The sequence below is a fragment of the Eucyclogobius newberryi genome, unplaced genomic scaffold (assembly GCF_026437365.1).
Source record: "Eucyclogobius newberryi isolate DKJ021-1_F unplaced genomic scaffold, fEucNew1.0.hap1 SCAF_14, whole genome shotgun sequence".
In the NCBI taxonomy this organism is placed as follows: domain Eukaryota; kingdom Metazoa; phylum Chordata; class Actinopteri; order Gobiiformes; family Gobiidae; genus Eucyclogobius; species Eucyclogobius newberryi.
Window position 1 is genome coordinate 19,720,807 of NW_027315768.1, and position 285,288 is coordinate 20,006,094.

General features: G+C 41.8%; 20 protein-coding genes across 42 annotated transcripts in view; 6 read left to right on the top strand and 14 right to left on the bottom strand.

Moving 5' to 3' along the window:
* bcor (BCL6 corepressor) overlaps positions 1-14,752 on the bottom strand; it is a 26,140-nt gene extending 11,388 nt beyond the window's left edge. The window contains exons 1-7 of one of the 4 annotated variants that reach the window (XM_072444809.1): positions 14,437-14,752; positions 7,393-7,468; positions 4,190-7,285; positions 2,952-3,008; positions 2,346-2,511; positions 1,004-1,318; positions 1-130 (exon numbers count right to left, since the gene is read on the bottom strand). The exon at positions 1-130 is cut by the window's left edge and continues 140 nt beyond it. In XM_072444809.1, coding sequence (XP_072300910.1) covers positions 1-130; positions 1,004-1,318; positions 2,346-2,511; positions 2,952-3,008; positions 4,190-7,285; positions 7,393-7,395 — 3,767 coding nt within the window. In that variant the 5' untranslated portion in view covers positions 7,396-7,468; positions 14,437-14,752. Of the gene's footprint in view, positions 131-1,003; positions 1,319-2,345; positions 2,512-2,951; positions 3,009-4,189; positions 7,286-7,392; positions 7,469-14,002 lie in introns of all 4 variants that reach the window. The other 3 variants (XM_072444807.1, XM_072444808.1, XM_072444810.1) reach the window with 3 other exon arrangements.
* Positions 14,753-20,012: 5,260 nt separating this feature from the next.
* On the bottom strand, positions 20,013-80,439 carry LOC140359708 (cyclic AMP receptor 1). 2 transcript variants are annotated; one of them, XM_072444811.1, is made up of 13 exons: positions 80,248-80,434; positions 78,749-78,801; positions 78,453-78,507; positions 77,664-77,720; positions 77,533-77,593; positions 76,095-76,182; positions 70,038-70,127; positions 69,418-69,456; positions 66,348-66,426; positions 64,665-64,712; positions 61,969-62,051; positions 27,408-27,555; positions 20,013-20,525 (listed from the first exon to the last, which is right to left on the bottom strand). In XM_072444811.1, exons 1-13 carry the CDS (start codon positions 80,326-80,328, stop codon positions 20,361-20,363), a joined length of 1,047 nt encoding a protein of 348 aa, XP_072300912.1. In that variant the 5' UTR covers positions 80,329-80,434; the 3' UTR covers positions 20,013-20,360. The 2 variants fall into 2 exon arrangements, with proteins under 2 accessions (XP_072300912.1, XP_072300913.1); XM_072444812.1 differs by lacking the exon at positions 27,408-27,555 and having other exon boundaries at positions 80,248-80,439.
* A 656-nt stretch (positions 80,440-81,095) lies between these two features.
* Positions 81,096-82,410, bottom strand: LOC140359709 (mid1-interacting protein 1-B-like). The gene has a single exon (XM_072444813.1). It carries the CDS (start codon positions 82,217-82,219, stop codon positions 81,716-81,718), a length of 504 nt encoding a protein of 167 aa, XP_072300914.1. The 5' UTR covers positions 82,220-82,410; the 3' UTR covers positions 81,096-81,715.
* A 3,398-nt stretch (positions 82,411-85,808) lies between these two features.
* Positions 85,809-92,545, bottom strand: tspan7 (tetraspanin 7). Its single transcript, XM_072444814.1, has 8 exons — positions 92,310-92,545; positions 89,150-89,338; positions 88,789-88,863; positions 88,602-88,697; positions 88,039-88,194; positions 87,746-87,829; positions 87,278-87,357; positions 85,809-87,196 (listed from the first exon to the last, which is right to left on the bottom strand). Exons 1-7 carry the CDS (start codon positions 92,373-92,375, stop codon positions 87,289-87,291), a joined length of 735 nt encoding a protein of 244 aa, XP_072300915.1. The 5' UTR covers positions 92,376-92,545; the 3' UTR covers positions 85,809-87,196; positions 87,278-87,288.
* A 2,000-nt stretch (positions 92,546-94,545) lies between these two features.
* Positions 94,546-102,923, bottom strand: katnal1 (katanin p60 subunit A-like 1). Its single transcript, XM_072444815.1, has 11 exons — positions 102,782-102,923; positions 98,630-98,792; positions 98,388-98,545; positions 98,002-98,164; positions 97,462-97,574; positions 97,278-97,383; positions 96,349-96,507; positions 96,142-96,268; positions 95,863-95,997; positions 95,658-95,784; positions 94,546-94,811 (listed from the first exon to the last, which is right to left on the bottom strand). The coding sequence occupies exons 2-11, from the start codon at positions 98,789-98,791 to the stop codon at positions 94,613-94,615; spliced, it is 1,449 nt and encodes a 482-aa protein (XP_072300916.1). The 5' UTR covers position 98,792; positions 102,782-102,923; the 3' UTR covers positions 94,546-94,612.
* Positions 102,924-103,582: 659 nt separating this feature from the next.
* On the bottom strand, positions 103,583-106,395 carry kbtbd7 (kelch repeat and BTB (POZ) domain containing 7). Its single transcript, XM_072444816.1, has one exon. It carries the CDS (start codon positions 106,078-106,080, stop codon positions 104,221-104,223), a length of 1,860 nt encoding a protein of 619 aa, XP_072300917.1. The 5' UTR covers positions 106,081-106,395; the 3' UTR covers positions 103,583-104,220.
* A 374-nt stretch (positions 106,396-106,769) lies between these two features.
* Positions 106,770-107,408, bottom strand: LOC140359187 (uncharacterized). The gene is given in 4 exon segments (XM_072444052.1): positions 106,770-107,032; positions 107,148-107,293; positions 107,295-107,312; positions 107,388-107,408. Coding segments are annotated over 4 exon segments (429 nt in total). The 3' UTR covers positions 106,770-106,788.
* Positions 107,409-107,656: 248 nt separating this feature from the next.
* slain1a (SLAIN motif family, member 1a) lies at positions 107,657-112,833 on the bottom strand. 2 transcript variants are annotated; one of them, XM_072444819.1, is made up of 9 exons: positions 112,266-112,833; positions 111,483-111,619; positions 110,636-110,752; positions 109,982-110,089; positions 109,761-109,910; positions 109,197-109,514; positions 108,877-109,062; positions 108,463-108,784; positions 107,657-108,395 (listed from the first exon to the last, which is right to left on the bottom strand). In XM_072444819.1, exons 1-9 carry the CDS (start codon positions 112,706-112,708, stop codon positions 108,320-108,322), a joined length of 1,857 nt encoding a protein of 618 aa, XP_072300920.1. In that variant the 5' UTR covers positions 112,709-112,833; the 3' UTR covers positions 107,657-108,319. The 2 variants fall into 2 exon arrangements, with proteins under 2 accessions (XP_072300920.1, XP_072300918.1); XM_072444817.1 differs by lacking the exon at positions 108,877-109,062 and having other exon boundaries at positions 112,266-112,792.
* A 94-nt stretch (positions 112,834-112,927) lies between these two features.
* scel (sciellin) lies at positions 112,928-117,763 on the bottom strand. Its single transcript, XM_072444820.1, has 27 exons — positions 117,689-117,763; positions 116,953-116,979; positions 116,789-116,876; positions 116,656-116,718; positions 116,515-116,580; positions 116,410-116,436; positions 116,311-116,340; positions 116,206-116,235; positions 116,102-116,131; positions 115,963-116,019; positions 115,826-115,882; positions 115,665-115,739; positions 115,517-115,576; positions 115,372-115,425; positions 115,237-115,290; positions 115,105-115,152; positions 114,996-115,037; positions 114,854-114,910; positions 114,743-114,784; positions 114,612-114,653; positions 114,317-114,388; positions 114,169-114,222; positions 114,024-114,086; positions 113,874-113,957; positions 113,700-113,808; positions 113,513-113,615; positions 112,928-113,439 (listed from the first exon to the last, which is right to left on the bottom strand). The coding sequence occupies exons 2-27, from the start codon at positions 116,963-116,965 to the stop codon at positions 113,423-113,425; spliced, it is 1,437 nt and encodes a 478-aa protein (XP_072300921.1). The 5' UTR covers positions 116,966-116,979; positions 117,689-117,763; the 3' UTR covers positions 112,928-113,422.
* A 5,080-nt stretch (positions 117,764-122,843) lies between these two features.
* mycbp2 (MYC binding protein 2) lies at positions 122,844-170,917 on the top strand. Of its 12 annotated transcripts, none has more exons than XM_072444822.1 (83): positions 122,844-123,268; positions 124,376-124,451; positions 125,300-125,515; positions 126,410-126,563; positions 126,712-126,908; positions 127,614-127,856; positions 127,945-128,016; positions 128,097-128,193; positions 128,274-128,347; positions 129,009-129,147; positions 129,536-129,612; positions 130,012-130,216; positions 130,336-130,500; positions 130,573-130,731; positions 131,145-131,349; positions 131,892-132,037; positions 132,469-132,579; positions 132,845-132,949; positions 133,782-133,901; positions 133,984-134,065; positions 134,142-134,259; positions 134,348-134,706; positions 134,797-134,969; positions 135,929-136,054; positions 136,167-136,294; positions 136,366-136,453; positions 136,535-136,673; positions 136,761-136,844; positions 136,923-137,019; positions 137,098-137,290; positions 137,407-137,681; positions 137,753-137,974; positions 138,046-138,237; positions 138,770-138,976; positions 139,069-139,206; positions 139,293-139,471; positions 139,540-139,682; positions 139,766-139,866; positions 139,933-140,151; positions 140,215-140,437; positions 140,662-140,780; positions 140,871-140,958; positions 141,033-141,082; positions 141,166-141,338; positions 141,475-141,619; positions 141,706-141,912; positions 141,980-142,035; positions 142,104-142,219; positions 142,350-142,447; positions 142,864-142,980; positions 143,171-143,311; positions 146,229-146,453; positions 147,151-147,283; positions 147,359-147,475; positions 148,134-148,316; positions 149,299-150,918; positions 151,000-151,169; positions 151,251-151,498; positions 152,021-152,188; positions 152,269-152,426; positions 152,514-152,713; positions 153,056-153,205; positions 153,287-153,450; positions 153,550-153,706; positions 153,825-154,049; positions 154,118-154,183; positions 154,318-154,557; positions 154,677-154,766; positions 154,861-154,941; positions 155,005-155,271; positions 155,352-155,635; positions 155,707-155,803; positions 155,882-156,001; positions 165,810-165,911; positions 165,985-166,113; positions 167,352-167,484; positions 168,056-168,159; positions 168,250-168,438; positions 168,777-168,884; positions 168,995-169,204; positions 169,287-169,394; positions 169,476-169,641; positions 169,722-170,917. In XM_072444822.1, exons 1-83 carry the CDS (start codon positions 122,988-122,990, stop codon positions 169,835-169,837), a joined length of 14,166 nt encoding a protein of 4,721 aa, XP_072300923.1. In that variant the 5' UTR covers positions 122,844-122,987; the 3' UTR covers positions 169,838-170,917. The 12 variants fall into 12 exon arrangements, with proteins under 12 accessions (XP_072300923.1, XP_072300925.1, XP_072300928.1 ...); XM_072444824.1 differs by having other exon boundaries at positions 153,290-153,450; XM_072444827.1 differs by having other exon boundaries at positions 146,229-146,345.
* Positions 170,918-171,730: 813 nt separating this feature from the next.
* fbxl3a (F-box and leucine-rich repeat protein 3a) lies at positions 171,731-174,554 on the top strand. The gene is made up of 5 exons (XM_072444821.1): positions 171,731-171,985; positions 172,272-172,653; positions 173,040-173,162; positions 173,530-173,701; positions 173,857-174,554. The coding sequence occupies exons 2-5, from the start codon at positions 172,273-172,275 to the stop codon at positions 174,495-174,497; spliced, it is 1,317 nt and encodes a 438-aa protein (XP_072300922.1). The 5' UTR covers positions 171,731-171,985; position 172,272; the 3' UTR covers positions 174,498-174,554.
* A 986-nt stretch (positions 174,555-175,540) lies between these two features.
* On the bottom strand, positions 175,541-177,471 carry cln5 (CLN5 intracellular trafficking protein). Its single transcript, XM_072444838.1, has 4 exons — positions 177,272-177,471; positions 176,531-176,705; positions 176,230-176,455; positions 175,541-176,144 (listed from the first exon to the last, which is right to left on the bottom strand). Exons 1-4 carry the CDS (start codon positions 177,373-177,375, stop codon positions 175,657-175,659), a joined length of 993 nt encoding a protein of 330 aa, XP_072300939.1. The 5' UTR covers positions 177,376-177,471; the 3' UTR covers positions 175,541-175,656.
* Positions 177,472-177,522: 51 nt separating this feature from the next.
* Positions 177,523-180,266, top strand: LOC140359722 (glutamine amidotransferase-like class 1 domain-containing protein 3, mitochondrial). Its single transcript, XM_072444839.1, has 4 exons — positions 177,523-177,761; positions 179,081-179,252; positions 179,331-179,529; positions 179,841-180,266. The coding sequence occupies exons 1-4, from the start codon at positions 177,540-177,542 to the stop codon at positions 180,034-180,036; spliced, it is 789 nt and encodes a 262-aa protein (XP_072300940.1). The 5' UTR covers positions 177,523-177,539; the 3' UTR covers positions 180,037-180,266.
* Positions 180,267-180,352: 86 nt separating this feature from the next.
* Positions 180,353-182,841, bottom strand: acod1 (aconitate decarboxylase 1). Its single transcript, XM_072444836.1, has 4 exons — positions 182,650-182,841; positions 182,417-182,506; positions 182,142-182,341; positions 180,353-181,296 (listed from the first exon to the last, which is right to left on the bottom strand). Exons 1-4 carry the CDS (start codon positions 182,725-182,727, stop codon positions 180,369-180,371), a joined length of 1,296 nt encoding a protein of 431 aa, XP_072300937.1. The 5' UTR covers positions 182,728-182,841; the 3' UTR covers positions 180,353-180,368.
* A 964-nt stretch (positions 182,842-183,805) lies between these two features.
* kctd12.1 (potassium channel tetramerisation domain containing 12.1) lies at positions 183,806-185,232 on the top strand. Its single transcript, XM_072444837.1, has one exon. It carries the CDS (start codon positions 183,841-183,843, stop codon positions 184,705-184,707), a length of 867 nt encoding a protein of 288 aa, XP_072300938.1. The 5' UTR covers positions 183,806-183,840; the 3' UTR covers positions 184,708-185,232.
* A 32,906-nt stretch (positions 185,233-218,138) lies between these two features.
* Positions 218,139-258,460, bottom strand: LOC140359723 (LIM domain only protein 7-like). Of its 3 annotated transcripts, XM_072444840.1 has the most exons (31): positions 258,309-258,460; positions 251,089-251,159; positions 249,231-249,300; positions 243,385-243,491; positions 237,815-237,845; positions 237,361-237,474; positions 236,463-236,673; positions 235,783-236,026; positions 231,747-231,776; positions 231,119-231,233; positions 230,329-230,468; positions 229,364-230,003; positions 228,793-229,038; positions 228,178-228,292; positions 226,987-227,148; positions 225,299-225,399; positions 225,110-225,173; positions 224,857-224,913; positions 224,605-224,646; positions 224,016-224,041; positions 223,670-223,777; positions 223,377-223,463; positions 222,541-222,986; positions 221,929-221,973; positions 221,553-221,611; positions 221,092-221,247; positions 220,591-220,783; positions 220,061-220,378; positions 219,186-219,294; positions 218,816-218,918; positions 218,139-218,736 (listed from the first exon to the last, which is right to left on the bottom strand). In XM_072444840.1, exons 1-31 carry the CDS (start codon positions 258,375-258,377, stop codon positions 218,714-218,716), a joined length of 4,302 nt encoding a protein of 1,433 aa, XP_072300941.1. In that variant the 5' UTR covers positions 258,378-258,460; the 3' UTR covers positions 218,139-218,713. The 3 variants fall into 3 exon arrangements, with proteins under 3 accessions (XP_072300941.1, XP_072300942.1, XP_072300944.1); XM_072444841.1 differs by lacking the exon at positions 221,092-221,247 and having other exon boundaries at positions 225,299-225,480; positions 258,309-258,459; XM_072444843.1 differs by lacking the exons at positions 221,092-221,247; positions 221,929-221,973 and having other exon boundaries at positions 225,299-225,480; positions 258,309-258,459.
* On the bottom strand, positions 232,576-235,307 carry LOC140359724 (LIM domain only protein 7-like). The gene is made up of 3 exons (XM_072444844.1): positions 234,631-235,307; positions 234,255-234,398; positions 232,576-233,897 (listed from the first exon to the last, which is right to left on the bottom strand). The coding sequence occupies exons 1-3, from the start codon at positions 234,966-234,968 to the stop codon at positions 233,114-233,116; spliced, it is 1,266 nt and encodes a 421-aa protein (XP_072300945.1). The 5' UTR covers positions 234,969-235,307; the 3' UTR covers positions 232,576-233,113.
* Positions 258,461-259,311: 851 nt separating the features above from the next.
* uchl3 (ubiquitin carboxyl-terminal esterase L3 (ubiquitin thiolesterase)) lies at positions 259,312-262,393 on the bottom strand. Its single transcript, XM_072444845.1, has 8 exons — positions 262,312-262,393; positions 261,135-261,263; positions 260,900-261,056; positions 260,376-260,461; positions 260,220-260,267; positions 260,067-260,142; positions 259,928-259,986; positions 259,312-259,860 (listed from the first exon to the last, which is right to left on the bottom strand). The coding sequence occupies exons 1-8, from the start codon at positions 262,318-262,320 to the stop codon at positions 259,777-259,779; spliced, it is 648 nt and encodes a 215-aa protein (XP_072300946.1). The 5' UTR covers positions 262,321-262,393; the 3' UTR covers positions 259,312-259,776.
* A 504-nt stretch (positions 262,394-262,897) lies between these two features.
* On the top strand, positions 262,898-265,250 carry commd6 (COMM domain containing 6). Its single transcript, XM_072444846.1, has 7 exons — positions 262,898-263,068; positions 263,276-263,334; positions 263,442-263,507; positions 263,584-263,660; positions 264,663-264,831; positions 264,899-265,051; positions 265,143-265,250. The coding sequence occupies exons 1-7, from the start codon at positions 263,044-263,046 to the stop codon at positions 265,191-265,193; spliced, it is 600 nt and encodes a 199-aa protein (XP_072300947.1). The 5' UTR covers positions 262,898-263,043; the 3' UTR covers positions 265,194-265,250.
* A 660-nt stretch (positions 265,251-265,910) lies between these two features.
* tbc1d4 (TBC1 domain family, member 4) overlaps positions 265,911-285,288 on the top strand; it is a 20,208-nt gene continuing 830 nt past the window's right edge. Inside the window, exons 1-23 of one of the 5 annotated variants that reach the window (XM_072444847.1) lie at positions 265,911-266,820; positions 270,254-270,382; positions 270,464-270,704; positions 271,097-271,341; positions 272,137-272,226; positions 273,159-273,263; positions 273,346-273,478; positions 273,587-273,678; positions 273,781-273,891; positions 273,970-274,092; positions 274,309-274,359; positions 275,333-275,550; positions 275,850-276,002; positions 277,608-277,762; positions 278,280-278,492; positions 279,905-280,066; positions 280,191-280,349; positions 280,716-280,816; positions 280,896-281,039; positions 282,734-282,893; positions 282,965-283,134; positions 283,216-283,392; positions 283,914-285,288. The exon at positions 283,914-285,288 is cut by the window's right edge and continues 830 nt beyond it. In XM_072444847.1, coding sequence (XP_072300948.1) covers positions 266,410-266,820; positions 270,254-270,382; positions 270,464-270,704; positions 271,097-271,341; positions 272,137-272,226; positions 273,159-273,263; positions 273,346-273,478; positions 273,587-273,678; positions 273,781-273,891; positions 273,970-274,092; positions 274,309-274,359; positions 275,333-275,550; positions 275,850-276,002; positions 277,608-277,762; positions 278,280-278,492; positions 279,905-280,066; positions 280,191-280,349; positions 280,716-280,816; positions 280,896-281,039; positions 282,734-282,893; positions 282,965-283,134; positions 283,216-283,392; positions 283,914-284,144 — 3,774 coding nt within the window. In that variant the 5' untranslated portion in view covers positions 265,911-266,409 and the 3' untranslated portion in view covers positions 284,145-285,288. Of the gene's footprint in view, positions 266,821-270,253; positions 270,383-270,463; positions 270,705-271,096; positions 271,342-272,136; positions 272,227-273,158; positions 273,264-273,345; positions 273,479-273,586; positions 273,679-273,780; positions 273,892-273,969; positions 274,093-274,308; positions 274,360-275,020; positions 275,124-275,332; positions 275,551-275,849; positions 276,003-277,607; positions 277,763-278,279; positions 278,493-279,904; positions 280,067-280,190; positions 280,350-280,715; positions 280,817-280,895; positions 281,040-282,733; positions 282,894-282,964; positions 283,135-283,215; positions 283,393-283,913 lie in introns of those variants that run through there. The other 4 variants (XM_072444848.1, XM_072444849.1, XM_072444850.1 and 1 more) reach the window with 4 other exon arrangements.

Here is a 285,288-nt window from a genome sequence, read left to right on the forward strand (position 1 = left end):
TTGATTTGAATCCTGTCTGGTGAAGGCGCACCAGTGGTGGGTTTACTGAGTCTGAGACCTTTAAGCTCAATGCACACTTTGAGCTTGCGAACTTCATCATCGTCATCTTCATCTGGTGTGGCATTGCCATCTGATAAAGAAGCAGAAAAAAAACTTGTAACGACTTAAAAAAATGAACTACACCCCACCAGGTAGACCACTGACTGGTGGGAGTAACAATCTATCCTCACTGTTGATGGTTTGTAGGCTATTTAGGAAACACGTTTAATTTCAAATTTGTTGTGTTTCATGTTAATACTAATTCTGAGATAACGCTGCTTATTGAACAAGTTATAATGTTATCTTAGATTGATACATGAAGGTTTACAGACTGAAATAAATAAATAATACAACACCATAAAGTACAAACTGCCATGTGAAGTGAACAGAGGTAAAAAGACAGTGAAAAGCCAACAGTCCAGCAAAGGATCAATACAATAAAACCAGCGGATACAGAAAAATAAATCTTCGGGAATGAATATTTGACTCATCAGCCAGGAGTATGGAAAGCAAGCGGGATACCACATGCCAGCAAAAAAGAAATCAAAACAGATGAGGGAGAAAAGCAGATGAAAGTGGGAGAAAAGAGCAGCTTTGAAGAGGGTGGGTACAGGAATGACTGGAAATATTCAGGGAGGGGGGAGAGAAAGGCTGTCCCTCTTATTTGCTTCTCTTGCGTTCTCTGCTCAAAGGCAGGATTAAACACTTCTCTGAGCTTAGCTGCCACACGGAGCGTAAGATGGGACAGTGAGTGGAAAAAGGGGGTGGAGGAGGCAAAGTGGGTTTAAGGTGGATTTGATTAGGAGGGGGAAGTGACAAAAGGAAAAGAAAGATTAAAAAATAACAAGGTTTGAAGACTCTGTGGCATACGAGATGAAGGCGTGTGGGTAGTATTGATGGAATGCATAGAAAGCAGGACGAGAAGAGAAAAAATAGACAGATATATAAGTCAGTTAATACAAACCAGGAGAAATCTTTAGTTTCTTCTCAGGATGGCACCTTCTCTCTACTTCATCCCTATCTCGGTCCTCTGGATCGGTCTTAGGGCGTTTTCTGGCTGGTCCAAACCTCTCCTCAGTGTGAGCTTTGGCCAATGTCAAAATGGGTGGCATACACTGCCCTTCTGAATCCTTAGTCAGCTTCTTGTTAACATCTTTTAAACCACAGAGGTTGGCACTTCGCGCAATATCATGATTTGCTTGTCCTGGAGATAAAGGTTCCTTCTGTCCACAATGTTGTTGGAAAACTGGGAGTCTGGTAACAAATGCAGGCCGGCAACCTGAAGAAATGTAGAAACAATCATGATATGCCATAAAAAGACCTCAGACAAGCAACAAATTCAACACATTTGGACAACTTTTATTAATCTTTTAAGGCGAGCACTTTAAAATTGTGAAATTACTGAATTCAGTCTTTGCAATTTGCTAATTGAGACCATACAAATTGTGATTTTGATTCGATTGTGAACTCTAAAATAGGAAAAAAAAAAAAAAAAGCAGCTTACAAAATAGGTTGTATGAAATATTGTTTTAGGAATAAGGATCTTAAGATCTTAAAAAGACATTTAGTCAACTTGGACCAGTACAAGTTTGTGTGACACTGAAGATCAATATTCAGAGCGAGATTTCAGGATTCAAGAATAGTACAGGATTCTTGGCTAATTAACTGCGTGGTGACTGTGGCTGCATACACAATGCCATCCTGTGGCACCCCCCTTTTTTCCAAGTCTTTATGTGTCTGTCTTTGCCAAAATTAGGCTCACACGTCAGCCACAGTCTTGCTTCAACACACAGCTGGGCTTGGAGCCAGAGTCACTAACCATCACCTCTCTTCTGTCTCCGCTGTCTTCCCATTTGTTTACAGAACACCATGGTTTTTACCAACCCATTTTTCCCTGCTGTGACGGTCTCTGCCTGCCCTCCCTCCACTGCCAGGCATCTTTGAACACAAAGATGCACAAAGGGCTTCCACAAAATACTAGCCTTCTCACTTGGCTTGTGAAAAGTCTGTCTAGGCAATCTGTCTTTTAGAGTTCTTGCCTTAGGATTGTCTGAAGCTATGTCTGTGCTTCTTTGTCTACACAGTGTGTGTGTGTGTGTGTGTGTGTGTGTGTGTGTGTGTGTGTGTGTGTGTGTGTGGGTGTGGGTGTGTGTGTGTGTGGGTGTGTGTGTGTGTGTGTGTGTGTGTGTGTGGGTGTGTGTGTGTGTGTGTGTGTGTGTGTGTGTGTGTGTGGGTGTGTGTGTGTTTGTGTGTGTGTTTGTGTGTGCGTGTGCGCATAGTGTGAGTGCATTTTGCTAGCTGCTCACCGTCTCGCTCTCCCTGCCTGGTGCTGCCTTGGCTGGGCTCCAGCACTCGCTCTCTGTGCTGGCCGTCTGCCAGCTCGCGTCCTGCTGCCACAACCGAGGCAGACACACACACGCTGCCGCTCTCCTTCTCCTTCAGCTCCAGCTCTGAAAAGCGCATCATGGCCCGCTGCACGCACACACATGACAAATGTATAGAAGAAAAATAAGAACAAACACTCATTGTGTGCACATGCCACAAACTAACACCTCTTTAAACCTAAATCTAGCCAGAACAGCGACAGAAGCAAAATAATACATGACATTATGCACAAATTATAACAAATAAAGAACAGAACCCAAAATTCACAACACACACAAGACAAAGGTAAGACAAACATTTGAAAGCAGACCAATAAGAGGTTAACTACAGCAACCACAGTGAGTCCATGCGTTCTGGGGCTCAAATTCTGCCTTCTCTCTTGTTAAAACATTTAAAACATCTAAGCTTGGAGACACAAAGACAAAATGAAAGAGAAAAGTAGGTGCAAGAGAAGCAGTGAACAGTGATACAGAGGGACAGAGAGAGACCATCAGAGGCAGATATGATAAGAAATGTAAAGAACTGACCTCCCAGTTAGCTGCAGGTTGACTTACATTACTCCCCTCTTGTGATATGACTTCCATCTAAGCAATTAGAATGGGGGCTCAATTTATCTGTCCATCATTTCCTTTTCTTTGTTTTTATTAACCCACATATTTGTGTTACAACAATACAAGACAATGTAGCAAATCACATTATAATTTACCAAGGGCTTGATTTCAAACTGTGTTTAAGTAAGCTTTGAATTAAACCTAGTTGTAATCAAGCCATCAATTTAAGTTCAAAGTCAAATTACATGTCCAGATATACAGCTGAAAGTATTTTGAGCTATACAGCTGTGCTTTGACACATCACAAAATCATATCCACAGTTATTGAGGTGTGCTTACAACAAAGACAAACATGTGCGACCTATTAACATATCTGCCTCTGAGCAGGTGCCACACACAACATATGTTGTTTTTCCTTTAGATTGACGTATTGCTGTAATATCCATTCAGTGGAATGTGGGTTAAAAACTAAGGTTGGTGGGGGGAAATGAGTGTTAGCAAATAGCGTCCAGCAAATGGGGCCATGCAAAAAAACTCAAAACCCCTAAAGCGGACAGGCAGTAGTTTTAAGTACGGTAAGGCCCCTTTGCTGAAACTCGCCTTGGGGTTAAGCATAGCTAAAGGCAGTATGAACCGTGAGGCCAACCCCGGTCATGCGCACAGACTGTGGCGGCAGACTTCACACCAGCACGTCTTAGCCCCAAGGCAGTTACACAAGGACAGGCACGTACAGACACACAAGCATGCAGGCTCAGAAATAACCTTTACAGTAACTGTACACTAATCAACATACAGAGATGGCAGCGCGGTTAACCTTTGATCTGCCATCCCTGAGAGAGGCCCTCAACTGGCCTCATACCAGCTCTAAGACAATTATGGATCAAGGGGAAAGGTCAAGCTGCTAGCTAGGACAGTAGCATGACAGAACTATTCTATGTGTTGTGAATGCAGAATATGTTCATGCAAGAGTTTGATAAAGAATGCAGCCAGGGAGGAAAGGGACTTTGTTGGGGTTTATTTGAATTTTTCATACATATTTTAATATATATATATATATATATATATATATATATATATATATATATATATATATATATTTATTTATATATCTTATTAATAAATATAAAACTACTGGACTTAATCATCTACACACTCAGCATCCCAGCACCAACCTCAGTCCTGTTACAAATAAACAAAATTATGAAAATTGCTTACCTGTAATGCTCTTTGTTCACGGCTCAATTTGCTGGAGTCTGCATACAGTTCAGTGGTCACACATTTAAAGCGATCGCCAACATAGCCAGAAGAATTGGCAATTCTCTTTGCCAAGCTGGATCCTCGACAGTTTTTAGAAGAGTTGAGATTACAGTCATCGTCCTCGTCCTCTGCTTCTCCTGGAGACTCACCAAGATCAACAATACTGTCCTCCTTCTCAAACATTTTCTCAGCAGCAAAGTTTTCTGGGTCTGCATCCTTTCTTATGTTTGTGTTTGAAAAAGAGACAGGACTTCTGCTCTGCAGCCCCTTGTCTTTCCTGGAGCTCCAGTTGCCTGATGTGCGTGCACAGTGCAGTGTACTAGGGTCTTGGTCATCAGGCTCTGGGCTTGGACAGTTTTCCTCCAAACTGTCTTGTTCCTGGGTATCCACCTTCGGAGCGCTTTGTGACCTGGAACATGTCTCCCGAGGAACATTTGTTTCTTCAAATGACTTTTGAGACTGTTTTTCAGTGTGGCTGGATTTAGGAGAGGCAACTTGTGAGCCTGGAAAGGACTGTGAAATGCGTCTGGGATCATAAGCAGTCTTTGTAAAGTCATCATTACTCTCACAACAGTCATTTTGGTCAATTTTAGTTGCAGGCTCAGTGGAGACCTTCTGGTGCACAGTTGGGGTAGGCTCATTATCAATATCGGTGTCTGAGTGTACAAGGTCAATGCAGACTATGTTTTCTCTGGAAGTTATAGACACAGTTTTATTTTGATTGCGCTCATGTTCCTCTGCTCCCATTTCACACATAGACCTTTTCTCACTTATTTCATTTGGATCCCTCTCATTTCTGCGCTGTTGACCACACTCATCAGCAGCCGCCCTCTGCTGCCCTCTGCTCTTTGGGTCACCCCGTTCTGAGTGTTTGCTATCTGAATGAGGGTGCATTAGGGGATGAGTCATCTCTTGTGAGTTATACGTGAGGTATTCTCCTGGTCCACTAGGCATATTATGATAGGGTAAAGCATGTTTGGGTGCCAAATGTGTTGGATAGAGACTATTGCCACTAAGCAATACAGGGTGAGGGTACACTGGGCCTTTCCCTGTGAGAGAGAGGGGATGCAATGCCATACTATCCGGCATAGGGTAATGGAGGTATCTATTGGCATAAGTCAAGCTGTGGTTCAGATAAGCCTCAGTTTGAGGAAGGTACAAGTGTCCAGAGGGATGGCCATTTTCCAAACAGGGCCTCTTGTATGGCAAGACATCAGGAGATGGCTCACTTCTCTTTGTAGATTGTGACATTTTGTCTGCCCCCTCTCTGTGGTGTCCAATAACTTCATATTGGTTGGGACTCTGTTTGATCCAGTCAGTACCTGCCTTTGGAGAAAGCGCTCTGGAACTAACAGAAGAGTTTGTATTATGTGAGGAAGAAACCGTGCGATTGGGCTCCCCCATCTTTGGACAGGAAGAGCTACGCTCTTGTGGTGCAGGTCTGTCTATGCCTCGGTTTCTGATTGCAGGTGAGGAGCTTTTACCGTGTGAAGGACCCAGGTCCGTGTATGGCCTTGGGGAAGTGGCCACGGCTGAAGTGTGCTGGGTGGAAGTAGGTACTACCCAAGATGAATGTAAAGTGCTAATCATTTCAGGCTTCTCTGAAGCCTTAGAAGTGCACAAAGTGTTGCTGACTACAGAATGAGCATGTGACGATGGGGAGTGGGGCATATTGTCTTTTAGAAGCTCTCTGCCATGAGGCAGACCATAACGTGCACCTGATGCTAAAGCCTCCATCTTAACTGAGAAGCCATTTGGAGGAAGTCCAAACTCCAGCATTCGTCCAGACAAGTCCAGGGGCTTTTCTGCTGCGTCTTTGGTTAACAGAGCTGAATGACCAGGGTGAGCTGGCCTTTCCCCAGTGGGTTTGGAGGGTGACCTACTAGATCTTCTTTCAGTTGCCCCACTTTTGAGTTCAGGCACAGCATCTCTTGGCCTTGATTTGTGAGTGTTAGGCCGAGCAGGGGAACACTGGTCTGATGCGATGCTGGTTACAGAAAAAGAATGGGAAATGGACTGTGCGGAGGAGAGTGAGTCATTGGTTGAGACTGGCAGTTGTCCGATTCTTGCAACAGGCCTTTGTAAATCCAGTGAACTGTCAGTTAAACCAGGGGGAGGTTGGGAAAGGCGAGACGGTGTAAGAGGAGAGCAATCTGATGTGACTAGACTATTTTCATTTACACACGCTGTGTTGCCATGGTTGGAACTGTTGTTGCTACAGGTCTTCCTAGAGGGGGGTCTATTTGGTCTACTGCTCCTGTTTGGGGACCTGTCTCTGTCTGGAGCCGCCTGATGGTGCGGTGGATGAGGAGAAAGTTGGTGAAGCTGTGGTGGATAGGACGGTGCAACACCCAGCCCCTTGTCCTGGCTGTGTGCCATTGATGTGGGAGCCACGCTGACTGCAGGAATCCTCATTGGTGGGGCCCCCAGGGGGGAAGAGATGGGAGAAGGAGGATATGGTGGCATGTAGTAGAGCCTGTCATTCGGTGATGGGGCTCCACCTGGAGTAACGTTGCTCCCCTGAGCAGCACAGAGAGAGGGATAGGCCAGGTGTTGGGGAAGATAGGGGTTGGGCTGGCTCAGTAGCGAAGCTTTGTACATGTTTAGAGCTGCAAACTTGGAGGAATCCATGAACGGATACATGCTGGCTTCAGCATAGGGACTGAGCCAAGGCAGGCGTAGGTAACTGCCTCCGGCACTAGCCAAACCCAGTTCAGTTGACTTTTCCCCAGGCCCTACTCGGCATTCCAACCCCAGACCGTCAGCTCCAGGAACCATCATAGGCTTGTGGAGGCTTGAGGGGGTCCCCTTGTAGAGGCCAAGATATCCATTAGTAGGTTTACGACTGTCCAGTGTAGCATCCGGTTTATAAATGAGCTCCGGGAGACCATCCCTGCTGTAACCAAGGGGGATACCAGCAGTCTCTCGACTCTTGTCAACAGGCAGCGCTCTGATCCCCGGATACACCACTCCGCTGTGGAGGCGGAGACCATCATGCATCAGGGCACCTCGGTCCAGCCCCATGGCAGCCAGGGGTGTTAACCTTGCATCCACCTAAGGCAAAGATCAAATAATACACATTATAGAAAGCAATATATGTTATAGAAAACAATAAACATGCATGGCATTACATGGGCAAAAATGTTTTAATCATGACTTGCCATGGTATATGCGGTGTGGTTTCCTCGTCTTAGTTCCAGGTTTCTTTTGGTCTCGACATCACGGACAGATGTTGCCCTGAAGGGAGGAGAATGTAAGTTATAATCTTAGCTATTTACAATAGATCAAAGTCAGATGTGCAGTCATCTTAATCTATATTGAGGGACAAATAATGTTACAGTTGTCTACATTCCGCTCTTACGTATACAAGTTCATTGAAGTACGCTGTGGATATGAAAGTACTCCCCTCCCTCGTATCTACAACCCTCTCCCTATTCACCAAGACCCCGGTCCTACCCGCCCTGTGGAGTGGACGTGCATTGTGGGGACGCTTCTATTCAGTCACAGTTTCTACACAGTTTTTTACGCCCTCTTTGACCTGCTCAGTGCACGTCTCAGTCAGTGGAGCGAACGAAGATTAAACATCGAAGACCATTTCAGTGGGGGCCCATTTACCGCCCACCAAAAAGCAGCCACACATCAACAAACCCATATCAAAAAGAAAAAGCCATATAGAAGATTTACTTTAAAATTAAATTACACACACATATAAAAAAAAAAATCTCTCTCTCTCTCTCTCATGAAAATCTTTTGAAACATTATTATTATTAATTACTTGTTGCCATATTGTGATAAAAACTTAAACCCTTACTTATTTTTGCCTTCTTGATGAACATTTTCTAACCCAGTTGTGAGAGGGCTTTAGACAGGAATGAAGTGGGAGTTTAGAGGAGGAGGGAAGGACCCTTAAATAGGCTGGTAAAAAGTGTACTGCCTCGTTGTAGCTCTGAGCGCAGCAGCGAAACAGCGCTCCTCGATCATAGCAGAGAAACGCCTCTGAGCCTCGCTGCCGCGCCACTGGCACGCCACTTTTATTGCCATGACCCAAGGCCCATTAATCAGCCTGCTGCGGGCCCCTCAGCAGCTCCCCTCAAGCCCTGCGCTCCCTTCCCCCAGCTCCCCAGGGGCAGTCCCGCTTTCAACAACATCCGCATGAGACGGAACTGAACAGTGAACGAGGACGGCGCGGCAAACTTACATCCATGTGTCCATCATCTTCAACTCAAACGGAAAGCAAAAAAGAAATGGCTCCCTGCTCTTCCTCCGTGCGTTTTGCATTGCATTCCGTAAATTACAGAGGGTAACGTCATCTAAGATGAGAGGTCATTCAAATCAGCAGCCTGAAGCAATAAGAATTGCAGTGAGGCTATAAGTTGCTTTAAATATGAATACAGGCCTACAAGCAATAATTGTTCCCTATATGATTTATATTATGTTTTGTTCAGATCGCATAATGCCTCTTATTATACATGTTCACAGAAGAAAAATACAGCATTAGCAGTGCACAGGATGTCATTTCAAGGAAGCGGCAGCCCTAACTGAATCCCCAGGATACTCAAGGTCAGACCCATGCGTGTGTAAAATACTTAAAATGGCCTGAAAACATAATTGACGCTCATTGACGCGCTACAACTCAACAAACAAACCCGATGGCTGTCCAATCTATCAAAGAAGTACACAGCAGCAGCAGGGAGCGGGCAGATGCGAGGACTAGGCCTATGGTTGGCCCATGTTTGCACTGTGCTGGCTGAAGCCTGAAGACTAGTTAGCTTTTAACAGTTTTGTGTTGATGAACCATTGACTAAGAAGAAACATGACGTAAGCTAATAAAAAGTGAAAAAGCATGTGCTTTTGTAAGTCTTTGCTAAAAGTACGCATCAGAATAATTACCCCTCTGGTACCCCATGTCACCGCAGGGTAAGTAGAATATAGGCCATGCCATGGGTTCTAGGCTAATCGTACAGAGTTTTGTGTTCACTTAGAGAGCTCCATTCCTGCATATGTTGGCAACAGAGCAGCGCAGCTCTCACTGCATAAGCGAAGGCCCTTTGCTCTTTGTCCCTGGAGCTTTACCAAGCTCTCTGATGCACATAGCTCCGATCAGCTCAAAAATGTACTGTGACGCAGGATAATCTTCGCAGTGGCAGGGGTGGGGTGGGGATAAACATGGATTAAATGCATGCGCGCACAAACTGCACTAACATGGAATGGGAGAAGTGTGTGCGCGTGATGAAGAGGAGCGCTCTAATCATGAGCAGAAACTGCCGATATGCAAAAGAACACCTGCAAAGTGAAACGTGGTCGCGCCAGAGAGACCCAAGGAAGTTGTTCAAAAAATAACGTATGTAAAAAAAACATTATCTACTTGTTTCTCCAAATACAAACTAGATGTTCAAATCAAATATAGCTTCTGTTGATTTATAAATACTAAGACGTAGGAATCCAAATGAGCCCTGGCCTGTACGTATATGAGGCCCTGGCAACACAGGGTCTGTTGTAATGGTTCTGTGTTTAAACCAGTGAGAGCGCAGGCTATGGCTCCGTTAAATGCAATTGTAGGCCTTACAACACTGGACAACACTCCCAAAAAGCTTGTGTGTCTCTTTCTGACATTCACCAATTACACAGATGAGTGTGCTGATGGCAGAGCTGCAGAGCGTTGTTGTGTATTTCAGCTGACACGTTGGTGAACAAGCTGCAAACACTGGGCCTCTGCGTCCTCCCGGGCTGCTGCACAGGCGCATGCAAGTAGGTGCGCGCGTCAATCCTATCCCCCAGCAACAACGACAACATTGTGCGGACCCCGTATCCCTCCCTCTTTCCCTAATGCTGTCACAGGGACAGGGTGGCTGCTGAACTGGCTCCATTCATCCCTTGCCAAATGAGATCTAAATGGCGCTTTATGGCACCGAAGTAACCGATTGTAATGGAGAGGCGACGCACATGCACGGGTTTGCTCCACTCACCAGCTTTACAGACTTTACTTTGAAATGGGACCGAGTGGAAACGCGAGACCTACACACCTTGTCTTATACAGCAGTCCTCCCTAGGGCTCACTGATTGCATTTTTATATCTAGAAAATTGGAGATTAACGGCACAGGTGACCCCTCTAAAGCACAGCTCATGAGTGGAACACATTAACGTAGATTTTTCTAATAAGTGTTGTGTTGACAACCCACTGTAATGTCTTTTGAAATATATTTGGATGTAGACCTTATCTAAAGCCCATATGATGATGATCACGGTGAAAAAATGACAGCAGTGTTTAGAATTACAAATCACAATCAACCATAAAATTGAGATTTTTTTTACTCAAGTATTTTGAGACACCGTTTAACAAGAAATGGAGCGGAAGAGTTGTGTTATCATTCTGTCCCCTTTCTTCCACACAGATAAGGGCAGAGGTCAGATTGATTCAATAAGCCTGCAACAGTTTTCAGGGAAAGGTTTGTTCCAGCCTATGGTTCACCTTTGCTCAACAAAAGAAGCCTATACTCTTCCTCTCTGATTTTTTTAAGGAATGCATTTCTGTATCATCAAAAGTGATCTTAAGGTGTGATTTACTTATCTATTGTATTGCACATATGCCTATTGACATTTGCTTCCTTTGGGACAATAAGTTGAAAGTTGAATGATTTCTGCAATTAGCTTCTATTAAACACCATCCCTTCTCACATTTGCGGGCAGTCTCATCCATATTCCAAGCTCGGCTCCTCTGCCATCGGGTTCTTCTGCGCAGCATCTTTGCCGAGTATTAGATAGATATTTATCATTGTTCTGCCTGGATTTCGCTGTATGGCATTGAAATTGTCCATCTTGGGCTTATTCAAAGTGTTTTTAAACTGATTGGAGCGTAAATGAGCAAACACATACATTCATACTGTGAGCGGGCTCATCTCTCCATAGATCTGACTTGTAATTTATTAATAACCTGGTGGAGTCATCTTGTGTCCATGGAGGAAAAATATGTTTAATGCCAACTGCTGTTTTGCACTTCTGGTTGATGCTAACTGCATTTCGTTGTCTTAGTACCTGTACTCTGAGCAATGACAATAAAGTTGAATCTAATCTAATCTAATCTAATACTGTGGAATATTCCAGACAGCGCAATGACACCTCTATGGAGACAAGCGGCCGAAACGTTCCCCCAGAAAAGTTACACAGTGCACCTTTAACGGAAAGAAGTGCGTGGCAATTAAGCACACACACACACACCCCGCCTTTATTGAAAAATGTGGGGCGGCAGGGAAGCGCGCAGCGGCCGGCACGTCTCCACAGGAAAGTGATCTGCGCGCTCCAGTCGAAACAAAAAGCTTTGTTTATCGCAGAGCGGGAGAGAGACGCTGGGTGGTGTGAAGGAGAGAAGGAGAGAAGGGAGAAGGAGAGAAGGGAGAAGGAGAGATGGGAGAGAAGGGGAGGGGGCGCTCTCTCATTTCATCGCGAGGTCCCAAGAGGCCAGCGCAGAGCATAGCTTCAATCAAACCGTGACGTCTCCTCGGGGAGCTGCGCAGCGCCTGGAAAACCGATCTCTCCTCGGCCTCTCTCTGTGGTTCCGGGGCTTTTGTTCACACGCACAGCGCCTCAAAGCCGGCAGCTACAATCCCGTTTTATTTCCAGGTGCAAGCGAGAGCAACACACAAAAAAAAAAAAACACACACTCCATAGATTATGAATTAAAAGTAGACTAGAGTTTTTAATTGGACGAGCACCCGCTTTAAACGCGTATATGTAAAAGTGTGAGAGTTGACCTCCAGTCCGCACCTTCTGGGTTACATTGACAAAGCAGACAAACAGAAGGTTAATAGATTATGAAAGCGGTCGCTGTGGTTGTTTTTTATAAACGTTGCTTCAAACCACCCCAAATGGAGCCACACTGACACATCACTCAGCATGACAATATCACTCAGCAGGTCCACAGCTGGTGGTGCCATCAGGAGCATCCTGGCACAACTGTCAAATTAGGGTTATCCAAACAATATTGGAGCTGTGTCGTATAGCCCGGTTCCAAACAGCCCTGAAGTCTCATAAAACGTGTGTTGGAGCCATGAAGCGCAGCGATGTTCAACACCAACAACGTTAGAAACTCGAACCTTTTTCTAAACATTCAAATTATGTGACTGCTATAGGCTCAACGCTGGAAAAAAATAATGTTGTAGCCTTTCAAAAGTTCAGATTTATTTGAAGTGGTTACTTTTCTCCAGGACCGCGTTCACCAAGCCTACAGTGTGCGGTTTGGGTCAGACAGAGCGTGTCTAAAGTATAACCCTGCGCAAATAACGGATGCGTGGTTGTTGATGAATAATGATAGTTTATCTAACCTTATCCACGTTTTAAAACACTGTAAATGTGTTATATCTGGAAGCCAAGCCCGCAACCTGCCATCGTGCATAAAGTTCATTCAACTGACAACTTAAATAATAACCTATAATTTATAAGAAATAGAATATGTATCATGGACCTGCATATTGCTCTATAATTGTAAAGTTAAAGGCTTTGATGTGTGTGTGTGTGCGTGTGTGAGTCTTGTGATTCATTTAATCCAAAGGAAAGGAGAAAAACAACATCGCGTGTCAGACCTAAAGGGGGAGGGGAAGCCTTAACAAGCTCTACGTGGATTCTCCAAGCGCAGCAGCAGACGTTCCGCTCGCGCTTAGCAGAAAGGGGAGCCCACAGCTGGGAAGGACTGTGCGTCGAGATTTGTCTGCCAACACATGCGTAAGATGAAGCCGGACATGTGCCAGTAAAAGCCGATTCAACTGCCTCAGTTCAGAGCTACAGTTTAAATTGTTAATAGCGTATAGTCCGGGCGTGGGATAAACAAAGATCTGTTGTTGACAGTGTCAATGGATTATCAACGTTTTACACACAGGCCATATAGTTCCACAATTAGCCTACATCAGTAGGACACCGTAAAACGTAAGGAGACGCTCCCGTCGCCTCGCAAAGGCATCGGGGTTACGGCAAACGGAAAGAATTGGCATCGTGCCACGGCGCGTTCCTTCAAGAACAGGAAGGTGAAACACACCTACAGCTTTGAGACGAGGATCAGGGTCTGCTATCTTCAAACAAAGCTCAAGTGTCACGCGCTTGCGGAGTTGGAATGCCCTCTAACTGAACGGAACAGCGTTAAAGCAGCAGCCCGCTTTCCTCTGGCAGGGCGAGGCTTGGATTCCGTAACCTTGTTTAGCGCAGAAGCTCCGTGTGCGCGCACGAACACGGCCCCCCCCACACACACACACACACACACACACACACACACACACACACACACACACACACACACACACACACACACACACACACACACACACACAACCACTCCCCCAGCCCCGCTCGCGCGGTCTGTCGCCACACACGGATAGACACGGAGACAGCGCGCGGATCGGCACACGTTAGAAGAATATTTTCGCCACTTTACAGTCCTTTGATGTGTGGGACGTTCTAAACCGCCCCAGATTCCTGGCTCGAGGCTCAATAGCCCAGTAAACAGGACTAAACGTCACGATCGTTACATGCGCGGATTTTTTTTTTTAAATCAAGCACATGCCACTGCCCCGCCGAAACGCACAAAGACCACCCTATGCGCTATTCTTAGAAGTGCCGTTCCTCTCCGCGGCTCCGAACGGCTCCGAACGGCTCCGAGCGGCTCCGAGCGGCTCCGAGCGCACGAGCTGCTCTGGGGACGAAGGGTTCATATCCACGCGTCAGAACCACAGAAAGCGACTCTTTGTTAAACACAGAAAGACATCACACTACAATACAAAACTCACCTCTGTTATAGACTTAAACTCGCCGTCCTCGTACGTCCCTTTCAATACCATTTAAGTCTTTTTTCCAGCCGGTTATACCAACTTGACACCGGGGCAGCGGACCGTACGTGCCGCCGTTTACCGTTCGGTCTGTTCCACACTTAAATGTTGTGAAAAGTGTCTAACAGGTTATACACTTGTCACAAAAAACTACGCGTTTAACGCGTGTCTTTTGACAACTCTGCTTTAGATTATTATTACTTTTCTTTATGTTGCTAATGTCACTTCCAAAAACAATAAAAGTGGTCCGGCACGAGAGGGGAACAAAAATGCAATCGCACAACTATCCGAAAAGAGTTGTCTTGGGTCCGTATGGATGTGGCTCATCCACACAAAGAATACACATCACGAGCTTGGAAGATTCGCCGGAAAAAATTAATTCAGCTTTGCCGTACCTCGCAGCAGCGCCATGTTGGGTTCAAGCACGCCGTCCTCAGAAAAAGCCCCTTTCTCCTTCACGTAGTCATTCCAAATCTTCACAAACAGCTTAGTCCGTGCCTATTCAAAAGGTTATTCCGAGCTCGGTTCCGTGCGGACGTCCCGTGCCTTGTAAAAAGTGATGACCCCGCGCGCAGACCCCGCTTCACAGTCAGGACGCGCGGAGCTGTTTGGGGAGTGCCGCACGCAGGATGGATGAACGCTGTCTGAGACCGAGCGCCTCGCTTCCACTCCCACTCGCGCAGACTCTACCCAGAAGGCCAGTCGGGAGACCGCAATTACCATAAGCCTCCAGCTCGTGCGCGGGGCGGCACGCGCACGCCACGCACACACAGAGACACACAAACAGCGCGAGCGGCCGACAGCGCACACACATCGGCTGCGCTAAGGCGAGAACGAGCGCTCTTTAGATTTAACAGCAGCAGAAAAGAAAGGAACTCTTGAATATTGTGATGAGACAGAAACGATTACTGTTTGTACGGATCGTGCTTCAATGCAGATTTAGTGTAAAAAAAAAAGTTAGATACTCAATATTTGACCGCTGCTCTATTCAAATAATCAAAGCTGTTTATGTAGCCGAGCCGCACCAAACCTTTCTTATTGTTGGTATGCTTTTGCCTGCAGTTAAGGTAAATCGTTGAAACGCGAGGCTGCAGAGGCAAAGTGAGGGGAAGAGGCGCAGCTCAAGGCCGGGGCACATCTGTTAAGGCTCCCATGTCAGTGAAGGAGGCGGCTATAATATCAGCCCGAGGTGTACGTCGTGCGCTCGCCTGCCCGGCTACGTGTTTGCGTGTGTGTGACCAGATGATATGGATTGAGAAGTCATTGAAGGCCCTATCAGCCCATCCAACTCATTTTGAAGTGTCAAACGAGCTTTAAATTAGTGTTTGTGTCTAAAATATAACAGCTTCAATCTCTCATCAAAGTAAAAGGTTTAGCAAGACAATTGAGCATCCCATACACGTGTTTAAGACCGGGGCGGGTAATTTTGTTCTGGTAATGATAAAATACACTGATGACATTCATCATGTAGAGGTGAAGGGAATAATTCTCCCAATAGGACACTTATAACGCTTGAAAACGAGGTCTCAATCCAAATGGGTTCTTACTTGGTTAATAAATCAATCAATATGTGACTTTAACACAATATTTTAACATAAAAGTCTGTTGATGTCTTTTGTTATTCTCTAAGATGTTCACTTTATGCCATATCATATTTTTCTTATCGCAATTGCCGGACACCCAAAATGATCAAATCAGATAGTTGACTAAAAGGTAATCCCACTGAAGTTCATGATTCAGTGCCGCATGAACAGTTAGGGGCCAATCATAGCTGTCCAATCACTTTACCTTTCTATTTGTTCAAATGTAAATGGGCTGCAGCAGGGGTAACATTAAGTTCAGCCACTGTAACTTAGGCCAGAATTCTGCACACACACGTTTTGGCTTCTGGGTAATATTTTAAAATCCAAGATGTATTAAACTGATATTAGTTGAGTTGATCAGCTCATCCCACTATCACACATGAAACTTTTTCCAAGGACTCAGTTCACACATAGAGAAGCAGGTTTTAATGGGACCTCATCTTCGTCTTCGCGCCTTTAAAATGGCAACCCACTCTTGTTGAAAAGATTAGAACATTCACAGGCCCATACCTCAATCAATTAAACACCTCTGCCAAAGGTGACTGGGAGACACAACGCATGTGGAGCACAAGGCTTTTTTTATGGCTGCACTTTTACAACTATGTGAACTTTGTTGCTTAAAAATGCAGTCAAGAGGTGCCTTTGAGATAACAATGAGGGCTCCAACCATAAAGCACATTTTGACGTGGACAAGTGTAAAGGAAAGTAGGCTAAGGTGAAAGTACGGTTCATGGGCTACTACACGTCTGCTTCTTTCCCTTGAATTCAACTAGATCACTATAAGCCACGCGTCAAACTTTGGCTCTACTGATTTCTTCAGGTGTGAAATGAATCATTTCCAGTTTCTTTATTGAAAATAAGGGGTCAAAAAACCCTTGCTATCAATAAGTCATTAATGTGGCAGTAAGTTGAAAGTAGTCAGGCTACCGATTTGGGGCCAAATAATGCCAAAGATGATGCTGAGAGTTGGTAGCAAAATATAGCCATTTCACCACAAAACAGCAAGTCTAAAGCCTCCAGAAACCTCACACGCGGCTCTCTGACATATTGTAAAGGGCCGCCTGCCAACACGCTGACACACACTCACGCGCACACGCATACTGGCTCGGATTGCAGGAAGCTCTTTGCACGCAGCTCAGTCCACAGCAGCCGGTACTAATCAGCACAATCCACCTGCAGATCGTTATGGATCGTTTACTGCAACGCGCGCGCACAAACTAGACTTAACATGCACGTGCAGATAAACTTCTATTTGAAGAGAGATGCATCGACGTAGCCTAACTTAGCCCATGCACAACGTGGAATAAGCCTACATTGTCAAGTTTTTACTTTTTAACATCTTCTGTGAAAAGACAATGAAAAATAGGCCTTGTTTTGAAGGACAACAACCATGTTTGCGGTTATAGATGATTAGAATAAGAGTAATAACGTTCGTGAAGCCAACGCTAAAATATTCTGAAGCGCGATCTCGTTTATACCCTTTTGTCATTCTCCTTTCATCCCGTCGTAGTGCGGTTCCCCAGCAGGCGCGCCACGCAGTGTTAAGGCGGCCTCGCCGGGATAATTACAGCCCTGGCTCGGCGGGGTGAGCGTGGCCATGCCAAACGAGCACATGGGGAGGGGGGGCAATTATTGGAGAGCTGAGAGACATGGATCTATAGATTAAACCCTAATCAATAGACAGCTAAATTCATCGATGCCATCAATCAGGGAGTGCTTGTGACAGGAAAGGACCAATGCAATCAATCACACTTATCTTATTCGGACCTGTGGCGACTAAACGCGACAGAAACCCCCGTCTAAAAACAGACCCCCAAAAAAGCCCGTTCTTTTAAAGATTAAACCCTTCAAACGCAGCCTGTGCTTTTGTAAAAGGAAGCGGTATGTAGGAAGGGAGGTGTACGAGGCTCTCAGCGCAGCACAAAAAGCCCCGCTCCCCCTCCTCTCGCTCGTCTGTCGGCCTCGGTCGAGTTCCGCTCATAACCTCGCCACCCACCCTCCCCGTTCCCCGCCTTTCCCTGCTTTCCGCTGCCGGCGAGGCGAGCGAGCGCGCGCGCGCACACACACACACACACACACACACACACACACACATACACACACACAGACACACACACACACACACACGCACACAGACACACACACACACACGCACACAGACACACACACACACACACACACACACGCACACAGACACACACACACACACACGCACACACACACACGCACACACACGCACACAGACACACACACACACACACACAGACACACACACACACACACACACACGCACACAGACACACACACACACGCACACACGCACACACACACACACACACACACACACACGCCGCTCTTTATAGCCGCTCGCGCTGAGCTCTGACGCACACTCGGAGCGCGCGCACGGGCCCCGCGAGTGCGCACACATCGGGTCCGCCACACAAACACACAGGCGGCGTCAATAAAAAGCCCAGCGCTGTGAGAGGCCGCCGGCACTCCACTCCCCCTCCTGCCACTGCGATTAGCGGAGGCTGGCTGGCTGGGGAGAGGCGCCCCTCTCTTATCTGGGGCGGTGGCAGCCTGTGTGTGCGCGCGGAGAGATTACTTTAACCCTTTCCGAGCCGCGTCCCCGCGATCGCGCCGCTCGCTCTGTTCTCCGCGCTGCGCGAGCGTCGGAGGCAGCGGCAGAGGTGGAGCTGGAGGGAGCGCGGCGGCGCAGAGACCGTTTGTAGGAATATGGGAAGCTTAGAGAAGGCTGTTTGGTATGATTTGGGGAATAGTTTGTGGTTTCTGTGTTATGCAGCCTATGGCCCAGGCTGTCCGCCATAGTAAAACGAGGCTGTTGAGAGTGGTATTTGTCACGTTATTTCTCCATAGGCCTGAATACCAAAGTCTCTCCGCTGTGATATTTCTGGGGGTAGCCTCGCACGACAGACTGTATTTGGACTTTGGTTGGACCGGGGACCCGTATACCTCAAACCCAAACAATTCACGCACCGTTACCTCAGCAGCATTATGTTCCAGACACGTTCCCTTTGGATCAGGCCCACTGCCAGTACTCACGTATGCGGGCTCCACAACAGGGGCGAATATATGCATAGCGTAGTGACTGCAAACAGTGTACGACATCGGACGAGTATTGAGGTAAAGTTGTTTTTTAGTGTCTGGGCTGCTGTCGCCTCTCCCTTCTCTTCCTCTCCTCTCTTTCCGTGCGTCACGGCTAGGTCATGGCCGGGCTCCAACAATGGCTTCGGTTTCTCGAGCCGAGCGCGCACATCACACAAACACGCGGCACGAGCACACAGATCTGACAAATGATAGGGTAGCGCGGCGAGCTAATAGTAGGCAGAGCGCCTGCCGACATGCCCGTGGGCCACGGGTGTTAAATTGTATCCAATTACGGCACATGCGACGATATGAGGGGGGAATAATAATTCTTCTTGCGTGACAGCAGATTCGCTTATTTCCCCGACTCTTTATATGGAGAGGCTAAGAAGGACGTGTCTGTGGAGGCTCTGCATTTCTGGAGGATGTGGTGTTCATATTTCATTAATCAAAATCCAGTTAACCAGATTTGGAAAGACGGCGAGCTAGCAGGGTCCAAGCAATAATTAATATCTATAATTCGGGCAGCGCAGGTCTAACACGTGTACACAAGCCTATGGGCAGACACTTGACCGCTTTTGTTACAATAATGTATACCATAAACACAACCAGATTCAGAGTTATAAAACAACCGTGTTTATTACAGTAAACCAGAAGATATTAAAAAATAGTGTAAAGGTTAGTTAGTGTAAGGCAATACGTGAAATACATAAGTCACAGTGTAATTGAAAACAGGCAAAAAGTTCAACATCACAAGAGTGAAATAGGTTTTGTGTCAGCAAGAAGTCTGACTGGAGCGAGTGGCATGTTTCAATCCCTCTGTGCCACCAAAACATGGGGAAACACCATGGTGACATGAGAAGTGTTGATGCCAATGCCATATTCAAATGATTTTGACCTCATGTCAGTAACATAGTATCTATTCATTAAACTTTCAGTTCAGATTGATATTTGAGTTAAAGTTGTGTACAAAAATAATACATATATAGTGCCTTTTCAATATAGGCTTACTGGGAAAATAGTAAATACTCCAAGCAACATTCAATCTAACCATAGCCATTGATAGATGTGGAAAATATTTGCTCATCTTTAACACTTTTAGGCATTTTCCATCAGGTTTCCATGTGCCTCAACCTAAACAGGTCCAAACATTGAAAAATATGCAGGTTTTCACATCGCAAATGCAAGTTTCCTTTTAAGGGTTTCTTTTCACTCATCATAGAGAAATGAAAAAGTAATTGCTATGAATGCTTAACTATCACCTTGTTATGATTGCCTTTCAGCAGGTTATGCCAAAATGTGACACCATGCAGTAGACAAATCAGTGCTACGTAGAAGAAAAGCATTTCAACAACTTTGGGACGTGACAGATGCCTTTAACATGAGCAGGTCTGGGTTGCAGCCGTTCTGTATGTTGTGTGTCATTAAATATAGGATAGGGATTAGGCTACTTGACTTGAAACCTGACAAATCATCTTCAGCTCTATCTGGTGGACTGTCCCCATCTTCCCTTACCTTTACCTATCTACCGCTTCCCTCCTTGTTTTGGTTTCTAATCCTTCGCAATTTCAGTCTGTCCCTTGAGCTTCACCCCCTCTTTTTTCTTTGTCACGCTCTTTCTGGCGTCTCTCTCAGGGCCCTCGGTCTTTCAGGGCCATGTCAGGGGAGTAGAAGAGCACATTGGTGTCCTCCTCGTCATCGCTGAGGTCGGCCAGGTCAGCCTGTGTGTAGCGCACTGCCCCAGGATGGTACTCTCCGATTTGAGTTTGGTCACAGAGTCTCGACTGCAGAGCCAGCTAAGACAAGGAAAAAATAGGAAAAGTATTTGTTAATGTGTGTATTAAACTTCAAACATTATTCTGTGTGGTAATGTGACCAAAATCCTCTCTATGTAGTTGAGTGCAGGCAAATACATAATACTTATAGTCGCCATATAGTTTAAATAAACATAGCTAGCGTGTATTAGGTGAGGCTAATTGCTATAATAATGGACTCAGGCTTTAACTTTAACAGCCACGTCAAATCAATAACATCAACAGCTTTTTTCCATCTAAAAACATTGCAAAAATCAAACCAGACTTGGAGAGACTTATCCATGTGTTTGTCCCCAGTAGATTAGACTGTAACGGCCTGCTCACTGGCCTCTCCAAACGAGTTGTAAAACAGCTGCAGTACATCCAGAACGCTGCTGCTCGGGTCCTGACTAGAACCAGGAAGTACCATCACATTAGTCCTGTTCTCAGGTCTCTGCACTGGCTCCTGTGGCTCAGAGAAGAGACTTTAAAGCAGCTCTGCTTGTGTACAAGTCTCTCCATGGCCTAGCACCAAAGTACATCGTGGGCATGTTAGTGCCCATCTCGTACTCTGAGGACATCAGGGGCCGGCCTCCTGCTGGTGCCAGAGTCAGGACTAAACATCGACCGGTCTCCTGCTGGTGCCAGAGTCAGGACTAAACATCGACTGGACTCCTGCTGGTGCCAGAGTCCAGACTAAACATGGGTCGGACTAAACATGGGTCGGCCTCCTGCTGGTGCCAGAGTCAGGACTAAACATGGACCGGCCTCCTGCTGGTGCCCAGAGTCAGGACTAAACATGGGCCGGCCTCCTGCTGGTGCCAGAGTCAGGACTAAACATGGACCGGCCTCCTGCTGGTGCCCAGAGTCAGGACTAAACATGGGCCGGCCTCCTGCTGGTGCCAGAGTCAGGACTAAACATGGACCGGCCTCCTGCTGGTGCCAGAGTCAGGACTAAACATGGACCGGCCTCCTGCTGGTGCCAGAGTCAGGACTAAACATGGACCGGCCTCCTGCTGGTGCCCAGAGTCAGGACTAAACATGGACCGGCCTCCTGCTGGTGCCAGAGTCAGGACTAAACATGGGCCGGCCTCCTGCTGGTGCCAGAGTCAGGACTAAACATGGACCGGCCTCCTGCTGGTGCCAGAGTCAGGACTAAACATGGACCGGCCTCCTGCTGGTGCCAGAGTCAGGACTAAACATGGGCCGGCCTCCTGCTGGTGCCAGAGTCAGGACTAAAAAATGTACCGGCCTCCTGCTGGTGCCAGAGTCAGGACTAAACATGGACCGGCCTCCTGCTGGTGCCAGAGTCAGGACTAAACATGGACCGGCCTCCTGCTGGTGCCAGAGTCAGGACTAAACATGGACCGGCCTCCTGCTGGTGCCAGAGTCAGGACTAAACATGGACCGGCCTCCTGCTGGTGCCAGAGTCAGGACTAAACATGGACCGGCCTCCTGCTGGTGCCAGAGTCAGGACTAAACATGGACCGGCCTCCTGCTGGTGCCAGAAGCAGGACTAGACATGGGAAATCTGCGTTTCAGTTTTATGCAGCTAAAATCTGGAACAGTCTTCCTGAAGATGTGAGACAGGCTTCTACTCTGACAATGTTCAAACCTACGACAACAACTGTTTTGTTTAGCTGTGCATATGATATATGAAATTATAATATTTGTACTCTTCTATTTTATGTCTTAAACTATTTTTGGATTTCTGTCGTGACTTTCAATTGCCTGTGTATGAATTGTGCTTTACAAATACACTTGTCTTGCCTATTATGCTGACTTGCCACGTTGGCCTATTAAAGCAGGGGACTAGTTTGCACCCGCATCCGCTAATTCTTCTCATTGAGCTATTTGACTTGGTCAAACCCGCTGATCACAGGTCTACTCACTCTAGACAAGACTATACATGGAATGGTTTGGTTAGCTTGTGATTTACACATGCTATCTAGAATCAGAATCATAAAAGGTTTATTGCTATTGTCAATGGACAGAATTCACAAAGATAGGAACTTGCTTTGGTGATTCAACATAAAACAATTAACAATGATAAAACAACCTATATAAAATAATAGAGGGCATGCATTAACGAACATGGAGTACCTACCTACCCAGCCCCATAGATAGAGAGGGAGCATTGCAGCAGCAATATTCTTAGGAAGTGGGCATTAAGACCTGCTGTTTTTGTGGAGCATCCATGTTTTGGTCAGGAATAGCCTTCTGTACATGTTTTGGGTGCACGGGGTAACCATACAGAAAGGTCCCACACGTCCCTTGGTGTCGAACCTGGGTGACAACTATAAGACACACAGTTCTGTTGGGATGGACTACAATTAACTTACTCTTAATATTTTAAGATGTCGTTTTTAAATCACTATGAGCCGGTGAACCAACAGTTACTGGTACTCAAATTATGGTTCCATCCAAAACCAACTCAGTCCTACTACACCTGTACACCTCTGAATATTTTGCCCAATTGTAGATGTTTTAGATCGTGTACCCAGGGAGAGATGTGGGATAAAATATCCAGTTAGGTCATTAGAAGTCAATATGTAAATACATGTATACATTAACCTACACAAAGCTTCATTTTGATTATGATTACTCATGTGTGCACAATAAATTGTTTTTGCTGTTTTTGTTAAGTTGCATTTTCATAGCAATTCATAGTAACTTGACCAGAGTGATATGGAGATTTGAAGAAGCTTAGGCCTGCACAGAGACAAAGGATCGAGAGTTGAGCTTTACTGCAGAGCCACAGGCGCTTCAACTGTATGGCCAGAATGCAGATCAATATCAGGCAAAGACTGAACCAAAAAAAAGGGGGAGATAGAGTGTGAAGAGTGTACATGTGTGACAAAGCCTCAAAAATAGGAGTAAATGCCATAGATGATCTCAGAAGGTACAGGGGAAAAGGCAGATGGCAGAAAGTGCACACTGAGATGTACAGTAAAAATAAACATGGAGACATAGAGATCTGCTATAATGATGAGGGCTTGCCATTGTTCAAATACTTCTCTTGGTTAAAACAGGTCAATTCATTAGGTATGGTTGTTAGCAGGTAAAGTGTCATAGTTCAGAATTGACTATCCCTAAAGAATTATAACAGCAAACATGATAGCATGAAAGACGAGAGCCTAATCTGTAAATAACATAAATTCTGTACAAGAAAAAACACAGGATGAGGAAGTGTAACGCAAGTGAATGTGTGACAAGTGCGAGTGGAGGCACGATCGCTGGCTGGTGGGGGGTGATGAGGTGGGGACTGGAGCGAATGCACAGATTCGTTCTGCTGAAGGAGGAATGTTTTGACGCTGTCACAACGCCCTCCACCTCCTCTGCCTCCTCTCCCCACCAATCTCACACCTGATGTGTGGGGGCTGCTGGGAGTAGGATGCCAAGATGAATAACAACCGGCTGTTAGTCACGATAGAGCACGAACACACATGCCGGCTGCCTGTTTCTCCCTCTCCTGCCGTTGAATTCAATGCTCCATTCCGCTCTTTCTTTGACACACAAACAGCATTTTCTCTGATTTACGAACACACAAGATTTCATTTCACTCCTCTGTCTCTCTTTTCCTTTCCCGACTAACTGTGCTGCAACATTGACATTTGGGTTGAAGGTCATACCACACATTCCACCCGTCCAAGCTGTGCGTGTGACCCGTTATCAGCACAACCACTGATACTAAATAAGCAACAGCACAAACTTAGAATGCACATGGATTTTCATATTGGTTCAGTCAGCTCTAACTAAAATGTGTCAGTAGTTGATTGAAACAAAGTATACATATGGTGCATATTAAAAACATAACATAAGAAAAAATGCTTGAACAAAAAAGATACTGGTTTGTTAGTTGATTATTTTGTTGCCTGGGACTTCAAGCTTTCCCACAGTGAAATTAAATATTCAAAATACAATTTGGGACCAAATCTGATGTATGTAGACGTGTGACAACTAAGCCCACTCTCACTTTGTGATGCAGTCTCATATGACAATCAACCTGAACTGTACTTTTTATCTTACACCTACTGGTTTACTAGTTGTAGCTCTAATCTCCCCCCTGTATTAAGGCATGGGTTGTTGAGCATTGAACATACTTTTTGAAAAATTAGATAATTTTTTCCTTAACATCTGAAAATTTACTTTACAATGATGACCTGTTGGTAAACTTTAGACTTATTTCAAATATTCCCTTTGTCTCAAACATCCTTGAAAGCGTTTTAGTTAAACAGCTTTTAACTAAAACTAGTTAAAAGCTAAATGACACAGGACTGTATTTATCAATGAAACCCGATCAAACCGATCAAGTAGACATACTTGTGTTAAAAATCTAAAAGTGATGCTGAAATATCCATGCATTTGTAACATCTACCGTAGATTCGACTACTGTAACTTTCGATTGATTCAAAATGCTAACAGGAACTAAAAGAAGAGAGCACATCACGCCGAGTCTCTTCCCTGGCTCCCTGTCGAATTTAGAAACACATTTTAAAATCCTCTTCCTGACTTACAAAGCCATAAATGACATGACCCCATCCTACCTCAAAGATGCTACAGTACCATATCATCCAAACAGAGCTCTTCGCTCTCAAAATGCTGGCCTTCTGGTGGTCCCAAGAGTCTCTAAAAGCACAGTAGGAGGTAGAGCGTTTAGCTCCCAAGCTCCTGTGTTATGGAATCAGCTCCTGTCCATGTTAAAGAGGCCGACACAGTCTCTTCATTTAAGACCAGGCTTGAAATGTCCTCTTTAAAATAGCTTATTGTTATGGCCAGTTAGGAACATAAATAAAAACCTACAGTTTCCTAGTTATGCTGCCCTAGGAGCAACTATGCTGGGGGAAATATGGTCTCTCCTTCACTGTCGTTCTCCCAAAGGTTTCTGCTTTCTCCCAAAGGGTTTGGTAGTTTAAAAAAAAAAAAAAAAAAAGTTCTTGCAGAGAAGGATGATCTTAGGGCAGGGGATGTTGGGACATTGGCTAATTTCCTATGAACATTGATCATTCATTTATCAGTTTTTTGCCCTTTGAGGCAACTGCTGTTGTGATTTTGGGCGTTACAAAAATAAATGTAATTGAAACAATTCACGAGCTGAAATATGGTGAGTGTGACAACCAACCCTTGTGACAACCAACCCTTGGGACAAACTACCCCGATCTACCCTACCACTAATACTAGACTAATAGGCTTATGTTTTATTGTTTTAATTGTATTGTAATTGTTGTGCCACCAGCACAATACATGCACAGCAGCCTGCAACCAATGTGGAAAATATTGTGATTATTAGGATGTTGCTCGGACACAAAGCTTGTGTATTTGGAGCTCCAAGTTGGGATTCCTTTCTGTTTACAAGTGTCCTCAACTTAAAGATTGAAAAATTGGGGGAAAAGATATAGTGGTCAAGTTTTTCTTCAATTATAAAGAATTGTTTGTTTGAGTCTTTATATGTCAGGTAACAACTATAAGTACAACTATTATTTCTAGAGCTTTTATGGCTCGTGCTTGTATACTTTGTGTAATATCTTGATCTGTTCATGGTTAACAATTATTTAACATTAAACAATATAAATAAATTAATCATTAATCATTCAAACATTTTTGGCCCATCTTTCCTAGACCAATTTACATAATGCCTTGCAGCAGCTTCCCCTCCCCCACTCCTCAGTGGTGCCAGTGCTACTGTCTGCTGCAGCGCCTCTGTCTTCTCTTCTCCAACGAGTGACTCGCGCACCAAACTTTGCAGACTTCAAGTGAGAGAAAAGAGCTGGGAAATTGTGGCTTTGGGACACACGTGGAAGAGGGTAGACTGCACATAAGAGCTGCGCTAAAAGTGGAGTTAACAATAAACAACCAAAACTTCTGTAATGACAGCTCTGTGAGGCAAACATCACAACAAGTACAAAACCTGGACAGATCAGGAGCTACAGGTAAAGATGTTTTACACAGATCCCACTGAAAAGAGTAACAAAGCATTTATGGGACAAAGTGAAGCTGCTGTGAGCTTGTTTCAAAGAGGACTCAGTACCCTAACACACACACACGCACACAGACGCACACACACACGCACACGCACACACACACACACACGCACACACACACACACCCTGACACACACTCAGTACCCTAACACACACTCAGTACCCTGACACACACTCAGTACCCTGACACACACTCAGTACCCTAACACACACGCGCACGCACACACATGCGTTAATGTTAACCATTATAAAAAAATGTAAACGAATTCTGACCAAAAAGATGTATTTTGTTCATATAAATCTGCTATAAAATGATAGAAAATATTACAATATGTGTTGAGCATCTTAGTTGTGTCCCCGTTCAACACAGAGAGCACCAAAACAAAACCGAGGTGTTCCTGAGTTTTACGCCGTTCAAGCCAAGGTAAGAAACAGCTCTAACATAAACAGAGTGTGACGTACACAAGAAGAGCTGACAGATATATCTATAAATGTGTACTTATTTGATCTTGATGAAATAAATACTTTCACGTAATTTGACACTGAAACAATGCTGCGAGAAAATATTGTAATTTGATATTTTAGACTGGGACAGAACAAAATTAGAAAAAAAATGTGTTTAATTTAAAATTTAAATCTGTTTTTTTTCATGCTTGTCATGTTAGTTAGAATGTGGGTCCTGAAGCTACACTAGCACTTAAGCAAAGACATGCTCTCTACAATATTTCAAGTACATTGCAAAAGACTGCTAAGACAAGTCAACTGGACGAAGTAAAAATAAAACACTGAATTTAACCTCCTTTCGAATGGAACCAACAAGGACTTGAAAACACTGACACAGACCTCTTTGAAATAAAACATTCACATTTTTTACATAAAATGATAGTGTACACACAAACTCTACCTGCATGCCACTGGGGCTCAACAGGCTCCACCAGTCTCTGTCCAGCCCAAACACAAAAGAGTTGGCCAAGCCATGAAGTGGAGCTGATAATACATGCAAAAACGTCAGAGAGAAGGATGGATCCTGTGGGTAGAAGGCATTGTGGAGTCTGGGGAGAGAAATGGTAGTACTGAATTAAATAATAAAAATACATATGTAAGTCCATAAAACTTCTACTTGAATAAAGCATTTAGTTACACAGACAAAACAGAGAAGGTCTGAAATGCTTAGGGCTGCAATCGAGAGAAAAAGCTCTCAAAATGAGTACTAGTAAACAGCATCTTCACAAGTGAAAAGGCTGATTAGACAAAACAAGACACCATCAACTAAACTACTAAGAACTAGAAATTTGAGGTGGGCAAAAAGAGAAAAGGATGGCAGTGAAAGACATGAACAGAACAAGTGATTGGCAGAGTGAGGGAAGGGGTGAGAATGAGAGGTAATGAGAGCGAGCGAGCGACCGAGTGAGCAGCGAGCGAGTGAGCAGCGGAGAGAGGACGGAGAGAGAAGGAGAAGAGGAGGAGGGTGAAAAAGCCAGTGAGCTTTATATCAGCGTTTAAGAGCCCATTAGGCAGCGTGAGACGGCTGGCCTGACACATTCTTGGCTGCCGCTTCGACAGCACGCAGCACTTTACAAGGACAGGGAGAAGTGTAGCGCTCAACTCTCTTCCTCTCTTCCGTTCCCCAGTCTCTCATCTCAGTTTTCTGCTTCTCCTGACAACAATTTTCACCGGGCCATCATTCCCCTTGCTTTTCATTCTGTGCACGTGTTAGATGCTTCCAGTTCGCTTCCCAATGTATTTTCCAATATCTTGCATTTGGTTTCATCTGTTTCGATATCTCATTTTAATCATGACTTATGAGGAAGATCTTCGATTCTATCCCCCCCACCTCCACCCCGGGGCATGACTAGGAGGAGAACCTGATATTGTGTGGTAGCAGAGACCTAATGGCAGCCTCCGCGGAGGATGCCGCTCAGCCATTAACCCTGGATTAACCCTGTATTAGTGCTGCTTGCCCGGTTAGCCAGCCACTAATGTCTTTTATTGATCTATTAGCAAGTGAATCAAACTGTGCACACCCCACAACACCTTCCATGTGGTTTCCAGATTGGTGTGAGCAAGGTAATCCAAGTGACCGTGGTGGCTGACCTCAGGGTCATGCAAGTCATCCTTAGCTCGATTCTTCACAAGAGAGTAAGACAAAGAAACCATTCATTTGCGGATAAAAACACAGGTTACGGTTTACAGTTGCGCCAGATTGCATAAGATTTTGTTGTCATGCAGAGCAACAGTGTATTCCAGTGTATTTGCTTAGATTAAATGTTTATAAAATGTTCTTGACAAAGGAGAGCGGACCATGTCTGGGTAGCTGTCCCCAGGCTTCCTCTAACTTGTGCCGTAAATACATATCATTGAGATTGATGATTAATAAGCAAGATTTGCATATAAACATGAGGAGAAGGCTCTGTGTATCACTGGTTTGATACATTTTTCTGTGTATGGTTCTTTTATTTCCCCCCGATTTGAACCCTAAACCCAAATATAAAAAAAAATTACAAAAAAAAATCTGTTTAAACAAAATTACACACACAAATCTCTTTTATTCATTTAATATTTCATATTAAATGAATAAAATATAAATATTTCATATTTTTATTCATTTTATTATCAGCCAATTGAGGTTTCCGGGCTTATGCGCTGTGTGGCTGCACATCCACACATGTTCCCTGGTTATCTTTTACAGCTCGCCCCGCATTTTCAACTAGCAACTTTCGGAAACAATAAGGAACCAATCACAAGTAAAATTGTCTCTGTGTGGCAATGAATGTATAGAAATTAATTTGTGAATGCTTATTTGGAGATGCTTTGGCACACTCGCACAGCACCTCCACAGGGCGCTCCTCACAGAAGAGCCCTGTTAGAATAGGTCCCAGCTCTGGACCCACAGTGATCTGTGTGTAAACGCTGGGAGAGGAAGAGAGTCAACTGAGCTGATAGAGCAGCTCATTCACTGTAGCAGATATTGGGTCTTCATCAGAAACACTGCACCTTTCGTCACCTGTTAAAATTCTATAAGAACATTTATTGAATCGCCCTCAGATGTGTAAAGCCACAAAGTGCCCAAGTGCTTGGACATGATCGAATCTAAAGCGATTAAAAGGCTTCCTGGATGTGTAGCCTTGTAGTTCACATCGTGGTGGACAGGGGAAGCAAAGAGCACTAAAAACCTACTTCTGCCACCTTTCCTTGCAGGAGAGAGTGTGGGTGTACGAGTGCATGGCACAATATGCTTCCCCTGGACCCTGTTGGGACATCAATGCATCAATAGCCAAGTTTCGATCGGCCCAGGCCCTTGGAGCTCTTTGGCACAGTTCTTTTAAAGGCGGAGGGTGTCCATGCCCAGGGCATGGCACTGAGTCCAGGGGCAGGGTTCTGCTAAGTGAGCAGCTGATGTCACAGGGCTGTTCTGTGATGAGCGCCTTGTAGTGCTTAAAAGCCATATCCTAGCGAGTGCACACAAATTAATTCCAATGTGCTCTTTGCCACAGTGAAATTTCAGACACACTCACCCCAAAACAAAGCTAAGTTTCTACTTATTGTGTCCGAAAGACACTAGAAAACAAAGGAAGGGACTTAGCTGGCTGATTTGTGCAGGTAACTAGAAAGCGTGTGGATCAACGGCCTCACAGTGCTGAGTGCTGCTAGGCCTATGATCTACCTCAGAAACATTGCGCTAATTGTCACCATCTGCATTGAGAGCGCTGGTGACCATGCCTCACCTTTCCTCGAACGCAGGAGAGCGAGTGAGTTTGTGGGCGTACGTCTGCTTCCACCGGATCCTGTCAATTATGTTAATCAATGCCTCGCTTTGGTAAAGTCTGAAAACGTGACCATTACCTGGATTCATGTACTTGGCCCATAATGATCTATGATCAATAAATGGTGAGTAAATGATAATAGTACTATGAGCAGCCCTTGGAGAGGGGTTAAAAGTTGCACTTGTTCCTTGTATAACTACCCCATGCTCTGCTAAATAGCATGGCGAACCTGCATTATGTATATATGTATTATTATGTCTCACACACAAAAGGTGTCTTATTGTGAAAGGGTGAAGGAAGTAGTAGAGGGGTGAGGGTATTTAAATGGATTCTTGTTGCACAGGTGTGGTTGATTTTGATGGAAGCAAATAAAGAAGAGACACAAACGTACCTTTGGTCTGATTATTTGAACTTCTACATTGGTGACCCTGATGTTGGAATGATGTCAGTTGGGAGTTCTTCCGCGGCCGCTGTCCCGTCTGCGACAGCTATTTTTGCGGCTACTATTAAGCTCCCGGAGTTTTGGCAACACGACCCAGAGCCCTGGTTCCATCATGTTGAGGCGCAGTTTCAACTACGAGGCATCACGGCTGATGACACGAAGTATTTTCACGTTGTTTCAGTGTTGGATTCTGCCACTACTCGCAGGCTGATGGGACTGCTCCGTGCCCCGCCGCATGGCAACAAGTATGAGGCGCTGAAGACGCAGTTACTACGTTTGTACCAGCTGTCTGACATGGAGCGAGCCGATCGCCTGCTGTCGATGTCAGGTTTAGGTGACAGTAAACCTTCAGAACTTATGGAGAACATGTTGGCCTTGCTGGGACCCGGTGATGCATCTTTTCTATTCACCCACCTGTTCCTGCGCCAGCTCCCGCCTCCCGTGCGCACCGCCCTGGCCTCTTTGGAGCTCGTGAACAGTGAGGATTACCGGGGTTTGGCGGAAGAAGCAGATAAACTCTGGCTGGCGTCCCGTCACTACTCCGCCGTGCACGCGCTGCTGCCAGGTGAGCCGATGGACTCGGGTGCTGTGGACGTCGCGGCGGTCACGGAGCGTCAGCGGAGGGAGCGCCCGCTGTGCTTCTATCATCGGCGTTTTGGAGTGAAAGCCCAGCGCTGCATTCCGCCGTGCTCCTTTCAGCAGCAGGGAAACGAGAGAGCCGGTGCACACTAGCAGCTTCGTGCATCGGCGCATCAGACAAGCTGCTTTTCGTGGAGGACGGCATGTCAGGAAGACGTTTCCTGGTGGATTCAGGGGCGCAGCGCAGCATCGTTCCCGCCTCCTCTGCTGACACTTTGGGACCTAGACAGGGGCCTTCGTTGGATGCGGCCAACGGGACCTCCATCCGCACCTTCGGCACCAGGTTAATTTCTGTTTGTTTTAATGGACATGTGTTCAGCTGGGACTTCGTAGTTGCTTCTGTTACAGTTCCCATTCTTGGTGCAGATTTTTTGTGTGCTTATAGACTTTTAGTGGATGTTGCTAATAGGTGTCTGATTGACGCTGTATTATTTAGTTCTTATCCATGTACGCTTGGGGGGGCTGGACCACTCCTCGCTAACATGCTAGCAGCAGGGGATACATACCAGCGACTTTTAGCAGAGTTTCCTGCTCTAACTATCCCTACATTTTCTGCTGCTGTAGCTAAACATAGGGTGGAGCATTATATTACCACAGAGGGCCCGCCGGTTTTTGCTCGGGCACGCCGTTTGGATGTGGCTAAGCTCGTAATAGCCAAAAAGGAGTTTGCGAATATGGAGCGGCTCTGCATTGTGCGCCGCTCTAACAGCCCCTGGGCCTCCCCTTTGCACATGGTTCCTAAGTCCGACGGTGGGTGGCGACCATGTGGGGATTTTCGACGCCTCAACAACGCCACCACTAACGACAGATACCCAGTCCCGCACATTCAGGATTTTTCTGTGCATTTGGCGGGTGCTGTTGTTTTTTCAAAAGTAGATCTGGTGAGAGGTTATCACCAGGTCCCAGTTCATCCTCAAGATGTGCCCAAGACAGCGGTGATTACTCTGTTTGGATTATTTGAGTTTCTGAGGATGCCGTTCGGACTGAAAGGTGCTGCACAGACGTTTCAGCGGCTTATGGACTCTGTGTTACGTGAAATGCCTTTTCTGTTTGTCTATCTTGACGACATTCTAGTAGCCAGTCCCACAGCGGAGGTGCACAGGTCACACCTCCGCCTGCTGTTTGAGCGCCTTACTGAACATGGATTGATTGTGAACCCGGCGAAATGTCAGTTTGGATTATCGGAGATTGAATTTCTGGGCCATCGTGTGACGCCTCATGGTGCTGTTCCACTGCCTACTAAAACTGAAACTATTTCAGCGTTTCCGTGTCCCCGTTCAGTGAAACCCCTGCAGGAGTTTTTGGGTATGGTAAACTTTTATAACCGCTTTATTCCGCGGGCTGCCCACATAATGCACCCTTTGTACGAAGCACTCAGGGGCAAGAAGGGTAATCAGGAGATAGAGTGGACCCCAGAGAGGTTGCAGGCTTTTGACAGAGCTAAGACTGCACTGGCTGACGCCGCCTTGTTGGCCCATCCCGACCCAGCAGCACCCCTCGCCCTGACCACAGATGCATCGGATTATGCTGTAGGAGCAGTTTGTGAACAGTGGGTTAATGGAGCCTGGCAGCCCCTGGCCTTCTTCAGTAAGAAGCTGCGTGACTCTGAGAGGAAGTACAGTACGTTTGACAGAGAGCTCCTGGCACTTTTTCTAGCCACCCGACATTTTAGGTTCCTTTTGGAAGGTCGGGGCTTTACTGTGTTTGTGGATCACAAGCCCCTAACATTTGCCATGGCCAAGGTTTCTGAACCGTGGTCAGCGCGTCAACAGCGGCAGCTTTCCGCTATTTCGGAATTTACCACGGATATCCAACACTTGCCCGGGAAAGATAATTTTGTGGCCGGCTGTCTCTCTCGAGCTCGGATTGGGGCTGTACATTTGGGGGTGGACTATGCCGCTATGGCAGCAGATCAGCTTACGGACGCAGAAATTAAAACGTTGCGTACAGCTACGGAGTGTAGTTTGACTTTGGATGATGTTACCTTTCACGACAGTGGTGCAACCCTTCTCTGCGATGTGTCTACAGGCAAACCACGGCCTTTGGTTCCTGTCAGCTGGCGTCAACGGATTTTTGATGCTGTTCATTCCCTGTCTCACCCCGGGGTTAAGGCCTCCGTGAAACTGGTGGGGGCAAAGTTTGTGTGGCCTGGCCTCCGTAAGGATGTTAAGACTTGGGCCACTACATGTGTTGCCTGCCAGCGCGCTAAGGTGCAACGCCACACCAAAGCTCCACTGGGCCCTTTCCTGATTCCTGACAGGCGCTTTGAACATGTCCATGTGGATTTGGTTGGTCCTTTTCCTCCTTCCAGGGGATTTACACACATATTGACTATGGTAGACCGGACTACGCGTTGGCCTGAAGCAGTTCCTCTGTCGTCTACTACTTCAGCTGAGGTGGCACGGGCCTTCATTTTTTCCTGGGTCGCGCGTTTTGGGGTTCCCTTGGACATGACTTCAGATAGGGGCCCGCAGTTTACTTCCGAGCTGTGGAATGCTGTGGCTGGTAGTTTGGGGGTTAAACTCCACCGGACACAACTGCATATCATCCACAGGCTAATGGGCTGTGTGAACGTTTACACCGCACTTTGAAAGCTGCTCTTCGTGCCTCGCTTGTGGACAGTAGTTGGGTGGACAGGCTGCCCTGGGTCCTGTTGGGCCTGCGTTCGGCCCCCAAAGACGACCTCAATTCCTCTTCTGCGGAGTTGGTTCTCGGACAGACTTTAAGGGTCCCGGGGGAATTTCTTCCGGGCTCTTTGGGGGTAGGCCCTAGCGTGGCTAGCCGGGCAGGTTATCACAGGGAAGCTGAGGTTTTTGCTCCTGTTCCTGCTCATCATTGTCTCCCTCTGTCGTATGTGCCGCAGGACCTGATGTCGGCAAGGTATGTTTTCATCCGCCATGATGCACATCGTTTGCCACTACAGCCACCATACGACTGCCCCTTTTGCGTTCTGGAAGCTGGGCCTAAGGCCTTCCTGGTGGAGCGGGGAACTTGTCACGAGCGGGTTTCGGTGGATCGTTTAAAACCGGCCCATGTACTTAAGGACGATGATGTGCAGTTGGCACTCCCTGCTCGCCTTGGCCGCCCCCCTGCTCGCCCTGGCCGCCCCCCTGCCACAGTCATTACCAAGGATAGTGGGCATAGGCCAGTCTCACCCTCAGTTGTGGTCAGGTGCAGTGGTAGGGGTAGGATTATTACTGTTCCTAAGCGTTACTGTTGACTTTTGTTTATGTTTTGTTATTTTGTGTGTTCGGGGGGGACCTGTATGGCGAACCTGCATTATGTATATATGTATTATTATGTCTCACACACAAAAGGTGTCTTATTGTGAAAGGGTGAAGGAAGTAGTAGAGGGGTGAGGGTATTTAAATGGATTCTTGTTGCACAGGTGTGGTTGATTATGATGGAAGCAAATAAAGAAGAGACACAAACGTACCTTTGGTCTGATTATTTGAACTTCTACAACATATGGCCTCTTATCCTTTTACGCACCCGGCCACTTGAGACGGTTTTGTGGGTCTAAAGCCGTAGTGGAGCCAGGGCTCTGCAGTCTAGTCTAGGCCAGGGGTTCCCAAACCTTTTTGGCTTGAGAGCTCCTTTTAGATTCAGCAAAGCGCAAAGATCAACCTTAAGATTTATATTATAATTGAGTAATATTTATATTGTCATTATTTAACAGGGTTTTATTCTATGACAGGGTTATATATTATATGATAAAACATAGAAACAGGCTATAGAAACACATAATAGGCCAAATCATTGAATTAATCTAAACATGCAATACAAAACAAGGGAGAGAAAATCTGTTTATTAACTTGCCTAGACCATTTAATCCAGCTGATTATTTTGAGAATAACATATACTTGCCAAACTAGGCTAAATAGTTGATAGTTAAGCACCGCACTTGTAGTTCTTTAAACAATAATATCAGTTATTATGATGAGTAAGCTCCATGGTAACGCTGAGGAGGGACTTGAGACTTTGAAAAAGTCCACTTTCCTTTGGCTCACGTCATGCTTTGTGAGGGACAAAAACAGTGTAGACAGGATTATGCTATGGCATTACCTGTCTCCTCCTTCTTCTCCTTGCCTCCCTCTCTTTCCTCTCCGCCCTCTTTCGAGCATACGCATGCTACGGCTCCACTGTGCTCGCACTGTGCGCTACAGCGTGCGGACAGCGGTGCCCTCAAGATGAAACTCACAGATAAGCAGCCAAAATGACAATTGTACTCATGCTGGTGTGGACCGCCGTGTGTTCAACACGTTTAGTCACAGTCACTTGTAATGCAAGAAAATAAACTTCATAAAAACAGACAGGGCTTTGGGATCAACCCCACTGCCTCTGAGATCGACAGGTTGATCGCGGTTAAAGTAATGGGCACCCCTTGTCTAGGCACTGTCCGCGGGCCGTTTCATGCAGAGCGCACTATCAGCACCGAGTGGATTCAGAGTCTGCCTCAGATTAACGTGAAGTGTCGGAACATTGCTATTGTTTACTACTACATTACTATAATCAAATCAATTATATCATGTCTGATATAGAAGAAACAACAAAACTGTTCTAATTGAGAATATAAGAGGATTCTATGTGCTATTTTCTCATTGACCTTTATTCAGCCAGGAACGTCCCACTGAGGTGTGAAATCATATTTTCAGTGGAGTCCTTGCCCCAGAGAGGAGGAGCTTATTGTAAATGTGTTTAGTGGTAGGGGAAAATGGAGCACCCAGAGGAAACCTACGCAGATGCAGGGAGAACATGCAAACTCCTCCCAAAGCCTTATACCGCCCGGGAATCCAACCCAGGATCTTCTTGTTATGAGCCGAGAGCTAGACACTTTACCCCAAACCCGAGCGAAATTTCTACTTCAACACAGCAAATCAGCCCTCGGAAACCTCAATTAGATTTATTTCAACATATGACATAAACAAAGTTGAATTTACAACTTTAAAATTTCATTTTTGTTTAAAATACAAATCTGAAAAACTATTTGTCTCTTTTTTGGATTTGGGTTAAAAATGGAGAAACTAAAAGACAAACCATACACGGATACAGGATGCCTGTGAGACACAGTAGACATGTTTATGATTTAGTAACAATATCCAAATGCCTTGGTTCAATATTGTCGCGATATTCACCTAAAAGTACAATATTCATTGTAATATTGGTGGGTTTCTTGCGGTTGCCTAGGATCTAAACTGATTCCGCCTGTATATATATATATTTTAATATACAGAACTCTGATGATGCTTCTCAGGTCAAACTCAGACAGAACTGAATTTGTTTATTTCCGTGACGCATGTGAAATGGAGAAAATCATTGGTGGTCAACCTTCTCTCACCTCAGTGTGCTTTGCTCATTGATTCAACATACATTTGTTATGTTTTTCAGCCCCCTAAGATAAGTTTAAACAGTCACTGGCTGCACTGAAACAGAGCAAAGGTTCATGGTCTATGTAGTTCTTAGTAAACAAACAAAGCAAACAAATGTATCTCTTCTTATGCACTGTACTGGAGCCATCATTTACCAAACTACAAAACTAAGGCCCAAACAAATTTATTGAACACAAGAGGCTTTTTGCAACATCCTTCATTCACATACACATTATTAGCTTTTCTCTATGTTCTTGTCTTGTCTACTTACAACAAATAGGATGGAATTTGTCCATTTCTGACCCTCAAACCCAATCTTTATAGTGTACAAATTGTTTCTGCCTGATCAACAAGTCTACAATATTTCTATGCTTACATTGTCTCATAAAAGGAACAAAATTACGTTCTTATTTCTCTAATGCTCTAGAAAACAGCTGCAGGTGAACAGCCCTGATGGTTATTATGGAAATTCCCTTACAAATCTGGTCCTAATCCTCCCTCATCCTCTTTTGCAGCATGAGGTTGTACGGTTTATTTGCCATTAATCTGTTTCCATTTACCTTGCAACTAGCCTCTGAAATATTGAAGACGCCAAAGGTCATGTGAGCCAAGCACTAGAGAGACAAACCTTTAATAGGAAGAGACTGCTGTGAGGGCATCAACTAAATGTCTAGTTTGAAATAAAACTAGAGCAGAGTGGGGTGTCCTGGCTGCTCGTCAGCACTACAGCCCATTTCTGGGTTAGTCTATGGCTGTATCTCCTAGGACCAGACCAGCTGCTGCTCCCATTCATTTCACTTCCCATTAAAGGAGAAATAAATCAGCAGTCCCCACACAACCTCCGTAGAGATGAAGGAAAAACACACACATATGCACATAAAGGAAGAAGGACTCATGCAAACCCTTAACATGGTTCAGAGCAGAGGTGTGTGCCGACAGCAGACCTATGCTTGTCTGTGCTCGGGGTGTCAGGTGGAGAGGAAGCACAGTGGATGTGCGTGTCTGCCGCTGTGTGTGTGCCTCTCTGCCAGCGCAGCTCAGAGAGCGAGGAGGGTTGTGTAAAAGAGGGGCTATTTCTGGCGTTTCATTTTTTCCCCTGCTGCTGCAAAGAAACGCGATCGGCGTCCGGGAAACGGGAGCTGGCAGCAAGCAATCATCTGCCTGCCACACACACATACGCACACACACGCAGCACCTCGCAGCGCCAGGCAACACGCGCCATGGCAACGGAACAGCCGCAATTAGAGGCGAAGAGCCTTTCCTCTCCATCGAGGGAGCGACGGAAAGCGGAATGAAAGACAAGGCAGCCGCGAAAGGGAGAGAAAAGAAGCGCAGAGAAAAAAAAACAGCCAAAAGAAAATTGTTGGCTTTTACTTGGCAGCATTAACAATATGAAAGTATAGCAAAAATGCTTTTCAAGGTGCTTCAATTCGGGTTTATGGTATTATAAAGACAAAAACATTTCTTCAATTAAACTAGAAACAACAATCTTGCATATTTTGGGAAAGAAATTGGCATAGAGCAACTGTCACTAACCGTTTATGAGCCAAGGGCTAATATTTAGGAAATGTTACATAAAATTAATTTCATAATTTTCTTACAGTCAAGATCACTTTCAATTTGATCATAATTCTTGTATAGCTTTAATATCCTTTTAAGAGATTAACTAAAGGTATCTACTTCTGATTCTGATTTTTATTTTTAATTGCAACAATCAAACAATGATATGAACATTCTAGATCACATAGACAAGTATACATCTTATCTATATCTTTTATATTTACTTTATACATTCAATTGGAGAGACTGAAGCTGTAACATTTCACGCAATTTAAAGATGGATTAAAACACAGCTTTTATCTTTGGTATTTGGATTTGTGAATATATTTTACTAATAGAACAACAATCTATAATCCATATCTTAAGCGAGAAAGAACCATAAAATAGATGAATTTTTTCACTTTCATCCATCCATCTTCTTCCGCTTATCCGGGGCCAGGTCGCGGGGGAAACGCAGGGACTCCCAGACTTCCTCCTCCCCAGACACTTCACCCAACTCCTTCGGAGGGATCCCTAGGCGTTCTCAGGCCAGCCGAGAGACATAGTCCCTCCAGTATGTCCTGGGTCTTCCACAGGGGCCTCTTCCCGGAGGAACATGCCCGAAACACCTCCCTGGGAGGCGCACAGGAGGCACACAGATGCACGAGCCTCCTCAGCTGGCTCCTCTCGACTCTAACATACTTATACATTTTATCGCCAGACAGACAATAAATATACACCGGTATATAAATATTAAAAATCAATATTGTGCAATTGTCTTTTTGAAAGTGCAAATTGATGCTTAAAGTGCTGTGTGCAATTAAAGTGATAAATGTCATTTAAAGTGCAAATAGTGAAAAGTGTCAAGTGCTAGTGGTAACAAACTGGCTTTGTTACAAGTGGATTATGCCCTGCTTTATCCCGCAATGCTGAGGCTCAACGGGGATGGAAAAATAAAAAGTGATCAGTGGCCTTGTCTTGCGCAGATACGCTGCTGGATCCCTGTGCAATTTCTTTATTTCTTTCTTTCTTTCGACTTTATTGTAGACATGTGCGTATTTGCCCTATGTGGGCCGTTGTCTTTCTCCTTTAGGTTGTAAATACCCAGATGAAAATGTTCTATTACTGTACCGGAGGGCCATTTTGTTCCCCTCTCTGCATGTTCTCATGTTCTGTTGTTGTAGTTCCTTTGTTGTGTTCGACCAGAGAGTAGACATTATACCCACAGTTGACAATATATACCCACAAGAAACCAATTCAAATGACTCTTATCTTTTAACACAAAGCTAAAGATGGCAGATTTGTATTGGTTAACTATGAATTTAAGTTTTTTTATTTTGATAAATGTGTACACTCCCCCAGGAAGTAACATTCTAAACTAAAGTTATAGATCTGATTGCAAACCACTCTGAGGGAACCCTTGTCTGTGGCAGCAACTGGAAACTGCATGTTCAGACAACGTTAGTAGTTTCAAACTCTGGTACTGGTAAATTAATACATAACATAGGCAGGCTGCGAAATAGACGGGGGCCCGGGGCCCGCAAGCAGTTGAATCTCCGGCGGGCCCAAGGTTTGAAATAGAAGGGGGCCAGCCATGCCCCTCCTCGAAAAAAAATCAAGATTTAACTAGTAATTTGGCCATATTCGGGGCATTTTCATCGCTTAAGTTTTGTTTTGACAGACATGCCCATTTCGCACGTCTTCTCGCTTCTCATTGGCCGAGCGGTCTCCGTGATGTAATATCGATGAAAGCGGGCATCTGATCGGCCGCTGCGTTCGTGTTGCGTTCACGTGTCCTCGGAAATGCCCGGTCTAATTTTTGGGGCAATGTATATATGAGTAGTTTATTTTGTAGGACGTGATTTCATATATTCATAAGATCTCCTTGTGTCAAATGCTGTAAACAGTATTTATTTTATATATAAGAAACATTTTTATATTGAATTAAACAGTTTTAAAAGATCATGATCTCTGGTTTATATGACTCAGTATTTGTGCTCTTCATATCAAATAACAAATAGAAGTACTTTAAATTGTTTTACATGCTAATAACCAGGTTTAAAACAACACATTTATCTTGTTCTTATGACGCTGCGTGCTTGTGGGCCCCTGAAATTGCTTGGGGGCCCCTAACTTTGAAAAGTTTCAAAGATAGGGGCCCCCAGGCCCCTATCTTTGAAAATCTATTTCTCAGCCTGATAGGGTTAATCAATATATGGAGAGAGATGAATCCTAATGTACGACAATGGTGACATTTCTTTTCTTTTCTTTTGAGGGGCTGAAAACAACCACAACAAAAGATTTACAGAACAAATAAAAGTTGCTGGAAACTAAACATGCAGAAAACAAGAACCCTAACGTGCTACAGGAAATAAAAAAAAAAAATGAGAGGTGAAATCAATGACATGAATATCATGAAAGTTGATCAAATTTGTCAAAATTGTTAGCTTGGAACCTTAGAAAACAACAGGCAAATATGTGACAGACAGGACCATAATTCTAACCAAATAAGTCCAAATACAATCATTGTTTGAATCCTTCTACAAAAACCTTTTCACCAAAATATCAGGAAACAAAGACGAATGCTCTCAATTTACCCATAGGGCTGTCACAACAACGTAGGGCTGTCACAATTTCCAAAAATGCGGCTTGCGGTATACGTAATTCAATTTCAATTCAATTTATTTTTGTAACGCCCAAAATCACAACAGTGGTTGTCTCGGAGGGTGCCATAGGACCCTGTATGTAAATAAAGGTTGTACTTGAATTATTGCAAACAAAAAATGGCAGCAGGCGTGTGTGATAGTATGCGTGTATTCATTAATGGTCAATATTATACAAAAAAGGCATATTGAAAAGCGCTAAAATTATTATTTTAACTAAAAATACACAAATAAATCTGCAGAGTGTCAACTTCTCATTTTTGTTTTGGCTGCAGCTTTTTGGCTGCATCTTCTAACTGGATTTTAACCATGCCACATTTAGTTTACAGGTTTACCTGCCGAGGAGGATGATTACAGCTAAGTGTTGATCATGTCTATTTGGCTTTAACGCAGACAACAGACTTGTATCCACTTGCGCGGATTTACACACAGCAAACTTTGTGTATTCGGTTGGATATAAGGGCAACTCTGGACCTTCAGTTCTTGCTCGGTAAGCTCATACCCTGGGCTTTGTTTGGGTTGATATAAGCTTATGTTAAAACTTCATGCTGTTCGTGCAGAATGCTCAGTGGTACACATCTGCGCTACATTATATATGTGCTGTGTATTTATTGCCTAATTTACGAGATTAATTTAAAGCCAAGGCATCGAAAGTTGGCAACCAAAACTCCCTTCTGCTAAAGCCGAGTCTGACGGCAGAACACGGTGAAAGTTTTCTTAAAGGCGCAATGGACGATTTTTTCGGCGATTTGAGAACGCAGGCGGAAGTGCGCAGGCGCACTTTCCCGTGCGGACTGATACAATACACACGTTTATCTCCGTCTTAATTTTGTCCCGTGCACTGAGGGAACTATATTATGATAGATCAATGCGCTTAGACACGCGGAACCGTGCTGCTCTCGGGGGACGAGCCTCACGCGGCTGCAGGTGAGCGGTAGGTGCGTTTTATGATTGATACGTGGCAGGACTAATCGGCAGTCCATTTGGGCCAAAAAAATCGTCCATTCAACCTTTAACCTGTCCACGCCCACCCGATTACTATACTTTAAAAGTTCTATTACATCATCACTTTTATTTTTGTTGTCAATACCACGCATTTCTCCGTCCATAACAAATGACCTGTTTGACTTATAAGATCTTTGGTGGCATCGATCTTTTCCTCACACTGTTAGCTACAGAATGAGACCATTCACATGTCCACGGGTTTGTTTTTTACATCCTCCGGGGGAAAAAATGCGCTGCTTCCTACGCACACGTTCAAGTTGTTTACATACATATAGCGTCGGCTTAAGATGACGTAGAACATTTTGATTGACATATTATTCTAGCCAATGAGCCAAGCTTTCGAACGGTGGGTGGGTTTTAGGGCTTCCTCACACAGAATCTTCTCTATTCACATGCATCAAGAGCCAGATTTTTCAGCATGCGGCGACTAGATTATACGCATCACGTTTTCTGATTTTGTTAGCCTTTTGGATGTGCATTTTGTTAGATATATGTATTATTATACCAATAAAAAAATAAAATAAAAATATTATTCACCTCTATATGTGACTCGCCTCGGTGAAACTGAGAAAAACAGCATTTTACTTTTTTTTCCCCAAATTTGTGATTTTCATTTTTTTGCAGAATGTGCTAGTTGAAGTTATGAATAAGCCCCTGTGTGCTTCAGATAACACTATTGGTTGTCTTAAACGTATACATTAAGCTGTTAAAAATGTGGAGTTTTCGGGTCTTTTTCCTGCTCTCCTGGGGGGCGTCACCTTTTTCTAGCCAACGTGTTGTTTACATTTTCCACCAATCAGCTGTGATCCGCATGGCTACAGCTGTGTGCTCCGTGTTTTTCTCTCATTACTCCAGACCGTCTGCAGAGCACAGTCTTCAGAGCTTACATTTCCTGGACTACATTGCAACGGAACTGTTTACTCAGGTACACTTTTACTTTACTACTAAATTATTGCTTTAACGCTGTGTTTTAAGGCGGTCTCGTGATCACTTTAGAATCTTACTTGTCTGCTCCGGTGGAGCTAATGCTAAGCTAACATGTTGCTTCAGTGCACTCTGCAATACGGGCTTAATGTGACTACTTGCTGTTATCACCATGTTATCGGGTTATTTTTCGGCGTGGGTTGGCCCGTGGGTTGTGTGGGTCGTGCTTTGTGTCTGTTTTATGGTGCTAAACCGGCCCCACAGCCCGGAGCTAAACGCAGCTATTCGGAGCTAAGTTGTAAGCTAAACTTTGCTATGTTATCGGGTTATTTTTCGGCGTTTTGTCTGTACAAATTATATACTTATGTAGTATTTCTTGACCCGTGGGTCGTGCTTTGTGTCTGTTTTATGGTGCTAAACCGGCTGTTAGGCCCGGAGCTAAACGCAGCTATTCGGAGCTAAGTTGTAAGCTAAACTTTGCTATGTTATCGGGTTATTTTTCGGCGAGGGAAGAGAAAAAAACTACAACTCCCGATACCACTTCTGGTCACGTGGCTTACGCACTGCGTCACTCGAACCAATCACGCGCTTGCCTGGCCATTATCAGCTTCCTGTGTGTCTCTCTGTGCACGGTGTTGGAAGAGACAACAGGACGGCTGAACCAGGTAAGCTTTGCGACTAAAACACCCGCTTTTAATCACTGTGCGCCGGTTTTAAACTCGAGTGTATGTTTATGTTTTGGTGTGCTGTTCTGCAAGTGTTTTGCTTTTACGAGCCGTGTTATCTCAAGTGAGCTAGCTAGCATCGCTAGCCGATGGCAGATGTCCCAATATCTCCGCGTTTTGCATCTTAAATACACCGTTAACGTCACAATGTGAACTGTTATCTGTGAAGCGTGTTATTCCCATATTACTGTTAACCCTAATCCTTTTATCCCCCTTTTCAGAATTGGCAAAGACACCCTGACTGACATGACCTGTCTCTACGTGAAGTCTGCTAAGGAGCGTGGTAAGTGTAAAACATTATTTTGGTGATTTTCGTGTTTTAATGATTAGAGTATAATTAACCATAAGCAACATCTGTTTTTCAGGTGAGCCTGCAGTTTGTACATCAAGCTTCAGATCACTGTGGAAACAGCTTCTCCCACACATCAGAAGCTGCAGGCCACGCACAGATCATCAGATTATCAAGCGAGCATACATGAAGACCAGGGTTGACACTTTGGAAGACATCGCTGAGGTTAGTTTATATTATTTGACTACTGTAATGTGTAAACATTAGCCTGGCAAAACTTCAGTGCTGCTCTCTGGTTAAGATATGTTTCTTCTGTTCTCATTTTTTTACAGTGTCGCCCTTGTCATCAGGTAGTGGAAAACAGCTCTCCTGAGTCTCACCTCAATATCCCACAGCTTGTTGGAACGGCCGATGGCAAAGTGTTTGTCAAGAACTTGGACTGGCAGAAGCATCTGAGTCCCTTCTTCAGACGGCTTCCAAAGATCAAGAGTTATCAGCACTTCAGGTATTTATATTGAAACTCTCACATTGTGTTAAAAAAAATAAATATTTAATGAGTGTTTTATGTGAAATAGTTAGCCATTTCTTAAATGTCCTGTTATTTGTTTACAGCTTTGATGCCAAGAGCCGAGAGTCACAGCACTGAAGAGTGCACAGAGGAAGAAGAGGATGAGGATGTGATCTCTGATGTAATTGGACTCTGGTGGTGTACATATCATATCTCATATATTCAAAGCCATGGACCCGTTGCAGTTCGTATACCTGGCCCTGGCATCTGTTTATAAGAGTTCTTCTATTAAGAGTGTTTTTTAAACTTCCTATAAGTTACTGTCCTTTCCCCCTGTATCTACTGCATTGTAACATTAAAGGCTATCTTATCTTATCTTTTGTTGTTTGTGTTGAATCATTCAGTGCACCATTGTTGGTGCACTGAATCACCTGTGAATTATGTTTATCGACAAATACAATGAACCCTATTCTCATTCTGATTCTTTGATTCTATTCAGGGCCTTTTGTAATCCAAGTATTTCCATTTTAATATAGTAACTTCTAATTCTGATTCAAGTCCAGTTACCATCAATAACAACACTCCTCTTGAGTCTTGAGTGACAGCTGTAGGGGGAAGGTGGTGTCAGTGTGACAGGGGGGAGGGCTTATCTCAATAAGATGCAAATGAGCCCCCCTGTGACTCTTGGCTCACTCCGGTGAGAAACTTTGGAAGCCGTTTTCTCAGTGAATGGGTTTGAGAGTTGTATACATTCAAATGACCACAACTTACTTAAATATTATCAGATCTACATGAGTGAGACATCATTGGAAAGCTTTGAGTTCACACTTTCAGAATCTGTGAATGACTCAAAATGTCTCCGGGTAGACATGTAACAGGATTGGCCACGGTCAGTCACATATGGGAAATTCATAGGTAAACTCATATTTACACATTTTCACATACATTGTTTTAGCCGTTATAATGGGTAATAGTGGTCTAAAAAACAACAAAATGTATGTTTTATGATCATAGAGGAGCTAAAATTGTAATAAAACAGTTGGCACATATTTGGATAACTTGTTCCGAATATACTTTTTGGTACAAAAAGGCCAACAGCAGCAAAATGCTTGTTCCTAGAGATCTGAAACTTTACACAGGTGTTGTCAACAAGATAAACAGCATGTACAGTGAACAGCATATGCACACAATGAAGTATGTCTTGCTTAGGACCTTTACAAATTGACAATATTCAGACGAGACTAAAAAAAGCAATGTATTTTGTATGTTTGGGCTTCTGTAGTGTAAGTTCTGAAGCCCTGACAGTGTTCATATGAACATCTGCAGAAACTAGAAGGCTAAGCTTTCTAATGATGCATCATTCTCACATGTGGGCTGTAAGATCCTCTTTTAATAAGAAATGCCATTTGGATATGTCCAACCATTGTGCACAGGGCGAAATAGGCGGATGGTAACAGGTTTTTAAAAGGCAGATGGTGTGAAAACATAGTTCATCATTAAACATTTAACTAGACCATTTAATTTATTTTGAAAATAAAATATACTGGCCACAACTATGCTGAATGATAAAAGGTTGAGCTTAACCAGCATCTCCTGCCTCCTCCTCCCGCTTCATGCCTTGACTCTCTCTCCTCCTTCCTTTGACAGCGTGCGTTACACGGTTCGCGCTTCGGCGCCGAAAGTGCTTCGGCGGCCTGCGCTTCGGCGGCCCGTGCTTCTGTGCTCGCGCGAAACGGAAAGCGCCGTAGCGGCACCGAAGTGGCGTTCACGCTGTGTGTCGAGTCCACAGCGACGTTCTAGCTGAAACTCATGGAAAAGCTGCCAAAAAAATCACATGCTGATTGTAGCTCTCGGCCCACTCGTGCTGCTGTAGAGCTCTCACTTGTAATGTCAGGCTATAAACTACAAACAGACAGGTCTTTGTGATTGACCCTCACTGCCTCTAAGATTGACCGGTAGATAGCGATCGACGCAATGGGCACCCCTGTTATAGAATAATGAATACAGACAAATTTGACGTGGTTATTTTGTTTCCCACTCACGTAAACAGCGCAGCGCCCTCACACACTCTTAAAGATCTTTGTTGGACACCTCCACCTCTGGCGTTGGACACCTTAAAAGTGCTCAGCTTAGAGAGGAACACGTAGAACTGCGTACAACTGGTACAGACAGCACAACACAAGATCTGCATGTACATCAGAATTCCGGCACTCTGAGCTGACCCCAATGTTTGATCCGTTCTAACACCCTGGTTGAAGAGATGGACTCTTCCCAAAATCATAAATGTTTTTCCTGGGATCTGCTCAAGTTTGGGGGCCACTGTCCCAAGAGCTCCGATCACTACGGGCACCACCGATACCTTCACGCTCCAGGCCTTCTCCAGCTCCTCTATGAGGCCTTGGTATTTCTCTAGTTTATCATGTTCCTTTTTCCGTGGTACTGCAATGTCCACCACCACGGCTTTCCTCTGTACCTTGTCAGCCACCACTATGTCTGATTGGTTTGCCATTACCATTCGGTCTGTCTGTATCTGGAAGTCCCAGACCATGGCTAGGTCTTTGTCCACACTTCACTTTGTCCATGGGGTCTCCAGCCCGTACTCTGCACAGATGTTTCTGTACACTATGCCAGCCACCTGGTTATGGCGCTCCATGTATGCTGTCCCTGCCAGCATCTTGAACCCTGCAGTTAGGTGCGGGATTGTCTCGGGGCCCCTTTTGCACAGCCTAAGCCTTGGGTCTTGTCTGGTGTGGTAGATCTGGGCCTCTATTGATCTGGTGTTCAGGACCTGCTCCTGTGCTGCCATGAGCAGGGCCTCTGTGCTGTCTTTCAGAGATATATATACAATAATATATATATTGTATTATATATAAATACAAAATATATATTAATTTGTATTTTTTTATTTTTTGGGAAGAGCTTTTTATTTGGGCAGAAGCACTAATATGCTTCACACTGACTGAATGTATCCAATCTCAAGGTGAGATTGAGTGCTTAGTCCGTCTCTTCAACCAAGGGAACAACTAAGGCTTAACTTGGGCATTTGTTTGATTAATGTAGCACAAGTTGGACATATTCCTCCAGTGCTGAATGTCAAAAGTATACTTCAGAAAGATGTAAAGTATTTCATGCTTGGACTCAGCTACATGACTGGAAAGTCTAAAATTCAGAAGAGCAGTACACAAAAGTTAGAAAACACTGAAACTGAAAGACACGACTAAAAACTGATTATATGCAAGTGCAACCGCAACGAGAGGTTAGGAAAAAAGGCCAGGAAGGAGAGAAGTCGGAGAGTGACAGATACACGGTGAGGTGCAAAGGGGGGGAGGAGGGCTGTTTCTCTTATGCGAGGCCAGGCTAATGAAAGATGAATGAGGGAGGCAGCGGCGAGAGGGGGGGTGTAGCTGCAGGCGATGCCTGCATGAGCTGCTGTGTGTGTCGCACTAGAATTGTGTGTGTGTGCTCCCCTACTCACAATCGGCTCACTGCTGTTGGACAGCGGAGATGATGTTGTGTGTACCATATGACTCGTGAGCACATGGTCAACAAAAGGTATGAAGCACTACGTCTTGGTGTGCTGCCACCTGTAAGGTAACAGTCAATAGCATGCCTTTGCATGCAAAAGAGCCCTACTTATTTAATCACACAGCCGATCTATCAAACTGTCAGTCACTCTTAGCGGCATAGCTTCCCTACATTTCAAATCTCCTACAAAATCCCACCCTGCCAGTAGCACTTTTCTGCCATACGCTGTGCAATCTCTGCTACCTGCCCCCTGTGGTGTGCCAACTAGGGCCCAATCAATATAGATTTTTTTTCTGAGCCAATACCAATGTTGATGTTTAAGAGACTCGAGAGTGATGATTATAAAATAATCCGACGTTGTCATCCATATTCTTATTGTTTTTTTTGCTGCAGCCAAAAGTACATTCCACAGGTATCCATCAATAATTTCCATTGTTTGTCTTTTATGTCCTAGATACCGCTTTAAAGTCAAATGGAATGTCAATGTTGAAGGCTGTTTGCAATGCTTTATTAAGGCTGGAGTACCCAATCAATTTTATTATTATTATTATTTTTCATTGTTTTATCTGTAAACAAAACAAACAAACAGAGAAACTAAACAGAACAAAACAGAGAAAGCAACATGACAAAACAAAAAAAGTAGACCGTAGAAAGCAGTGGCGTGCGGTCAGGGCAATCAAGGCAATCAGTGATTGACCAATAAAATCAAAAATTACCGTGTCACAATTATATTCAAATTGTTCGGAAATATATCCAAATAAACCCGTTTTCCCCTCACTTCTGCTGCCGAAGCTTGGATGGAAGTCATGGTGTTTTCAGTGGCCTCTGCAGGCTGCTGAGCAGTACTGTGGGAGCTTGATTCCCCTCCTTCCAGAGCGGCTATGACCTTATTCAGAGGCCCGTTCATTTTCTGCTCTCGAACATGAGCTTTTAGAACCAGAGCAGAGAGCAGCTTATTTTAGAGGTCTGCGCATGCGCTCTGAGGATAACACGAGCTTAAACTGCGCTGTTGTAACGCATAGATGTTTTTAAGGTTTGTGGTAAATGAGGCATGATTATAGGTGCTGAACAGTGCACTGTTATTGTGAGTATCTTGTCATAAATGTTGTTTTGTGTAGTTACCCATAGAACTAAAGCTGTAATATGTCACCTTGTTTCTTTGTGGCTGAGACGACGGCAATAATTTTGCCATCTTTGATGTTGAGGGGCCGATTTAGATTTTTCCAGATTTTATTGTGAGCTCTAGGTTGGAGGGGAGCTAAATTTCCATATAGGGAATGGTGGCTATCCCTATACCCCCTGGGCACCCAACCACCTGTAGGTTAAATCTGCGGTCATGATTCTTTAAATCACTGTGGGCCGTCATATTGCTAACCTGCTTTTCTAGCTTCGGCACACTAGTCCGCAGTGTAGTCACTGTGTCTACAAAATCGGAGATCCAACTCTTGGTTGCGGTGGCCCGATTATCCAGTTTGTGAATCCAGTTTAGCGTCAAATTCCTTTGTAATATTGTCTGTTATCTTGCATAAGGCTGCCACGATTGCTGGGTCCGTCAAGCTTCTGGTTCCTTCGGCCTTGGGTGAGGAAGTATCTGAATTGGGGCCGGGAAACGAGCACACTAGCTCGGATAGCATTGCTATTTCACTAGCCTGTTTCCCAGTAGTGGTCTTCTTCTTATCCACGCTCTTAGATTTTGGCATTTTCAAAAAAAAGTTGTCCAAACACATTACATATCAGTCCCTGCACAGAAATACCAAGTTTCCCCATGTGAAAATCTAATATAGGCGAATAAGCAAAAGATTTTCAGCCCAGCCGGTGAGTGCATACATACATACAGTAGTTGAAAAAGTATTCATACCCCTGGAAACTTCCGACATTTTGTCACACCACGACCACAAATGAAGCCTGCGTAAATTCAGCCTGGAAGACCTGACTCCACCCATCTACGTCAAGGCCACCATGGAAGGACCCCTCTCCCCAGCCCCATCATCGCATTCAAGCGGCGCCCGCCTGTCCGTCTGTGAGAGTCAGATCCCTCACTTCACCATGGACTCTCCCAGGTTTCTGCGCTTATCCCAAAGAGGTTATGCAGTTTTTCCCGGCCAAGAAGGAGGGTGAAAGGACAGGGGGCGTCTGCACCATGGCCCTCGCACCTGCTCCTCATCCTCAATCAACGCTCCCAAGTCACTCCTCCCCGCTCCCAATCAGCACCCAGGCGGTCACATTAAAGCCCTCAGGCAGATGGCTCGGCCGCTTCAAACTGTACTGCGACCCACCACATCCCCAGCTCCTCCTCTGCATTCCCCTCATCCTCTACCTTCTCTCCACATCTACCACCACCAGTCTCCAGGCTCTGGGGGGAGACATCTAATTCAAATAGATCATGGAGTGCCCATGATCGCAACGTCTTCCGCCGGGGTCTGAGCGCCAAATAACTCTCGTAATAAAGCTTGCTAAACAGTCCTTTCTCGTGGTCTCTGCGTCTCTCCAGGGTGAAATGTAAATACATTATAATGGTATTTTTTGTTAAAGAACAACACAAAGTGGCACACAATTATGAGGTCAAAGGAAAATTAAAACATGATTTCCAGATTTGTTTGAAAGTTTTACACACCTAATTGTTCTTTGAATAACAGTCAGATTTGATTAATACCAGTTTTCGGATCTTGCCACAGATTCTTGACTGGATTTAGGACTGAGCTTTGACTGGGTCATTCTAATACATGACCAGGTTTTGTTTTAAACCATTCCATTGCAGCTCTGGCTTTATTTTTAGGGTCATTGTCCTGCTAGAAGGTGAACATCCGCCCCAGTTTCAAGTATTTTGCAGACACCAACAGGTTTTCTTCCAAGATTGCCCTATATTTGACTACATTCAATCTTCCCATCAGCTCTGAGCAGCTTCCCTGTCCACGCTGAAGAAAAGTTACTCCCCACCATGATGTTTCCACCACCATGTTTGATAGTGGGGATGGTGTGTGTCATGTGCCATGTTATTCTTCCACCACACATGTTTTCCTTTTAGTAGAAAAAGATTAAATTTAAGTAATCTAGACCCTGTTTTGAAAAAACAAGACGTTTCAATTTTCATCCAAATCCAGATGACTACAATTGAATGTTTTTCTATAATAGAACACTCTTGGACAAAGAAGGGATTACACAGACTTGTTTTCCCTTAAGGCCCAAAAGGTCAATTGTGGTCTCATTGGAACAGGTCAACGTCTTCAACATTGCTTCAGGCAAACTGCAAACAGGACTTCTTATGGCTATTTTTTAACAATGGCTTAATCTTGCCACTCTTACATTAAGGCCAGATTTGTGTAGTGCACGACTAATAGTTGTGCTGTGGACAGATTCCCTGTCCACCTGAGCTGTGGATCTCTGCTGCTCCTCCAGAGTCACCATGGGCCTCTTTGCTGCATCTCTGATCAGTGCTCTCCTCGTTTGGCCTGTAAGTTTTGGTGGACGGCCATGTCTCGGTAGGTTTATAGTAGTGGTGGACCCATAAGGAATTTTTAGGCCGATACTCTTTTGTCACCGAGGCATAACGTCGCAAAATGATATTGGGGGTTTTAGACATGAATGTCGTCCGATACCGTATGCACATACGCACATATGTATATACAATATATATACAAATATATATATATGATATCATATCATATATATATACAATATATATACAAAGAAAATCGTGCAATTCTGTATAATTTTTTTCTACTTCACAATTTGTGTTGCTCTTTCACAAAAGATGACAATACAAAATAAAGTCTACATTAAAATCTTTTAGAGTGGTGGTATTGAACTTGTGGTAAATATTTCCCAACTGTTAAACTTGGACACTGAAGATGAAGAATTTGAGGGATTTGTGGACGAGGAATGATCCGAAAAAGTGTATTGTGTTGTATTTTACGTGTTATAAGTGAGCAAGTCTGAAAGGTGTTTGAACAATGTTGATCTGAATGAGTTGAATGCATTTAATAAAGCTCAACTGACTGACTTATCCGTCTGTTTTGTTTCGCTTAATGCGCTTTATAGTCCAGTGCGCTTTAAATATGAACAATTATCCAAAATAGACCATTTATTGACAGTGCGCTTTATAATCAGGCTCAGCAAAATAATATGTTTGTTTGCCATCCCCCGACCGACCCGGTATGAAACAAGCCGACTGAAAAAAAAAAAAATCAGCATTTTGTTGAAGAAACTTCAAAATCTTTTATTTTTTAATTATTTCGCCGACTCACTGACCGGTCTTTCCTAAACCGCTGTGTCGAATATTTTTTATCACGTTGGTAAACCTATCTTACATCCCAAAGGACTGATAACGCATTGCACAACACATGTGCGACTTCATATTCAGTCCTCCACACGCGTCTGTGACAATACAGAGCTCGCAAAATTGTCGTTATATTGCTTTGTACAAGTTGTTGTTGTTTTATGGCGGTTGGCATCCAAGTGTTGCATTACCGCCAGACTTTATTCCTCAGACTTTGTACAAGTTGTTGTTGTTGTTGTTGTTGTTGATGGCGGTTGGCATCCAATTGTTGCATTACCGCCAGACTTTATTCCTCAGACATTTCGTACAAGTTAGTTTGCCGCCATTGACTTCTCCATAGTACATGTCACGCTCTATCACGGGGTGAAATTTGACTTACGCAATGCATTCTGGGATTGAAATACGCCCAGCAGCGTCATCACAACAAACATGGCGGCGCCCGTGTCCCCCACATGTTCCCCCCGCATGTTCCCCCTGCATGTTCCCCCCGCTCGCCTTCGCAAACCAAAATAAAGGATAGCGACGTACAAAAGGTTGATTGAAATATCTTAAAATCGTGAGATTTAGTCTCCAGATCGGGTTGATGGAGTCAATGACGTTTTCAATGACGTTTTCCGTCAATGACGTTTTCCGTCATTGACTGTAGAAGCCAGACCCCTGGCGGTTACTCCGAGTCAAAAAATGGCAAAATTTGGATCTTTTTTTTTGCCTTCAAAGTAAAAAAAAAAAAGAATTGGCCTACCGTCCGACCCACTTGAAAAATGTTGACTCGGGTTATAGCAAACAGACAATTTATTTGGGGTAGCCTCAGGTGCACCTTTTTGTGCGGAAAATACGGTATGTGTAAACCCTGTTTCTCCAAATAAAATTAGTCAATAGAACTTTTCTTTTACAATCTAAAAAAAATTGGTTCCCCCCTTTCTTTTGATAGTTGTTGAAAGTTTTGAATCCGACAAGTTTTTTGCCTTTTATTATTCTAAAAAAAATGTTTGTACCACTCTGTAAATAACTGGTTGGGGATGCAAATTGGAAGTGTCTGGAATACTGTAGATAAAGAAACCTGAGCAGAAGCTTGATTTTTATAGTTTCAATCATGTTGACTTCAGTATGGCATAAGATTCCATGTTGCTATTTTTACATTTTCAAAAAACAGTAGACAAGTAGACATCAACTAAACATCAAAAGAAACAAAATCATGGCACATTTAATAAAATAAAATAAAAGTTCCACTTAGTCTACAGTCAGTCAAATTTGTCAATTTCCACATTAAGTCTGAATTTTGTTTTAACATGAGATATTTACACATAAACTACAAGGTAGTGATGGGTCTTTTGAACCGGGGTTCTCGCTGTGCACCTGCAGTCCACTGCGTTGCAGGACTAATTAGACTCATTTCTCAGTGACTATGAGTTAGATTGTAATAAAACACACGGCATTTTGAAGTTTAACAAACAGAAAGCACATCACAGCTGTCCCTACTGTCCCGTCTGTCCTTGATTACTCTGTGTGATCGTTTGAATGCTTCCACTGTCCATTGGTGTCTTCAGTGGGGAAAGGGGAAAGAGAAGGTGAACAGATGTATTCTCAATGGAGCACCAAAACAACTCCCTTATCTGGAAATAATCTTGTTGGGAAAATGTAGCATGATACTTTATAACATCATGTCAAAGTGCCCACTATTTCAAAGCATAAAACGTCACCAAACTCTAGCTCTCTGGAGGATATCTCAAACTTCTAATCACTGCTGCTGCTGCATTGAAATATTCTCTAAATTGGGGCATATTTGGCTACTCTGCATGGTGGCTAGTAAGCTCTCCTTGCTGGTCCATCTTACCGGTTGACTGGGCCTTTCTATGTGGAGTTTGCATGTTTCTCCCTGTGTCTGGGTGGGTTTCCTCCTGGCGCTCTGGTTTCGCCCATCAACTCAAAACACACGTGTTAGCAGGTCAAATCCTCCAGCTATGGTAGTGGTGGTACAAGATCTGGAAATGGGTACCCAGGTTCTGTGCTGTACCACCCACTGGTCCTGACAGGTTGCCCCAGCGCCATTGAAAGATGGGTCAAACGCAGAAGAAAAATTTCCCCATGGGGACAATAAAGTGTACCTTAACTTACTCTTTAAGTAAATGTAAGCAATTCGAGATAAAATTTCATGTGGCGTATGTATCCATATCATCAAGCATGCCAGTGCAGAACCAGAAGTTGGTTCTTGTTTACTCTAGCTTTAGCCTCGTCTCAAAGTGCCACAAATGTGGAATTACTAAATGTATTTTTTGCTGGGATTGGTCTTATGAAGAAACAGGTTAGTTATGTTCTGATGATGTCAGCTGCTCATGTAGCAGACCCAGGCGGGCCCTTGCCAGGGAAACCCAATCTGCCATTAATAGAAGTGGCCTGTGATGACCCAAAGTGAACCAGTCTGGAGGACCAGGGCTAGTAGAAAAGTAGCTCAAGTCTGCTCCCAGTGAGTCTGCTTTGAAACCCAAATGACAACAGTAGTAAGTGACACTTGGCTGTTTGAGTCATGCAAGTTTGTCATAACAGAATCAGGGAACAAATTTAAGAGATTGCTGTATTTGATATAGAAAAAACACAGTCAACATCAACCCTAAGTTTGTCTACATGTTTGTATTATCCAAGTGACAGGCATTTAAGTGCCACTGACAGGTTGGACAACTCATTGAACATATTATAATTTCACTTCCTATTTGTAATTGTAATCACACTAGGAAATCATCTAATGTGACATTTTTTTTTTTAGATTTGACAAATAAAAATATATGAGAGCGCCTTTATTTTGTTGAATTAATGTTAAGAGTGTAAAAAAAAGGTGTTTCTTTTGAGTATATTATGCATAAACTTTGACTGAAATTAGTATTCCTAGTGTGATGTCACTTCCTGTAATTTTCTACAGATTTTTCAACATTTTCTCCACAAATACCTTCGTGATTGGTGTAAACCATGATTCACATGTACAACAGGAATAAATACACCAAATAAAGTCAAAATTGGAAAATGGTAAAAAAAACAATTTCCCTCGTCTTGTCTCAAGGACACCCTTGACACAAGGGTGTCCTTGTTGCTGTGACATGTGGTCACTGAACCAAATATGGGGAAAAGTTGAACTTTTGTGGGATTTCTGTCAGTATAGGATTATTCTATACACACTGAAATTGGAAAAATATCCACAGCAGGGTGACATTGATCAGGAACGTATACTTATTTTTTTCATTCTTATTTTTTATAGCTTATTGTTATTTTTTATCCCATCTCAGATTTAAATTGTTTCTCCATCCATCTTCTTCCGCTTATCCGGGGCAGCGGGGGCAGCAGTCTAAGCAGGGACTCCCAGACTTCCTCCTCTCCAGACACTTCCTTCAACTACTCCGGGGAGATCCTGAGTCGTTCCCAGGCCAGCCGAGAGACATAGTCCCTCCAGCGTGTCCTGGATCTTGGACAGGGCCTCTTTCCGGTGGGACATGCCCGAAACACCTTCCCAGGGTGGCACCCAGGAGGAATCCAGAGCAGATACCCGAGTCACCTCAGCTGGCTCCTCTCAATGTGGAAGAGCAGCGGCTCTACTCCGAGCTCCTCCCATGTGATTGAGCCTCTCACCCTATCTCTAAGGGAGCTCCCAGCCACCGGCAGAGGAAACTCATTTTGACCGCTTGTATCTGCAATCTTGTCCTTTCGGTCATTACCAAAAGCTCATGACCATAGGTCATATGGTCATAAATTGTTTCTCGTTTTGACTTATTGTTTCTCTTTTTTACTTATTGTTCATTGTATTATGTTTGTGAATTCTGTTCCAATGACAATGGCAATAAACCCTTTCTGATTCTGAAACTGGTATTTTAGTTAAAGCTGATACTACATTTATATTTATAGAACAATAATTATCAAAATATGATTGCACCACAACTGCAATAGTTCACAAAAAAGTCATGGCGGGATCCTGGGTACCAAAGCGGCTAACACGCACTAACAAAAAACCCAAACAAAGAGACATCCTGTTTCTTGGAACACAACACCACACAACTCTCTGCGCTTGGAGCCACCAGTGAATGCACCACGCACAAAATCTGCTCATTGAACAATTCAGTGTGTTCACGTAGCACCGTGTGTCTGAGGTTTTGGCCATGCTACCGGCTGTACCTTTGAGTGTCAATGCACGTGAGCGTATCCTCCGAGTTTGTGTTCGTCTTTATGTTTGTGCGAGTAACAGTGAGAGAGTGTGTGCATGTGTAAGAGAAAAGAGAGAGTTAGAGGGAGGGAGAGAGACGGAGAGGGAGGGTGAAGCAGATGATAGAGTAGGCTTTAGCGATTCCCTGGAGTGTGAGGCAGCGTTTACGGCACTCTCAGAGCAGCCAGAGTGATGAATATTTAAAGACGTGCCTGAAAGAGCAGGGGGAGTGTTGCGTGTGTGATTGCGTGTGTCTGCCTATGTGTGCACATGCGTGTGTCTGCCTATGTGTGCACATGCCCAAGTGTGTTTGAGAGCGGTTATCACAGGTTTTAAGGTTTGTGTGGAAATTGATGATGACGTTATATAGACTGGCCGGTTGGCAAAGTTAATGAGAACTATAGATGCCTTAGATACTCAATAGGTTTGAGGTTGGACATTATTGCCAGAGTCTGACAAACGTGAGTCCTTGGTTTTTCAAGGCCTTGCTTACTCTCAGTTTGTAAATATTCAAAAAGCTTTAAGAAAAATATCCTTAAGAAAAGCAATCAGGACGTCATAATAAAAAGATCATAGCCCTAGATGGGACCAGTGGAAGCGACGATTTAAGAGCTAAATATCAAATTAGCCTTTATAGTATGGAGGAAAAAGACAAGACAGGATGGAGAGTTTTTTGCTGCTGTGCTCCACGTCAGAGGTGTAATGGGAAGTAAGTGAGTTGTAACTGGAGTACTGTTAAATATAACACCTTCATAATCAGCACCAGTAAGGATTAACAATAATGTTATGTTCTGTGTTTTTTTTATCATTTTGTCCATAAAACGGCTTACAATACCAAATAGTGAAATACAATAAAGTAAGACTACTAGATAACTCCTACTGTTCTAAAAAGAGAAGGCTTAATAAGTGTCTTGTTCTAAATGTTGTGTTCTCCTTGCTCTATACTCAGTGGTGATGTTACCTTTCTAATTTAATTTGGTATAACATTGAAGCATAACTTTTAGAGACATTAGTTCAAAGCATTAGCATGATGGAGGCCATGGATGCACTTTCAGGTGTGGTGCTCTATTCATGAGATGTTGGGATCGCTTTGTGACAACTGCAATGGTACACAAACCAGAAGGAAATTCAACTTGTGTGGTACATTTTAAATTAGCCTTTTAGACAAGACTGGGGATTTTCTTTTTTCTGACTCAAGACACAATGCAGATGTTTGGGTCTTCTCCATTTGTGGATCATGACTCTGACCATGATTTCTTTCTTCTTATCTAAACGACTTATCTAAACGACTCTAACTCTAACCCACTTCCTTGACTTCAGCTAATCACAGTAAATCCAAGTTTTTAAAAAGGTGTCTGTAGTTTTGCCCAGAGATCTATCGATCATCATTCATATGTTTTTTGTATTTTTGATAATTCTGATTCTGATCAATCTAATTCTAATTTATTTTATGTTGCTGTTGCGAATACAATTGAAGATAAGAATGAACATAACCAGGATGGATTCTACACAATTGACAAATAGGAAATATTTGAGTGAGAAAGGACAAACTTAAATTCCAGAGTGCGCCAACACATTAAAGACAGCCAATGCCACATAGTGGATTTCAGCATCTTAAAAGCCAACTTGTTAAAGAAAACAAAACACAAAAAAGGTATTAAAGTGTAGCGCAATCCTACAGTACACACAGTGCACACACATTCATCATGGCTGTAATGTATTCAGAGAACCAAAGAACACCAACATGTAGAATTGAAGAAAAAGCGGGATGAGAAAGAGAGGCAGTGAATTCTGGGATGCAGAACGCCAAATACTGTGAGATAAGAGTTAATGTATCCCCCGACTTGGTTCCAGTCTTTCTTCTTCCTTCCATTCCTCCTTCCATCATCCTCCTCCCTTTTCTCTTTGAGGGATGAATAATAACTGCCGCTTTGAGATTTCCTCCCTCGTTTTTCAAAGCACAGAGCGGAGATGGTCTGCCTCGCCTGGGCTGCATACACACATATGTAGAGGCGCCGTGAAGTGCACACATACACAGCATCTTGTTCGCACAGCTCGCCTGCAGCAGGGAAATCAGATCAGCTCCAGAGAAAGGGGGCTTGCTGCTGTAGGGAGCGCATGGAAAAATCCCCTACAAGTATATATACATTTCTGTGCACCGCTAAACTTGGACTATTGAGGAAACCAAGGTATGGTTAAAATATACTTTGTTAATCCCTCATGAGGGAAATTCATTCTCTGCATTTGACCCATCCTTCCTCGGGGCAACATGTTAGGAGCAGTGAGGAGCTGCTCAGCTTGAACCCTGTAGGAGAACTAAGTTCTAGAGCGACAGTGAATCCTACGCTATACGGCACCTCACTGCACATCTACAACCAATGTATACTTTAGGCTGCATAACATCAATTCATGTTTAGCTGCAAGTCAAAACCATAGGGCTATATTAAAAAACACCATCATTTTAGCAGATGTCAGTACAACCACTGGGACCACAGTGTTAAGGGTGAATGGCAAAGGCTCACGTAGCCGTAAAGTTCTGAAAACAGATGAGCGTACTGTCCAGGAGGAGCACTCATGTCAAGCTGCGACACGCCACTGAAATCAGCAGCTAGATTCCGAGGAGAGGGCTTATTTATGCAAAGAGGCGTACAAGCACGCACAGTAGGAATTTAAACAAGCCTTGTAAACAAACACACACCCACACCATAAAGCACACGAGGGATGCAAAGTGAGAAGCAGGCTGTGAAAACTCTAGTCTAGTGGTACCCGCGCACTGCGCTCAAACACACATTTACACGGAAACCTGCGAATGAGGGCCCAAGCAGGGGATTCAGGCCCTGTCTGCCTCTCAACAGTCCTGTGTGCCAGTGAGTAAAAGTAATAGCACTTTCCCCATTTCAATTCGCAAACATTTACCAGTGCACATTTGGAACAGATTACAATTGCGCGTGGCGTGCAAATGTATGTGTGCATGTTTATGAGTGTGAAGAATAAGGCATGAGCCAAAACGTTTGTGTTTTTTGTTTGGGGGAGTGTCAGTGTGTTAATGCGATAGATCGGGGTAAAATAGAGGAGTGCGGAGGAGCAGGGCGCAGGGAATGAGCGAGGTCTACCCGCCGGCTTTAGCTGCTGCCCTGGGCCGTCTCTCTAAGCCCTGTTTAGGAGGCTTTGGAGCTCAGATAGAAATAATCCCCCACTCAGACACACGCGCAACCAGGCACGCGCACACACAACACGGACTACACACACTGAATTCGGAGCGGACAAACAAGGGCGCACACGCCAGCTCTCGCAGCTCCTGCGCACGCGGCAACAAGCAACGATCGACGGCACATTCACCTCGGCACAAAACCGCCTGGTGCCCGCCTACTCACACTCACACAAACACACACAGACGCACACAGACACAGACACACACAGACGCAGACATACACCGACACACACCGACACGGGCACACACAGACGCACACAGACACACACACAGACGCACACACACACACACACACACACGCACACACACGCACATCGTGTCTGTCTGCCGCTTCCACACGGCAGAGCACAGCGACATCAGCACGGCACCGTGACAAACACTTTACACACTCCAGCACTCAGCGAGCGGAGAGGGAAAGGAGGAGAAAAAAGGCAGAAGAGGATATGAGCCAAGCCGAGTGAGGGAAGTGGGGAGGGCACGAGGGAAAGGGGGAGGGGAGGCTAACAAATTAATAGGAGCCGGAGATATATACAGCCTGCGCTGCCGAGTGGGGGAGAAGGCAGAGGGGGGCTGAGAGCAATTCATTCCTGTTTTCTCAGGAGGAAGACAGAAGGTAGCGCAGCAAGCAGGAATGCGCTCATATGAAGAGAGAGGTGCATGCAAACTGAGCCCGCAAAGTGTTTTGCCATGACTTTGAATTGTATTTGTTTACATATTTTCTTTGAATATGCTAAATGTAGGGTATTCGTGGTTTGCATATAGAACAAAATCCTCACTTGTGGAGCTTTGTAGTGTAGATTTTAGTGCAGTTATATAAGTTTGATATCAGCATTAGTAAGCTCTAAAAATGCGTTAATGCCACTGCCATTTATCAACAATTCTGATAAATGACGGTCTGAAAATGGCTTAGTAGTAGGTATGGATGTAAATTATTGTCACGAATATTGTAAGAAGAACCATCAGGTTATTCAGGATTACTGACCATAACCAAGCAACAGTGAAATCTTCATTTCTATTCAATTTCCATTGTTTAACACGTTACTATTCCTCAAGTATGTGCTTAGTAAAATAAAATATTCTGATGGTAAAATAAAATGAATGTGATATAAATAAATAAATAAATACTTCATTTAACTTGAAGATAAGTTAAATGAAGTTAAAATGAAGTTAAGTTAAATTTGCTTTGTTAAAATTGCTTAAAAAGGTCCGGCCGCAGAGTCATGAGTTCGAATCCCGACTACCACAGTTTACTGCATGTCCTCCCTCCTCTCTCATCCCCATTTCACACTGTCCTTTCCTGTGAAATGATCTTTTGGAGATGTGACTCTAAATTGCCCTTAAAGAATGAACTGATGAATGAAGATGAGAGTGAAGGTCTCTGTATCTGTATAGTACCGCTCCACAATTGGCGATCCACTGGGCGTATACCAAGGCCAAAAGAAAAATTTGATTCCCTGAACCCAGTGCTAATACTATAAGCAGGAGGCAGGGAAAGAATGACTGCAGTGATATAGTATAAGAGATTTGCAAGAGATGATTCTATGCTGACAAGTTTTTCCACATCGAGGCAGCAGGAAAAGAGAATGAAATCTAATGTGCTGGTGTGTTACACCATAGCATAGCGAAAACAAAACTACTAAAGGAAGGTAAAATATACATCACAGAAAAACAAAAGTAAAACAACGTGTTAAAGCCTAGCGGCAGTATCAGGGGAAATGGATAGAGGGTTGTGAACGTAGAGGGCAGCTGAGGGGTGAGCGCGGCACGCAGTTTGTCATCTTCATCAGCCGACAGCAGGGGCACGGGGAGGGAGAGCTAGAGAAGTGGCGGGCCAAAAGGGTCGCTTGGGGGGGATGGGCACTGTTTGAGCGTTGCCTTTGAGAGACGTTGACCCTGTAATTGACCTGTGTCTCCGCCTACATTGCCGTGGCGACAAGCAGAGCCGCCACAGCTAATCACTTAGTAACCCTGACCTGTCAATCACACCGGTTCGAAGCCGGGTTGGGAGGAAGCTGGGGGAAGGGAAATGAAAGAAAGTGGGAATTGGAAAGTGAGAGATTGGGCGCAGGAGGACAGGAAAAGAAGGTAGGGGTAATAACAGCATAGGGGTTATCATTTACTGGACCACCCGCCTCCACCCACAAACCCTCAGCCAGTAAAGCCCTTGTTTTTAAAACGCCAATAAAATGCACAGGGCGGGCACATACACACACTCAAGCGTCTTCCAGCGCCGCTTCAGAGAAAGAGAAAGAGCCAAAGCTTTTCGGAGAGTTGAGATAAGAAAGAGAATGAACGAGACGGCGGGATAAAGCAGAAGGAGGCGGCAGAGACCAGATAAGATAACCAGTGAAGCAAATATGCAAATAGTCTATGAAGCTGATGTGTCTGTGCATGCCGTGTTACCTGTTGATGAGAGGAAAGATAGACACCAGCAGGTAAACGGAGGGATACCACTTCAAGGGTCTGATCTCCTCCGCTAAAGAAATCTGCAAGACAGAAACAGATCTCCAGTGACCAATATTTTTAAAAGATTGAGCGGGACCACTAAACACTCATAATTATTTAAAAGCCTGGGCGCCTTAACTGGGACACCACCGCACCATTGCGAAAAACACAGGCCAACAAAAGGCTAAACAAATATTAACCTGCTGATAATACACAATACCCCTTGTGATGTATGAGCGAAAAACAAGGATCCGATTAAACAGGAAGCCAATACGCCGCTGATTTGGCCACATGGTGCATTCAGTTTACTGTGGAAGAGACGGACACACAGAGCAGCTGAGCAAAGTGTAAATGAGGGGAAAGAAGCTTGCGGAGGAGAGCTTTTACAAGCCGTTATAACTAAGTCCCACGAGAGGAGGACTCTTTCGTCGGGAAGAGGCAGAGCAGCGCAGCCCGGGATCGATTTTCTGCGCTGTGCTGTTTTTACCCCTCCTCCTCCTCCTCCTCCCCCTCCTCCTCCTCCCCTCAGGCACGGACACAGGCACGTTGTAGCCGGGCCAGCAGCACGCATCCTTCCTCCCTCTCGCAGTCAGAGCCGGCAGGCAGACCCACAAGCGCACACGAGTCTCGCTCTACCCCCACATGCTGGAAATTAATTACTCACCAGAAAAGACCCAGCGGCGTGCAAGCTCTAACGCATGCATTTTAAGGAATTCTAATGAAAATCGCCAGAGCCCCGCGGAGGGGTTTTATGACTATGTGTGCGTATATTAGAGGAACTGGGCGAGGTATGCAAACAAGAGGCAAGTTTTCACCCCTTATGTTGACTATATAATGAACTGAACACGAGCCAGACACAACGTTGACACATTAAAGGATGTAGTAGTCGATTCTGTTGAATATGAGGTGTGAACGAGGGAAAAAAGTCACACCAGAAGTTTCAGATAAATGTTCAACTAGGTAACCTCCGTGTGATTTTAATTATAGTCTCGAAAAAGAAAAAAGAAAAAACATTCCAGACAAACCCCACTTCGGTGCAGCAGCAAACATCTGAGGAATTCGACTGCACGGAGACAGGATGTGAAAAAGTGGAGAGAGGGAGAGAGAGACAGAGAGAGAGAGAGGGAGAGAGAGGGAGAGAGAGGAGGAAGACCCTTGTGCATCTAATCACAGCCCTCCTGTGTCAGAGGCCTCGGTGCTGCTCCAGAGGCAAAGGGGAATGAAACCGTAATTATGTGCAGCGAGCCTGGCGGTCCCAGCGTTAATGACGCACGCTAGATTACAGGCAGTTATCAGCGGCAAGCCATTCCCTGCACCAGCCGCGCTCAGTCATCACAGAGAAGGCTGATCCCAGAAGTAATAGTGTCAGATTTCACGTTGATAAAATAGTATCTTACATAGCAATTATAAAAATAAGCACAAATTATCATCTATATGAATTATAATATTAATAATTCATAATGGCATGCCTCTCTAGCAGTTATGTAGATGCATGAAACCATTAAGATGGACGAAAGTGAAAAAAGTGGTAAGCTCAAAGATGTTGCCAGGCAGATGAATAGGCAAAGATGGCCACACATCTACTATAACTCATTGGAACGTACTCCTGGAGGCACATTTTACAACAATTAAGCTTGTAGACGATTAACATGTTGGTCATAATTTCAAAAGCAGCAGGTGCCTATAGGTAGTTTCTCCCATTTTCGGAATAGAGCTGTACACATACAAAAGGTCGAAAAGTTTGTCACCGTCCACGTCCCAAACAAGCACGCTCTGTCTGACATATAATTTAAGGTGCTCATGCGTGACCACAAGCCTCTTGAGGCACTCCGATGTGTCACGGCTGTGTGACTGACGGCCCTGATAGCTGTGAGCGCTAGTGCTGAACGTCATCGCTCCCGTCAGTTCCACTCTTCACGCAGACACGGGGCGACCGCGGCCAACCAAGGCAGGAGGGGGAAATTGGCCGACGCGAGACTGAGCATGTGAGAGCGCTAAATGTGGGACTGGCCCGTGTGAGAGCCGCAGGGGAGACAGAGGGGGGCGAGGAGGGGGGGAACTCGCAGGAGCAGCAGTCGTTGGGAGCACAGCGGGTATTGGCTTCCTCTACTTTTCACCTGCTGTTGTGCGCACCGAAACAAGGCACATGAAAGAGGTTGTGCTGGCCCGGCAGTGTGAGCCCGTTGTTAAAGCGTGCATAAAAGCGTCTAAATTGGAATGTGACTTTCTAGCTTTGAACGCAAGAGGGAGAGAGAGAAAGAGAGAGAGAGAGCGAGAGACAAGAAGGTGTAAAAGAGTTGACCTACGTAACCTCTCTTTGTGTAGTAGTTCTATTTACCACCTAGGGGCAGCATCCGTTTAACATTAGCCCTGACACTCTCCACCAAACCCTGAGGTGCCAAGGTGTGGCTTGAGAAAAGACAGGTAACTAAATCCAGGGCTAAATAGACAAGATATTCTGTTTGTATGAAACAAATGCACTATGCCGTACAACTATACTTACTTCCATTTGATTTTGGATCATTGCAAGATTAATCATGTTTCTTTATACAGGGACAAATGCTTTACTGTAGTCTTTATGCTAAACCTGATTCACAAGTGCATACACATGACTGAATTATCTCCCAATAAAGCATGTTTGGAGGGATAGTTACCTTTCGCCTCTCTCTTTCTGGGTTAAATGTTCCCAACCACGACTGCATCTGTAAAACACGACAAAAAGCCGTCGTAAAGCAGAAAACAGAAAACAGTAAAGCAGAAGCACAACAAATGTCAGGCAAGCGTTTATTAAATATTAAAAAATGTTTGTTTTTTTAACTTTCACATGATCTTTTATTTCTAGAGATAGTTGCTTAGAATTAAATAGCAAACAAGGAGTGGTGGTGGTGGTGGGTGGGTGAGCGTGAAGTAGGAAAATTGAAAAGTGGAGCAAGCTGTGAGGGCTCACAAGAAAGGGACGTGGGAATACTTTTTGCTTTTCAAGTCTCTGCTCTCTTGGGAGAATGAAGGAAACATTTCAACTCTCAAACACGCAGATAAAGCGTGAGGATTTGTGCAGGCGGGTAAAGCCCCTCTACGGCCGTAGAGTCGGTGTAAGTTGAGACACCACAATGAAAATCTTAAGAGGCTAAGTGTGTGCTCCATGTGCAAGAACAACACAGACAGCAGAGGACAATATGCTACCTGACTCGTCAAGTCAGCTTCTTTCTATGCCTCTAGCACGATGGTCGCTAAATACATGCATGACCGCAGTGTGTTTGCCTTGCAATAGGAGATTGGACAGACATTTAGTCATTATATCAAGCTCAGCCAGATGCAGTACTGTTAGATATTTATAATAACAATTCATTCGGACAACTTAAGTATCAACAAATACATCACAATTTTCCACAGAGGCCCACATGGTGATGCTCTTCCTGCAAATAATGGCCGCGCAGTATTACTCTATATGACAAACCCAGTCCAGTGACATTTTCAAACAAGAATGAAGCTTCAGAAACATTTTCCGTTAAAATGATTACATTCTATTCCATACTCCCCTGCATCACCATCAGCCAAACTTTCAAAGCCTTTTGAAATCATTTCATGTGAGACAGCCGCTGAGAATAGATAAAGCTTTTCATACTTATAAGATTGAAAGCAAAAACAGAAAATTTCTGGGGGAAAAAAGAGGGGCAAAATGAGAATAAAGGCAGTGACGGGATAATGCGGAGGAAAGAGGACGGCTGAAGGTAGAGCGTGCACAGAGCTGGGACAAGCAGGTAAAACACCTCAATAGTGTGAGCTGCATTCATTTTGAGATGCACATTACACATGCTACTCATTCACTCTTTACAACATGTAATATACTTTTGTAACAACGCTTGTATGCAAGTCTGATCAGAAGAATGGTGGCTATGTCAACTTTGTGGAATGCTGCCTCTGGGCTCGTTCTGTACTGCAAAACACTAGCAATGAACCAACAAAGACGTGTGCAAAGAGTCACGAAGCAACAGGGAATTGATTCAACAATTAGGACACATTTAGGCTGCGTACAATACCAATAATCCTTTCAGTCAAATACTGTTACTAATACTAATATAAATTATTAATATATTACAAAAAAAATGTCAGATATGCTCTCTGTCACTAGTGAAGCAAGCACTAGTATGTAGCAAATCATTTGCATATTCAAACTAAAATACAAAAAAGGTTTGTGTAGTTTCCGTCTTTGGAAAACTTGCATACATTGTTTAAAAAAAATTGTACTTTAAATCAGGATTAATAGACAATAATATAATTAAACACAAGAGATGCGAGTAAAAACAACTGAAAACAGAAAATACATTTTCACCCACCCTTTTATTGGCCACAAAGATAATCCTGGCGTAGCAGCAGATCATCAGCAGGATGAGGGTGAAGAGGGGCACATACCATCTAGGGGGGAAAAGCAAGAATATAAAACAGCACTTTCACAAGTAACCTTTCACAAATACTATAATCTACAAAACGCTTCATGCTGAGCATCTGGCCAGGTCAAGACTACAGGCTGAAACAAAATGGGCATTATAAACTTTTCTGCCAAGGAACCTTCATAATGAGTTAATTTGACTCAACTGAAATGATGTCCATTTTAAAATATGTGCATACACTTGTACATTTCTGATTTTGTTGAGACTTTTTTATGATTCTGACCCAAAAACCATGACTCAATTTACAGTTTATATCCACTGACTACAGCACAAACACACTGTACTCTTGATGACTTCACAACGTTCGTATTTTGTGCATCTAAAATTGGCAAAACATTATCTGGTGACAAATAGGTGACAAATAGTACTATGGCAAGCAACTAAGAGATGATTTGGCAACTAAGGGTTAATTTGGCATGAGAGGGTTGAAAGGCTTGTGTTATGTAACCCTTTGGGATGCAAGTTCAGAGGAGTTTCAACCTCTCCCTTGTAATCACAGAAGTGCCTTTGTGTTGCACCAATAGACAGGTTTGGTTTTTGGTCACTTTTGTTCCACTTCAGTAAATCAGTAAGAACTGTGTGGCCGAGCTGTCAGTGCCCTGCCTTCTCAAGTCAATACTCTTGACACAGGTTGGGAAGCACAGTTCAAAGTCAAAATAATGACACAAGTTTGGACAAAAATGCATAATTAAATCTGTATTGATTACAGACCAAATAAACCAAAGTACATACATTTTCATTTGTTATGGGGGGAAATTTGCATGCTTTTTTTTTTTTTTCCTTTTTTAACTAAGGTGTTGTTTTTACTACATTTTAAAATGCCTTTTGTTTTTATGTCCTATTAGAGAGATTACAGAAGACAAATGTGTGCTTAAATACATGCATGTACAACTCTCATCGATAATGGCAGTGGACAATGATGAAAGCATTTGCAGGGGAAATCAGCCCTCCCGTTACCTCGGTGTGATTTAATAACCTGCTCCTCGGAATAAACAGCGTCCAATTACGCCAGCGCACGTCCTGTTAATGATGGAGAGACAGGCCGAGGGTGGGCGGACGGCGGAGAGGGCCAAGGAGGGGGTGGCCTTTTTAACGATAGCGCGGGGTGAGTTAGGGGGGGTGCGGAGGAGAGAGAGAGTGACGGGCGGCAGCTACAAAGTGCTCTAATTAGCATGATAATGATCTGCCATTAGAGTCCGCCGCGCTTTACAGCTGAGCAGTGTTCCCGGGGAGGCAGCGAGAGCGAGACAGGAGGAAACGCAGAAGAATCCTCATAGAGACGCAACGGATGAGAGCTGGATAGATCTTTAAAATGTAATACAAGAACAGATTCAAGGCGAGAGCTCGACATCACTGAAGAGTAGTAAAAAAAAAAAAGAATAATGGGGACTGAGGATCTAAAAAAATAAAGTCAAAATGTGAAATTAGGTTAAACAAGGAATTGGCTTAATCAGACAGATGTGTTTTCCTCAAAAGGACATGAGGCGTCTGTAAAATAATAGTTGAATTGATACCTCAAGGGTTAAACGATACTCCGGCCTAGACAAACCTTCAGTTGAGCAGAAACCATGATAAACCATGATAAACCTGTTCAACCACTTCAACAGGAAAAAGAGGGTGTAGGCAGTGATGAATTTCTATGTAAACTGACGGAAGTCCTACACATGATGAAATGGTCATTATGTAAATGTAAAGGCAGGTCATTATTGACACTTTCATGTCTCTTATTCAAAATAAAAAAAAATTCAATGTCACACATTTTAGACCGATCTATGTGATCACAACAGAACTCAACTATTGCTAGTTACTCCACCTCAAGCCGTCAAATGCCATCTGTAGATCTCAAGAAACAATGTTAATGGCAAAGTGAAACCTTTGAGCTAATGTTTTATTAAAATCAAAGATGGCTGGCAAAGAAGAAATATGTATACTTCTACAATGTCTGCAGTACTCTGCGTAAAATATAGGGAGGTCTGAGAAGTGACTGAAGCTCATGTACCGCCTGAACCGCTGAACTTTGCACCTAAGTCGCCCAGCACAGTCCTCTGCGTTTCATTCTCCATCCTTTTATCCCGTTTAATACGTCTATCTCCTCCGAGGCTTCCCACCCACCTCTCGTGTCCTGTCCGCGCGCTCCGCTGAACTCTGATGAAGACACACTACGCGGCGTGGGCAGAGACAAGGGCAATCTATTTTTCTCACTCTCACTCCTTTCCGTCAGGCTACGTCGCCCCTTCCCTCTCTCTCACTTCTCCGTCACACTAAGCGTGGCTCGTATGGCTCGACTCCCACTTCTCCACCTGTAAAACTACAACCTCTGCCCTCCTGTGCTTTTGCCTGCCAGCTGTCAGCGGGGTTTGCACATTTGAGGAGATGTGTTTCCTCCGTGATGGCTGGTGCCTTGGCCTCTAATCTCTCGTCTAGTTTGATATAATTAGAGCTAATGAAGATTCCCTGATCCTCTGAGCAATGTGTCCCCCTGGGCGATGACAGTGCGCAGAACTAGACAGAGCCATGCGCATAGGAGCAAGATAAAAAAGGCACGCAGGCTCGTTTAGCACTGCTGATGGTTTTACTGTGCATCTGTGTCCAAGAGCCTTATTTGTTTAGAAAGATTTTGTCCCAACTGATGCCTCAAACGGCAACGCCACTACCTAGACTCATGGCAAACCTTGTGCGTGTCCAGGTCTGCCAGTTTTGTGTAGTGCAGCGGCAGAGCCATACAGACTTGAGGCTAGTTTCGAAATGTTATCGACTGACGAAATCGCCCATAGCTTCTCCTTAAGTGCTAAAAATAGTGCAGATAAATCAGAAGCAGTCAATTCACACATATTTCTGGCCATGAACCATAGGGAAAAACACAGACTCCCCTGACATACAACCCTTCACATTTCCCCCATAGAAACCCCCACCCCCACTGCCCCCTTTGATGGTAGCGCTGAAAGGGTCTACTTACATCCCAAATCTCCAGGCTACGTGATCGCCTGTGATCCAGCTGAGGGAAGAGAGAGAGAGAGAGAGAGATGAGGGGTTACAAAGGGAAGGGACAGCGTGAGCGGAAGGCAGACTTGTGTGACTGCGGAGGGGAAAAGCTGTGCAGCTGTAGCTATTAATAAGCCCAGAGTGGAAAAGGAGCCGAGGCCGGAGATTACAGTTCAGTCCCGGATCACCTCCTCGCCTCGATCTCTGCTCCCTTTTTCACAATTTATCGTACATCCAGATACTTTATTTCTTGATGTCACATCATTAAAATATGTATATTTAGCAAAATTTTTTATCTTAAAATAAACTATAGATTCTCAAAATTGGAATGAAACCCAAGTCAAATGCACCAGAAAAAATGCGGTCGTTGGCTGCGTCTGCAAAACTCCTACAATCAATGGATGAAGTGGTCGAGTGGGCACAGCGTACGTATGCAGGTTCCTGGTGCAGCCGGGCGCAGTGAGTTTGAATCCCAACTCCGACAATTTACTGCATGTTCCCCCTTTTCTCTCATCCCCCATCCCACACTTTCCTTTCCTGACTAATAAAGCCTACGGGCTGAAAAATCTTAAAAAAGAAAAGTGCTGGACTTACCACCAAGCTCCTGCGGGGCCGTAAAAGCCCTTCAGCAGGGGCAAAGAGGCCATGGCCAAAGGTATCCCCCATGCAGTCAAATGGTACAAGCTGCAAAAGTGGATATATTTGATTAGAAGGATTGGGAACAAACCATTTTACCTAAAAACAAGGCAGTTTATCGAGAGCTTTTCCCATTTTCGGCACCCATATTGGGTCATTTTTGTGGCGCAGAAAAATGTCTATCTAACCGGATTGCAAATGACTCCAGGTAACACAGGCAGCAATTACACACTCAATTACCATTCCAGCAGAACAACCATTGCACAAATGTCTATATCAAACCACAAAAATGAATTAGCTGAGTAGAGAGACTTAAGTATAGGAATTGAAATTTATAGACATTTTTTTATCACAGTTTAAGGCGTACATTTTCACACAACTAGAGAACCTGAGTGTAGAAGACAGATTCACGCCGTTGTGTCTTTTCAGTGAAAGCGTCAATACGTAATAGGGCACACAACAGCTCCCAGTCAATAAGGTAGACGTCCTTCCTCTGACTTGTTCCCAGTGTGGTCAACGGAACTGTAGCAACATGGCTGAACAATTCTTAATTCCTCTCAAGCCTACATTAATCTTAGCCTTCCAAATAACAGAAAGCGGCTCTAATGTAGCCCAGATCTTGACTTTAGATATGGTCAAGAATCACGGAAATCCCAGAGGACCCGACATAATGATGAAACTTGTGATGGCCGCATAAACGGGACTAAGAGGGAGTAAGCTTGTAGGAGGGGAGACACAAACGGTGAAATCACAGCTGCCGTTGCGGAGCGTGACAAGCGGTGGTAATGTGTGTTCGTGCGTGTGTGCGGAGGGGAGGGGGTACTTGTCGGAAAATCAATGCTGCGAGCTCCGAGCCCCCGATGCCTCACGCTGCTCCTCCAGCGCACACACGGCTCACCAACAGCGCAAAGCCGGAGAAGTGACGAGGTCCAAGGCAGCGCGCAACATGGGCTTAATGAGGCGCAGCAGGAGTGTTGTGAGCGGCGCATCTCTCGCACACCTACACACGCACACACCTAAGTCGGCGTAGAATCTCTCTCTGGAGGCTTAATCTCATTTCTCACCTCCATTCTCAGCCTCTCCACTACCCCCGTGCCCAGAGCGTACATAACAGATTCTGAACACTCGAAAACCTGCTTGCAGCGCACACTTTGCACGCCGACACTTCCCTCCATGCTCGCACCCACTCCAATCACGGTTAGATCATTCAGCCTACACACTCGGTCTCCTCTGGTGATTCGTTCATTCATAAACCATCAGACTGTGCCGTGATTACGTGGAAGGCTGTAGAGGAGAAAGGATGGGGGGTTAGGGAGGGTTGATTGTGCATGCATACAAAGTCGCCCAGCTGCCTGTCTAAACACATAGAGCTTATCTATCCACGGTCGATACATGACAGCCCCCCAGACGCTCAAGCCTTCGCTTTGCTCTCGCCTATTAAGCAGTGTGTTTTTCCCCCTTCTGCTTCATGTATGACCAGCCACACACAAAACAGACATATCCTCCATCCACTTAAGTCCCCCTGGACTCATGAGGTGTGCGCTGATAAAGCTCAGGAGCGGACCGAGTTTGGTCCCCCAGCAAGCCTCTTTCCTCAGCCCATAAAGCTGTCTAAGTCTGAATTATACCACCATTTTATCGTCTGCCTTATTGCTAATCAATGCAGGGAAATTCCCATGGGGGGGAACCATCTCCTTTTACCACCCAGACCTCTTTGCATTCAGCAGCGTTTGAGAGGTATGCACATATAAGCATATCTGCAGCTAACCACCAACAATCAACTTCACTTGCGTAAAGAGAGTTGTTACCAACTTGTTAAATGTTGACTTTTTTGCATACCAGCACATTTAATTTTTAAGATTGTGTGTTTATATCAGAAAGCGTTGCACCAAGCAAATAAAAAGTGAAACTATCTGACACAAGCGCAAGCACAAGCGCAAATTCACACTCTCTCTACAGCGAGTGCTCCTGGGAGTTTGAGCGACAGAATCACAAAGCCACAAAGCGTGAAGCCGGCTGCGAGCGCACACACACGGGGAAACACACTTAGCGGCAGACACTCACTCCCATTTCAATTAGAGCGCCGACTGCTTGGAACAGAGGGGGAATAGGAGGGAGAAGGAGGGGCTGCGAGTGCTTTAAGGGGAGACACATGCGCGGCAGTCCAGACACGGTGCGCGCATACACAGGTACCTCGCAGCTGCAGGTTCTTGGCCGATGCCGACAATCTAAAGCGGGCAGGGCATTCACACATACAAATAATACATTGATTGGGAACTAAAAGATGATAATTTACAGCCAAAATCACAACTGACTTCAATTTTGGATTCAACAAAAAGTGACACGGGTTCAAAATCAGGACAGGCACTTTGTTTATATGCAGGTTAGGAAAAACACATTATTGGTCTAGTCTGAGTGGAACAGGATTTCATAAACGCATGTGAATGTGCAACTTTGACTGAAAAGATCAAAATCTCCCAAATGAAATGAACACATCTGGAGTACTCCAATCATACTCTGATCAGTGCTTCATGTAAGCGTTGCCGTCCGAGAGGCAGGAAACAGCCAAGCACATATTACACTTGTGTTTCAATGTATACTCATATAGAACACAAATGATGTTCCCTCAAGTATATTGTCCATTAGTGAAACTATTAAAAATTAAAGCTGCAAGCGGCAATGAACGGCCTTCGCCGCGCCGCTACACCGCCACACCGCAAGAGGAGGGGGCGCTAACGCGCCCCAATGGTCCTTTTATTACGCCTACTGCTGAATCTGTGACGCTGTCACATCTTCTCCCCTTTGTTTTACCATCAAAAAGCAATTTTATTTGGAATTCTTGGCAAAATGTGCGGCTTTGCCGCACAGAGACCGTGACTTTATGAATAAAAATGTGGATACCTTTTGATGGTCCACCCCTGAAGATGAGTCTCACCAAATTTCAGGTTAATAGGGCTAACGCCCTGGGAGGAGTTTGTGAAAGTCTAAAGTGTAAACATGTTCTGGCGATTTCCCCATTGGAATAACATGAAAGGTTTCGGTCATCGTTACGGCAACGCCATAACAATTATGACATGGGTCTCATTGACTTTTTTGATGGGGATGCTAAAATTGAGTTGTGTGTCAAATTTCATATAATTTCGCAAAACTAAACATTTAACCTCCATATAAAATCTGTAGGGGGCGCTGTGGCGCCAAATGAATTTATTTCACTTCAAGTAGGTTTAGGGCAAAGAGTTTAACAACTGATTCTAATTTGACGCAATTCGGACTTTATCTGCGCAAACGGCAGAAATTTTAAATATGGGAGATTTCTGAAATTCTAGCTACAGTTTGCGGCTTCGCCGCTCAGAGACCGTGACAGGTATCAATGTAATTTGAATAACTTTTGATGTCCCACTCCTCAGTACCATTTTCACCAAATTTCAGCTTTTTAGAGCCAACGCCCTGGGAGGAGTTCGTAAAAGTACGACATTTGGAAAAACTCCCGAGTCATGCTTAGCCATTTTTTAACCAATATGGCCGACGGCGTTGCCGTGATAATATTTTTTACTTCTCTTGTCACCATCTACCTCTGCGCCAAATTTCATGATTCTACGATCAGATTTTTTTTGGGTCATTTCCCATCTCTCAATGCATTTTTGGTACATTTGGGGGCGCTGACGCGCCAATTTTTTTTATTTTAGAAAAGGGAAATAGCCAGAATGTAGAGAGGCACGATTTTTAGAGGTGTGCAAATTTTTGTGACTTTTCGTCAATGTTCACAGGGTGAAAAATAGGGGGGTTGGTCCCGAGAAGAAAGAAAGAAAGAAAGAAAGAAAGAAGAAAGAAGAAAGAAGAAAGAAGAAAGAAGAAAGAAGAAAGAAGAAAGAAGAAAGAAGAAAGAAGAAAGAAGAAAGAAGAAAGAAGAAAGAAGAATATTCCGATGCGAAAACAATGTTTCCCATTTTTCAAATATCATAAACTATACATTTACGGAAAGCGCTCGCGCTTTCCTACCTCATGGTGTGGGTCCCTGGTCACTGACGGGTACTTTCGTTAATTTTGAGTGGGCTCCGCCCACTTTGTGTTTCTGGCCCTCTAAACAGTAATAATGTTCAATTTTTGCATTACATGCTTATATGCACGGAACATGCAAGAAATGGGGAACGTATTCGTGAGGTACTTAGCGCAAATGAGTGCTTTATATGGGGATGACGACCGCTTCGCGGTCGTCATCTCAATGTAAAGTGCTCGTTTAGTGCGCACTACGTGCGCACTTTCGCAGCCGTGCTTTGCACGGCCTTACGAGATTAATAGGCCTCTCGCCAGCTTGTGGCGCTCGGGCCTAAAAATAATAATATTTTTAGCAAAAACAATATAGCCGTTTCCACTATAACAACAAATTATACATCGTTTGAAAGCTCTAAGCCTTCCCGATGCCGCCATGGGGTGGAATCATCATTACGAGCGCTTACGCGCTCGTCACTCCCTATTCCGTCGGGATGCTCCGCCCACTCCCCATAGATTTCCATTGATTTGAGCAGATACAAGCATGGCCCATGCCTGCGGCATGGATTCTCGCGTACGGGACGATGCCAGGAGGGTTTTTTGAGGAATGCAGCGCTTTGCGCTGCTGTTGTCAACAATGAGTGAATGGGCTACGCCCATTCACTCATTGTTTACTATTTCTGTCATAGCAGGAGTAAGTATGCATGATCCATGCCTTCGGCTAGTTCACTGTACTTGCCAGGGGCGACAGTTGCAACGCTGCAATAGGCCCTCCGCCCTGCTGGGGCTCGGGCCTAAATATTCCGATGCGAAAACAATGTTTCCCATTTTTCAAATATCATAAACTATACATTTTCGAGCGCTTTCCTACCTCATGGTGTGGGTCCCTGACGGGTACTTTCGTTAATTTTGAGTGGGCTCCGCCCACTTTGTGTTTTTGGCCCTCTATACAGTAATAATGTTAAATTTTTACATTACATGCTTATATGCACGGAACATGCAACATATGGGGAACGTATTCGTGAGCTACTTAGCGCAAATGAGTGCTTTATATGGGGATGACGACCGCGAAGCAATGTAAAGTGCTCGTTTAGTGCGCACTTTTGCACGGGCTTCGCCCGTTTACAACGGTAATGTTCCATTTTCCTACTACTAACTAGTATGCACGGGGCGTGCGTGAGTGAAGGAGTGCGTTAGTGAGTGTTTGGAAGTGGGCGAGCGCTTCGCGCTCGATTTCGTGCGCACAATGTGCTTCGCACGGCCTTACGAGACTAATAGGCCTCTCGCCAGCTTGTGGTGCTCGGGCCTAATTACTTGAAAGAGAGAGATGTTTTTGCCCTTTTGGGGGTAATTTTATGGTCACAGATATTTGAGCCTCTAGCACATTTTATCACATTCATGAAGCATTTTTAAAACATCACCTAAATATTGTTATCAAGATAAGGCAAAAATAATGTAAAGGGAATTCAATTATAGGTTGAATGGACGATTTTTTTGGCCCAAATCTGAGTCTTATTTCCCTTATTTTCCCGCGTGTCTAAACGCATTGATCTATCATAATATAGTTCCCTCAGTGTACGGGACAAAATGAAGACGGAGAAAGACAGTTCGGGCTGTCTCACAAGAGACGGAAATCTACGGGAGACAAGAGATGCGATGCGATCCGTCGCGCTAATAAACAAACGTACGAGTGTGTTGTAATAGTCCGCACGGGGGAGTGCGCATGCGCACTTCCGCCTGAGTTCTCAAATTGCCAAAAAATCGTCCATTACGCCTTTAATGTTGCATCGAAAGCAAGGTCATTCATCTAAGCGTTTGCTTTGATATTACCATGGACATCTCTCAAACCCTTTAAATCAAATATACAGTGATTTGCACTGCACAAAAAAGCAGAGCAAAATAGGCAAGATTTTGGATGTCACTGTTCAGCACACCAGAGAACACAGACCGAGGGTGTATGTGACTCATACGGCCATAAAAAGTACAGAAGAATATAAATAAATTCACAAAATGCATCCTACTCACATCTCAAATCTGTTGGTACTTATTTCACAAACCAAGTTGAGATAGAGGTTTAGAGTGATGAGGCAAACCCAGGCCAGGGCACTCCAGTCTGTAGGGACACACAGAAACACAACAAGGTCAAACCACAACACAGCTCCAGCACACAAAGTGCAGCAATAAGAACAAGCGCGCGTAGAAGGATCATCAGTTTCACTTTTTGATAAATGAGGGCCTATTGTGCAGTAATATGAGGGAAACCTGTGGCTTAAGGTGAGGCATGGGGGGTGATAACGTATGTGAGCCAACAACAATGAACAACAGAGTGTGAGGCAAACGGGAAAGATGAATCAGGCATTAGCTGAAAGGAATCATTCATAGAGCTAAAAAGCTCACTCCCCTTATTTAAATGTGTTTGAGCTTTGTTGACAAACCTGGTAGAGCCAGCAACTGCAGTGAAAGATACTCAAGTTGTCAGAAAGTATTGATACCCAAAGAAATCACATAAACAGGACTAAATTTGATCGTCGTTGATTGTTTTAGAATGATCTCGAGCTTTATCAGAACTAGTATAAAACCACATGGTAACATAAATAAACTAGTACTATTATGTTGTGCTGAAAACTACAATCTATTGTCTAAAAATAAAACACATTCATTCAATTATTGTGGTATCAAAATCAGTATGGAGTATAGAGCCAATTCCTTAACAGTGATGACAACGCTACTCCATACTCAGCTTTAGTATGCAGTGACAAAGAAAATGACGGAAAAGCAAAGCCTACATAAAAAATACATGTCTGTATCACTCCATCCGTGTTTTGTGTAACATCTGAACCACAACATTTACAGGCACGTTTCGGAAAAGTTCTGATGGACTTTCATCATCTGAATTGTTCACCACAATCATAAAACGTACATTGAGCTACTAATTTATATAATTATCTATCCCCCATACTTTCACACAATATTTGTAGTCTTAGTAACGTTAATTTTCCTACATTTGTGGAGTCTATAAAAGGCATGGCGTTGATTGGAGGAAAACCGACTTCTAATACATGAGACTGATTCACAATCCTAGGGGTGATGTAATGATGTGCATTGTTAATTTGTTTCTATGGAGATAAGTAAGCAGCCAATAAATCCAAAGACATTCAACACTTAGGCTTTGGGTGTGAGCGCAGCATGAAATGTACAAATCTGGTATAGGTGAGGCAAGTAATGCTGACTTATGTTTGTTGATGTGTGAATATCTTCATGATGGACTGGTAACGCATCCATCCATCCATTTTCTACCGCTTGTTCCCTTTCGGGGTCGCGGGTGACTGGAGCCTATCCCAGTGACTTCGGGCCTAAGGCGGGGTACACCCTGGACAGTGGCCAACCAATCTCTTGACTTTGTAATTCACTTATCAAACAACATTACATACATAAAGAACGTGTACAGTACAATTTGACTTACCAAAGTATGTGAGCCACCAAGCCTGGAAGTTACAAAGCGACCCCTCCAGATGGGCGTCTCCCTATATATGAACGGAAAATATATCAAAATTTTAAAAATCCAAAATAGATGTGGAAAAGGAAGTGACATACCATGACATATGCAACACTGTCAAAGAAAGCAGCGACAGTGAGGCTCAGTATCATCTTCTGTAATTAAATAAAAAAAAGATTTACTTCCATTGGTAGAGGCAAAAAAAAATCATAATGAATCATTGTTTTATTTACCATTACATCACACAATAATAATAATTGGGATAAGAAATATTGCAACTCTACTCTTACCATTTATCTATTCATTTTTTAATTTATTGATTAATTTATTCAGGTTACTATGCAGGTTAACTGTTAGTCTTCCTAGTGTGACATACACTGACATGTAAATAGAAACAATATTCACAGACACAAACTCTTCTATTTAATTGTGTCGAGAGGTGACCCTGCTAAAAACAAGCAACAGAAGAATGAGGAGGAGGTGAAGGGGGAAGGGAGCTCCTGGAGACAGAAAAAGAGTGTAGGAGGGCCAGAGTGCACTAAAGACTATTGACTGATGGATAACCTTTGTAAGGGGATGGAGGAAAGGAGAGGCTTTATGCAGCCTGGGAGGAAAGAGAGGAGGCAGAGGTGAGCTGGGCAGAGGAGCAGGATGAGGTTCTGCTCCGTGACCTGGTTCGGAGGTAATAGGATCCATCAGTCCAATCTAAGATGTCTTTTTCTTGAGCTTATGAGGATTCTGTTAAAGCATTGTTTAACCTGACAGACTTGTTCCACCGGGCGCAGACAGAATCAGCGTCACACTAAGCTGCAGGAACTCACTGACATCAATGAAATACAAATACTGGTAGTTAGCCAAGATAGTAAAAATGCATATCATATATTTACCTGTGCAACAGAGTTGTACCGTTGAAGGAGCCAAATAACAAACAACATCCAAAGACTGCGGAAAAACAGCAGGAACGGCTTCAGTATTATGACTTCAGCCTCAATAAAACACACTGGAATTGACTATGTACCTTACTGAATGTAAAAACATGATTATTTCACACTTATCCCTCCCTGCAGGTTACAACAACGTCTGAGTCTAAAACTGGCAGTAGGACTTGCTAATAGCAATTTGCTATGTATAATCATCAAGCATTAGTGTGGTTATTGTAGTGATAAATTCATGCAGCATTTACCATCCCACTAATGAGAAGGTTCCTGTGGCCCGTTTCACTGTCAGGATTACCACCTATAAAGAAGAGGAAAACATATTGTATATTTTGCAGGTATTGCTGATAAAATTCATTCAAGAGGTAGACAGTAGATCAATATTTTTCTTACACTTTAACCCCAATTCAATATGCAATTGCAGGTACACACTACTCTGATATAACACAAATAAAACCTTACTTAACTTAAAATCTTAATCTGTATGCATTTTAAAAAATAGTATGAAAAGTCTAAACCTTATAACTAAAAAATAAGCAAGACACAGACAACTGAAACCTGATATTCAGCATATTTCTAAATCAGAAATTGACAGAATTCAGGAAGAAAAAGTATGCACGAATGGAAAGCATTAAAAGCGCATGCTCATGAAGAGAAGGGCTAAACATGGTAGGGCGGAAGTGCCTCGAAGCAACAAAGTTTAAAGAAACTGCTGTAAATGTTAGCATATCAGATATGTGAGGTGTAATCACTACAACAGCTGCAGCCTGTGCATAGAACATTATACAGAGACTGGCCGTACATCCAAAGACCAACATAACATAAATATTATAAATGATGATTAAGTGTCGCAAGATATATAAATTTTTGAGAGAGGATGTAGACATTCGGCAAATGATCGTGGCCGGGAAGCAAACCCACTAAGCCGAGGTGGCAACCACATCTTTAAGAAAAAAAAGTTTAGACCTCTACAAACATGAACTGAAATTCGTGTGATTCTTGTATTGCTTTTATCAGTTCATTAGTTCTCTCAAATATGAATGCTCCTGGAGTTGTTTACAATGTGCACTCTGAACAGAATCCTACCTAAATCACACATTTGATCGCAATAGTGATACAAAAAAAAATATGTTTTATTATTATTGTTTCAAACTTGTGCAGCCTTAATGGGGTCATCATTTGGAAAATGGGTTAGTTAGATAAGTGCATGTTTTGCAGCAGAAAACTTGAAGCAAAGCAGCACTAACAACATTCCCCCCTGACAACAGGATGAATGATCACCAGGGATCTTTGCTGTTGGCAGACACCTGTCAAACAGCATTAGGTAGTTATATAGCGTTACAGCTACATTCAAATGTTTAACTACGTGAAAACTCACGCAAATACATACAAACTTTGTATTTGCATTCATTAAAACCTCAGTGTCTATTCGTGAAGTAAACACAATATATAATGCGTAGATGATAATAACGTAGATGCTAGTTAAAAGGACAAGACAAAAGCAGTGGTTAAACTTATAGTCATGAAAAGTCAATGTTTTAAATATTAGCATTGGCTGCTTTTCTTCTCACGTTAGCTCGTCATCGCCTTATTATATACATAGTCTTGATTAATATAATGGTGCTGTAACCTTATATTTAGTTAACTATATAGATAGAAGAACTCATTGAAAAGTTTGCCCTGTGACTGAGATGATTAAACGCGATTAGCTGCTCCGCAACTTTTGGTGTTCACGAAGGAAACTTACACATCGATGGTCCTCTGAGTCTGTGCTGAAAAATACGCATCTTGAATCGTTGTTTGGTATTTTCAAACTTTCTATTGGCATTTTATACACACCTAACGATGTTGGGATATGCTTCTATTATTGTTATTGTTATTTTTTGCTTGCTTTTGTAGTTTTACGAACACTTCCTGTTTCTACTGTGTGGTGCGAGGGACAAAAAGCAGCGCAGACGCATCTACTCGTGGTGACAACGCGAGTGTTTGGAGACGCGCCAATGTTTTACACTTTATCACAGTCAGAAAGATGGTGTACAATAATAACTTTAGCTTTAATCAGCTCTAACATGAAATTATGGAATCATTTATAACTTATTAGCCTGTGGAAAATGTATTGTAAACGTTGCAATGGGATGTAGGCTAGATGTACTTCATTATCATTATTTTTGCAGAAATTGTCTCTAATCCTCTGTGCAGTTCACAATATTCATGATCAGGATTCATCATTGACTAATACAATATTCAAAAAACTTATGATTTGACTTTATCCACAGCACTATAACATATTAGATGTTACTATATAGAGGACAATGTTGTGCAACACTACTCTTGCATTCCATTTAGTGTAAACTTAAATAAATAAAGCTTAACACTACATTTTATACATATTTTGGTGATGTTGTAATGGTTATTACTGTGTGAACCACTTTGTGACGACAACAATCCTGTGCAAATAAAGTTTACTTATTTGCTTATTGTTACTTACTTGAGTGTTTGTGTAGGTCATAGATACATATATGATAATACAGACAATGACAAAGCAGAGGAATTGACTGGTATAAAAATTTATTGAAAACAATATAAAATTATGAACACACTGGAATCCATGACCCAACAGTGTAGAAAACATATCTCGAGGAAACACTATCTCTGTGCACAAGGCTCCAGAATATGAAGTAGTTTCCAGTTCATTGACATTGTAACTTAGATATCACAGGCTGCGTTTGCTAAAGCTGCCTCCATCACATTCAGAAACATTTCAGAAACAAGAACAAATAAACAAATGGTGGAATGATCACTCATGCACTTTGATCATAAAAAACAATACTGACATCATGAGCATTCAAACGAGGTGCAAAATCACTGTCAGTAGCAGATCAAATATCTCATAACCGTTCCATTATGTTAACATTATACGTTACGCTGTGAGGTAATAAATAGTACATTAAATAAGTTTTAAATATGTTTCATTTGCGCATCACTGCAGCTGTGGGAATACTGTGTACAACACTTAAGTGCAAAGGACAGTCTGAGATGTGGTGTAGACAAATACTCTCCAAAAAAGATCAACGCATCTGCAATATAAAACAATACGGGGCTGACAAATACCACAGTCAGCTTGTGCATAGTAAACCATGACCTCCTGCCTCGTTCTATTCACAAGGCCAGAGGAGAAAGGCCATGTGTTTAGTCCTTTAGTTCCTCACCAGCGCTCACTGGCATCCGACTCCAATCTCCTTGTTGTAGCGCTTTGTGAGAGACACGGCTGACTGAGTGAGTTTGGACAGCACCCCTTGCAGTCCGGTCAGATGGTACTGAAACTGCTCGTGCAGGTCTTCGTCCTCCTCCTCCTCCTCTTCGTCCTCCTCTGACGAAAACGAAGCGACAGACGAGGCGGACGAGGTGGTGGATGCGGATGAGCTGCTGCGCGTGAGCGTCATGCTCTCCTTGCGCTTCTCGTCCGCGGCTGCGCACCGCACTCCCCACTCGATGTCCTGGCGGATGGACTTGAGCAGCTGGTAGTAACTGTACATGTCTCCGTCCTCCATGTCCGACTTGAGAGACCCAAGCCCCCTGTCCTCATCCAGAGGCACGTCCATCAAAAGGCTGGGCACCATAACGGTCTGGTCCATGTTGTTCACGGCACCGATAAAGCGGCTCATGGCGTTGAAGAGGGAGTTTTTGGGGTTGGGTGTTTCTTGAATTTGCATCATCATTTTTGGCGAGTTCGTTCTTGCTGAGGAAGGCAGAAGAGCAAAATTCTTGTTTCTTTAACTTCCGTGCGCTTTAAATCCGAGAGCGGTCCGAGATGCGCTGCGGCTTGTCTGCGGAGCTGGAGCGGTGCGCCCTTTTCTTCTTGTCTCTTTTGGCTTTCTTGGAGACTCCTTGTTGCGCCTCTTGTTGTTTCTTGTTTGCTCTTGCGTTGGGCACCTCTACTTATATCGGGCAGGTGGTTTCAGGGCGGTCCGCCAAAACTTGTTTGTCGAGGTCCTTCCTCTTCTGTAATTGGAAACCAGTGACCTCTGGTAACACCATGGAGACAGAGAGCAGTGTGAACACGCTCCCTGCAAGAGGAGTGGCCTCAGAGTGACTGAAAAGTTTCAGTTCTACTTTTAATTCACTTTAACGAATGGGTAGAGCGACATGCATAAAGGAGATGTACAATGAAGACTGTACCAAATGTTCAGAATGATTCACTTCGGGGTGTTGGGATTTTCTTGGAGCTTCGACAGAACAAACTGACATTACATCACACTGCACATATCATTCCGATGACGCAGAAAATAGACATCCAGGGCGAGACTGTTGTATGAATATTCATTTAGCAGACATCAGCCCACAGCCGAACACCACGTTTAACCAATCCCATGCGTAGGGTGATTCCTGGGGGTGGATTAGTCCCATAAGAAAACGCAACTATGTATGTGAATAAACTTGTGCTTGATTAAACTTAATGTTTAATTAAGAAGGTTTTATAGGCAATAACAGGCACATTTTGATACTACGGGCCCTATTCTATTTGATTATAAGCTCCCTCATGCTGCACGGGTAACTTTGTTGTTTGTTGGTAAAATTGCATCCCGTAAACAGGGGTCCCCTGCACTAAAGGCCTGTATCAGATGCCCTTCCAAGAACTGGTTTACAACTTGTTGATGTGCTGTTTTTCTGAAACTTGAGCCTTGTGACAGTAAACACTTGTGGAACTGTCATTCTCCCATTTTCTCTGTGAACCCCTAAACAGAATAAGAACAGGAATAAGAGATGATGGTTGTTTACCTCACTCAACGGAAGTACACAAGAATGGGTTAGGATGGCACACATGCCATACAAGGACATGATGTTCTGTGTGGAAGGATTATTCTAGAAACTAACCGATGAATCACAGTTGCCCTGCTGGAATGGTGGGAATGTGAGCACTGGAGTCTATGTAGAACCTGCTATAGAACCTGTAGGTTTTGATTCCACCTCTAATGCTTGGAAATATTTGTCTCCTTTATGATAATGTTGAGTCCTCAACAAAAATAAACCCCTTGAATAGCCTTGCTTTAACTTTATGACACAATCCAAGGACACAGAATCAACTTGATAATAGGTCAAATGTACATTTTAAAATGCTCTTTCTCTCTCGCTTTTTCTCTCCTTTTTTCTTTAAGGTCTGGTGTAAAACACATACTTGATGAACAGTGGTTGGCGGTGAATGCATCTTTTCAATTGGTTGCCAACCGCCATTAAAAGTTACACAACAACAACAACAACGTTTTGAAATTCTATATTTCTGCCTTTCTTATTTGCAACCTACACAATATAGACTACTCATGTACAGAAGGGCTTTGTGTTCCCTGGCTAATTGTACACTACAGTTTAATGCCTCTTTCCAAATATGTTTTATCAACTGCGGTTTGGAAAAAGCAGGTCAATCACATGGAAAGTGAAGCGAGCGCACAGCCTCGACAGAGCTGTCAATCACAGCACCTCCTCAACGCATTGCCTTTCACTTGTCAGCGATGCACGATGCCTGAATAACCCGGGACCGGTTGGAAAGGGCTTAACGGGAGGCCATGTCACGTCTCTAGCGGGACATCTGCCGATTACCGTGGGTGTCATCATCAACGACCCAGCGCATCAAAAAGGGAGGAAGAAGAGGTTGGGGAAAGCGCCGGGATCGTATGTTGAGTGCTATTTCCCCTCGACCAGACAACTGCATTTAAACCAAGATTAAATGTTGATTTGCACATTTTTGGTTTCAGACGGATGCATATTTTTCATGCCATATTAGCGATGCTGCAATGTTTGTTTTTTAATTCCCAGAGTAGTCTAATCAGTCTAGATGCAGCCTCAGAAACGGTCTCCTTCGCCTCTATGATTTTTTCCCAGCCGCACATTTTTGTTTTTCCGAAGCTTAAAACTCATAATTCAGCTGTCTGCACTTGAACGAGCCTGTGCCCTTCTTAGATCCGCGCGGCTGTGAGTGAGTAATAGCGCTTCCCTGGTGGATGTCTCCCTCCCTCCAGCCTATAACCCATTAAGCGCAGTCAGGAGGCGGAGGCGGGCGGCGAGAGACGGAGGCGCGCCTCTGCCAGCGGCGCACACGCTCCATTAGCGGGCCCACTGCCGCGCCGCTCTCCCTCCCGCTCATTTGCGTAACAAGATTGCCGCGCGAGCGTTTTGCAAAGCACGTAGCCGATTCTCCGAGAGCGCGCGCGCCCTCGTCGTTCCGTTCGTACCTGCCGCTCACCGATCTTGTTTGTGTCTGCCGTAGCATGGCGAGCGCACGGAAGGAAGGGAGGAAGGGAGGAAGGGAGGACGGGAGGAAGGGAGGAAGGAGAGAAGGGAAGAGAGAGGGAGAGAGAGAGACAGAGAGAGACAAAGAGAGGGACATGCAGAGAGCGAGAGAGAGAGAAAGAAAGAGAGATACAGAGAGAGGGAGAGAGAGAGACAAAGAGAGAGAGAGAGATACAGAGGGAGACAAAGAGGGAGAGAAAGAGAGACAAAGAGAGAGAGGGAGAGAGAGAAAGAATGAGAAAGAAAGAGGGAGACACAAAGAGAGAGAGAGAGAGAGAGAGCGAACGAGAGAGAACGAGAAAGAGAGGGGGACATAGAGAGAGAGACAAAGAGAGAGCGAGAGAGGGGGACATAGAGAGAGAGAGACAACGAGAGAGAAAGGGAGGGAGCGAGACATAGAGGGAGAGAGAGACAATGAGAGAGCGACATAGACAGAGACAGAGAGAGCGAGCGAGAGCAACGGCGCGAGCGCTGTCACACATGCGGCGCTCGCGCTCTCGGATTCGCGGCGTTTCTGAGTTCCGTTTTGGAGTGGTGCTGAAGCGCCGCCACACGGTCGTGGGCGGTGGAGCCAAGCACGCGCGATCTTTTTCCTTTTTTTCTTTCTTTTTTTTCCCTTTTTTTTAGCACGCGCGATCTTCCGCTGCTGGCTTTCCATTTGATCCGGCTTAACACTTTACAAGGCGCGTTGACTCTCGAGGCATGCGCATTTAAGATCGCGCATTGAACTAAACTGAGAATAAATGCCCCGACATCGATTTGATCATGGGATCCACCAATTCTGCGGCATTATTTTTAATTTTCTTAAAGGATTTTTTTTTTTTTTTTTTGGTCCGTAGGCTTTATCATGCAGGACAGACCAGCGTAAAATGGGGAGAGAGAGAGGGAGGGGAGGACATGCAGTAAATCGTCGGGAGCCGGGAATCGCACTCACGACACTGCGACCACCCCGGAAGCACGATATAATGCTTATGTCATAACTGCTGAGTGGAGCATTGGGGGAAAAACGCAACGACAACAACATTGATTTTTAATATATTTATTGATAATAAGACCACTGATGGTGACTCAGAATAGTACAGCATGGTACAATTTCTTTCTGAGCCTCTAGCGACCCCGTGTGTAAGCTGGATGAAATTGCAATTTGGTATTTACAGGTCAGGATCAGTTTGAGGAGCAGACACTGTCATTGCGTTCTTCAAAGCAACGCGATTGTGTTAATCTTGGCAACAACCAAATACTGATCATTAACTAAAGTCCCTTCATAAATGAAAACACTCACAAAAAAACAAACAATTTATAAAACATGGCCACACTAAATATTTAAAAATATAAAAGATACGCACTCGAACTGAAACTACAAATTGCACATAACTCTCAACAAAACAATTGCCACAACAATGTTCTGCATGATTAGTTATACTGTTTATCAATTATCTATGAACAGCACATGTGCAGACTACCTGAAACATAAGGTTTTCCTTGTCGGAGAAACAATACATCATAAATTACATGTCCAATACATATCTACATTTTGAGTGAAACTACTGTAAACAAGCTACTACATAACATCGTTTCTAAAGGTTTTAGTGTGCTGTCACTGTAGATTCCCAAAGAAACTCAAAGTTTCCATGTCACCCTCAAATCCTTTGTTCAAATACATTATCACTGCTGCAAGAACAATACTTTACATTTACTTTAAGGTAAGTTAGAATAGTCTAATATAAACCAACATGCTTTATGACATGAAGAATGAATAGCAAACAAAACCCCAAACAAAGGTATTTGGTTCATTTATACAGCTATTTTAGAGCAGCATAAACATTTAAGATTTTAAATAGAGAGGAAAATGATTTATTACTGGAAGAAGTTCTAAAATACAAGCTTAAAAAGAGCATGTTTTATATTTTCAGCAACATTTAAATAATTTAAACCTTATTCCAGCATCAAGTTAATTGATTTTATATAAAAGATATGATCATGCTCAAAATATTTCCTTAACTTTCTTTTTACGGCTAAGGATAATTTTCCTGAATCTACATATAAACTTAAGATAATAATCAAAATATCCTAACCATAGGAATATACAATGATGAAAAAACTATATCTATCAAATAATTACTTTCAAGGTTTAGTGTATTGTACAAAGGCGATCATGTGCGTTGACTTGGTCAGTGGAACATGCAACCCTTAAAGAAGCCACACTTTATTCCCAGTCACATACTTGAAGCACTGGGGTAAAAACTACAATGTGCATGGGTAATGTGTGGTATCAAAAGCAGTGATGTATCAGCAGTGAGTCAAGGAATGATGCTTTACAGTAAGATACATAAAGATATTACATTAAGATTAGTGAGATTTGTTTCAGTAATTTACATCCCCGTGTCTACGCTTTCTTCTTTTTTCATCCCCTAAACACAAAAAATGTCTATGAGTAACTGTAAAATAATGAAAAAAACATTGCTAAAATCATAGCTGTGGCATTTTTATACCTTTTTCTCACTTACACCATCTCATACTGATTGGCTGTGATGATCCTTGAGAGGCAGCAAGCCAAAAGCATGCCGATCAACTGAAAGACAAAGCAGATAATAATGATTCTGATGTAGTCACACTAGAATTTCAATTTTAATCATGTCAGTAGCAGTTTAAATACATAAATCTACATACAAAAATCTAAACTATCTATTGTTTTAGATAGTGTATAAGTAATATTATTAGTATAAAAAATACAATAATAATAATAGAAACTATAAGTTGTATTTATAATGTGTAATTTAAATTGCCCTGAACAAAAAAAGAGAAACACCAGCATTTTTAAAGGATAAAAAAGTCACTGTAAAGCATAAAACTGTGACTGATAGGCTCTATCAGCTGTATTTCATTCTTCACTGTAAATAAGTGACTTGTCTATAGTGGAGCCCTTATGCAAACGTCTTGTACTGTGCATAGATGCTCACCTGTGAGGAGGCAATCCCAAACGTCACTCCAGCAATGATGGCCATGTTAGTTTCCATAAATGAAGTGACCAGCTCGTAGCATCCCTGAAACAGAAGGTTTTGTGGGATGTTAGGTTTCAGTAGGTCAGGGGGCGGGGACACATTAAATATGCAGGTTATGGGTCAAATGGAAATGTGAGAGAGCTTCTGAGGAAGGGGTTAAAGTGTAGAGAAACAACATGGGTAAACAAAACTTTCAAAAAGTATATGTGTGTTCTTAAGGTTAGGATTTTAGAAAGAGAGGGTGACCTTACTTGGTGGTAGACTTTGTTTGGAGCCACAGTTGCATTACGGAGGTCATCTTGGTTGCAGTCAGAGGAGTTGGAGCAGCAGCTAGCGGGAATACCATTGGATGGGTAATAGACACTGCCGAACCAGCTGGTGTAGTTGTACACGCCACAGCAACGCAGCTAAATGTGGAAACAACACATGCATGAAAACTCAGTGCAATGAAGAAGAATAAAGCTCCCCCCCAGAACTTTATGCAGTTATAATAGATGAGAATAATGTAGTAGGTAATCATACAGGTATTTTTTAATCAGGTATGTTACATATTTCTATTGTATATTAATCAAACTGCCAGTATCGAGTTATCGAGATCGATAAAATGTTTAATGTAGCAGACTAGCAGGAACTCGAAAGTCTTTACATTAGTATATTATTTATTAACTTCCAACGTGGAGTACTAAAAGAGAACCCTGAAGGAGAATTTGTATAATTTGCGCAGTAGGCGGCTGAAGCCCTGCTGCCAGCAAAGTATATGAATGAAATAAAAGTTTCAACATGAAAAACATATGATCAAACAATACATAAATACCTTGTGCTGCAAGTTGTCAACAGCACGGCTAGCTTCATCCTCAGCATTATAGTTTATGACCGCATCAGTGTATGTCCTATAAAAGGTCCCTTTTATCTACATCAAATATGCACACATATTAGTAATCAAAACAATAAGCACTGGTAGGTTATGAAAAAAAAAAATCTCTGCAGTTAGTTATTCTGACCTCATGACGAAACACAAATCCAGAGATTCCAGCAACCAACTCCGCAAGGAAGACCAGGGACAGAAACATGGCGTACTAAAAGAAAGAGAACTGTGAAGGGGAATTTGCATAGTTTGCACTGTAACCTTTTCCATTTCCCCAAGTCTGAATTCATACATCACCAGACTCACACGCACGCGGAGCACACACACACACACACACACACACACACACACACACACATAGAACCACACAAAGCCTCCCAGGTTCTATTGATGCTGTTAAACTGATAAAGGTCGGCCATTACACTTCATTGTGACAAACGAATCACCCCTTTCTCTCCTTGCAACCTCACACCCCAGCACCACGGTCTGTCTCTCACCAGTTTCAGCATCCATGGGCTTCCTCTGCAGGTGGCGAAGCATCCGAACAGGCCAAACACAATGATGACAGTCCCAGTGCCGATGAGGACGTAGGGAGCGTTGGTGGAGTTATCAGCGATCAGAGAGATGTACGGGCCAAGCATCAACTTTCCCCATACTCCAACTGCCAGCAGGATCGCTCCTGTTATCTGTAGAGCAACAGAATGGAGCAAATGAGCTATAACAACTCTATCTATGCAATTGTGCCATAGTAGAAGAGGGTTTTGCATGAGAGAGAGAGAGAGAAGGAGGTGAAAGAGGATCAAGAAAGATCTGCAATTAGTGTAAAGAGGAGATAAGAGGCAGACAATACAAACATATCACACGTACAGGCAATCAAATCAACTGCATGAATTCATACGCACACAGAAAGAGGAGAAAATAGAGAACTTTCTTTGATACAAGGTGAGACATTAACCCAGCTGCATTTCTAATGATGACAATAAAAGAGGGTGTTGAAGGCTCAGCTGGTCATGTGTTAGTCATCTAAAAGACAATGGTGAGAGCTACAGCTGCGAGAGGACCACTGCCCACAACAACCTGCCTCGATTTGAAGAAAATACCAAGTAATGTTTGTATTTTGAAGGAGAGGCCAGAAATAGGCTAATGGGTGAATGACTTGTGTGTGTGAGCCAAGATAAACTTGGCAGAAAAAGTTCAGAGAGTCCGATAATGCGCTCCAGATGGTGATTTATGTTTATAACTCTTAACATTTAGACTTTGCCCTGTTGACAGGGTGTGCCTTTCTTTTCCAAAGACATCTGCATGTCTCTGGTAAATGGTGATAAAAAAAACATTCAACAAGGCCTTGAATTTCTGATAAAACAAAAAGAGAAGCGTAAAAAAGTCTTTATTATTACCAATTTTAAAATTAAACTATTATTTTTTACAAAACTTCCATTAACTTCATGTTGCACTGTGCATGAACGCTATTATTTTGTATGTAGTTGCACTTATAAAACTGAATATTAAGGCCCATTGAGAACAGTGCAAATGGAATGAGGAACAAGGATTTATAATGTTGTCTGCCCTCACCATACTCTTAATATTATCTATGAGTTATGTTTGGGACAAACAAGTTCAACATAACATAGCTCATCTACATCAGTGGCTCCCCTGCTTAACTAGAGACTTTATGAGCCCTTCTTCACCAAAGAGCGCCCCCTAGAAAAACATCACATAGAAAAATGCAGATACGGATAAATAAACAATCATATGGGTATTATTTGTTCTAATACTTATTTTCATTTAAGTGTGATTTCTACTATTTAATTAGAAAAAAAAGTGTTTTTGATTACATGCCCTACATTTGCATTCAGGGATTGTTGGCTATATCTTGCTGGGAAAGGATTAATAAATGGTGGGAAATAGGATCACATGGATCAATATATCATAATAATTTATCATAATTATGTCTAATGTAGCCCTACATACCGGTAATACATTTACTTCTGTACAATGAAATGTTACACTACTGGGCTGAGATTTCAGAGAGCGATCCTCTAGATCACGATGTACCAACTGTTTATTGCCTACAGTGAGTAACCAAATATCTGAGAGCTGTGTTGTTGCATACAAATAACAAATAACTTGTCAGTGCAAAGTGTGCATTGTAAAGCCCGCGGGGGAGTGGGTTCAGGGAGGACGGCCCTGTCATGCCGACTTGCTGAATTCCAAACAGCTTCGGGGGCCCCTTCTCGTCCACCATGGTGCCGAGCGAGAAGCCCCCGGCGCGTTTTGTTTGAAATTCAATGCCAGACCGGCCACCCTGGTTACAGCTTGGGGTTTAAAACAGGTCACCCCGTCTTCACTGCACCCCACTGTTCTCTAATAAAGACACAGAAGGTGCAATGATAAAATATTCTGGCAAGGACACAGCACCGACACCAACACCTGCTCTGCATTGATCACATGCCATTCACACATTATCTGCATAACACGCTGATGACGGTCAAACTTAAACATGACATGGACATGGGCTCTCCTCTCTTGCCCATTGTGCCACCTCTCACTCTCTTTGCTGAGGCAGAGGTAAAGTCACCAGAGAGCTACGAGACACACTTCAGACTTCTGAAACCTGATGCTGTGGATGGATGGCAGAGCAAGGAGGCCAACGACCCTGACTAAATATAAAAGTGGAGCTCTGTGACACCGACTACGGGACTTTAGCAGCAAAGCTTTGTGTTGTAAGGTGCTACAATTATTTAGATGCTTCTGCAATGTAGAGGTGTTTTTTATTACGTATGTTGCATTAGGACAAATTCAATCGATCACATTTCGATCACATCCCATAAGCTTACTTTTAAGTCCTTATTGACAACAACAGGCTTGTTATGTAGATGGATCTGTGGTAAGCTTAAGAAAAGTGCTGCTGTCATTTATATATATTTTTAATGCTAACACAAATGAAATACAATAGAACATGATGGATATATTGAACAATGTCATTTTAAACCTATCTGAACCAAAATCTGAATCTGAACCTAATCGTATGAAAAAGCATGGAAATATAGGTTACAAAGTTTACATTACAAATGATTCTAGACTATCCATGCTTAATGTTATCTTATGGCCCATTTGCCAGTTTTGCATAACTGTTGCAAATGCAGGTGCAGCAGGCCCGCCTCTGCTTATGTCGTTGAAGTTGATTTTTTTTTCAATGAAAGCAGAAAACCTGTTGTTTTGCGTGCGTAATGGTGCAGGGTCTCTTTAAGAGCCCACGCGAACGGCCCGAAATGCAAGAATGGCGATAATGTGCTTCAAACGACAAATAAAACCCCCCAACGAGGCCCGTTAGTGTCACCGTCTCGACATATGCGGGATAAATTGTTGCGGTGATACCAACACCCCAAACCACCATGATGCTATGTGGGCCATGCACCGCCACTAACGCCCCGCGGACACAAATATAACCCTTACATAAAGCCATATCGTAATACGACACAAATTCACGGCAGAAAATCAAAATGTGTCAAACAGTCTTCAATCGGTCCCGTTATTTCCCCCACCACACGGATGATGCTGCCTCTGACCAGCCTTTGAATAAAAGACGGAAAATAAAGCGCGATCGCCGTTATTTACGCGGAGTAAACGCGCACGACGGCGAAAAAAGAGACGTACCCAGAAGACGAAGGAATACACGATGAGGAGCGTTTTGAGGCAGGTGATGACCGGTTTTGTCTCCATTGTGAGGGTCTAGAGCCAGTGTGATGGTGGAGAAAGTGAAGGGGCGAAAACACGTCTCCTCCTCGATCTGCGGCGCTGCAACCGACGCGCTGATGCGGCCACAGCGTCACTCCGGGGCCGAAGCATCAGCCGGAGCAGGTTGCGCTCATCACTGACAGAGCTGATAAGAAAAGACTTCATCTGCACCTTTACAATCTCATCATACGTGTGTCTGAGTGTGGAACATGGACAGACATGTTGTGCTTTGGCGTTCAGGGATTTGTACAGGACGCATTGTTTGGATGGTCGTGGCAAGTGTGAGGTGGACACAAACGTGGTCTAATTTAAAACCCCATCACGTTAAGTTAAAAAAAAACCCAAACAAAACTACAAAACCAAACAAACATGCAGCCTTCATGTGAGCAGACTTGCCTCTCCACAGACTTGACGCGTAACTTGGCCTGGTGGAGGGTTCACTATCTGCATGTCTCCATGGACATTGCATGGAATGCTCCACACTACAGTGAAATGTGTGTCCAGTTTCCACCACCAGAAATGTTATGTGGTTTAAACATTATTATGAACAGTCTAACATTGTGTACATTTTTAAACCAACTCTTCTAGTAGAAGCTAATTCTTGTGGTACATGGTGAAAATGCTTTCAATTACAAATAAAAGTATAAAGTACACATGAAAAAGTAAACCTTAAAGTACTATTTAGTTAGTTACACAACTATAATAGCATTAAAAATATATACATATATTCTTTAACAAAACCTCATCAACAACTGTATAAATATTAAATATACTGTTTTCAACAGCAGTCTGCATATTTACAGACCTGTGGACCATCACTGCTGGCGGTGCAGTGCTATTATAAGTGTTTGAATAGAAAAGAGCTGAGACAGAAGCGAGGCGTGCATTGGAACAATTGGTCGGTACCACCAATCTGTGTAATTCTACTCTAATACTAGGCTACTTGCTTTCCACAGACAAGATTGCCACTGGAATAAAAATTTAAGCATGGAATAATGCAAAACAATATCTATAAAATTAAATTATAAATTAACAATAACAATTTACATATTTTTCTAATTTATTTATCTATAAATGGGGAAAAACTCAATGAGAGACTCTTTCATGTGTACCCTGTTGAATACACAACACATCATTTATGTTGTCGTGTTAATGGCAGTTGGCAGCCAACTGAAAATGTGCATTCACCACCACCAGTTCTACTCTAAGCATTTGTTTTACACTATACCGTAAAAAAATTAAAAAAGAGCGAGAATCCACAGAATTTTCGTAAATTTATTATAAAATACAATATATTATATTGTAATTTTCTAATAAAATTACAATACAACTTGGAATGTAATTCTGAAGCGCAACAATAGCTTGAACATAGTACAAGCCTAATTTTACATGTAAAAAAGAAAGTCAACACCAAGTAAACGTTTAAGACTATAGTGTATAAAATGGTCTGTTGACAGTGCAAACCAGAAACAAAGAGTGGGTCATTAAAACTAAATAGAGATAAACATAATATAGCCATAAAAGTAGTTCAAGTCTGACTATGAAAGCAAACAGATTAGCAACATTTTCCTAATATTAATAGGCAGTAATACTCCAAAAGTCCCATTCACACAAGGTTCAGTCCCAGAACATTGCAGGGTTTGTTGACTGAAAGTGGAACTTAACTGCACAGTGTAACCATGGAAACCAAGCTTGTAACCAAAGAAACGAGCAGTGGTACTGGCATTTTACTGGCTTTATTCACACATAACCATTCCCTGCATTATGCCTGGAAATTTACCAGGAAAATGACCAGATTAAAAATTCAGGGATTTCACTTCTGGCTTCATTCACACAGTAACTGCTCAGGACAATGGCAGGTACATTTCCAGGTGTGAATGGGGCGTCACAGGCTTCATACTTTTTTGTTCTCTTTATTTTTTTAAAAGCATGGAAAGAAAAGAAGACAAAATACATAGATTACTAAACATATAGAAAGCTTTAACAGGGCAACTTTAGGAATTATTGAGAAAAACAAAAATCTAAAAAAACACATATTTTAAATAAATAAATTACTAATTTGTAAGAGCTATAAACTCTGCTAATTCAAGTATTTTAAGACAGTAGTTCTCAATGTGGACATTGGCTTTCTAATCTAGAAGAAAGTGGCGAGGCGCTAGTATGTTAATTACCATTAATGACATCACAGTACCTCTTCCTTCATTTGAACCACACACCTCTCTTTAAACTGACCCAAACTCGGCCATCCACGCCTCATACTTCTCCAGATCAGCAGCAGAGACAGATTTGGAAATTTTCTTCAGTGTGAGAGTGAAGTCCTCCATAGTCACAGGCATCTGCAGCTCATCTTTAGGCAGAGCTCGGATCTCTTCAGGGCTCAGTCCCTGAATTCGACGCCGCATCGCCATCATTGATGCATCTCTACGTGCAAAAGACATAGGCATTTTATTTACTCACCCATATGTAATATATGACCTTATGTCATGATAAAGCCACTATTTTCATCTGTACACTGTATCTCCATATCCATCTCTTACCCATATATTACCTAGATATTTTACAATTACGATATTTTAGTTTACACATTTGTACCCGTTACATTATAAGTCTGTTAGTAAGAAAAAGGATCCAACAGATCAAAAGAATAGGCACAGTATATTGTATATATACTTTTTAAACATAATTTTAGCAGTCATTTAAATATTTTGCTTTTTAGTACCATTTATTTTTCACTTGTTTATAGTACTGTGTAGTGTGAACAACTGTGTCCAAGTGATTTCCTTGTGGATCAATAAAGTTAGTCTATATACAGATTTATAGCACGCTTCACTTCAGAATAATTCATTTATATATTGTGTTTAGGAAAAACTGTTTTCCTTATTATAATCACTACAACTCAGAACAAATGGCCTAACATTCACATCATGACTACAATTAAGACAAGACAACACATTTAGTTAATTATGTGGTTCTTGAATCACGGCACATCATTTGGAGGCAAAGATAAATGTGTACATTTTCCACCAAAGAACAACAAACATACAAATATACAACGAATAAAGAAATATTACATTAAGTATAAAGGTACTACCATGTATTTAGGTGTATTTTAGATTTGTTTGTGATGAATGCATACCCACTGCAGTTTTTTAAGTTTTGTTATATCCCCTTTTCAGTCACAACGCTATTAAGTATGTCAATAAATATAGTTTTGTTTCTCACGAAGCTCATGTAATCATGTAATAGGTGAAGCGCTTCTTTACACACCTGCAAACGTTAGTAATGTCCGATCCGGAGTAACCGGCAATATTTTCAGCAATTCCCTCCAGATCTACATCATCCGCCAACTCCACTTCTCTCAGGTTGATTTTCAGTAGCTCGACTCGACCCACAACTATGCACAAATGGACACAAATGAATTCAATACCACTGTTTAACCAATGAAACTGTCCATTAATGGAGGGGAGCCAACCTGTGGGAAGGGGGATGTAGATGCGTTTTTCCAAGCGCCGGCGTAGCGCTTCATCTATGTCCCATGGGAAATTTGTGGCAGCCAGGACCATAACCATCTTTGAAGGGTCATCATTCTCCATTGCTCCCCCAACACCTTGTCAATAAACACACAAAAATAACAGGTCATACAGTATTAGATGGAGGTGATGGGTTCTTAGTTTTAGTCTCTTCCAGTTAGTGCCTTCATTATTATTATCAGAATGGGTTTTTAATCATGCATGACATATTAAGATCTTACCATCCATTTGAACTAACATTTCTGATTTGACCCTGCGACTGGCTTCATGTTCATCGGATGTTCCTCTTCTTCCACATATTGAGTCAATTTCATCTATGAAGATTGTGGTTGGTGCATAAAACCGAGCCTTGGAAAAAGAGGTGGTTAAATATAATTTAAGAAAGTTTTATGAATAACGGCAGTTGTAGTCATCATACAGAAACAAACCATTTCAAACAGCAAGCGGACAAGTTTTTCTGACTCGCCTCGATATTTCGCTGTGACAGTGGAGGACGACACGTTGAAAAAAGTGGTTCCACATTCCGTTGCCACAGCTTTGGCCAACATGGTCTTGCCTGTCCCTGGAGGGCCTACCATTAATACACCCTAAAAGGACAAATTACATGGTTTAAAAAGGTCAATGGAATTTAGAGATGACCTACTTTAATGTTTATTAGTCATCACTCTTTGTAAACAATTACAAAAGACATTGAGCCATGAATACAAAAAGTACGGCTCATTGCAATTTCTGTAGTTGCTGTGCAACTACATGGATTTACTGTTCAAGAAGGGTGCAAACTTACTGATATATTTTTATAATGTGTTGTATAAAACATTTGATTATATATAAATGTTGGTCTGCACTCAAAGCACATTAGCTCAGTTATGCATGCATACATTACACAAATAAAGAACTTTTTAATATTCAATGAAAAATGAAAAATGAACACTCACAGGGTGAGCCCAAGGGCAGAGCCCTCACATGAGGACATGAGTGCAGAGAACAAGCCCGACCCCATCATTTACGGTCATACTGTTTACTTAGACAAAATGTGTACATAAATAAGTGGTATGATCCATGGACAACACATTTTCTATCTTCAACTTTTTAGAAACAAACTTATAAAACATAAAACATAGAACACGACCAGAGCGCAAAGGACAAAATAAAAAGAACACAAGCAGCACAGTACATTTACGAAAACAAAATCACAACACATGATTATTTTCTCCTGTTCTTAATAAACACTTTATGTAATATTTTATATTTGGACTACTTATTTAAGTTTAGCTTGGTGCAAGTCAGTGTCATTTCTCAAACACTGTGACGCAGTAGGTTCTAAAAATAGCAGTGCATATGCATTCTGGTTTGTTACCTTCCAGGGGCGACGAATGCCCTTGAAGAAATCTGGCATCCACATGGGCAGGACCACTGCTTCTCTCAGCAGCTTCTTAGCATCTTCTAGGTCAGCAATGTCATTCCTTTATAAAGACAACCAAGCTCTTGAAGTAAGAAAATACATTATACTTGAAGAAAATGTAAATAAATTGGCCTCATACCAGTGAACATTGGGATTTCGGGATACAATATCTCTCTCCAATGTATCAACAAGGTCACCGTCATATCCTGTGCCAACAAATCTTTTCTCAGCGTCTCCAGCATTCTTTGTAAGCTAAAAGAATAACAGTTAACGTTATTACATCTTACAGTAAAATAACTACTTTCTAAGTTCATACAGTATTTTGTACTACCCATGTCTCCTACATACGTTTGTTTTCTTGATCATCAGCACGTTGATGCTCTGCCCTTTCTTTCTATGAATAATAGCTTCAATCATTGTTAATCCTTTTTTTCCATGATTGAGCAGCCCTATTCTATATGATAAAATGTTTTGTTTTTTGGCCCATAGGCTTCATTAGACAGGAAAGATAGCGTGAAATGGGATATTAGAGAGAGGGAGGACATGCAGTTATCTTATCTTATCTTAAATAGTCAAGAGTTGGGCTTCAAACTCACATGTGCTGTGACTTATCCACTCGACCACGGGGCAGCACAAAATCTGTCATTGTTACGCCGATCAATCACAGCTACTGACTGACCTTATCCTCTTTGGTCTTGGCCCTGGCGTCTCTGTTTCCAGGTCGTTCAGCTTTCGGTTTGTCCTGGCCACGGTTCGCAGGCCCGGCTCCTCGATGCTGGACCTGGGGCAAGTCTTTCTTCAGTTGCTTGGCGCCACTGCTGGGACGCTTCTGACCGAGATGTCTGTAGAACGAGCACGTTATACGGTCCGTGTTCTAAAACGGTCACTTAGTAAAATCTCAGGCAAAGTGAAACGGCAGCACATGCAAATCTGTCTGCCATTCAAAATACTTCCTCATTCTTCCCTGCTCCAACCATAAGCAGCGATAGTAAAACGTTAGGTGTAATGAAATAGGTTTAAATTATGAATAAAAGTGTTTGTGGTGGTGATATTGGTGATACACACCTGTGCTCTGCTGGAATGGGAGGAGGCCACACTAGATCCTCAGGTCTTTCCTCTGATTGAGGCGTGAGGTGGTCAAAAGGCTTGTCCGACCTAAAGTTCTCAAGAGTTCCATTGATGCTTTTGACTTGTTCATATTCCTCGATAAGTTCTTGTCTCAGCTACAAAGAGTGCAAGAAACATGATGCGAGACATAAACAAACATTGCCCATCGATGCACTTTGACCCGTGACACTTAACGTTACCTGTTGCCATCTGACTTTGAGAGCAGGATCTTTGAGGGACTGATAATGCTTATGGATCTGCTGAATAACTCCTTGATAGTACACCATGGAGGAGTCATAGTTGCCCAGAAGAGCATATTCACGCCCCTTCTTGGCATTGTCACAAATATCCGCAATGTTCATCCTGGAAGACGTAAAAGTCAGAGGTAAGAAATGTAAAATAAAATAAATAAACTAGGCACATGATTGACCAGATGCAAATCATAAACAGATGTAACAGACATGTACCTATGCCAGAGCTTATCACAACTTTTTCTACGCCCCCCACAGCCTCAGGGACAGTAAAGAATTGGCGCTTCACCACTGTAAATATATATCGTCACTGTGGATCATTGTGGATCAATGCGGATCACTGTGGATTATTTTTACCACTGCGGGTCAACGGCTGTCACACAGACTGCTTTCTGCAAGTGCTAAATTACCGCCAGACTTTGTTGTTGCTGTTGCTGCTGTTGCTGTTGTTGCTGTTGCTGCTGTTGCTGCTGTTGCTGCTGTTGCTGCTGCTGCTGCTGCTGCTGCTGCTGCTGCTGCTGCTGCTGCTGCTGCTGCTGCTGCTGCTGCTGCTGCTGCTGCTGCTGCTGCTGCTGCTGCTGCTGCTGCTGCTGCTGCTGCTGCTGTTGTTGTTGTTGTTGTTGTTGTTGTTGTTGTTGTTGTTGTTGTTGTTGTTGTTGTTGTTGTTGTTGTTGTTGTTGTTGTTGTTGTTGTTGTTGTTGTTGTTGTTGTTGTTGTTGTTGTTGTTGTTGTTGTTGTTGTTGTTGTTGTTGTTGTTGTTGTTGTTGTTGTTGTTGTTGTTGTTGTTGTTGTTGTTGTTGTTGTTGTTGTTGTTGTTGTTGTTGTTGTTGTTGTTGTTGTTGTTGTTGTTGTTGTTTTATGGCGGTTGGCATCCAAGTGTTGCATTACCGCCAGACTTTATTCCTCAGACTTTGTCGTAGTCCTCAGACTCTGTCGTAGTCCGTAAAAGTACTCCTTCCATTGCTTTGGTGTTACAAAGCCCATGAGGTCATGATATGTCTTTGTGACTAGAATAGTTGTTGTTGTTTCAGAGACCAACCGGCTTTATTCCAGGGAGACTCTTCTTCATCTTCCTCTCCTTCTTTGACGTTCGGTGCTTCCACCGTACAGCTTTATTCTTTAGGCTTCATTCTATAGGCTTTAATATGTCCACTGATGTCGCTGCTTGGTAGCCGTGCGTCTACGAGACTGGGCGAGGACAGGAGACCACCCCCACCCCCATCTCGTCACTCTGATCACTCTGACTCCCCAAAAGCAGACCCCCATCACTCCGACTCCCATTTAGCGCCTTTAGCCTGTTTTCTATATCTGCCCAATCAAGCTCCCCTGTTCCAAGGAATCTCCCTGCAGCTTTAGCAATGATCCAGATCCTTTCAGTTCTGCTTTGAGTCTGAGCAGCACAGTTTACAACATCCACCATAAAAAGTACAAAATCCTCTCTATCCACAACCAGGGTATTCTCATTAATTCTGGAACCTGCACACTTGGGACCTCCACTCTTGAAACCTTCACACTTCTTGGGAGCCTTGCTGGCCTTTCTCATTTCGCCCTGGCTGGGAGCAGCGCTGGCTCCTCTCTCTGTATTTACTCTAAACTCATTACTTGAAACTTTCTTGACTGCATCTGCATAGGATATACCTTGAGAGACCTTTATTTTATGCACCTCAGCAGCTCTTTTGCTAAACCTGCATCCCCCGTAGGCAGAGCTATGTTCTTCCCCACAGTTACAGCACTTCAGTTTTGTTCCCACGTCACACTTCCCATACTCGTGATCTCCTGCACATTTACCACATCTTTGCCTCCCTCTACAGACCGCTGCAATATGCCCAAAGCGCTGGCACTTAAAGCAACGCAGGGGCGGTGGAACATATGGCCTAACGTCATGGCACATGAACCCAATGAACACCTTACTAGGCAGGCACCTCCCTTCAAGTGTTACCATTACCGACAAGCTGTCACATCTTACCCCAGACCGGGTCACCTTCAACCGCCTAGCGTCCACCACCGTAGCTCCAGTCAAATTCTCCTTAACTTCATCCACAGACGTCGCCGTAGGGACGCCTACGATAACTCCTCTGACCGTGTTTCTTTCAGCATCAGACACAAGAATGTCCTTTCCACCCAGACGTTTAGTTCCAATCGCCTTCCGTTGCTGAGCCGCGTCCTTGCACACAACCAGCAGCGAGCCATCTCTAAGGACACTTGCACTCTTGATCACTCCCACAGCTACAGTTAGGCTCTTTGACAATGCCACTGAATTCCACTCCTTAAAGGACGCACTATCCTGTGCAAGCTTTATGATCACCTTACAGTCTCTGCTCTCACCCCGGATATCAATAGCTTCAGCCTCATCCTGCTGCTCATTCCCAGAACCCTCGGACAAGCTAAGGGACTTTTTACGTTTCCGGGCACGTGCAGCCAGAAAAGGCTGCTCCTCCACGCCGTCCAGAACGTCTTCGACCACCGATCCACTCTCCTCCGCCATCTCCCGTCTCTCCCAGACCGGGTCACCTTCGACCGCCTAGCGTCCACCACCGTAGACTTTGCATTTATGTTTTATTGTGTTCAAAGCCCATGGGATCAAAGAGGAAAGGAATCGAAAGCGCACACATTCTTTTTGCAAATGCTTTATATCGACAAATGAGCCGGTCAGTAGCAGAGCAAGTTCAAACGTTGGGGTGGGTGCAGAGAGAGGAGCCAGCGCTGCTCCCAGCCGGGGCGAGGTGAGAGGGGCCAGCGTGGCTCCCGAGGGGTGTGAGGGTTTCGGGAGTGGAGGTCCCAAGTGTGCAGGTTCCGGAATTGGTGAGGGTGCCCTGGTTGTGGATAGAGAGGATTTTGTGCTCTTTATGGTGGATGTTGTGGGCTGTGCTGCTCAGACTCAAGGCAGAGCTGAGGGGATCGGGATCATTGCTGGGGCTGCAGGGAGATTCCTTGGAACAAAGGAGCTTGATTGGGCAGGTATGGAAAACGGGCTGGAGGCGCTGGATGGGAGTCGGAGTGATGGGGGTCTGCTTGTGGGGAGTCAGAGTGATCGGAGTGACGGGATGGGGGTGGGGGTGGTCTCCTGTCCTCGCCCGGTCTCGTAGACGCACGGCTACCAAGCAGCGACATCAGTGGACATATTAAAGCCTATAGAATGAAGCCTAAAGAATAAAGCTGTACGGTGGAAGCACCGAACGTCAAAGAAGGAGAGGAAGATGAAGAAGAGTCTCCCTGGAATAAAGCCGGTTGGTCTCTGAAACAACAACAACTATTCTAGTCACAAAGACATATCATGACCTCATGGGCTTTGTAACACCAAAGCAATGGAAGGAGTACTTTTACGGACTACGACAGAGTCTGAGGACTACGACAAAGTCTGAGGAATAAAGTCTGGCGGTAATGCAACACTTGGATGCCAACCGCCATAAAACAACAACAACAACAACAACGTTGGATTCAAATAGGGGAATGTAGCGTCCAGTCAAATTGAGAAGGGCAGAACTGGTGGTTAAATGAGTTTTTTATTGGTTCCACTCAGTGTCATTCAACCAATGTCAGAGCTAGGTAAGAACAAATAAAGACAATACATTTTGCTTTACAGAAAGGGAAGGGAACAGGACGTGCGGCGGAACAGAGGTGGGACAGGGAAGAGACAGAGGAGGGACAGGGGAGAGACAGGGGTGGGACAGGGGAGGGACAGGGGTGGGACAGGGGAGAGACAGGGTTGGGACAGAGGGACACAGAGACCCACTCCTCCGCTACTCTCTAGTATTTAAAGATTAACCACGTGTTGGTACTGAGCGTTTTTCTGTGGCTCAAAACACGTCTGTCCCGGTAATGCGCACACATTTCTCCAAACGTCTCGCGCCCCCCTTGGCACGGCTCTACGCGCCCCACACTTGAATCAAGGCTGCATGCAGCACGCTAGCTAGCGTTAACTAAGCTAGCTGTAAAGTGGATGTGTAAAGGGAAGCAATCGAGCAAAACCAGCAGGAGGATAATAAATAAATCATGGCGTCTATCCTTAATCCTCTCTTCGGTTTAGAGATAAACACACAAACACACTCAGACACAACACAAGAAGTGCGTTACACGTACATTCATAAGGCGTTCACGTACCTTGCCCATGCACTGTAGCTCAGCTGTTGAGCCCTAACAGCGGTTGATGGTTTAGGTGGATAAAATGCGCGCTCTGTGTTGTTAGTGAAGTGTTACCATGGCCGCAGAGACATGTGCCGCGTACAGAGCAGCTGCCGCGGTGCGTTCAAATACACTGAGGAAAGGCAAGTGCTCTACGACTTTGTTCATCACACTGCGTTTCAAAAGAGTAAAACGGGTCTAACATATATATACAACAATAGTGTACAACTACGTATATACAATCTGGAAACAAGAGGCGGTTTACCAACAGGTTAAGTGAACACGTCCGGATTAATTACAGAGGTTGACCACTAAACGGAGCCAAAGATCCATTGCTCCTCTGGCTCTGCAGTGACTGAAACTCACCACTGAGAATACGTCAAACTATATTTTTTTTATTAAAGCAAAATATATATTAGCACTATTAATAAGCCCATAATGTTCCAGACATATATTAACCCCCTCAAACATGTTCTTAATTTATTATTTTTTGTTCCCAACTTGATAAAAAGTAACTGCTGGTGAGCATGTTAAACAGAAAGAGAAAAATGTAACCAACTAATTTCCAGTCAAAATGGGAAATGGACATACATACCTCAATTACAAGTAGTTTAGTTTATTATCAGAATCATCATCAGAAGAGAGTTTACTGCCGTCGTCAGTGAAGAGAATTCACAAACTAGGAACTTGCTTTGGCATTAAGGTACAACGTTATGTTTTCCTAAATAGGAAAACATATCAAAATTATGATAAACATACTAATAATAAACACACCAGAAATTAAAAAGACAAGTGTTTTACTTCAGTTTAAAAGATACAAAGTCACACAAAACACCATCAAACACAATAATTAAAACATCCTTGAATTTGAAGTCCTGAGACAGTTTACAGTACATAGAGTCTTACAATGTGTAGAAGCTTCTGAAGCGAAGCTTATGGCGTTGCATTTTATACTAGGCACTTATATCTGCCATGCCATATTACGCTGTTGCTCTACAAAATAAAAAAGATAGAAAGGTTTTTGTCAACTTGGTTTTGAGGTAGGCTTTAAAATTAAACTGAATTAAAATATCCGAATACTATTACACGTTATCCTTTTGCTTATGTCAAGTTTAACACACATAATATAAAAGTCATTTTTTTCTACACACCTAAATACCAATCATGCAAATTTTACACAGGTTTGAAATGTCAGTGACTTTTTATTTGTTTTGATGTACCTTTCACAATGATAGAATAGTATACATATTATACTTTTCTTTCCCAATTAAATGATAAATACTGGAATTAAACCATATTTTTGTGTTAACTGGTTGATGGTGGCATTCTACCATAAATGTGAGATAATAAGTCAGCCCAAACTATAAAATGAAATAAAAATAAATTAACTTTTCCTCTTATTGGTCAAGTGAAGCCCACTACCAGTTTTCGTCTGAAAATGAGCTAGAGCTGCCTGAATCGGTGTCTGCATCTGTCAGTCCATCAAAATCCCAATCAGCGCTGGAGCCGCTGTCGTCATCCTCCTCTACCGAGAACCTGCGAGCTGAACTGAGGCTTGTTGGGTAAACACGCATTGAAACACACACAGGGCCCAAAGTGGACACATAAACTGCCATAATGCCCTTCCAGCTGTCCCGGGCTGGATCATATTCATGGATGAGAACCCTGTTTTTGTTATGCTGCAGGAGAGTTTGTGTGAGGAGGAGCAGTTTGCCGTTGTGCTGGATCACCTGGTAATTCAGAGCGCGGCTATCTATGGGAATGTCACGCAGCCTCCTCCACTCCCCTCTGGCCGGGCTGTAGGCCTTCACAACAGGAATATCACAAACGCAGATTATTTGGTCCTGAAAAACGCAAGCCTTGTGCAGCTTGTCTCTCCTCAGTGACCCACAGTGACGCCAGCGGTTCTTCTTGGGGTCGTAACAAAGCATTCGTCTTTTATTCACAACATACAAGTGATCGTTCAGTGCCACTACTTGCATTTTCCCCAGAGAGTGAGGCAGAGGAGCAACAAATGTCCACTGGTTCCTTTGAACACTGTAACATTCAACTTCCTTAATCCTGGCATCAGTGACTGGGTTCCTTCCACCTAAAAGGTACACGTGACCATTGAGGTAACCCATCCCTGAGTGGATCCTGCCAAGAGGTCTCTCTGCCAACTCCTGCCAGGAGTTTTTCACCGGATTGTACAGCCAGAAATGTTTTGACAGGTGGGAAGCGAGGTACAGGTTGCTTTCCGGGCTTGCACAGGCATTTAGGGACTCCACAGTAAAGCGTTTGTAATCTTGGCTGCTTAAGTCTTGAAGAGGAGGAGACATGAAGTAGAGATCCTCTGAATAAGGATCACAGCACATTATGTTATCATTTGGCAAACCAAAGAAAATGATCATTTCTTTAGCACTTACACCTATTCTGTGTTTTGGCAAAGGTGCAGGAAGTCCACAGTTGCTATCTGGAGAAGAGTTGAAGATAGAAGCAATGTAAGTATCCACAAAAGGTCTTGCCATAAGACCTTCAAGATAACACTTGTCTTTTTCTGTAAACAAGTCCCAGCGCACACATTTAAGAACTTGTACCGCATCTTCCTGTGGAGCATTTGCCTCTATCCATTGTAAAGCTGCAGAACATACTTTTCTTTCACAGTCAACGTCTAAGGAATCTAACAGGAGCAATTCTTTCAGTTGTTTCAAGTCCAAGCCACATAACTCCCCAGTGTTGAACAGCAAACTGAAGTTTCTGGCAATGAAAGCTTGGGCATTGTGTTTAAGTTCAGGATTGTCAAAAGTGTCCGCAAATTTTAAAATCATGACACAGTTGGATAGGTCCAGTCGCCTTGTCATAAAACTAGAGCACGCCTCTCTTATATATTCCAGTTGAAGCATGTTAGATGCAGCATATAGTCTCTGAACGTTTCTTTCTGTGATAGCTACTCTGCCTGTGTAACAATAGTCTATTATGACTGACATGGATTCTCCATCCACTCCCCGGATGACCACTCTTTGTTGCATGCTTTCATTCAAGCCTCCAGTAAACATACTTTTAAAGTAGGGACTGGCCGAAGCCAGGACGATGCGACTGCACATGAACACTTGAGGTCTGTCTCCACTGGCCGTGTCGCAGCCGTGCTCCATTAACTCCCCTTCACTCAGAACTTCAATGGTCACGTCGTCCAGCAGATGACAGTCGTACAGAAGTTTCATTTGCTTCATTACGCCCTGAGCGTGATTTGTGTCCTCCAGCACCTCCGGACCGTTGAAGCAATTCGACGCAGAAGCCATTGCCGTCTTCTTGTAAACACTTGGTTGACGTTTGGCTCAAGCGCACCGAAGTCCTTGGTGAAGCATATTCCTCAAAGGTTGTTGGCACAAACACGACGTAAACGCAATACAGTAGCAAAAAATCAGAGAACGAGTGTCATAAAGCCATCATTTTAACGGTATTTCATAGATCTTGCCATTTCGATAAGACACAAAGTCCTTGTTCTGCCAAAAGCATGAGTAGCCAGACTTGTTTGCTTGGTAAATATAGACTACCAGAAGGATTTTAACCGAGCGCAGCCAGTCAGGCTGTAAAATAACAGATGGCCAAATTCTCAGTGAACATCCGGAGAATTCTGTCAACATAAAACGTATACGCGACAAACTGTCGCTTATATTGGCAAATATCAACTACTTGTAGCATCAGAGCATATATATATTTTAGAACAAAATCCAATTTCTCTCGTATTTATCACTTAAATTCCTATAATAATTTCAAAGAGCGCCTATCAATTTTATTTTGAAAGCACCTTTTTGCGTTTAAGCTGCCCCGACCTTTGTAGGACTGGCGCTTATTGGCTGACCACTACAACTACCAGTTATAGCTATATATAATGAAATAAAACCTTCATTTGGATCATCATTCAATTATTTATTTAAATAAGGTCAATATTTGATAATAACTGATATGTATAATATAAAATATATGTGGGATTTGTATTTTTTAATTTACTTGCGGTGCGTGTATCTACAGTTGAGGTCGTTAATCCTTTTCAGTCCTTCTTGGTTATGGATGGTCTTGTGCACTGTGATAAGAAAAGGGAAAGCAGAGGGCAGCTCCACTCTGCTGCTCAGCTTCTGGTGTCCCCAGTGAATGCAACGTAACTTCTCTGCTAGATCCCTTCTACCAGCTCGCTCCAGTCCATCTTGAAGGAGTTTGGTTTTGTTGGGCTTTTCACAGGATTTCTCATACCTGGATTAAAAATCAAACACCAAAAGATGCTGAGACACATTTCCGTACTGTAGTCTATTTAGTGCATTAATTAGTATCTTAACAAATATTTATTGCATATATATTGCATACATACCAGCTCCCTAACATTGCTCTGGCTTGTATTTTTTTGTCTGTGGATTTGGTGTGAAATCTAGCAATCTCAGTTCTGTTAAACCCAAGTTCGTATGCAAGAACAGTCCACTCAAAGCAAAGCTGAGAGGATAGGTCTTGCAGTGTTTTTTAGATTGATAACAGCATCCTAAAAAACAAAACAACTTTATGAATTAAAAAGCACCAACTTTGAACCTCTGGTAGAGCTGAAAATATCACTCACCTCTTGTGTTTTGTTAGGCATTGTCTCTTCCAAATACACAAATGTAGATTGGCTAGTAACTGTCCCTACTTGCACTCTTCATAGGGTACACAAGGGCAAGATGTGTAGTGTTACTGAGGAGATTTAAAATAAACAAGTAAGCCTGTTAAACATTAGTCACTTGACATGACTCATTAAACCGCAGTCAAATGCTCTTGCAGTCTTGTAGTTATTCAAGTATATTTGGTGCAAAGACACGTTACAATATAGTCACGTTACAAATGTCTTTAATCAGTTAAGGAAAGCATTAGGATTCCATGTGCAATATTACTGCAGTACACATGTAAATGAAACAATACAATTATCTGCTGTGCAAACAACAGAACAAAAAGCCAAAATAGTACCTCACTTAAGATTTACATATCATGGAATGCCTTGTGATTATAGAAGCTACAAAAATACAAACCTGCTACAATCATACAACCTTTAGAAGGGACATGATGTAACAGAAAATGGTATGCGACAATGACGGGCATTAATTTTAGCATTTAAAAGTGGCTTAAATAATAACATGTGGTTTTATATAAAAACACAAATCCCCTTAAGGATTTTAAAAAGCTGCACATTATTTAAGTAATAATAACACACAACAAAAAGGAAATCACAAAATAAAACATACAGATTGTTAAGTAAATTATTTGTTTTGCCAGGTTACCGGCTGCGTCAGTCAATTACATGGGTAATAATCCAGAGATCCAGCCTGCTGGACCCATGATACACCTTTTATTGGACCTTCACTCAAAAATAAGTGCTTTTTGATGTTAACAGTCTTATTCTACTTGGCTCATAGTCCAAAACTGACATCATTCTTACAGTGTAAATCTCCAAATAATTCTTCAGTTCATACAGTATAACCCTGTGCACCATTAGCATGAATCTACTTAATAGTTCAATTAATAGCAGCCATCTTTCCATCTTCCATCCCTTAATGCGCTTAGGGCAGCAATGCTCTTTGGGGGAGTCAGTAAGCTGTGAGGGAATGAAGGAAAAATATTAATAAAATGCCAAGCTCATTTGATAAAGTAGTAGACCTTACCTTCGTGTGGGCTGTGAAATTTTGCTTGTACGTAAACTTGTTCCTACAAAAGATGCTGGACGAGGAAGAGAGCTTCGAGGAGGGTGGTTGGAGTGGGCCTTTAAAGACAGTACCAAGCTGCTGTTGCTGGGTTTAAGAGGCTGAGGCAATGCAGCATTGCTGGAGATAGAATTCAGACTGGTGGAGGTGGTTAGGCCTGCGGAGGTGGGGCTATGCTGGATAGTTGGACTCACATATGCAGTGGCTTTCAGAGGGTACCGAGGCATAGATGGGAAGTTGCCCACGCTTTGAACACGCTGACTAAGTTGACCTGGAGGAGGAACTGAGAGAGCAATATACTTATTATCTTGACTTTTCAAATTGGCACAAAGGCTGAAGCAAAAGTTTAAATCTATTATCAAACCAAAGTCTTACTGGAGGACTGAAGCCGTGCAAGTCCACTGGATGAGTCAAAACTCTGGCTGTTCCGGAGGGTGGGCATTGAAGGTAAAGATGAGGGACCATGTGCAGGGTTTGCAAGGGTTGACAGGCAAGGGATACTAGGAACACTAGGCATGCTTGGCACTCGGAGCAGATTGGGCATGCTTCTTCGAAGTTTGTCTATGCAAGCATAACAAAAATAAAGACTGCATATTTGAATTGTGCAAAGCATTATACTGCTTTGTATACAAATTAAAGGACAAATTCAAAGAAAGGTGTTCAGTAACATATGATAAAAGGTACTTCCTGCTTACCTGTGCTATTGTATGGCACTGTGGGTGATTCTGCAGTCAAGCTGGAGGGCCCAGAGAACTGTGAAAGTCCATTGAGTGAAAACTGAGAAGTGCTGCGTCTGCAGTCTCTTATAGACGAGAAGGTATGAGAGTGAGGAAGGCCGGCTCGCTGCATAGACCGGAAGAGTCGAGGCTGAGGAGGAGGAAGCTGATCGTAACCTTCGTCCTCTTCATCTTCTTCCTCCAGATCCATTTCACTTCTCCTCAGAGAGTGTATGGAAAAAGTGGAACTGCGGCGGCTAGTCGTGGACGAGGTAGAAGCATAATCCTGTCTGAGACCTATAGGATAACAAATTGATTTATTTATTTCAGGGACAGTGCATGAATGTTGATTATATTGTGCCTTTTTCAATAAGGAGTGTGATTTCTTGGTCAGGTTAAGATAATCAATTATTCATGGAAAAAAGGAGGATATTGATGTATATATTGAATGGATTGATATTGGGAAGGGCACATCTCATGCATATCAAACAGATCTTATTGCCAACTAATTAAATCATCAGTATATTAAGTAAGTTGACTCACTCTCCTCCTGAAGTCGTGCCATGACCTCCACGTCTGTCATGTCCTGTATCTTGTAGCTCATTGAAATAGATTCGTCTTCCAGTTCTGACACACCCACTTCACTGTCCAAGGAAGACTGAGGGCTGATTGTTGCATGTCGTCGACCCAAATCTAAAAGAGCAGAGTCACATCAGGACTGTATTTCCAATTTATTGTATGCTGGCAGCATCATGGGCTCTTACTGTGTAAAGAAGAGTTTGATAAGAAGGTGGGCGCTCTGTCACTTAGGCTGCAACTTGCTTTAAGGGTGGGAGTGGGCAGAAGAAAAGAATGACCAGATGGCAAGGGAGCTGATAGAAGAGAAAAACAAAAAACAAAGAAATATTATAAATCTAGAATATAGTGTGACATTACATTTGAAATATATTAAATTAATAAGAAATGAATAAGAAACAAGTTGCAGTTTTGTATGAAGTCTGAGATAAATGGGTGTTGAAGGTCTGCCATAACTATTTCCATTACCCCTGTGTGAATCTGGGTTAGTTTGTTTCTCAGCTGGACAGTCAGGGATCTGTACCATATCATATCAAACAGAATGATGCGATCAACTATAGCTCTGTAGAACACTGACATGACCCGTTTGTCCACCTAGAATGTGTTTTCCCCAGGTCAGTAGGCTGTCCAAGAGACTACCTAGTTCATAATAACCAGTGAGTATAGTTTATCGCACACTATCTATTTATCCCACCTGCAAGAAAGGTAATGTAACTTTCCCGTGGTCCGCCAGTGTGGCATTGCATTTCCCCCCAATTACACATATTTTACTATTTTTCTATTAATATTGAGTACTTTTCATGGAGAGTAGGTGCAATTAAAATGAATACAGTGATGTTTACCTGTGGGTTCAGATAGTGCAGAAGGTTTGGAGTAAGGCAAGACTGGGCAGCTCAGAGTAGAAAACCCCTCTATACAGCTGTATGGACGGACAGAAGAAACTCCTCTCCACCGTTTAGCTATGAGAACATCCCCATGTTAGAGCACAAACATGCACAATCACATGCTTATCGGCTTGTGACATTTTGTATCGATGTTTTACATGATTAGGTCCAAGCTCAGATTGAAGTGGATGATTAAGCAAGATTAATGTAGCTTTGCACAGTGGTTTATGAGGATAAAAAAATAATTTCCAAAGTATCTTATCATAAGCAGGGATTGCACATTTGTACATCTAACCTGCGTTTCACAAGTGGCTGATTTAGGCAATATTTCTATTTTCTATGGCTTAAAAAGGGAAACTGGTACACATTGGTTGGACAGTAGATGTTAGAAAAATGAATGGTCAGGTCATGGTGTGAACAGTGACTTTAAGGAAACTGAAAATATATTCAATCTAAGTAGGTTTCTATGGTAACTAAAGTATATCTGGTTGAAAAAAAACAAAAACCGTATTCATGGGTTTCAGCTTTCTGTTCTATGCAACATTTTGATGACTTTTTGCCTAGCCTACGCATAAAGGTGCAAATGGTAAGAGGACAGTTGTTCTTGTAATGTAAATGTGAATGAAATTAACTATGAGAAACATCAGAGATTGTAAACTAGTTTGACTAAACCTTGTAATGCTCTCACAGAAATCCTCCTGCACGTGCTTATGGTCACATGTCACAAAACACTGATGTCCAGATGTTGCTGCATATGTGACAGGCCAATACTGTTAATCCTGAGTGTAAAGACATTAACTGTTACCTTGATCCAGTCTGTGACATAATGTCATCCTGGCCAGCTGTACCTCAGGCCCCGGGTGGTCTAGGACCTGCCTGCACCACTGGAGAGGACTGAGGGCACTGTCACCGTTTAGGCTCACCTTGGGACTCACATACAACCTGCAATACATTCAGAAGTTTAATATGATGTTGACAGGTTTCTGCGCTCTCTTCTTCCTTTTATAGCAAACAGTTTTTCTTTCATGAACCTTATACCATAAACAACTTGTAAAATGTAGGCATATGTATTACATGGGTAAAACTAGGTTATAGTTGTTCCAAAGAATCAGAGCCAATTTTCTCTTCTCTACTCAGCAAAAAAGAGGGCATCCTTGGCAGAGTTAAATGGGTCATTTCAACCCACTAGTTATTCTAAATGCAAAGGAGATGGTGAATGGTGAGGCTGTGTGCTACATTTTCCACATCCCTACACAAGATACATGTACATCTAAAGTAGTCGCTTCACAAGTCAGCAGAACAGTAGCCTAGTTTATCTGCCCCGGGCTGAAAACTACACAGTACAAAGCCTGCCGTTTGATCACAGGCTGAAGAAAGTCATGGTTTCTAAAGGAATCCGGTTTTCCTGTGTACTCAAAATAGATACCTGCACAGTGCATTTTGAGAAACCAAACCCTTGGGACGTCTCCAGTGCCAGATCAATAGACAGTGAGCAAAACAAGCGATACTATTACACACGTTTAGAAGCTGATGGCTGCAGATTCATTCAAAACACCAACAGTTTGACTTAGTATTAGCAGTATATTACCATCTGTCAGGTTCACCAAAGGGCAGCACACAGTCCACGTCTAAAATCTCAATCTCATCCAACACAGTGGTCGGTTCGGATGCGGCGTTGTCATCTTCGGCCGCGGCGGGAGACGTGGAGCTCGGCTGAAAATAGGCAAACGGTTCATCCGACGAGCCCCGATGCGTCGTTGAACACGGCTCTGCCTTTGTCGCGCTCGATATGTCAACACCTTGAAACAAAGTGTCCGCCGCACACGCTGTACCGCCGCGCAGGGTCTGGAGCTGTGGCGGGCCCGCGGCGCAGTGGTTCACGGCGTTAGCTCGGATCCGCAATTGTTCGTTCTGCTTCTCCAATTTTCGCACCAATTCCTGAAGCTTCAACACCTCGAGCTCGGCGTTGGTCATTTTATTGTTACCGTTAACGTCGGCCATGATCTGGGGGCTCGCCACCTCCGCTTCCATTTGGTAAACAGCGCATTTGGGACGCAGACAAGAAGCACGGCCTGACGCACGGAGGGTCCGCTGCTGGTCGGATGGGCTCTTCAGGTTTCTTCTTTTGGGAGACTGCTGTGCGTGCACCGCCACTGATGCTGCTGCTGCTCTGCTGCTGGGATGACGGCCAAACTCTGCTCCTATTGGTCAGCAGCGTGCACTTAAACTCCCATCACACCACTGCCTCGTAAAGAATACACACGAGCACGTTTACCCTTTTATTTATACGCCCCCGATGGTAGTACAAGGAACACATCAACATGCAATCCAATAAACTAAATCATTTTCTTTGTGGGTCTCATATTTCACCCTATAATAATAGCCATGCTCTCAATAACACAGGACAATAACATGCTGCATCACCTTTTCGTTCAATTCTGCACAGACTATGTTGGCAGATAATTGACATGTAATTATTCATATTTCTATAGTAAGTGCATTACATTAGTGCAAATTACATTTATACAATCATCCCATAACAACAGTGCAAGCCTATTTTTTCATCAGACAAAACAATTGCTATATTGCACACAGCAAAAGCCCCTGGCCCAAAGTAATTATTTTAATCCATCAAAGTTAATATTGTCATTTAAAAAGATGAAACAACCAAAGTATGTGTAACATTACGAGTGTAGCCTAATACCCCTTCTTGCTTGTTTTCTTCACGTAAAACCATTATACAGGTCAACGCCTCCATTTGTCTGTGGAAACAAGACATGTATTGTTTTATCACTGAAATAAATGTTGCCAATATTGATCTATAATCTGTTTTACCTCTGGTGACCTCAAAGCATCTCTCACAGTGCACCATCTGTCTGTAGATCCACATGCTGTCCCCAGCTTTCAGGTGGCCCAAAGAGCTGTTGCACACTTCACACTGACAAAAGAACCAGGGTGTTCTCGTTAGATTTTAAATTACAATACTAACAACAACTTTATATTGGGCTACATTCGTTCTCACTTTAAAGCATGTAGCATGGCAGTTGATCTTCATGTCATCCAGGATCATCTTTGCATCTCCAATGAAGGGTTTACGGCAGGAGCTGCACAGGTCTTTCTCCAGGACTGCCCTGAAAAGTGATTTTATGATGTCTTAAACTGTGTAAAAAGCCACAACCTTTTATTAAATGAGTACCTTTCATTCGGAGCATAACTATTTTTAATGGAAGATCTAGAGTAGGAGTCACTCAAACTGTCAGAACTTTCAGTCCTGTCAGTCCTGAATAAAATAAGTGGTGTGTTAAGATGATGAATTCAAATGATGTTGATTATTTCCATCCAGCACCTGGTAGTTTTATATGTTGTAGTACTGTAGCTGCTGGGGCTGGTGATGCTGCTGTACTCGTAACTGTAATGTAAATAAAACCATTAGCATAATATTGACACACATTGACAGTGTCACTCAGGAATGATACAGGTAAAATCTTTACCTGCTGTCTGGTTTGGTGTGTAAGTAGCTCTTGGAGTCAGCACTGATATTATCACTGTGAGGAAAACACATGTGAGTAGATTATGCAAAGCTGATTGATTTATAATCATTGTTAAATAGGCTAGTTATTGTTCTTTTAAACACCCCACCTATTCCTAGAGCTGATAGTAGTGTAGGTCGAAGAGCGGCTTGAGGGATATTCATCAGTGTAAGAGCTGTAACTGTAAAAAAACAACAACAACAACAACAACATGAAGACTTTATTCCTATTTGTCCCTATTAATTATCGCCTATTCTGCAGTCATGTTTATTTTCCATGATCCACTACATAACTCTGGGTAGTAGAACTTGAACACATTCAGATCCTTTTCTAATGACTTTCAAAAAGAACCTCAACAATTTCCATACATTTAAAGGCTATAATTGAAGAGAAATGTCACATACCTGCTGGTACGGGTGGTGGATGAAAGAGTTGGGCTGTCGGCTCTAAAATAATCAGAACGTTAGACTTTAGGTTTAGATTTAGATTCAATCTGAAAATTAATTCTGACAGCAGCCTGTTGTGCAATGCTTACCCGCTGCTGGTCACTGTGTACTCTGTCTTTGTCTTACTTGAGCTATTAATGAAATGAAGAATCAAGCTTAAGCTCCAGTTTTGTTTAGTTTTGTTTAGTGCTGTAGCTTACCTGGGCGTGTCAGCTATGGCCTTTGGTATCAGAGTATCATACAGTTGATCCTCAGCTCTGCAGAAAAAAATCAAATAATGTAAACAAACATTTCAAATGATAAATGTTTATTTTTTTGAATATAAATTTAATTCAATGTTACGTTGAGGAAGTGGAGGTTCTTGTAGTTGTTCTCACTTCATTTCTGAAGGGGAAAAATGTTAACTATCTTCACTGTTGTGAACAGTTTTCACAATGTGTTTTCTACTCACGGTTCATTGCTGCTCTTGATAGTCACAGTCTTAGTGGAAAAGATTTTGCTGCAATAAAATACATTGATTAGATGTTCTAGATGTACTTGTCCACTGCAATTTTCTATCAGATATTGCCGTAGTATTGATTACCTTTCGTCCTTAATTTTTGAAGGGATGAGGGTATCATAAAGCTTGTCCTCGGCACTAAATTTAAAATTTAAACATGTTTTTATTATTATTAAGGTAATAGGTTGAATAATAAGTTGGTGGTTTTCAGGAACCTACATGTCATCTGAGCTTCTCACAGTCACAGTTTCCGTTTTGGAGACAGTTGTTTTGCTATAACACAGGAAATAAAGTAATAAGTAATAAAACGCCTTAAAATAATTATGACAGGACACACACACACACACACACTAGCTCGACCGACCTGTTTGGAGTGTTCTTGATGGAGTCAGGAAGAAGTGTGTCATAGAGATTGTCCTCAGGACTGCACACGATTAAAATATATGTTAGGGGTTTAGAAAAAACATGTCGATATAATGATTTCGATATGATTGTCGATATGAACATCACACCTATTGGAGGTTCTCCTGGTTGTCTCTGTTATAGTTGTTTTTGTTGGGGAATAGCTTGTTGGGGAATAGCTTGAGCTGGAGAAAAATATTTGATATGTCTTGCCACATGACTCATACCAAATATTTAGTTACACAGGTTAAATAACTATTATAGAACTCACGTTTTAGTTCTGTCAGAAAACACTCTGTCCTTGAATGTGTCCGTTTTTGAAGACGTCCTGTCAAAGATTTATATCAGTATGCTTATTACAGTATTATGTCAAAAACAAAGGACAAAACATGTAAAATGATTTCGTACTTTTGAGTGGTGGTCGTAACGGTAGTTTTGCCATTCTCTGTGAACGTGGTGGTTGTACTGAATACAGAAGAAATCAACATAATTATTATCAAAAAATACATTTAATTGGAATACTTCACATGAGGAGAAGACATTATACCTTGTTTTAGGCTCCTCACTTACAGAAGTCCTGAAGAGGTATAAACCTTTATTTATAATGTTTTAACAACATTTGTGGGATTATAGTGTAGAGAATAAGTTCACCTTATGGGAGATGTTATTGATGAGTAAGTACTGTAAAAGGAAGACATATTTCATATAAATAGGCACATTTGGTTGGTGTTTTCGAATATATTTTTGATGACATACTTCTTGGTGTAAGTCCTAGTAGGGCTGGTACTGTGAAAGAAAACAAATGTCAACATAAACTGGATCAGATATGGGCGTAATCATAATTATTCAACTAACCTGGTATTCAGATCATCCTGACCAAATCTGATAAAAGGCACAATAGAATAAATTATAAATAAATACTGTCAAACATATTATAATTAACATTGGAATTTATCATACTTCTTCGCCAGGGCTTCAACTGAGCTGACTGAAGTTCTTGTGCTTGTTGACTGCACTTTCTCCGTACTGTCAGAAAAAAAACAATAGTATAGACAAAAGGGCCTCTACATAGTCTATAAATATATGATATGGTTATTTTACCTGTCAGCAGTTTCAGTTGGTTTGTATCGCCCTAAAACTTGCCTTCCAAAGTTTGGATCCCGGCTGTGGACATCATGATTTAAATTTTTTTGCTCAAATTTTGAAAAAGACATTGGAATGAAGTGACTCTTACTCAACAGCTTCATCTTCTTCCTCATCTTTTTTGATCCAGCTGTTGTCTTTCAAGAGGGTTGACCTGCTGCTGGTGCTGCTGTAAGTAGCTGTAAGTACATGAGAGTCATGTTCTGAGTTTCGTCACTATATTCACCAGTATAATAATTCAACTGCTTGACTTACTATATGTGCTCATTTTTGAAACTTCACCTATGGAAACAGAAATTGAATTCAATGATTCATACAAACCACTAGATGGTACTGTACATCAACAATACAAGCTTGCTTTTGGGACAACAACAAAATGAATGAATTTTTCTACAGCTGAGATGACAACCACAAATTGCCAACCCAACCCATCGTTTATTAAAGGCAAACTGGTTTATCTCGCTCTATGCCCACTATGAGGACACACCTTCCTCTTATGACACACCTTTTTCAAACACGCCCTGTGCAGCAGAACTGAGAAACATGTCATATCCATCTATGATAAAGACTGCTCTTTGAACCACATTTACTCTTACTCAATACCAAAAGAACTATAAACAACTAAACTTCTGATTTATTTGTTAATTCAGGACAATATTATTGTCTTTAAAAAAGCACACATAAAACCTATGAAAGTTATACTTTATATGGAATGTTATTATCAAATTATGAATGGATTAAAAATACTCAAGGAGAAAGAAAATACATCAGAAAATGTAAAAATCACCTTAAACTTCTTTGTAGTTTAACTAAAATAAAATATGGTACTTAAAATATGTAAATCTTTTCTTAAACGTACATATAAACAGTAAAAGGGAATCTGTGAAAGTACAGTAATCATGCTGTCTTTTGTTGTTGTTTTTTTTTTATACAATTACAACACTGTATATTATGTTAATTCATAAAATCATTAAAATCTAGGTCCACATACCTTTACTGAGAGCCCTGGGCACGGTGCAGATTTTACTGGAGGCAGCTTCTGTCACCTGTGTAATCTGCAGTCTACAATCTCAGCTTTTGCGTTTTGCCTGTTTTAACCTTAAGGGAGGTGATCCCGCGGCCAAGGGTGTGGCCTCAGACAACAATAAAAGAATTCAGTCTTTCAACATGCCTCTTGAGATGTCATCAATTGTGCACAAATGGTCTTGCTGTACCAAACTTTAAAATGATTGAATAAAATGTTTTACAATAGTCAGGGAGGTGTCCTAGTTTCGCTGCTTTATTTTTTTGAAAGTGAATAATAGACTCAACTTACTAAGGACCACTTTCTGGGAACATTACACGAGATGATAAATCACTGGATTTCTCTAAAACCTAAATTAAAAACAATCTGAATATAGCTATAAAGCCCATTTTAACAGCATGACATTGTGTCAAAAGCAGATATTGTGTATAATGAAGATAATTATTTAATATGAGTTAACCCATTTTTTTAATTCATGCCTTATTTTTAGTTTTATATTATTTATTTTATATTATTATTTCTGTTGTTTCATGTTGGACCTTATCACAGAAGAAATGTCCTAATTTGTGAATCTTTTTATTCACTGACAATGGCAATATACCCTTTTCTGATTCTGATTCTAATTTTTCAGAGTGGTCGTAGAAATAGATAGATAATCAATTTACAAGGAATGTTGTTCTATTGCATTAAAATCCTCAATCTATAAGGAATAAAATAGCTTTAAAAATATCCTAAGCAGAGCTTGTACAATTTGGGAGTGTCTGAGACAGACTGGTCAAAGGTATGAAAGGTGCATAGCACACTGAGGTGAGGCTGAGTGACAGATTATTATGATGGGCAAACCTTTCAATGGCATGACAGCATGAAGGAATGCTGCATGCTACATGAACAAATGAAGGTTATCTTATTTTATCTTATCTTGATATGATTTATTTTAAGACTCAAAACTTTGTGTTTGGCCTTGATGTAACCTTGTATCTGATTCAAAATTCTACAACCATCATAAGAAAAGTGGAGTTGGGGTTTACCTTGTCTGTAAAATTACTTTATTTCAGTTGCTATACTAGTGTGACCAAGAATATGAAAATGTTCTGGGTAATGTTGTGCCGGCCGACAGGTTCCTGAGCAGGCTTTGTTGGCAGATGACAGCCATTTGGAGGAAGTGGAAAATCCCTGGGTAAAATCTGTCCATACGACTTGGAAAGAACTAATCAAAACATATAAACTAAACAAAGATGTTACATTCGTAAGCTGGATGGCTTATGATAAGGTTTTGCACCAAACAGCACCAACCTGAGCTTTGGTCTAACAGAAGGTATACATTTTTCTTCCAGATTGTAAAAGAAAATCTAATGAAAAGCTTTACTATGTGTTCTGCCAACATACACCCAGTATGTTCCCTACCCCACCTGAGAAAAGAAAACACTGGACTTGTTCTTTGCCAGAGTCGGCTCTACCTCCTGAGGAGACTCAGGTCTTTTGGAGTGACAGGGCCACTCCTGAAGACCTTCTACGACTCTGTGGTGGCATCGGCCCTCCTGTATGGTGTGGCCTGCTGGAGCAGCAGCATCACAGAGAGGGAGAGGAAGAGACTGGACAGAGTCATCAAGAAGTCCAGCTCCGTCCTGGGCTGTGCTCTGGACTCGGTGCAGGAGGTGGGGGACAGGAGGGTCCTGGCTAGATTCACATCTATGCTGGACCATGAGTGTCACCCCCTGCAGGACACTCTGTCCACTCTGGAGAGCAGCTTCAGTGACAGACTGATCCACCCTCGATGTGCGAAGGAAAGGTTCCGTAGGTCTTTCCTTCCTGCTGCTGTCAGACTTTATAACAAAAACTGTTAGTACTGAACACTCGCAATACTGACCTAACCTAATACTGATGTGCAATTCTGTCATATGTGCAATTGCTGTTGGAATTCATGTGCAATTCATGTGCAATTACTGTGAAATTCATGTGCAATCTATGTGCTGTCGTGACACATATTCATGTGCAATTACTGTCGGGATCACATGCAATGGTATTTATTTATTTATTTATTTGTCTATGGGAGTTTTTATTTATTTATAGGAGATCTTCTACTGAAAGTGTTTTTCAGACTTCCTATAAGTGATCTGTTCTTCTGTATCTACCTCTGTATCTACCTGCGTTGCACCAATGAAATTTCCCCATGTGGGACAATAAAGGAATATCTTATCTTATCTTATCTTATCTTATCTTATCTTGCCAACACCAAGTACCCCCAGTAACCCCAGTTTGTGAGAGCCCGGGACTGTGTGTCTGAGACTCGGACCGGCCAACACCATGTCAAAGTGCTCACAATACACATGGAGATGCTAAATGTTGAAGAATTTGTAGTTGCCTGCAGGCCCAGCATTATCATGTGTACTGGGACTGTCCTCTTGCTCAAGAATAACAAGGCACTGCAGACATCACATCATCATCCCTCTCAATTTCAGAACTATGTATTTGGGCCTCAAACTCCTGCAATAGGCAAAAAAAAATAATATCTTTGGAGTATACTTCTGGCAGCAGAGACATTTATTTTATTGTAATGTAACATGCGGCGAATTAATTATAAAATTGGAAAATATATTTGAAAAATATTACATTATAATTTTACAAGCCATTTGTAAAATCAAATGAACAGTGAGGAAAAATAAGAAATCTTACTGCTGCATATTGCGTTAAAGTCTATGACAGGTTCTCCTGTTTTTCTAATTATGACTTACCGGTAATTTGGAAGGATAGAACCTGTGGTAATTTTATCATAGCTTTACTTTTGTTAAGTTGTGAAGACATTTGAAAAAATAAGAGTTTAAAATAACAGGAAGTAGTGCTGAGGTCTAAAACGGAATCCCTCTGTGATGTCATCAATATGCAACATGCCATTTAAAACACAGACAATTTACAGTTAATACAGATAGTTTAAACGATAATTCAACCAAATACAGCTGTTATATGGTATTATTGTTTGTCAAATGATTGTGTCATTTATATGGATTTTGGCTCTTGTTTTCAGTATGGTTGCGAGGGAACAGTTGTGGAATTACCTCTCCCTATGTCATAATTTGCTGCCCATGTCCAACCAGCAAGTACAATTATACATTTTACATAAATGGTCCAACTGGGGACAAATCAGCAAAATGTTTAGTAAAATCTGAACTTTAACAGCTTTCACAACGTTTTAGACGTCGTATAGACTTTAAGTTCATCTAGCAGAGGCATTGTGATGCTCCTCCACCTTTAGTCTATGAGTATTACTAAGGTGAGGTCAAATAGACCAATGAATAGTCAACAATTCATGTCAGTGCTTCAGTACGTCAGGGCTACTCTGCTCTGTAGACTGTATTTGTTCAAGAACAGTGGTGCTGAAACTTTTGACTTTTGTCTAGGCTACCATCTTGCAAGTTGGCCCTTAAATAAAACCAAACCATTTCAAGAATAAGAAGAGATTGGACAGAGATAGATTTTCCTAGTCCACTTTACCTGTCCTATAATCATGTGCGCCAAATTCTTCTGTTCAGAGTCACCTGTCAACACTGCTGACGTTCTAGATTTTAATCGTCCCTTATAAGAGAGTGTTATGAAATTGGGTGATTCACTGTTTTGAAAATAATGATAATAATCTCTCTCTCTCTCTCTCTCTCTCTCTCTCTCTCTCTCTCTCTCTCTCTCTCTCTCTCTCTCTCTCTCTCTCTCTCTCTCTCTATATATATATATATATATATATATATATATATAATGTAGATATGCCCATTAATTAGAAATGTATTAAACATACCCCAGGTCAAACATCTGCAACCTGACAGTTAAACAGCAGAATCTACTATAGAATTCTGACTCTAGGTTTGAACTTGGGTGCATGGATTGGATTGTGTGTGTGTGTGTGTGTGTGTGTGTGTGTGTGTGTGTGCGTGTGTGTTTTTTAAGATGAAAAGTTCAACTACCTTATTCACAGTCTCCTTGTTGCAGTTGAAGCTTATACCAGGTATAAACCTAAATTAAGAATTAACCAATTTATACCTGTAAGCATGCATTGGCCAATAACATAATTGCCTATCTAAATAGGTCCTAATCAAGCCAAGACAAAATAAAAACCCTTAGGGCTATTTGTCCAAGACGACATGTCCTTGAGTAAATGCATTGATCGGGATCCGGCTTAATACCTTGTGCTTGGACTTTTTCTTGAAATATTCCATTTTGTCCACCATCTAATAAAAGGGAACTCTCAAGCTGCTTGATATGCTGTACCTGAAAATAAAGCTGTAATCCACTTATTTCCAGTCAAATCAATAATTCTGGGAAGCATCAGGGTCAGTTTGTACTCCAAACCCACAAATAAAATTTAAAATGTATAGGAGTTTTAAATGGATTACGCCTGGACGTTTTTGCTTTATTATTACATTCATATATTTAACAAAGGAAGTCTAAGCGGGATTTAAAATCTGAATTCCTCTGTGCAGCGCTTGTATCTACAAATACTTGAGAGAGACCAATTTCAGAGACCAAAACTCCAGAGTCTCAGCTTCACAAAGGCTCCAGCCAATTGTTTGTACAGGAACACATTCAGTTTTAAATGGGGCTAATTTTTTCAGGCGTTTTTGGAAAAATAGGCCCCAAGAAAAAGGGGTTAAAATGTTGCCATATTGAAGGGAGCAGGAACGATAGGCTACAATTTATAGGAATAAGACTGGGTCCATGTTGTTGCTGTTGTTTTAAATAGCGTGCCGTGTTATTGTGTGTTCCATTTATGTACAACAGTCCATGTGTCATTTGATCAGAAAAGAGAGAATGGTTTAATAAGCGGCAAAGCAGTTTTGTCATATGAAAATATCCGGGCATGCTAACGACGCAAGACTCTGCTTGGGAGGGGAGGGATGATGGAGCTAAGATGGCAGCCCGACTGAGGGTGCTGCCTCTCCGGGCTCAAGAGAAATTCAGGGGACAGATCCATCTAACTCACGATGAGAGACTTAATGTTTATGTATGTGTTTGCTATTTTTGCTAGCATCGGTGTGCTGACTTGAAAAGGATACTGAACGAGGATTGGAGCGTGCGCTTGGAAGAATCGCTGGACTGTAGCTGCACCACTGGCAGCAATTTGCGCTTTCAATAACAGCACCGTCTGTGTTTTTGGGACATTATTGCTCTGAGGAATGACCAAATGATGGGACGCTGATGGATTTAAGGACGGCGGTTTATCTGTGATGGCCCGATCCAGCCAGGCTGACGTTTTGTGATATATGCAGAGTTCTCCAAAACGATGATGTGTGCCGCTGCGGCAGCGGCCGCCGCCGGTGGAGGAGGTGGTGTCCTCCCCTCATCCTCGCCCTCGATGGCGCTGGGTGTCCGGGTTATTTCTGCTGTTGGAGCCGACTTCTCCTCCATCGGTTCTGGAATGGGGTCTTGCCCAGTTCAGGGACCCCAGTCAGACTGTCGGACTCGGTACCAGCTTTTACTCTCAGGGCGAGCTTTAGCTGAAAGGTATAGGAGGATTTATACCACTGCTATCAGCGATAAAGAGCAAGGGATAAATCAAGGAAGGTGGGTGGCTCGCGTTCTTCTCATTCTTAATTTTATAAACAGTAGCTGTGCTGTTTTGAATTGCTAACAAAGCTAATGAGTGCTAGCTATCATAACCGCTCAGCTGTGATGTTTTTAGAGCATCGCACACTGCACAAATACCTTCTGCTGTTTCTCCACTATTCTTTGATTGACATAATAGGGATGAGTTAATGTTATAAGTGAACATTTCATGGGATGCAGCCCCCCGGTGCAGGGTGTAGGGGTCAGATTGCTGAGTAGCATTTTGCCTAACTGACTTCCTTAGCTCTTGTCAGTCAGTCACGCTAATACTGTTGCAGAAGAAAAACGAAAATAAGCGGTCACTGCATGTCTTTTTCCAAATGATCTTTATTTAATCGATCATAATTGGCATTGCAATTTAATTAGTATAAATACACTGATTGTTTACACCCAACAAGCTAGCTAGCGCTGTCATTTAATGCTAGTAGTTACTCTGACGTTAGCTAGCAGTTAAGCTAACCTAGCTCAGCACCTACAGACAAACGTCCAGCTCAGACATGCCTCTAGTATTAGCTAAACATTATCTTGCATTAGCAGATTAACCACATTTGCCTATGTAGGCCCAATTGCTTTTCAATTATGAAATGGACTGGGCTACGTCCACACCGAAATGCACATTTAAACACTGTTTTTTGTATTATGTGGATGATTTGCATGAGTCATTATAAAAGCAATCACACATAAAGAGGGATAAAACACATTCGAACAGAGATGTTGTTGACTGTTTGGGGCGATCAGTCGATTAACTCATTGAGCTGACGTCACTCTGTCAGGCTTGTCCTTTCGTTTGTAGTTTTAATACTTTGTAGAAAATGTTTCAAAGGTTGTCATGTCTTTTTAAATCGAGTTTTGAATTTGACTGCCATCCGGATGTCATTTTCAATCTTGCCCTTTGTTGTTGTTGACTCGAAGTGTGTTTGCATTAAATTCAAACGGACTGACTGTGTTTTTAACCTGGATGAACTGGATGCTTTCAAAAGGCCAATTTGTTATGACGTATTATACATGTCAAAATAAATGAATGAGCGCGTTTTTAATTATTGTTGTTATCTTGTTTGTATCCAGGGGAAAGAAAGCTTTGAGTAAAAAGAAACTTAAAAGACGTCAGAAGGTCAAATCAAAAGTCAAATCCAGAACAAAGGTAAGAAGTGTTTCTTTAATTCATCTAACGGTTTACTGATTCTTAAAGTACTGATTTTGATATTAGTAATATAATTATGCAAATTAGGGAAAAGCTAATTCTAATTTTACCGAGTGAAAGTGAAATGTTTAGGTTTAGGAGTGGTTGAAGGGCCAGAATGCCAGAGAAGGCTGAAGTACAGCGATGGGCAACTGTGAGACACATGGGAGTGGCTCTGACTTGTGCATGATGTCCTGTTGCCGAGCGACCTTATGTATTCTCGTTTCCAAAGCAACCATTGCTTGCCTCCATCTCGTTCATTGAAAGAGGCAGTCTCTATGAGATGCTGTAGTGTAGTCGTTTGTTTGGACACAAGATAATTGTTTATCTCCTGCACTGATGTGGTTTTAAAACATGCCAAGAAACAACAGAAACAACACTTTAAGAAAGACATTTTTTAATTCAAGCCTTTTTGTGTTTTGAATTAATCAAGCCTAAGTATTGAATACAGAGGAGAACTGTCCATTGATTCCTCAGATGGGTTTATTCTAAATGCTCTTTAGATTCTGACTGTGGAATAGACCTTTTGTTTACTCAAATAGTTTCAATAGATGCAACTTATAAGCAGCAAGAAACTTCAGACTGAACCAAGAATAGATGACATTACCCTCTGTCATTTATGGAATACAATGCCAAAATGCAACAAAGTAGAAAATCAATCAATACTGCTCCTAGATGGTCCTTCGGAACACATGCATATTTGGAGCGTACATACTTTATGCAAACTGCAAATCAATATATTTGACAGTCATTTGTGAAAACATCTTATCGTATTGTACAAACAATATGTTTTCTTCATTATAATCTAGGCTGAGAGTCTAGATGGAGCCCTGTTTGTGCCAGACATCAAACTTCACAGCAACCCTTCTGCATTCAATGTCTACTGCAATGTGCGGCACTGTGTGCTGGACTGGCAGCAGAGAGAGGCTTCCCTAACATTGGCTTCCAGGAGCTCGGTACAGAGCGGTGACTCTGACAGTGAAGAGGAAGAAGAATACCGTGAGCCAGCATTCAAGCTACCAAAAGTAAGTGAGAACTATAATATCAGCTAAGATAGTACCTGTCTACCCTTTTACTCAAAGTAATGCATGTAGGGTTGAAACTAAGGATTTTGCCAATTGATTATCTGTTGTCTAGCGTTTATTCTTTTGATTAATTGATTCGTTGTTTGGACCATAAAAGGCCAAACAACGATTTTTATGAAATTTTACCTAGATGAATCTAAAGTGAAGACACTTGATGATGTCCTAATGAATGATGTTCAAAAACAAAAAAGGGTTTTCATCCAAAACTGAAAATATGAGAAAAAAAGAGTTGCAGGTAGAAATATTATTAAATATTATTTTGGTCCAGTCCTTTATTCTGCATCACCCATTTCCTCGTGATGGCTTTCTTTCTCAAAAGTATCTTCCAAAGTCATGTTGATGTAAATAAAAATTTGAAGTGCGTTATTGATCTCAGTTCAATATTTATGAATAAAAGGGCTGCCACAAAAAACATGGTAATGATGCGCTACTTGACAACCATACTTTCTCCAGTAACTAGTACATCCCCTTGAATAGTGTGTGTGTGTGGCCTTTTAAACTGCAATGGAGCACTCGTGAGCGCTTTTTGTCAAGTGTTTTGAGCTCTTAAAAGGGTGACAATTAACCTTGCCATCCAGATAAATTCTTGCAATATTCGTTTCACAAACTCAAACGCTAAATGTGTAGAACTCAGAGTGATACACGTGTCAATCTGGCGTGATACACGGTTTGGTGACTAGCTAAATATGCAAGATTACTAAATATGTGAATTAAACAAAACACAATTCCAGTTATGATTTTAATGAGGAAGTATGTTTTAAAGCAGTTTATTAGTTTGTTATTGTATGCGCCCTTGCATTTCTGAAATCAATCAATGTTTTCTGTCTTTTATAGATCATTGGTATCGGACTTTGCGGTGTGTTTGAGCTAATAAAGGAGACCCGTTTCTCTCACCCTTCACTTTGTTTGCGTAGCCTACAGGCGTTGTTGGATATGCTGCAAGGACAACAGCCAGAGGGCTTTCAAACTGAGCCCCCTGATGTGTTAGGTACGACATGGACTCCATAAGTAAAAACTATACTGTACTCAAATGGTGTTGTGTTAATTGCACAGTGCACATATGTATATAGTTGACTCTTCCAAGTACAAATGTATTTCAAATAACCCAAATATGTGCAATTTCTATGCATTTTTAGATTCTTTATTCCAGTTGTTGCTGGAGACCACTGTACGGAGCACAGGGCCCAATGACCCAACCGGTCAGGCTATCACTGCTTTGTCATGTGCCTGCCTCTTCAGTCTGGTGGTGTCCTGGGGAGACACTGGAAAGATCCTCCAGGCTGTGTCTGCAATTCTTACAAACAATGGAAGCCATGCCTGTCAGACCATACAGGTAGTTTTCTTTTCCCATTATCCATTTATTACTGATGAACTAACACTTCATCATAGTGTAATGTGTTTTATGTCACTATATGTCAGTTCCGAAATTGTCTCTCCACAAGTTGGGGAGGCGTGGCCCCAGCAGCAATTCTTGTTAGCGATTATTTGTCATGGCACTCATCATGTCTGTGCGGTCAGTGTGATTCTGAGACTCTGAGGTTCCCACAACTTTACCAACCAATCAGAGCAACCGTACAGTGCTATGCTCCGTTGCCCAGTGGCGACTCTTAAACTTTAGAAATAGCACGAACAAAACAAACATTATTCATCAACGCTACAGTGACTGTAACAAGCTCCATACCTCCAGTGAATATAGCACGCTCCTGTGTCCTTTCTTTTCTTATTTTTGTTGTTTTTCTGTCAAAATAAGAGTGCATGGGAAGGAATTTCATGCTCGCCCCAAAATCCTTGTGTATTCGTTTTCATTACACAGCCTGTTCGATTACATGACACTTGTGCTCTCCTCCACTTTCTTTCCCGAAACTGTTAAGTGTGTGGTGTGCGCTTTGTGTGTGAAAAATTATCGGATCAAAATTTCCTCATGTTCTGTGGTCTGCAAACATTGTCACGTCCTAAAATCACATATGATTTTAAAATCCTCTTGTGTGCAACCAGCTTAACATGTCTCGTAATTTCAGTGCCTTTTCTGCTTTGGTAGGTGCCCACTATTTTGAATGCATTACAGAGAAGTGTGCAGGCTGTGCTGGTGGGAAAGATTCAGATTCAAGATTGGTTTAGTAATGGTATCAAACGTGCAGCCCTGATGAACAAATGGGTCCTAAAGGAGGTCCCCATAGATGAAGATGAGCGATGTCTTCTTCAGACTGATGGATCCTTTTTGTATTTGCTCTGCAAAGATGGCCTTTACAAAGTTGGTTCTGGCTACAGTGGGACTGTCAGGGTATGTATCACAGATTGCTACAATAGTTTATATGTTTAAAATGTTCTCGGCTAATTTACTTTATTCGTCTCTTGGGACAATCTTTCAGGGGCATGTGTACAACTCCACATCTCGCATTCGAAATCGCAAGGAGAAAAGATCATGGTTGGGTTTTGCTCAGGTGGTGTATCTTTTAATTTAGTTGACAAACACACTCGTTTGGCAGTACACAAGAAACTGAGATGTCATCTTTCTCCATAGGGGTTCTTGTTATACCGTGATACTAGTAACCACAGTATGTCAGCGCTGAAGATCAACCCTGAGACACTGGAACATGAGGGGGCTGTCTCTATGCCAGGTAATGAAATGTTTTGTTTTTAATGTTATGGGATAATTTAACATAGATAATTATATAAAGGCATTTTCTTCTTTTTAAAGGACAACATTCAGATGGACAGAACATCATCTTTACTGATGGAGAATACATCAACCAAATTGCAGCCTGCAAAGATGTATGTCATGTATTTTGCACCTTCTAAATCTTAACTCAACTAGGCATGTTTGTAATATGCATGTAGAGATAGATGTAGTAATTTTAATACAATCTATATTTCTTTCATAAGACTGCAGCATAGCTTGACTACCACGGGTACGTCATATAACTGACAGACTATTAAAAAAACTATATGAATATGTATAAAATTCGTGACCATTTTAATTTCTAGGGGCATTAAGACCTATAATCACTCCCAAGAAGATTAAGATTAGTTGCGTCATATACCCACCATGTATCTGGTTATGTGGCATCGCAGTAATGGCACTGGCACTGGCACCACACGCAGCTATTCTACAGAGAATCTAATCTTGTAAGAAGCTATCTGTATAAGCACGATGCAGTATAAATGGGGGAGGGGACTGTAACTACTATTGTAACCAGCATGGCACTGTGTATTATGTAATCAAACAACTGCCTTTTGGTCATTTGAGTGGCAACATTTTTCGGGCCAAATATGCAGTGTTTTATCATTAATAAATTGTAAAGCTATTTGAGACTGCTGTAAGATTGTAGCAATGCTCATCACATTTTAGATTTACTGTGTTTTTGTAGATTTAATGCTGGACCTATCTTCTTATTTGCCACTAAATTATTTACTGTCTGTCTTTGGTCTACAGGATGGTTTTGTGGTTCGGATCTATACAATGAGCTTAGACCCAGCGCTGCAGCAAGAACTACAACTCAAGCTTGCAAGAAAATGCCTGCATGCTTGTGGAATATCACTTTTTGACCTGGAGAAAGATTTGCACATCATCAGTAAGTACAGTAATAATTCTTATGCCATGGCTTTTGAGAAATATTTATTTTGTTGGGCTGATTGGGCCGGTTATTGAAAACAACAAATTTATTTGTCGACTAATCCATTATCTAGACTGTACCCAGACTTAAAATATGTATATGTTGAAGAAAGAGGTGTCATGACTCAAGAAAGCAACAATTAAACCATAATAACACAGGAAACATTTAGTGTTTCTGAAGAAAAAAACAACAACACTATTTTTCTCTCTAAATCATCAACGAAATCTTGAGCATTTCACAATCTAAACAACTAATTCATGAATCAAAATAATTATTGCCACTGTTAATTGATGAGCGAAGTTGCCGCCCTAGAAATTTGGTTTGTTAAAGAGTATCTCTGTCTCAGGCACAGGCTTTGATGAAGAGGCAGCACTTATTGGAGCTGGCAGGGAGTTTGCGCTCATGAAAACGGCCTCTGGAAAGGTGAGTTTTTCAATTAGCGGTGTTGCTAAAAAGTGAGTGTGTGTGATTTATTATTTTCTCACACTTTGTTGGAAATGACAACAAATGCAAAAATAATCACAACTATTTTGGTGACTTGGGTGTGTAGTGGGTGTCGTCTCATGCTGGAGGTGTGGTGCACTGTGCCTCTTTAGTAGATAGCAGTCAAGAGTAGCTGCTTGTGTCTGTAAATGTCTACCAGAACAATACACATTGATATATTACCTACTACTAAAATGTGTTTTCAAAATTCTAAATTTAACCATTTGTAAATGACTTATTATATAGTGTATGTATATTTTCCTTATTAAAACGTTTTATAAGGATGTGCAGAAGTTAAGACACAAGTTGAATTCCCTTGTATTTATTTTTTTCCCTCAGATATACTATACAGGAAAATATCAGAGCCTTGGCATCAAGCAAGGTGGACCCTCTGCAGGGAAGTGGGTGGAACTACCAGTGACCAAATCTCCAAAAATTGCTCAATTTTCAGTCGGACATGACGGCTCTCATGCACTGCTTGTGGCCGAAGATGGAAGTGTATTTTTTACAGGCTCTGCCAGTAAAGGAGAAGATGGAGAATCCAGTAAGGAAAAACTAAAAATAACAATTGAGCTATCACCAATAGCAGGATGCCAGCTTTTTGAGAAAGAATAACTACACTAATGGAAGATAATGTACACTGTATTTTATTTTTTTTCATAGCTAAAAGTCGCAGACAACCTAAGCCCTACAAACCTAAGAAGATGATCAAATTGGAAACAAAAACGGCCATCTACACAGCTTGCAACAATGGCAGCAGCAGCATTGTTACAAAGGATGGCGAACTCTACATGTTTGGGAAAGATGCCATTTACAGTGACAGCACATGTAAGTCACTTTATATTATTACACATTAAACTAAGGTCCGACATTTATTTGAATTCTTTTTCCTTAAATCAGGCCAGGTTACGGACCTGAAGGGCCATTTTGTAACTCAGGTTGCTATGGGGAAGGCCCACACCTGTGTGTTGACCAAAAGTGGCGAGGTGTGGACGTTTGGTGTCAACAACAAGGGTCAGTGTGGGAGAGACACTGGAGCTATAAGCCAAGCAGGGAAAGGTGAGTCCCAGAGATTTTTAATTACATTTTAATAATAAAAAAACACAAGAACTTATAGTGCTGATAATATTAAGCAGTTATTTAATACATTTAATTTATTTGATTTGATTTATACAGGGTAGAACTCAATGAAAGAAACTCTTACACATAAAACAAATGGAACAGAATATCTAGCTGAAATGGCAATGGAAGTTAAACAAAATAAAACATATTCATAAAGATGCACTATGTGGAATAAAAAACATTAAGAGACTCATTAAAAACAAAAGCACTGGCACTGTGGACATTCTTCCTTTTTAAAAAGTGCTTTGTGTTCATTAAAATATATAAATTCATTTTTGTGTGTGTGTGTTTTATTAATTGATAATTCAACTATGCTTATTTTTGTTGTCTACTCACACTGTCTGTATTAGCATTCGGTGTGGAGAGCATGGCTACAGCAATGGATGAAGACCTGGAGGATGAAATAGAGGAGAAAGAAGAAAAAAGTATGATGTGCCAGCCAGGGATGCATAAATGGAAACTGGATCAGTGCATGGTATGCACAGTGTGTGGCGACTGTACAGGCTATGGTGCAAGCTGTGTCAGTAGTGGGCGTCCTGACAGAGTACCTGGAGGGTAAGCGGGAATAAACTATTAATTTTAATACACTGAACAAAAATGTCCTTGCGTCACTTTCTTCCATTTTCCACTAGATACAAAGATATAAAACGTTTTCCATTTACAAAAAGATTTATTGGGTATTTCTCTCAAGTATTGTTCACCAATCTGTCAAAATTGTAGAAAAAGATTCAGTTGTGGTGTCATCTATTTTTTTTTTTTCAGTCATTCTCAATCTGCGGGTCACTTCTGGATGAATGAGGGATTATACCGACTTCAATCTGTCAAAATGTGTGTTAGCATCTTGATATGGCACACCTGTGAGGTGGTATGGATTATCCCACAGATATTTAGTCAGATTGGTGAACAGTATTTTATTGAAATTGATCTTTAGTGTTTATAGAAAAGGTTTTATTTGTTTGAATTCAGATCATGAGATACAGGAGCAGAAGTGTTTACATTTTGGATCAGTGTACATTGCTGATTGTAATCCATAGTATTATTTCCTTGCTTCAACAATATTGTGTATGTTGCAAAAACTAAATAATTTAACCCCCCAGGATCTGTGGCTGTGGATCTGGGGAGTCTGGCTGCTCAGTATGTGGCTGCTGTAAAGCTTGTGCCAGAGAATTGGACGGTCAGGAAGCAAGACAGAGGGGCATTTTTGATGCAGTGAAGGAAATGATTCCCCTTGACCTTCTGCTAGGTAAGTCAAGTAACAAGTACTGTTCCACTGCTATTAAATCATACTTACCTATTACATTTGCCTTCACACATTTGACTCAACTATTGAATCTGTGCATGCAGTAAAACCTTATTCAACATCAACACCAACACATTCTTGTCATAATTTCTCATAATCTGAACAAACCGCTCTGCAAAATTACCGTACTATATGTTGCTGTCACCATTGCACCGTTGCACTGTTGCCTTCGCTGCTTTTGTTAAACCATTACTTGCAATCGAATGCAGTAATTACGGCTGTCACTGTTACCTCTTATTTGTGTGTTAAAAATCATAGCTTTTTCATTGCATCATTCCATTATTCATTCAAGTGTATGCTCTGCTCTGTCTTCCCCATTCTCCTTGTCTGCATCTTGTCTGGGCTGCCTGTACCTCGGGTCTCTTGTATTTTAGCTGTGCCTGTCCCTCCCCCTCCAGGAGTTAACATTGAAGAACACATCCAAATCCGACAAGAAGAGAAACGCCAAAGGATCAACCGCCGACATCGATTGGAAGAAGGTCGAGGTATGGATAAGTGTAGCAGTCCTTGATTGGATACGAGTGCATACAGTAATGACCAATGTGATACACCTACACTGCATATAAAGATAGGCAGAATTAGTAGGCGCTTTATTGCTGTGTGAGCTTGGGTGTTGAACTTTGGCGACTTCCCCTTTGCTTGTGTTCATAATTTTTTAGTGTGCGTGTATCGTTGTGGTGTAGTATTATCATGTGTTCTCTCCCATTTGTGTGCATTGTGCATGCATGTGAAAGTTTCTTTCTCCCTCAGGCCCTCTTGTTTTTCCTGGTCCCATTTTTATGAACCAACGTGAGCAGGCCCTAGCCAGAATAAGACCCCTTCAGGCACTAAGGCATAAACGGGACAAGCACAAAGGTACTATGGTCTTCACTAACTCAGTGGGTGCAGAGACACCCCTTTGACTCATCTCCCAATCTGGCTGTCCCGCCCACCTCCTTTCTCTGTCCAAAGGCTGGATTCCTTTTCAGATAATGTAGGAATGGTACCATGCAATAGTGTATTAAAACATGAATTTATTGTGATTATGTCAATTATGAATAATCTACTATGTTGCAAGCTGAAATAGTTTTTTTTTTTTTACGGGTCTATGATGTTCTCATTTCTCTGCATATAACAATTTAGGCTGATACGCTTTCGCTCTAATCACTGACCCTGCCCAATACACATTGGAATGACTTTGAATAGGTGATGAATCGTTTCAAAAACAGTAACTGAAAGTTGAGTTTGTTTTATATATTACTTTATGATCACTTTCACTTTTGTCTGCAGCTGCAACTGTATTTGTGAGTATTTGCCATACAGTACTGTCTTTAGGTTTTATTTCAGAATTGTAATTAAGAATCTGAGCCAGCAGCTTGGTGTTTAATACCAAACTCCTGTGTCTGAACTACGCTTCTGAGTCTGAACTATTTCTTTGCTGATAGAATTTGAGAGAGTCCATTAGAAAGAAAATACAGTTAAAAATATTCAGCTCCGAGGGCACTCACAGCTTCATTATTCCATTATAAAGGCTGTTGACACAAACATTTTCTAATGGTCTTCTTCTCATCTGTTTGTACTTTGGTTGTTCTTTCCTATCTTTTCTGTTCTTCTACCACTCGATTCCTTTTTCCAGAAGTTTGCAGAAACGACAATGGAGTCACTCTCTCCTTATATAGTCAATTTAGCTTAAGTATTTGTCTTACAGATGGGAGCAGTGAACGAGGAGAAAAGGATGCCAGCAAAATCACTACCTACCCTCCAGGAGCTGTGAGATTTGACTGTGAGCTGCGAGCAGTTCAGGTCAGCTGTGGTTTCCACCACTCCGGTAAGTTAAAACTCTGTTGTAAGTTAAGTGTTGTGAGTAAAAAAAAGTCTATTCTAAAATAACTGTTCCCATTCATTTGCAGTGGTTCTTATGGTAAATGGAGACGTCTACACATTTGGTTATGGGCAGCATGGACAGCTTGGCCATGGTGATGTAAACTCCAGGTACATATACTTAGTTCAGTATAAAAATAATTTTGAATCTAACCACATTGCCGTAATAACTATTTATCCACTCTAGAGGATCGCCAACTTTAGTTCAAGCGCTCCCAGGCCCCAGTGTCCAAGTGACAGCAGGCAGTAACCATACTGCCGTTCTTCTAATGGATGGACAAGTCTTTACATTCGGCAGCTTCTCGGTAAAATGTGTTTAGGTGTCTCGTACGTGGCTTCAGCTGTTTGGACAAAGAAAGGGGTATAATTGTCTTTTTTGTTTTTATTGATTAGAAAGGACAGCTTGGCAGACCCATATTAGACATGCCCTACTGGAATGCTAAGCCATCTCCAATGCCTAATATTGGTGCTAAATATGGACGGAAAGCTACCTGGATTGGTGCCAGTGGAGACCAGACCTTTCTGAGGATTGACGAGGCCCTCATTAACTCCCATGTGCTTGCTACTTCAGAAATCTTTGCCAGCAAACATATTATTGGCCTTGTGCCTTCGTCTGTGTCCGAGCCCCCTCCATTCAAATGTTTACTCATCAACAAGATGGATGGTAGCTGTCGTACCTTCAACGACTCTGAGCAAGAGGATCTTCAGGGATTTGGCCTTTGTCTTGACCCGGTCTATGATGTTATTTGGAGGTTTGAAGTCTTTTTTTTACCTATTGTCAGTAGTGGTAGTAGTAGTACTATGGATTCATTTGCATTTGTTTATTGTTTGATCATTTTCAGATTCTTGCCTGCCTCCAGAGAAATGTGGTGTTACAATGCAGTTATAGCTGACGCTAGAATGCCCACAGCTACAAATCTTCAGTCTCGCTGCAGCATTCTTAGCCCGGAGCTTGCACTGCCTTCAGGGTCCCAAGCATCAACCACTCGCTCTCATGCAGCCCTTCATATTCTTGGTAAGAAATTCTTCTTCTTCCAAAAGGAAATGGTACAAGAGTAAAAAAAAAGAACAACACCACCTCCTGTGGTAACAGTTGATCTGGACAACCATAAAACGTCTCATCATATTCTGTCCTATACTAGGCAAAATTCTCTGTCAGTACAATAAGTGAATAGTGAAATGACTATCTAGACAAGGATACTCTTACACAGCGTTGCAAAACAAAATAGTCAACCTAACTGAGCTCAACAGTGATCGCCCACCACCCACCTAGTTTTAAATGTGTTTTTTGAACTGAAAACGGCCGCATTAGGAATATTAATTACCACATGGCTGATTAGCCTTTGGCATGACTTTTTAAAATAGTAATATTATTTTTTTTTTATTATTATTACTATTTTTTTTTTTTTTTTTTTTTTTTTCAAATATCAAAATATGCCAATATTAAACTTAGTTATTCACTTTTTTTTAATTTATTACTTTTTGTCCAACATCTGTTGAAAAAGAAACTATCAAGCTGCTAGGCATGTTAAACGTAAAAATAAATCAACTTGCTCAAGCCAGTTTGTTCTCCAAACCCACAAATAGAAAATTTACCCTAAAATAAAAAACAAAACATAAAACCTTTTTATATGGATTCCACCTGGCCTTTTAACACAAGTTTAGCGTCCGCTTTTAAACGGAATTTCTCAAAACCCAATTCCCAATCTTGTGTCAAGCAGACCATCTGTCCAGACAAAAGAAATTTGACATTCTTTTGTGCATAGCTCGTGACCACTTATAATTGAAATAAATCAGACTTCAGTTGCCAAATCTACAGAGTCTCAGCCTCACAAAGTACTTCAAAAGGTTCAGAAAAAGCTTCAGTTTGAATTGGGGCTAATTTTAGTCCGGCGTTTTAAAAATAGGCCCTTGACTAACAGTTTATATGATTTCTTGCATTATCGTGGTGATGCATATGTTTGTTTTATATAGGCTGCTTGGACACACTGGCTGCAATGCAGGAGCTAAAGATGGGTATTGCAAGTGCAGAGGAAGAGACCCAGGCAGTCATGAAGGTCTACTCCAAGGAAGACTACAGTGTGGTGAACCGCTTTGAAAGTTAGTAGCAACTTTGGGAATAATAAATACAATGACCCAATAGTAATGTTTTGACATTACTTATGGCAGCTATTGCTTTGGGGTAAATTGTATAGTTCTGTATTTGTTTTAGGTCATGGCGGTGGTTGGGGCTATTCTGCCCACTCTGTTGAAGCCATTCGCTTCTGCGCTGATGCAGATATTCTGTTGGGTGGCCTCGGTTTGTTTGGTGGACGAGGAGAATATACTGCCAAAATCAAGGTAACATTTCTGGTGTACTTAGATGCTTGGAGTTAATGAGTTCAATAATAATTTTCTGAATTTTTAAACAGCTTTTTGAATTGGGACCTGATGGAGGTGATCATGAAACAGATGGTGATCTACTTGCTGAGACAGATGTGCTTGCCTATGACTGTGCTGCTAGGTATAGTACATTTCACCAAAACTATAGATGTATCAAGATAAATTGAAACTGATCAACTCACGTTCTGTTAATGTCACCTAGGGAAAAGTATGCCATGATGTTTGATGAACCAGTACTACTTCAACTTGGTTGGTGGTATGTTGCATGGGCTCGAGTGTCTGGCCCCAGCAGTGATTGTGGTTCCCATGGTCAGGCTACTATTACTACTGATGACGGGTAAATTATTATTTCAATGCAACTGCTCAGGTTTTTCTTTCAGATTTTCTATCAGACAGTTTTGTAATATTTTCTTATTGCTTTTAGAGTGGTGTTTCAGTTCAAAAGCTCCAAGAAGTCAAACAACGGTACAGATGTTAATGCTGGTCAAATACCACAACTACTCTACAGGTAACGCATATTCATAGTTTACATGTATATTAATATTTGGCAATGTTCAGCTAATTCATGTATATGTTATAACTCTAGACTTCCGTCAAACGATGGCAATGCTTCTAAAGGAAAACAGCAAACAAGTGAGCCAGTTCATATCCTTAAGCGGTCCTTTGCTCGCACAGTTTCTGTGGTAAGAAAGCTTGTATATGAATTGTTATTTCCAATGCAACAGTAGGATATTTGCTATAAATGTTATAATTGTCTCCAGGAATGTTTTGAATCCTTGTTGAGTATTCTCCATTGGAGCTGGACCACTTTAGTTTTGGGAGTGGAGGAGTTGCGTGGCCTAAAGGGGTTTCAGTACACAGCCACCCTGCTGGATCTGGAAAGACTGCGATTTGTTGGCACATGCTGCCTTCGCCTTCTCAGGGTTTACATCTGTGAGATCTTTCCTATTTCAGGTAGATTTATTTTTTATCAACATTGTTTTACATACATTAAAGAGTTTGAGGTACACACAGTAGCATTTGTAACCCTCATGAATTAAAATGTTCTCTTTTGTTATTTTGTTTTTCAGCCAACACAAAGGCTGTTGTGGAGGAGTCAAGCAAATTGGCAGAATGTGTGGGAAAAACACGCAGTCTGTTAAAAAAGATCTTATCCGAAGGAATAGACAACTGCATAACAAAGTTGGACAATGACCCCCAGGGGTATTTGTCTCAACCTCTTACTCTGCTTGAAGCAGTGTTACAAGAGTGCCACAACACGTTCACTGCCTGCTTTCATTCCTTCTACCCTACACCTGCTCTACAATGGGCATGCCTCTGTGACCTGCTCAACTGCTTGGACCAGGTAATGTTCTTATTACCTTTGCTAAATAGGCTTACAAGTTGCACTCATTTATAATTGTATTATTTCTCCAGGATATTGCTGAGGCAAACTTTCGCACATCTAGCAGCCGCTTGCTTGCAGCTGTTATGTCAGCTCTTTGTAACACCTCTGTCAAGCTGACATCCATCTTGCCGATTGCGTACGATGGTGAAGTACTTCTCCGCTCACTGGTCAAACAAGTCAGCACAGAGAATGACTCTGCACTAGCCCACCGCTTTCCTCTGCTAGTGGCCCACATGGAGAAATTAAGCCATGTGAGTAATTGAGGTGCTTTTTGACTTTCTAAAGTATCATTGCAGAAGTTGACACTTCATTCTTTCACCAGACTGAAGAGAATCTAATGGGCATGACAAGTTTCCGAGAAGTGCTGGAGAAGATGCTGGTGATTGTTGTATTGCCAGTAAGAAAGAGTTTGAGGAAAGAAGTCGAGCTTTTCTCCCCACATTTGGTCTCGAACACCTGTGGCCTGCTAGCCTCCATAGTTTCTGAACTTACTGCGTCCGCTCTTGGATCTGAGGTAAATATGACATTTTATACTTTTTGAAGTGACTACATTGTTGAATAATGAGAAAGTGAAAAAGAAAATGTACAATAAAATACTTGCTTGAGTGAATATTTGGGGTAAAAGTAATCTTTAATCATAATTTATGTTTGAACTAACTTCAGCGCAACGCCAAATAAAATAAGTGCCAGCTAACCAGAAAGGTTAGGCAAAATTGTGCTGCTCTTATATAATTCTCATCACAAAATGTACTCTCAAACAGATTATGTCGCTATAGTAACCAGCATTTGGCGGCAACTTGTGTTTTTCCCTCTGTCTGTTGTCAAGGAAACCATTGCTCTTTCCCAAAGTACATGATCCAGAGATGTGACCAGCTTTTGCAATATTTTTTTCAAATAAAATACGTGCTGCGCTTGACCTTGAACTGTAATTTTCCTGCATGTCGTACAGACAACATTACCCTCTTGTTGGAAACTCAAAAGGTTTTTTTTCCCCGATTTGCAGCTGCTATTTACCTTAGTTTTCACCTGTAAATGTAATCCAACAGATTGATGGGCTGAACTCACTTCACTCTGTCAAAGCATCTCCTAACCGATTCACCAAAACAAGCCAAGGTCGGAGTTGGAACACAGGCAATGGTTCACCAGATGCAATCTGTCTGACCGTGGACAAACCTGGGGTTGTTTTAGTGGGAGTCTGTGTCTATGGAGGAGGAGGTATTCACGAGTATGAACTGGAAGTGCTCGCTGATGATGTAAGAAATTGTATTTGTAGTAGTATGTAAACTCTCCGGCTTAATTAACATTTGTACTAAATTCTGCACCACCACATTTATACGACATTTAGGCTCAGACTGAACATCCTGGAGATTCAGCTCATTCACACCGGTGGACTTCACTAGAGCTGGTGAAGGGAACCTACAGCACTGATGATTCTCCCAGTGATATTGCTGAAATACGTTTGGACAAGGCTGTACCACTGAAGGTATGTTGTAATGTTGACTTAAACTTCACATCTAAGCCAAGTTTGTGGTCATTAATGTGCCTTTTGTTGAATTTATTGTGTTCCAGGAAGGGGTGAAATATGCTGTTCGACTGCGAAACTATGGCAGTCGCACAGCTAATGGCGATGGGGGAATGACCACAGTGCAGTGCTCTGATGGTATGTCATTCACCTTTAGTACATGCAGTTTGAGCAGCAATGGGACCAACCAAACCCGAGGGCAGATCCCACAAATTCTGTACTACAGGTAAAAAAACATTAAGATGATACTTAACTTAATGTTTGTACATGACTGACTGTTCTTTATGTTCAAAGGAGTGAGTATGATGGAGATCTCCAGTCACAACTTCTAAGCAAAGCCAACGAGGAAGATAAAAACTGTAGTAGAGCTCTATCTGTGGTCAGTGCTGTGGTGAGGGCAGCAAAAGATCTTCTCCACAGAGCTTTTGCTGTAGATGGTCAGTGTCATCAAGCTAATGAGCAAATAAATATTTAATCATCACAAAGAAACAAAAACTTTACAATTTCTTCTGTTCTACAGCTGATGATATTCCAGAACTTTTAAGTTCTTCTAGTCTGTTTTCAATGCTTCTTCCTCTCATCCTCGCCAATATTGGACCTGTTGCTGCATCTGTGCCGAAGGTGAGGTTTATGCAAACTGGTTAATGAGCATTTTGATTCCTTATTCATTGTTCTTGTGTTTTATAGGCTGCTGTTGAGGTTTTTGGGCTTGTCCAAGAGTTGCTTCCTGCTGTTTCTGCTCTTAACCAAAAATATGCTCCACCCACCTTCAATCCCAACCAGTCCACTGACAGCACTACTGGCAACCAGCCTGAGCAGGGCCTTTCAGCTTGTACAACGTCAAATCATTATGCAGTGATTGAAAGTGACCATCCTTACAAGCAAGCTGGTGTCACACAGTATAAGGTAAACACTGCTTGACCAACTAAAAATTTAAAACATATTTTTTAAACACATGTCTGTTTTTAGGTCTCATTCCCAGAATGTGTACGTTGGACTACTGTTGAGTTTGATCCTCAGTGTGGCACCGCACAACCAGAAGATGTCCTCCGGCTTCTTATTCCCAGCCGCGTCCTTCACTTAGCCAGTCTTGTTGGCAAACCACTACTTCATGACACTATCAACACATGGACTGAACTCAAAAAGTTTTCAGGCTCCACAGGATGGCCAACTACTGTGCTTGTGCTTCCAGGTAAGAGCTTTTCAATTGTATAGCAGTAATCGTTCAGTGTGTGTGGTCTGATCCGAAGGGTGGCAGTTCAAATCCTGCTCTCGGCATAAACATCCTTGTCAGCGTACACTGGTGTGTGAAAGTGTGTGTGAATAGTCCTTGATGTAAATCGCTTTGAGTGCTTGAAGGTAGAAAAGCATGATATAAATGTGCCTCTATTTGGTTTTTGTTGCCTTTTCTCACAGGAAATGAAGTACTATTTTCACTAGAAACTGCATCTGATTATGTAAAGGATGAAAAGGCTTGTTTCTATGGATTCAAATGCTTTGCAGTGGGTTATGAATTCAATCCTGGTCCAGATGAGGTAAAAACTACATTTGTCATTATTAATGGTGGATATATTGTATGTATAGCAACAAGAACCACTGAGACTTTCTATAACTTACTGTTTTAGGGCATTATCCAACTAGAGAAAGAGTTGGCTTACTTGGGTAGTGTGTGTGCAGCAGCTCTGATGAAGAAAGACCTTGCCCTTCCTATTGGTAAGGATAAGTTTACTTCTGCGGTGGGCTCCACAAATGTTACAAAGTTAATTGTATTATATTTACTATTTTAGGTAATGAACTAGAAGAAGATCTCGAGATTCTTGAGGAAGCATCTCTTCAGGTAAATCGAAATCAAAACAAAACTACATTATGTGATACCGGTAGTTGTTTCTCTGACTTTTTTACAATATTGCCTTTTACCAGGTGTGTAAGACTCACTCTGGAATCTTGGGGAAAGGCTTGGCGTTGTCACACTCCCCGACAATTCTGGAAGCCTTGGAGGGGAATCTGCCTTTGCATCTCCAAACCAACGAGCACTCTTTCCTTGAAGATTTCATTACCTGTGTACCAAACTCAAGCGGAGGACGCCTGGCCAGGTACTGCATACTATCATTTAATTTATTATTTAACAGTAAAAGTATGAGATCTTTGAATTAAAGTATTTCACAATTATCATTCATAATTATAACTTGCAGAGATGTCAATTTAAGGTATTTTTTCCTTTATTGATAGATGGCTGCAGCCAGACTCGTATGCAGACCCCCAGAAGACCTCACTGATGCTAAACAAAGATGACATTCGCTGTGGATGGCCCGCTACTGTTGTTGTTCAGACCAAAGACCAGTATGGAGATGTGGTTCATGTACCGAATATGAAGGTAAAGAAATTGTTCAATAAAGGATAATAACTATTGAGTATGAGTAATGAGTATTATTGAATTGTTGCCTGTATTTGTATCTCAAGGTGGAGGTAAAGGCAGTACCAGTGTCCCAAAAGAAGTCTGTGCAGTCCGAAAATCTGAAAAAATTGCAAAAACTTCATGGAGGATCCTCCCCATCATCATCTGGACCTGATCTAACATTTGGAGGGCTACCAACGCCAAAGTTAGAGGCGACATACGAACCGATGATCGTAAAGGAGGCTCGATACATTGCCATTACAATGATGAAGGTTCGTTCAGTGCCATTATGTTAATTTAATTTAGTGATCATATGGTTTAGTAACCCCTTTTTTATAGGCGTATGAAAACTACTCTTTTGAAGAACTGCGCTTTGCTTCCCCTACTCCAAAGAGGTAATTGAATTGCAATAAAAAAAAAACTTGTTGAGATGCAGTGTTTTTATTGATTTGCTTCTACTTAGGCCTAGTGAAAACATGCTGATTCGTGCCAACACAGACGGGACATATAGTGCCAACTGGACCCCTGGAGCTGTAGGCCTCTACACAATTCATGTTACCATTGATGGGATAGAAATTGGTAATCTTACGCTTTTTATGTTTTTCATAAAATTATCTAATAAGAATAAAATAATCTAAGAACAAAATTAGAAACTAAGTTGGTTTTGATGCTAAACGATAAACACTTCAATGGCATTTCTTTGTGACAGATGCTGGTTTGGAAGTGGAGGTCAAAGACCCTCCAAAAGGCATGATTCCTCCTGGAACTCAGATGGTAAAACCAAAAGCGGAGCCTCAGCCGAGCAAAGTATGTCCTTTCAGCTCATACAAATATCTAAAGCAATATTGCATCTTTGTGAAAGATTTACTGGTCACCAGGTCAAAACTTTAAAGTAACAAATACCAAATCTTATTCATATTCATCTTAACAAATATGTGTACTTTAATACACACCATACAAGTTCAGTAATAACAGACGTAAATCCGTTACAATGTAATTGATCCCTGTGGGTCTGTAACAGCGTAAACAAACAACAAAATGGGTGAATTTACTGGTAAAATTAACCCCTGTTGATTTAGCGTTATTCCAGATAGTTTTAAGCATTTGCGACATACCGGTAATTCGACTTTGAATGCATCCTTCGTCCTTGCTCTAAACTGCTGCTTATGTGTATTCTTCGCAGCTTCTCAATCTCCTCACAATCTCACCTCTGCTTCTCTCAGGTCCGCAAATTTGTTTCTAAGGACAGCGCAGGTCTGCGTGTGCGTAGTCATCCCTCGCTGCAGAGTGAACAGATAGGCACAGTGCATGTGAATGGCACTATCACTTTCATTGACGAGGTAACTGGCGGGACCAAGAAATGTACAGTTGTATATAGTGTGTCACTTAGTGTTTTATGTGAGCAATTGTGTTTTTCTTGTCTTTGTTTCTTCACTTGCTTTCAGCCACCTTGAGACTATAGGAAATTGTATTGCTTAATAGTCTTTTAGTAATATCTACTATGGTTCTTGTTGACCGTTTTTGTCTTAGATCCACAATGATGATGGTGTGTGGCTCAGACTCAATGATGAAACTGTAAAGAAGTACGTCCCAAGCATGAACGGGTACACTGAAGCCTGGTGCCTCTCTTTCAATCAGCACCTGGGCAGGAACCTACTGGTCCCAACTGACGTGAGTAAAAACCCCTTTGTGCAATCAGACTCCTACTCAGACTTATTATGGTAAAGGATCCTTTTTCTTAGAAACTCAAGCAAAGTTAAAACAGTTTTAATGATGGATGTGCCTGACACTAACAATACCTTCATAGCATGGAAATCTAAGGGTGTGTTAGCACTCCTGGTTTGAGCCCAGTTTAGTCCTGATGTAGACTTTGGTCTTTGCTCATCCTGTTTTAGTCCTGGGCTTGTCCAGGTTTAGCTCCAGGTTTAGTCACAGTTTTGGCCCAATATGAATGTGGTTTGTGGTCAAGTGTGAACGCACCCTTAGATAATCAGATATGGTTTGCTGCAGTGTACACTTGCATGAAAAGATCTACTGACAATGAACTAACCAACTGTAAAGAGGACCCGATCAGAGGGGTACATGCAACTCTTCTACTCGGCCACAAATGTATTAAGAAAATCTTGATAAATAGCCTCAAAGGGCATAGATATAAACCCAGCTGGTGTATTTGACAAAAGGGCAATTATTTAGTGGCATTGTGTTACTTGTCATTCCCATGGCTTTTCACACACAACCCATGAACGGTTGCTCTCAGCAGCATGGAAACCCTTTGCTCCATACCACTAAAACCACCATGAAAGTGACATCTTGGACAACTTTGGTATTTTGCAGTTGTGTTTGATGTGGTAAAATGGCATCCCAGTGCCATGAATGTATTTTTCTGTCATAAGAAATAGATTCCCAAAACTGAAAAGTCAACTCACTTTTCAGTTTTGGGAATCTAATTCTTACCTAGGGATGGGTACTCGACACCAGTGCTGTCATGATGGTCCACTTGGACCAATAAGCTCACTACATAGGGATGCACCAATACTGGTATGACCCATAACCCCATATTGTATGGGTTCTTCCAATAGGCCCTTTAAGATTATCTAATGGGACTAATGACCCACAACATCTCATGCTTTAACTTCAAAAGCTATTCTTTTGGTTCTTAAAATTTTCCGCACTGGTATCTGGTAATATTGGCATATACTGAGCGCCTTCAGTGTTCACTCTTGATCTGAATGAAGAACACTCTATCAGACCAGATTCTCACCAAATAACTCAGGTTTCAGTGCAGTACACTTCCAGCCCCACAGCTCTCCTGGAGCACACCTGAGCACACACAGACCAAACTAAAGATGCACACGAGAAATTACATAAAAACACAAATATGCAACACACCCTAACAATGGGAGCATGTGAGGGAAATTAGACTGAATTGAATCAGTATCACTATTGGAACTGAAAAAGCTGGATTGTTGCAATGCTCAGTCTTCAGTATAGCCAAGACTATTAAGGTTATCTTGTTGACGTCACATAGCACATGCATACATTTTCTTTCTTAAAGTGGATGAACTGCATGCAACTTGCTTTGAACATGCCCAATTTCTGGCTGTCTCTGTGTTTCGCTTTTCTCACCAAACTATTTCGCATAGCACTCCAAGTGGTTTCATGTATTAGGAAAACCATTAATGACAGCACCTGAAATATTCGACCAAATTGGACAATATTTTGTCTCTAAAAGCGACTACTGCCGTATATGTAATATGTAGCCCTAGATATTAGATCTCTTTAATTAGGTTTGTAAAAAAAACAACTACTCAAAAACACTTTTTAGGTTATGTTCAAATGTTAATGGTAGATAGGTTATTGGTATGACTTATGTGTTTTTTTTCTTGAAAAATATTGTTACTTAACTTAATTAAAATAACATAATCTTATCAGTAGAACAGTGTACCTTATGATAATGTAAATGTACTCAAATTAGCCAAGGGTAGTTTTAATCGCCAGTCTCTAATCATCAAGCAGTATCTGTATGAATAGTAGTATTTTTAAAAAGTAACGATACCCATCCCTTTTCTCTCGGGTTCTGTAATTTCGTCCATGCATTGATATGACTTTCTTTCATGTGAAGTCTCAGTTTGAACAGCATGACACACTGCATTAGTCAAGTGGGGAATTTTTTTGGAAGTTTATTCAGAGGTTTTTCATTATTTTGTATTTGGTCATTGATCAGATAACTAAACAATTTATTTTTTTATTTTTTTAAACGTAAAAAAAACTTATATCTTTTTCCTCCTGTTTGTTGTGTTTTTTTTTTGTGCCAACTTTACTGCCTTATCTTCACTATATTACAAAATAAAATATATCTTTTCTTCCAAAAAAATCCATCTGGTAAATGTCCCCAACTCTTCCCTTTTCTTTTTTGGTCAACCACTGTTTCTTGACTTTCTTACAATCTGTTGCTTAGAACGTCTTTAATGCTAGCCAAGGAGTCAGGGATATCGGCATTTTGTCATGGACACCCTTATCTATATTTCCCCCACAGGTGAGTTATGGAATTAAGGGAAATGTAGCTTGACTTGCGTAAATAGCGTAATAGTTTTGCTTGTCTTTTTAAACCCTTGTGACTGTGTTGTCTCATGGCACAGTATGAATAATTGCACGGTTGAGCCACAGTTGCATGGTTGCCTGTTTTGTTTACTTTTCAATCCTATGTTAAAGAAAACACAGCAACTAATTGTAACAATGTTTTTCATATTGCATGGGGTCAAATCTGCATGAGGTTTTTGTTTACACTCTGTGCAGTCCTGCATCCTTTTGTATCATGATATATTCCAAAGAAATTAGTGACATCAAATATTGAAAATTGCATCTAGAGTTAATAATTACATTTACAGTTTCAGTGTTGATATGCAGTTATGTTTAAAACAACACAAATCTTGTTTCTACTAAAACGATTCCGCAATGAAAAAAGTTTAGTAGCACTATGATCAATTTAGGAGGTTCTGACATATACAAACACAATCATTCAACGCACCATTTTATCATTGGCAAATTGGACATATTGATTGACTTATCTATTTCTTACCTGTTACAGGAGGTCAGGGGCCAGTCGGAGGAAAGCGTAAAGGAGGTGAGCAGCTGCCCTACCCACGAAGCCCCCATTCGGGTGCAGAACAGGGCAGGGCAGGGCGGCGGCCCAGGGCTTTATAAGGTAGTGAAGACCGGCCCTTCTGGTCACAACATCAGAAGCTGTCCAAACCTTAGGGGTATCCCCATTGGAATGTTAGTACTTGGCAACAAAGTCAAGGCAATAGGCGAGGTACGCACTCACCCCAAAAATGCACCGTATTCATGGCTTGAGTAACTTGATAATCAAAGATGTAGAAGTGCAGTGGCTGTTGTGCTTTTGGGCATAATGTCATAGAGCTGCATTGGGTGCTGTGGTGTGTTTTCTGACTTTTCTTGCTTTTTTTCCTTGCTGGGATCCACTTTTGTGGTTTTTGGCTTTATGACTAATAGTTTGTCTATTAATCCATTGTACTTTCAGGTTGTCATTTAAACTGGCAGAACACTTCTTCTGGGAGTCTTTTTGCACATTCCTGGAGCTTTTGTCCAAACTTTATTTCTTGCCCTTTTTAACATTAATTCAACTAGGTACCGTGGACTTTTTAACCTTGTAATAAGATGTCAAATCACACTTACTGTGGGATCTGATTATTGACCTCTTTGGTGTGTCATGCTGTTCAACTATTTTGATTTTTTGAGACTTCAATAATTATGGGTTTTATTTATGGTGATTGAAGCATATTCATACTCTTACAATTACTCCTTTTTTACTGGAATAGGTATCATCTTGTATATGCTGTGAAATCTAAATAATTTTAAATCAAGATTTGTGTGCAATGTGAATCCTCAACAGTTGTATGGCCTGTGTTGAATGACATTAATTGGTTTGGTTTTACCTGTAGTTAATGAAAACGTGAGAAAATGGATAAAGTGTGTTGTCTATGCATCAGGTTGTCAACTCAGAGGGAACGTGGATACAGCTGGATAAGAATAGCATTGTGGAGTTTTGTGAAAGCGATGAAGGAGAGGCCTGGTCATTGGCAAGGGACCGCGGAGGAAATCAATACCTCAGACACGATGAGGGTAAGCACAGTCCTTTTGTGATTTGCAATTTGAAGAAGATTTTGAAGATTTTTTAAGATCAATTTGTTTTTACAGAACACGCTCTCCTTGAGACACAGACTCCACCTCCCAGCCCTTTCTCTGTTCAGGTGTTCAACAGATCCACAGCCTCAAATGGAGCTCAGGGCTTTGACTATGGGATCAACAACAAAGGTAAAGTCAAAATATCACAAAAAAAAAATCTTCTTTTAATTTTCATTTGAATTCCATCTTTTCTCTTGTATACGTTTTATCAATATTAGCTTTTCAAAGATGACTTTCCTTTTTGACAACTCTGCAATGCAGCTTATGCTTTTCATTCCTCTGTCATTTGTCTTGTTTTCTTACTAGATACATTTACATGCAATACAAAAAACTTTTGTTACATTCTTTTTTCTTTTTCTTTTGTCATTATTTTGTCTAAAACCAACGGTTAGACAACAAAACTTGACTAAATGGACAAGACCCTTTCAGTAAGGTTGAGGGCAAACTTTACTTTAAGTGAAGTCTTTTCTTACGGTTTTTGTTTTTTTGTATTGAGTCCATTCACAATTAACAAGGGATGTAAAAAAAAAGAGAGTCCACTTTACATTGTCAAATCTATAGTGCCATTAAAGCAGCAGCATCAGTAGCAACTGCCAATGATGCAGCTGACTCAGTCCTTCGAACTTGACTCCTCAAGTTAAGATGATGTTTCTTTTAAATGGTCTCATTTTACACATCATTTCAGTTGTGCACAAGAACTGAATGATTGCCAGTGAATGACCCTCATTGCACTAAAACCTCCGGCCTAGTTTATAGTTGTTCCACCTCCTTTGTCTCCTGTTTGCAGGTGACCGGTTGAGTGCCATACTGAATTCCATTCAGTCTGGGCCTTTCCTCTCAGCAGCTCCCTCTTCCTCCATTTTTGAACAAGCTGCCCAAACTCCCTCCTCCTCTTCCTCCCTTGTCCACAGTCCATTTGTGTTTGGACAGTTCCCCTCCCAACTGTCTCAGCCACAACCACAGCTTCTCAGTAAGTCTGTCATGCCTTTTGACAGTTCCTGCTTGGAAAGTCCACCTAAGATTTAGGTCATCTAAATGTTGATCTGAATTTTGTTGTTAAGTTTTATAAGATAATTACCATGACATTTAAAATGCTTTTTAATTTTTTATTATCATTTATAATTTCCCTTTCGTAATTTCCTTCCTGCAATTATTGTTCCTTAAATTTAGTATCCACATACCCCCTTTTTATTTTATTTTTTTAAATCCAATGTCATATACCTTTCCAGCCCAGGCATTCACTGCTGCAACTGTTTTGCCCCTGTACAACTCAAGATTTAGATTTTTAAATTTCGGATGAAAATGACTTGACCCAACCCTTAAGACTAAACGACTTCCTAAATATTTCATTATTAACCTACTTTTTTTCAACATGGATTATTATTATTTTTGTGGGACATATTTTATTTTAAGTTTACTTCACATAAGTGTTTTATGCCTTTTCCAACTGGTATTTTTGTTTTATGCTCCATTTCCTTTTTTTGTGTTTCTTAACTTTTTTCAATGTCTGTCTTGGCCTTTTGCATTTCAAAGCATTGTTCATGGCTCACTTGCCTTCTTTCAGCTATAGATTGTTCATCTCGCAGCCTTGCTTCTCGTGAGCGTGTGCACAAAAACTCTGTGGCTGGGCATGGTACTGCTCTCTCATCGCTTGCTTTAAAGCAAATGGGTGGGTAATTGCATGATGTGATCTAAATCAGACTTATCAGAGGGTTGAATAAGGGGAAATGATGCAATAGTTAATAGGGAAACTTCACATTGTCATTTTTAGCACATATTTTAAGACTGGGCTGGAATCCATCGTTCATCAGCCTGAAGCCTTTTCATCTATCTGCATAGATCTCTGCATATGTTATGCATTTTGCTTATGCTTTTTTAGCCATAAAATGAAATACTTGCCATTGGAGTACATGGTCTCACTTGTCTAACTCTTTGTAATATACAATCTTTAGGTGAGCGTGGAAATCTTATGTCTGGAGCCAGGCCAATGTCTCCGTCATCCAAACACCGACTGGAAAATCGCTCACCGAAACAGGAGAGCCGCGGAAACCGTATGTCTGAACAGAGCAGGGTGAAGATGGAAGGTGCACTTTCAGCCAGTGAAGCCCTTATTTTAAGATCAGACACTGCTAAACTGAGGTCGGACATGCACAGTCGTTCTCACTCGCCCAACCACAACACTCTACAGGCTTTAAAAGCAGATGGAAGGACTCCAGGACTCAGAGCGGAATCGCCAAACCCTGGGTCTCGCTCCTCATCCCCAAAACAGAAAGGTGTATCCTCCTCAGGAAGGTCTAGTCCTTCTAGCACTTCTCCCCAACAGAACTCTGTATCTCCTAATGATAAAAATCTCCCTTCTAAAGTTAGCCCTTCTTCCAAATCTCGCCTGGATCCTCCCAGAGAAAGATCCAAATCAGACTCCTACACCCTGGATCCTGACACTCTTAGGAAGAAGAAAGTTCCTCTTACAGAGCCTCTTAGGGGCAGGTCTACCTCACCAAAGCCTAAACTGTCCCCTAAAGACCCAAATATGGGTGTGATAAGTAATGTAGAGAATCGAACCCCCTCTTCTCAAGTGACCCAGGAAAACCTGCATAGTGAGGTTGTGGAGGTGTGCTCTTCAAGCACTCTTCTCTCTAATGACGATACAAATGACGAAAATGATGACGATGGTTCCTGCAAGGTACATTTCAGCATTGGCAAAGCCCCAGTCAAAGAAGATCAAGAAAACCGCTCCTCTCCAAAGGTCAGTCGCAAAACCTCCAGCAGACACTCGAGGCCTAAAAAGGAGAAGTCAGGACCCTTGTTTAAAGCTGAGAGCTCCACAAGACTTACAGAGCCGGCCAAACAAGCGATGTCTCCCTCTGTGGCAGAGTGTTCGCGAGCAGTCTTTGCAGCATTCCTTTGGCATGAAGGCATTGTACATGATGCCATGGCTTGTTCATCTTTTCTCAAGTTTAACCCAGACTTAACCAAAGAACATGCACCAATTCGTAACTCTCTCGGAGGACAGGGGGCTGAAGAAAAGGAGAATAAACTAAAGAACCGACACTCGTTGGAGATATCATCTGCACTGAATATGTTTAACATAGCTCCCCATGGCCCAGACATTTCTAAGATGGGTAGCATCAACAAAAACAAGGTACTCTCTATGTTGAAGGAAACACCGCTGCCAGAGAAATGTGAAGATGGAAAATCTGATGCTGTTTCTTATGATATGACCTCACATCCAGTTATGAGAGCCAAGTCAATTTTACCTCTGACATTGCAACACTTAGTGGCTTTTTGGGAAGACATTTCAATGGCTACTATCAAAGCTGCCACCCAAAACATGATTTTTCCAAGCCCAGGTTCAAGTGCCATCCTTAAAAAGAAGGAACATGAGAAAGATGGTAAAAAAGCAAAGAAGGAGAAGAAGAAGAGGGAGAAGGCTGAGGTGCGCCCCAGGGGGAATCTGTTTGGAGAGATGGCCCAGCTTGCTATGGGTGGGCCAGAGAAAGACACTATTTGTGAATTGTGTGGAGAATCACATCCCTACCCTGTCACCTACCATATGCGACAGGCCCACCCTGGTAAGAACATGGAGAACTAGAACCAATGTTGACAAAACATACTTTTTATCTGTAACTGGTATCTTCTCATGACTTTCACAGGCTGTGGCCGATATGCCGGTGGTCAGGGGTACAACAGCATTGGACACTTCTGTGGTGGTTGGGCGGGAAATTGTGGAGATGGAGGCATTGGAGGCAGCACCTGGTACCTTGTGTGCGATCGCTGTCGTGAAAAATACTTGAGAGAAAAACAAACTGCTGCCAGAGAAAAGGTAACTTTGTGCTATATATTTCAAGCATGCAGCTGTCCACATGGCTTTCATTATTCTATTAAATTGTATTTTACTTTGTAGGTGAAGCAGTCGAGGAAGAAACCATTACAGGTCAAAACGCCACGGGCTTTGCCCACTATGGAGGCTCATCAGGTCATTCGTGCAAATGCTTTGTTCCTGCTGTCTCTGAGTAGCGCTGCAGAACCCAGCATGCTTTGCCATCACCCGCCCCGGCCCTCACATCCACAGTTACTCCCCAGCCTTAAAGAGGGTGTGTCTGAGGAAATGCCAAACAAATTGGGATGTCTCTACCTTCAGACACTTGCCAGGTCACTATTATGTTTTACTGTCTTCTTTTTTTGCAATCACTTGGTGAACATACATCAATATTTAGATTGAGCATGGGAGTTTCCAGAATACAAGGAGATATGATACAAAATACAATTGGGTGTGTGTGCTGTAGGAAGGTGAGCGAGATGTGGTGTTAGGACCAAGAACAAAAAAGAAAGAGACGGGATGAGGATAATCAAAGAGAGAAAGAGAGTGAGAGAAAAATAATAATTGTACGTGTCATTTAGGGGTAAGTGGCTGAGGTGTAGTATTTATGCTAATAACAGTAGCTGTGGTAAATGAGTGAATTATTTGTTTGGACTTGATGGAGGGTGAAGTATAATGTATGGTACTCCAGGCTTCCTTCCTGTCCCACAATTGAGTGGAAGGGTATATTGGTTCTAGCGATGTATTTATTTTTTATCCTGTAGTCGTATATTTGTATTATGTACGTGACCGAGGGATATGATAAAGGTGCATTAAAAAATAACAGGGTTTTTGTGTTATGTTTTACAATCCAGGCAACACTCTGAAAACTTCGGGAGCTATCCAGATGATAACCTTTTCCAAGATGAGATGAGGTATTTGCGCTCCACATCTGTTCCCGCCCCCTACATCTCAGTCACACCTGATGCCTGCCCAAATGTGTTTGAGGAACCAGAGAGTAACATGAAATCAATGCCCCCAAGGTAAATGATCTATACGGCTTCTTATTCCCATAGGTTTGCATGTTTTGTTGAGACTAATATGTTTACCTTTTATCTCTCAGTCTTGAGACGAGTCCAATTACTGACAGTGATACAGCTAAGAGGACGGTGTTCCAGAGGTCATACTCAGTTGTAGCTTCTGAGTATGACAAACAGCACTCTCCATGTCCAGCTCGTGTTAAAGCTGTGCCCAGGCGCAGAGTGCACAGTGGTGATGCAGGTAGGTTATTCTGTTTGTAATCCAAATGATAATAATGTAATGTATATTGTAGGTGTGTGAAATGATCCCACTCTGTGTCTGATTTAGAGGTAGGATCTTCCCTGTTGCGACACCCCTCTCCTGAGCTGTCAAGGCTAATCTCGGCTCACGGCTCCCTCAGTAAAGGAGAGCGAAATTTCCAGTGGCCTGTCTTGGCTTTTGTTATTCAGCACCATGACCTTGAGGGACTGGAAGTGGCAATGAAGCATGCTTTGAGGAAGTCTGCCTGCCGAGTCTTTGCTATGGAGGTATTATTATTTATACAATTTTCTTTGTAAATTGTGATTTTAGTTTATTACTCAAAAAATTTGAACCATGAATGAAGAACACGTTTGAAAGGTTAGCGCCGTCCACTTGGTCTTTTCTTTCACTCCCTTCTCTTCAAACCATGTTGTACAAACTTTTCCTTAAGATTCTCATCCAACTATGTGCCTGATTGTGAACATTTGTGACCATCGCAGTTGCTTTTTGCTGCTGTTTCATTACCCTGCAAAGGTTTAAGGACACTTGCCTTAACTATAAGAAATAAAAGTCAAAGTCACAGAACTTTTTAATATAAACAGTGACCACTATTTTTGTTTCTCTTGTAGGCTTTCAACTGGCTTCTGTGCAACGTAATACAAACCACATCCCTGCATGATATACTCTGGCATTTTGTCGCATCTCTCACACCGTCTCCTTTTGAGCCTGAAGATGAAGAGGACGAGGAAAACAAAGGCAACAAGGAAGTTGTGGAACAGGTGAATAATGACTTTATCCAATTTTAAGATAGTATAGTTAAAGCTTGTTTTGACTTTATCACATTTGGTTTTGTTACACAGCAGGAAAGGGACCTTGGTGTCTGTGAGCATCCTCTGTCAGACATTGTCATAGCTGGGGAGGCCGCACACCCTCTTCCTCACACCTTCCATCGGCTCCTCCAGACCATCTCTGATCTCATGATGTCGCTCCCTGGTGGTAGCTCACTTCAGCAAATGGCTCTCAGGTTTCAACCCTTTATACACTTTGACTTTTGACAGAGGAATAAGTACTGGGTTTTGTTCTTCCCAAAGCATATTGTAAATGTATGGGTCTCTGTTTTTAGATGCTGGAGTCTTAAATTCAAGCAGTCAGACCATCAATTCCTTCACCAAAGCAATGTTTTTCATCACATCAACAATATATTGTCCAAATCAGATGATGGGGACAGTGAGGAAAGCTTTAATATCAGTGTACAGTCTGGCTATGAAGCGATGAATCAGGTATGTTTTATGACCAGACTCAACGGTACTGTTAGTATTAATTTCAAAAATAAATTTAATTTGAATGTCATTTATAAAAATCTATCCAACACAAATGTAAGTGTACTATATTTGACAGGATATGTGCCTGGTCACCTGTCTAAAAGACCTAACAAGTGTTGTAGACATGAAGACATCCAGTCGCCCAGCCATGATCGGAAGTCTCACTGATGGATCCACTGAGACCTTTTGGGAATCTGGAGATGAAGACAAGAACAAAACCAAAAGCATTACTATTAGCTGTGTCAAAGGCATAAATGCTTCAAATGTGTCCGTACATGTGGACAACTCTAGAGACATTGGGGTGAGAAATGTGAAATATGATCTTCTTTTTGAATTGACCTCGTTTTCATAATTGTATGTCATTCCCAGAACAAAGTCACCTCAGTAACATTCCTGTGTGGAAAAGCGATCGAGGACCTCTGCAGGATAAAACAGGTATTACTATCTAACTGTAATTAGAATCCCTACAACTATTTTGAAACATAGATGGATAATTAATAGAAATTCCGATAATATCACAATATGCAACCACCCAATGTTATTCCCACAATTGCATTGTTTTTTTCTAGGTTGACCTTGACTCACGGCACATGGGCTGGGTGACTAGTGAGCTTCCTGGTGGGGATCATCATGTGATCAAAGTGGAGCTGAAAGGCCCAGAAAACACACTTCGAGTTCGTCAGGTGAAGGTCCTTGGTTGGAAAGAAGGCGAGAGCATCAAGATCCCAGGACAAGTGTCAGCCAGTATGGCCCAACAGAAGAACTGTGAGGCTGAGACTCTCAGGGTGTTTCGCCTCATCACCTCACAGGTTCGTCACAATAATTATTATTGCAAAACTGCATGCAAAGGTGCATATGTGCTCTAAACGATAGAATATGATCTACTGGAAAATGTATTAACCCACTATTCCGGTTGATATTTATTTAGGTATTTGGAAAACTAATTTCTGGTGATGCTGAGCCAACTCCAGAACAAGAGGAGAAAAACCTTCTATCGTCTCCAGAGGGAGAGGACAAGGTCTGTTTTTAATTAAAGCCTTGGAACCTTGGTTGATCTTTTAATTAGTCAGTCATAGTTAATCATCAAACTTTGAATTCATTTTTATTTACAGGCACCCTCTGATGCAGACCTTAAGGAGCATATGGTGGGCATCATCTTCAGCAGGAGCAAGCTCACTAATCTCCAGAAACAAGTAAATATCCAGATGCTCTTTTCATATTTAAACATGAACTAATTGGTACATTTTCCCAAATAGGTGTGTGCACATATTGTTCAAGCCATCCGTATGGAGGCCACACGAGTCAGGGAAGAATGGGAGCATGCCATTTCCAGTAAAGAGAATGCCAATTCACAGCCCAGTGACGATGATGCCTCATCAGATGCCTACTGCTTTGAGCTCCTGTCCATGGTCCTGGCTCTCAGTGGCTCTAATGTGGGCCGTCAGTATCTAGCACAGCAGCTAACTCTTATGCAAGATCTTTTCTCACTGCTTCATACCGCTTCCCCACGAGTACAAAGACAGGTTGGTTGGCAGGTTTTGCGTTGTTTCTAAGGGCACCAGATGTATTGCTGGCTAGGTTTTAATGTGTTGTCTTCTATTAGGTGACATCGTTGCTTAGACGGGTACTACCGGAGGTCACCCCAGTTCGATTGGCCAGCATTATTGGAGTGAAAGCTCTGCCGCCTGCAGATATCAGTGACATTATCCACTCCACAGAGAAAGGTGACTGGAACAAATTAGGCATCCTGGACATGTTTCTGGGATGCATTGCCAAAGCCCTAACTGTGCAGCTGAAAGCCAAAGGCACCACCATCTCTGGCACCGCTGGCATGGCCGTGGGCAAAGGGGTAACAACGGTCACACTGCCAATGATATTCAACTCTAGGTGTGTATGCGCATATTTTAAACATTGAAAATGATGATTTTATGGTTTAATTGACTCCTCTGTTTCCTCAGTTACATCAGAAGAGGTGAGAGCCACTGGTGGATGAAAGGCTCCACTCCTCCACAAATAGCCGAGATCATCATAAAGCTAGTCAAAGACATGGCTGCTGTATGTTCTTTGTTTAATGTACTATATTCTATTATTGTTTCTACATAAATGGTTACAACCATACTTTTATTTTTAAAGGGCCATTTATCTGATGCATGGTCCAGAGTCACCAAAAATGCCATTGCTGAGACTATCATTGCTCTGACCAAAATGGAGGAGGAGCATAGGTCGCCTGTAAGATGTATCGCCACAACACGGGTAAGATATGCTGTATCTATAGGTTGTTTTCAGATTCTAGAAGGTCATCTCAGATAGCGGGGCAAGAGCCATAATCCCCTATTGATTACATCTGATGATTTATAATAGTTACTAGACTTACACATTTCTTTTTATAACAAAAAACTGAATTTTAACTATAATAATTTTAGCTGCCCCCATCTGTATTAAATGTAATATACATACATGCATACAATATTATACAAACATTGTATACAGTTTATATATATTATTGTACAAAGGAGACAGATTGCCACTGTTATAATATTTTGCCTTTTCAATTACCCACTTTCTTCTTTCATATTTATTCTCCTATATTCAAGATACTATTGCTTTGAAAATTCCTATTCCCTTAACATGAATTATCCCTGAGTGTTACAGATCAGAACTTTATAGCAGATAAAAGCTATAAAGTTCTATGTCTTTAAACAAAACAATACATTTAGTGGTAGTGGTAGTGGTAGTATTGTTATTAGGCCCGAGCCCCAGCAGGGCGGAGGGCCTATTGCTCCCGCAACGCTGCCGAAGGCAGCGTTGCAACTGTCTGACCAAACATGCGGGCTGCGCCCGCATGTTTGGTACCCCGTCGCCCCTGGCAAGTACAGTGAACGAGCCCATGCCGAAGGCATGGATCATGCATACTTACTCCTGCTATGACAGAAATAGTCAACAATTAGTGAATGGGCGTAGCCCATTCACTCATTGTTGACAACAGCAGCGCGAAGCGCTGCATTCCTCCAAAAACCCTCCTGGCATCGTCCTGTACGCGAGAGTCCATGCCGCAGGCATGGGCCATGCTTGTATCTGCTCAAATCAATGGAAGTCTATGGGGAGTGGGCGGGGCATCCCGACGGAATAGGGAGTAATGATGATTCCACCCCATGACGGCATCGGGAAGGCTTAGAGCTTTCAAACGATGTATAATTTGTTGTTATAGTGGAAACGGCTATATTGTTTTTGCTAAAAATATTATTAGGCCCGAGCCCCAGCAGGGCGGAGGGCCTATTGCTCCCGCAACGCTGCTGAAGGCAGCGTTGCAACTGTCTGACCAAACATGCGGGCGCAGCCCGCATGTTTGGTGCCCCGTCGCCCCTGGCAAGTACAGTGAACTAGCCCATGCCGAAGGCATGGATCATGCATACTTACTCCTGCTATGACAGAAATAGTCAACAATTTGTGAATGGGCGTAGCCCATTCACAAATTGTTGACAACAGCAGCGCGAAGCGCTGCATTCCTCCAAAAACCCTCCTGGCATCGTCCCGTACGCGAGAATCCATGCCGCAGGCATGGGCCATGCTTGTTTCTGCTCAAATCAATGGAAGTCTATGGGGAGTGGGCGGGGCATCCCGACGAAATAGGGAGTGACGAGCGCGTAAGCGCGCGTAATGATGATTCCACCCCATGGCGGCATGGGGAAGGCTTAGAGCTTTCAAACGATGTACAATTTGTTGTTATAGAAAAAACGGCTATATTGTTTTTGCTAAAAATATTATTATTATTATTTTTATTATTAGGCCCGAGCCCCAGCAGGGCGGAGGGCCTATTGCTCCCGCAACGCTGCCGAAGGCAGCGTTGCAACTGTCTGACCAAACATGCGGGCGAAGCCCGCATGTTTGGTACCCCGTCGCCCCTGGCAAGTACAGTGAACTAGCCCATGCCGAAGGCATGGATCATGCATACTTACTCCTGCTATGACAGAAATAGTCAACAATTAGTGAATGGGCGTAGCCCATTCACTAATTGTTGACAACAGCAGCGCGAAGCGCTGCATTCCTCCAAAAACCCTCCTGGCATCGTCCCGTACGCGAAAATCCATGCCGCAGGCATGGGCCATGCTTGTATCTGCTCAAATCAATGGAAGTCTATGGGGAGTGGGCGGGGCATCCCGACGGAATAGGGAGTGACGAGCGCGTAAGCGCTCGTAATGATGATTCCACCCCATGGCGGCATCGGGAAGGCTTAGAGCTTTCAAACGATGTATAATTTGTTGTTATAGTGGAAACGGCTATATTGTTTTTGCTAAAAATATTATTATTTTTATTAGGCCCGAGCGCCACAAGCTGGCGAGAGGCCTATTAATCTCGTAAGGCCGTGCGAAGCACGGCTGCGAAAGTGCGCACGTAGTGCGCACAAAATCGAGCGCGAAGCGCTCGCCCACTTCCAAACACTCACTAACGCACTCCTCCACTCATGCACGCCCCGTGCATACTAATTAGTTGTAGGAAAATGGAACATTACCGTTGTAAACGGGCGAAGCCCGTGCAAAAGTGCGCACTAAACGAGCACTTTACATTGGGATGACGACCGCGAAGCGGTCGTCATCCCAATGTAAAGCACTCATTTGCGCTAAGTAGCTCACGAATACGTTCCCCATCTCTTGCATGTTCCGTGCATATAAGCATGTAAGGCAAAAATTGAACATTATTACTGTATAGAGGGCCAAAAACACAAAGTGGGCGGAGCCCACTCAAAATTAACGAAAGTACCCGTCAGTGACCAGGGGCCCACACCATGAGGTAGGAAAGCGCGAGCGCTTTCCGAAAATGTATAGTTTATGATATTTGAAAAATGGGAAACATTGTTTTCGCATCGGAATATTATTCTTTCTTCTTCTCGGGACCAACCCCCCTATTTTTCACCCAGTGAACATTGACGAAAAGTCACAAAAATTTGCACGCCTCTAAAAATCGTGCCTCTCTACATTCTGGCTATTTCCCTTTTCTAAAATTAAAAAAATTGGCGCGTCAGCGCCCCCAAATGTACCAAAAATGCATTGAGAGATGGGAAATGACCCAAAAAAAATCTGATCGTAGAATCATGAAATTTGGCGCAGAGGTAGATGGTGACAAGAGAAGTAAAAAATATTATTACGGCAACGCCGTCCGCCCAACCAAATGTCGGCCATATTGCTTCAAAAATGGCTAAACATGACTTCGGAGTTTTTCCAAACGTCGTACTTTTACGAACTCCTCGCAGGGCGTTGGCCCTAAAAAGCTGAAATTTGGTGAAAATGCTACTGAGGAGTGGGACATCAAAAGTTATCCAAATTACATTGATACCTCTCACGGTCTCTGTGCGGCGAAGCCGCAAACTGTAGCTAGAATTTCAGAAATCTCCCATATTTAAAATTTCTGCCGTTTGCGCAGATAAAGTCCGAATTGCGTCAAATTAGAATCAGTTGTTAAACTCTTTGCCCTAAACCTACTTGAAGTGAAATAAATTAATTTGGCGCCACAGCGCCCCCTACAGATTTTATATGGAGGTTAAATGTTTAGTTTTGCGAAATTATATGAAATTTGACACACAACTCAATTTTAGCATCCCCATCAAAAAAGTCAATGACTCATGTCATAATTGTTATGGCGTTGCCGTAACGATGACCGAAACCTTTCATGTTATTCCAATGGGGAAATCGCCAGAACATGTTTACACTTTAGACTTTCACAAACTCCTCCCAGGGCGTCAGCCCTATTAACCTGAAATTTGGTGAGACTCATCTTCAAGACCATCAAAAGTTATCCACATTTTCATTCAAAGAGTCACGGTGTCTGTGCGGCAAAGCCGCACATTTTGCCAAGAATTCAAAATAAAATTGCTTTTTGATGGTAAAACAAAGGGGAGAAGATGTGACAGCGTCACAGATTCAGCAGTAGGCGTAATAAAAGGACAATTGGGGCGCGTTAGCGCCCCCTCCTCTTGCGGCGTGGCGGCGGTGTGGCGGCGGCGTGGCGGCGGCGTGGCGAGGGCCGATCATTGCCGCTTGCGGCTATATTTTTTATTATTAGGCCCGAGCCCCAGCAGGGGGAGGGCCTATTGCTCCCGCAACGCTGCCGAAGGCAGCGTTGCAACTGTCTGACCAAACATGCGGGCGCAGCCCGCATGTTTGGTACCCCGTCGCCCCTGGCAAGTACAGTGAACTAGCCCATGCCGAAGGCATGGATCATGCATACTTACTCCTGCTATGACAGAAATAGTCAACAATTAGTGAATGGGCGTAGCCCATTCACTAATTGTTGACAACAGCAGCGCGAAGCGCTGCATTCCTCCAAAAACCCTCCTGGCATCGTCCCGTATGCGAGAATCCATGCCGCAGGCATGGGCCATGCTTGTATCTGCTCAAATCAATGGAAGTCTATGGGGAGTGGGCGGGGCATCCCGACGGAATAGGGAGTGACGAGCGCGTAAGCGCTCGTAATGATAATTCCACCCCATGGCGGCATCGGGAAGGCTTAGAGCTTTCAAACGATGTATCATTTGTTGTTATAGTAAAAACGGCTATATTGTTTTTGCTAAAAATATTATTATTATTATTATTTTTCTTGTTCTTCTTCAGCGCTTTGATCTCTAATTTGACCCCCTGAACATGCTCAAAAACTCACCAAACTTTGCCCAAAATTCAGAATCGGTGAAAAATTTTATTTTTTCTGGGCCATTTTTTTTTTCGTTAAAAAATGGCGCGACAGCGCCACCGACAAAAGTCAAAATAAATTGCGCCTATGGGAGACGCCCCGAGGTCAACTTTGGCGTAAAGCTACGAAATTCGGGACACGCATTCCTCTCGTGAGGATAAACAAAAAAAAACATTGTGGCCACGCCCCCAAACTTACCCTATGGCCGCCATCTTCCTTTGAAAATGAAAACAAGCTGAGTTAGCCATTTTGTTTACGTCAAACTTTGACGAACTCCTCCTAGGGCGTTTTGCCCACCGACTTCAAAATCGGCGTACGTCCTCTGGACAAGTGGGGCATCTAAAGTTATTCAATTTTTTGAGATACCTTTTACGGTCTGTGTGCGGCGCAGCCGCAAAGTTGGACAACTTATTTTGGAATATTGCAGGTCTAAAAATTGCTCCCATTTGATCAAAACCAGTCCGATTAGGACCAAATTTGAATCAGTTGTTAAACTTTCTAGTTTGGACCAGTTTAGGCTGACAAAATTGAAATGGCAGTGATAGCGCCCCCTACAGAGTGACCTTTAAATTAACATTGAAGGTCAAAAATTAGTTTTACCAAAATTGTCTAAACTTTACCCAAAATTCTATTTTGCCGTCCCGATCACAAAAGCCAATCACAAAAATGCCTAAATTTTTACGCCGTAGTCGTAGCGATGACAGAAACCTCCCATGTTATCCCTATGGGAAAACCACAAAATCTCTCAAATTACCACATTTTTATGTTTTACACTTTAACGAAGTCCTCCTAGTGCGTTTTGCCCACCAACCTCAAAATCGGTGTACGTCCTCTAGACAAGTGGTGTATCTAAAGTTATCCAAATTTTAAGGATAACTTTTACGGTCTTTGTGCGACGGAGCCGCAAACGTTTCCCAGAATTCTGACTATTTGGCCTTCAGAGTGGCCTATAAACAATAGAGTTTTTCCAAATGACATGATATTTTGAACAAAATTCTAATTTGCCATCCTGATCATAAAAGTATGAGAGCCAAAGTCATATTTTGTACGGCGTAACCGTAGCGTTGACAGAAACATCCCATGTTATCCTTATGGGAAAATCGTAGAATCGCTCAAATCACCACATTTTTACGCTTCACACTTTAATGAACTCCTCCTAGGGCGATTGTCCGATCAAGTTCATATTTGGAGAATATCATCTACACAAGCGGGGCATCAAAACTTACCCATATTTTGATTCTAAGTGCTACGGTCTCTGTGTGGCGGACCCGCAAATATATGTCAGAAATGGGAAAACAGCGAAATCTCTAAAATCACCACATTTTTACGCTTCACACTTTAACGAACTCCTCCTAGGGCGATTGCCCGATCAAGCTCATATTTGGGGAAAATCATCTACACAAACGGGGCATCAAAAGTTATCCATATTTTGATTTTAAGTGGTACGGTCTCTGTGCCGTGGAGCTGCAAATATACTGTCACAAATGGGAAAAACGCCAAATCCTTGAAATGTTCACATTTACGCTTCACACTTTAACAAACTCCTCCGTGGGCAATAGCTCGATCAAGCTTTACTTTGGGAAAAATCATCTACACAAGCGGGGCATCAAAAGGTATCCATATTTTTATTCCAAGTGCTACGGTCTCTGTGCGGCGGCGCAGCAAATTTGACTGACACTTGTGTTCATTTGCACTGGATTGGCCATGTCCAATGTGTCGCCGTCTGTCAAGTTCTTTTTTTATTCAAGACACAATAAGGGCGCCATCTTTATCAAGTCGAAAGCGCAGAGTCGGAAGGCCGGCGGCCCGCGAGGGCCGTTGGATGCCGCTTGCGGCTTTAATTTTTCTTGTTCTTCTTCAGCGCTTTGAGCTCTAATTTGACCCCCTGAACATGCTCAAAAACTCACCAAACTTTGCCCAAAATTCAGAATCGGCGAAAAATTTAATTTTTTCTGGGCCATTTTTTTTTTCGTTAAAAAATGGCGCGACAGCGCCACCGACAAAAGTCAAAATACATTGCGCCTATGGAAGACGCCCCGAGGTCAACTTTGTCGTAGAGCTACGAAATTCGGGACACGCATTCCTCTTGTGAGGACAAAAAAAAAATATTATTGTGGCCACGCCCCCAGACTTACCCTATGGCCACCATCTTCCTTTGAAAATGAAAACACGCTGTGTTAGTCATTTTGTTCACGTCAAACTTTGACGAACTCCTCCTAGGGCGTTTTGCCCACCAACTTCAAAATCGGCGTACGTCCTCTGGACAAGTGGGGCATCTAAAGTTATTCAATTTTTTGAGATACCTTTTACGGTCTGTGTGCGGCGCAGCCGCAAAGTTGGACAACTTATTTTGGAATATTGCAGGTCTAAAAATTGCTCCCATTTGATCAAAACCAGTCCGATTAGGACCAAATTTGAATCATTTGTTAAACTTTCTAGTTTGGACCAGTTTAGGCTGACAAAATTGAAATGGCAGTGATAGCGCCCCCTACAGAGTGACCTTTAAATTAACATTGAAGGTCAAAAATTAGTTTTACCAAAATTGTCTAAACTTTACCCAAAATTCTATTTTGCCGTCCCGATCACAAAAGCCAATCACCAAAATGCCAAAATTTTTACGCCGTAGTCGTAGCGATGACAGAAACCTCCCATGTTATCCCTATGGGAAAACCACAAAATCTCTCAAATTACCACATTTTTATGTTTTACACTTTAACGAAGTCCTCCTAGTGCGTTTTGCCCACCAACCTCAAAATCGGTGTACGTCCTCTAGACAAGTGGTGTATCTAAAGTTATCCAAATTTTAAGGATAACTTTTACGGTCTTTGTGCGACGGAGCCGCAAACGTTTCCCAGAATTCTGACTATTTGGCCTTCAGAGTGGCCTATAAACAATAGAGTTTTTCCAAATGACATGATATTTTGAACAAAATTCTAATTTGCCATCCTGATCATAAAAGTATGAGAGCCAAAGTCATATTTTGTACGGCGTAACCGTAGCGTTGACAGAAACATCCCATGTTATCCTTATGGGAAAATCGTAGAATCGCTCAAATCACCACATTTTTACGCTTCACACTTTAACAAACTCCTCCTAGGGCGATTGTCCGATCAAGCTCATATTTGGAGAATATCATCTACACAAGCGGGGCATTAAAACTTATCCATATTTTGATTCTAAGTGCTACGGTCTCTGTGTGGCGGACCCGCAAATATATGTCAGAAATGGGAAAACAGCGAAATCTCTAAAATGACCACATTTTTACGCTTCACACTTTAACGAACTCCTCCTAGGCCGATTGCCCGATCAAGCTCATATTTGGGGAAAATCATCTACACAAACGGGGCATCAAAAGTTATCCATATTTTGATTTTAAGTGGTACGGTCTCTTTGCCGTGGAGCTGCAAATATACTGTCACAAATGGGGAAAACGCCAAATCCTTGAAATGTTCACATTTACGCTTCACACTTTAACAAACTCCTCCGTGGGCAATAGCTCGATCAAGCTTTACTTTGGGAAATATCATCTACACAAGCGCGGCATCAAAAGTTATCCATATTTTTATTCCAAGTGCTACGGTCTCTGTGCGGCGGAGCAGCAAATTTGACTGACACTTGTGTTGATTTGCACTGGATTGGCCATGTCCAATGTGTCGCCGTCTGACAAGTTCTTTTTTTATTCAACACACAATAAGGGCGCCATCTTTATCAAGTCGAAAGTGCAGAGTCGGAAGGCCGGCGGCCCGCGAGGGCCGTTGGATGCCGCTTGCGGCTTTAATTATTATTATTTTTCTTGTTCTTCATCGCTTTGAACTCTAATTTGACCCCCTGAACATGCTCAAAAACTCACCAAACTTTGCCCAAAATTCAGAATCGGCGAAAAATTTTGTTTTTTCTGGGCCATTTTTTTTTCCGTTAACAAATGGCGCGACAGCGCCACCGACAAAAGTCAAAATACATTGCGCCTATGGGAGACGCCCCGAGGTCAACTTTGGCGTAGAGCTACGAAATTCGGAACACACATTCCTCTCGTGAGGACAAAAAAAAAATATTATTGTGGCCACGCCCCCAGATTTACCCTATGGCCGCCATCTTCCTTTGAAAATGAAAACACGCTGTGTTAGCCATTTTGTTCACGTCAAACTTTGACGAACTCCTCCTAGGGCGTTTTGCCCACCGACTTCAAAATTGGCGTACGTCCTCTGGACAAGTGGGGCATCTTAAGTTATCCAATTTTTGAGATACCTTTTACAGTCTGTGTGCGGCGCAGCCGCAAAGTTGGACAACTTATTTTGGAATATTGCAGATCTAAAAATTGCTCCCATTTGATCAAAACCAGTCCGATTAGGACCAAATTTGAATCAGTTGTTAAACTTTCTAGTTTGGACCAGTTAATGATGACAAAATTGAAATGGCCGCGATAGCGCCCCCTACAGAGTGACCTTTAAATTAACATTGAAGGTCAAAAATTAGTTTTACCAAAATTGTCTAAACTTTACCCAAAATTCTATTTTGCCGTCCCGATCACAAAAGCCAATCAGACAAATGCCTTAATTTTTACGGCGTAGTCGTAGCGATGACAGAAACATCCCATGTTATCCCTATGGGAAAACCACAAAATCTCTCAAATTACCACATTTTTATGTTTCACACTTTAACGAACTCCTCCTAGTGTGTTTTGCCCACCAACCTCAAAATCGGTGTACGTCCCCTAGACAAGTGGGGCATCTAAAGTTATCCAAATTTTAAGGATAATTTTTACGGTCTCTGTGCGACGGAGCCGCAAACGTTTCCCAGAATTCTGACTATTTGGCCTTCAGAGTAGCCTATAAACAATAGTTTTTCCAAATGACATGATATTTTGCACAAAATTCTAATTTGCCATCCTGATCATACAAGTATGAGAGCCAAAGTCATATTTTGTACGGCGTAACCGTAGCGATGACAGAAACATCCCATGTTATCCTTATGAGAAAATCGTAGAATCGCTCAAATCACCACATTTTTACGCTTCACACTTTAACGAACTCCTCCTAGGGCGATTGTCCGATCAAACTCATATTTGGGGAAAATCATCTACACAAGCGGGGCATCAAAACTTATCCATATTTATATTCTAAGTGCTACGGTCTCTGTGCGGCGGACCCGCACATTTGACCGACATTTGTGTTCATTTCCACTGGATTGGCCATGTCCAATGTGTCGCCGTCTGTCAAGTTCTTTTTTAATTCAACACACAATAAGGGCGCCATCTTTATCAAGTCGAAAGCGCAGAGTCGGAAGGCCGGCGGCCGGCGAGGGCCGTTGGATGCCGCTTGCGGTTTTAATTGTTATTGTTATTGTTATTGTTATTAGTATACTTTTTTTTTTCCCTCCACAGCTTTGGCTCGCCTTGGCTTCCCTTTGTGTTTTGGACCAGGATCATGTAGACAGGTTGTCCTCTGGCCGGTGGATGGGCAAAGATGGTCAACAAAAACAGATGGTAGTAACAGTCAAAACCTTCAAGTTCTAACATATTTTTTTTAAGTTAAATTTTTATCTGTTGTATTTCACAGCCCATGTGTGACAACCACGATGATGGCGAGACGGCAGCAATCATTCTGTGCAACATTTGTGGCAACCTCTGTACTGATTGCGACAGATTCCTCCACTTGCATCGGCGCACACGCTCTCACCAAAGACAGGTTAGTGAATGTACTTCAAAAAATAAATAATTAAATGTACTGCCTGACAAAAAAATGTCACCCCAGAAAAAAAATAGTCTTATGGTATAATATTTTGTTGGACCGTAGTTTCTGCTTCTTAGATGTTTTCTTGATGCCAATGATTTGACCCTTCTCAAACGCACGCACATCTTCTCCATGAACACGGGATTCGTCTTTCCACATGGTTGTTTCAGAAAGGAGAAGGCCGTCACTGCATCAGCTGGGTTTAAATACCATGTTGCAGCTAACCCTACCCGTTTGCTCCACGTGGCTTTTTTTAGTCAGGCAGTGTATGTAGGTGACAAAAAGAAAAGAAAGGTTGTAGAGTTCCTTCGTTATAGTTAGGCAAGACACTTACTACGTACATTGCCTTGTATGAATGTGGTGTGAGAGAGGGCTGATGTTGTAGATTTTCAGCCTCTCTTCTGTCAGCTGTGGTTACAGTAGTAGCTTACCACCACTGCGTGTGGGGTGAATGAATAACGATCCCCGTAGCAGTACCAGGGTTTCTCCAGGCGGCCGTGCGTGGTGAGCGGGCTGTGCAATATCGTCAGTCAAACCCGCTCCAGTATTTTAGATCTTCAGTTCCTCACTTTGCTCTTTAGGTGCACGCTCAATCTCAAATATTCCACAGCAGTTCTGCTCAGATTATGGAAAAATGTCCAACCTTAGCGCCTCATGACTGTGTCTCGTGTTGGTCAACACCTTTCACCCTTTTCACAATAGTGCGCATGTATCCAGTGCCCGGGCTCATTATGCAGCAACGTTGTGTTCACCAACTCATAAAAAAAGTTATCTGTTCTTTTCTCTGTATCTACCTCTGTATCTACCTGTGTTGCATCAATGAAATTTCCCCATGTGGGACAATAAAGGATTATCTTATCTTATCTTAACTTATCTTATCTTAAATGACCTAGAAGAGGGCCGAGATGGGTTCAACAATAGCTTTCTACACAAAGTGCGCAAAGGGGCTGTAATTGACCATGATGAAGTTACAGACAGTCATAGACAGGCTAGTCAATATCCCTTCTTCTTTAAGGCTCATCAATTAATTACCTCACAGTGTTTATATAGTTTTTTTTTCTTCTGTAGCTTTAATGACATTTGTTCCAATGGCCCAAACTACTAAAGCCCTTACATTTGTGTATTGGTTTTCTCTCTCCATCATCTCATCTATCCTCATTAAAAAGTATCCTTTTAATGTTTGTTGCTCATAGGTTTTTAAGGAGGAAGAGGAGGCTATAAAGGTGGATCTCCATGAAGGCTGTGGAAGAACCAAACTTTTCTGGCTTATGGCTTTGGCTGATTCGAAGACTATGAAGGCCATGGTGGAGTTTAGAGAGCACACAGGTAAATACTGGACAGTGTTTGAAAGTAACTAAATACATGTACCGGAAATGCATATTCAGATGACTGATTTTAAGTAACTGTAGTCAGGTACAGGTACAGACTTTATTTAATAGTAATCAGTATACATTTACTTTTCTAAGATAAGTAACTCTATACAAAATAATTACGGCACTACGCGCAATGTTGGGTTCAAACTGCACAGAATTTGTAACATAGAAAATGAAAATACAACTTTCATGGTGCTGGTGTTATGGGACATTTTTTCCCCTAAATGCGAAACAAACGGTGCAACATAAAATTATTTTCATTCTAGATCAAATTTTTTCACGATAATATATTGCAATACATTGTGAAAGTATTCTAAGTATTCAATACTCTGATTTGTCCATGTTACAAAATTAATTTTAATGCAGGTATTAAGCAATCTGTAACTAAATACATTTTGAAAGTATTGTACTGAAAATGTATTCATGTTTTTGGGATCAACTGTGGATATGTTCAGTGCTTACATATAACAATTAGACATTTAACTGAACAGATCATAAGTGCAAGCCTATTCTGTCACTTGTAGGTAAACCAGCCTCCAGCAGCTCAGACGCCTGCCGCTTCTGTGGTACCAGGAATGGAACTGAGCTCTCGTCTGTGGGAAGTGTTTGTTCAGACCCCGACTGCCAGGTATTTCAGTTACAAAACAATATAATGGTACAATGGTAAAAAGGTGTAATGACAACTAATTTGTTTGTAATATTCCCCTAACTTTTCTAGGAGTATGCCAAACTTGCTTGCAGTAAGACGCATCCTTGTGGGCACCCGTGTGGTGGAGTCAAGAATGAAGACAGCTGTTTACCTTGTCTGCATGGCTGTGACAAAAACACTGGCTGTCTGAAACAAGATGCAGACGACATGTGTATGATCTGCTTTACCGAAGCCCTTTCAGCTGCCCCTGCAATACAGGTAGAAACCAGACTTTATTGAATTGTGTACTTGTTCTACATAGAAGTTTAATATGCGGCGGCACGGTGACTGACAGGGTTCTTGACTGATGGTAACGTAGTTCCGGGTTCAATCCTCTGTGTAGAGTTAACATGTTAGTCCTGGAGGCTGGGTAGGTTTCCTCCGGGAACTCTAGTTTCCCCATCAACCCAAAACATGCAGAATAGTTCAAATCCTCCAGCTAAGGTAGTCCTGACTAAGCCTAGCTCAAGATGTGGAGATGACCCACTGGTCCTGACCGGCCGTCCCAGTGGCATTGAATGATATGTACCTAACCTTCATTATTATTATTTTTACAGCTGGATTGCACTCATGTATTCCACCTTCAGTGCACTCGTCGTGTTCTCGAAAATCGCTGGCTTGGGCCTCGTATTACATTTGGTTTTATGCAGTGTCCCATTTGCAAGGTAAGTTTATTTTTTATTTGCTATAAAGATCTTAAAAATATTTACCGGTATGTAATTTCTTTATCCACGTTAGTTTGTCTAAATGTTGTTGTGTTTTGTCGTGTCTCTAGAACAAAATCAACCACTCTGTGCTCAAGGATCTGCTGGATCCCATTAAGGAGCTTTATGAGGATGTGAGGAGGAAGGCTTTGATGAGGCTGGAGTATGAGGGGCTACACAAGAGTGAGGCAATAACTACTCCCGGCGCACGCTTCCACAGTGACCCTGCAGGATTTGCCATGAACAGATATGCATATTATGTCTGCTTCAAATGCAAGAAGGTTCTCCATCCTTTTATTATATCAATTATATTATATTGGTAGTGTGTGTGAGTGTGTGAGTTCATAGTATTATTTTTACCAGGCCTATTTTGGAGGAGAGGCACGCTGTGATGCTGAAGCTGGACAGGGAGATGACTACGACCCCAGTGAACTCATCTGTGGAGCCTGTTCAGATGTGTCTAGGGCTCAGGTGGGCAATTTACTCGGCATGTCTCAATAGTTTACAAAAATTACCATTCTTATTTAGAGTTTATTTTTATGTACTTTATAGATGTGCTCTAAGCATGGCACAGATTTCCTGGAGTATAAATGCCGGTACTGCTGCTCTGTGGCAGTTTTCTTCTGCTTTGGTACCACACACTTCTGCAATGCCTGTCATGACGACTTCCAGAGGATGACCAGCATCCCCAAAGAGGAGCTGCCTCATTGTCCTGCAGGTGCGTAGCTGCTCTTTGAATGGTTACACATTTACAACATTACCAACGTGTACTCACAAATACTTTGTTTTCTGTCATAGGGCCCAAAGGCAAGCAGTTGGAGGGAACAGAGTGCCCATTGCATGTGGTACACCCACCTACAGGGGAGGAGTTTGCTTTGGGCTGTGGTGTGTGTAGAAATGCTCACACTTTTTAAAACCTGAACTGTAGAAGCAGTTCTCTACTGTGATTTGGCTGCTGTTGAGGCTCAGCCGAGAAGCTTGGCCTTGGTCAAGTTTCCTGGACGTTGGACCAGGTCTCTGCTCTCAGCCAGGCGTCTTCAGGTCTGCATCAGTTACATGTACTCTGCCATAAATAAGAGTGGTGGTTACCTGATTAAATGCAGAACAGGAACTTAAAAAAGGAAAAAAGAAAATAACTTGTGACGTGTTTGCATGCGGCCGGTGTATCCCCTCGGCTTCTTTAGACGTTGCACACCTCCTGATCACTGAAGTGTAACTACAAGATTTAACAACGAGTATAGAATACGTTTGGATCAGTGTGGGATTAAAAAAAGGAACAGGCCGCATTTCCAGCTTCCTATAAATTTAAAATATTGTTATATGTAAACTTTTCGTATATCTTGTACAGTTCCACTGTCAAGTGCATCATGGGTTGACCGATAAAAAATATTTGGTGAAAAAGACTGTTAAAATGTTATGTTTTAGGAGGAAAATAGTGTATGATTTATCTAATCTTGTATATAATGATATTATTCAAAATAGCTGTATTACAAAGTTGCTACTCTCCACTTCAGTTTTGTTTGATATTCTGGATTATGTTTGGAGCCAGAACTTTTATTGAAGTGCAATACTGGGTGTGCCTCCTATTTTGCAGCTGTTAAACCTATGGAATGTATGTTGATAAAGCCACTGTACATTTTTATACAGTCAGTATCTCCTAAATGTCAGCTCTCTTCCATTGTCCATGAGAAGTAGAAACCTGGAAACTACAGTACATACATCTTGTTTGCAACCCTTGGTGAAATAAAATAAAATATAAAATGAAACACTCAGGAGGAGACTGACAGTTGAGTGGGGAGAAAGGGCCCGTCTTGACACCAAATTGTGCACCCATCTTTTTTCCAAGCAGGAGGCAGGGAGGGTTGGGGTCATTGAAACAGAGTGTAGAGAATAAGAGCTGCTGTTAAATAAAAGCTTATTACACGTGAATCTGCTCTGTAATATTTGTTGTGGATGGAGATGAATGGTAATAAACCAGGTTCTCTGTTTCCCAATGCTTATTGCTGTGTCTTTCTTAATTAGGCAATGGCCTTCACTGCAAAAGTATTCTTGCTTTAAATATACACGATGTAACCGTTCTGCTGGTTTCCATGGAGATGTTTTGCCAGAATGTTCTGCAGTATGTCATTCAACCCATCTATCTGCGATTTATTCAATTACATGAATTTTATGGCTAAACAAAATGCCTAGAAATACCAGATAAGTTCAATCTACATACGGTTATTCAAATGATAACTGCATGTTATTGTTTCATAAATCAATATATATTATTTTTAAGACAAAGTGTATATGACTGTTAAGGCTAATGCCACTAAAACGTAATTACATTTAAAAATGTTGCAACATATTTTACCTATTCTTTCCTAGATTGGGCTGTCTGGTTAAGTTTATAATTTTACTTCCTGTTTGAACTTTGGAAGCCATAATGTTACCTAGCAACCAAACTGTAAACTAGGGCCAAACGGGTCTAATTTCACACGATTGATATTACTAGGACCAAAAACTGAAAGCGCAATATTATATTGTGTATTAGGATGGACTATTTTGAGAATTTGATGGATGACTCGGCTTCTGTCTGTGATTTTAAACTTTTATTTTTAAAATATTTTTGCCAAACTGTCACTTGACTAGTGTGAAATTATGACAACTATTGCCACAGCAACAAAAAAGGTAATGAGTAAAACATGCACCGTAGGATTGTTTTTGTCACAGTGATTTATCAAATACATAGACAATTTTTTCCCAACAGCCATTTCAGATAGCGTTTCCCACAATGCACCGCGCCACTCACCACAACAACACTTCGCCATTTCATCTGTCAGGGGGGGCCAGTCCACCACCAGCTCTCACCTAAGAACTAGGTCAAGCTAATCACCGGATTCTTTCTGAAAACGTCTCCCGCTTTTCTCTGTCGCGAAGAAGTGCCGGGTTCGTGCTCTAATGCGTGGCGTCTGGTTCACACGGATGAGTTTATCCAGCGTGGGCCCGGACAGGAACGTCTACTTTTCTGTTTCGGATTCTCGTGCTAATAGCTACTGAGCTAGCTGACTGTAAACATCCAGGTGCGATAGAGCGGTGCTTCTCAGATGGGTTTGGTGTCAGGTGGACGTTTTACTTTTGTGTTGCTGCTGTTTTCGTTATTTATTTATGTATTTTATTTATTTATGTATTTTATTTATGTAATATTTGATGTGTTTTAGAGTCTGTATAGTCACAATTAGTCGATTAATTATTGCAGCCATAGTACTCGGTATATCAGCTGAAACCACCACTGTAATTATCACAATTAGGGAAAAATATGTTTAGTTCTTTTGCCCCTGCTTTTAATATTTTTTGTCTGTTTGTTAGGATGAAGCGGATGAAAGAAAATGAGGAGGACAGTAACGAGTCCTCCATTGCAAATGCAAACCCATCTGAACCATGTAAAAGGGTCCGGCCAGAGGACAGCGACGAGACTGTGGCAGAGAGTGGTGCCCTGGACTGTGAGTGGGCCCTGCTGCCTCAGGAGCTGCTGCTGCACATCTTTCAGTACCTTCCCCTCCTGGACCGGGCCTATGCATCTCAAGTGTGCCGTGTGTGGAACCAGGCTTTCCACATGCCTGAGCTGTGGAGGTGCTTCGAGTTTGAGCTCAACCAACCAGCTAGCTCCTACCTCAAGGCCACACATCCAGATCTCATCAAGCAAATCATAAAAAGACACTCTAATCACCTACAATATGTCAGCTTCAAGGTGGGAATGAGTCAACAAAGTTGGGCTGTGCGATGTGGTGATAGAAACTGAGTTGTTATCCCATTCATGTGACGATTTGCTGTTATGGTAAAATCGCAATATCGTAATTTACTAATCTCTTGAATGCAGCTCAATGCTCAAACAAAACACAGATTTTCCCCACGCACACTTCCTATTGGTCTACCTCTGCAACGCTTTGAGTGAGTGACAGAATGATTTAACATATTGCAACGAAGTGTGATCATTCAGAAGAAGAAATTGTCTTTACTTACCTCTTCAAGGCAATATACAGATACAAAGTTCACATGAATCGCGATCTGGCTTCAACATCATAACCCCCTCCGTCTCCTGAGTGCAGTGTGTGTAATACTGTTTACTCTTGTCAGGTGGACAGCAGCACAGAGTCGGCAGAGGCAGCGTGTGACATCCTTTCACAGCTGGTGAACTGCTCTCTTAAGACGTTGGGACTCATCTCTACTGCAAGGCCCAGCTTTATGGAAGTCTCAAAGGTAAACTTGCAACAGACCAGGTTTATTTGTTTGTTATTGTTGTTGTTTGACCTCCGCTTAAGCTATCTGACATGTGTGAGAACTCTGACAGGAGTTCTCACACATGGACAAGGGAAAGCGATATGACATGTACCAGAGACATATTGTTTATTTGTCTTTAAGATGATTACAAGAGCCTTGAAACGTTCACATTACCAGGCCTTGGTTACACCCTCTGCACAATAACCATAAGACTGCTTCGATTATAGAGACACACTGAGAGATACAGTACACTACTTGCTGGTGCAGTTGTTTTACACAAGTTCACAGTGAAATGGTTATTACATATTATACTTTGTTAAATGAATTAATTGGACCTTTTTCACAGTCTCATTTCATCTCGGCTCTTACTGTGGTGTTCGTCAACTCCAAATCATTATCCTCACTGAAGATCGATGACACGCCTGTAGACGACCCATCTCTAAAAGTGCTTGTGGCAAACAACAGTAATACTCTGAAACTTCTCAAAATGAGCAGCTGTCCTCATGTCTCCCCAGCAGGTACTTGATTTTTGTTGTAACCATTATTTACACAAGTAACTTTTCTGTTATGACAATACAATACAATACTAATAATCTACATTTCAAAGAGGCCTAAAGTAAAGCTCTTCACATGACGAGCTCTACGTGTGTATTCATGTTGTGCTTTGTGGCAGGGATCCTGTGCGTAGCTGACCAGTGTCATGGCTTAAGAGAGCTGGCCCTGAACTACCACCTCTTGAGTGACGAGCTCCTGCTGGCTTTATCCTCTGAGAAACACGTTCATCTGGAACATCTCCGTATTGATGTTGTGAGCGATAATCCTGGACAACATTTCCACACCATCAAAAAGAGCAGCTGGGATGCTATGATGCGGCACTCTCCTAAATTTAACCTGGTCATGTACTTCTTCCTCTATGAAGAGGAATTCAGCCCTTTCTTTAATGAGGAAATTCCTGTCACACATCTTTACTTTGGTCGCTCTGTAAGTAAGGCGGTGTTGGGTCGTGTGGGCCTTCACTGCCCCCGTCTGGTGGAGCTGGTTGTGTGCGCCAATGGCCTGCGTCCTCTGGATGAAGAGCTCATCCGTATTGCCAAGCACTGCACCCAGCTGTCCGCAATCGGCCTGGGGGAGTGCGAGGTCTCCTGCAGCGCCTTCGTGGAGTTTGTGAAGATGTGCGGCCGGCGGCTCTCACAGCTGTCCATCATGGAGGAGGTGCTGATCCCAGATCACAAATACTCCCCCGATGAGATCCACTGGGAGGTCTCAAAACATCTAGGGCGAGTCTGGTTTCCAGACATGATGCCAATCTGGTGAAAGGGACAGTGTGTCAAGTGTTGTTGTCCATGGCTGAGTCTCCATGTTTGCATTAAATGCACCATAGCTTTAGTTTTTGTCAAAGCTCATGTCTTAACATCCACTAGATTCTGTTAAAGATTTGGAAAATCAAATGAGAGAAACAAGATGTTTTTCCTTATGTAAAGTATGTATGTAATGTATTATAAACAAATATATAAATGTATTAATTTCTGTATTTCACCATCTGTAAGGGATTCAACCTTTCTTTAACAGTGGCTCTTGTCATTTATAAACAGTTATCCTTTTATTAGATTTTTCATAACTGTTTCACTATAAATCAAAAGTAATTTATTGATGAAAAACTTATTTTGTAAATTGCTTTGCCTAATAGTTGTACCATAAATTGCTATAATTATTTGTAAGCAGTGCAGGTCAGTGTTTGCGAATTTGGCTTTTGCACCTTTACTCTGTATTTTTATTTGTTTTAACATTTAGTTTGACCAGAATCCTGGAGAATAAACTAATCACGATACAATGATCATGATTTTAATTTTGAATTCATCCATTTGCTAAATATTTTTTTAAATGTGAAAGCTCTACATAAGAAATAGACCTCAATAGTGACAACATAAACTAAAACAGAGGCAGTTAAATACTTAAACATTGTCTGATTATCGTCACTCTCTGATTTTTTTGTCATAAAGAACTTGATACATTCACACTGATGGTTGTTGTACTTGTGTTTTTAAACCTGGTTGTCTGCTTATATTCATGAAATTGTGTTAATTCTGATGATGTAGTGCATTTACAATTTTAGTTTATGGCATTTCTTAAGCTATTCTACGGGTTGTGAATTTTGAAAGCGAATCGATACTTAAACTGTACTCTTCATCTCTGTTTTTAAATGTATCACATTTAGAGGAAAAGCTATCAATATCATTGCGTTTGAGATGTTTTATATCATAATTTAACCAGTAAACTAGTGTTCAGTACACTTTGTGCACTGCTTTTCTGGTCAGAAAATAATAGGTTTGGACATATGATTCAATACTGGTAATAAATAAATGAAATACATTTAATTTAACATTTTCATCAGTAACATGTACATTTGAACATTAGTTACAAAAATCAAAAGCAGAGTCTATAAAATGGCTGTGGGGAAATTTCCCATCAAATCTCATGGTAATGGCACTTCCTCATATGTAATCCCTATGTAAGGAGATTTCATTGGCAAATACCAATATTCAAAGTTGTAGTAAAGGTAAAAACTTTTGTTCAATACAACTTTTTCATAGGCTTCCAACAGACTCAAAACTATGTCAACAAAGGACTGATGAGACCTGAACGTGTTGTAAAATTTCCTAATGTCCATTGCTAGATTTCCCAAAGCAGGCTGGTCAAAGATGGCACTATCATTTCCCAGGTATCTTGGTTCTCCACTGTACAGGTAGATCTTAGTGTAGTTCGTTTGTGTGCGACTGGATAGTTTGGCTCCCAGTTCAGTCAGTTTCCTGTATGTGCGATGAACAAACTGGGAGCAGTCATAGGACTCAAACCAAACTGTGGCATTGGGGTTGGGGTCCGAGAGCACGGTCCAGGTCTCATAGTAAATACCAGTCCTGTTGTCCTCCTGCACCCACTGGGCCAGGTCATTGAATTGGTTTCCTGGTGAAAGTCAATATAAAGAACATAAGTAATAATAAAAGGTAAAAAATGTCTTGTACATGTTTTTATTTGTTAAACATCTCACCTGAGATTTCACTTATTTTCTCCAAGGTGCCATTTTGAGACCAGTGTAAGTCATCTATGCCTTCAAAGAAGCAAGCAGCTCCTTGATTGCACCAGAATGGCACTCTGACTTTGGGTCTGAGGTGAGGAAAGGTGCAGTTTCCCAGCTGAAACAGTTCATACCACTCCATGGTGAAATTAGTCCTCATCTCAGAGCTACTGAAACCAATGGCATCATGCATAATATGCTGCAAAGAAAACAAACACAGTACTGACTTATGTGGACTCTTCAGCCATTAATTGGGGTGTGGTTATGCTCTTACCACTTTTCCAAGAAGATCTCCATATTTGAACTCCCAAACAGGAGTTTGTAGTCGATACACTGAGATGACATCACTTTCTCTCATGTAGGGGATCCGTCCATCAGGATCCCCTGTGGGACAGAAGGGGTACACGGCCTGGCAGTAGGGGTCCACATCAGGCCGATGGTCAAACCTCCTGTGGGCGACATCACAGAGGAGCACTTGGGCATACACATACCTGTACACAGAGGTGAGCTCTGACACCTCTTATTGGCCCTAACTGTCACTGACATTGCTTTTTTTTTTTTACTTCACGTTTAGAAATAATGGATGCCATTTAGAAGCTGAAAAACACCACCACCAGTCTATGACCCTCAACATACATTTTGGGACCCTCCTGGGCCTGGCCTATAACTTTGATTGAATAAGTGGATTTTTTTTTTCATGACAAAAGAGTAAAGTATAGACAATCATGCAAAAATAATAATCAAACAAACTAATTCTCGGACCACAAATTGCTAATTTTAACCTAATAATTATTCCTATGCTGTAGGGTCATCTGCTGTCACGTGGATGCACAAGATTTTTCCTAATATAAAGATTATTTTATAATAAAAATACAAACAAAAATGTGATTGATTCCCAGAATCAGAACCTTTAAACATTCAGCTCTTTTCCCACAGTCGGTGAAATAATGTGTAGAGATAGTTGTGGACTGTCAGTGTCACATGATGATGTTTACAGTCAGAAAAGTCCACTCACTTGTAAGGAACAGGCCACTTCTGCTGTCGCTGTTCACGGCCTCTGAACTCAGCGCAAATACCTAGGCACAGAAAGGAAAGAAACCAAACTAGATAGTGCGTCATCTTAAGTCTTGAAAGTAGCAAAAATAGACGAGTTTAGGTCGAGATCGTCTCCATTGGCCCGCACTTCCTCACGATGGTCACATGAGTGTCAGGAGCGGACACAAGAGGGCGCTCAACGTGAATGTCCCGCACAGTAGAAGAAGAGCGTCCTCTGACACGCCCCCATGTCGGCCCCTCCCCTCCCGTGGGTGTCCGCCATGCTTCTGCTGCGCCACTGTGGAAGTCTGTTCACACCGAGGACCATCGCAGCCTTAAACCGAGGTTTTTACTCCGCAGACATGTCCAAGCGCGTGGCTGTGGTGCTCGCGGGCTGCGGGGTTTATGATGGCAGTGAAATACACGAGGCCTCGGCGGTCCTGGTGCATCTGAGCCGCGGAGGGGCAAGTGTGAGTTAAACACAAGTACATGCGTGTACACAAGAGAAGGACATGCATGTAGTCACGGAATAAGATCATCCTTTATTGTCCACACATGGGGAAATTTCATTGTTGCAACGCAAGTAGATACAGAGACTGACTACTAGAATACTGACTACCTGCAGCTTTAGATTATATTTTGTGACTTACTCGTATACATGCCTCAATCAGATTACAGAGTTTAGAGACTTTGAATAGTGTCACATTAAAACTGGGGTCCCCAACACTTTTTCCTTTCATAAGTATTAGAAAATGTTGTTTTTACCCCAGAAAGCAAAACTCTGACAAATCAGACGCCACATGCTGTTTTATTTTAATTATCAAACACTATCTTTTCAAACTTTGTGATGAGAGCTGACTAGACTTTTAGGGATGTCACCCCAAAAAGCTGATCTAAAACTGCCCAAGGGGTAAAAATTAAGAAATAATAGATGCACGTCAACTCTAATGATGAGCCAAAGGATTTGTGAGAGTAAGGAATGAGTTAGAAAGGTTTAAGTATCTACTTCCATATTTCAGTTAGAAAATGTCACCCCATCTTTAAGTTGAACTGAACTAATTATTTTATTACATGAAAAGATTAGTTTGCAACTTGTATGACTAAAGATAATGTAATTCTAGTGGTTTGCTGAAAACAATGGAATTCAATTTAATATATTACAACACACAGATTTTGACATGTTTCGTTATAAACACTAATGGGCTCCTCCCCTCAGTGGGACCTAATAACATCAGCTGCAGAGGGACAAAAGGTGGAAATCAGAACTTGAGCTACACCCATGGATCTATTATTATTATTATTATTATCATTATCATTTTTTTAAATTATTATTATTATAACACCTGGTACAAAGCAGCTCCTGATAAGATTGATTCATCTTGTGCACTGTCCCTGTCTCAAATAAATATAACAAACTAACACGGTAACTGTTTCAAATCAAAATGCTTTTGTTGTGCACTATGTAACATTCTGGTAAAGGGTTTGTCTCCATGGAGATGTTATTGCTTTGCCTAGAATGTTCCACACTATGGCAAACTTCTCTCTCTTGCATTTATTCAAGGACAAGTGTTTCTTACTGTGCACCTCTCCACAGATCTGACCTGCAACTTGGTCTGGCGGCGTCTCCCGCTTGTCTCCATGGAGACATACGTTTATTGCCATACTGTGGAACATTCCAGACAAGGCAAAAGCATCTCTATAGAGAAAAGTGTGTTGTGAGCCTCTACCAGAAAAAGTTACATAGTGCATCTTTAAAGTAAACAAGAGTTAAATTTGCAATCCTTTACAGGTGAATATGTTTGCGCCCAACATTGACCAGATGCATGTGATAAATCACCTCAAAGGAGAACCATCACAGGAGAGCAGAAACGTGTTGGTGGAGAGTGCCAGGTTGGCGCGTGGAAACATCCAGGACCTGTCCAAACTGAGTGTCAAAGATCACGACGCCATCATATTCCCAGGTTAAGCCCACCTAATGTGCCCGTTTACCTACATTTTCAGCTGTGTTGTTGGCTATAATAAGGGCCGTATCTGCTTAGGGGGTTTTGGTGCGGCCAAGAATCTGTGCACATGGGCTGTGCAGGGGAAAGACTGCACAGTGAACCCGGAGGTCCAGGCCGCGCTGCAGGCGTTTCACACTGAAGGAAAACCCATCGGCCTCTGCTGCATCTCCCCTGTGCTCGCTGCCAAAGTGTTCCCAGGGTGTGAAGTTACCGTTGGCATTGAAAACAGTGAAAAGTATGTCTATTTTTGCTTGCATAAGGTCTATCTTTGGAGTGTACCGATAACGATGTCAGTCCAACAGAAATGTGAAGTATCAGTAAAATGAATCACAAACGTGCAGAAATATCACCTCCTACTCTTATTTGAAAGTTTACAACATATTTTCCATTGTATAAAAAATATATATATACTTTTTTTTACTATGAACTCATTATGACTTTAAAATGATATTCACAATATTATCTACACTGATATATTTCCCACATCTATCTGCGGTTATTCATTTTAGCACGGTTCTGATATAGTGTTTTTCAATATTTGTGTAGGTATCCAAACACCACTGGTACAGCAGCTGCCATTAACCAGCTGCGATGCACGCACGTGAGTAAGAGTGTCAGTGACAGCCATGTGGACGAGAAGAACAAGCTGGTCACCACCTGCGCCTTCATGTGTGACGCGCCCATTCACGAGGTCTTTGATGGCATCGGTTCTATGGTGGAGGATGTGCTAAAACTGGCTTGATTTTTGTTCCGTTTTTGGACTTATTTGAGGTAGATTCATTTCTAAACCACTTAGCAACGTGTTACCATATGATTACAACTTCTGAAAATGCACATCAGACACAAATGATCCTTTTGAATCAAATAAAAGAATATTTATTTACAGATGATCAAATTAACTGAACACTGATTGTCCCAGTAAATGTGGAAACTTTGTATGACAATCATGTAAATAAATGGCATTAACATCTATGTAATTGTGAAATTTATTTTTTAAACAATACACAGCATTCATAGACATTTTACATCAAAGTTGTTACAAATTGTGAGAGCAACAGTTAGATATTTAGGCAACTAGGTAAGATTTGCCATTTTCAAATACGAAATTAGTGAAGCACAGTCTTTTTCATCCTCAATGTTTTCGATCACATCAATAATGCCATGAACTCCCTCTGAAGTCAACACTGTAGCTGCATTAGACTTGAACTTCTGTATCAAGTCCTCCTGACTCAATGGCCTCCTCCAGTGGCCATAAAAAGTATCGCACGCTGCCGCATAACGGTGTCCATCATTTGTTTCCAATTGAACCTCACTATACATATTTTCAAAGCTTGGTTTGTTGTCTGCTGGTGTCTCAATTTTAACTTTGGACAGCAATTCCTTCAGAGCTTTTCGATTAATTTGCATCTTGCTAAAAGAATCAACGGTGATTTCGTTATCCAACAGGGCCGAGCAGGCGTTGAACTGAAATGAGTGCCTGGCTTGATGCTGTGATGTGGGTAAAGCACAGTTGATATACTTGGATGAGGGGACTCTGAGTGTTATGCTACTTATCTCGCTGGGCTCAAAACTTTGACGCGTCTCCATCTTTGCTCTTGCTGCTAGTGCTGCATCTGCAACCCAGTGCATTCCCAAATGTGCTGGAATCCTCTTGAAAGCGACGTCCTGCTTATCGAGGGTCCAGTCAAACCCACCATCAGCACAGTCGGGCATCGCACTTGGATTATAGTCTTTGTAGTAGATCCCAAATCCAGAGTCCATGTCTAGAATAGCCGGATTTCCTTTCAGTCCCAGTTGAACCAGCTGTGCCGCCTCTAAGCCTCTCCGTGTGGCATTGCCTATGTGGAGAGGCTTGGTTTGGGTGGCAGTGTTGGCTAAGGGAGCACCTGCTGAGGATGCAGCCACCGCCAAAGCATGACTGCACTGCAAAGCGGACAAACCCAGGAGTTTCGCTGATGCTGCTGCACTGCCCATCACCCCTACCACACTGGGAGGGTGAAATCTATAGAAACAAAAAACAATACACCGATAACATATTATAACGTATATTTGAAATATTGTGCCCTGTTTACATACATTTTCTCTATAGAGGACCTATAATAAACAAGCTTGCAGATAATGACAATGAGATGCCTTTAAAGGAGACATGTTTATTCCCCCATGTACCGGTACTTATTGTAAAACAGCTTAGTTTAAGAAATGGGTGACTTCCTGTTCAAACCTGCAGAACTTCTTGGTGACATTTGGCGAATTGTCATGTACATGTCACTCAGTTTTCATTTTTCCAATAATTACAACTAGGTACAGAGATGTGGGCGGGGATAGAGGGTAGGTGAAAACAAGTATTTTCTGAGCACTTGAGCCTCAGTGGCAGGACTTAGACATGACTCAATCCAAATACAACTCTGAGTAAAGGGCGGCAGGAGCTCAGTTGTTAGAGCACTCGTCCACCACTCGTGAAAGTGGTGGTCAGGGGAGTGGATGGTGCAGACTGGCAGCCTCGCTTCTATCAGTCTGCCTCAGGGCAGCTGTGGTTACAATAGTAGCTTCTCACCACTGAGTATGGGATGAAAGAATAATGACTATCGCTTTAAGAAGCTTCAACAGCCTGTAAAGCACACTACAAGTGTTAGACATTATCATTAAACTAATGATGAGGAAGCGCTGTTTAACAAGGTTAAAAGCTCCTTAAAGTGAATTTGCTTAATATATCCCCCTTTTACAATGATATTTCCTATCTGTAGATCACTGTGCCAAAGCCATTTCAATATTTAAATTGTACTTGACAGTAGGAACTCTCAAAGAAGAAATGGGCTGCAGTTAGTTTACACTGCTGAATGTTTTTACCTTTCAGGGATGTTGTGCGCTTCTCTGGAAAACCTTAGGAGTCTGCCCTGCACTTCGATGCCCACATTAAAGGCCAGGAGCAGTTCCAGCCCTGAGGGTTTTCGAGGCATGACCTCTGCTAGTGCCAGAAGAGCAGGTAACACGGCTCCAGAGGGGTGAGTCGCAGGATGCCAAGTGTCATCAAAGTCCATGGAGTGGACCTATTAGCAGACCAGTGGTGCTAATTAGAGTGTGTCAATGATAAATAGGCGTCACACGTATCACAGAACACCTACTGCAATTCCATTGACAAAGGCAGCATAATTAGGTGGGAGACTTATTTCTGACTTTCCCCAAATGCTGCTCTTCTCTTTAGAATTGAATGACTGCAATTAGAGAGACAAAAGAAAAGCTCGCAATTAGCTGTATACACAAGTGTGGTGCCACTACACAGACTACACACATACATAAAAACGAACTTAAAAATGATTTATATATTAGCAGACATGTCTATTGTCCTACATTGTACCTGGCTGTAGGTGAGCGCTTTGTTGAAGACAGCTGTCCTAGATCCAATGAGCCCGACACCCAGAGTGTCCAGCATCATCCTTTTGCTCCTCTTAATCACACCATCTGTTAACTGGGTGCTGTTAAGAGCGTGGATGGCCCCAGCAAAGCTCTCTGTAATGCCCTGTAAAGGTGAAATGAGGCAAGTCAGCCCAAAATATTAAGCACGTCTCAATTAGACAACATGAGTAAACAATAGTAGTCTTACCTTGCGCAGCATCGTTCTTGACTGAAGAGGATAGGACGGGCTATGATCTTTTATAGGCCCATGTAACCTGGAGGATGGTCCAGCCAAATTTCCCCCAAAATGCCATAAAGAGAACTTGGTACTTTCATAATGACTCGTCTCACTGCCTTTTTGCTTTTACTTATAGGATATTTCTTTTTAAACCAAATGTATACAATGATTTCATGTGCATCCTGAGTTACACATTTTAGAGTGAATATGTTCTAGTAGCCCTTTTTAGAAAGAAAACAAACAAAACAAAACCTTAAAAGCTCAACCTCAGAAACATATCATAGACATAATTGACAATTCCAGTCTTTCACAATCGTCCCAACCATTGAAAAGGGAAGTGTGAGTCCTAATGTCTTGACAAAAAGACTAAATTGGAGCATTTAGGATTTTTTAAGGCATTTCCTGGATGATGCAAAACAACCTCTCATTACCTTGAATATTAATTAGAATCTTACATTATATACATTAGAAAATAATCATAACTCGTCTGTTTAGTTAAATGTACACAGCTGTGTGGTAGGATTTTGGATCATCAGATTAGGATTGGATTCACATCTAATATTGCGATGTTGTCACTGATAACTATTTAATATTGTGTAATAATAAAGAGTTTGTGTTTTGGAGTCACTGGCACATGGCACATCACTCTTGACATGTTTTATCATCATATGTGTTCGTGCTTCAATCACTTGGACTCTCGTGAATGAAAACAACACAGACTTTGTAAGTAAGTGGACATTAATGTGGACATTGGGGGACGTAGTATTGTTTTGGCTGCAGGTGTCACGGTGCCATCAGTGCTCTGGACTGCGCACGCGCACTGGCACATGTGGCGCGCACGAGCCTCATAAACAAGCCGCTGCCAGGGCTGCGTCTCACTCTGATCCCGCTCCAGTGCGTGAAGGTGCAGGGACCATGGCACTGGCAGATACGGAGCGCGGCGTGTCCCTCTGCGGAGACCCCGGCTCCCCCTTCGCGGAGATCATCGAGCTGAACGTCGGGGGCCAGGTGTACGTGACCAGGCACAAAACTCTGATCGCGGTGCCGGACTCACTGCTCTGGAACATGTTCAGCAAGAAGTCGCCCAAAGACTTGGCACGCGACAGCAAAGGGCGCTTCTTCTTGGACAGAGACGGCTTCTTGTTCCGCTACATCCTCGACTATCTGCGGGATCTCAACTTGGTGCTGCCGGACTATTTCCCCGAGAAGAGTCGACTGCAGCGGGAGGCGGACTTTTTCCAGCTGCAGGAGCTCGCGAAGCGCCTACGACCCCAGATGAGTAAAGACAACTCCGTCAGTGAAGAGATCAGTCAGAGCGATACTGAGGAAGGTGCGCAGCAGTGCGGCTCCTCCGGGGCCATGGAGACGTTACGCACCGTGTCTGCGACAGGGGCGATGCGCTCCCCGTCTCTGGACTCCAGGAGGTCGGGCTACATCACGATAGGATACCGCGGGTCTTACACCATCGGGAGAGACATCCAAACCGACGCCAAATTCAGGCGAGTGGCGCGCATTACCGTCTGCGGGAAGACGTCCCTCGCCAAAGAAGTGTTTGGGGAAACGCTTAACGAGAGCAGAGACCCCGACCGACCACCGGAGAGATACACATCCCGCTACTATCTGAAATATAATTTTCTTGAACAGGCGTTTGACAAGCTGACAGAGACGGGCTTCCACATGGTGGCCTGCAGCTCCACCGGCACCTGCGCCTACACCAGCAACGACCCCAACGAGGACAAAATCTGGACCAGTTACACTGAATACGTTTTCTGTCGGGAATAGCCGTTTATTTATGCCCAGATGTAAATAAAACATTTCACAATTTAGATAATGTTTTTGAAAGGTAGCCTATTGTTTTGGCTATAGTGAGACTGATTTCTAATTCCCAGTAGGCTCTTTAATGTTCTTTTGTTATCTTTATTGATCTAGACTCTAAGTCTTGATCCAAACTATTGTACACATCGTCTTTAGGTCTGCATGTCGAACTATTGACAAATTGTCCTCAATGAATCCAACAACCACCGTGTCATTGTAATATGCTTCATTACATTGGATAAACTTTGTATTAGCAGGTTGAAATCTGTAAGTAGCCTATATGTACATTCATAGTATATGTTCAACCTGTTGAGATGAAATAAACTTTTATTGTGATTCTAAAAAGCTGCATTATTTAATTTTAATTTAGTCCTTCAGCATCTTCCTGTGTTCACGGCTCCTGCATCATGCCTTCTTTGACACGTAAATATTACACAAGGTGGTGTTTTTGCCAGTCTATTTTGTCATACCAATTAACCGTGTGAATTTAAATAGTGCAGCTGTGCACACATGATGTCATTATCATATCAAGTGTAATAATGAAAGGGCCAGCTGCACACAAATAGGAGGGTGACTGTGCCAGCTACAGCACATGAATGGAGAGTCAGCAAGTGCAAGATTGTCACAATGGGGCAATGCCTAAAAACATGGCGACATCTATGAGGATCGGACAACTTTTATGAACAATGCAGCAAGGTAAATTTGGGAGCGTTTTTGTTTCAGTGAGGTTTTATTTCTATGACGAAACTATGAGAGTTTCTTTCAAGAATGAATTATCACACTAACAGACTACTATAAGTATATCATATTAATACACAGGCTGTAGATATGTTGATTATTTTAAACTAGAATCCAAGCACTACACATAACTCTGACCAAGTGAACTTTTGTTGATTTGTATTCTGAGCAGGGTTCGGAAAACTTTAATGTTCCTGAGTTTTTAGATCAGAGTCAGTTTTATCAGAACTTCTCAACTGAAAACCTTGAAGCAAAGCCCTCAACATTTTAATGAAATTCTGAGAAACCCATTTGGAAATGATTTTATGATAGGCATCAAAGATGGTAAGGTTGTTTATTTTGTACAGCCATTTTTCATGGTCTTTTCAAGATCTTTAATACGTCTCAGACATGAGCACTGAGGCTATCAGCAGAATACTACCTTTATTATACATGAAGATGGTGTTATTGCTTTTCCTGGAATTCCTGGGAATTTATTAGCAATAAAAACACAACAGTACTTCCTAAAATGAACGAATACTGTACGATCAGGCAGTGAACAGTGAGTTGTGGAGGATGTTTCTGATAACATGTTACAGACTTCACACATTAGGTGAATACTTCACCAAAGGTCACTGTTAATAATGGGATGTGTTTGTGTCTTAATGCTAATGCTAATACTACTGTTTATTTCTTCTTTTACATTTAAGTTAGCATAAGCTTTGAGACAGAACGAGGTAGTGCGCCGTAACACTGTTGTGCAAAGAGCCATGGAAAATTGGTACATAATGACCCTTTAATCCTGTCAAAGTGCACATCTGAAATAAATCGAACAAGTAGTACCGGTACTTGATTCTTGGTCAATTAGTGCAGCAAAAGATTCGAATGACTGCTTTACGGGGAAAACAGCACTCGTGAGTTTGAATCCTGACTCTGACAATTTACTGCCTGTCCTCCCTTCTCTCTCATCCCCATTTCATATTTTCCTCTCCTGTCTAATAAAGCTTATGGGCCACAAAAAAAAAGTAATGGACTACTTGCACAAATACATGGATACATATAATTTATAGGGATGCAGCCTAAACCACCACATTTCTTCAGCCATTAAACCTTTCCAAGCACAGCTCCAAGGGACCTGCTATAGAGGAGACCAATTATTGAACAAATATTTAGGCTCTGGAGTCTGAACTAATGTACTGTACAGACAGATGTTAAATCAGTCCCTCAATTCTAACAACATGATGACCACTGACAATCAAATACAAAGATTTCTTCCTGCAGAAGCAAAATAACTGTCATTATGACGAGCCATACCCTACAAATCAAATGATGTATGACAGGGCAGGACTCCCAGAAGCTCATCATACCACACGCAGCAGAAAGAATCATAAATGTTAGTTATCTGTCGGATCAGATTCAAAGTGCCATTCAGTGCACAGCATTCACAGGGGCTTCATCCGGTTAACTTTTCAGCATTACTTCTACATGAACGTCTACAATCTCCTATTTGTAGACAGAGAAAGCTGTTATGCAACACAGACTAAATCAATACGGGTTGACAGGTTGATCTACTCCAGTTACAGCACATGTTTCTTGTGTATTTCTTATAGCTGTAAAAGTGGTGCCATGGTGCAGTGTAAGTGAGGAGTTTTAGAAGTGTGCAACAGCTAACATCTGCTGGACTCTTGGCTGACAGATGTCTGCCTCCTGTGACATGTTTACAGGTCATAGCCTCATTAGATAACCAGGCCATCAAGGGTAGCTTTTTATTTAGAGATGTAGCATGTTCTTTTAAATAGGTTTGATTAGCTGGGAGTACATGTGGTCAGAATTTTGTTTTTTAATCGTCTCATCGTGGCAGCATGTAGGCATAAAGACCAATAACTTTGCAGAAAATCCCAAACACGTCATTTTGCTGCAGCCTCTGCTGGAGGCAAAACGATTAGATGTTCTGGCAGGCATCAGATTTATGCTGCGACATATGTAAACATCACAGCCAAGAACAACTTATCCAACAGAATATCAGAGGCATGCCATCAAACCATCTTTGCCTTATCAGTGAGTGAGTAAAATTATCATGAGGAGATTATCTGTTATCAAAATATCTAAATCCATTAGACATTAGGTGAATGTAAAGAAAAGGAAGAGCTAATGTTTTGTGATAACGTTAAAGGCCCTCAAGCAAATGATCATAAGATGCTCCACGCTTTCATCACTGTTATTGAGCTACTGAACTTTATCTTTCAAACTATGGGCGGATAAAAAAATATTCCATGACACATGTGCTCCAGATCCTATTTCTTAAGGATTTGGCACAATTAGTTGAATGAAAAATAGTGTCTATACTGAAGTATAAGTTTGACTAAATTTGAATTTAACCATTATTTTTCATTTCACATAAATCTTTATTTGTTTTTATACATTTTATATTATTTTAAATTTCATTCATGTGTGTGGGACATGGAAATAAGTGGGACGAGGGGCAAGGACCTAAATGACCAAAACATGTCCTACTGTATGTGTCGTTAAAGCCTACAGGATTATGTAAGCTTTTGATTGTCCGATAGGATCCTGAAAGGGTTCCAAGGACTTCTTTTGGCTTTTTGGATTCTTATAGGATTCTAATAGGACATGATCAATTCTATGATGATGTTTTGACTAGGGACAGAGCGTGTGTAAACGTGTGCGTGCACGAGTGTGTAAAATATTACATTTAAAATAGACCAAGCGAGGATGGGTGAAAATAGGTGATCCTTATCAAGTTTTCATAATGTGTCCTTCAAGTTGCTTTGTACATGGATGGGATTCAAAACAAGGTCAAAGCGAGGCCAGCTTGGTATTCATGGGTTTCACACGCTTGACTCAGCCCTTGTTCGGAGGAGACCCGTAAATGACAGCACAGCTGCACTTTTCATGGATATGGTCAACTTGAAAATGTCTCATGTTCTAATGTCAATGATTTGTTGAACTCTGTTACATCTAGTGTTTTGAATGTTCTGGACACCATTGTCCCTATGAAAGTTAAAGTGGCTAAGAATAAGTAGAAGGCGCCATGACTCAGGCCACAGAAAAGGAAATGCCACAGAGAGGAGTGAAAATGGAGCAAGTCAAAGTTCCAGGTTCATTATGAAATATATACAGTAAAAATGTCTGCATACAACCAATTATTATGTAGAACAAGAGAAATATATTCCTCAGAAATAACTGGAAATAGCAACAACAACTCCTGCATTCTCTTTGCGACAGTGAACAGACTGACAAAGCATCCAGCTCAAGTACCAATGGAACTAATTTCCAGTGTTTGCACTGGAAATTAGTTTGCACTGGAAATTAGTTTGTCCTCTTCAAGGACAAGGTCCAGACCATTAAGAACACCACCAATACCACGGTGTAAATACCAATTCAACAGCCAGTTAAGCATGTGGAGCTGACTCAGTCTGTACCAGTGGCTGAAGAAACTGTCCAAGAGACCATCACCAGCCTGTTTTTCTACTTGGTGCCTTGACAAGTTGCCCACTAGACTTTTAAAGTCTGTGCTGAGTAGTTTGTTGATTCCACCTACTAAAACAGGCAACACGTCACTTAAAGCTGGAACATTCCCAACAGCCTTGAAAATTGTGGTTGTTAAGCCACGGCTAAAGAAGTGTAGCCTGGATCCCACAATTCCTTTCCATGAAAAGACCTTGAAAAAGTAATTTATCAAAAGCTTATTCAGTTCTTCCTATTAATTGACTCTTTCGATGTCTTCCAGTCAACTTGACTTAGATCGCATCACAGCACTGAGACGGCTGGTAAGGCCTCTGTTTTACTCTTGCTGGATCTCAGTGCTGCTTTTGACTCTGTCGATCATGGGATCCTTCTACAGAGATTGTAGAGGACTGGGTGGGCATCACTGGTACGGCCTTAAATTGGTTGAGGTACTACCTTGAAAACAGGAAATACTTTGCTGAGATTGGTTACTGTATCTCTGACAGCATGATGTTGACCTGGTCTTCTCTCTAAAATCTTTAAACAAAGTAAGAACTTCAGAAGTATAAATCGCTCAGACCTGATTTTGAACAGCTACATCAATTCAATCAGTAGCTTTTTTCCATCTGAAAAACAATGCCAAAATAAAAAATATAGTGTCCTGGAGAGACTTATCCATGTGTTTGTCTCCAGTAGATTAGACTGTAACGGCCGCTCACTGGTCTCTCCAAACGAGCTGTAAAACAGCTGCAGTACATCCAGAACGCTGCTGCTCGGGTCCTGACTAGAACCAGGAAGTACCATCACATTAGTCCTGTTCTCAGGTCTCTGCACTGGCTCCTGTGGCTCAGAGAATAGACTTTAAAGCAGCTCTGCTTGTGTACAAGTCATCTCGGACTCTGAGGCCTCCTGCTAGTACCGAGAGCCAATGTTTTTATGACTTACACTGCATTGTGTTTTTATGTCTTTTTAATGTTGTAAAGCACTTAAAATTACGAATTTAAATAATATAAATACATTTTAAGCCATCACTACATGCTGTTGCATATCTCTACTGTTAAATAGTGATGAAAAACAGCACATCAAATTGAAAATGAAAAGTGTTGATACTTTAAAGGTGCCATAACATGCTTTTTTTCACGTTTCGTAGTCTATCCTAAGTGTATAATTGATAATAATAAGGGTTGTGCAATACCCTTAACATAATAGTTAAGAAATATCACCCAGACCTTGGACCCCCTCACCAACCCGGAAATGCAAACGGCTTGGTTTGATATTCGCCCCCACCCTTGCGAAGAGCGATCTGGCTCCCCCGCCCAACCCGTGACGTAGTCTCAGAGCGCGTGTGTGCCCCGCCCACCCGTGACGTAGTGTGTGCCCCACAGCTGTCAGCTCCGCGCTGCGCCGCTCCTGCCGCGCGAATGAGTGAGAAACGATAGAACTTCAGATCAACACTACTTTGAGCCTAAATAAATCTGGTGTTTATGATGACGCGTGCTTGCCCTTATGACGCGGTCTTGCCCCACCGCCCGTCAGTTTGGAGATTGGAGGAAAGGAGATAGTCTGTAATATAGCTAAACACTGCGGGAATCAATCAAAAAAACACTCTGGGTACATATATGAAGCACAAATGGCAATGTAAGAAGGTTAAAAGCTCTGAAAAGTCGATTTTGCATGTTATGGGACCTTTAAGAAGACAGAAGTTATAGGCTTTGATCCTTATCTATAGCGGCGAGTTGCCTACAACGCTTTAAAGCAGCGACAACTTGTCACAACAAACTTTAGCGGACATTAACCCGGTGCGGGGTCAGCCCTATGTTCCCCTAGACCTGGGTCTGGGTTAGGGTTTTATGCGGCTATATTTTATGCTGTAAAACCATACATTTATGCACAACCTTTGGGGCTGTGGAACGTGAACCAGTAGCCTCTGCTAGTATATGCGTGGTTCTGCTGTTTATAGAAAAGGGGGGACACAGGTACCACGGAACATAGGTATCGGGGAACATAGGTACCAGGGAACATAGGTACCAGGGAACATAGGTACCAGGGAACATAGGTACCAGGGAACATAGGTACCGGGGAATATAGGTACTGGTACCTTGCTTCCTTGTCTACAAGCCCTATGCATTGGACAATACCTGAAAACTTTCAAGAGCACGGACTTGGTGTCTGATCCTAAAATATAACACATGGACAGTTGGAAAATAGGCTTGCAGGTAGACAAACATTTATTAGCATAGTCACGCAATAATATGTAAACTAGCATTAGCCAGCTGCTAACTACCTGAAACAAACAGCTCAGTGCTCAGTCTGGTGTGATTTCCACTGTCCACTGGTCCCTTCTGACCACAGTGATACATTTCTGGACAAACAGGGTCTTTTGGAAAGTGTTTTTGTTTGCACAGCCCACAGCGCAAACCGTGCCGTTCGTCCTCAAGTTGGCAGTAGCAACGAGTGTGTGACGTCACTTCGGATCCATGAATTCAGGTTTCTTATACACACAGTTAAATGAGGAGAGTCCAGGATAACTGCACATTAACGAATAAGCTCCAGTAAAATGAGCGGGACATGCAGTACCTTGCAGTGGAGGCGGACTGAGCCACAGGTGGTTAGAAGACTTCCATTCCCTACATTCTTCATCCACAGAAGTGCTTTGATTGTGCCCAGACAGGTGACATTTAAACATTCTGGTGGATTTCTGTGAAAAGTGAAAGGTCATATGATTGTAAGGAGGCAAAAATACCTGCAATATGACATCTTTGACAGATATTGAGTGATATTTGACCCAAATTATGTGAGGTCCCACTAAATGTTACACTTGTAGTCCAATGACCATTTAATTATTAGCACACATTCGGTCTGAATTAGTGTTTAATGAAGCACTTCAAGATTATATTGACATTAAAATGACAGTACCCAATAGGTTGCCAATTATGATGTTATGAATGAAGTTCATACTGATTCCAGAAAAGCTAATGTAAGTCTACATCAGATCTTTAGTCCCTGGTCAGTTATATTTATTTGAAGAATTAAAGACCTCAGGTGTTGGTTGGTGCAGAAACTGGTTTGTATGTTCTGCTTTTTGATTTCCCAAGCTGCTGTGTGGTACTCACTGGATTCTCTTTGGATAAGCCTGTTCTTCTAGTGCAGTGTACTCAAACCTCCTGAAGGGATAACTGTGCTGAGTACATGCAGTACTTGTATCTTGGCTCTGTTTAAACACTAACAATAGCTCCAACAAGGAGGACATTTTACAATTTGGAATAAATTAGTAATCCTATTCCATTCAGCAACCGCTTTTTCCAGATTGACCCTTCCAATTGATGCTAGTTCAAATTGGCAATGAAGTCAATTGTAATTACTGGGATCTGAATAGAGAGTTCTGTTTCCTTGTACAATCTTATGTGGTGTTGAATTAGAGTCGGCTGTTTTCCCTGCTGTTCTTAACAAGTTTTCTCTTTCACGTAATCCTTTTGACGGTAAACAGGGCAGTACTGTGAAATATGTGCCATCGTTTTTTGGGACAACCTTTTCCCTGAACCATGAATGCATCATTTAAGCTAATTCAAATGGAGCTGAATAATTCTCATCTGTTTCTCTCACTGCTCTCGTAAAGAGAACAGATTATATAATGCAGAAATGATGTAATTGTGTTAGTAGTGCAAGCACATGAGGAATTGATACTATTACCAAAAGTGGTGATTACTATTGTGCTGCAGTGCTGCATTATTTGTGATGGTTTGGAGAGATACAATTTAATTTTGTATTTTGTCATTTATAATGCCATACTGTATGTCCAAAAACTATAGTTTTACAATAAATAATATAATATTCAGTAACTGCAAACTGTGATTAACATGAAGGGAAAACAGCTACAATTAAAGCCGCAAGCGGCATCCAACGGCCCTCGCGGGCCGCCGGCCTTCCGACTCTGCGCTTTCGACTTGAAAAAGATGGCGCCCTTATTGTGTTGAATTAAAAAAGAACTTGACAGACGGCGACACATTGGACATGGCCAATCCAGTGCAAATGAAGACAAGTGTCTGCGCCGCCGCACAGAGACCGTGACACTTGGAATAAAAATATGGATAACTTTTGATGCCCCGCGTGTGTAGATGATATTTCCCAAAGTAAAGCTTGATCGGGCTATTGCCCACGGAGGAGTTTGTTAAAGTGTGAAGCATAAATTTGAACATTTCAAAGATTTGGCGTTTTCCCATTTGTGACAGTATATTTGCGGGTCCGCCACACAGAGACTGTAGCACTTAAAATCAAAATATGGATAAGTTTTGATGCCCCGCTTGTGTAAATGATTTCCCCCAAATATGAGCTTGATCGGGCAATCGCCCTAGGAGGAGTTCATTAAAGTGTGAAGCGTAAAAATGTGGTGATTTGAGCGATTCTACGATTTTCCCATAAGGATAACATGGGATGTTTCTGTCATCGCTACGGTTACGCCGTACAAAATATGACTTTGGCTCTCATACTTTTATGATCGGGATGGCAAATTAGAATTGTGTGCAAAATATCATGTCATTTGGAAAAACTCTATTGTTTATAGGCCACTCTAAAGGCCAAATAGTCAGAATTCTGGGAAACGTTTGCGGCTCCGTCGCACAGAGACCGTAAAAGCTATCCTTAAAATTTGGATAACTTTAGATGCCCCACTTGTCTAGAGGACGTACACCGATTTTGAGGTTGGTGGGCAAAACGCACTAGGAGGAGTTCGTTAAAGTGTGAAACATAAAAATGTGAATATTTGAGAGATTTTGCGGTTTTCCCATAGGGATAACATGGGAGGTTTCTGTCATCGCTACGACTACGCCGTAAAAATTAAGGCATTTGTCTGATTGGCTTTTGTGATCGGGACGCCAAAATAGAATTTTGGGTAAAGTTTAGAACATTTTGGCAAAACAAATTTTTGACCTTCAATGTTAATTCAAAGGTCACTCTGTAGGGGGCGCTATCGCGCCCATTTCAATTTTGTCATCCTAAACTGGTTCAAACTGGATAGTTTAACAACTGATTCAAATTTGGTCCAAATCGGACTCGTTTTGATCAAATGGGAGCAATTTTTAGATTAGCAATATCCCAAAATAAGTGGTCCAACTTTGCGGCTGCGCCGCACACAGACCGTAAAAGGTATCCCAAAAATTTGGATAATTTTAGATGCCCCACTTGTCCAGAGGACGTACGCCGATTTTGAAGTTGGTGGGCAAAACGCCCTAGGAGGAGTTCGTCAAAGTTTGACGTGAACAAAATGGCTAACTCAGCTTGTTTTCATTTTCAAAGGAAGATGGCGGGCATAGGGTAAGTCTGGGGGCGTGGCCACAATAACATTTTTTTTTTGTCCTCAAGAGAGGAATGCGTGTCCCGAATTTCGTAGCTCTACGGCAAAGTTGACCCCGGGGCGTCTCCCATAGGCGCAATGTATTTTGACTTTTGTCGGTGGTGCTGTCGCGCCATTTTTTAACGAAAAAAAAAATGGCCCAGAAAATTTTTTTTTTTCGCCGATTCTGAATTTTGGGCAAAGTTTGGTGAGTTTTTGAGCATGTTCAGGGGGTCAAATTAGAGCTCAAAGAGCAGAAGAAAGAAGAAGAATAAAAATTAAAGCCGCAAGCGGCATCCAACGGCCCTCGCGGGCCGCCGGCCTTCCGACTCTGCTCTCTGCATTTTACAGAGATGGCGCTAACGCAATTGTCTAAGAACTAAGACAGCGACACATTGGACATGTACAATGCTGTGCTTAACCAGTGCAAATGAACACAAATATCAGTCGAATGTGCAGCTCCAGCGCACAGAGACCGTGACACTTGGAATAAAAATATGGATAACTTTTGATGCTCCGCTTGTGTAGATTATTTTCCCAAAATATGAGCTTGATCGAGCTATTGCCCACAGAGGAGTTCATTAAAGTGTGAAGCATAAATGTGAACATTTCAAGGATTTGGCGTTTTTCCCATTTGTGACATATATTTGCGGCTCTACCGCACAGAGACCCTAGTACTTAAAATCAAAATATGGATAACTTTTGATGCCTCACTTGTGTAGATGATTCTCCCCAAATATGAACTTGATCGGGTAATCGCCCTAGGAGGAGTTTGTTAAAGTGTGAAGTGTAAAAATGTGGTCATTTTAGAGATTTTGCGGTTTCCCCATAGGGATAACATGGGATGTTTCTGTCATCGCTACGGCTACGCTTTACCAAATATGACTTTGGCTCCCATACTTTTATTTTGGGGATGGCAAATGAGAATTGTGTGCAAAATGTCATGTCATTTGGAAAAACTCTTGTTTATAGGCCACTCTGAAGGCCAAATAGTCCAAATTCTGCGAAAAGTTTGCGGCTCAGCTGCACAGAGACCGTAAATGTTATCCATAAAATTTGAAAAACTTTAGATGCCCCACTTGTCTAGAGGAGGTACACCGATTTTGAGATCGGTGGGCCAAACGCACTAGGAGGAGTTTGTTAAAGTGTGAAGCGTAAATGTGAACATTTCAAGGATTTGGCGTTTTTCCCATTTGTGACAGTATATTTCCAGCTCCACGGCACAGAGACCGTACCACTTAAAATCAAAATATGACTAACTTTTGATGCCCCGTTTGTGTAGATGATATTCTCCAAATATGAGCTTGATCGGGCTATCGGCCTAGGAGGAGTTTGTTAAAGTGTGAAGCGTAAAAATGTGGTGATTTGAGCGATTCTACGATTTTCCCATAAGGATAACATGGGATGTTTCTGTCAACGCTACGGTTACGCCGTGCAAAATATGACTTTGGCTCTCATACTTTTATGATCAGGATGGCAAATTAGAATTTTGTTCAAAATGTCATGTCATTTGGAAAAACTCTATTGTTTATAGGCCACTCTGAAGGCCAAATAGTCAGAATTCTGGGAAACGTTTGCGGCTCCGTCGCACAGAGACCGTAAAAGCTATCCTTAAAATTTGGATAACTTTAGATGCCCCACTTGTCTAGAGGACGTACACCGATTTTGAGGTCGGTGGGCAAAACGCACTAGGAGGACTTTGTTAAAGTGTAAAACATAAAAATGTGGATATTCGAGAGATTTAGCGGTTTTCCCATAGGGATAACATGGGAGGTTTATGTCATCGCTACGACTACGCCGTAAAAATTAAGGCATTTGTCTGATCGGCTTTTTTGATCGCGACGCCAAAATAGAATTTTGGGTAAAGTTTAGAAAATTTTGGTAAAACTAATTTTTGACCTTCAATGTTAATTTAAAGGTCACTCTGTAGGGGGCGCTATCGCGCCCATTTCAATTTTGTCATCATAAACTGGTCCAAACTAGAAAGTTGAACAACTGATTCAAATTTGGTCCTAATCGGACTTGTTTTGATCAAATGGGAACAATTTTTAGATCTGCAATATCCCAAAATAAGTTGTCCAACTTTGCGGCTGCGCCGCACACAGACCGTAAAAGGTATCTCAAAAAATTGGATAACTTTAGATGCCCCACTTGTCCAGAGGACGTCCGCCGATTTTGAAGTCGGTGGGCAAAACGCCCTAGGAGGAGTTCGTCAAAGTTTGACGTGAACAAAATGGCTAACACAGCGTGTTTTCATTTTCAAAGGAAGATGGCGGGCATAGGGTAATTCTGGGGGCGTGGCCACAATAATATTTGTTTTTTGTCCTCACGAGAGGAATGCGTGTTCCGAATTTCGTAGCTCTACGACAAAGTTGACCTCGGGGCGTCTCCCATAGGCGCAATGTATTTTGACTTTTGTCGGTGGCGCTGTCGCGCCATTTTTTAACGAAAAAAAAAATGGCCCAGAAAAAACAAAATTTTTCGCCGATTTTGAATTTTGGTTAAAGTTTGGTGAGTTTTTGAGCATGTTCAGGGGGTCAAATTAGAGTTCAAAGCGCTGAAGAAGAACAAGAAAAAATATAGCCGCAAGCGGCAATGATCGGCCCTCGCCACGCCGCCGCCACACCGCCGCCACGCCGCAAGAGGAGGGGGCGCTAACGCGCCCCAATTGTCCTTTTATCACGCCTACTGCTGAATCTGTGACGCTGTCACATGTTCTCCCCTTTGTTTTACCATCAAAAAGCAATTTTATTTTGAATTCTTGGCAAAATGTGCGGCTTTGCCGCACAGACACCGTGACTCTTTGAATGAAAATGTGGATAACTTTTGATGGTCCTGAAGATGAGTCTCACCAAATTTCAGGTTAATAGGGCTGACGCCCTGGGAGGAGTTTGTGAAAGTCTAAAGTGTAAACATGTTCTGGCCCCATTGGAATAACATGGGAGGTTTCGGTCATCGTTACGGCAACGCCATAACAATTATGACATGGGTCTCATTGACTTTTTTGATGGGGATGCTAAAATTGAGTTGTGTGTCAAATTTCATATAATTTCGCAAAACTAAACATTTAACCTCCATATAAAATCTGTAGGGGGCGCTGTGGCGCCAAATGAATTAATTTCACTTCAAGTAGGTTTAGGGCAAAGAGTTTAACAACTGATTCTAATTTGACGCAATTCGGACTTTATCTGCGCAAACGGCAGAAATTTTAAATATGGGAGATTTCTGAAATTTTAGTTACAGTTTGCGGCTTCGCCGCACAGAGACCGTGAGAGGTATCAATGTAATTTGGATAACTTTTGATGTCCCACTCCTCAGTAGCATTTTCACCAAATTTCAGCTTTTTAGGGCCAACGCCCTGGGAGGAGTTCGTAAAAGTACGACGTTTGGAAAAACTCCGAAGTCATGTTTAGCCATTTTTGAAGTAATATGGCCGACATTTGGTTCGGGGGACGGCGTTGCCGTAATAATATTTTTTACTTCTCTTGTCACCATCTACCTCTGCGCCAAATTTCATGATTCTACGATCAGATTTTTTTTGGGTCATTTCCCATCTCTCAATGCATTTTTGGTACATTTGGTGGCGCTGACGCGCCAATTTTTTTTATTTTAGAAAAGGGAAATAGCCAGAATGTAGAGAGGCACGATTTTTAGAGGTGTGCAAATTTTTGTGACTTTTCGTCAATGTTCACTGGGTGAAAAATAGGGGGGTTGGTCCCGAGAAGAAGAAGAAGAAGAAGAAAGAAAGAAAGAAAGAATAATATTCCGATGCGAAAACAATGTTTCCCATTTTTCAAATATCATAAACTATACATTTTCGGAAAGCGCTCGCGCTTTCCTACCTCATGGTGTGGGTCCCTGGTCACTGACGGGTACTTTCGATAATTTTGAGTGGGCTCCGCCCACTTTGTGTTTTTGGCCCTCTATACAGTAATAATGTTCAATTTTTGCATTACATGCTTATATGCACGGAACATGCAAGAGATGGGGAACGTATTCGTGAGCTACTTAGCGCAAATGAGTGCTTTATATGGGGATGACGACCGCGAAGCGGTCGTCATCCCAATGTAAAGTGCTCGTTTAGTGCGAACTTTTGCACGGGCTTCGCCCGTTTACAACGGTAATGTTCCATTTTCCTACAACTAATTAGTATGCACGGGGCGTGCATGAGTGGAGGAGTGCGTTAGTGAGTGTTTGGAAGTGGGCGAGCGCTTCGCGCTCGATTTCGTGCGCACTACGTGCGCACTTTCGCAGCCGTGCTTCGCACGGCCTTACGAGATTAATAGGCCTCTCGCCAGCTTGTGGCGCTCGGGCCTAATAATAATAATAATAATATTTTTAGCAAAAACAATATAGCCGTTTCCACTATAACAACAAATTATACATCGTTTGAAAGCTCTAAGCCTTCCCCATGCCGTCATGGGGTGGAATCATCATTACGAGCGCTTACGCGCTCGTCACTCCCCATTCCGTCGGGATGCCCCGCCCACTCCCCAAAGACTTCCATTGATTTGAGCAGATACAAGCATGGCCCATGCTTGCGGCATGGATTCTCGCGTACAGGACAATGCCAGGAGGGTTTTTGGAGGAATGCAGCGCTTCGCGCTGCTGTTGTCAACAATTTGTGAATGGGCTACGCCCATTTACAAATTGTTGACTATTTCTGTCATAGCAGGAGTAAGTATGCATGATCCATGCCTTCGGCATGGGCTAGTTCACTGTACTTGCCAGGTCCCTGGTCACTGACGGGTACTTTCGTTAATTTTGAGTGGGCTCCGCCCACTTTGTGTTTTTGGCCCTCTATACAGTAATAATGTTCAATTTTTGCATTACATGCTTATGTGCACGGAACATGCAAGAGATGGGGAACGTATTCGTGAGCTACTTAGCGCAAATGAGTGCTTTATATGGGGATGACGACCGCTTTGCGGTCCTCATCTCAATGTAAAGTGCTCGTTTAGTGCGCACTTTTGCACGGGCTTCGCCCATTTACAACGGTAATGTTCCATTTTCCTACTACTAATTAGTATGCACGGGGCGTGCATGAGTGAAGGAGTGCGTTAGTGAGTGTTTGGAAGTGGGCGAGCGCTTCGCGCTCGATTTCGTGCGCACTACGTGCGCACTTTCGCAGCCGTGCTTCGCACGGCCTTACAAGATTAATAGGCCTCTCGCCAGCTTGTGGCGCTCGGGCCTAAATATAGCCGCAAGCGGCAATGATCGGCCCTCGCCACGCCGCCGCCACACCGCCGCCACGCCGCAAGAGGAGGGGGCGCTAACGCGCCCCAATTGTCCTTTTATTACGCCTACTGCTGAATCTGTGACGCTGTCACATCTTCTCCCCTTTGTTTTACCATCAAAAAGCTATTTTATTTTGAATTCTTGGCAAAATGTGCGGCTCTGCCGCACAGACACCGTGACTCTTTGAATGAAAATGTGGATAACTTTTGATGGTCCTGAAGATGAGTCTCACCAAATTTCAGGTTAATAGGGCTGACGCCCTGGGAGGAGTTTGTGAAAGTCTAAAGTGTAAACATGTTCTGGCGATTTCCCCATTGGAATAACATGAAAGGTTTCGGTCATCGTTACGGCAACGCCATAACAATTATGACATGGGTCTCATTGACTTTTTTGATGGGGATGCTAAAATTGAGTTGTGTGTCAAATTTCATATAATTTCGCAAAACTAAACATTTAACCTCCATATAAAATCTGTAGGGGGCGCTGTGGCGCCAAATGAATTTATTTCACTTCAAGTAGGTTTAGGGCAAAGAGTTTAACAACTGATTCTAATTTGACGCAATTCGGACTTTATCTGCGCAAACGGCAGAAATTTTTAATATGGGAGATTTCTGAAATTCTAGCTACAGTTTGCGGCTTCGCCGCACAGAGACCGTGAGAGGTATCAATGTAATTTGGATAACTTTTGATGTCCCACTCCTCAGTAGCATTTTCACCAAATTTCAGCTTTTTAGGGCCAACGCCCTTGGAGGAGTTCGTAAAAGTACGACGTTTGGAAAAACTCCGAAGTCATGTTTAGCCATTTTTGAAGCAATATGGCCGACATTTGGTTTGGCGGACGGCGTTGCCGTAATAATATTTTTTACTTCTCTTGTCACCATCTACCTCTGCGCCAAATTTCATGATTCTACGATCATATTTTTTTTGGGTCATTTCCCATCTCTCAATGCATTTTTGGTACATTTGGGGGCGCTGACGCGCCAATTTTTTTTATTTTAGAAAAAGGAAATAGCCAGAATGTAGAGAGGCACGATTTTTAGAGGCGTGCAAATTTTTGTGACTTTTCGTCAATGTTCACTGGGTGAAAAATAGGGGGGTTGGTCCCGAGAAGAAGAAGAAGAAGAAGAAGAAGAAATATAGCCGCAAGCGGCAATGATCGGCCCTCGCCACGCCGCCGCCACACCGCCGCCACGCCGCAAGAGGAGGGGGCGCTAACGCGCCCCAATTGTCCTTTTATTACGCCTACTGCTGAATCTGTGACGCTGTCACATCTTCTCCCCTTTGTTTTACCATCAAAAAGCTATTTTATTTTGAATTCTTGGCAAAATGTGCGGCTTTGCCGCACAGACACCGTGACTCTTTGAATGAAAATGTGGATAACTTTTGATAGTCCACCCCTGAAGATGAGTCCCACCAAATTTCAGGTTAATAGGGCTGACGCCCTGGGAGGAGTTTGTGAAAGTCTAAAGTGTAAACATGTTCTGGCGATTTCCCCATTGGAATAACATGAAAGGTTTCGGTCATCGTTGGGCAACGCCATAACAATTATGACATGGGTCTCATTGACTTTTTTGATGGGGATGCTAAAATTGAGTTGTGTGTCAAATTTCATATAATTTCGCAAAACTAAACATTTAACCTCCATATAAGATCTGTAGGGGGCGCTGTGGCGCCAAATGAATTTATTTCACTTCAAGTAGGTTTAGGGCAAAGAGTTTAACAACTGATTCTAATTTGACGCAATTCGGACTTTATCTGCGCAAACGGCAGAAATTTTAAATATGGGAGATTTCTGAAATTCTAGCTACAGTTTGCGGCTTCGCCGCACAGAGACCGTGAGAGGTATCAATGTAATTTGGCTAACTTTTGATGTCCCACTCCTCAGTAGCATTTTCACCAAATTTCAGCTTTTTAGGGCCAACGCCCTGGGAGGAGTTCGTAAAAGTACGACGTTTGGAAAAACTCCGAAGTCATGTTTAGCCATTTTTGAAGCAATATGGCCGACATTTGGTTCGGGGGACGGCGTTGCCGTAATAATATTTTTTACTTCTCTTGTCACCATCTACCTCTGCGCCAAATTTCATGATTCTACGATCAGATTTTTTTTGGGTCATTTCCCATCTCTCAATGCATTTTTGGTACATTTGGTGGCGCTGACGCGCCAATTTTTTTTATTTTAGAAAAGGGAAATAGCCAGAATGTAGAGAGGCACGATTATTAGAGGTGTGCAAATTTTTGTGACTTTTCGTCAATGTTCACTGGGTGAAAAATAGGGGGGTTGGTCCCGAGAAGAAGAAAGAAAGAAAGAAAGAAAGAAAGAATAATATTCCGATGCGAAAACAATGTTTCCCATTTTTCAAATATCATAAACTATACATTTTCGGAAAGCGCTCGCGCTTTCCTACCTCATGGTGTGGGTCCCTGGTCACTGACGGGTACTTTCGTTAATTTTGAGTGGGCTCCGCCCACTTTGTGTTTTTGGCCCTCTATACAGTAATAATGTTCAATTTTTGCATTACATGCTTATATGCACGGAACATGCAAGAGATGGGGAACGTATTCGTGAGCTACTTAGGGCAAATGAGTGCTTTATATGGGGATGACGACCGCTTCGCGGTCGTCATCCCAATGTAAAGTGCTCGTTTAGTGCGCACTTTTGCACGGGCTTCGCCCGTTTACAACGGTAATGTTCCATTTTCCTACTACTAATTAGTATGCACGGGGCGTGCGTGAGTGAAGGAGTGCGTTAGTGAGTGTTTGGAAGTGGGCGAGCGCTTCGCGCTCGATTTCGTGCGCACTACGTGCGCACTTTCGCAGCCGTGCTTCGCACGGCCTTACGAGATTAATAGGCCTCTCGCCAGCTTGTGGCGCTCGGGCCTAATAATATTTTTAGCAAAAACAATATAGCCGTTTGCACTATAACAACAAATTATACATCGTTTGAAAGCTCTAAGCCTTCCCCATGCCGCCATGGGGTGGAATCATCATTACGAGCGCTTACGCGCTCGTCACTCCCTATTTCGTCGGGATGCCCCGCCCACTCCCCATAGACTTCCATTGATTTGAGCAGAAACAAGCATGGCCCATGCCTGCGGCATGGGTTCTCGCGTACGGGTCGATGCCAGGATTGTTTTTGGAGGAATGCAGCGCTTCGCGCTGCTGTTGTCAACAATGAGTGAATGGGCTACGCCCATTCACTCATTGTTGACTATTTCTGTCATAGCAGGAGTAAGTATGCATGATCCAAGCCTTCGGCATGGGCTAGTTCACTGTACTTGCCAGGGGCGACGGGGTACCAAACATGCGGGCTGCGCCCGCATGTTTGGTCAGACAGTTGCAACGCTGCCTTCGGCAGCGTTGCGGGAGCAATAGGCCCTCCGCCCTGCTGGGGCTCGGGCCTAAAAATAATAATATTTTTAGCAAAAACAATATAGCCGTTTCCACTATAACAACAAATTATACATCGTTTGAAAGCTCTAAGCCTTCCCGATGCCGCCATGGGGTGGAATCATCATTACGAGCGCCTACGCGCTCGTCACTCCCTATTCCGTCGGGATGCCCCGCCCACTCCCCATAGACTTCCATTGATTTGAGCAGATACAAGCATGGCCCATGCCTGCGGCATAGATTCTCGCGTACGGGACGATGCCAGGAGGGTTTTTGGAGGAATGCAGCGCTTCGCGCTGCTGTTGTCAACAATTAGTGAATGGGCCGAAGGCAGCGTTGCGGGAGCAATAGGCCCTCCGCCCTGCTGGGGCTCGGGCCTAATAACTGCATAAATCAGTCCATTTATTGTGAGTTATTAAATACAATGATTTAACATTGGCTCATGTTAACAGTTAGACTACAGAAAACCAAGAGTGCAATTTTCACTCTCTAAACTAATGTATAACTTAAAGCCTTTGCTTACGTAGCATACTGTGTAAAGTAAACAGTACTAAGTTATTAAAAGTGACCACATGTGTGAAACAGAACCAGTTGGTCCAGCTGTGAACTGAATAAACACTAAACAGCATGTCTCCCATCACCGCTGTGGTGGGCAACATGGCAGCCTCCTCTTCCTCTCCGGGGAGCATCCTCAGCCTCATCTCTTAACCTGCTAATCTCCATCTGCAGCACTGTCCCCACTGTCTGCCAGAACACACCACGTGAAAGAGTATATTTCTACTATTGATTACATGTTCAGGCTGAAGGTGGTGGTGGTTTTTAAAGAAGCAGCTGGCCCAGTGGGTGATTCAACACTTTAAGAGCTTTAACTCTGTAAAAATATACTTTACAAAACCGTGAAGGTCTGGGATCTAACCCAGTCGCTCCAATTTCCAAAGGGAGTGATTGACAGGCGGATTAACCAATCAGACAAACGCATTGTCTGTTGGTGTCTAAACAAACATAGCGGATTACGAGGAAAGAATAAAAATAACAGAGACTGAGAATCGTTGCCGACTTCTGCCGAGTCAACAAGCGACGCACTAAACTCTGTAAATCTGAGGTAAATGAGGTTATGTATTTTGTTCTGGATGTTCCAAAAATATTTGAGCGACGTCCTCCGCTATATATAAACCCTCCGCGGGTGGTCTCTATTTCTCCCCCTTCAAGCTCGGTTCCTCTACCAGAGGCCTGGGAGCTTGAAGCTTCTGCGCTGTATCTTTGCTGTTCCTGCACTGCACTTTTCTGGACCGAGATGTCTGATGTTTTTCCTGGGATCTGCTCAAGCCATTCCTCCAGTTTGGGGGTCACTGCCCCAAGTGTTTTCTAAAATAAATGATTTTTGATAGAACTACAATGTTGTTGCCAGGGCCGGCCCAAGCCTTCAGGGGGCCCTAAGCGAAAACATTTTTGGGGGCCCCTCACCACGTCATCAGAATCAGTTTTATTGCCATTGTCAGTAAACAATTCACATATGGGAACTTTCTTCAACGCTAACAAAGCGCACCAAAACGCCAGGGCGTTTGCCAGTTAGTTTATTCTCAACACCTCACAAGCTCAAATATTGATAACTTAAATCCCACAATGCAACTTGGTATTCCACTGACATCACCTCTACTCCCTGTACAAATAACACACGTCCCAGATATGTTTTTGGGCGTATTTGTGGGCGTTAAGGTCGACAGCCACATTAGCAGTTTAAATTAATGAACAGGGGGGGTCTGGGGGCCTTCCCCCAGTGATTTTCAGACCTTTTTTGGGTCTTCTGCTGCATTTTAATGTGGTCCAGCCGCTAAAGTAAGAGTCAAATGTTCAGGTTGTAATGCTATAAAATGATGATGTGATGAAACTGTGCCAGGAGAAAATGACTAAAGCCAGTTATTAATACATTAGTGTACTTAATTACTCAATACAATATTGGCTATGAAAAATAATTATGATCAAATTGATTCATTTTAACTGAAAATGTAAAAGTAATAGTTATCCTTACTAATTTATCTTTTACAGCTCCCAACTGTTCCTTCTTGCTAAAGTGACAAAACAAGTTATATTAAATTAAACAAATGGCATAAGCATTGCTTGATTAACAATTAACACTGATAAAACTAGACAGTGCAAAAATGTTATTCCCAGAGAATGAACAGAACGTGAAGTGAAGGTCCAAGCTTAGCTATAGTGAAGAGACTGCGTTTCTGCAGCTTTGCCACTTTTGTATAAAAATATATAGTATTATTCTATAACAGACGTAATCATAATATGTCTGGTTATTTTTCACTATCAATTTATTATAATTTATAACAAATAGTCTAATGATGCTTTTTAAATAAATTGAAATGTTTTATTGCTCTATTAAAAGTGAATTACAATATAAATGTTTGTTCTGATCAGAACACCACACACTGGACTCCTGCACCTTTACGTTCCTCTCATTCCACTTAAGAAGTCAAAGTAAAACAGACATCACGAGTCACGATTGATCTCACACATGGTGATGTGAGAGAGAGGGACGCAAACTCAAACCGCTCATCTCTGACTGAGGCTGCACAGGGGCCCGGGACAGGGGCTCGGGACAGGGCCGCACACTGTTCACTCCAAAGTCTCACGTCAGAGGTTCTGGACGAGACGGAACTTAGTGACCGGGGCACAGACGCCCCTCACCGGCCTCACCTGCAGCTTACACCGGGCTGGTGTAAATGTTAAGCTTATTATCTTTCATTCAGACATATTATTGTGCGCGGGGCAGAGCTCTCGTCGCCTCCAGCCTGAGCGAACTAACGTGACAGAATCGTGTTGTTTCAAACAGCAGCATTAACCGTCTCTTTGTAAGAGAAGTTCAATACCTGGAGAGTGTTGTTGAGTTTGCAGTTTCTTTACATCGTCAAGAAGTTTCTTCTTTCGTTTTTCGGCATCGGGGGGATATATTCCTCTGGACATGAGGACCACGTTCTGTTGTGTTTATGTTTTGCTCTCGTTCTGCTCGCGCACAATGAAGTTGACCAATCAGCGCAGGTCTGGTGCCTCGGTTGCCAGATTGTCATTACAAATAAATGCGGTTTGTGCGTTATGTTACCGCTGTGTGCGCTGCCGCGCCTGCAGCGCTACTACACTAGTAGCGCACGCTGCGCTTGCACTTCGCATAAGACGGGTTGCCAGATTGGGGGCCCTATTAACTCCTCGGGGCCCTACGCGGCTGCTTAGTTCGCTTATAGGCTGGGCCGGCCCTGGTTGTTGCTTGTGTAGACATGAAACAAATGCAATACATTTGACATTTTCACTGATTTGAAGATGAAAAAAGATGAGTGGTGTTACAAATAACTACTGATTTTAAAACATATTTGGTTCTTAAAAACAGTGATATCACAAAGACTGACACATTTTGGACCAAGACCAAATAGGACCTTTTCCAGACGAATCTCAAGTGACTGTTGCAGCTTGTGTAATGAGCTATTGTTTCTTATCTCAGGCAAATATAAGGAGCCAAATCCTTCAGAAATCAATGTGTGGGTTTAGATGAAGGGACGCATCCTCTGAAGTCTGACATCCTCAAGTGGCTCGCATTACAATGAGAAACGGGCGCTTATCCCAAATGCTCGGCTTAGTGGGTTGTTAATTAAGAAAAGGATTATATACGCCAAAATAATCCAAACAGTGACACAGAATCACTCCAGTGCAACAGCATCGATCATGAGAAAAGGATTCAGTCGTGGCCTAAAGCGGTTGGTTAATTAACAAGCTATGAAAACATTTGGTTCTTTGTGGTAAATTGTTCAACGTGGAAAAACCCTCTACGTCTTTATATAGCATCTTTGGTAACCACGGCAACAGGACCAAGTCTATAAAAAGTGACTTATTTTTATTTAGAGGTGTAAGCGAACAAATTAACAGTTTTTTTTTCTTTTTTTTAGTCCTTTCAACAGTTATATAAACATAAATGAACTTAGATCTGTCTTTCTTTGCGTGGTAAAAGACACTTGTTGGCAGTCTGTGTGTTCCGGTCCATTGCTTATCTGCCACTTCTCCTGCAGACATAAAGTATGAGAGCAGGAAAGCATGAAATTGAGTTTGGAGACAAATGGACAATTACAATGCTTTGATTATAACCTGGAGCAAACATGTAGGCCATTAGGAGGTTAACAAGCCTCAAACAAATACTCAAATGCACGCTTTCCCTTTCTCCTCTGCTATGTGCATGTCTCACAGCCGCTCAGTTTAATGATGAACCAAGTTAATGGCTTAAGTGTATAGACTGACAGTAACGAACATGCGGTTTATGCCGGGGGCAGCTGGTGGTCCGGGTCCGGCAGCTGTTTCTGTTCATTAAAAGCTGTGTGTTTGGAGATACACGTGAGCGGTTTGAACTATAATTGATGCCGGCAGTGTATTCAATAATGAAAAAAGACGGACCACAGGGCAATGTATTCATCAGCATCGTTTACACAGATCTCTGGGCGTTCATTTAGATTAGACGAAAGAGGATTTGTGAGAACAGTTCGCCCGAGAGGTAAAGGACAGTTGACATTTACACACAATTTTTGTGTGTAAATGTCAACTGTTTGCATTTCATCAAGTGCTGTAAAGACGAATGGCATGATACGCGAGGCAGACATCGTGGCTATAAAGCTGAACAAATAGTGGCAGAGTGATTGAGGAGTGAGGTCCCTGAGGGTGCCCTGTCCCAGCTCCGTCCTCCTGTGCTGGCAGTGAAGTATGAAGAAGATAGCAGCTGGATATTAACCTGGGACCGCAGGGCAAGCGCCTCAGCAACCTTTACTCATCCATTCTGCTGCCTCCGAGTCTGCATTCATTCCAAGACATCACTTTAATAAAGCTTTGCTTATTTTTTTAGGAAGTCTATGGACAAAATGCTTGATTCTTCAGATGTTATTGCGTTCCATAGTATTACTTTCAACTTGTCTATCTTGCTTTTCCCCCCTGTTGTTTTGTTGCTAAAATTGAGTCATCTCTCCGTAGATCTGACTAGGTCTGGTCACCTGCGTCCATATTTAAAGAGCATACGACAGGTTTTCATGTTTTTCTATTTATGACTTTGATTGGTGGGATAGAACCTGTAAATCAATGAATTAGCAGTTTGTGAAGAAAATTCAAATAAATTAGAAAATTCCTGGACGCTGCTTCCCTCGGAACATGGACGCTCGGGACATGAAGTCGGGAAAAGATCTTTGGAACTCGAGTCAAAAGTCGCTGACGTTGCCTGCTGAGAGATGGACCAATATCAGTTGATTGGTCAAATTATGTTAATCTTTTGTGCTCTTTGACTAAAGTTTACTACATTTAGGGGGTTACTGTCAGTTGTTCACCCGCAAGAAAGACACAACAGTGGTGTTTAATTCTTTAGCTATCTAAAGTAAAAAGAATATGTTGTCCAAAACAAATAACAACTTATTGTTTAGCGTCAGAGAAGGCTGGTTAGCTCTATTGAAAGCTGTTAAAGAATGGACTCTGTGATTTTTTCACTGGTCACAAAATCCAGACTTTCTGAGATGAAGCAGAAACCACGACTACACTGAGAAGACATAAAAAAAGTAGCTAACATCTTTTTGGGTAAGTAAAAAAAGTGGTTTTAAGATAAGATAAGATAAGATAAGATATTCCTTTATTGTCCCACATGGGGAAATTTCATTGGTGCAACGCAGGTAGATCCAGAGGTAGATACGAAATAAATTGATTTGATTTGATTTGATACAGAAGAACAGATCACTTATAGGAAGTCTGAAAAACACTTTCACTAGAAGATCTCCTATAGATAAATAAAAACTCCCATAGACAAATAAATACATAAATACCATTGCATGTGATCCCGACAGTAATTGCACATGAATATGTGTCACGACAGCACATAGATTGCACATGAATTTCACAGTAATTACACATGAATTGCACATGAATTCCAACAGTAATTGCACATATGACAGAATTGCACATCAGTATTAGGTTAGGTCAGTATTGCGCCGGGATAACGTGACGATCTCCGGGTAAGACGACTGTTCTCAGCAGTTTCATGAGTTCCTCCTTTGTGGAAACGCGGTACGGCGCCGGCCGGGGGGCGGGGCCGGAGCCGGGGGGCGGGGCCGGAGCCGGGGGGCGGGGCGGGGCCGGGGGGCGGGGCGGAGCCGGGGGACTCAGAGCCAAGACACATCGCCACGACACGACGAAAACACTCAATCCAGCCGAATAAAGTCAAAACAAGTTAATTTAAAGCGATTCCAGTGCGTGTCCCGATCATTCGTGAAGTTCCTCTTTCATATAAACGTGTACATAAACGTGTACCGACGACACGCCGTACTTTAGCGCGGCCGGAGGGCGCGGGGGGGGGGGGGGGGGGGGGGCTGGTGGGCTCGCTCGGAGCTAGCTCACGTCACAACAACACAACGAACGCAACGAAAAACGCTCAAATCCAGCCGAAAAAAGTCAAAAACAGTTGAATTAAAAAACTATTCCAGCGCGTGTCCCTATCGTACAGTAAAATAGAAAAAATATACTAACTATATTTACAAAATATAGGAGATAAAGCACAATAAGTGTGAGAAAGAAGAGAGAGCGTTTACACCGGGCTGCCAGCTCTGTAACAGATGATGCCTGTAGATAGAGCTAACCACATAGAAATGTTAACAATGATAGAAATGCTTAAGCCTACGCTCAAGATGGAATGTTCTATGTGCATAGAAACACTATGTACATATTTTCTGCCAACGAGAGAGTTAAATTGTTCACTAAACCATCATGTCTCCATTGGAGTCAATTTGAGTCCCTTATAAAAGCTTCCAGGCACAGAACCATTTCCACAATGTCCACGTCACCTGAAATTGTTCATATCAATATATTGACAAAAGCGCTGCTCGTCTGTAGCGTGAACAAAACAAGGAGCTTACAGTGCAGGAAATGATGGGTTCTGAAAGGCTATTCACTATACAGTAATTACAGCGCTGTGAGCTAGATAATGACTTTGAATAGACCACAAACAATAGACAGACTGACAGCCTCACGTACTTCTGGAGCTTTTTCAGATAAAATATTGCTTGCTTTAGGCTGTGGTGACAATGTGGCCTCACTGAGCCCCGGCTTCTGCCTTTTAGGAATCTGTACTTTTAAATGTGTGGTAAACATCCCCAATTGTAACAAAGTTACACATCCATCATTTGTACTGAGTCTGAAAATGATTCTGTTTGCCGCAAAAACCTCATTAATTTCACTCTACACAATGCCTGGTTGCAGTCGGTTGGTTGGTTTGATTGATAATAATAGCAATTCACTTCAAATAATCTCATGCAGTGATGTTTGTGAGCAAACATTTTCTTGCACAGATCTAATTTACGACTAAATCAGAGAAGGAAAGTGGATTTATTAAAATCTCAGTGAGCGTGACATTCAAACCTTCTTTCTGATTTTGACCTTTTTAAATAGCCAAAATACTTTGTTATGACTCTATTTGTTGTTATAAAATGAAATGTCTTTAGTTAAATGTTCATAATGAGAACGTGCATTTAAAGAGTTTGATTCAATAGACTTTGTGACTCAGATGACATACATTAAACATACAAAATACAAGGCAAAACATAAATGAAGGCAATGCTATAAAGTTACCATGCCGACAGCAGGAAAGTATACAGTGAGGCCTCTGCTTGTGCTAATGACGTCTGTGGATGCATGGATCATATCAATAACAGCCATAATGGGGGATTTTTGTGTTCATGTTCAATATTTGACACTGATCATTTCTGTCCCAGTCAAACTCTGTGGGCCATTGTTTGTCCTTAGAGCATCAGACACGTTTTATATTCTATCCTTCAAAAATCAAGTTCACTTGTTCACTTTACAAGTTGTGGGCCTTTCTATAGATAAAAAAGTATTGATATAGACATGGGCAAATATTGGTTACTGGCCACAACAGGAAGACCATTACACGTGTTTTGCAAAAAATAAAATAAAAAATGAGGTTGAAGCTTGTTATTTCTAAATCAGTCTGAGGTCTTTAAAATTAACTATTTCTAATACATATTTCCATTTTAATAAAGAGAGGGATTAACAAAGCTTTCTGTTAATGGCCTCGGCATTTTAAACCAGACGGTTGGAACATGAAAATCTTGCTTATGATCCCACTGGGCAAAAGAGTATGTGAGATCTATCACAGCTCTTATGTAATGGATTGTTATAAATACAGTGTGTTTTTGAGGCAATTATATCTCCAGCGGGATTATGGGTACAATGTAGAGATGGAGAGTCTCAGAGTCTCTTTTCCTTCTCTTTCTCAACAAGAAGACAGCAATGTTGTAAAGACATATACGCCTGCAAGAGTTAGACCATGTGATTTTGTAAAAGCACATCACTTCAGAATGTGTCTATGTCTTGGAGCATTGGGTTATACAAATTTAGTTTTCAAATTTGAAAGAAAATGATTGCTACATCAAAACTTTTAATAATAAGCTTGTTTTGTGGCTCATTAATCTCCCCAAAATAGACACTGGACACATGTATGCTTCAGGACTGAACACACCGAATAAGAAGAAAAAGTGAAGAGCGTTGCTGATGTTGCTATATCGGGTAAGAGTCAGACTTTTTGGCTGATTCAACATGTGAGGCCGTTATCATCTTCTCTAAAATCAATTATTACAGCAACATATTCTGATGCACATAAAAGTCAGAGACATTTTTGTGTGTCAGAGAGCAATTATGCAAATCACGTCCAAAGAGTGTCTCCACAAAGCAGCAGTCAAAGACACATTTATGTCAATGAGATGAAACCTTGACAGTTGGAAATAGAATCAGTCTGACATTCTGTGAGAGCCAGGTGTGAACACGTCACTAAAACTAACATCCCAACATCAAATGAAAGGTCAGATTACAGCGCGTGTCGCTCTCCCTTTATGTGTTTTTTCTGATTAAATTTCAATTAACTTGAACCGTGACGGGCCATGGGTGTCGGGATGGAAGTACTACTGTAACGCCTGTCTGTTTGAGGCACAGTCTATTTACTGGATCTGTGGAAAATATGATTGACATGTGGTTAATAGCCTCCTCACAATGTGCAGTTCTAAAGACTGCACTGAAACACACATACACCATGTCAAAGGCAAATGCCATGAGTAAAGAAGCAGAAATGTAAAGTAAAACATCGTCTAGTGAAACATCAGATATGAGACTTTGAATAGAATCATCATGATACAACCCTTGGTCATCTCCAGTCTGGAGAGACTGTAAAATATTGATCCATTTCTGTGTGGTATAGGTATTCTAAAGGGCAAGTATTTTCTCAGGTGGTACAGGATGTTTGAGAACCACAATGACTCACTCTGTCAGTGAGAACAGTTAAGACGCACGGCGCATTTGGACTGTAGTTACATTTTGGTAAATCACCATCATGTGAAGGATTTCATTAGAGTTAAATGTAAATACATGACAATGACATGGGTAGTGACATACACTGTAGTTTATTTTCTTTTTTTCACCTAACTGCAGTATTTATTAAGGTCCACATGTAATAAGTGTCATCTGAATGTTCCTGTTGTGTCATAATATGATGTAACAGGTGATTATATGTAAATCAGGTCAGTATGTGTTACTCCACACGTTTTGATCCATGAGTGACATGTGGTTAATAATCCCAGTGTTCAGTCACTGTCCTCTCTTTCACATCTAAAAAACACCAGAGGAAATGGGGAATCAGTCATGCAGGTCAGGCTCATCTATAGCATGAGAAGGAAGGAATAATATAAAACTAGTTCTCCTCTCCCGGGGCATAATAGTCTGCATATCAGGATGGCCCAGCTGCGTCCAGCTGTCTTATCGTCTCAGCCTGCATTGACTGGCTTTCTTCTCCTTCACGCTGCAAAACTACAAACATGCAATTTTTTGCTTTCTTTCCTCATAGAAAATGTTTTATCTCCAATAATGTATTCTGAGAGTCTGGGTCATGTTTCAGATTCAATAACACTACACTACACTAAATATGCCAATATGATTTAATATATCTTATATTATCCAGCTGATTGTTTTTACAAAGAGGTTTGTAATTCAAATTGGCCAGATGTATAAAGCATTTCCCTTCAGCTGAAGATCAGAACATACTTTTATGAAGACTATTGCACAGCTGTGTTTATTTACTGAAAGAAAAACATTTGCTTTGTACCTAAAATACAACCTTTAACTAAAGATGAACAAGTTTAAATAATGACTGATAATCTAGCAGAAGACGTGTGAGGTTTATATTGGACAAAAAAAATCACAATTACAACTTTCTTATTACTACTGACTTTACCTGAGTCTGAAAATGAACTTGGAGGTCGCTCTGGGTCACACAAGCAGATTAAATGTGTTCTCCTTCTTGATTGTAACATGGCTCTGAACATGCAGAGGAGGCAAAATAAAGGTTTTTCAGCACTTTCAAATCAGGCTGTAATTTAAATTAGTAATCTTCTTGGTTATTTTTGGTCTCCTGTTGATGTGTATTTCCCACTGCGTGTTCACATTTAATCTCAGTCGACAGAGACGCACCTGCACTCGGCTCCACAGCACAGTCACAACCAAAGCTTCACCATTCAATCACTATTTTATTTTTGGAGGGCGCCACATGCTCCAAGATTGACTGCGTCGTGGGTGCCCTTTTGTGAGGCAGGGATTAGAGTCCATAATCATCCATAATGAGGACAAGCAGGGATCGGAGCTGATCGTTTCCTCATTGAACCAAAGGTCAACGATCAATACCTGTACAAGTTTAGTTTTTATGTTTGCAGCAAAGAAAGGCACTAATCTGTTGACTATGAGCACTCCATTACCCCCGTGCCACAGGTGAGGCGCACTTTCACTCCCACTCTGTTTGTCATTAGCGTCTGGAGCTGGGGGTCTTTCATGAAGCCCTTTTTCAATGTGACATTTCATTAGGGCGAGGTCAAACTAAATTGCTTATAAAGAATGAATGTGAGAATGGATGGTCTGTGTGTTTGTAACAGAGTCTTCCTCCATAGTCTTGGTTATTCCTCAACTAGAAGATAAAGCAGGTTGAAGATACTTTGTAAATCCATAAATGACACTTATTATTAACAAACATGGGCTGAAATATTTAATTGACTAATCATGACTGAAATTGCTATACATTAATAATCAAAGTTGTATTTTGATAATCGTAATTGTTATCAGGAATAGTCACATTTTAATACAAATACAAAAATACCTTTATAACAAAGACAGTGGAATTATTAAATCAAGATGTTAAAAAAGAAAAAAACTTTTCTGATTTTCATCAATAATACTCGTCATATTATATATACATAATTATATTCATGAATATTATCTATCTATAAGCCTTCAGTCACCACATTTTAACGTTTCTTCAGCTAAACATATTTAAAAGTCTGAATGTAAAATATAAATAATAGCTTGAATAGCTGAGATGACTAATGACAATAATCTTTACAATAAACAACCGCCTAAACAGCAAAAGTATAGTTTTTATATTATTTGGAGAAAATGTGATGTAAAAATATAAAACATGGTGAACAATTAAAAAAAAAAATTCTCTCAATCAATTCATGAAAGACATACAATCAAAATTGCAACACTTAAAGACAAAACATCAAAGAAATTCGCTTTATACTGTAATTATAATTCTTTAAGTTTTCTTGGACAGAAAAGAAAACATGAAAACATTTCACTCAAAAGCTTTTTAGACCGAAACCAAGTGATCTTCAGCCTAATGTTTGATTTGTATTAAAACAATCTCCCATTCACCTTTTCTAATTGTTTTCAGTGAAACTGCTCTGGACTGTTCATCATTATTGCCTCAGAACTATAACATATTAGTAGTGCATTTATTAGGCTTTATTTTAGGGCAGATCTATTTGTAAATGAAAAGAATGCTGCAGCACAGTGAAGGTTGACTTTAAGTGCACATATAATCTCATCTGTGTGGAGGTTTTTGACCATGTGCGATGCTATTAAGTGCTCAAAAGCCATGGCAACAGGTCTGCAGAGACTGACAGCACCTAATTATAGAAGAAGTTCAAGCTGCAGGTCAATAAAAGCTAAAGTACCACTTGCAAGAAAAAGGGTGACAAGGTGTATGACAAACAGCTTTATTTAACCAGTCAGGGTAAATACATAGAATATTTGAGATACTGACCTTACATAGAGAAAACTGGTCAGACGTGTGTTGTATGTGCAAGATTCAGTGGAAATGAGGCAGTAACATCATTTATTTGCAGATTACCCAGAGCGCAAAGGCTACAATTAAGACTCACGTTAGTAGATTTTTAGGTAAACATGTATTTGTCATTGAGTATAAGTCTAAAGTATTTTTATTTGTTTTTTGTAGATAAATGTGATGCTACATCTAAAACGAGCATTGTATCCACTGCTTTGAGCTCAAAGAATATTCTAATTGTGGTTTTAACAACGATTTAGCTTTTAACTGTTTAATACGTTTTATAAAAATACGGATCTAAAATTGTGTGAAAAATTCCTTGTAGAATGAGTAGCAATGTGCATTCATACTTTAAATATTTTTACTTCAGTACAAACTTGGAGCACATTTTCTATACACATTCAACCACAGTTTGTTTAATAGCTTCTTCCTCTTGAGAGCCACCAGTGGATTTGTGAACACTGTATCAAACATTTTGACTCCATTCTTCACCAGACCCTCAAAGTCATTAGTTGGTTGGAACCATGTTCTTCTCAGTCACAGCCTGGAGATGGTGAGCCACTTCTGTACTAAAGGTGCCCTGAGGCAGACTCCTAGAGATGTGGCTATAATAATAATACATATAGCTGCAAGCAGCAATAATCGGCCCTCGCCATGCCATCTTCACACAAGTAAGAGGAGAGCGCCCCAATCCTTCCTTTTATTACACCTACACTCACTATCACGCCTTCTCTCCTTTGCTTTACAAATAGAGGCATTAGTACTGAATTTCATAAATGTGGCGATGGGAGGTTTAAATCATCGCAAGAAATCTTAATGGTCAGATTGGATTTTTTGATCGGGACGCCAACATTTTATTTCACTCTGTAGGGGGCGCTATCACACTAAATTAAATGGTTTCACTTCAAGTAGGTTTAGAGCAAGGAGATTAACAACTGATTCAAATTTGATGCAATGTACAAATGGCAGCAAATTTAAAATGTGGTAAACTTCAGAAATTCTAGCTATATTTCGTGGCTTTGCTGAACAGAAACCGAGAAATACATTTAATATTTCTTGATGGCCCACTACTTAACACCATTTTCACCAAATTTCAGCATTCATGCTTAGCAAATCTGGATCCAATATGGCCGAAATAGGGCGTTGCCGTAATAATATTTTTTACTTCCCTTGTCTCATCACATAATGTCCGTCACTGGGTGAAAATTAGGGGGTTATTTTTGAGAGGGCTCGTTCTGTGGGCACTTTTTGTGAATTAAGAGGCCTCTCGCCAGCTTGTGGCACTCGGGACTAATAATCGATTACAAACCGCTTGACAGTGACCGAAAGGTTCATTACAGAGCTTCTTCTGCACCCAATGTTCTGACATGTTTTTGATTAATGTGTTCAATATTGTTTGGATATTGCTTAAAATGAAGGTTCACAAATGGTTATTTATTCCATTTCTATGGAGCTTTCCATTTAAAAGAATATCAGACTCGCAATGAATATAGTCATATATATATATATATATATATATATATATATATATATATATATATATATATATATATATATATATATATATATATGACTATATATATATATATATATATATATATATATATATATATATATATATATATATAAAAAGGAAAATAATGTTTTTGATGTGCTTTTTAGCCCCCAAATACTTGTTTTGTATCAAGATATCAAAGTCAAATAACTTCTTTGTCCTCTGTGTCTCAGGAGGTTATGCTAATACTCAATGTTAATCAATGTTGGTGAGGTCAGGGTCAGGGTCATTTGGATTTTATTTTTCAGAATTCAGAACTGAAAAATACAATAATGAGTTTTTGCACATAGAAAACAGAAGTAAAATACCAGGCATTTTTGTTCCAGTGTTCAAGTAAACCAAATGCAATTTACTTTCAACCTATACTATAAAAACACAGAGAGACAGAAATAAGAAAGGAGTTCTTTTTCATTTACTGAATTCTCTTATGGTCAAGGGAAAGAAGGTGAAGTTAATTAAAAAAAAAAAGCCCAGAGGAAGTTAAAATAGCAACTTTTAGACTTTTCTGGAGTTTAAAATTAAAAAGAGAAGTGAAAAGCTGTTGCTGCTGGATGATATGACAAACCACCTCAAATGCACGCATGCACCAGACACAGGCCTCAGAGTCTCTTTGTCTTTGTTAAGTATTTATTCATGTTAAAAAATCTAATTTTCATTCATATTATTTACTTGAACTTGAAAACAAAATATATCTGGTATTTCTGATTTTCAATACTAAATTCTAAAATTAAAATCCAAAAACCCATTAATACACAGTCATAATATCGTTTCTCGCACCACAGCTGAACAAAATGCTTGAAACATTCACTCTTTTTTATCTATTCTATTTTTACTATGTTTCAGCTCGGTGGAGTAGACGTTTTAATTTTAGCTTTCGTGGAGACAGTGAATCAGAGCAGCAGACCTGACCAAAATATCTCGGTTGGAAACATCGAGACTGTTAGTATGTTTGTTCCATGGGACTAAAATGTACCCATCAGCTAAAGAAAATAAAATACGAGTTAAAGATGGCTGCCTCGGGGGGATGTGCGCCTCCTTCAAAATGTCAGCCAATTTAATCCTGCCTAAATCCAGTGAAGTGAATGTATCATCTATTTATGGAAAGCAGAGGCTCCTCACCTTTTTTTCCAAAAGCAATTGAGAGTTCAGAATCAGGAGACTATTTCTACTCAAATCTTGTATGAATATTCATGGCTGCTTAGGCGGATAGTTTTGTGAGACAGTGACAGAATACATTAGAAAAATAGCTTATCAATGTGTAATCAAATGTAATGCATGCACGCCAAAATGAAATATGCACGGCAAATTGGCTTTGGAGCAGGCAAAGCAGGCATGTCCTCTGAACTCGGAGACAAAATCTCATTGAAATTCCTTTCATTATGAGTGAGCAGAGGAGGGACAGAAAGAGGCAGAAATGATGGGAAGGAATTGAGTTCACAGATGCAGCAGAATCTGGGATGTCACGGCAAAACTGTTACGTAACTTCACAAAAAGAGTCTCGATACAGTAGATGAGCGTTTAGCCGTTTTATTTACAAATGAATAATTTCGCCTGGTTTCAGTACGATATTTTCTTGACATGGAAAACAGATACAATCTTTTCTTAATCAGTGAAAAGCAAGTGCAGACAGTCAAAGAACAGTTTTAAATATATTTTTCAAGAATAGTCTTACGTTTTCCCTGTTAAAAACAATAGGCACATACACTTTACAACATCTTGGTCAACAAAAAATATTAATACCATTATGGAGATGGATAACAGTCAAGATAATCTCACCTTTTTTGTAAACTAATACGATTCATAACGATAATATAATAAGCCTTGGTTATCGCGGAGAGGATTCATTGCTGGAATGTTAAGCCGGGTAAAATCTCTGATACATGCACATCTATTTTATACATCTTTAATACTTATAAGCGCAGTAAAGCAGATAACAACTTAGCAAGCTTACCCTTTAGATTAAACATGAATATGTAAACTCACAGAACCAAAATGACTGTTATGTCTGAGCTGTTAGTTACGCCTTCGACTTCATGGGTTATTATCACAAGTAGTTTCTTCATCAATTTGTTGGAGTACAGTCACATCACATGGAGGTGGGCTGGCCAGCTAAGAAGACAAAAAAGTAGGAGGAATTACAATAACCGTATATACCACACGTGTTATAAATAATATGTGATTTACTTACATTTGAAGCGCACGTAGCAGGTGTTGCAGTACAAGTGTTTGCTTCGTATTCTGACCTCTGCGCCGGCTTCTGTTCCGCCCAGGTCCGACCCACAATCGAAACACTATAAAGCCAGAAAGATTTAAAATGTGTGCTCTGTGAAGATAAGGGTGAATAGTGCAGTGCAGGTCCAGGGCAGATAAGAGTGAAGGATCTGGACTGAAAAGAAGAAAGGTGCGCTTAAACGTCAAGGTGAGGACTGGAAAAAGCATCACAGTTAAGAGAATACAGATGAGATGAGAAGATGTAAGTGTGGGAAATGAGTCGGAATAAGTCTGAAACTGGATGCAGCCGAGAGTTCTCTGAGTCTTCATAAGGTCCGGCGTCTCACCTTAAAACAGGTCAAATGATAACAGAGCCCCAGGGACTCGATGATCATGGCCGCGCCCTTCCCCAGTGGAGTGTCACAGTATGTACAGATTTTCTTGCCACTCACTGACCTGGATATTACAAAATGTAGAGCGGTGATGTTAAAGCTGAGCACACATGCGCAGGACACGCATGGATGGATACACACACAAACAAAGATAAATACATTACACAGTTTCCTTTGGTCTGTGTATTGCATTACTCACAGTGTTAAATGTTACAGGTGAAAGAATCCTCCATAAGGTTGGAAATGGAACAAGATATTCATAGATTGTGAGGCCAGATCGTGACACAATTACACGAGGCCTGTGATGGTGATTTGACATCATTCCACAATTTTGGATTTTATTTTATTAAATATTTCTACTGTTATTGCAGACATTTTATTTGGAAAGAGGTGTCACTGGTAAACCATTTTTGTCCACTCCAAATGGAAACAAATGGAAAAAATCTCTTTTTTTCCAAGGCCAAAGGCTTTATTCAATAGTTGTCATGTGAAATGGGGAACGAGAGGACATTGGGACATTTATGATGAAGGTCACATCATAAAATATAACAACAGTGTCTGTCCAGGGACAACAGATGGAAATTAGCCTGTGGTAAAATCTGTCATACATATGTTCATGTGCTTTTTTATTTTTATTTTTTAATGCTTTGCAAATTGCAAGATTCTCTGCTACAGTTGAAGTATTTTTATTTGCAAAGATGTTGAGCAGATGAGAGCAAAACAATAAATATTTAAAATGTTTGCCCAGACCAACAATCTATTCTAAAATTGTTCCACTTCGAACCTTGAAAACAACCAAGCTTTTGCACGTTAGTCAAAGCTACTTTTACCTGTTCCTTTGCAGGGAGTCGCTCAGTGGCTCTGGAGATGTGGTGGGTGATGGAGAGGACAGTGAGGGGGAGGGTGTCTCTCTGGACCAGGGGGCTGAGGGGGTTCCTGTCCCACCTCGCAGGGAGCTCAGAGAGGATGAAGAGGGTAGAGTTGAGGAGCGAGGAAGACCTCCTGACCAGCCACCATAAGAGGAAGTACTACCAGACATGGCCGACTGAGGCCGTAAGTAGTTTGGGATTTGAGAGTTGGTCTTGGGTGTCCACGAAGAACGCCAGGAGTTATAGTTGTTGGAATCCAGGTTGTCAAGAGAATCACCTCTGCAAAGCGTTGCATGTTAGCCGTTAGTACAACCAATCCGGCTGCCATCAGGATGTGTGGCATTAAACATGTTTTTGTTAATTTGCCAACACAGGACTGAACTGGCAGCCAACACAAAGCCAAAACACCCTTATAAGTTAGCAAGGATAGCAAGCCAACCACCATTAGTCATCCCCGCTCTCTGGTGTGTAGCAGAGTGAAGTGGGTGTACCTGCGCATAGGAGGCCCCTCGCTCTCCATGCTGGTGCTGGTGCTGGTGCTGGTGCTGGTGGTGGAGGACCGCTGTCGGATCCAGCTGCTGTCCGTCAGCAGAGGGGTCTTCTTCTTCATCTCTTTGAGGATCTGCTGTCGATCCACCTCAGCCCGTGAAGATGACTGTGGATCCCTCTGACCCAATGTACTCCCTACAAATGCACACAAACAGGTCACAGACAATTCAGCCAAAATGTGAATGGACAGGTTCCATTTTGATCCAAGTCTGGATTTCATTGCAGGCATGATTAATTCAAGTAAAATATAATGATCTAATAACCTTTTTCAATCAACCTTGAAATCATTTCTTATTTCGCCAAGTGATTGCTTCATAATTTGTTTTCTGTTTTGCTAATCAAACGTGTTTCAGGAAATTTCATATTGCAGTATGTCATTATTGACACAGGAACCAATCAGAGAAGGTGTTTGATTTGTGATGTTGCTTTAGGTTTGAGCCCACCTCTCTCAGGCTGTCTATATCTCATAACATTCATAATGTTCCTTCTCTCCGTCTCCAGCTCTGATGCTGCTCTTTGACTCTGAGCCTGTTTATAGCGCTCGCTCGTCTGCTCCTGCAGCAGCCACTGAGCCATGCCCCCTGGCTGTGCAGACACACCTGCGCCCCATACAAGGCAAGGCATATTCATTTTATACAATTCAAACATTTAAGATTTACAAACCAACTGTAACACTTATGAACTGTGCCAGGCTCATATTACACACATGCTATTCCACAATAATGAATAAAATCCTTCACAGCAGAGAAGCGTCATCTCGTGGCAAAGACCAAGACCCGTGTTAGACATCGGGGGACATTCTTCCAGCTCATATTGACAGCATGTATTGATAGAACTTGACATACAGTGTCAGAAATTAAATAAAAACACAAACTAGCTCAAGGATAAAATGACAAGGACTGACCTCTCTGTTGAGCTCTTTCTTCTTCATCAAGCTGAGGAGATGATTTGGACCTTGTCCTGCTAAAAATGCAAATATGTTTACAACTCAAGCCCTTAATACTAAGGTCAAAGCATTTCCTTGTTTAGCCTTGAGCTGCTGAGCAGAACAAGCATATTCAGATGGAGAGAAAATACTTAAGAATGTAAGCATAGGGCAAGAGCCAGAAACTAAAAAATGTCTATATAAGTACTGGTTTAAGCAAATGTTATCAAAAATGTTATCATGCAACTGTTGAAATGTATTTAGAGCAAATGTGAGAGTATGTACTTTGCTTGAACAGTGGAAAATACGAAAGAAACACAAAGATGGGTCGTTTTTTCCAAACATTTGTACCAACCTGTCTGCAAAGGTGATTGTGGGCTGGGCATGGAAGCCACCAGCCCTATGATGGAGTTGATGATTGAGTGGAATGAGATGAGCCCAGAGACAAAGCACACGGCGGAGAACAAAGCACATGCATATTGTTATTACATATATTAGTAACAGGTATAATGCAGAAGCGTTAGCGGGTTAGTACAAGTGCCGCAGCACCCTAAACTGATGTCATGTATGTAGCACAATGCATTGAAAAACAACAAGATTAAAAGGTCCATTCATTTCAACCCACTTTACACTTTGACATGAACATATTTATTTTGTCTAATGGTATCAACCGTCTCTTTGCTCGACTTCTCGGTCAGTGTGCAGGAATTAACATACTGAATTGTCATAGTGTTTACTCTGCTTCTGCATTTACATAGGCTTAGGACCACCTGAAGCCTCCTTGTGGTCCAAGTGTTCATTACAGATTCATAAATGTATAACGCTCACAATCTTAACCTAAGCGTTTGAACTGTTAGCATGGCTTTGACGACAAACAGCAATGTCATGTGTTATTACATGTATATTACATGTAATAATGGTAAATAAAGGTGGTGAATGTGGAACATGTGTTTGGGACAGGACTGACCACTGCTGCTGTTGTTGTTGTTGTTGTTGTTGTTGCTGCTGCTGCTGGGCTCTCTCTCTCTCTCTGCGCTGTTGTTCTGCCGCTTCCTCTGCTCTCCTCCTCCTCTCCTCCTCTTCCTCTGCTCTCCTCCTCCTCTCCTTCCCTTCCTCCTCTCTCCTCCTCCTCTCCTTCTCTTCATCCTCTCTCCTCCTCACTTCTTCCTCCCTCCTCCTCCTCTCTTTCTCCTCCTCCTCCCTCCTTTTCCTCTCCTCTTCTTCTTGCCGCTCCCTCCTCAGCCGCTCCTCCCTCAGACGCTGAAGTTCTCGCTCCTCGGCCTGTTTCTGTTGCTCCAGCTCCTCCTTCCTCATCCTCTCCTGCTCCTCCCACAGTGGGCTGAGGGGCTGGCTGACAGGCGACAGGGGGGAGTGAGGACCCGCGCTCTGGTTGTTCACCTCCAGGTTTGCCGGCTACCACAGAGAAGCAAAGAGGAAGAATTTGACCTTTTCTGCACTGTGGATCAACAGCATCAAATATTAAGCAACTCAGCACATGTCCTGAGGTGACACGTTTGGTAATTTCAGACAGACTTTTTATTGCAGAATAAGTGTCATGTGTTTCTATTTCAACACGGCTAGACCAGCTTCTGCTTTATGTGATAAAACAGGAGAACAGTTCCTTTAAAAAAAAAAAACAAAAAAAACCCTTCAGGACCGGCAAACCAAATGACTCCAATAACTGCACATAATTTAAGCTAATGAAGATTGTAGTCATTCATTAATCTTCCTCTCGTTTCTATTGCAATGACTTCCTACTGTTTCATTGCCAATCGACAAAACAGGCTTCTTCAAAACACCCACCTCCTGCTGGCCTTGACTACTGTTTATCTCCTCTTGCGCTTTCTGCCACTCTTCATGCAGCTTTTCTTGATCACGCTTATATTTTTCCTGGAAGATAAATATGTAAAGTTTAAGGATACAGTAACATAAAGCGCAGACAGAAGAAGAATACATTTGAAAATGATCAAATCTAGTGTTTCCCAGAAAAGACACTTCAATTCTTACATTTACATTACTATTTTGGTGTGATTGGCTTTATTGGTAACGCTGCACTTTAAAGCAAGTAGCTAAGGTTAAAGCGATAACACTCGTACCTGCAGGAGGCGCTCTTGCTCCTTCTGCCATTTTTCTTGTCTTTTCCTCTCCTCCTCAGGATCCCAGGACCAACGACTGGAGGATGGAGTAATGGAAGGAACAGGTATCTAATCAACAAGAAGCACATATTTTGATAATTTGTAAAGTTAATTTATTCACTATTCAAACTTCTCTTATTTAACTTTAAATATTGAGTTTTCATATAATATGCAATTCATTTTCATCAATCATTAGGCAATTATAATACTGTAATTAATTATCACTATATTATAGTGGACGTGCTACTAAATAAATGAACCATAGTCATAAAAACCTTTAAAAGATAAAACATAGTGTGATACTTACATCTGGCATTACAGGTTCTGTTCCTCCTTGAAGAGAGGGATAAATGAATTAACTCGGGCATGCACAGGCAACACCTGAGGCTCAGGTTCTTCTATCAATCATTTTATGTAATAAACATTAAAATCCCAACACACCAAGTAACCATGGTGAAATCCCTTAAATCAGGGAACTATTCATTCTCCTAATTTAAAATCACATTGCAGCTGACATTTAAATCAGGTGAATAGTTCAAAAAGGAACATTGATTAATTGACTGTGAGAAAAACAGGATCAAAGAGGCAGGAAACAAACAGGCAAAGCATGCACAAATACAGTGATAAGACACATAGCTTTGGTACATGCATGTCACAGAAACATTTTTCCACATCAAATGCAGAAAAGCGAGATGTACAAGAAACACAGGATTTGTATTTGTGGAGGGCAAAGACATACTGTACAAAGTTTAAGGAATATTTATTGTTTGAGAAGTCCATTTAGTGTGAGATAAAGACAACTTTGTCCAGCATGTCTGTGTCTCAGGTTTAGGGTTGCAAACGTCAAGGACCACACCAGCACAAACACACACAAACACACACAAAGCCCTGTTTACCACAGAGGTAGACCAGCGGACTGACACTGGACCCTGAGCCCCCTAGAGGAAGGAAGGTGCAATGCATAAAGGTCAGAAACAGCCCCCAGAGCAGACAAGCTTGTCACATTTGATTTGAGATGGCAATTAACTGCTTTAACATGCAGCGAACACAGTTTGCATCCCGTAAGAATCTGAAGAAACGAACAAAGCACGGAGACACCTTGTGGTATAGAGAGTAAGGACTAATTACCCAAGTTTCTGAAATGTTACCTTGTTCAAAAAACTCAGATCTTCGTTTTAAGTTTTTCAAAGATATAGGTTCTGAGTCTACATGAGAAAAAGAAGGGAAAGAACTCCTTTAATTACGGATGCGTAGAACAGTACACATTATAGTAAAACCATATATTCAATAGGTTCTTATGGCTTTGTTTATACCGAGTCAGCAAGTTTCAGCCTACAGTGTTTTGTGTGCCGCATTTAAACTGCAGCCAAGATCAATTCTGTAACCTTTCTCACTGTGTACCTTTGCTCCTCATGGTCACCGGCTCGTCACGGAGACTGCCATTAAATCCATTAGAGGCCACATCCTGAGAAGAGAAATGCCATCGCACATAATCATTAAAAAAAATAGATTCAACAAATGATTAAAATACATTTACATGTTAAATGATTAAAATACAATAACATGTTGAATTGACTTGGAATCACTTACAACAACTTGGTGTGTGAAGATGTCTTTGACCGGCTCTGTTCTGGTGGAAATATGTGAAGTAAAATCCAAGCTGGAGTTGACCGTCTTAATGTCAGGGGCACCTAGAAGTAGTGGATCCATACTGGTCAGATTGATGGTCTTATGGCTTTTATATGGCAGGGAAGTTGGGTCTCTGTTCCAGTCTGCTTCCATGTAATGCAACGGCAAAGATAATGTAGAAAAATTCATACGTTCTGAGCTGTACGGTAAATCGATCAGGCATAACATTATGGTCATTTTCCTACAGTACGTTATGTCTCCAGGGCAGATACATTTACTTTATATTTTGATACTTAATTTTACCAGGATCAACTTTTCTATTCATATGAGCTCCAGTTTCTAACCTCTCACTGGTTTATTTACAAAAAATAAATTACGCATATCAAGGGACTATTCTTACGATATAAATAAGATAAATATTTTTCCTTTTGATTAATATTTCTTTATATTTCACAATGTTGTCTGTTTAAGTCACTAAAAATAGGATTTCTCACTTATGAAAAATAATTAAATAATAACAATAATGATTATTTGGGTCAACTTTTAAAATAATCATTATTTAAAACAATTATTTATGTACAGTCAAACGTTAACCTGTCGAGTCAGTATGGCAAATTCATCATTTAATAATAATTAACAATAATGTTTTGTGATTTAAGATTTAAATGCCACCGTGAACAAGACGCTTTGCTCCCATGGGATTCAGAACTAAATTTCTATTTATATACTTGATTTTTGTCATTGGAGCAATAACTGTAATCATAATTAAGATGACATTAATTGCACAGCCCTAACTCAGATCCTTACACATTATTCCAACAATGTAGTAAATACTAGAACTATTAAACAATCTCTCCAACAGAAGCCACAATGAAGAGAAACGTGTGGCGTCACCTGCTTGTGGACATAATGTTATGCCTGACCAGTGGAAATGGGAAAAGCCCACATTTAAATGTGTGAACCACTAATAAGCAATGGGTGAGGTTAAAGTGTGGTTAAGAGGAGCAGCAGGGAGTACCAGAGAACCCACCTTCCCAACCATGCACTCCATAAAAGCTTCACACAATGTGGCAAACGGGCTCACAGCCATTTGTACTAACTACAGCTATTTTAACAAGCTCTGCGTGTTAGTTCAAGTGAGCTACTTAGGGTGGTTTATTATTTTTATAAGGTGAGACTGACGTACTATGGAACAAGCAAGCTTTTTAGACGCTGTGAAGAAGCAGCTCTCTCTCACCCAGAAAACTAACGGCTTGGCGTGGGTAAGTTTGCCACAACAACAAAAGAACTCTACATGAGAACACAAGAATAGTGCAAAGAAATATCACCACGACCCAAATAACTGCAATTAAAATGAAATTATTAGTAGGAACAGCCCACATAAGGAATAAATAACAGTTGTCCTTTATCAAACAGAAAAACAGTTGGCAAACCCTCACCGTTTAGCTGTCAAGGGATCATTCATGGATGATTTAACAATAGTTAACGGACCAATTTGAGGTGTCAAAACTGCTTAGTAATGCCTACAGACAGTGAGCTATTCTGTCAGCTCAAGAATCTAACCTTTACTTCACCTGCAACAGCCAGCCTCCCACTATGACACCACTGAGTGCACTTTAAACACAGTGTAGAGGCTGAAGATGACTCACTGTTCTTGCCATGACGCCTTATGTCCATGACCAGACTGCCCTCCTGCAAAGCCTCCTCCAAGTGAGTCTTCCAGGACGTGTAGCTCATGTCTGACACCTGCTGTCCGTTCACCGTCAGCACCTCGTCTCCGGACTGAAGCTGGCACATTTCTGCTGGACTTCCTGTACAGACACAATGATCAGATGTTTAGTGGGATCTACAAAGGGTTAAGATGTAAACTTGTGACCAGACTTCACCTATCAATCTTTTACCTCTGAATTTTAAGCGGCACCAAAGCGATAGTGTATCTATCAGATTAACAACAATATGATAATAAAAACTATTTTTTTGCTATTGGGTAGGACACGGCTGGCACTGCCCACCCATATGAAATACTTGCCCACACAATCACACCTACAACTTAATACAAATACATATATACCTTTATTTTAGGGCTGCAACTAATGATTATTTTAGTATCCAATGATAAGTAATTCAGACTACCAACCAAATAAAAGTTGACTTCTAGATAAGTGTATTACAGTAATACTAGTTTGATCCTTTTTGTCATTTTGTTTCAATAATGCAGCTGCCTGAGTTAGAAAAGGTATTCACGCATGTTTTAGAGTCCAAATAACGATTGCGCAGATCAAAATAAAATGATTTTTCACAGTCGACTGGTCACAATGAGCCGATTAATCGTTTGCCCACACACATTTATCAGTTTGCCCACCCAAACACTGCAGGCTCGAACCAGTCCTGTGGTAAGAGTTTACATTTCATCATCATATGCTAAATGGAAAAACGTGTGAAGAATGAGAGACATGCCCAGCAGATCTGACCCACATAGAAGATGCCCTACATAGGCCTGGCATCATCACTGCAGTGGTCTGGAAAACCGGCTGACAGCGAACTTGCAGCGCCTCCATGTAAAACGCAACTGAGCCAAGACTTCTGCTACAATTAGAACAATTTTACCGAGTCTATATTCACACCATTTGAAACGACCTTTACAGAACAACCTGTAATTTGGTTGTTCCTTTTCAACAGTGAACAAGGAGAAGCGCTTTTTCCATGTGAAGAAAGTATGTAACAGCCAAAGCATTAAACTGGGCAAGAATAAGCAGAACATTTGGTCAAGTTGGAAAAAAAGTGTTGAATAAATTGGCGTTATACATGAAAAATAAGGTGGAAATGTGCAACGTGAATACCTGGTACAATGGACGTGACTCGTGCACCTGTTGAGTCCCAAGCTGCCTGGAAGCCAAAGTCTCTGCTGCTGTTGGGTTTCTGGTTCAGGCTTATCCTCATCTCACAGAAGCTCTCCTAAAGACACGCGGCGGCAACAGGAAGTCCAGATCAACCACAGATATTTAGACAACTCTGCCTTTCACGATAGCTACACCGTGACAATTAAGTTTGTGTTTCTGTCAGCGGCCGGCAGTCATGTCATGAATGATTAATGTCCCTTCAATACCTCGCCTGCTGCTACAAATTCAAGATCAAGAAACAATGATTTCCTTTGTATATTAAAAAAAAACAACAGCTCCTTGAATGTTTTCAGCCAAATTTGTGGAATGTACAAATGAATACACAATAGTAAGCTTTCCTCACCTACTTCACCTAATTCTATCCATGCCAGAGTAAGTATTTATTTAACAAATTATGTCACGTTTTAATTCTTGTCGTTGAGATTTGTAAAATGTACGCATTGCTGGTTGTATTATTATCTTTAGCATCCGTTTTACTTTTCACTTACTTAAGAAGTTGTATAGTTTATTTCTCTTTTCCATTATTACAGCTCCTTATGTATTTAGGCCACTGACCTGGCTGTTGTCTTTAACTGGAGCAGAGCTGACTGCAGTTTCACTCCTGATTTCCACAGGAGCAGCTACTGTGCTCTGAGGGACGCTCTTCTCCGCACTGCCCTCCTGGTTGTCCTCGTCCTCCTCACTGCTGTGGGCGGAGCTCGACTCGGCTTCATCCTCAGAGGTCATGAACTGGTGATAGCGGCTCGGCGTCGAGGATTTCTTAGAAGTGCCACCATTCACGGGTTTAAGAGAGCTGTCCGTCTGCAGATAGAAAAGAGAGAAGAGGTTTTATTTCAATACAAAGAGAGGCATTGGTCATATAAAAAACAAACAGGCCACAGTATTTTATGCATGTAATAACGCAATTTGACAGACAATGGAAATCTAATTACTATTTAACGTTTTATTTTTATTTTTTTTCCTATTAGGTATTTCTTTCACTACCACGTGCATTCCACATTCCTGTAAACCACTCTGTCTTATACAAATGGATTAAAAATAATGCATGATCGTGACGCTTGCGCTGCAGTGTTCTTGATACTTCTCTTGATCAGCTGATCATTTACTTATTTACTTTGGCACTCACTGTATTAGCTCGCGGGAGTGAGGCGAGACGGGTTGCCTGGGTTCCAAAGGGCCTCGGTGTGACACCTGAGGTTAGCCTTGCGCTATCTGATCTCTGGTAGGCCCTGGGCAGAGAGGCGGAAACTCGAGACACCACTGGAGGCTTGGGTTCCATCGGGATCGGCTGCTGTGGCCGTTTGAACTGGGGCTCAACAGAGGGCACCTCAGTTTGGCGTTGTAACAATGGCCTCTTTGGCTCCTGCACGCTCGGCTCAGAGTTTGGCGTGGAGGTGGTCGTCGTGGTCGTCACTGTTTCCACTGAGCTGGTGTGTAGCCTACTGTTCTGTGCAGCTGGTGGAGAAGGGGAGCGCTGGTATGAACTGTAGCTTTTGGATGTAATAGTAGAAGTTATGGCGTCACTGTTCACTGCTTGTTTTGCGGGTGTAGGAGAAGATGCTCTGCCGGAGGCTGTGGAAGCTGGTGGCGGCTCGTCCCCTTTCGATGGCGGCTCGGGGCGTGAAGAAGAGGAGTAGTACGTGTCAATAGTGTGGCTCCTGCTTTGAAGGGCACGAGGGGTCGAGTCAGGTTTATCAAACACGTCCTCGTCATCTAGGAAAGATAACGATCCCAGTCGGCTGCCAACGCTCTGCCTTCTGTTCTCTCTGTTGATTAGGAAAAGAAAAAGGAAAGATAAGAAAATGTCACTTTTGAACAGATTTGACTGTAACAAAAGATGGGAGTACATGAAGGTGATGTGAAAATGGGGACACAACTGTACTAGGACTGAAGGACTTTTACAATGGATTAAATGAACTGTCAAACTATTCACTTACCGTTTCTTTCAAGACAGCCCACAGATAAAGCGTAAAAGTAAAACAACAATGTTTAAGTTGTTTAAAAGGCTAGAGTAATGTGTATGCTGAAATAACCTGAGCACATACAAGTGCTCTCACTCTGCCCCGTACACGCTCTGCTGCTGTGATTTACCTCTCCTCTTGCATCTCCTTGAAGGTCTTTGACCTCCTGTTGCTGCCGAATGAGACCTCCTCGATCTTCTCTCGCTCCTCTTTTTTCTTCACTATATCACAGTTGACACTTTTGCGTCGGCTCTTCCATTTGCTTAGATCCTAGTAAAAGTACAATCTGTCAATCATTCTGCATCGGACTTTATTATTACTAAGAGGCAGATAGTGATTGCTAAGTGAATACAGTCAGTCTGCGGACAGCGATAAGCTGTGAATAGTGAAAAGAGCGCTCTGAACAGAAGGGCTACTTTAGAAGGTGTTCTATTTGTGCAGCAGGCTCCTCCCGGCTCACCTCTCTGGAGAATTGGGGACTGTATGACCTAAATCCTGCTTTAAGACTTTATTATTTAGCCTTCAAACTAATGTGTCTGGAAACATGTTACATTCGGCAACTGTAACAAACAATCATTGAGTGCAATGTAATAATGAGGTTTTTAAAGTCTGTTTGAATTATTGTAGTATTCTCTAAATAAATTAATTCAAATGTATCTTTTTTATATCACATGTTTTGGCTCCAAGATTTCAAGCAAGCATTTTCATGTTTTATTTATATGTGACTTATTGCTGCTGTCAGAGAAATAAGGACAATCTCTACCCAGAGGGCAGCTCTGTATCCTCCGTATCGCCCACACAACACTATTTAGAAACAGCATTTTTCCACACTTGACCAACTGCGATATAGTGATACAGAGCACCTGCTGAAACACACAGTATAAAAGCTCTTGCTATGCGGGAGAACATAATCCACTCACATCTTGCCACTTATCATCACTCTCCCTGATGCGTTCCCGATGTTTCTGTAGCTCCTCATAGCGGACCTGTCTTGCAGCACTCTGGCCCATGTCAATATCACTAGTTGATTTACTCCTAAGGAGAGAGGAAAATTAGACAAAAATTAACTGGTGAAAGTTAGAAAGATTTGACTCGCATGCCATTCCAACGTTCCAGTTGATATTTGTTAATATATGTTAGTATGCAAACCAAGCACAATGAAAACTTGTGTTAATAATAACACGCATTATAATACACCCAGGTTATGGAAAAGAAAAAGTCTTGCATCCTTGCAAAATATCACACTTAAATCATAGGACTATCACAAGAGCATCAAGCCCTCAGTCATAACTTCTCTCACACCAGCCATATGACCCAGTGTACAGGCGTATCTTTCCACTTTGTTGCTTTGTCTGCAGGGCTTTGTCCAGCAATAAACCTCCCCTTGAACTTGGCCCCGTGCCACACAATGCACGTTATGTCAGCATTTAGTGGCTGGAGAAAGAGTAGTGACAAAAGTGAAGGGAGCGCGAGTCACAGAAAGGGGTGCAACTGAAGAGGCAGCTTAATGCAAACGTGCCACATTCTTGAGCGGCCGTGTCAACTCACCCTTTGAGACTGTCCTGTCTTGGGAGCTGGCTATAAAATGAAGAGAGAACCACAAACAGGAGGGATAAATCAAACTGTACAGGAATCCTACAACAATGGAGGGTTTATGGACCACTTGTAGACTTGAGAGGGCATTAAAGCTAAACAGTGCTAGTTTTCTAATTATTCTGTACAAAATAACTTTAAGAATTTCTACTAGAAAGGATTTGTTTGTAAATATAAATAATATATTTTCTATGTTTTACAAGTTTATTTAGATTGAAGATCTTTGCATATAGAGATAGACGCTCTTTCCAATGGGCCACAATGGGAACAAAGAAACTAGTAACACAACACAAGAATAACGTGTTGTTTATTTCACAGTCTTTGATCCTTATCCTTTATGTGACTACACGTACAGAAGTCTGCAGTAGCCTAAGTACAATATAGCTGAGGAGTAAAGTTTCCTTGCTGTGACCTTATGTGTTTCAACATGTATGTTCCAATAAACAATGCAGCCTTTATAGAGACAGACATGTGGAAAAGGCAAAGTAAGTCCAGATGGCACAGACGCAGGTTAAATGGCAGCTTTGTGGGCTGCTGCTGGTGCCAGTGCGTGTCCAAACACCAGGGCAGACTTGTTTTTGTGTTACTATGGATACACGTCATCTACAGACAGGAGCGGTGTTTGAATTGGCCTGTTCATTAGTCAAATCTTTCTACACCGTGATGTGGCTGCACTCTCAGTATCACATGTAAGTGTTTTCTCTGTAACATCTGACTATGACCTAAACATCACGAGTTAAGTCTATAAAGAAGAACTAAAACATTTAGCAGATTACAACAAATGTAAGAGGGATTTTTGTTTATTAATATATGATTTCAGTTTAAGGCAAACAAATATATATTGTGCATTTGCTTGTAACATGTTCACAAATGTAATATTTCTTTGTTCATAAACCACACTTTAAACACACAATGCATTGTCATGAATACTGTAAAATCCAGTGTCATAGTTCAAAAATATGCACATTTTTGTCAAATCTCAGCTTCTGTTACGAACATCACATTAAAGTACTTTCAAGTTCATCATTACGGACAGTTTTATTTTCTTATATTTTGTCATAATCCATAAGTATTAGCACGCCATTCTTTTTGCATATGCTTGTAGGTCAAATACAGAAAAGTACAACAAGTTATTAAAATGGACAATGCAGAACACACCTCATTTTTCTGAATGATTTATTGGGCAACATGCCTCCCATTCTAACACTGACAATCACAGAACCCAGCAAAAACTAAAATGGTCCAATAACAATATCAGCCCATCAAGGAAAGATACACATGTCCACAGTGTCAAAATCTGTGTCAGGTGCAATCGAGTCTATCTATGTCTTTAATGCAGCCAGTCGTTCCACCAAAAGCTTCTTCCTGTGTTTTAGCTGACTGGCTTCTCTGATTGTCTGCCATTTTTTCAAGTCCTCCTCACTGCAGGTCGAAGGCACCGGCGGACCCTTCTGACTGTTCAAAGCAACTCTATTAAACACCTCCAGCTTTCGAACCAGCATGTCATCCGTGTCAGGGCGCATCTCTTTGTCAATATTGTTTGCCTTATTGTGTTCCACTTCCTGGGTTAAAGGGCACGGAGGGCAAAGGAGCTTGGCTTTTAGTTCAGGAGGCAGGGTCCAAGGTTCTGGGATAGGCATGGGGCGGTAATTATCGGGGGCACCGGACAGGGGACGCTGCTCCTGCGACGTTTTTTCCTTCCGATAAACCACATCATCTTCTTCTATATCAGGGAAGATCTCCTCCTCCTCCTCTGAGCTCTCCGGGTCATGTTTTTGAGTTACAATATTGAGCTGAGGTTCTGATGAATAGCGTGGAAGCCTTTTGGGTAGTTTCATCAGAGCCATATCCGTGTTGGACTGAAAAGCAAGGGTCCTTCTGGCAAACATGTCATCATTCTCCAAGTCGGGGCATAAACTGTCGTAATCCAACTGGTCAGGAGGCTCACGGGGGTCTTGGCGCCCATAGAGGGGCCATCTCTCACATTTGACCAACTTGGGGCCTGAGGTGGGATCCACAAGGGCAAACACTAAAGGAGGTGGCACTAACACAGGGGGCTGGATCAGGGGGAGTTGTGGCGGTGGGGAGTTTGGTTCGATATAGGAACTGCAGGTTTGCAAAAAAGGAGAGAAAAGGAGTGTAGTGATGAGTGCATGCTGGTGAACTGGATGACAGAGCAAGAATAGTAGATAGAAACATATTGCAGGTAAACAATTTGACTCAAACAAGTTGATCAAATCTTAAATTCCTATACTACAAAATACAAATCATTACAACATAGGCAAGAAAGCAGCTTATTTCAGAGATCAGTGCAAGTAAATGTGAGTAAAGCTCATTAAGACATCTTCAACAGTTTAAGTTAGTCCTTTATAAAGCAGCAAGTTGGAATATCAGTCCATATTAGTTTGCAGACAGGGTTAGAAGTCTGTTCCCTCAGGGTCACAGTCATGCAGCTGTATCGACCTTTTCCCCACAACAAGGGTGGTGTGAGCTGCAGAGGCCCTATCTGAGAGGGACTGAGAAGGACCAGAGGAGGAGCGCCCAGAGGAGAGCCACGGACTAATGTCGCAGTCCGAGTCATCCGAAGACGAGCCTGATTTCATGTAGCTACAGCCAGAAGACACCATGAACAGCACAGACGACAGAGAAAGAAAAGGAGGAATTCATGAGAAAATGCACCATTGATTTGATTTTAAGTTGATGTAAACGACATGCAGGGATTCTAAAAGCATTGCAAGGAACAGTATGCAGTTGATATAGAATGTTTTTTTTTTAAATCTTATGTTATTGTAATGTAATTGTATCTGTACTTCCATGTCATGCCACATTCCTCACACACCTGAGGCCTTGCATCTTCTTGTACCAGGGTCTTTTCTGTGATCCAAGTTTGATTTTCTGAATATGGATGTCCTCTTCAGGTGTCCAAAATTTTGGTAGAAATTTGTCATGAGATGCAGCAGAAGGCTGGGGTTTGGTACCCATCTTTCGGGTGTACAGATCATCTTGGACAGGGTCAGCGTGGCCCACCTCATCATCCGAGTCCTCTGAGTCGTCACAGATGTCCCTGAACAGACTGTCAGCGCTGCGGCCCACCCTCACGGAGTGCTGGGGGGAGTGTGTTTGTCCACAGTCATTTCCACCAGTTCTGCTGCTCAAAAGAGACAGCCAACAAAACATGTCACAGCAGTATTTGGAAAAGCACAGCACACCAATCACGCAAAAAGGAGCTTTTTCCTCAAACAATTCATGTGAGATGATGCAAGGATGAGCGAACCATTGCAAGCTGCAAAACCATACTTTTAGGCAAATTTTGATTCGTTATGTTCATAGATTGGCCCTGCAAGCCAAGAAACTAAGGAGCACTGCAACCAAAAACACATCAATCCCAGATAGAAACCAGGCAGACTGCTAAGTTAGAAAGAGCTGAGTCAAACATACTGCGTATGGTTATGGCTGATGCAAACTAAAACAAGCGCTGTCTCACAAGGCAAGCATGCCATTTTCACTCTGGAGCTGCTCTGACCTGAGACAAGCCACACTCTGCTGTGGGACAAAGCCAGGATCCAGACTGACTTGGGACCATGGCCCCTTTCTAGCCTCAGATGACTTGGTGCCTGTCAGGGGACTCAAAGGCATAGCGAAGTTTGTGGGAGTGGTGGGGGTGGGGCTGTGGAAACGTCTGCTGGCCAGGTCGTCCAGGACCAGGTCAGGGTCAGGGCGGTCCAGGTCAGAGTCACTGCCACTGTCATCATAGGTCCAAAGCTGCTCTGCAGCAGGCACCGGGGAGACTCTACTGACATAACAGTCAGATGAGAGCCTTGATGGAGTCAACAATATCAGCAAAGCCAGCACAAAAATAAACAACCAGCACCACAAACACCAGTGATGGGAGAGGAATGAATAAACAGTAAATTCTTAATATAATCACCATCATTATTAATACATTCTATCGAAATGCACGCTAAAGCAACATTTCTGTGTGTCTTTGTACCTGGTGAGAGGTGTTTCATCTTCTGTGTAGGGATTAGTCCAGCTGCGCCGACTGTCGTCATTGCGCTCTGCTCGTTTTTTCCTGAGTGGAGCCGGCACATAGCCTGTCGCCTTTTCTTTGGAGGGCAGAAACTGGTTAAACTGTGAGGCTGTCTTAGGCATAATCACAGCTGAACGTCGGTAACTCAGGTTATCCTTGTCAGCCATCCTGAAGACTGGCTCCTGCTCAGTGTCACTGCAAAATCCTGAGACAAGAAAGAAAAATGAAAAAGGACACTCATGCAATCATCAAGCAATAAAGATCCTTTTGTTACTCAAACATCCTCTACAATGTCTTATTGTCTGTCCTTAAGAAAAGCATCAAACAACTTTTATTACCAGTTTCACAATGAAGCCATTGCTTAGTTTTTGCGGTGTTCATAAGGACACCACTAGATGGCATTAGGTATTTGTTTTCTCATATGGGAGTCAGATTACTGGCTCAGCTCTTTCCCATCTTGCCTGTCCACAAATATTTTAACTTCAAGGCAAATGAACTGGAGGGAAATATTTTGTGAGGAATGTAACAGTTTGAAGTCTGTTGAACTGAGTTGAACAAAAGTCACTGGACATTGTTCACAATAGGAGTTTTTTTTCATCTTCCAAATTCAAAGCTTTATGTCAAATAATAACATTTCCCACCCTCGCTGCTGCCTTTGATATCTGAGGAGATGCTGTGTGGTCGAGATCCCAGGGAGTCTAAACTGTCCAGGGAGTCGTCCCTCCTGTGCCCCCCTCCTCCACTCCGAAAATGATGTAGATCTTCTTGTTCTGAGTACCAGCTTTCTCCAAAACCACTGTCTCGCAAAATACTGTTGTCTTTTTGGAGACTGGATGACGATTCGTGCAGAGCCTTCATGGAGACAAATACAGAAATTTAGCACAGACCTCCCAGGTTTAACAACCTCTTCAGTATTACAATATAATGAAATGTTTGTCTGTTTATAAAGGGCGTCTAGTCTGTCAAACATATAGTGTCATAATGTACAGTAGTTTGCTATAATGACAGACTTTATGTCAGCTTTGGAGACACGTTAACAAGCTAAAACATGTTACTAGACACAAAACAAAACCATTTTTAGATCTCTTAATCCCTTAAATTACACCGGACAATGAAGCTGCTGCCCCAGTCTTATTATGCTCAAGTTAACATGGACAAATACTATCATCATATTGGTTAAATTACAGGAGGTGGCTGCGACACAGCGCCTATAAATCCAAAAGGAGTGAGGTGTCACATTCAACAGGGATGTGCATATGAAAAAGCAGTGCCACTATTTACACTGGTAGACCTGGTACATTGTACGAGACTGCAAACAAGATTAAAATAGTTGAGTCAAGGGATTAGGTCATTTATGATTTAACATAGCTTTGGTTTTAGCGGCCAGCCTTGACCTATTACAGTCATTCTTCCACACATTGTGCACATACCATAGATAATATAAATAATCAAAGTGGGTAATGCCTGGGGATTTAAATTGTGCTTCCTGTGGTCTCAAAATGGAACACATTTTCATTGCACAGTCTCGATGTCGTTTACCTTGAACAATGCCGTGCCCAACAATCCCTCAAACGCCTTCAAGTTTAAGTAAGGGCCATTATACACAGGGTCACACTGAGCCCTTCTTCCCAGCCAGTACAGGGTGATCAGCACCTACACGAGAGAAAACATATGAGGCATATCATTCATAATCAATACAGAAATTCTGTGGAGTTGCTGTTTTTTTTGGTCAAAACTCTGGACTTTGAAGTCTAAACTGCAGTAAAATACTCAATACATTTGACGGAAGACCATAACAACTTTGTAATGCATACATAAATACATATTCTTCTTGCAATGTTTAGTTGCAAAAAAAAGTACAGTAGATATTATGCAGCCTAATTGTCAGCTATGATTAACAAACAATAGTCAAATTAGTTAACAATGTAATATATATAAGTACACATACAGTATTTACTTTGAAGAATGAATCATGAAGTTTATTTGCACTCACATTTTTCAGTCTCCGTTTGGTCTCCTCAGCTCTGTAAGGCAGAGAGCAGAAAGCTGTGGTGAGTGTGAGGGAAAATGACAATAAAAGAACAGACAGAACAGAGGGCATGCTTGTTTGGAGCTGTGTGTTTCTGAAAGAGCTGGAAACTCACAGCACAATCCTGACCACTGGCAACTGTTCGCTCCACTCACTCTCACACAAATAAGCTCACTCGAAAACAAATAAAGCCCAAGTGTGGGATTTCTACTACAGCAATCATTTATAATTTAAACCAAACTGTTGAGAGAATTCGTAGGTTTTGTGTACAATATAACCATTGTTTCTTCTGATTTGTTAATGCAAAAGTTCAATACTTTTTGGTTTCAGAGATTCATGTACTATTATGAATCATTGACCTGTTAACCTATTTTGGGCCTGGTTTAAGCCCAATCTAATTCTCATGCAGATGTGATATGGTCCTGTTTTGATCCCAGTTAAGCCCTGGCCTGGTCCATGTTCAGTTCTGGGTTTAGTCCTAGTTAAGTCCTGATTTTAATGGTGTTTGTGCAAGTGTGATATACTTTATTGTCCCTGTTCTCTGTATTTGACCCATCCTTCAATGCTGTGGGGGCGACATGTCAGGAGCTGTGCAGGGCCCTATAGTGCAGGCTCTATTGCAAGTGTCTTAACTCAACCATGTTCATGTCTCCAGGTGTAGGACTTGCACAGGGCATACGCACAGGCTTAAATCACAGGACACTGTAAATCTAAACGACCCGAGAGTTTCACTTAATGTACTAAACATTTTGACAGTACGATTTATTGACATATGACTTCGCAACTACCAACATAAATAACACAGGGTTTATGTACCGAGTCACTTCTGCAACACCTTTGACCCCAGAAGTCTGTAAATCACTTTTACCTGGCTAGTCTTTCTGTTGGAAAACAAAACAAACCCACCCTGATCCCGTAAGACAAACATAACATGAGCGAAGTGTACCTGTCTAAGTACTTGGTATTTAAAGAGGGCTGTAAAAAGTGATAAGTATAATACAGGATGTAAGCACAACGGTGACAGTGAGAGAAATATGACCCTTTTCACATAGTCTTGATACATGCTACACATTCCTGCTATCATGCGGTAACACAAGTACCACCTATGTAACAACAGCCACATGCTATGTCACTAATGTACAGCTCAGGGCTGTATTAAGATGACAACACAGACACTAATTTATGTTATACCAGAACAAGTTTAAGGGCTGCACGGGTGATTACAAGTATGACTGGCTGTATGTAAATATGAGTACAGAAAAAGATGCCACAAAATTATACCAGTATTTCTGTAGGATGGCATTTTAGCTGTCATGATTAACAAACCAGTGAACTCTGGACCAATCCCAAGCCCAAATAAAGGGAGACAGTTGCAGAATATACAGTGTAGTCCTATTCAACACGGAGTCACATGATACGCAACGTAGAAAAACAGCTTTCCAAAGGGCTCAGTACTAATGATGGAAACTCCGATTGACGTTTACCCACTTGGCATCACGGATTTACGGGCTCCATAAAAGAGGCGGGAAAACTATCTCGTGTGGCTTGGAGCTGAAGATTATAGCAGTGGTAACTTTAAAAAGGTCCAAAGAATTACCACAGCCGCTCCCATAACGCTCATTTATTTCTGCTGCAGTATGAATAGAAGAGCAGATAAAAGCCTTACTTGCAGCCTAAGGACTCGACAGACTCTATGTTAAATCAGCTGAGTTCCCTTATGATTTTGTGTCATGACACGTCCGAGGCAAATTAACAAATCATCACGCTAATCTACAAAGTCTATGGTCTGTAAAGAAAGACATTGTTTCTCAAGCGATGACAGCTGACGAAGGAACTATTTGATACCAAGCTTGACAAATTAGCACGTTGCTCTCATCACACTGTCAAACCACATCCAACCTCGACCTCAAATTATTGTCTGGCACCGAACAAACATTCATAATTATGCAAGAGAATACAAACAGTATATAACGTCCTGGGCATTACAGCGGCTTCAAATCTTTTCAATTGAGTCTATATTAATCTTAAGTCTATATTGAAGGCTGGGCTCATCAAAAACAAGCCTGCAATAACATTCAGCCGACTTTGTACTTTCAAGACAATGGCGTTTATTAGCAGCAAACAAAAGCGTTAAATGAATGGGTGTGTTGCAAAATGTAAGCGAAGCATTCCTCTTTAGTGATGACTACTGGCCCGGGTACATTCCCCCGAAATAGCACATCCTCTACACGTATTCTCTCATTAACAAAAATGTACCACACACCCAGGCGTCTCAAGAGCCCAGTTTAGTTTGTGTGTGAACAGCGTTGGTCTGGCATGATTGTGACATAATATTAGAGACAGTGCAGCCTCTGTGGACTCAGGGTGAGGCTGGTGCTTCTCTGCCCAGCAGCGAAGCGCACGACTATAAGGCTTGTGTTATCTATTTACAGCCGTTCAATGAGTGTGTGCATGTGGCAAGAGCAGCAAAACAGATACATTTGATTAGTTCATATCAGCTATCAAGTAGAGAAATTAAGTTCAGATTACTAACACTGCCACTGCAGCGTCAGCTGCTCAAGATTATGTATTATTATTTAGTATTTGACTTGACTATTCAAAGCCTCAATTCACACTCCTTGGCTGAAGTAGAAGGAAATATAAAATGAATGAAGTTCCATCACAGATTAGGTTATATAGGTACAGTTTCTCTTGGTAGATTAAATAATAACATCTACACATTTAACAAATATCTTAGAATAAATAAATACAACTTTGGTAAAGAATATATAAGCAAGGGCTGAAACCGATAGCAGAGTTAATTCCTTAAACCACACCTTGATTTGCACTTAGTACATGTACCATTGGTGTGTCTTTTCTTGAATATTGTTTCAGGTAGTTCAGACAGTTAAATATTATATAACTATAAGTATGCAGTTATTCCTCCCTCTTTATCAATGCTCCTTTGGTCCTTCACATTCCTCACAGGGCAGAACGTCTTAAGGGGCAGGTGCACTTTCCCTTCTGCAGTTTGGACAGCGCTCAACCTTTGTCAATAATTTGCTTAATCAAATCAGAGAGACTTTGAACCCCTCTCAGCAGGGGGCATGCTTCAGTCAGGAGAGGTTCGGCTAAAAGCAGTTAATCCTCATCAATAAATCATTTATTCATATCAAATGGTTTTAATTCCTAACAGTTGACACAGGAATATACAGATAGACTCAAGGGTTTTATCTTGTAATTACAGTCCTAAATGTCTGTAGGAACAAGGAAGACACAGGGTATAGTAGTAAACAGTTTCAAAGTCTACACAGATTTATGAGACACAATTTAGCCAAAGAATCACAGTCAGCAGTTTTTCCATCAGTGGTCGCAGCACATTTCAATTATATTTTTATACTCATCCTGTCCTTCATTACATTACAGGCGTGGGCAAAAGAGATGTCTAAAAAACTGAAAATATCATACACAAAATTCTATTGTGCATGTATTGTTTTAACAGTCGACGTGGTGGTCAACTACATTTAGAGTCTTTGACAAAGTGAGGCTTGAATTTTATACTTAGTGGTCAAGTGTAAATATTGACTGTCATTAGGAAAGTGGCAGTGTCCAGAGGAAGTGACTTCAGCTGTTAATGGCACAGCTTAAAATGGCACGACTCATTTAAAGGTCTCCATTTCCTGGGAAGCTGCTCTAAACCAGTCTGTTCCAAGTACAAATAGTTGTGTTTCAGGATGAATCAGATTCTGACAGTTACCTACAACAATGGGCCACACTTATCAGTCAGGTTTAACAGATTGTCATGCACGATGACTATCTTGAAATAAATTTATTTGGTACTGATAAGACATGTATTTGAGTTGAGGTTTCACAAGAGAAGGCAGAACAGGGTTTTCAGATGGTGAGGCCATTACAACTGCAAAGCTCAAAGGTCAGAAGCTTCAATAACCTTTTATGGCTTCGCTGGATACACACGACGAATAGTACAACTCAAACCCTCATTTTACCTAGAAAACATGTTTAACGCACATCTCGGACGAAAATGAAAAATGTCAGTCATTGTGGTTCTCAGTGTTTCAACTTCTTTTAGTCTAAATTTAACATACGTTTCGTTTCGTTTTAGCTTAGTTTTGTTTTAGTCTTTGTGTATGAAGTTGTCGATTCCTTTGTATTGAAACTGTACAGACAACAACGTCACAGTGAACACAAGCATGAAGCTGCTGAAACTGTACACAGAGGAGCTGAGCACAGCACCTGTCCGACTGGGTTTAAAGGAGTGGAGCTTGGACACACACCAGGGCAGAGACAGCTGATCGACAACTTTCTCTCGCTCTCTCTTTTACTCTGAAACTCATTTGCCTAGCTAGCCTCTGGTACACAGCAGAGTCAATTATGCTCACGGGTTATTTTAGGCACAGACTTTCTTCCTGGTGCTTCTTCATGTCCAGTCAACTATCGAATATTGTTATAAAACTACATTTCCCAAACTCAAAATCCTTGAAAGCACTCCTAATGTCAGACCTGATGCTGGGCCAGCCAGAGTGACCCCTTTAAAGCTAAAAATAGGGAATAGCGACGACCCCGTCTGGTCAAAGCGCTGCAAACAGGCGCCCGGGGAGTAAAGTTAACATCGTTGATTTATATCGTTATATCGGTTGTATCTATATATCTATATCCATTCAATACTTTAAATGAGATTGATCTGATTTTCACATAAAACTTTTACTACCAGCTACAGGATTGATAACAACATTGCACAAAACGGACAGAACTGATAATGCATTATAAAAAAAAAGGCAATCTCTGAATTTATGGCAGTGATTCAGCCATTTTGTGAATGCTGTATCACGGGGCAATAAAGGCTGAAAGGGAGAGCTCATAACAATACATTTCAGGCTGGTTTCATGTTCCAGTAAATGTACATGCCTGTCATTAGTTGAGTATTAGATCATGCATTGGCCTATACTGTCTTAAAGCTTCCAGATCTGATGGAGGTAACATGATAATCGCACATTCATTTAAAGGTTATGGATGGAGAGCAATAACAGCTTCGATATGCCGAGAGTTCTATAAGTTCTTGTGTAAAACTGAACTGGTCCTTCAACATACCATGTGTGCTGTGTCTAAGGAACAAACAAAAAGTAAACTTTGTATTATGCTTCCAGTATCTTTCTGTCAATCACTCAGATTGACATGTGTCTGTCTTGATTTAAAACACTCTCCAACGATAATCATAACATGCAACATCCTGCACCCCCAAAATCCTGTGGTGTGCGGATCCTTGTTGTGACAGTGTTTATTGTTCTCTGATCATAAATAGATTTTGCAGCTTGTAAACAGGTGCGTACAGACTTGAAATAGCCCTGACCTTTTACTTTTACCTCATGGTCAGTTTACCTCACATGGGGGAACATGCGTCGACTTCTGTGTATGTTGTCAAAGTAGACATCAATGCATCATTACAGCCCAATAACAAGTTTGGTTTATTGAGGAACACAGTGAACGTCTCTTACTGTATGTATACATCATTGTGAAGAGATAAGGTGATCACTTACTTAACAGTCACTCTTGTTGATAGATCCTGGAGATCACCGGGATGAAAGAGTTGTGCTTCTTTTAGTCCAAGCTTTCCACAGGCCCTGAGGAAGACGTTCAGGTTGTCCTGTACAGAAATCAGAACAAGGGTGAGGGCCGCTGATCTTTAGAGAAAATACACAATAATCACTCTTCAATTCCGTGACAGAGACACAGCGTACAAGTCATTGCTTTCAAAGTTCATATCACCAGAGCACAGGGACGGATAGGGAGGAGCTGTGTGCAGCAAATAAAGAACTACCAAGGGCTGAACGCATACAAACACACATGTAGGGGTGTGGGAGGGCTGACGCTGACAGACAGCAGCAGGACTACCTGTGGGCGGAGCTAAGGTGGGGACAAAGTCAAAACTAGGAAGGATGACATCACAGCCCTGCAACAAGTCCCGCCCCAAAGAGCCGCAACGCATGCAGAATGACACAGGAGAACACTGCCCGCCTGCTTTTCTGCCTGCTCGGAGCGGCCTCTTTCATTTCACACCCAGAAACTGTCCCCTCCCTGCTGCCAAGCCCTTTACTCGAGAATACCTGTGGAATCTATGGGGTGGTGGAGTATTTTGGAGACATTTGGTTGCTATGAAACATGAGGTCTGGTGACAGAACTGGACAAATATTTCCCCGAAGCAACTCAAGAAGAGCGAGGTGTGAAAGGCCAGCAAGTGTCAGTCATTTTAAATGGTATAAATTCTGTTATTGTCTTTATGTTCAAATGGAGACTGCATGTGAGTCACGATGCAAAAACACATACCTTAACAAATCTTCCATACAATGCACAGAGCCAGTTGAGTTATGAGTTTTCAGCCATAATCTCATTTGTAAGCCTTCATTTCCCACTGGATTAGCCTACTCAAAAGTCTCTCATTTAATAAGACCTGTCTTAAGTTTTACCATGATTAAGGGGTAAGATCGCTCTATATTTAAATTCCCTACATGCTTATTAGCAAATAGTACTGGGGTGACGACCTCTCTGCGCAGGTTCCCTGCGGCTAAGAGCGCCGTGTGCTTGTAAACAGAGCTTTGCACTGCCCTGGGGGTGAACTCACTGCCTTGAGTTCAATCTCATTTTTGTTACAGGCATATCTCCTCCACTATTTCCTGTAACACAATAATAATGTGGCCCGAATCTGTGTTATGGTTAAGAGTCCCACAAACCCAGTTGCTTCACGTGAAATAAATCAGACCTTTTGTAAGTAATGTTGGCATCATTCTTTTACCATATCATGCAATAGATATTACAGAATTGATTATCATTATTTATTTATTTATTTATTTATGTTCACATAGTGTACACAACTTGAATTACTATAAAATACAAGGTAGTTTTGAAATACATAGTTCTTGAGCTTAACAAAGTGTTTGTTAAGCGTTTGGTGCTCTAGGTTGATTTATTTAGCTTTCTATTTGACCAAGAATAATTGATATTTAAACTGCTACTATAATGCATACATGTTCTTTTTTTTAAGGGGTGTTGATTCTTCAGCCATAACATGAAGGGATAATACTGTTATGCTTTCTGTCAATCTAATCCGGTAAAATATGCTGCAGTCTTTAATCCTGTCATTCAAACGGAAGACCCCAACTTCACTTTAGGACTTGAAGAAAAGAAAGGTGTCTCTTACGACCATCTGTCATGCTCCGACAAGCTCATTTTACCACATGGTTGCACTGTGGCCACTCTATTTCAGTCACCACTTTCCAAACGGTACATTACAATTACCCCAAAGTGACCCTGGCCTGTGTCTAAAACAGTAAGAATGCTTAAAATATCTTTCAGCACACTCGAAATCCTTCAGGAATGGATTCTTGAGATAAAGCCTAACACAATAAAGAGAGTGAAAGAGCAATGTGACAAGTTAGTTAGTTCAAAACAGGAAAAATGAAATAGTGGAAGAATTACTCAATATCCACACACAAGTTCAAGAATCAAGTACATTAAAATACTTCAATACATGCATTTAAAAATATATAAATCAATAATTCTGCAACAAATACCATAACAGCAACTTTTCACAATAATGGTTAAATTTAAAAAAAAAAAAAAAAAATCAAAACCCATTTAAACTAAGAGCACTTCTACTACATATAAGATAAGATAAGATAACCTTTATTTGTCCCACAATAGGGAAATTCCAGCGTTGCAACACAGAGTGGGTACAATAATAAAAAAACAGATAACTTATAAAAACACTCTTATGGAAAACAAACCCAGTGAAAACATGCCCTCAAAAGCTCCCAAATATATTCAAGTTAAGCAGCCTTGGGGCCATGAAATTGCTTATCTACCCCTACAACGAGCTCAGAGAAGTTGGTGTTTGTGGGAACATGCAGAACCGTGTCAATGACAGTGTTTTTGCAGTGTAGTCATCAGTGAGTCTGGCTCGAGCTTGTCAGGCCTAAAATCAGGGCTGATGTTGATGTATCTAACCTGATCCCACTTGTGTGCAGTTAGAGTACCCCACAATCAGACGTCATCCGCGGGCAGAGGAGCGTGTGGTCCACATGGGAAACATAGCTGTGGACAGGCTGGAAACCGGAGAATAGACACACAAGCGCTGCCAGGGTTGCGAAATATTCCACAAAAACATAACCGTCCATATCTGTTTCACTACTTTTTGTATTCAGCTTTGATTTGATTGATGATTTGAGACTGATGCCAAATGTGTATAAATATAAAGATCATACTTTTCCGAAACAAACAACTCCTCTGATTATGTGGATTTAAACCAGACTGACAACTTACTGTGCTTGCATACATAGCAAGTACATTTACAGTGCAAGTAATAATATCTAGGGATGTCACGACGCATATGTTTCTCAATAATTGTGATTAATCAGGTCACAACATAATCATAAGGACTAAAAATTTGTAATTGTGAGGATTTTAGAAGCTAAATTTAGTGTCTTTAATTCAATCTGTAGTCAAAAATATGTTTGCTTTTGTCATTCAGAAAGTTTGATTTCATAAAGCTGGTCACCAACTCGAGGAACAGTAATGTGAGAGATAATTCAAGATTTCACTGTTGTTTTTGTCATGATCCCAGTAATCGTGAATAACCATTACAACGTGGTGCGTCGTAACACTAACATTTGATCATGTGAGATCCCCAATAGAAACACAAAACATATCAATTCACTCATTGTGCCAGTTCAAAGGACAGAACAGGTTTGTGGCATCACATGGAAAATCATTACTTCAAACAAGCAGATGATACATGCAGTAAGAAGTACACACATATATAACCAGAAATCCTGACGTACTGTTGTTTCACATTGTGATGCCATTGCAAGGTCCACAGCCAATTCTCATTCAGTACAAACAAGTGGTTTAAAGCAGAATTGAAATTATATTTAGGTTAATAAAATCAATACTATGCTATTGAAAAGACAAAATATAATAAAATTAAAAATCGACCAGGCCTATTTTAAATGATGTGAAGAGGCCTATAAACAAGAAGATGAGACCAATGAATACTGCACACACCAAAGACCGCACAATAGTGATTTTGAACATGTTGAGTCCTGATGGAGAGTGCAGGGTCGTTTTGTCCCATCAATCACAAACTTCTCAAACAAACACTAACTCGCTAAGAACTCGCTCATTTATTGGGGCATTTTCCCACATTTTTCAGCACCAAAATCAATAAAACCTCAAATGCAAAGTTTATTTCACATTCTAGACGGGGCCTGTTTGAAGTCAAGATGTACCACTATTTATAGAGAAAAAACATAAAAGTTACAAGCCAACCTGATTACTTTGGAAGGAAGATTACGCTCACGATGGGGAGTGTGCGTAATGTTTGTTTGGAGTACTTTTCTCTGTGCGGTTGGCGGTAACTGATAGCTGGGGGCCAACCGGGAGCTTACACATTTGCTGGAGAATTCATGATGGAGAGGTTTAAGGTCTGGAAGTAACAAACCAGCGCTACTGAGGTAAGAGATACTTGTGCTCATTATCTCTGCAGGTGCCCCAGACACTCATGTTAGTCATTATCCCAATACAAACATGGAGGAATTTTGTATTTGTTGTTTACATACGCCAAAGTGCCAGCCTGTCTCCAGACCGTGTCTCCTCGCAAAACATTAAAAGTGCTTAAGCCTCATCTGTGGGTCGTGTTTTGCTAACTGGACAGCTGTGCTCGATTATACACGAGCACTTTGAGAGTGATAAGTTAAGGTGGACATTCCTTGGACACTCCTGAAACACTAAATATAGCTCGCTGAGGAAGATTTAATTTATCGTTTAGTTGCAATGAATATACAGGCAGCACTAATAGCACAAAATTAGCCGGTTAATCTCTATACAACTCATCATCATCAGCAGGTTTATTACGTACATGATATACAGTAAAAGCCATTACGCACTCAACGTAATTAGGAAAACCTTTTGCAAATGGGACAACCCTAAAGCCGTTCTTAGCTTATGAGTGGGGCCCAAGGGATTAGTCATGATATTAATAAAACCATGTTTACATTACTGCTACCAACCATAATGTAATCACTCACTGCACTGTTCACTTTCTGCACTACATATGTAATTTAAACTGTACATTGTGTGTACATAGTAAGCCTATTTTTATTTTTTAACTTATAGCAGATTTTATTGTTTTTCTTTTTGACTTATATAGATTGTTTTTATCATTGTTCATTGTTTTATGCTGCACCGTATCACCAAAGCAAGTTCCTATGTTTGTGAATTCTGTTCATTGACAATGGCAATAAAGCTTTTCTGATTCTGATTCTGATCCAACTAATTGACAACATATATAGGGTTAATTTTCCTGAAAACCCAAAGAATTTAATTAGTCAGATATAGATATGGAGAGATATATCTGTAGAAAAATATATATATATTGCTTGTAATTTAAATAATTCAAAATGACCTCAAAAAGAGTATAAGGGTTAGCTAAAAGGTCAACCAAGGAATTGACATAACACATTTCTGATGCAACGTTAAGATATCGTATATATATATATGTATATCGTTATTGAGATGATGAAAAAAAAAGTCCAACTTTGCTCGCTCCTGGTCAGACACAGATGGTATAAATGCGATGCCTTGTGCATGTGATGGAAAATGTTATCTTCTTCTATCTGACCAACAGAACTTCTCAGACAAATTTGTCATGTCACTACAACATTTTCCTATGACTTCAACCCTCACCGTGTCATCCTGTATTTTGGGAGAACTCAGATGTGGTGAGTGGCCTTTCAAGTCTCTCTATGTTCACTGAACCCATTAGAGTGGATGGATATGAACAGTGACAAGAGGCAGAGGAGAAGACCTTTATGTCATTGAGAGTTCAACCACAGCAGTCACAGCCACGAGCGCTTCAACTACAGCACAGCTTCTGACGACAAGCACTACCAAGGACTGAGCTGAAGGACTGTGACAAACAACATTATCCAAGTACAAGTAAACATACAAAATAGGACAAGGGAATTTGCTTAGGTAAAAGAAATAAACAGTAAAGCAGGAACATGTAGAATGTACTTGCTGCTAATACTTCCAGTGATATAATGACAGTAACAACTCGTCAACACCAACAAAAGGCTTAAGACACATTTCCAGACACAATAGAATGGAATTTTCAACACAAAATGGTTGTTTCTGATACTTTTTACTAGTTTTGATCCGACTTTTGGAATAAATACATTTTTGACAACCCATTATCACTCTTTTTGATGATTATTACTATACCACGTTTACTATTTCTACTATGTATAATTGCCACATGCTACTACTACTTCTTATGCACATTAAAACATGAACTATCTAGTCATAATAAAAGTGAAGTACAAAAGCTTACCAGTCCAGCGATAGGCGTGGGCAGCCTGTTCACCCGCCTGATGGTCCCTGGTTTGATGCTGTTGATCAAGCTGTAAAAATAAAAGCAGAGTGTAAGTGAAAACTGTGAGACGTCGCTTTGACTTTTTTCCACTGTTGAGGACTGAACAACATAAAGTCGTGTGTGTTGTGTGTTTAGGACTTTGTTTAATGGAGGCCACCTGGCTTCAGTTTAGTAAATGGCCACTTCTGCGTCCCCGTGTAAATACACATCCAACACTTTCCCAATGAAAACAGTCACAAGTCGGTCAGAAATCTGGTTAAAACGGGAAATAGTTGATGAGCGGTTTCTGTGATATGGGTGACAGCATAAAAAGGGTAAATTACTTAAATCGCTCAAACAGTAGACAAAAATCCAAGTACTCTTACCACTAATACTACAACAGATATACAAATAACAACCACAAATGCCACTAAAACCTGCTCTGAACCAGTGCGTATAAATCTCTCCCAAAAACATTGTACACCTTGAAATGCATTTTTAAACTCTAGGCACCTACTTGAGTGCTTTCCTCTAAAAGTGACTCAAGTATGATACAAGTATCCCATTTTTGTGTAAAGGTATATTTACCAGTTCTGCAGTGAAATCTCATGCCCAGTTGTAAACACGGCAGCGGTAACAAGTCCAAAACACAACCATCAGCACCTGACTAAATGAGTATTTTTGAGCCTGAAGTGCTTTCTCAGCAGACAGACTGGGTGTGATAAGACAAGGTTACTCATTTAGCACAAAAACAATGGAGGGCCGCTGTGATTGTATCAAACGACATATGCTAGAAGCCAAGTAGGATGTAATCATATGTGCAGCAGCCCCCTCCAAACATTCCTTCACAAGCTCTTAGTGATAACAACAAAACAATGGCGATGGAGGCCGGGGTCCTAGGTGAAAGCGATTTAATCTCCGCCTTCCTCTTCCTCACACACTGACAAAACAAGGACAGCTATTGGAGTCAAAAATGTCTATACGTGTAGTTCACAGAGGGAGTAAAGACTGGAGTCAGGCTCAAATCAGCAGATTGCGGACACTTTGAAGCACGGCCAGAAGAGGTCGGAGGATTCTGCATGGGCTGCTGCTAATTACAGTTTCCTGCTGATTCAAAGCAAATCACCTAGACATCTCCATCCTCCACTCGCACCCACATAAACACGCATAACGCAAATGTCATAACACATGTACTAGAGCTCCACCAACCTGAAGATCAATGACCAGTCAATAAGAAAATACAGCTCCCAGCAGTTAAACTTTATTTGAATACTAAGGAAAAGGCTCAATACCCACAATTATGATAAAAAACACTCATTTTCTTGACAGTAGAATGTCATTTTCAGCACAAACCAAAGTGCTTTCTTTAATATTTCCATGTGGTCTTTACTTAGCTCTGAAATAGATCATGACATTTAATAGGTCAAATTTTGCCCGATTTATGTGGCTTATTTCAGTATCGACACTTCTTCAAATGAGCATCTTGTAGTTCTAGGATCGATAAGTAGGCGGGCGTCGATACTTTTGACAACCCTTGTTCCCAGTATGCGCTATGTGATTGAACTGGGAGGATTTCCATTGACTGCGCTGCTTTTCATGGCACTCATAACTCCAAGATGGCACTCTGCCCCATCCACAAATCTGTAACATCTGTCAACCAGGCAACGCAAGTCATCTAGAAAAAGATTATACCGTCAAATGAAACAAAAGCAGACGGCGTGCAACTGACAGTGGAAAGACTTGACTCGTATGACAACATGACAATAAAACAGCATGGAAAACATCAGAAACATGCGTCTACTTCTGTTCTGAATGACTTGAAGACAGAGGTACTTACTCGCACAGCAGCACGCCGTTCTCAAGCGCTGATCGGAAGTCGCTGCTCCCAAATGTTTTCTTGGTTACTGCCTGGGAAAAAACAGAATAAAAAACAGTGAGGCCAAAGCTGCATGTACGGCGGGGACGAGGCGAGAGGGTGGGTGCGTTTGTGAGCGTGTGGGGTGGAGAGCTGGGAAAAGAAAGGTAGGATGTTGAGCACAGTTGGAGAGGAAGTCAAAGGTATTTCCTCCTTAAGTCTTACAGTGTCCCTGGGTCATGGTTGAAGGATTGTTCTAAAAGGTATTCCATACGAGTGAAACTGAAATGGTCCACTGTTGATGCTAAAGCTTCCTGGTTAAACTGTGATAAAACGGCGCTGAAGCCAGGCAGCCTCAAAGCCACAAGGCTCTGGGAGCATCTGGATGACTGGAGGAGCTCGGCGCTGGGTTATAGCCTCATGCCTTTCCCATGACCTCAAACCACCGACACTCATTATGTGTATAAGAAAGACCTGCCCAACGAGCACTGACTGAAACCGCTTTGCTCTTTGAAATTGTGATGATAAATGTCACTATATAAAACGTTTTAAGCATAATTGTGTGAATTCGAGGCGACAATATCCGCCTTTTTAAACTTAAATGTCACATATTTTTGTTCAGAGTTTGATTTTATATGTCTGATTACGTCATACGATGGTGATCTATTGGACAGTGAGTGAAAAAGCATTATGAAATGTCAAACTATGGTGTCATTAATAGTGAAGAACTGTAAAATTGTGATATTTCTTCTTTCAGGAACATGCTCGATCCCCGATACCAATTCAGATATGAAACTAATAAAAAGTAGTTTTTTTTTTTAGACAAATCGCTAGTTCAGATGAAGGATTAAGGAAAAGTTTTAAGGAAAATGTTGTCTCATGTATGTTATTTGTTCAAACATCGATACTCAGATAGTTTTGACAACCCTACTTCATAACACTACAATTGAACATATTCATTTGGACTTACATTTTAAATTACTGCTTGTGACAAAGCTTTTAGGTATTTTTCTTTCCCACATACATCAGGTATTAGTAATATGATTCCATTTGAGTGGCTGCATAATTACACATGCTTCACCATTCACAATACTACAAAGACGACAGGACAGCTGGCTCTGGTTGCATGCACACTCTGTACAACCAAAACAAGTTGAACAAGTCACACCATCCCTTTGGGTCAGACGTGCCCTGTTCCAGCGCTTTTGTCCTGTTGCTTTTAAGGATAGTTCAAAAGAATGGTCCTTTTTTATTGTACCCGAGTCAAGGCTATCATTAGCTGTATTAGATAAAGTGATTGGTATAGCTCAAGTATGTTACACCTTTGCAGGCATCCACTGTCACTTGAGAGACAAGAATGCTTGAGATTCCAACTATAAACACAACAGCCAATGCTAATGCGTTTGAATATTCGTGCTTTATCATGTAAAATATACAAAAATATTTCTTCTGTTGTGGCAATAATATAATTCAAAGCAACCACCAGGAAGTGAAAACAAACCACAGACAGAGATATGCATGCAAAGGCTTCTGATACAGAACAAACAGTAAACACAAACTGTCAGGCAGCTGCAGAAGAAATCCTGACCCCTACTGTTTAAAGTGAGTGGGGCAACAACTGATAACAGATAACACATATGTACACTACTGCAGGGTTCTCAGCCTGCTCGGCCTACAAGAGTCATTTATCCAGGTTTAAATCCTCAAAATAAAACCAAATATTAGACATGAGGCTGAATTATCACTTTGGGGGTCGCAAATGCTAAAGGTTGATATTTTGGAGTAGGAAAAGGGTTGAGTCAGGACGAATCATGGACCGGCCTCCTGCTGGTGCCAGAGTCAGAACTAAACATGGACCGGCCTCCTGCTGGTGCCAGAGTCAGGATGAAACATGGACCGGCCTCCTGCTGGTGCCAGAGTCAGGACGAAACATGGACCGGCCTCCTGCTGGTGCCAGAGTCAGGACTAAACATGGACCGGCCTCCTGCTGGTGCCAGAGTCAGGACTAAACATGGACCGGCCTCCTGCTGGTGCCAGAGTCAGGATGAAACATGGACCGGCCTCCTGCTGGTGCCAGAGTCAGGACGAAACATGGACCGGCCTCCTGCTGGTGCCAGAGTCAGGACTAAACATGGACCGGCCTCCTGCTGGTGCCAGAGTCAGGACTAAACATGGAACGGCCTCCCGCTGGTGCCAGAGTCAGGACTAAACATGGACCGGCCTCCCGCTGGTGCCAGAGTCAGGACTAAACATGGACCGGCCTCCTGCTGGTGCCCAGAGTCAGGACTAAACATGGGCCGGCCTCCTACTGGTGCCCAGAGTCAGGACGAAACATGGACCGGCCTCCTGCTGGTGCCAGAGTCAGGACTAAACATGGACCGGCCTCCTGCTGGTGCCCAGAGTCAGGACAAAACATGGGCCGGCCTCCTGCTGGTGCCAGAGTCAGGACTAAACATGGTCCGGCCTCCTGCTGGTGCCAGAGTCAGGATTAACATGGACCGGCCTCCTGCTGGTGCCAGAGTCAGGACTAAACATGGACCGGCCTCCTGCTGGTGCCAGAGTCAGGACTAAACATGGACCGGCCTCCTGCTGGTGCCAGAGTCAGGACTAAACATGGACGGCCTCCTGCTGGTGCCAGAGTCAGGACTAAACATGGACCGGCCTCCTGCTGGTGCCAGAGTCGGGACTAAACATGGACCGGCCTCCTGCTGGTGCCAGAGTCGGGACTAAACATGGACCGGCCTCCTGCTGGTGCCAGAGTCGGGAATAAACATGGACCGGCCTCCTGCTGGTGCCAGAGTCAGGACTAAACATGGACCGGCCTCCTGCTGGTGCCAGAGTCAGGACTAAACATGGACCGGCCTCCTGCTGGTGCCAGAGTCAGGACTAAACATGGACCGGCCTCCTGCTGGTGCCAGAGTCAGGACTAAACATGGACCGGCCTCCTGCTGGTGCCAGAGTCAGGACTAAACATGGACCGGCCTCCTGCTGGTGCCAGAGTCAGGACTAAACATGGACCGGCCTCCTGCTGGTGCCAGAGTCAGGACTAAACATGGACCGGCCTCCTGCTGGTGCCAGAGTCAGGACTAAACATGGACCGGCCTCCTGCTGGTGCCAGAGTCAGGACTAAACATGGACCGGCCTCCTGCTGGTGCCAGAGTCAGGACTAAACATGGACCGGCCTCCTGCTGGTGCCAGAGTCAGGACTAAACATGGACCGGCCTCCTGCTGGTGCCAGAGTCAGGACTAAACATGGACCGGCCTCCTGCTGGTGCCAGAGTCAGGACTAAACATGGACCGGCCTCCTGCTGGTGCCAGAGTCAGGACTAAACATGGGGAATCTGTGTTTCAGTTTTATGCAGCTAAAATCTAGAGGTGTGAGAAAGGCCTCTATTGGGACAATGTTCAAAAGTTTTATTCAGATATAATATGACTGAGGGGATTCTATTTGCACTCTTCTTTTAGAAGTTATAAGAAGCTTGATTTTTAATCTTTTTGTTTGTTTGTATTGTACTTTTAATGCATATTTGTCATTCTGCAAAGCACTCTGAACTACTTAATGTATCGTGATCTACAAATAAACGTCCCTAACCTTCTGGTTCTATCCCTGTCAATCAAGACAAAACAGCTGGACTTCACAAGCACAGTTTAGATCTGATGTCTGCTTGGTTTGGTCCTGTTCGAGTCCTGGTTTAGTCTTGGTCTACTCCATGTATTTTAAAAGGTTTGTGTGTGTGTCCACAGATTCAAAGACTTTTCAGAGGTGTATTATCTTGTTTTTATCAAAGCTTTTTCACACAAAAGTATATTTGGAGTCTGGAGCCAGCTGTAAATTCAATGTATCATATGCTCTTCGATCCTCATTTGATCTCTATCTGAAAAAAACAACAACAACACACACGTAATTTGTCATTTAACCCGTCCTGACATTTCCAATCTACAAAGTAAACACTAACAATGCAACAGCTCCTTTCAAATGTTAATACAAGTGGTCTGTTCTTTTGTTCCAGTCTGCAGGGTGGATCCAGCCGCCAGTGAGTGAATATTTTCCCCTCTTCTCTCGTCATTATGAGAGGAATAACTCCCAGTCCACTGAGCCCTCTCTCTCTCCTGTGGAACCTGTCATGTGGAATAATAGCTCTAATCTGCTACAACACTCTGCTACTCTGATTCAACAAGGCGAATCAAGGCATGGACACAGGTTTCAGAAACAGCTTGCCTTCCTGCACACACCCTCAAGAATGTCAAACAGTAGAAGAGGAAGTCAGCTTTGAGGTAACTTTACCTTATGCTTCAAAACAATAATTACACACATTCACATGGCACATCGTGAGGAAATCTGCAACAAAGAAATGTGATTCACAACAAATATGCGGACGTTCAAGTTACTGTTGCATTTTTTAATCATCTCATTCTCATATCGCAATTCTCCTTTGAACCGATGATGCATTTCCTTCACAAAATGACTCCTCAGTAACAAAATAAAAAGTAAACATATTCCATGAAAACCACAGAGATGTCAAAAGTAAACATTATTCCATGAAAACCACAGAGATGTTTGGGCTGAAGCCACCATAAGAAGCTGAGCAACTTTGCAACAGTTTATGTGAACACGATTACATGTTTCCTTTGCATTAATGAAGTCAAAGTTGTGTTAAATTGTCATAAAATGCATCACAAAGCAGCTTTAAAAGTGTTGTTCTAGCAGAATAGCGGTTAGAAACAGCACCTCTGCGTCCGTGACCAAAGTGATTGTTTATTCATGCGGCGCATCGAGGCAAATCAGTATTCAAGGTTTGTGCGGATGCAGCCCCCTGCTAATTGTTCCAAAAAATTCTTTGTTCCTTCTTAACACGAGCATGGGTCATCAGAGTGCAAAAGGGACATTGTCCAAATCATTTCTGCATCTCTGGAAAAAGCTGCACAGAAGCCACTAGTGCTGACACCAGTGACTTATCGTTATAATGGAACGACATAGACAACATGAAACAACAAAGTGAAAGGTGTGTGAGGTCCAGATACACGTGATTACGTCTGAATATAGGGACCTAATTTCTCTAATTGCTGCCGGCCGAAACCAAAGGAGGGCCTATAGTGAGGTGACTAATGATCAGCAGAGCAGCACAGTGGGCCAGGTCATAGAGGACACTTCATAAATGAATACACAAGTCCTGTAAACATGACTGTGGGACTGTAACCAACAATTATTCTGCTAATCAATTGTGATCTAGCAATTATTAAGTTGTTTAGAAGACCAAATGCCCATAAGTATATCAGATTTTGTTACTAAATTTGATCCGGATGAAGCTAAGGTGATTAGTCATAAAACCTGTTTTCTCAGCACGTGACATGTTTTGAAGTCTGTATAGTCTAAATTATGATTATTCGATGACTAAATTAGTTGACAATGATCTAAATAATCGCTGAGTTGAGCTTAATCTTGTTTCAGCCCAACATGACCGCTCCTGATCATTGTTGTACAGCGTCCAATGGGCCCAATATAGTATAAAAACACATCATAACCATGCACATCTAAAGCAATGCCACTTTGCTTCTGTCTGTTGCTATCGTCACCATTAAAGCCTCACTGTTCACTTGACACGCAGCTCCATTATTCTGGCAGTGCACTGTGGTCGCACACAGCGGCCCGAGCTGACAGTGGGCAAACGCTTTAAGGGGTCTACTACTCTTACAGTCATGGCAGCTAATGCAGGAATGTGTCCATGTGACGGGCTCTAGACTATGTAGCCCAGTCTCTAACTACCTCACCAGCCTGGTCGCACACATGCCTCTGTTTAAAGTGCTATAAATGCCGGGCGGCTTGTTAATCACCCAGTGGCACCGAGCTGCACCATAACACTTTCTATTTGAAGGAATGGTGTCAACGTCTTGCCAGAATTCGCTCTTTGATTGCTTTTGTGCTGCCCACGCTTGTGCCGCTGCTGTTAAATAATAAATCCCTTGTTAATACTCCCAACTTCTACAACTTGGTCAGCCCCCTCCCACTTTCGCCTCACCTAATCTGCCAACTCCTGATTGGAAAGATCATGCCCACAGAGGACCACCAGCCCAAGCCACTACAATGGGCCAGTGTGCGAGACTCTGATGTCACACCGAACGCATTCAGATTCAACCCTCGTGAAATAAGAACAATATTTGTTTAGTTACAGCCACTGCAGCTCCCGGAGGTCTTTCACTGGAGAGCGTGGACTGTGGATTAGGCTTCACGAGAAACCACATTCATGAGAAGGGGTTTGTCTGATGTTCAGAGGGGAAACGACACGTACTGCAGATGTGACTGTGTAAAAAAAGAATACTGTGTGATGCATTTAATGAAACAGTTATTAGTAGAAGTGGGCAATTTATTGAAATTTAGGTAATATTTGGAATGTTGTTTTGAAGATATACAAATTTGAATATAGAGAATATTGATTAAGGTGAAAAATGCCACAAAAAGAGGAGATTCAAAATAAAAGTTTAAAAAGGTTTTGTTGTAAATATTCAAATGAGGGCATAAGGTGATCTTTCTGCACTTTTGTGATTCATTTGGAGTAATTTCACTCTTTTTTTTTGTCGATTATACTCATATTATGCTTGGTAGGACACATCAATTGTCACTATCTGCTGCTATTATCACTTTGACAGAGGACATTCTTGTAAACCAATCATTAACTTGACTCAAACCACTGCAAATATTGTATAGAAACTGAAAACATCCAAAGTTAAATCAGGAACATATTCATCATTCATTTGAAATCAGTGCGAGTTTTCAGGTCTCTTCATGACCTAAAAAGGGGAAAACGATCAGCAAAGCATTGAACAGAGTAAAAAAAATGAGCAGGTCCAGGCAAGATCTGACATGGAAGACACATCCAAGACAAACCCATGAGTGATGGACGTGTCAAACCAACGTCTTCTGAACAAATAGACTCAGCAAGAGCACAAATCATTCCTCATCTCCCCCTTTGATTATATGTCTCTACACATGAGGTCAAGGGTGACATGCCTGTGTGCATCTCTAAAGTCTGGCTGTGTTTTCCTCGGGGGCATGGAGCTTAGAAGCAGAAACATCAGCAAGAAAAGACTGAGCATAAACCATGATCACATTCTTCTTCTAAGACTGATCAGCAGTGTCACACCTGCACAACTCAGAGCCAGCTTTGGTCAGTCAAAGTGAGTGAGAAACACTTAGAATCTCTTACCTCGATCCATCTCTGCGCCTCCACGTAGGCTTCGTCGCAGCTGACCGTGGACTGCTCACGCCACTCCATCACAAAGTCTTTGTGTCCACAGCAAGGGTCCGCTCAGGGGCATAAATGGAGCCCGTTCATGCAAGCACCAGACAGTGGACGCACAGAAACCTGATCGAGTCAACTACAGGTGAATAAGAATCGACAGCACCGACTCCTTTAAGAAACGCGAGTGACTAAACGTTGCAGTGGTTCTAACGCTCGCCCTGCATCACCTGCTGCCTTTAATCTACCTGTTCTCATCCGACACGCCTGTGTTATTACTGCTGAATTAATCACGGCTGGGTCTCCACCTAGTCTGCGCTCGGTCACACGGTCACGACACACGGCTCACCTTAGGGCGCAGAGGAACACACGGGATTGTCCTTTCATGAAGTGTGCGGCTGAGGCGGGGGCAGTGGAAAGTGGGGGGTTCACAGGAGGGTCCAGAACACCTACCGCTCCTTTGTGCGGCTTCCAGGTGGGTTTCAGGTGGACGTTTTCAACTTTTATTTGACAGGTGAAGCCGTCTGTGCGCGGGGGGAAACGCAGTTGTCGTTTGTCTCTACTTTATAGTCCGAAAAAGTAGAGAAAAGCAGAGAAGAATCTTCAGGCAAAAAGCACCTACACGTTTCCCTTTCATACAGCGCCCCTCAGTGGTTACTCTGCAGTACTACAGCGTTTTCTGGCTGTATAAAGCTCATAGGAATATATAAAAATAAGAATAAAACAAAGCCTAAACTATGGAACAACTGACAAATAACCCATCCTTACCCTTAATGTGTTAAAACATAATTGCACGTTAGGTTACAGGTTTCACAGTGTTTGGTCTGTACAATTTAAACTTAGTTGATACTACACACAAAAACAATATGTACTTTATCATGTGTATAACACAATGTAATAAAGGGTTGATACTACACACGAAAACAATATGTACTTTATCATGTGTATAACACAATGTAATAAAGGGTCATTAGAAGAAATCTGGTTTATTTGACAGAATTACAAAACGTAGGCACATCCCTGAAGAATGGTCACATGTCAAGTTGACTCCTTCAAGAGACAAGATAATCTTATTCTTGTTATAATACTGTCTCCACAGACAAGTGCATTTGTTTTTGTAGCTTTAAAATGATTATTGAAATTTAAGGTCAAACCAAATATAACATTCTCCATGAAGCAAAACAAGTTAGTGCAATAGTGAATTGGAATACATTACTTTGTGTTAGTTAGCTCCCCCTCCATGATCGATATTTTGTATTTCTTTAATAAGTCATCATAGGAACTTTAACTTAAATTAAACTTAAAAGTGTGTTGTTGTATTGCTCTTAACCCGTTTACTAATCTGTTTTTGAAGAGAGGTAAGAGCTGATGTAGTGAGCACTTGAGAATGTTTGGCAGTTTCCTTTTATGACATCTAAAAAAAAAGTCAACACTTTTAATCTTTGCTTAGGGCGATAATGGTGAAGCAGACTTCATCTGGGTCTCGAGCCATGAAGACTTTACAAACATCTACTGCATCCTTTAAAACAACCAAAATATATAAGTATTATTGAGACAAAATACATTTGAATTTTAATATATTTTACCTCAAGGAGAGTTTCCTCTGAAGTGTTTCCATGTGCAATAGGAAAAGGCTTACGACCATCTAAGACATGTGAACAAGCAGTTTGATTAGATGGAGATTATTGACATCAAATCAATAACTGTAAAGTTGAAGCAAATTACCCAGTTCATAGAGCTTTCCTCCCACATTAACAAAGGCTATGAAGTGTAAATTGACTCGTTCATCAGCACTTGGTGCCTGGCACATGGTAAATTAATGTATTGTCATACAATATAATTTTTGAAAATAAACTGTATTTTTAAACCAATACAAACCTCAGTCTGTCCTTCTTGAGCACTTGATTCATGCGTAACACGTATACTCTGCAAATGACAAAATTAAGACCTGACCAAGCTCAAATTTATAATAGAAAATATTGAAAGGACATACAGTATATTAAAGGCTACCATTACTATCAGAACATGAAATACCTCATCCTTTTCAAGGAATGCAGCCCGTTCCTCTGGGTTCATTTGAGAAGTGTTCTCGATAAATTTCTTGAGAGGAGAATCAGGCCCTTGAATAAAAACACACACTTATTTAGAATGTAAAACCAGGGCCTCCAGCCGCTCATGCCATGAGAGCTACTCGTGGGCTCCACATTTCAGGTCATCTACTTAAAAAATAACCTGATGAATAGCAGTCAGTTAGTTGCAGGTTTGATAAATCTACAAAAATACTTTTGTTTTGCGTAACATTTTCCTAAACAAAAATAATGTCCAAATTATTTGGTTATTTATTTGTTCTATAATATAAATGTACAGCTGCAACTGAAGGTTTCATTTCCCATGCATGAGCTTTTGATTGAGTTTGTACTTGTGTTGACACATAGTGTACATAAATCTATGGCCATAGAGCTGCTGGAAACTCCTCAGGTACAGGTGGACACATGTTGTACAATATACAGCAGAACAATATGACACGCAACTAGAACGGACAAATAATGCATGTTTACCAAACTCCAGATGTTTCAAATTGTTTGCCACGGCATGAATGATTCCTACTGTTCCACAGGCATTTCCAATGGTTTGTTTCATAAAGTAGACATCAGGGGAGACATCCTGTTTCCCGGTCTTCACCTTTGCTTCTTCTTCCTGCTTAAATGCCTCATACTGCACAAAAAGAAAAGTACAATGGGACATCAATTCAAATACGGCACAAATATAATGTTTTACAGGATTTGCGCATACCTTGTCTGTAATTGGAAAGAGGAGGAGCACCGCACACACGGGTCTTGGTACCATACTAAGAAGCTCTGGATCCAAACCATAAACGTCTCCAAACTGCCAAGTTGGTTTCATCCCCAAGCGGTTCAGAAACTGTATTTGGGATTAGGAGTAGTAGGCAATGCTCAAACTCCCATGATGCATGTAGAATAGTCTCCACTAATGGTTAGGAACTTGCAACAAGCCTAATGACTTCATTTAACGAAATGTATCCATGGGATTCAGAAGCCCCAGTCACACATATGGTAGTTTCCAGTAAATTGCGATGTGCAGATTGCCACAGTCAGCTCTGACCCCCATTCACACAGGCTTCATTCCCAGAACATCGCTGGGTCTGTTCTGTTCACACTTAAGCTGGCTTTTGTCCCTCTGTGTTCTATCACTATTGCAACGTGTGGCATCATTTAAATTACTTCAAGCTCGTAACGAAAGACATGAGCAGTGGTACTGGAAATGTTCTAGCTTTATTGACGCATAACCATTCCCTGCATTAGGCCAGGAAATTTACCAGGGAAATTACCATATCAAAAATGCACTTCGGCTACATTCACACATGTAACTCCTCAGGAAAATGCCAGGGACATTCCCAGGTAAGGATGCATGTGTGAATGGGGACAGAATTATACAAAATTAGGACAGTTTCCATAATTTAAAACTAAATATTATATATGTCGGTGTAATCCCTCATTCGTCCAGGCGTGTTCCATTGTAGAAAAAGCTTCAGTTGTAGTCATTTGGACTCAGTTAGAAAAATAGGCTAAAATAAAAATAAGGCTAGCTTGGTAGATACAAGGGGGGGGGAGTTTCTGTTGAAACAAACAACTCTTTCCACTTCAGGAAGGCTCCGCCCAATGGGCTGGACTTACCACAGAATAGTACAAATATCGGAGTTCTCGACGTTCTTTTATTGACAATGACTCTTGGATGAGAGTCAAAACGTCTAATTTTTCTAACTGAGTCCAGATGACTACAACTGAAGCTTTTTCTACAATAAAAATTATATAATTTGAATCGGAAAAAAAATCTCAAAATGTTGCATTTACTGCCTAAACAAATAAAAAACCCTACATTTTCTGTTAAATCTGTGTCCTATTAAATCTATATTTAAAACAAAAAACAACAACAACAACAACAAACTTACCGTCGTCATGACCTGAAATTAGAAAAAAACAAATTGTCATTTATCACTTTTAATAGTCATAACGTTAAGCTTTAGCTTTTGTTCTCAGTTAGCCATAAGTAAGTCAGTTAGCTAAGCTACCTGTTAGCTCTGCTGTTGAATGAATCAGAGAACATAAAGATTTGAAGAAGGGAAAGATACTTACTTCAGGATTTGATTCCAGCGGCAACCAACGTGGAGAGTCCATTGCGACAGTGCGGCGCAGATAATTAGTTTTGTGGACAAATGTGAGCTAAAAGTGCTTATCACAAGTCTATTTGACAGCAGCAAACCGCTTCCGCGTTGGAACAGTGCATTGTGCGCACAGGGGGAAACACTTTAAATGAACACAAACAAGACACTTTACAACAGCATATATAAGTAAAATAATACATGGCCATCGATCAAAACATATTTAAACATGCACAAGTAATACATTTTCGATAAGTATTGCTTGCATTGTAATAAACCCACGCAGATCACGTGTTACACTCACATGGCATTGTGGGACAGTGGTCTGTCCCAGGGCGTGATCTCTCTGCAACATGCTAGTGCGCAGGACAGACTAAAGACATCGTGAAAACAACATTCACAACTAATCTCTGGTCAAAACAGCATTGATACCAGAGAAGGGGTGTATCTCATGATATTATAGTTTAGGGGGGTCAGCACCACCACACAGGAGGCTCTGTGCTCTCGTCTGCAGAAGGGAAGATGCCAGCAGCAGACTTGACGTATGGTAGGATACTTGTTGTTGGCTGTGGATAAACCATGGGATAAACTTATACACATTTGTGTTCTTATTATTTACACCTGTTAAAGTGAGAAATTAATTTCGAATTTCTGAACAACTGATTGATCAGCATTGCTACTCCATTTAACGGTGCACTGTTGTCAGGCTGTGGAGGAGGCATCATGTGTTGAGTTTGTGTCTCGTGTGTTTCAGTTTCGAATAAGGTCGTGGACATCATTAATATATTACCACCTGATGCATTTTCTGATACAGTGAGAATTTGTTTTGTCTTACGAATATTTGCAGAAACTAAGTGAGGATCTACTCTTTTTTACTTGACTATATGTATAATTATTTGTTTGTTTGTCTTGATTTACAGTGTTTGCACATTCTGACCCATCTCTGTGGACAGTCTGCGGGAGTTGATTCAGCTGTACTATCTAATGTGAGTTAATAGATCTTCAAACCCTTTCTTAAATGGTTCTAATCTTTGTTTTGTTTTTGTTCTTAAAAAAAAAAAGGAACTGTCAAATGCTGGTGTCACACTTGACCATGAGGATCTTCAGAGTATTATAAGATATGTTTTATTAACATTCAGGTATACAGCACAGACACACACGTATTCATTCCCCTGGAACTTCTGCACATTTTGTCACGTCTTGACCACAAACGTTCCGACCACGTTCTGACTTGTAAATTGTCAATAGAACACCCTTTTAACTCGAAATTCTTACTTGGAAAATGTCAGAACCTGCGTTTGTGAAAAATTAAGACCCGACAGAAGAGTATTGACTCTTTACTGTGGACCTGCTCCTGTGCTGCCTCTGAAGGGATAAATGCACAGTTATGCAAATGTTGCTAACATGTACACAGAGCATTAGGTCTGGACTTTGATTGGGTCATTCTAACACAGGAATACGTTTTTTAAATCATTCATATGGGTTTCTTCCAAGATTGTCCTGTATTTGGCTCCATCCATCTTCCCATAAGCTCTGAGCAGCTTCCCTGTCCACGCTGAAGAAAAGCAGTCCCACAGCATGATCCTGCACCATGTTTGACAGTGGGGATGGTGTGTTCAGAGTCATGCAATGTGTTATGTTTCTGCCTCACATAGAATTTTCCTTGTGGCCAAAAAGTGCCATTTTCGCCTCATCTGACCTGAGCAACTTCCTCCACATGTTTACTGTGTCCCCCACAAGGTTTCTGGCAAACTGCAAATTGGACATCTGAGCTGTGGATCTCTGCAGCTCCTCCAGAGTTACCATGGGCCTCTTGGCTGCGTCTTTGATCAGTGCTCTCTTTGTTTGGCCTGTAAGTTTCGATGGACGGCCATGTCTTGGTAGGTTTGTAGTTGTCATCCTCTTTCCATTTCTGGAGGATGGATTGAACGGTGCTCTGAGGTGTGAAGAGGCTGAACACCTTTTTTCAGTTTTTTCTGTCCGTGGATTGTGACTGGACAAAATGTGGAATTCCAGGGGTATGAATACTTTCCCTAACATATTCCCCTAATATTCTTGAAATATTGCCCAGCTCAGACTCATTACTGGCAATTGCATGAGTACTTTAGCTGAATTTAAAATAGTTAACATAATATTTGCAGATTTGCCGGCAAACACAGCCTCTCTGCTGATGGTTTAGTGTCAAAGTTGGAAGAAGATAGCAGCAGGTGGGCCAAACCTTCTCTCCAAGTGATACACAAGTTATGGAGTGAACATAGTGCTGAGGTCCAGTTACAGCAGGAAGCCAAAGGGATCCTCAGCATTGGCCAGGTACTCCTCATACTCATTATTTATTTTTATTTTTTTGCCGTATTTATGTGATGTGTTGTGTTTGCAGTTAGTTGACATGCAGTGGAAGCTCGGCATGGCAGTGAGCTCAGACACGTGTAGGTCGTTAAACTCTCCATATGTGATGGTATTGCTGAAGGTGGCTGATCCTTCTGGTCAGATCCATCAGAAGTCTTTTGAAATGACTATACAACAATTCCAGGTTTGTATCAGTTGTAATTTGAATGCATTTATTTTGTTGATTCAAATAAACCCTAACATTTCTGGTTTGGTTGTTTTCATGCTTATTTCAGAACCTGCACAGTCATTTTAAGGATATTGCAGCGGTAATGGAAACGGTGTGATACAACAATTTAGTTATTTTATGATAGCCCACAAATGTTAAACGGTTCAAACAAAATGCTTTTAGTTTTTGTTTTGTTTTGGGAGACACAATGCTACTAAATATGAAATATTATTGACTATTGAATTGTACCATGTTTTTACTGTCAAATAAATAAAAGTATATATAAAGAGCTTGAATTCAACTTTTAACTCATATTGACACTATTATGGACTATTGTCCAAAACTTGAATACATCTGAATAATCCTTATTAAATGTATGGCCACAGAGTCTATAATTCCAGTGCCTGTGACACAATCCTTCATAAGAGTTAAATAGCACTCAACCTATTTTTCCTTGAATACTTTGAATTCAAACATAAAGCAACTATGAAGTAATAAATACAATCCTTCAAAACTGCTACATTGAATTTAGCTTTGATATGTCTTTCGTTAAGTTTAGGTAATTTTATTTTAGTGAAGTCATTAACATCCTGTCCTGCACTAAACCAAAACGTGTGGAACAACCTTGGTAATGGAGGGAGCACTTTCCATAATAACAGCTTAGTTTGGGTGACAGTGGGTGTGGTTTCAGCCGCTCGAGCGCGCGGGGCAGCGGGGCGGGGCCGGGAAACGGGGCGGGGCAGCGGGGAAACGGGGCGGAGCGGAGAAGCGGGGCGGGGCGGCACGTCGACGCGCTCTCCTCGCGGCTCCGCCTTTACCAAGGCGCTAGTGGGAGAAAGGTTCCTTCTCGTACAGCGTGAGAAGGGACACACCACCTCAAGTCTGTATGTTGTTTTTTTATTGCCAGGTGAGAGTCGCCAAAGCCATGGAAAGTTGTGCACGGGTGTGTTCTAACAGCTGCAGATGAGTGTCGTAATGAGCCGCCCCAGAGCGCACCAGGAGCAACACAAAGCGCGTCAAAGAAGTCTGCTTTCACTCAGACTTTTGTTTACACAGAACGGAACCAAAGCCACGTTTTCCTTAGCACGGGGGGCTAAAGCAGTGTACTGTTATTTAGCTCACTGCACTGCCCACTGGACAGGGTGCCACACGCGCATGTTGGGCCTGCCAAACTGAGTTTTTTAAAGAATTGTTTAGTGATTTGGAAGGGAAACGACACATGCTTGACTCCTGCATTTTGACAAAGTCACCATACTTGGTGTATTTACAAATGGAATGTTAGATTTCTTTGTTACTAGAACGAGTTCCTGCTAAAAACCTTTCGTTAAGTCAACATGGGGAGCAGCGCGGACGAGAAGGAGAGCAGCCCCGCGAGCTCTGACAGCGACAGGCGCGTCGCCTTAAGATACATCGGCTGGACTGCGCTGGACAGGCGGACAACACTGCCCATGTTGCCCTGGCTCGTGGCTGATATTCGCAGGAAAAGCGAGAGGGGCGAATACTGCGGCCCTCAGGTTCAGCCTCGGGATGTCCAGCTGGTCCTGAACCCTCCTTTACTACGATGTGTCCCTTCCAACAACAACAACTCTTCTGTGTTTATCTTTGAGCACAAGGCGCAGCTCATCTCTCGTTTCATACACAACAGCAATGACCCCTCTTATTTTGCCTATCTCCTGCGAGGACAACCTGACAACCCCGAGTCAGAGATGTCCTGTCACGTCTTCAAGGCCTGCGACCCCAACCAGGTGAGATCTGTCAAAAGGGCTGCAGTTTCAATGTGCGGCACATCCTCTTGTTTGGGCCAAACAATTTGGCAATTGATATAATTATTTCAAAATTGTGGTTAAATTGCACTTGCTGACACAATAGAAAAGCTTCATGAATATAAGCCTCTAATAACAATGCAATCATTTTCAAATACACTTGGGCCCCACACTAGATTAGGACAAGGATATAAAAACATGTTTTCTTTGGAATTAAGTATTTAGGCCAGTGCCCTGAAAGGAAGACTAATTGAGCACACTGGGTTTTGGACATAATAATCCTCTCCTTATTCTGCTGCCATGGGATCTGTGTGCCAGAGGTGGAGATACTGGCACTATTTTGAAGAGCACATGCATGTGCCAAAACTAGGTAAATATAAGCAAGTTAAGTGCATACGTTTGGGAACAAACTTGGGAGGAGTCATGTTTTCCTTTAGAATATCATACTCAAACAGTATTAGCATTGATTGTGTCTCATGTTTCCTGATGTATGTGAGTGGCACACACAGGCCAGGCTGTTTGTCTGCTAAGAACAGGAGAGGCAGCAGCACGTTGGAGATGTCAGGCTTCGCTCTGATTGATAACTGGCTGTTGATGTCTTGACCATGCGTAGCATATCGGCCTCATTATGCACTAAGCAAACTGGTTTAGCAGGCAGCAGTTCCCAACATGTTGATGGTGGACCATGTGGAATGCATTCAGTCATGATGAACCCTCCCTCAGGTATTAGCTCTTAAAATACAAGTAGCATTATTATTATTATTCCTGTGTACCCCGCCTAAGGCCCAAAGTCACTGGGCTCCAGTCACCCACGACCCCTAATGGGAACAAGCTACAAAATGAATGAATGAATAAATATTGTTATTCCCCTTTTTCCAATTAGATTTTCAGATCATCTATTTAAAGAAGGATTACTATTTGACAGATGCCAGACACCTAGAAAGACTTAAGAAAGAGTTAAATGAATGTTGAATTAAGAAGAAAGACATTATACACTGGCAATGTGTTTTATTGCCATACATTGCATTGTTAATCTACTGTAATCTTTAGATTGCATGCTATTTTTGCATCCTTCTATGCATACCAAAGAAAAACAAAGAGCCTTGAGATTAGGTGTGCTCAAGGACAACTATGTAGTGTAGTGACATTAGCCTAAAATTATAGATAAACGTCTGTGTCTAATGTACAACAGTTTTTTATACACAAGAACAAAAAGTACTGTCTTGTACTTGTACTTATATAGCTTTTAACATAAGATGGTTAGTTTAGTTTGGTGTGCTCAATAAATATGTAGACAAATCTCTTTAGATTATCAACCACTTTAAGTTAAACAAATACTCTCACTACAAGTTAAAATGTAACCTTTTACCTAGACTAGCCTTGTTATGTTCTCCCAGACACTTAGGCCAACACAAATAGAACTCTGAGGTAACACCTTATGCCACTGATGGGCACCTTGAGCCAGCACAATCTATGCCTCCTGCGTTTTCACCTCTGCTCTCTATATTAAAACTAACATTTGTGGGATGTCACTCGGCGAGCTGCGGCCTTGTGGAGCGCAATTGATAAAGGTCACAGTCTAAATACAGTTAAACACTATTATATGCAAAACGCATACCATGTGTGGTGACTATTATTCACACATTACATCAACAAAATGCTTCTCCGTACTTTGTTTCGATTATTCCAAACATTCAGACTCAGGGGTAAGCTGCATAATATATCACAATCAAATCGAATTCACAATTTGAGTCGCCGCAGTTACCAAATCACAAAGGCTGCAATTATCTGGATAATACTGTACGTCATAATAGAATGTCCTCTGCAAAGAACAAAATATCGTAGTTTGGACCTCTACAAACATGTTCTGAAATACTTCATCAGTTCATGGTAATGGTTGCAATCGTAATGCTTTTCGGAAAAATCTCTGGCTCTACTCAGGGCTCAGACGTTTAGGGTTCAGAAATGTTATGCAGCCATTCAATAATTCAATAATAAAATATATTAAAATAGCAGAAATGATCAACTGTGCAGAGAGTCAGTGAACCACTTTCTATTGTTAAACTGTCTTAGATGGAGAGCAAAAAGTCTTAAATGTTAGATGAAAAACAAAGACCGGTGGGAGTTGTGTGGATATTTGGTATAGGTGGTATAGTACATAATAGCTAATGACTAATAGCTAATAACTAATAGCTAATATTATGAATTATGTGCGTATAAAACAATTTAGCATACGGTTAGCTCAGCCAGTCCAGCTAGTAACATGTGGCGAACGTCTAATGAGTCTCAGTTTGTTTTTAGTGTAGGAACATGAACTTCTTAACAGTTTATCAGTGATACTGTTGTTGTGGTGAACATTACCCAAACACGTGAAATTCCTTCTCCTTTGTGGTGAATTTGACACCGTTTAATCCTCAACCATGACAATTCACAGGCGTGTTTGAAGACAGTTCTGAAGGATTGCCATGATATCATTTGAATATCATCATTGAGATAATTAAAAAATAATCTAGATATATATTTTTTGTCAATATCGCCACCTCCTTTTCTGTATAATTTTTTTAATCAGCTTTTAATAAGATTTTTATTGAATTTAATGGACTAGGTATGAGATCAACAACCTCAGTGCTGTGGCTACTATTTAATCTGTTTTCCCAGCATAGTTTTAGGGTTTGAGTCCCTGATGGACTGATAGTATTGCTTAGTGCTACAGGGGCTCAGAGAGGACAATCCCTATGCTTGTTTTGCCTTAAGCCCTTGACGCTGGCCTCATTTATTGGCGTTTGTGCTCTGTAGACAGGATTTGGACAGCCACCAACGTCACGTATTGTCATAGATACAGTTATCAGAGTAATGTTAGGTGAAGGACAAGGACAACGAGTCAAGCTCTGAAATGGTTTGAATAGAGAGAGTCTGCCTCATGCATAATTTGTCCTTTCATGATTTTCTTGGTCACACCATTTGTTACCTAATGTTTCTCTCTAAATATATTTACCCAACAGCCATAGGCCATCAGATGTAAGCGACGGGGGAGTGAAACCACTGTTTCTAGAGCATGTCCGGGGGCTGTAGCCTTGGTTTTCTAGTTTCTTTTACAGTATTTCCTCTTTTATGTTAGCTCGTTGCACATTCCAAAACATTACCCAATAGTTTCCTCCATGCACCAAAGGAATGACACTTTCCAAAAATGTGTTGCTCAAGTGGCTACTGCAGGTTTTTTAGTTGTTTTTTGTCTTCTTTTTTGTTGTTGTCTAGAGAGTGTTTCCAGACATCAGCTATTGTTATTCTTTGCCTTTGTTACCTTTGTTCAGATTTCCTAGACCTGAATAATTCATATAAGTCATAACACTGTACACCCTGGCCATTCAAATGGTTTCAGTTTGCTGTTGTTTTTGAATTATTTCCTTTACGTCAGGTTCCCGAGGTCATCAGCAGGATTCGACAAGCGTCCAAGTCTGTCCTTAAGGAAGAAACAAATCCAAAACAGGAAGCCGAAGAAGCCTTCTATAACTCCCAAAAGTTTGAAGTGCTTTATTGTGGCAAGGTACAATAAACATCACGTGCTCACAAAATCTGACTTTTTACTGATCTAATAATGAAGTAAAACATGGTATTTTTTTCCAAGGTGACAGTTGGTCATAAAAAGGCTTCGTCCACCCTTGTCGATGAGTGCGTTGATAAGTTTCGCCTGCACGAGGTTGAGCGTAAACGACTCCGCCTACTTAATGGTCAGCGGGGGTCAACAGAAAACGCATCAGTGGAGTTTTTCATGGGCGCAGAGCCAGACCCACTGTCAGCCGTATTAAATACCAACACCGAAGACCCCAAAGTGCCTGGAGCGGATGACATACCATTAGGAGGAACAGGTTTGGAAGAAGCAGTTTATCTCTTTATACTTACAGACTGACAGAATACTGTGGTAAAATGAATAAAAAAATGGCAGGTATGCATGTTTCTTCCTTCGTGGGAGTGGGTTTCCACCGGCACTCCGGTTTCCTCCACAAAAACATGTACAATATGAAAAAAAATCCTCCAGCGAAGGTTGCCCTGACAAAGCCAAACTCAAGATCTGGAAATGTGTCTCCGACCGTTGTGCAGCAGCAGCTCTCTGCTCCAGTGGCACTGGTGGAAGGATGGGTCAAATGCAGAGAATTAATTTACCCATAAGGGTTTAATTAAGTAACATAATGGAGCCTAGTCTAGGTAAAAGGTGTATTGCTGTCTCTTCTAAAAATATATTTTATCATTTTGTGCACAGGTAAAGTGATATCCAATTCTGCCAGTCAAACCAGTCTGCGCGGTACGTTCCCGGAGTGTATCCTGGAGGACTCTGGGTTCGAGGAGCCTCAGGAGTTTCGTACTCGGTGCAGCAGCCTCGCAGGGAACCTTCAGAAAAAACCTGGAGAAAATGTCATCCTTGTACCCACAAGACGCCGCCACTCGAGTGCTCCAAATCACGTTCAGCCTTCTGACACTGACAAAAACCGCACAATGCTTTTCCAGGTAAAGCTGGCTGTTTCTACAGAAAGTAGTAACACACAGTTTCCTGATAACTGACCAGTGAGCAGCTGTTCTTATCTGTGAATCCACAGCAGGGTGTGAATTTGAACTCACAAACTTTGAGAAAAATGCTCTCTCAAAAAACTGTCCTTTGTTGTTTAAGGTTGCAATAGATTACTAACACAAATTCTGTTGTTGAATATTTAGTTTGTGATCACAAATTTGCTGCAATAATTCAATGCATTTATCATGAGCTCCAGTTTAACGGTTATTCTATGATTGATATTCTTCCTTTCACAACCTAATCCTTAGAAGAACTTGGCAGCCCTGGTGTGATTGCCTCAGACTCTTTCACTCTGTAACTCTTCCCCTCTGTAACTCTTCCCCTGAGTCCTCCGCACTTCTCTGGTACTACAAATCATTTTTATGTGCGAGCCTCTGGTTGTTCCAACATGGCCACCAACCTAACTTAAGTTACTGCTCCCAGTTAAACAGGCTGTAACTTCTGAGCTGTATTTTGTAATCTATTCAAATATGAAAATGAAAGGTCCCTTGAAAAGCTTCAGTGTTGACCATCTGCTGTTCAAAGCTATATTTAACAACTAGAGCACAACGCTCAATGAGATACTCCACATAGAAGTCAATTATGTGAAAAAATCATTTGCTCAGTCATGTTGACCTTGATTCTAAATGTGTCTCATTGTGTGTCTCCAAAATGCTCCAGGCAGTGCTGGTCACAAGATACTGGTCAGATGTTTTTTTTCAAAATGAGTCAATGTCTTACCGTGTACTTTACAGGTTGGGCGCTTTGAAATAAACCTTATAAGTCCAGATAGTAAGACTGTGGTGCTGGAGAAGAACTTCAAAGCTATCTCATCATGCTGTCAGGTTTGTTTATTAACGCTTGTAGCATTTTTGTGAAAAGGTCATCTATATTTTGTAATTTTATTTACTTGAAAACATATTTTGTTGAGCACTATCTTGAACTAAGAACTAAAACTTATTTTGGTATTTAAGACTTTCAGAATTCAAAGCAAACACCAAATTCCCTGAACTACACCTGGCCTTTACAAGGACTAAATAACAATTTGGATCTGAATTAATCATGGACTTAACCAGGCTGTAAAACTATCCTGGAGTCACTTCTTTAAAAATGCAGACACTGCTGAGTGCCAAGAAAGACTGTGCATCACCAGCGATAGATGGGCCTTTAACAATGATTAAAATGTTTTGTGTTAATTAGGGTTGTTTCTTGAAAAGTTTCAGGGTTATTACCAAAGGAATTTCAGATCGGATATTTTGGGAATTCTCAACACAAATCAAAATCAAAAAGCTTTATTACACATTATGTTATGGGAAATAGACAATGAATGCAATAAGAGCCTCCTTCCACCAACGAGGTCCCATTTACTGTGTGAAAGTGTTTTGAAGCTAGATCATTTTAAGTTTGAACTTTTTCATGTCTCAGTGACTTCAGACTTAACCATCATACTCTTTGTCAATGTCACTTACTTTTTGGTTCTATGATTGTTTATATTATGTTTAACAATTGTCACTAAACTGTCATTTGTTTTGAGAATCTGGTTTGTCATTCCAAAGAAAGGACCAAGTGTCTTCAGATATGACTAAGCTTCATCAGTTTGAGATTGTTTGATGCCGCAGCACCCGGGACCTCAGTGGAAAACATATTTTTATTGCTTAAATGCTCAGTTTTAAAGTACAGTACAGTACAACACCCCCATTAATTGTCATAGTTTTCCGTTAATGCCCATCATTTTGCAACCCTAATTCTAATTTTCTATGCTTGTTATTTATTACAGGGTATACAACAAACTGACCATTTTGGATTTATTTGCCGGGACAATTGTGAAGGCGGTCCTAGTCAGTATGTCTGCTATGTTTTCCAGTGTGCCAGTGAGTCTTTGGTGAGTGTTGTACACTAGACAAGAGTATCACTAGTGTTCGCTCAATAACATCTCTATTTGCTCACTCCTCTTTGTGTTGCAGGTGGATGAGGTGATGATGACACTGAAGCAGGCTTTTAGTACAGCTGCTACCTTACAAAGCAATAAGACTCCGATCCAGCTGTGTGAAGCGTGCCCCATGCATGACCTGCACAAGCTCTGTGAGAGGATCGAAGGTACCATATGAACTCGCATCTGAGGCCATCCTCTCACTCACAGATATATTGATGTGTGGTCTGCTCTGCTTTTTACACACAGCTGAAACTGCGTTCTTGTGTCCTCAGGTCTCTACCCACCTAGAGCAAAGCTAGCGATCCAAAAATATCTCTCCCAGCTCAACGACAATGAGCAAGCTGATATTTTTGAGCGAGTCCAGGTACCACATGTGTGGAGGATACAGGAAATGATGGTGTATTATGTAATTACAGTTTAAAGAGCTTTTACAACAGCATACAGCAGTATGTGTTTTTGTCAACAGAGGCAGAAGCCATGTTCAGACCAAGAAGAAAATGAGATGGTAATTATCCAGCTAAGACAGCTTTGTGAGTCAAAACAGAAAACCCACTCGCACCTTGGAGATGTTCCTCAGGTAATTTTAGGAATGCATAACAATAGACAATGTTAGCTTGAAGTTATGCTTGTTATTTAACTGTTTTGTATTGAACAGAATGCAGCCAATAGCTCAACAGCTGGAGATGGTGCAGCCAGCGGCAGTCGTTTCAAACTTGATGTTCTCAAGAATAAGGCTCGCTCTTCCCTCACCAGTTCTTTGGAGAACATTTTTGCTCGGGTAAAGACTCACTGGAAAACATAAATAATGTTTAATATATATAAGTTTTATTCTAACACCAACATTCCTAAGCCCATACATCATCTTATCCAGAGATTTGGATTGACCTATGTTTCTCACAACAAGCCTCATCTTGAGCATTATTTTATTTAATTGTAAAACATCCACCCTAACTGTTCCTATGAATTACCCTGTATATTGTCTGATTTTCACCAGGGGGCCAGTCGGATGAGAGATCGTTTGGGAAGCATTGGAAGCTTTGATAGGGTGAGTGAAAAAAAAGAAAAGAACTTCCAAGTTGGGATTTGCTCAGAACATGTGTTCTTTAAATGCTAAATGTTTATTACACATTGAAAATGCGTAGTATGTTTGTAACAGACGCAAAACATTATTGTATAAAAGCCAAACTTTACAAAAATGTTACTGTTGTGCAATATGCGTTGTACCAGTAAATGTGTCATGAAGTTTCTTTGGCCAAGCATCAGTTATAAACAGCAGAGTTTTAAGTGAAGTACACATACGCTCTATTAGGCTTGCCATAGTTGGCTTGTAACTGTTCAAAATGAAAGTGCTATAGTAATATCAGCTGCGTTTTGTGCCAATGAGCAGGAAATCCAAGTCAGGATTTCCAGTTGTGATTGCTGAGCTGTGCCTTTATGCACTTCCCTTTTGTCACCATATGAAAGCACTACCTTTGCTCTAATTTGTACAAATGAATAAGGCACTAAACAGTATTTTAAGAAACCAGTAACATGTTTTCTTCTTCAACTGTGTTTTATGTAAGCTGTTTTTTTGCCTGCTATACCAGATTTAAAGAGGGAGGTTCCAGAAGTTTGTAAAGGAGTTTGGAGGGTTTACTTGCTCTGAAGTCCTTCCCTCCAGTGTGTGTCAATGCCATGAGTCACAGGACTGAATTAGAATACAATAGGTGTGGGAGTTGTACTGCATGAGGGGAGACATGAGGCAGCAGTGGGGCTGAATAAAAAGAAGAGCCTGGAGTAGGTCCTGCTGTGGGTTACGTTGTGAGTGAGGTGAGTGCGTTTCTGAAACACGAGCTGCTGTTTTATTTGGCTTTGGGCTGGGCATAGCCTTCAGGTTTGAATTACTGTCTATTTCTGGTTTAACATTGATCGCACTTTAGCACAGTCAGATAATAAACCAAACTAACAGTAGAATACAACAGTAGCCAAGTTAATAGTAAATTAATGATAAATAATATCTGCAAATGCTTTGTCATCAGCAGGATGAAGAGTTTCCAGACCACTCTCCGCCTGGTTCCCCTCCACACTTTTCGGATGACGATCCAGAAGCCGGCATCCAGTTTCGGCGGCGTGCTCACACCTTCAGCCATCCACCTGTGAAGAAGCGCATTTCCTTTGAAAGCCACTCAACCACTCAGAGTAAACACCCTCCTCTGCACAGACAACATTCTGTCAACCAAGAGCTGCTCCAGAGCAGGTACTGTCTCAGTCCGCTTCATAGTGGATGTTTTGCAAGCACAACATTTGTGTTTCGTATGAACACATGGCTAAAGCTGACATGGGTTTGAAATCTTGGAATGTAAAAGTTTATTACGTGTGATGTGCAAAGCATTTAAACAGCACTTTTCAACCTACTATCTCAACAATAGTGGCATCACATATTTCCTGCTTGTGTTTTAATTTCCCCCCATAGATTTATGTTCCTGTTTGTATTTAGTTTTTTCTTTGTGTAATGTTTGTTTTTATTGTGGGCATTTCATGTTTGGCTCACTACAGTCCGGTGGCCGTCTCAAGAACACGCAGTGTTTCGGAGAGTGACTCTACCTTCAGCCTCCCCTCCTCCTTCTCTGCCCCCACTTTCCTGAAAAGCATTTACCAGGGCTCCCTGGGTTCCCTCAGCTCCCTGGCAGACAGTGGGAGCAACAAGAGGTGAGAGGGGGCCTTCATAACCCCCTGTGCCCCAGAACCGCCAGCAACCAGTCACTGGGATGACATGGCTGGGATGGTGTAGCATTTCTATGCTGGGAAAGCAGAAGTCCCATATGTGTTGGCTATCCCAAACTTAAAGAGGGGGTATGAGACTTCTATAGACCATATTATGTTTTGTTGGTTTTAAAAGTCTATGTCACCCGCCTTCTCAGTGTCAGCACAACACTATCAAGTTTATTAACAGTAATAAACACAAAGGGGGGGCTTTTAAAAGTATTTTTTTTATGTGTGCAGTAGCTCACCTCTGGTGATGGGAATCACAGCTATATCTGTTATCCAAAACAAAGCTGCAGACATATTCACCGGACTTCCCTTTATTATTAGGAGGGAATCCTTCCAGGAGTCTGTGTTTTAGTTTGTCAATTAGCCAACAAGCTTTTGTTAAAGAAGTTGTACTCCTTGGTAAAATGGTGTAAACAAAGCACACTTTCACAGATGGTAGCCTATCAGTGAAAGAACCCACTTCAGACTTGTTTTTGATGAGGTAATAACATTATAACATTATAGAAGGCTCCAAAAAGTAGATTTTCCATAATGCCCCCTCTTTAACGTAATATGCGGCTCTGTAAAGCTCATTCACCTCTTCTCATGACAGTGAGAACATTTTCACATTAATACTGCTGGACCCGCTGTAGTGTAGAGAAGAAAAGACTGATTTTCCATTTCTTTTGTGTAACAGCATGTTATATGCATGACTAACTAACAACGCTCACATCTTTTTGTAGGGTTTTGATTTACTTGTAATGTTTTTTGTAGTATTTTCTATGGGTGTTCATCCAAGACAAGATGCTGTGCCTGAGTGAGAGAAAGTAAAGGTTAATATTTCCATTATGAATGAGCCTCAGCTGTGCAGACCACTGTCAAATGTCACTTCCACAGGATGTTTTCCTATGACAGAAATCCAATCCCATTTAGCGTGACAGTGCGCCAACCAGAGAAACACTGAAAACGCTTTACTGTTTTGGAGATTTTTCATTCATCCAACTCACAATGCAATGTTTGTGTTATACCCACCTCACTGTCATTTCCTGACACTATTTGTTCCGTTATTTTCTGATGTACTTTCCAATTTATGCTACATAATGAGAAAAACAACTCTTGGTCTCTTTCCCTCTTTTACATTTGTCCTCTAAATTAATGTAACGTCTATGACAACAATGGTTTTAACTACTGTTTTATGAATACATCTTTTAGTACGATTAGGAAAAATAAAGTGTAAAGTTATAATATAAGTTATTATTGTCGTTATTAGACACTGACCAGGACATTTTCTGTCAGTACCAAAAAGCATGTTACTCATCTGGTGTCTGGCTTCTAACAGAAAATGCACGAGAGCTTTTTGCCTGAGCGCCTGCTTTGTGGCTGATATTTTAGAAACTAACAGTGAAACATAATATTAAACTTTGCTTTACTAAGACTATGTATATTTTAACAATCTGTTCCGTTTATAGTTTTAAACAGTATTGGGTGTATGTGAAAGGGCTTGAATGGTGGCCGTAAACTGACACCCCCGAGTATCTGTGACACGGCTGTCCTGTCTCACAGCAATGGCGAAAGCAGGAAGAGGACATTGTCGGGCTGCAGCTCGGACTCCCTGAGTGCTCTCCCTCTGACCCCACGCCGCGTCTCCTGGAGGCAGAAGATCTTCCTGAGAGTTGCGTCCCCCATGAACAAGCCAGCAGTGTCTATGGAGCACCCAGGTTCGGTAACACAACTGCAAAACCTGTCGTACCCGTCAACCTGCATCACTGAGAAGACTCGGTGATGCAGGTTCTTCATATATAACCTTGCATGTTTTATAAATTGACTGCTATTATGTGCAAATACGGACTTGATATGCCCCGCCTTTTCATAGTTGCATTTTACTGTAGAAAACTGTTACTTTTCATTTATTGTTGAAAAATGGCTACACAGCATTCCTGAACCTTTTGTTTTAAAAAAATAAATAAACACAAGTGAATATAGGGAAGTGGACACATTTAGGGGGTAGGTAAAAACAGCGTTTTTTGTGCATTCAAGCCCCAGTTGCAGGACAAAACAGGATTACTCAGACATGCATGAATCAATATGTATATACAAAGGTGGATTTTGCATAATATGTCCCCTTTAAAATCTGAGTTTGTGTGGACTACGGAGCAGGATGTGTGTAAAACCAAACTTATATTAGACTGCCATTGCTTTGGTCTGATCTTATCTCCTTTCTATGTTGTTTCTCAGACCACTGTGACTCTTCAGAGCTGCTGCCTCTATCTCCATGTGCTCTGGTCTCTGGTCTGGATTCACTGGGTCGACTGGGGCCCTTGGGTTGTGGGCACGCACATGGGGAGAGGCCTAAGAGGACCGGGGCAGACTACAGGACGCTCTGGAAGGCTGCCATTCACCAACAGATCCTGCTGCTGCGTATGGAGAAGGAGAACCAGCGACTCGAGGGTGAGTTTGAGTAATGATAAACTGGAACATTAGAGTCACATGGGCAACTGTCTCCTGTGGTCTGTGTTATTATGTGTGCTTGATGCTGCAGTAAAGTTTTTTTTAATCTGTACACACAAGTGCTATTCATATATCGTCACGTTGTTCCACACAAAACACAAAGAGTCTCATTGTTATGGATAGATGGATGGATAATGACACAAACCATTATTATGCTCCTTTATGGAACTTTTTTTGTCTGTTTCAAGATTAAACTTGTCTTCAACATGGCTAATTTGCACAAGCATCATCAACAACCCCTCCAGACAACACATTCAATATAACCATACACAACAACAATAGTTTTGATCGCACTACCTAAATGTAAGTAATTCTAGATTTTCGGCAAAGAAACCGTGAGCATCATTCATGGTGAGGAGGTACAGATGGTTGAGCAATATGAATATCTGGGTACCACAACTGTTTGATGCTTAACTCCGGTGTGATGTTAATACAGACATCATTACAATTAAAGCAGAGCAGAGGATTTATCTGATGCCTTTTATTCCTTCCACGATTGATTTTTAAACTCTGTCTGATGTATTTTTATTTGTATTCATTTTGACTAAGGATTACACCTTCTTATTCTTATTTTGCTTACCCTGAATGTGAACTGTCGTTGCATATACTTGTGTAGCCTTTTTGTTATGCGTTTGGGACAAAACTGGGATTAAACCCATAATCTGGAAGAGACCAGGACTAAACCAGAACAAGAACTAGAACAGGGCCAAAGGACTGGGGCTCATATCTTGACGAGACCAGGTTGAGTTTGAAGAGTTTGAATGCAGCTTTAATATCCGCATTCTCAGTCAGCTTTGGTTGTTGTTTTTTATTGAAGTGGCCATTGTTATACAACCTTCCTCAAAAACAGGAAGTGTGAACAAAAGGAGGAGTGGAAGTACAAATCCATGTGTAGATCATGTAATACTGGACACAGCATCTCCATTTGTTTTGTTTTTCCCCCTTTTTATATACTTGCTGAGATTATTTTTCGGCCAGGTGATAATTCATCTTTATAATGAATTTATTATTAATTACATTGAGGTATATGTTTAACAAAGAATCTGTTTTCTTTTTTGCAACTCTGACACCACTGCTGGTCTTTTTCAATAGATGGTAAGCAATATCAGTGCATGCTTTGGGTTCAAGGCTAATATTTTGCATGAATCACACTCCTGGGTTTTTTATGGTAAACTCGATCACACGTTGTACTGGTGGTCTTCTCGTTTATTCTTTCAACCGCTTCATTTTTCCTGCTTTTCATGTGTTCTCTGGTGTTTAATGTTAGTGTGGTTCCGATTACAATTATCTACCACTTCACAGAAAATACAAGCAAAAGTATGAACATGTGTAAAGCTTTTTTGGTGTTGCAGCGAGCCGTGATGAGCTGCACATCCGTAAAATTAAACTCAACTATGAAGAGGTGGGTCATTCTTCCAAAGATGCCCATGTCTTGTGGGAGAAGAAACTGTGCGCCCCAGGCAGAACCACAGTCCCACAAGATAAAGTGGAAATGTACCGCACTCTCTGCCAAGGTGTGTACAGTCGGCCATTTTTGTCCAAGTCAAACCAGACACGGAACAAGCGCTAGATAATAATGTATGTTTTCCATTTGCTGATGGGTAATTTTACATGTCGTATTCATTACTTTGGGATTAGGTATTCCAAAGAGCCGGCGTGGAGAGGTGTGGCTCCTACTCTCCCATCAGCACCGGCTGCGACATAGACTTCCCCAACGACAACAAGCCCCTGACACAACGTATCGAGATCTCCTGAAGCAGCTCACAGCACAGCAGCATGCCATCCTGGTGGATCTTGGTGAGCTCAGCTTTTTATAATATATACTTTGTAAACATCTTATAATGTTATCTAAAACATTACAGGTTTACACAAATAAAACAAAACTTCCACTTGAAAACGCTGGTTTCCACTGGTCAAACGCAAATATCTTCAAATTCGGTGCTAAATTCTTTTCTATCATGTAAACTCTTAAACTTGTAAAAAAGAAAAAGAAAAGCAGACTATATTGTATGCATAAGGGATCAGGGTTGATACTAAAAATCACAGCTGCAACGGTTCAATATTTCCTTCACGTTCTCGCCCCCAAAAAAGCAATTTCCGTCATAAATTAATAGATAAACTGTAAAAGGACACTATTTCAGTTCCTACTTTAATCCTCTTCAGGTCGGACCTTTCCCACTCACCAGTATTTCTCAGCTCAACTTGGCGCTGGACAACTCTCCCTTTACAACATTTTGAAGGCCTACTCTTTGCTGGACACAGAGGCAGGTGCTTCAAAGCATACACACTTGCACACATTGCAAAGACTCATGGTGGTAAATCTTTGTGTGTTTGTCTCTGCAGGTCGGTTATTGCCAGGGTATCAGTTTTGTGGCTGGAGTGCTACTGTTGCACATGAGTGAGGAACAGGCCTTCGACATGCTCAAGTTCCTCATGTACGACCTGGGCATCAGGCGCCAGTACAAACCTGACATGATCTCTCTGCAGGTGAAACCACACGTTTCTTTCAGACCAAAGTACAAGTTGGATTAGCTTGACTTTTAACAGAATATTACACACATCGGCCAGGTTGTTACTTTTTACTGGGATGGTGAAACTTTAAGCGTGCAGCCTTGACTAAGACACAAGTGCATTAAGGGGTCTTTTTTCTAAATGAAGTTCAAAATAAAAAAAATACTATCATTAGAGCTCCACAGTGTACACTTTCAGTCCAAAAATAGACTGAAATAAAGTAAGGTGTATTCATTGTACTTAAAAAACTTGAAAAACATGCATCTTTGCTCTGAGGGGGCTTGTCTCTCCACAGACATGACTTGGTCCTGGAGGAGAACATGCCACATGCTTGTCTAAAGGGAGACGTTCTTACTGTGCCGCAAACATTTCACAGAATGGCAGAATGAATTCTATACCTCCATGGAGGATGTTCCAAAGTGTTGTTTTAACTCTCTCTCTCTCCATGGAGACATGCAGGCTATGACCACTAGAGAGAACATAGGGTCTGTTTTCTTATGAGTGGAGACCAAGCAAAATTCTAACAGAAAATATTGTAAAAACAAGTTGATAAAATTCAAAGATTGATTAGAATTGAAATTGAAAAAAATAGAATTGTTTAAATCAACATATATATGCCATCTGAATAAAGCAGACACTTTACCTGTGTTACCTGGACATTTTTTATCACATGAAAATCAATATTCAGTGTAAAACACTGCACTGATTTATATTTTATGCAGACTTTAATTATGTTTGTTTGTCACTACAAAGACAAAAAAGTCTAATAAGTGTTTGTTTCAAATTTATGTTCTCAAGGTCCTGTTCCCGATTAGCTCAGTTCTTTAGTATAATTTTCCACCTCAACATGGAGCTGGAACTGGACGTCGGTTATCATGGGTTACCATGGCGATGTTCTCTCTAGCCTTTATTGTCACTCAATGGGCGTGCCTGACACACAGTGCTGCTTTAATGTTATTCCACTTTTGAGACGGATGTAGATGAAACAAAGCTACAAATGCAATGGAAACTGTATAGTCAATGTTTTAGTTATTTTGAATTGCAAAAGTGGTTTGTATATATTTACCCAAATTGTTGTAAATATATATATGGTACCCTTTATGGTAATACATAATACAAAATAATTATGAGATTTAAATGCTACATAAAGCCACTAAATCCTGTAGTATCACACAACAACATGCAGCAGTCCTGTGTTCCCACCTCACATTATTGCCACACCTGTTTCATGCTCTGTTAACTCCGGTTCAAGTGAAATGACCTCAGAGGGTTTATACGCTCGCAGGTGTGGTAATGTTTAATCTGTTGAGGTAGTCTGGAAGGACAGCACTTCCCTTTTACTGCAAACAACAGCAGTGGCCACAGAGAGAGGTTTGCTACCGTTGCTTTCACTCGACTGACACAACTATAATAGTAAACAAAGAGCTTTTGTTAGTGTTAACCTTTGCCTGTTTTTACTATAGAAACCTTTTAAACTGGATTATGTGTTTCTGTAACTTTCTTAGTTCTGTTTGAGACACCGTTTGTCTTCCTATCTAGTGTTGCCTAATGTAGTGGGTAAAAATGTCCTTAACATGTCAAAACTGGATAGGCCGGAATGGCAAGACCCACTTGTTGCGTCTTGTGTCTTATGTTATTTTTGAATGCCACGTGTTTGCATGCTGTTGCAGATTCAAATGTACCAGCTCTCCAGACTGCTACACGACTATCACCGCGGCCTGTACAATCACTTTGAGGAACATGAGATCTGCCCCAGTCTCTACGCTGCGCCGTGGTTTCTGACACTGTTTGCCTCTCAGTTTCCTCTGGGTTTTGTCTCCCGCCTGTTTGGTATGTCTTCTGCAAACTTTTCAAATAATAAACATTTGCATTCTAGCACTAATGATATGTATATTTTCCAGATTTTGTGTTTGCCAAAGGGACTGAGGTGATATTTAAAGTGGCCCTGTGTCTTCTAAGTAGCCACGAGAGTGAGATAATCAAGTGTGACAACTTTGAGAGCATAGTGGACTATCTGAAGACTACACTCTCCTCACTTAATCAGACACAGATGGAGCAGACCATGGCAAAGGTACAGTATTTATACAACATTGCATATTATCCAAAATAATCGATCATCATAGGATATCGTTTGTATTATAATTTGCTTTAGGTGATGGACATGGATATCTCTAAGCAGCTGCATGCGTACGAAGTGGAATACCATGTTCTGCAGGATGAGATGTTAGAAACTGGGCCACTTCCTGATGACTCTGAACGCCTCGACAAACTAGAGAAAACCAACACACAGCTGAAGAAGCAAAACATGGATTTATTAGAGAAACTACAGGTGAGAAGAGATCAAAAGACGCTTTGAAATATGTGCTGCTGTAAATCCTTGTCTGGATTTGTTAGGATTTAGTATTACCCCAGCTCACCAATAGATGGCAACACATTACAACAATAAGAAAACTCACAAGGCCATCATCCACTTCCTGTGGTGTTGCACTGTTTCCAATTAGTACACAAATGTACCTTTTTAAACAATAAATATCATTACAAGTACTTTCTTAAAACATACTTTCTTTGTCAAAGTCAAGTCGAACTCTACTTTTGTATCAACTCTTATTCCCTTGATTCTTATACAAGAGTTTTACTTTAATTGGTTGGTAAATATTCTTAAATCTAATTATTATTGCAATGATCTAGTTTAAGCAAATTATTATGCGGATGGACTATCATTCTCAAGATAGTTGTATAAAGAATGTATTGACAATAATATAATAGTAATAAATTAAAGCTATACATGAAAACATGACTTTTTTACATGTAGCTTGTTGTCCCTGAGCTGACTGTAGTTGTTCTGTGCAGGCGGCTCGTCAGAAGATCCAGTCCCTTGAGACCAACGTGGATAACTTCCTTTCTCGGGAGAGCAAAATGAAGCACATGATCCGCTCTCTGGAGCAGGAGAGGGCAGCCTACCAGAAGACCATTGAACGCATGCGCTCGTGCCTTCCCCCTGACGCCCTGACAGATGTTGAGATGACCCAGATCAAAACAGGACCAAATGGGAAAGCCAAAACGGCAGCCAAGAAGCCATGATGACAACCATGGGGCAGATGCACTCAAAGAAGTGAACAAATAGACATTGTGTTTCAAAAGACTGCTGGGATTTTTTTTAATATACAGCTGTTAAATGCTGTATAGGCTTTCACATGATGCCTGACATGGAGGCATCCAGACTGTATGCTTTAATAGTGTTTGTGAAAAGGAAAGGAAGACATGGAAGATGTTTTCAGTTACTGATCGCCACATCAAATAAACTTTTTTTCAGTGAGAACCAGGGAATTTCAAGCCACTAGTGAGGGATCCATCTTGTGAAAAACACTGCCTTGATAACTTTTAGAAGCACTACAACAGCAATGTACAGAAGCAATCTTGTAGACATTTGGGTCTATCTCCAGTCATTACCTATGTATGTTTTTGTGACTTTGAATGTGACAGCTTGGATTTATGAACTAGCATTACCGGTATTTCACTTGAAATATTTCCAACTGCTTGATTGATTATGTTTATTGAAGCGTTAAACATGTGTCCGTTTCAGCCCACATATTGTTATTTTGCAGCTCATCTTGTAGCGCTCTCACTGCCTTGTGCACTGTACATGTGATTGTACGTGTTGCTTAAAAAGGAGGAAGTGTTTCTTCCAGAGCTGGGGCAGGATGTGACATTGTATGCAGTCTCAGTTTCCTGTGTGACTGACCGCCGTGTCGCCCCGTTTTAGCTTCTTGTTCCGACACTGAGTAGTTCACACTACCCAGGAAGCTCCGTTACACAGCATACTGTTTGAAGGTGACTGTAATAGAGTACTGTAAAAGCATAGATACTTTTTTGATCTGTGAAAAATGAATTGAATAAGTTGTTTTACAATCACTGGGTTTTATATCACTCAACATTTCAATCCAATGCATATCTACAATCACTTTTGTATGTATATCACCCACTGTTACATCTGATTTGAGTAATCTGATATATTTCCATTTACAACTGTGCGGGTTTCTACGGGAAAAATATGCAAACATTGTTGATAAAAAGATTAGATTGAAAGAGCAATTTTAAAATGTATTGTACCTTGTCTACCAAATACAACTGTTATTCTAAAACTCCACAAATTAACTGACGTGTTGATGATCACATTTTGTTTATCCATGTAAACACACCAAAAATCCAATCCTTACCTAATTAT

Coding starts and splice junctions, on each gene's coding strand:
- LOC140359708 (XM_072444811.1), bottom strand. CDS start 80,328: ATGCCAATAGAAAGTTTGAAAATACCAAACAACGATTCAAGATGCGTA. Junction 70,128..76,094: donor AGTACCAACAGATTTGAGAT/GTGAGTAGGATG, acceptor CCACTTTTGCAG/CTTGTACCATTTGACTGCAT. Junction 20,526..27,407: donor TGAGCCCCAGTGGCATGCAG/GTAGAGTTTGTG, acceptor TCCTTGTCTTAG/CTGGCTCTGCAGTCGAGACT.
- LOC140359709 (XM_072444813.1), bottom strand. CDS start 82,219: ATGATGATGCAAATTCAAGAAACACCCAACCCCAAAAACTCCCTCTTC.
- tspan7 (XM_072444814.1), bottom strand. CDS start 92,375: ATGGAGACAAAACCGGTCATCACCTGCCTCAAAACGCTCCTCATCGTG. Junction 88,195..88,601: donor TTGACAACTTGCAGCACAAG/GTATTTATGTAT, acceptor TTCCACATTTAG/CTGCGTTGCTGTGGCGTGTA. Junction 87,358..87,745: donor TTGGGATTGCCTCCTCACAG/GTGAGCATCTAT, acceptor TTTGTCTTTCAG/TTGATCGGCATGCTTTTGGC.
- katnal1 (XM_072444815.1), bottom strand. CDS start 98,791: ATGAACATTGCGGATATTTGTGACAATGCCAAGAAGGGGCGTGAATAT. Junction 97,575..98,001: donor CCAAGACCAAAGAGGATAAG/GTCAGTCAGTAG, acceptor TTATTCTTTTAG/CTTACAAAGAATGCTGGAGA. Junction 95,785..95,862: donor CTACATCCCCCTTCCCACAG/GTTGGCTCCCCT, acceptor ATTTGTGCATAG/TTGTGGGTCGAGTCGAGCTA.
- kbtbd7 (XM_072444816.1), bottom strand. CDS start 106,080: ATGGCTTCTGCGTCGAATTGCTTCAACGGTCCGGAGGTGCTGGAGGAC.
- slain1a (XM_072444819.1), bottom strand. CDS start 112,708: ATGGAAGCGGAGGTGGCGAGCCCCCAGATCATGGCCGACGTTAACGGT. Junction 110,090..110,635: donor TGCACTATCTGAACCCACAG/GTAAACATCACT, acceptor CTCTTCTATCAG/CTCCCTTGCCATCTGGTCAT. Junction 108,396..108,462: donor ATTTCACAGCCCACACGAAG/GTAAGGTCTACT, acceptor ATTCCCTCACAG/CTTACTGACTCCCCCAAAGA.
- scel (XM_072444820.1), bottom strand. Junction 116,437..116,514: donor GTTGAAGCCCTGGCGAAGAA/GTATGATAAATT, acceptor GCCTTTTATCAG/ATTTGGTCAGGATGATCTGA. Junction 114,087..114,168: donor CACACCAAACCAGACAGCAG/GTAAAGATTTTA, acceptor TTTACATTACAG/TTACGAGTACAGCAGCATCA.
- mycbp2 (XM_072444822.1), top strand. CDS start 122,988: ATGATGTGTGCCGCTGCGGCAGCGGCCGCCGCCGGTGGAGGAGGTGGT. Junction 129,148..129,535: donor GAAAGATTTGCACATCATCA/GTAAGTACAGTA, acceptor TCTCTGTCTCAG/GCACAGGCTTTGATGAAGAG. Junction 138,238..138,769: donor CGTCCGCTCTTGGATCTGAG/GTAAATATGACA, acceptor GTAATCCAACAG/ATTGATGGGCTGAACTCACT.
- fbxl3a (XM_072444821.1), top strand. CDS start 172,273: ATGAAGCGGATGAAAGAAAATGAGGAGGACAGTAACGAGTCCTCCATT. Junction 173,163..173,529: donor GCTTTATGGAAGTCTCAAAG/GTAAACTTGCAA, acceptor CCTTTTTCACAG/TCTCATTTCATCTCGGCTCT. Junction 173,702..173,856: donor TCCTCATGTCTCCCCAGCAG/GTACTTGATTTT, acceptor GCTTTGTGGCAG/GGATCCTGTGCGTAGCTGAC.
- cln5 (XM_072444838.1), bottom strand. CDS start 177,375: ATGACGCACTATCTAGTTTGGTTTCTTTCCTTTCTGTGCCTAGGTATT. Junction 176,706..177,271: donor AAGTGGCCTGTTCCTTACAA/GTGAGTGGACTT, acceptor TGTCGCCCACAG/GAGGTTTGACCATCGGCCTG. Junction 176,456..176,530: donor GAGATCTTCTTGGAAAAGTG/GTAAGAGCATAA, acceptor TTTTCTTTGCAG/CATATTATGCATGATGCCAT.
- LOC140359722 (XM_072444839.1), top strand. CDS start 177,540: ATGTCGGCCCCTCCCCTCCCGTGGGTGTCCGCCATGCTTCTGCTGCGC. Junction 177,762..179,080: donor TGAGCCGCGGAGGGGCAAGT/GTGAGTTAAACA, acceptor AATCCTTTACAG/GTGAATATGTTTGCGCCCAA. Junction 179,530..179,840: donor GGCATTGAAAACAGTGAAAA/GTATGTCTATTT, acceptor ATATTTGTGTAG/GTATCCAAACACCACTGGTA.
- acod1 (XM_072444836.1), bottom strand. CDS start 182,727: ATGATGCTGGACACTCTGGGTGTCGGGCTCATTGGATCTAGGACAGCT. Junction 182,507..182,649: donor AAGCGCTCACCTACAGCCAG/GTACAATGTAGG, acceptor CTCTAATTGCAG/TCATTCAATTCTAAAGAGAA. Junction 182,342..182,416: donor CCTTTGTCAATGGAATTGCA/GTAGGTGTTCTG, acceptor GTCTGCTAATAG/GTCCACTCCATGGACTTTGA.
- kctd12.1 (XM_072444837.1), top strand. CDS start 183,841: ATGGCACTGGCAGATACGGAGCGCGGCGTGTCCCTCTGCGGAGACCCC.
- LOC140359724 (XM_072444844.1), bottom strand. CDS start 234,968: ATGTTTTGTTGGCTGTCTCTTTTGAGCAGCAGAACTGGTGGAAATGAC. Junction 234,399..234,630: donor AAGAAGATGCAAGGCCTCAG/GTGTGTGAGGAA, acceptor TTCTGGCTGTAG/CTACATGAAATCAGGCTCGT. Junction 233,898..234,254: donor ACCCTTGTTGTGGGGAAAAG/GTCGATACAGCT, acceptor GCAAACCTGCAG/TTCCTATATCGAACCAAACT.
- LOC140359723 (XM_072444840.1), bottom strand. CDS start 258,377: ATGGAGTGGCGTGAGCAGTCCACGGTCAGCTGCGACGAAGCCTACGTG. Junction 230,469..231,118: donor GTGATGATAAGTGGCAAGAT/GTGAGTGGATTA, acceptor TACTTTTACTAG/GATCTAAGCAAATGGAAGAG. Junction 223,778..224,015: donor CAGAACCTGTAATGCCAGAT/GTAAGTATCACA, acceptor CTTGTTGATTAG/ATACCTGTTCCTTCCATTAC.
- uchl3 (XM_072444845.1), bottom strand. Junction 261,057..261,134: donor TCTTTCCAATTACAGACAAG/GTATGCGCAAAT, acceptor CTTTTTGTGCAG/TATGAGGCATTTAAGCAGGA. Junction 260,143..260,219: donor CTCAAGAAGGACAGACTGAG/GTTTGTATTGGT, acceptor ACCATGTGCCAG/GCACCAAGTGCTGATGAACG.
- commd6 (XM_072444846.1), top strand. CDS start 263,044: ATGCCAGCAGCAGACTTGACGTATG. Junction 263,335..263,441: donor CTGATGCATTTTCTGATACA/GTGAGAATTTGT, acceptor CTTGATTTACAG/TGTTTGCACATTCTGACCCA. Junction 263,508..263,583: donor ATTCAGCTGTACTATCTAAT/GTGAGTTAATAG, acceptor AAAAAAAAAAAG/GAACTGTCAAATGCTGGTGT.